This window comes from Rattus norvegicus, chromosome 6, assembly GCF_036323735.1.
Source record: "Rattus norvegicus strain BN/NHsdMcwi chromosome 6, GRCr8, whole genome shotgun sequence".
NCBI lineage: Eukaryota > Metazoa > Chordata > Mammalia > Rodentia > Muridae > Rattus > Rattus norvegicus.
Window position 1 is genome coordinate 50,701,729 of NC_086024.1, and position 288,358 is coordinate 50,990,086.

The following is a 288,358-nucleotide window of genomic DNA, read 5'->3' on the forward strand; positions in this document are numbered from 1 at the left end:
CATATACAAGAGACATGCATGGTGCAGTATCCACATTCCAGGGAGATGCCTGACAAATGGGAATTTTCCTTCTCAGTTCCAGTCTTGGAATGATAAAATTAGAGTCAAATTCATTCTTAAGCAGTTATACGTGCCACCAGAACACATTGGGAATATGGTTTTATTTGGGGGGTGGGGGAGGGTGTCTCAATTTATAGGAAAACCCTGCAGAACTGTATTCATGAGTTCAATGTTCTGGACCAGGCGGGATTGGCATCTACCCTCCTGTGACACTTTATTTCTGTTTCATGAAGAAAGTAATACTGAAACGGAATCTTCTTCTGAGAAATACAACTGGTGTCTGCTGTAAGAATGCAGCTTTTTAAATCTATTCCAACTGGCTACAAATGTGTTGTAAACCAATTCCTTCCCAAGTCCATCACACATAAACCAAGAATGAAGCCAAAGGCCCATTTATCCCTGTAGTTGAAAGAAGACAATAGAAGAAGTAGTGAGGGGTTGGGGATTTAGCTCAGTGGTAGAGCGCTTGCCTAGCAAGTGCAAGGCCCTGGGTTCGGTCCCCAGCTCCGGAAAAAAAAAAAGCAACTGAAAGTGAAGCATTAATAAAGTTATTTAAAAAAAAAGAAGTAGTGAGTTCCCAACCTGGCCTGGTGACGATGATATTGTTGTTGATGATGATGGTGGTGGTGGTGGTGGTGGTGGTGGTGCTGGTGGTGGTGCTGGTGGTGCTGGTGCTGGTGCTGGTGGTGGTGCTAGTGGTGCTGGTGCTGGTGGTGGTAGTGGTGGTAGTGGTGATGATAATGATATAACAATGATGGTGATATTGATGGTAAGAAGGAGGAGAATAGTGGTAATGGTGATTCTAACAGTGATGATGGTGGTGATGCTGATGATGACCAGGGAGGTGGTGGTGATGGTGGTGGCGGCAGTGGTGGTAGTGATAAAAAGATAAGCCTCTTTATTTTGTTCTTGCTTTTCTTGTTATTTTTGTCAAGGAAAACTATGCTTAATAATATATTTAAAGGAGCAAAGCTTTACATGAGGAAACAACGCATCTGGTGACTTGGTGACTTAAAGTGGTGCTGTCACTCTGTTGGTCTTGACCATCAGACACTTGACCTCAACATGTTATCTCATATGAGTTTTGTTCTGCTTATCCAATGGCCAAGCTTCTGTATTGATCACTGTTCCCCTAGAAATTATTAATCTATCCATCACACAAGATGGGCACAATGCAGAGATCAATGCAGGCTGCAGGTGTTAGCTATAACAGGTTATCAGTGCAAAATTCACCGGACTGAACAACTCTAGGAGCAGAAGTTTAGTTTTCCACAGGAGGTTGGAAGTGACCTTCACCCTGTGTGTGTGATGGGTGGTAAGCAATGTCTCTGGTCTCTTCTCTTCTGATATAAACCCATCTTGAAGGGTCTCCTCCTGACCTTATCTAACTGGGTCTCATCTCCAAGTTTCATTACTTTGGAAATCAGCTTTAGCATATGACTTCTGAGAGGACACTGGCCTTCCTCTCACAGTAGCAAGGTAAAGGTGAATTTGGGGACATAAGGTCATGGCTTATCCGTAAAATGCTGGCAATTCAATCGTGAGAACCAGAATTCAATTACCAGGACCTGTGTAAAAGGACAGGCATGCTATTGAATGCTTATAATATTGAATTTGTGGAGGCAGAAACAGGCAGATCCCTGGAGCTCCTTGGCCTGCAGTCTAAGCTTAATTGGATAGTCCCCAGCCACTGGGAGACCTTGTCTCGAAAACAAGGTACCTTGCTCCTGATAAATAACACCTGAAATTGTCTTCTGGACACCACATGCACACATGCACACATGCATGCCCCAATACACCCATGATAAAATTCAATCTTGACATCCATTTCACAAGTTTGTCTCTCAGAAATCTGAAAACATCTTAGTACTTGACTGTGCCTGCTAGACCAGTTTCTCCCACCCATTTTAGCCCGTGAGTTTCTCTTCTAAAGCAATTATGACAGCAATTTGAAGGAGATTGTTATTTCTATTTGTCTGGATTGATCGATTTTTTCTTTAAATTGCCTGTCATTCTTTCCAAACGCTGTAAGAAAAGCTCATAAAATGTGTCTATTGTGGGGGGAAAGGCATCAAGTTCAAAGCTAGAATCTCAAAAATCTAATTTGAACTTGCCCAAAGCACATGGCCTAGAGCAAGATTCTGACCCTCAGTATCAATAGGTGAAAGGAAATAATTCTCTCAAATTTTCAGTAAGATTATATGATAAAGGGTGGATTTAATTCTATGATAGTGTTTGGAAGGCACATAGATATTAAATAAATGTGTCTCTCATTTAATTCTCAATATAACTATCATTTGTCTCTAACAAAGAACATTTTCTTTAGATGCTGTAAATAATTTTCAGTGGAAATTGTAAGCAGATTTAATGACATCATCATTATGAGAAGTAACAGCTAATTGTTAGGTGGGAGCCACATACATGGTAAAAATCCTATACTAGGAAGAATGAATTGAACAAAACAAAGGTGCCCAGGGTCACAGGGATATATTAACCACTTGTGCATTGCTGTGATAAAGTGCTATGACCAAGGCAACTTATAAAAGACAGAGTTTATTTGAGCTTGAGATTCCAGAGGAGAGTCCATAATGGCAAGGGAGGCATGACAGCAGGAGGCCAGACTAAGAAGCTAAGGAGCTCACACCCTCAACATGAAGCAGAGAGACATGAAGCAGAGAGAGAAATGGGAAGAAGAACTGGAAGGTCACGCTATGAACTCTCAAAGCCTCCACTAGTGACATGCTTCCTCTAGTGTATCACCTTCCAAGCATTGTCATCAACTGGGGTCAAGTGTTCAAAGATCTGAACCTAAGATAGACATTTCTCATTCAAAATACCCCAGAAAGCATCTATGGAGAGAAGATCATTGTTGTGGTAAGAGGTGCCCAGAGTTTTCATAAGGTGCATGATAAAAAAAAGATACACTAATAGATTAATGGGAGACAGAATGAAAGACATGCAGATGCCTCCCAATTTAATTATGGGCTAGGATTAGCAAAGATTAAATTGCACTGAATTGTACGTTTAAAATGTCCCACTTAAGGGTTCTTGTTAATCATCCTTATCTTCAGGGCCTGTGTGTCTCTACTGGGTTTGTTGTTATCAACTCTATTTCTGTTGCAATCATGTATTTAGCCATCTCTCATCAATATGTAAAATATGAGTTTCTTTATACAGAAGGAGACTTGCCTCTGGGATGTCAAATGTTGTTGTTTAATAGAACCAGTATTAACAACTGCCTGGCAAGCAGCTAGACACAAGAGAAGTTCTGCAGGTGAAGGTCATGAAAAGAAAAACAAACCCAGCTCTAAACCTCAGAAAGAAATAGCCAGTAAGCCTAATTAAATGCAGCTAAAATTAGATGTGATTTTAAAGTCATACCTGCAATGAAAAGTTTGAAAAGTATTACAGCCAACTAAAGAAATCAGATAACTTTAAAATATAGAACTCAGTCTTCATAATTAACTTCAAAGCATAGAAGTGTATCTTTAATAAGTGGTATGACAAGTGAATTAATTTATTAGCATGTAGAAAGAAGCTGAGCCTCACAGACAGGGAGTGGCTAATTGCAGGAATGGCTTCCATTCCCTTGCAGATCCTGGCTTCACTGGTGATTGATTTCTTGTGCAGGTTCAAGGGTGAAACACGAGTGCTGATTTGAAGTCTTTGTATAAACTATCTTTCTAAAGTGCACAGTCCATTCCAAAACAAAACAAAACCCCACCACAGCACACGCACACACACACACACACCATTTACGTTAAGTTGGTTTGTAAACTTGATTGAGTCAAAAGGCTAGGAAGAAATAAATGGTAGGTTTTATGTATCTTCTTTGTTGTGGCACTTGGGATTAGGGGCATGGCTTCACACATGCTAGGGCAGTTCTCTGACACTGAGCTACATCCTCCACCTTGAATTGAGCTTAAACAGCATCTGTCCACCAGCTGGTAAAAGTTATATTCACCTTGTAGTCAGAAGTGAGAGAAAAAAGTACGAGGAAAAGGTGCACTTCCTGCAAATGTGCCTCACTGCCTCAGGTTAGAGCAGTGCACTTGGCAGCCTAAGACCCTTGCCTGCATGCACACCCCTCTCTGAACCAGGGAGTAAGCTCCTCCTTCCCCCAGCCCCTGCATCATATAGATTCTTTTCAATCTGTTCCACTTGTGTCTGGGTATGGAAGCAAGAATGGTGGTTTAGTCTGAGCTGATTTTGAATGTGGGGTCAATAAGGCAAAAATGTGACTCAGGTGAACTTTTAGAGGGGATCCCCTGTTTACCATCGTATTCCTATGCTTAATCAGGCATTCTTATGAGTAAAATCAGGTGTGTTATGGAAAGGGACATAAGCAGATGAATAATGAGTACATACCGTAATCTGTCAATCAAAATAGACACACACATTATGCCTCCTGCAAAGAAACTCTTCCTTTTCTTGATACCTATGAGAGGAAACCCCAAGCAACAATCAGAGCTGCTTAGGATGTTGACCTGGTTCACTGTCAACCTTGACAGTGTACTTCTTTCCGGCCTGTACTATCACTTTGAAGAAAGTTGCCTTGCTGCTTTGCAATCGGAGTGTACCTTTATCTCATTATTGAATAAGACGCTAGGAGTCTGCGAGCATGCCTCCCAGTTCATGACCACTGGTAACAAATTTATTGGGACAGGAACAATCATTATATTGTAAGAAGTAACACACACACACACACACACACACACACACACACACACGACCACCACCACCTCCACCACCACTACTACCACCATCATTACCACCACCACCACCACCATATTGCCACTGAATGCCCATGGTCAGCTGATGGATGGAACCCTCTATTCCCTCACATGCATATGCACATCCGGCATACCTGTGCACTCGGCAGATGCTCTTAATGGGGACCCCAATGCTGAGACTCTGGGGTACCTCTGCCTATTATACAGAAGCATGACTTATAAGTGAATGTCATTCACTTGCAACCACTAATAAAAACAATTTCTACAATAGATAGCTACATGACACTTGAAGAAAATTAAGCATTCCGAACATGAAACTATAGAATGTGGACATTTGATAAACAATCTGCCACAAAAACAGAAACCAAGGACAGATTTTATGTCCAGTTGATTGACTCAGATGATATTAGAGGGGATTTTCTGCAAGCTAGTCTCACCCTTCCCCTGCAGTATCTATAGCTATGAGAGAGAGCACTGTCCCATCTCAGACAAGATTTCCCCATCCCTCACTGTGCCTTCTGCATCCTGGGAGAGCACCGGAGTTTTTCTGAGCTCCTGTTTGTTCAAGCACATGATCACTATGGTTGTCGTGCAGGTTCCCTGAAGTCACTCTGTAAAGTGACAACTGCCTACAACACAGGAAGAATGTGGTAAATGGAAACCTTCCTCTCCAGGTGAGTTGACTACCAGTCTTAACCATCATACTTCAGCTACACATGTACATGAGACAGAGACAGAGAGATTGGCATCTAAGGCAAATCACATGAATAATTATCCATAAAAGGAAAAGTGGGGTACAGACAGGAGTGTGCCTGCATTAGGACACAAGGTGGGAAAACTGCTCTTTCCCACAGATACACCTCTAAAACTCACTTAGTCATCTGTATGGTATAGACCTGGTATAGTACTTTCATTACTGCTGTGACAAAATGCACAACTAAAGTGGTCTTTAGATTCTTTAGATATTAAGAAAGGATCTATTGGAGTGTATAGTTCAAGGAATGCAGCCATTCAGGTGGGGAAGTGTGGCACTGGGACAGTGAGACAGCGGGTCACAAAGCATACCATCGGGAAGCAGCAGGCAATAAGTGCTGGTACTCAACTCTCTTTTTCCTTTATCTGTGACCCGAGTCCACTAGATACAAACACCCACAGTTAGGGTGACACCTTTTCACCTTAGATAACTTATTCTAGACCCTACCTCACAGATATGCCCAGAGATTTATCTACTAGGTGAGTCTACATCTTGTTAAGTTGACTGTTCGTCTTAACCATTATTCCCTATCTACACACACACACACACACACACACACACACACACACACACACACACACACACACGACAGGGAGGGAGGGAAGGAGGGAAGGAGGGAGAGAGGGAGAGATAGATGATAGATAGATAGATAGATAGATAGATAGATAGATAGATAGATAGATAGATGATAGATAGATAGATAGATAGATAGATAGATAGATAGATAGATAGATATCTAAGTCAAATTACATGAAGAATTATCTATGAAAGGAAGAGTGAATACAGACAGGAATTATTCATAAAGGAAAAAGGGGGAGGGGCCGGGAAGTGTAGAGGAAGGAAAACTGTAGACTGCAGTTGGGATGTATTATATGAGAGAGGAATAAATTTAAAAAGAAGAGGAGAAGGAAGAAGAAGAGAAGGGGCAACTCTCATGTTTTTCCTACAAGCTTTACAGCCTGAGAGACAGTAAGGAAATAGCAGGGAATAAAGATCTCCAAAGCAGCTCTGAACTAAGGAGAGTGGAGTGCATCGATCAATACCCAAGCAAATGCACCTCAGTTCACTGGGTCTAAGGCAGCCTTAGGAATTCTTTCATAAGACACCAACAGTACTTCAGCCCTGCATTTCACAGCAGTAACCTATCAGTGATGTGTCTTTTGTTGACTTTCCTCCTAGAACCCTATCTCCCAACCCTCACAAAGCTGACCACAACCCCTTCCCAAATAAAATAACTGAGTACTGGGCCTTGGCTCAAGGTCTGCCATGAGTCAGGAAACCATGAAAGGGTGTGTGTGAGTAAGTCATCTGACAAGAGGTTTCCACTCAATTCATAAGCAACTCATAATCCATATCTGACCGTGAGAGTTCAAGACCTACATCCTGCTCTGAAAATCAAAGTCTCCTGGGCACCAATCACAGGAGCCCAGTTGGGAATAAGAGCATCAGATTTACTTCCCAAAGCACTATTGGTCAAAATAGAAAAAAAAACCTGAAAATGGACAAAATGCAGATAGATTCTGCTAAAGAGGAAGATGCAAAAGAAGTCTAGAGTCGTGTGCTAATGGGAAGCCATGGTATCAGACACTGGGGGTAGCTCGTCACATCCATCTGTAGTCGGGAGGCAGAGAGATGAATGCTGTGCTCAGCTCACATTCTCTGTTTTCTAGTGTAGGACTCCCCTGGTGCTCTCACAATCAAGGTGGGGCTTCTCATCTCAATTAACATTATCAGGATAATCTCTCACAGACATGCCCAGAGGCTGACATAATCTAAACAATACCTCACAGGCTTGCCTGAAGGATGTTCTTCTAGGTAATTCCAGATTCCATCACATTGAGAATCCAAAGGATATGCCCACTATTCCATTAGTGGCATGACATTTATGGAGGCAATCAACCACTTTCTGCTTCAATATGAGGCCTTTTCCACAGGAGAGATTTCATGTCCAGGGTTGTAAACCTGCTCAAAGCCCATGAGTGCAGAGAACATCAGTAGGGAAGACACACGATTGCTGTCATTCTAAATGGTTATTCTCTTAGACTGTCTTCTAAGGGTGTGTGTTTTTACCCATGGATCTGTATTGCTCTCAACTCTAATCAGGGAAGCTTCTTTGAGCAGTGGATAGTGGGTAATGCAGAAACTGATAATAGGTCAAAGTCCTGAGTGTTCTGCTCATATTTTCTACATCAATGTCCCCCCATCCAAGGCTCAAAGAAGGAGGGCAGTGGATAGTGGGTAACGCAGAAACTGATAATAGGTCAAAGTCCTGAGTGTTCTGCTCATATTTTCTACATCAATGTCCCCCCATTCAAGGCTCAAAGAAGGAGGGCAGGATGAATGCAGGGTAGAGAAGGACTGTGAAACACAGACTTTCTGGTATGCCATGGCCAGAACACATATCAACTCATACTAACTGTAGGTACCTACAGGAGACCAAGCTGTGCAAAATTCTAGCACAGATGAGGAAGGCCCCCTGAAGGTCCCACAATTAATCTATTAGCAGTTGATGACCTTGGTTCCCAGGCTCTAGGTCAGTGACACGCTTAAGACACTCACTTCCCTGCAAGGCTGAGGAATGATCTTTCTGGTGTGGATGGAAATCAGCTCAGCATCAGCAGCCTGCATGTCTCCAGCAACTGTCAGGGAGATGAGACAGATGAGGAAGGCCTCTCAGGAGAGAATTAATATCATGGCATGTCAGAAGCGGAAGGGGGTGGAGTATATGGACCTACGCAGAATAATGCCAAATCTGACAGCAGGTTTATATAAAATTATACAGTTTATTTAAATCAAGAGGTGTGTCTTTAAAAAAAACACACACATCACCCTCAACTTCTTCTCTCTTCAGAATGGCTATTAAAATGAGCTTTTCTTCCTCACAGGTTAGTAGATTAAGTGGTGAGGGTTTAACTTGCTAACAGGGCTGAGGGTCCTGGAAGCCACAGAATAAGGTAGGTGTGTTGCACTTAAGGGAAGAGAAATGAAATCAGAGACTCAGCCACTAACCTTCAAGGAAGAAAAAGCTGGGTCTGGTACTCTCAAAATTAGTGAGGCCAATATTTCAGCATGACGAGCATTAGTAATGAATAATTAAGTGTTTAATATACTGTTGCTTTGGTAGAAAATGATAATTTTATAATTGGTGGGCCTTAGACCTATTCTCTGTGGTTATATGGTTTTGGATGGGAGTGGGAGTGGAAGGGTGGGGACTGTCAGTGAAAGGAATTAGATTCTGATGGCTGAACTGGAGCACTTCTGATAGCCCCAGTCATTCCAGGAATCGACAGTGATTCCACTGGGAGAATTTCATGAAAATTTTAAGAGGGGAATTTTAACCTAGAATTTTAACACCATGTCTCACCAGCTCACTGAAGGTCCGGCTGTGTTTGGCTGTAATGCTCACTGAATGCCACAGCTGTTAATAAGTCAGCAGACCCTGCCCCCTCCATATCTGGAAGGGAAACTGTGGTCATTGAAAGTAATTGAACAAAAGCATCCGTGCATACCTTTCTGTAAGACCGTGTTCCCCATGAGTCTCATGTCCCCTTTGTAGTCAGCATAACCACAATGCTGAATGCCCCTGATGTCACTCAGAGGGACACAGACTGGAACACCTACTGGATATGCTATTCTGGTCAGCAACACTCTAGCCATGATTAGTCACCCCATCTGGACAGGAAAACTACATTTCAACCCTTATCTCCTCCCAGTGACTCTTCAAGTAAGGGGAAGAATGATTTGTTTAATATGTAGGAAGTGCCAATTAGAATCTTCATTTTTATTCATTCATTTTAATTTAGTTAGAAAGTATGGAAAGTTCCAGAGACAGGTTTAATCAGGGCAACTCTGAGGGGGAAACAAAGGCATGAAAGCTTGTCCACAGAGGTCGCCCCAGAGAGCCCCTTCTGCGGTGAGTAATACATTCTAATTCTTCTATGAACTTATTGATCCTCAGGCATGTGCTTGCTGTTACCTACACAATGGAGACCCTGGTTTGTCACATGACTTGTCACAAAAAGCAGCCCTACATGCAGGCCAAAGGCCTGAGTCCCAATAGTGGCATCTATCTGTGCTGAGAAAGTCAGGGAAAGAGGCTGAAGGAGACCTTAGCAGGAAGCTTGCTGTCATGGTTTCCCAGATCCCATGCCCACACCACAAGCCTCTTCTATGCTTCCTCTCCTGCCGCTATGCAGTCTAGTGTTAACTGATGTATACATTGTGATCCATCCACAGCATTTACTCCAGATAGATGCTCCCAGCCCACATAATCTTGGGTTAATACATACTTACTTCCTGAACCCTTAGTCCTGAAACGATAGCCACCATGTGTGTTCTTCCAGTTCTTAAAATGATGAGTTTCAAGTGAGCTTGTCTGTGGTGATAGTCTCTGAAAACTGTAAACCAGTATGCCCCACTCCAGCCCCAAAAAAGTGCTGAGTCAGGAGGATGACACTTTCGAGATAATGGATCGTATAGTATCCCTACATGACTCTCAAGGAGTAGCTACAGTAAAAGACAGAGGAAGAGAAGGTGAGACTGAGTAAACAGAACTCCCTTGGGGTAAGGATAACATTCTTCCTGCATTGCACACTGATGTAGATCCCTCCCTCCCAGAGTTTACTGGCATATTTTGCAGCCTTTTTACACAACCTGCTGCTGTCGGTGCCTAGAATTACCATCACCCCTTGCTCCTGCTGCACAGTTAAGTACGCTCATCTGCACATTTTATTGGCTTGCCCACAGTCCGAATTTCAAAGGAGCTCAGAGCTGCCCAGAAATGTCAGGGCAGATCTTTTTTTTTTTTTTAACTAAAATCAAATATAAAATATTTATTCCTAGGAAGGAGACTGTTGGAGCCATTGGAGAAAATCTGCTTTTAAAGCCTGGATAGCACTGGTCCCCTGGTTTCATAAAGGAGGTTTTATTTATTCTCAGGAATAAAAGCAAAGAATGGTTGCCTGCTTTTTGCCTGTCAGCCAGCAGTTCTCTGGGAGAGAGGCCACGCTGAAACATTACATTCTCTCCTGAGGCACAGGTAGTACTAGTAGTGCCCGTGACACCTCTTCCTGTGATGCACTACCTCTGTGGAATGGATATTGTCAACACCTCTCAATGAGTGCCATTGACACCTCAAAGGGGCAATTCCTTCAGATGTACAGTCCTCCATCGTTAGCCAGAACCACAGAGTAACAAACACAGTGTCTGATTCACTTTCAGTAGCGCATCTCCTCCTATGAACCATGGTCAAACATAAGCTAAGCTAGTGGAATGATTTGGGTTCCAAATCATAACAATTACTGACTTATGACATCAGAAAGACCTTTCAGTCTTGCAATCCTTGGTCCGCACATGCCTTCATCAATGTGGGCTGCATGACAGCAAGAAGCCACAGTGTAGGAGGGGGCACACAGAGAGGAGAGAAGGCAGGAGGAGGTCAGACAGTGCAGGAACACTGATGTCTTAGTCCTCTTGTAAGGCCACTAATTCTTTCTCAGGATCTTACCCTCATAAATTCTTCTCCAAATACCATCCTATTAGGGGGTCAAGATTCCAAGATATAAACAGGCAGAAGAGGGAGAACCCGTGACCGGTGCACAGCACAGCACCTATGAAGCAGCAACAGAACTTTCCTCCCCCTATGCTGTACAAGAACTCAGCTTAAAATGCCAGACAGACACAAGGTACCCCATGGAAAGCCGGGTGTGCAGGCTCTGTTAACAACATCTTCCCTTATAGCTGGAGCTGACCTTGCAGATGCACTTACATAATCACTCCCTATTGAAGAGCAGAGTCTTACTCTGTAGCCCACACTGACCTGTAACTTGCTAGATAGTGCAGGCTGGCTTTGAACTTGCATTACTCTTCCAGAGACCCCCCCTCTCAACTCCCAAGTGCGAGGATCATTGGTATGAGCTACCTTACTGAGAAAAGCCAAGACTTTTTTTTAAATACATACGTCTAAGACCATCAGTGTGCTGATGAACACGGGTTCATGTTCATTTACCTATATTCAGGATGTTAAGTATCTTATACAACAGAAACCTCAAAATAAACCTTCTCCAATTTCCAATAAAATAACATAAAGTGTGTTTTCTTCCACCTCCCTAAAACCCTCTTCTGAAAAAAAAAAAAAAAATCCTCATGGCGTCATCAACCCCACGTTCAGAAGCTACAGTCTATAGGGAGGGCCTGGACTTAGGAAACACCCAGTTAGCTGATGCATAGTTTGGCAGAGTCACAGAGTACATATTGGTCACAATTTTCCAGCATTCACCAAGGTCAGCTTCTCCTTAAGCTGCCCATTTCCTCTCTGACCCTGGCTTTCCGTAAAATGATTTGACCCTAATCCATCCCAGAAAGAGACCTCAACCTAAGTACCATCCAGCACCTGTGACTTTATAGCACCCAGACGCTCAGAGACCCTCTATTCACAAGATAACCCAGACACACCCTACTTAGTTCAAACAGCTGAAAATGACTTCTGCAAAAAGCATCACTTTGGGGGTACACATATGAGGAAGAGATGAGCATTTGCATGTCCCAAAATACATTCATTTGTCTGCAAATATGATAAATAGAAACTTAAAATCTTTTTCTGCTTGTCAGTAGGCCTACTGTAAGCTAGCGGCTTCATCCTCCAAGGGTGTTGTCATGGCTGCAGTTCAACCCTCCCGACCCTTGTGAATGTAATGATGGGCCTCTCACTAACTTGCCAGCATCTGAGACTTGAGATGGTACCCAGTCTGAGCCTGTATGTTGCATATTAAGAAGTTGCCCTGCTCTCTCAGCGGGCCAGCCCCTGGTGCCTGTCTGCATAATAGACTATTCCAACCTTTACCTAGACCCTTTCAAGCTTGGAGTCTCCCTGATGAATGATTCCCTGCTGTGTCACCATGACAACAGGGAGACCCTCAAACCCTCAGCACAAATCCCACTGATTCCTTTCTGTTCAGTTCAAGGTGGTGCAGTACGGACCTGCCAGACTATGTCTTTCTTTACAGCACAGCCTTCTTCCAAGCTGCCTCCCTTTTCACAGAGATATAATTACCTTACAGTCTCTGAGAAAAGTGCAAATCTCATAAATAGAATTCACTTCACTGGCTGCTCTGCCAGCTGCGCTAGCACATGGTAACAGTGGGGTTCTCTGCATGGGTGGCAAGCTGCCCTGTCCATTGACTGTCCTAGACCTGGCCTGTTGAGCTGTCTCTGTGCCCTGTGTGAGCATGAGAATCTCTGAGATCCTGTATGGCTCTCACGCTAGTGCCAAAACAAGCAAAGACTCACATACGATGGAGACTCTCAGGTTGAAGAACAGTCCTTCCTGCCTCTGTCATTTATACCATCAAGGCCCTCTTGATATTAAACCTCTGTCCCTCCTCCACTGTCTTGGAACTGGAAGAGGGAGATATAAGTAACCATGGTCAGTCTTGGTCTAGGCCTGGGCCTTCTTAACTGACCACGGGGGAAGAACAAAGCTGCCCTCCCCTCATCCAGGAAATGAATGACTCAGAGAACTGCCAGGATGGCATACCACTGTCCCTATATTGGTAAGGGCATTTTCATATTAGTTAGTATGTTGAGAGAAATTCAGGTCTACATGTCAGAAATCAGCAATGAAAGCATGTATATGACTTCACAGGCACACATCCTGAAATAGCCTAGATAGACCCATGTATGCACAGAACACATGGTAAACATATTTCACAAGCAACAAATGACTCCCTGAACAGGTAGTTTTGGTTGTAGAGTACGAGCTGATGGCTAAGAGTAGTTCAGGGCCCATTGTCCCCTGTGTGCTAAGTTATATTACATTGGATATAACTTCATTTATTTCAAGGGACAACTTGAGAAGTAGGGCTACTCACATTTTCTGATGAGGAAGTTGAAATTCAACAACTCTGAAAGAAAAGTCAAAAACCCTGGCTTTGACATGGGAGTCATATAAGCAAGAGTCAGAGACAACAGGGAAATCTTCCCTGTTAAAGAACAAGGAAGGAACAGGCAGAATGCCAAATAGTTTGAATCAGGCTGGTGTGGTTTTGGACACCATCCTAGAACTAACTGTGTAGGCTGAGACACAGCAACTGCTAAGTCTGGACTGACTTCTTCATCTGTAAAGTGGGTACAACCCCTCTGTCTTATTTAGGGTTTCCATGGCTGTGAAGAAACACCATGACCAAGGCAATTCTTATAAAGGATAACACTTAATTGGGGACTGGCTTACCATTTCAGGTGTTTAGTCCATGATCATCAGAGTGGGACACATGGCAGCATGCAGTAGACACAGTGCTAGAGGAAATGAAAGTTCTACATCTTGATCTGAGGGCAACCAGGAGGAGAAGGCTCTCTTCTTCACTAGGTGGACCTTGAGCATTGGAGTCTCAAAGCCCACACCCATAGTGACATAACCCCTCCAACCAGGCCACACCTATACAACAGGGCCACACTTCCTAGTAGTGCCATTTCCCATGAGCCAAACATATTCAAACCACCACACTCCTTGTCTCAGTTTGTGTCTTATTGCTATGGAGAGACACTATGACCACAGCAACTCTTATAAAGGTAAGCATTTAATTGGGGCTGGGTTACAGTTTCAAAGGTTTAGTCTATTATTGTCATGGCGGGAAAGATGGCAGCCTGAAGGCAGAGATGGTGCTGGATTGAGAGCTCTATACCTTGATCCACAGGCAGCAGAAGGAAACTGTGTGTCACATTGGAAATAACTTGAGCATTGGAAACCTCATAGCACCCCCCCCAACACAATGATACACTTCTTCCAACAAGGCCACAGATATTCCAACAAGACCACACTTTCTAATAGTGCTATGGGCCAAGCATTCATACATATGGGCCATTCCTATTCAAACCACCATACTCATACAATGAAGCTTAGCTGATGGGTCGGTGGTGGTGGTGGTAGTGTGTGTGTGTGTGTGTGTGTGTGTGTGTGTGTGTGTGTGTGTGTAATTTGGATGATTGTTTAAATAATCATTTTGATATTTAATATTGGTTTTTACCTTCACAGAAATAGAGCCACTAGGAGACAAACCTCTGACTGTAGCTAAGGGAGTCTCTAAATTAATTGAGGTGGGAAGACCCACCCTAAATATGGATGGCACCATGGTATGGAGTCCTCAGCTGAATAGAAAGGAGAAATCTAGCATTCATCTCTCTGCTTCCTAGCTGTGGATGCCAGGTAGCTATGATGGGCTGCACCTCAAATTGTAAGCCAGGAAAAAAGAAACAAACAAACAAACAAAAAATTCCCTTAAGTGACAGCTGTCACAGCAATGAGAATACAATCACATTCTAGTGTAAGGCCATTTCCTCTCCTACTTAAAGTTATATAATACAGATAACAATGTATTATCAACTTAATGAACACATATTACATTAATGGCAATTATCAGAAAACTATGTAGACATCCTTAGCCACTACCTTTAAACTGTTTATCTCAGGACTAGAAAATGCCTTACAGTCTACTGGGAACTCCTCTCATGTCATGTGTGTTTTCAAGTGCACTGAGTTACTTGTAGTGTTCTCTAGGGAAGAAAGCATTGGAATCTCCTTGGTACTGAAATCACTCCAGGCTACCAAATCTTAGAGTAGATTAGAGGTGAAAACTAAGTCAGCAGGATACTTCCAACAGTGGCCTTGACCTAGGGTCAGTTTTCTGTGTCCTCTCAGTTTTCTTATTGAACTCCAATCTCCAGTGTTACAATGTTGGGGTGAAGCATTATGGGTAGCTAGGTCATAAAGGCAAAGCCCTCTGAATGAAACTAGTGCCTTTATCAGGGGGACCCCAGAGCATTGCCTTTCCCTCTGTCACATGACAATGTGAGAAGTTGGGCACCCACACATGGAAGAGTGTCCTAGCCAGAGTCTGATATTGCCAGCTCCATGGTCCTAGACCCCCAACCTCCAGAATGAAAGGAAATGAATTTCACTTAATTATAAGCCACCTAGACTGTGGTACTTGAGTACAGCAGCCCAAACAGACTAAGACATGGAGCCTTAGACCCTCATTTTTCCACAGAGATACTCCTTACCCATATCCAAAGACTCCTGTGAAGGTTAAACAAAAATATGTGCTCTTGACCAAGGCATAGGTGTGATTATCTTCCAAGAAGTGTCATCACTGAAAATTGGCTTTAGATGCTTGTTCCCTCTGAAGCGGAAGGTAATTGCCCATCTTTCTGTGATGACGGGTACATCCTTGAGGATTTAGCAGAATGGTTAATGGGAATCCATAGCTACCCAGGGATATCTATGTGTTCCTCTGGCAAAGACTAAAACCAAAATCAGATTCTCAGTGGTTGGTTCTCACCCCCAGCTGCAGTGAATCACATTGCTTAAAACAGTGCTCTATGAGGAAATCCTGAGTTTGTGGGAAAAGAGAAATAAAGCACAATGACAGCAAAGCTCAGAGGGCACTACTGGGACACAGGGTACAGAAAGATAAAGGCAGTAGGATGGAGGAGGAGAGGGAAAGAAGATTTAAAAAAACAAGTTTTGAATATTCCATAACAAAGCCAATTACTTTGTATACAACTTTGGTTTTTTTCCCACCTAACTATTCCCTTCCAGCTCCCCACCCGGACATTCCCCTACACCTTGGCATAGAACCTTGACAGGACCAAGGGCCTCTCCCATTGATACCTGACAAGGCCATTCTCTGCTACATATGCGGATGGAGACATAGGTCCATCCCTGTGTTCTCTTGGAATGGTGGTTTCGTCCCTGGGAGCTCTGGTGAGTCTGGTTTGTTGATATTGTTGTTCTTCTTAAGGGGTTGTAAACCCCTTCAGCTCCTTCAGTCTTTTCTCTAACTCCTCCATTGGGGACCCCATTCTCAGTTCAATGGTTGGCTGCAAGCATCAACCTCTGTATTTGTAAGGCTCTAGCAGAGCCTCCCAAGAGACAGCTATATCAGGGTCCTGTCAGCATGCACTTCTTGGCATCCCCAATAGTGTCTGGGTTTGGTGTCTGTATAGGGGATGGATCCCCCAGGTGGGACAGTCTCTGGATAGCCTGTCCTTCAGTCTCTGCTTCACACATTGTCTCCATATTTCTTCCTGTGAGTATTTTGTTTCCCCTTCTAAGAAGGACTGAAGTATCCACACTTTGGTTTTCCTTCGTCTTGAGCTTCATGTGGTTTGTGAATTGTATCTTGGACATTCCGAGCTTTTGGGCTAATACCCACTTATCAGTGAGTGCATGCCATGTGTGTTCTTTTGTGATTGGGTTACCTCACTCAGGATGATATTTTCAAGTTCCATCCATTCGCCTAAGAATTTCATGAAGTCATTGTTTTTAATAGCTGAGTAATATTCCATTGTGTAGATGTACATTTTCTGTATCCATTCCTCTGTTGAAGGGCATCTGGGTTCTTTCCAGCTTCTGGTTATTATAAATAAGGCTGCTATGAACATAGTGGAGCATGTGTCCTTGTTATATTTTGGAGCATCTTTTGGGTATATGCCCAGGAGTGGTATAGCTGAGTCCTCAGATAAGTACTATGTCCAATTTTCTGAGGAACTGCCAGACTGATTTTCAGAGTGGTTGTACCAGCTTGCAATCTCACCAACAATGGAGGAGTGTCCCTCTTTCTCTACATCCTCACCAGCATCTGCTGCCACCTGAGTTTTTGATCTAAAAATATAGAGCGCTTCACAAATTTGCGTGCCATCCTTGTGCAGGATCCGTGCTGATCTTCTCTGAATCATTCTAATTGTAGTATATGTGCTGCCGAAGCGAGCACTACAAATTTGTTTAAGGTAAAAGAAAAATGTCTGGGGCAGGGGGGAAGGGGTGGAGGGAAGACTTACAACTTCTGCTCACACCAAATAGTCAGAATTAGATAAATATAATTTACCAAAATAAACTGTGTCTCTGATATCATACAGAGACATGGGGCAGGGTCTGGAGGGTTATCTTGTCTGTGACTCCTCCCCTTCCCCATGACCTCAGCAACAGTGTCAAATCTCAGACATTGAGCATGACAAATGAAGGCCAGTAGGAATCCTGGAGAGCCTGTCCCTGGATAGACAGCCCACTCTCTCAGCCTCCTTAGCAGACACAGCCAGGACCTTCCTACCCACAGACCCGTTGGATCTGCAGACAGGCTTTAATCGACACTATCATTTACTCTGTTTGCCCTAACAAGAAGAAAGCCCTGCTGCAAACAGAGAGCTTTTAAACCAGCGTGCCGAAACAACAAAGAAAACACACTTCACCCCGCTATCTGCTTCACTCACAGAAACGCATCCTTCCTTGTCAACAAAAATAGATCTTAAGACTCGAGAGCATGAATGTACAATGCAATGGGGTCCATTATTCCTGCAAAAGACTTCCATAAAAACTGGACCAGCGCTGGAAAGCATACGGAATAGGCTGGCAAAGGAGATGGACTGATACACACACCCCAACCCATAGCATCCTTCACCTTGATTGCCTGACTTCCACCTAGAGACATGAGGCCAGTGCTCACAGAAGGGTTAAGTGAGACAGAGGAGGAGATGGGGTGATGACGGAGAGCACTCGCACTGGCTGACAGCGTGTTGTGTGGACTGGGAGCCCTGTGCAAGATCTGGCGCGATGCTCACAGCCTCGGGGCAGCACTGCTAACATGGATTTTTATATGCTTTATGTCAGTGTGTCATAAATCACACAATGACAAGAGGAACTCGATGCTTATTAAACCCTCACCATGTGCAAGGGTGTATGCTATGGGCGTTCAAAGCATGGCAAAGCATTTTAAACTTCACGAGATCTCATGGATCTTTAAAACAGTTGTAGCTTTTGTGATGGTGAAAATCTCCCTTTTGTAGAAAAGTGAATGAAAGTATTTTGAGGCAATTTGCTCTCCATGGCAACAGCTCGTGATTGAGCTCCATTTTACTGCCGTGGTCTTCTGGGCCTGGGAGGGGGGAGTTTATTTTCACAGTAAACATTATTTGAAATGTGAATCCAAAATAGTAAGACTGGGTGCATCACAGACTTGAGCAAACTTATTGCCTTCCAGCAGCTTGACCTCAGCCAATCCCTTATCTGTGGAAATGTGATATGGACACTGTGGCAGGACATATACATTTGTGATAACCATACAATGTCACCACACCAATTGTCTCATTCATCTCTGTCACAGACTCATGATGGGACAGCAGAATCAGTAGATGTTCCCAAGTCAGTACTCCCTCTCTGTTCTGGTTCACAAGCAGATCAGGCCCCCATAGTTCCTGACAAGCTAGGGAGGTCACAACTCAGGACAACAGGAATGAAGACCCTGAGAAGTGGCCCTCCAGGACATGAAAAAGCCTGCATGCTTCCCCTTAGGAAGGGGGGTGATCCCATAACAATCAAGAGGCCGTCGCTGAGGACAGCAAAGCTTGCACCAGTATGGTGAACTTGGTGGCTTCTGGGGGTAATAAAGTTAGCAAGACGGATTTCTGGTAGGTTTGAGTCAGCACACTATGAAGTCTATTCTTAAGCCACCCAAACAGAGAAATGAAGGAAAAAGGCTCATTAAACTTGCCTACAGGCGTGCGGCTATAGCAGGGATCTGACCTTAGCCCAAACGGAATCATATTGATAAGATTTCTGACAAATGCACTGTGCTCGATATGTACTAGACATCATCACAGGCTGTTTCGTCGAGAAGCCCTAGCCAAGGTCGGAAAGGTGGAGACTGGGGTGGAAATGCACTGAAGGCTCAAAGGTCATTCCTTTCAGAAGGCAAAGTGCAGATCTCAGTCTTGTGACACTGAGCAGCAGAGTTTCTCTCAGATTCTCTCAGAGCTGAAAGGGTCAACAAAGGATGGATAGTCCAGTGCTGGAAAGAGTGCTGCTAGGGAGATGCTCTTGCTGAGGATCTACTCCAGGAGGAAGACTAGAGAAGATAACCATTCACGAGCTGCCCCTGGGGATGGCACTTACTACCTAGACATGCCCGCCATGAGAGACTCCACAACAGACTGTAAATTCACAAAGCAACACAGTCCCACAGCTCTCTGTAAGGGCAACTGCCCTGGGGCAGAACGTGTGCCTCCACTCCTTTCTACCTGCCAGAGTCCCTGATCTCTGCAGAGATCTCAGAGAGTAGGGCTGCTAGTATCTCTTATTGATATTATTTTATTTTGATATTACAAACTCAACGCATGTACATCTTTTAACTTTTTTTGGATTTCCTTCAAAGTAAGTCATAGTCAATATAAACAAAAAATTATTTATCCTAAACAAACACACACACACACACATACACACACACACATACACACACATACACACACACATACACACACACACATACACACACACATACACACACACATACACACACATACACACACACACATACACACACACATACACACACACATACACACACATACACACACACATACACACATAGACACATACACACACAGACACATACACACACACATACACACACGCACACGCACACACACACACACACTACTAAGCATTACATGAAAACAAAAACATGCTTTGTCAATAAGGATGTAGTCTACACAGGAATAGTTAACTTCCAAGTAGATAATTATATTTGGATTGCAAATCAATTGGGCATTTGTCTTCTGGGGAAAGGAAATCTTTTCTGGGAAATCTCGGCCAATTCTAAATTATACCTTGGTTCACAAAGTTTATAACTTACTGGATAATTACCAGAATGTAAAGCTGGCTCTCAAGCTTTCTTTGTGGGATACAGATGTCTCAAGCTTCTGAGCTTGAGATTTGGCTCAGGAACATTATTTTCCAATGTTTTTTCTAGGCGACAATATTTTTTCTCGCCGTGAGTTCAAGAAATTTTTTTAAAGGTCCATTAGTCTCAGCAAAAACTAGAGTGCCAGTCACACACGCTGACAAAATTCCTAGTGGCATTTTCTGATCCTAATATGGCATTTTCCACAACCTTTCCATCTCCAACACATTGCACACACATCAATAAATGGCTGTCACTGAGAGGAATTTAATATGCAGAATGCCCCCCTAAGTCCCTCTTGTCACCCAGGCATCTCAGTACTTACCAGGAGACCCTTTAAACTTTAGACCCCCAGGAAGCGATGGTGTACAAGGAGCTGTCTACCCTCCAATCACTTTGCAAAGGGTTCCAAGACATCTGAGCTCTCCTTCCCAAGTTCTCCAAAGCCATTGCCGCTTGAATGAATGAACTTTCTTCCATCTCAATTGAAGCAATAAATAAACCTAGTTCCTGGAAAGATTTAGAAGCTGAACAAATAACTTAGAGTTTGGAGGAGTGCTTATCAATAGGAAATTCCTTTGAAAACAAAGTGTTGGTAGATTTTCCTCCAACAAACCTGACTTCACTAGCACTGAGTCCAGTGCTATGCTTCCAGTACCGGGTATGGGCTCCCTCTTGTTGAGTGGGTCTTAAGTCTAATTAGAGAGTGGTTGGTTTCTGCCAAGGTGTACCACTACTGTATCTGTAGTTACTGTGCCCTGCTGATTTTTGATTGGGTCTGTAGATGTCAAAGATGGGTAGGACTGTTACTTGTCTCTCTCGTTTAAAAGCATGCATGTCACCTTTTGTTACAATGAAGTCTAGTCCTCAGGGAGGAGACTGGCCTGGTTCAGCCCATGTTTGGCAATCATGCTAGTGAAACTTTAGAGGTGTGGTTTGAAATGTTACTAGCAGACAGAAGAATATTACAGCAAAGTCCCTGGTTCTCTGGTTCTTACAACCTTTCTACCTGCTCATCCCCGATGTTCCCTGAGCCTTAAGTAGAGAAGCATTTTATAGATATATCCATTTGAACTGGGCTTCACAACTCTGCATACTGATTGGTTTGGGGGTTTTTGTGGCAGTCTCGGTTGTAAAGAGAAGTTTCCTTGATGAGGGGTGAAGGCTGCATGTAGCTATAAGGACAAATACTTATAGATTGCTCTTAGGGATTATGATGAATAAAGGAGGCCATGAATTTGAAAGAGAGTAGGAGGAATCCATAGAACAGTTTGGAGAAAGTAAAGGGAGAAAGATTATAATCAAAATACAACCTCAAAAATAAACAACAATAAAGTGTCTGGTCTGGTGTAGAATTAAAACTTGCCTTCCTAAATCCCCCACCTTCTTGCTTACCTTCAGCATTCATATGGGGTTCCTGACCACTTAGAATACTTAGAATGTAGGTTTTTGAGGCTTTGAGGGGCAAGCCTAAAGTCTGACATTTTTGGCCATTCCCCACATCTCCCAGACTAAAAGGAAAGGCTGACACTTTTGAGACTTAAAAGTTATGAATTACTAGGAGTTGGAAACCCGAGAACTAATTTTATGAAATATATCTAATACTATAGGAATAAGTCCATTGGGTGGACCCACCCAAATTTAGGTCCTCCTACTTAAACTAACTCACACTAGAAACATTTTCTTAGATGTCCTCTGAACCCTGTCTTTTAGGTGATTCTAGACCCTGTCAGACTGACAATCAGTTTTCACTGTCACAGTCTCATCTCCTAGTTCTCCAAAGAGTTAAATGGGACAGTTCAGAAGAGAATGACAAAGCAAGTCGTTGTTAGCACTGAATTAGAAAGCATGCATCTAATATAATTTGCAAACTGTAAAGCATTGTATAATATAACTTATGTATATAATGGTATGTCATCACTTGTGGAGTAGGTAAAGATCTGACCTTCTAAGGAGCGTGGAGCAGTGTCTTCTGTGTGTATATCTCTTCTGAAGACAACTCGTTTCCCAGTATTATAAAGAGAAAAGCTTTCCCTCCTATGGACTCTGCCTTATTTCTATCAATTGGTTCTGATTCTTACAGCCTGACTGACAGGAAGAGGAGAGCCATGAATCTGGGCATGCTCTTTAATGCTCCAAACCATCTGGACCATCTAGACTTAGCCACCTCACCTTTCAAATGAAGTCTGAGAATGGTGGACATCCTCTGTGAGAGAGACCTGCATGTCAGTTCTATCTAGAGACATGTGTCACTGTGTGGAGGGGACACTGAGGCATTTGCTCAAGCCGAATGGAGCAGTGATTAGAAAGAACTTTGCTGTAACTCCGATTCCCATGTATTCACAGCCTTGCTTGTGGCTGCTCTCCAGCCATTTAATCTGGCATTCAATCACAAATAATAGTTCTATTGAGTTGTGTAAAGTCAATACTTCTTACGCTCTTTTAATTCAGGCAAAGCTCCAGGACACAGCACTCTGTTTGTTTAATGCTTTCATGGGCTATTCAGGGAAATCAGATTTACAAGGTTCCGTTATTCCCAAGCCACTTCCCAGCACGCTCTTATCTCGTATTCTCCCTCCACTGAGGAAATATGCCTGTCAACCTAAGTAGCATTTTCTTAGAGGAATAAAAAATTAATTGGGTACAACGCTTGCGCTCTGGGACCTCCCAGGGCTATCACTAAACATCCACATCACTGGGCCACCCAGGAGTCGGGCCACAAGCTCCATATTCTAATTCTTTGCAGAATCGAGAAATATTAAGAAAACAGCATTTTAGGACACCTTCATCATAAAATCAGCAAATAGGATACAAACGTTGGTTGTCAAGTTATATGAAGGGGAACATCAATCTTTTTGTTCCTGGGCATTCAGACCTGGAGTGAGGGGAAATCTTATATTTATGACTCTTTTCACGTTATTAAAAACAAAGGCACATTCACATTGTAGAAAAGCATAAAGGTGAGCCAAAGCAAAATTAAATGTACACCATACGAGTGTGTGTCTTTCTGGATTCACACATAATATGTTCTTACCAAAGCGAGACTGTAAAGTAAATAGTAATTTATACCCCATTTTACCTTTGCTGAGCATGTGACTTTGTGAACAAACACATCAATAAATGTCCGTCCATAAATTTTTCAGTGGTTAATAGTGTTTCAGCACAGAGGTGGCCTACATTTATTTAATCAGTTCCATGTCACTAGATACTTCCCCAAACCCCAATTTCAAACATTGTATGCAAAATAAGATGGCGATTTCCCTTTGAGAGTCCCTTACTTCCCTGGGATAATACCACCTTAGTCATAACTTAGGCACATACCTCACTAACACTTCTGGTAAGCGTATTGTTCTCCAGCAGATCTCTACCAGCTCACGTGCCTGCCCAACAGAAAAGGGGTCCTGGCACTACACAGGAGATGATTCTGGCTGCAGTTACCAGTGTTGTAAGTGAGGAATGCCAACCCTACTGGCTTGATTTTCATTACTTTAATGAGTGGCCAGGTTCGACCTTCCTTCCGTTTTTATTAGCTAGTAGAATTTCATCAGAGCCCCACACAATATGCAAGTTCAGGCAGCATGAAGCCTGAAAGATATGTCCATGATCTTTGCTACATGTGAAGAGTCACTGAAAGAAAAGAGCAGAGTACTTGTAGGACAGGTCATAGGATCCATGGCTTCCTAAAACAATGAAGGAAGTTAAGTGTTTATCTAAACACTTGAGGACTGTTGGGTGAATAACAGTTCCTTAACAAGCTTTGTGGTCAGAAGCAGTAATGGAACTGCTATGGGTTGACTTGTACCCTTCCCCAAAACATACTGAGAAGGCCCCAAGCTCAGAGGCCAAGAGGACTTTTTAACCTGGACAAAAAGTGAAAGGTTTATTTTTTTTAACACAGACCTTAGCTGCTTTTGCTAACTTTCTACTCTTTGTTTCTCAGCTCTGTTACAATGCTCCTGTCAGCCTATAATGAGAAAGTGCACCCTGCCTCTCTAGATCTCCATGACAGGATCCTTGCCTGTCCTTGCAGTCGGCCTCTACTCAGGCTGGTTGCCACAGATGCAAAGATTAGCTTTTCTAGAGAGATAAAGAAAGCACGTGGATAGCAGGTATGTGAATAGTCACATGTGGGGCTTGACCTGAGGAAGCAAAACCATTCTTGCTGTCCAGGGGTGGGGAGTGAGGGGGAGCATGCATAAGTGTGTATGTGCATTTGGAGGTCAGAGGCCAACCTTGGGAGTCCTTCCTCAGAAACCATCCAACTTGGATTGTTAAGACAGCCTCTCTCACTGGCCTAACCCCTCCAAGTGAAAGGCCTGCGAACTGCTTGTCTCTGACTCTCTGGCGCTGCAATTGCAGATGTGATCCACAATGCCTGCCTTGTTTTTTATTTTGTTTTTTTAATGTGATGAATTTTAGAGGTCGAGCTAAGGTTCTTTTTGTTGATAGGACTAGCATTTTAACATCTGCACTACAATGTCAGTTTCAAAGAAGTCAAAATAATGTTTGTTATAGCTATGCACACTCTGACTCCCTATTAATTCTCTCTCATATACATGCATTCTCTCATACACACACAGACACACACAGACACACACACACACACACACACACACACCCCTCAATCCACTATCAGTGCATTGTAGAAAATGTAAATGCATATATAAAATATATTATTACTAAATATATTTTAAAATATATTTAAATACGTCACTATAGATGAGACACATTATCTTTATATTTTTAAGGTATCCCTCTGTAACCCAGGCTTGGCCTGGAATTCCCTATGTAGCCCAGGCTGGCCTCAAAATTTTAGAATTCTTCCTGCCTCAGCCTCCCAAGGGCTGAGATTACAGTTGTGAACCACTAAATCCAACTATATACTTACAGTTTTAAATATATATCTCATTCTATGCTTAATGTTCTTGAGTTTTCTGCTTCCCTGATTTTCTCTATATTAATTTTTTCTGGATAGCAAAACCAAGCTGGAATTATAAAAAAAAGGTTCATCTAAACTAAATATTTGGTTGGGTTGCATATTATTTTAGAATCAGACATCAAGTAGGCTTATTTCAGTTTCTTGTTCCTCCATCTGTCCCCCATATGTACCATGTGCATGCACGCACACACACGCACGTGCACACACACACACACACACAGATGTTGCTGCTCCCACACTGGCTCATGTCACCCAGGATCTCTCCTATGCTTCGAACTCTATCAGAACAGATGGTTTCCCTTTCCAAAATGGTCTCATTGTTCATGCTTTGAAGGTGAGTGTTTTGTCTAGTGGGAACCACTGCTTTCTTTCAAGGTAACCCCGAGCGCAATGCCGTTGTCTGCAGCTTTATTTATTTGCTTTGGTTTTCATTAGCTGCTGCTGTTTAAGATACTCTTGACATCTGATTTGTACTATTTCAGCAGATCTTAGCTAGCCAAAAGAAAAATAATTCATGTATAGACCAGTCCAAAGAAAATGTGCAGAGCTCCAGCTCTGGGCACTTGGACCAGGATAACAGGGGTAAGAGCTGTTTAGTCTGTGATGGGGTTTGGGGAGTGTGAGGAGGGCTAACAGGTACATAATGATGCTGAGAAGGGAGGCAGGCACTGGTGATAGGGAAGGGCTGGCAAGTGGGTGTTCAAAAGTAAACTATGTAGTTGCTTTTACACAAAGCAGGCAGGAAGCCAGCTAGTGCATATGGGACAGACCACCCAGGAAGAACAAGACAGTGGTTTGATGGTCATCCAAAGAGCCAGGCATTAGAAATGCCCACGCAGGGCTCTGCTGGTGCTCTAGGATGAGGCCCTCGCTTGCAGCTCCGCCTGTCTCCTCCATGCCTTGGTTCCTGAAGAACTTCTGTCTGAATGGAAGATTGCTAAACTATGTGCTTCAGACTCTTCCGTGGCAATTAGAAACTGCTCGGGGTCCCTGAGAAGGTGTGGAGAAGACAGGAAGTTCTAATGAACTTTCTAGTCAGGGCCCTGTTGGAGTTCACCCCCGACCACACTGCTATTCCTTCTCATTAATATTTACTCATCACTTTCTGTGTTATCTAAGATGACATTGATAGCATGTCAACATGTTACCTATACTGTTATACAGTAACATAGTGTAGGTACTACATAGTTCACGATTTTACATTATATCTTTCATATCAAGTATGAAAACACATGAGTGTGAATGGGTACTGTGTTCTATATGTGCAATATTATATATCTATTGATTTTTACATATTCATATATAAAAATTTATGCTGTGTGTCAATATATAATGCCATAGTCATATTGTGCTGGACATTGGGGGTTGCATGACTGTCTCCAGTGCACACTCGCCTCCAGTGCACACCTACTTCCAATATATACCTGCTTTCAGTGCACACCCAGTGCACACCTGCTTCTGTGCAATGCCATACACACTGTGCTAGACGGTTTTATGTCAGCTTGATACAAGCTGTGGTCATTAAAAGGAGGGAACCTCAATTACGAAAACGCCTTTGTAAGACTAAACTTGAGGCAAGCCTATAGAGCATTTTCTTATTTAGTGATCAATGAGGAAGGGCCAAGCCCATTATGGGTGGTGCCATCCTGAGCCAGTGGTCCTATAAGAAAGTGGTTCTATAAGAAAGCAGGATAAGCAAGGCATGGAAAGTCAGTAAGGAATACCTCTAAGTGGTTTCTGCCTCTGCTCCTGCCTCCAGGTTCACACCTTTTGAGTTTCCATCCCAACATCCTTTGATGATGAACAGTGATGTGGAAGTGTAAGCCAAATAAACCTTTCCTCCCCAAGTTGCTTTGGTCATAGATTTCATCACAGCAACAAAAAATCCTAAGACAAGTAGTATCATGACTAAGTATGAATTATTGCTCGTTGATAGTTATTATGGTTATTGATATTTTTGCAAATCATACTGTTCAGTTTTGTCCCAGTGTAAGGAAACCACATAGATGCTTATGAAAAAGGTCCAGTGTAAATATTTTTAACTTACTTAGGGCCCCCTTCCCCGCGCTGTCTCAAAGAGCAAGCACCCACTTCCCCTGCAGATTCATATTGCTCATGAAAATGGCCAGGGACACACAAAGAACAGTAAAATAAAGAATAAAATAAAGCAGTTACAGACCAGTCAGACAGTAAAAAACCATTCTTGAAATAAAAAAATCAATGTTAAAATTCAGTTTAACTCATGAGAGAGACTGACACACGTATCTATTGTGTCTGAAGCACACACACCTGAAGCAGCAGCTGGCCACTGGAGATGCAGATGGGCACAGGGTTTAACATGTAGGATAGAAAGTGTAACTCAGAATTTAACTGGAAAGAATTACAAGATTAGAAATGTGGTAGAGATGGTGCTTGTTACATATATATATTGCAAATGAGTGATTGCTTGAGCATTTACAGGCTGAAGGCCACTTCCTATAGACATGACTGAGGTAACAAGTGATATAGCCAGAGTAACAAAGGAAAGAAAATGGTCTCCGGACTCTTTCAACCTGAAGCCCAAAGGCAGATGGTTTGTAACTCTATTAAAGTTCGTACCTGCCTCCAGTGCACACTGCCTCCAGTACACACCCGCCTCCAGTGTACACTGCCTCCAAAACACACCCGCCTCCAGTGTACACTGCCTCCAGTACACACCTGCCTCCAGTGCACACCGCCTCCAGTACACACCCGCCTCCAGTGTACACTGCCTCCAATACACACCTGCCTCCAGTGCACACTGCCTCCAGTACACACCTGCCTCCAGTGCACACTGCCTCCAATACACACCCGCCTCCAGTGTACACCACCTCCAGTACACACCCGCCTCCAGTGCACACTGCCTCCAGTACACACCTGCCTCCAGTGCACACTGCCTCCAATACACACCTGCCTCCAGTGCACACCGCCTCCAGTACACACCCGCCTCCAGTGTACACTGCCTCCAGTACACACCCGCCTCCAGTGCACACTGCCTCCAGTACACACCTGCCTCCAGTGCACACCGCCTCCAATACACACCTGCCTCCAGTGCACACCACCTCCAGTACACACCCGCCTCCAGTGTACACTGCCTCCAATACACACCTGCCTCCAGTGCACACCACCTCCAGTACACACCCGCCTCCAGTGTACACTGCCTCCAATACACACCTGCCTCCAGTGCACACTGCCTCCAGTACACACCTGCCTTCAGTATACACCTGCCTCCAGTGCACGCCTGCTGCCAGTGCACACCTGCTGCCAGTGCACACTGCCTCCTGTAAGACACAAAAGTGTTCTGAGAGTGTTCAGAACAGTGAGGATGATTTTACATGATTTAGACATCATCAGAGTGACAAAGATCTGAGAGCAAGACTAGACTACCTTGTTGGCAGGTAGACATTCAGAGGGTGAGCTTGTCTTCACTAGCTCCTGACCTTCAACCCCTAGATTTGGGCCAGCTACTCCTCTTGTCCCCTTGGGAGTGTTACAGTCCATAGTCTGAGTATCAAATTCCTTCTTCACAGTTAGGTTTAAATTATTCTCATTTTAATAAAAACTATAATTCAACTTTATTTGTTAGGTTTTTACCCACAATTAATAGAATTGATCCCATGGGACCATTTCTTCTCTCTTGGTACCACTTATTAACAATGAAGTCACAAGCCCTAACTCTGAGCACCTCCTAAACCTTGTACTGTGAGTTGTGAAACGGATTTGTGTGTACATGTATATGTATATACATGTGTGCATTCATGAATGTGTACATGTATGTATATATGTATAGCAGAGGTCAATTTTAGATTTCTTCCTCAGGACACTGTCTAACTTTGGTATATTTTTTTTTCAGTTTTCTGTCTGAAACTCAATTATTTGACTAGAGCAGGTGTGGTGATTTGTATGTTTGGCCCAGTGAGTAGCACTATTTGGAGGTGTGGCCTTTTTGAAGTAGGGGTGGCCTTGTTGGAGGAAGTGTGTCACTGTGAGCATGGGCTTTAAGGCATTCATCCTAGCCGCCTGGAAGCCAGTCTTCTCCTGTTTGCCCTCGGAACAAGATGTTGAACGCTCAGATCTATCCATACCATGCCTACCTGGACACTGCTATGCCCCTGCCTTCATTATAATAGACTGAACTTCTGAACCTGTAACCCAGTACCAATTAAATGTTGCCCTTATAAGAGTTGCTTTGGTCGTGATATCTGTTCACAGCAGTAAAACCCTAATGAAGACAGAAGGCTTGCTAGCTGGTGAGTCTAAGGAATATACCTGCCTCCCCCTCCTCAGGGCTGCAGTTAGAAGTACGCCCCCTCCACACCCGCGGATCCCGGCCCGCAGCAGCTCTCTGCTCCCAGACCCGGTGAGAGAGAGACCCAACCGCCTGGTCAGGTGGGCACTCCTGAGGCTGCAGAGCGGAAGAGACCACCAACACTGCTCACCCCTGCCCACATCCCTGGCCCAAGAGGAAACTGTATAAGGCCTCTGGGCTCCCGTGGAGGAGGGCCCAGGAGCGGCAGGACTTCTGCGCCTGAGACACCGCCGGAACCTGAAAGAAACAGACCGGATAAACAGTTCTCTGCACCCAAATCCCGTGGGAGGGAGAGCTAAACCTTCAGAGAGGCAGACAAGCCTGGGAAACCAGAAGAGACTGCTCCCTGCACACACATCTCGGACGCCAGAGGAAAAAGCCAAAGACCATCTGGAACCCTGGTGCACTGAAGCTCCCGGAAGGGGCGGCACAGGTCTCCCTGGTTGCTGCCGCTGCAGAGAGCCCCTGGGCAGCACCCCACGAGCGAACCTGAGCCTCGGGACCACAGGTAAGACCAAATTTTCTGCTGCAAGAAAGCTGCCTGGTGAGCTTGGGACACGGAAGCAGAATTTCTCTAGGAGGCACGGTCTGTGTTTACCGGAAGTCCCACACCCGCGGATCCCGGCCCGCAGTAGCTCTCTGCTCCCAGACCCGGTGAGAGAGAGACCCAACCGCCTGGTCAGGTGGGCACTCCTGAGGCTGCAGAGCGGAAGAGACCACCAACACTGCTCACCCCTGCCCACATCCCTGGCCCAAGAGGAAACTGTATAAGGCCTCTGGGCTCCCGTGGGGGAGGGCCCAGGAGCGGCAGGACTTCTGCGCCTGAGACACCGCCGGAACCTGAAAGAAACAGACCGGATAAACAGTTCTCTGCACCCAAATCCCGTGGGAGGGAGAGCTAAACCTTCAGAGAGGCAGACAAGCCTGGGAAACCAGAAGAGACTGCTCCCTGCACACACATCTCGGACGCCAGAGGAAAAAGCCAAAGACCATCTGGAACCCTGGTGCACTGAAGCTCCCGGAAGGGGCGGCACAGGTCTCCCTGGTTGCTGCCGCTGCAGAGAGCCCCTGGGCAGCACCCCACGAGCGAACCTGAGCCTCGGGACCACAGGTAAGACCAAATTTTCTGCTGCAAGAAAGCTGCCTGGTGAGCTTGGGACACGGAAGCAGAATTTCTCTAGGAGGCACGGTCTGTGTTTACCGGAAGTCCCACACCCGCGGATCCCGGCCCGCAGCAGCTCTCTGCTCCCAGACCCGGTGAGAGAGAGACCCAACCGCCTGGTCAGGTGGGCACTCCTGAGGCTGCAGAGCGGAAGAGACCACCAACACTGCTCACCCCTGCCCACATCCCTGGCCCAAGAGGAAACTGTATAAGGCCTCTGGGCTCCCGTGGGGGAGGGCCCAGGAGCGGCAGGACTTCTGCGCCTGAGACACCGCCGGAACCTGAAAGAAACAGACCGGATAAACAGTTCTCTGCACCCAAATCCCGTGGGAGGGAGAGCTAAACCTTCAGAGAGGCAGACAAGCCTGGGAAACCAGAAGAGACTGCTCCCTGCACACACATCTCGGACGCCAGAGGAAAAAGCCAAAGACCATCTGGAACCCTGGTGCACTGAAGCTCCCGGAAGGGGCGGCACAGGTCTTCCTGGTTGCTGCCGCTGCAGAGAGCCCCTGGGCAGCACCCCACGAGCGAACCTGAGCTTCGGGACCACAGGTAAGACCAAATTTTCTGCTGCAAGAAAGCTGCCTGGTGAACTCAAGACACAGGCCCACAGGAACAGCTGAAGACCTGTAGAGAGGAAAAACTACACGCCGGAAAGCAGAACACACTGTCCCCATAACTGACTGAAAGAGAGGAAAACAGGTCTACAGCACTCCTGACACACAGGCTTATAGGTCAGTCTAGCCACTGTCAGAAATAGCAGAACAAAGTAACACTAGAGATAATCTGATGGCGAGAGGCAAGCGCAGGAACCCAAGCAACAGAAACCAAGACTGCATGCCATCATCGGAGCCCAATTCTCCCGCCAAAACAAACATGGAATATCCAAACACACCAGAAAAGCAAGATCTAGTTTCAAAATCATATTTGATCATGATGCTGGAGGACTTCAAGAAAGACATGAACACACTTAGGGAAACACAGGAAATCATTAATAAACAAGTAGAGGCCTACAGAGAGGAATGGCAAAAATCCCTGAAAGAATTCCAGGAAAACACAATCAAACAGATGAAGGAATTAAAAATGGAAATAGAAGCAATCAAGAAAGAACACATGGAAACAACCCTGGATATAGAAAACCAAAAGAAGAGACAAGGAGCTGTAGATACAAGCTTCACCAACAGAATACAAGAGATGGAAGAGAGAATCTCAGGAGCAGAAGATTCCATAGAAATCATTGACTCAACTGTCAAAGATAATGTAAAGCGGAAAAAGCTACTGGTCCAAAACATACAGGAAATCCAGGACTCAATGAGAAGATCAAACCTAAGGATAATAGGTATAGAAGAGAGTGAAGACTCCCAGCTCAAAGGACCAGTAAATATCTTCAACAAAATCATAGAAGAAAACTTCCCTAACCTAAAAAAAGAGATACCCATAGGCATACAAGAAGCCTACAGAACTCCAAATAGATTGGACCAGAAAAGAAACACCTCCCGTCACATAATTGTCAAAACACCAAACGCACAAAATAAAGAAAGAATATTAAAAGCAGTAAGGGAAAAAGGTCAAGTAACATATAAAGGGAGACCTATCAGAATCACACCAGACTTCTCGCCAGAAACTATGAAGGCCAGAAGATCCTGGACTGATGTCATACAGACCCTAAGAGAACACAAATGCCAGCCCAGGTTACTGTATCCAGCAAAACTCTCAATTAACATTGATGGAGAAACCAAGATATTCCATGACAAAACCAAATTTACACAATATCTTTCTACAAATCCAGCACTACAAAGGATAATAAATGGTAAAGCCCAACATAAGGAGGCAAGCTATACCCTAGAAGAAGCAAGAAACTAATCGTCTTGGCAACAAAACAAAGAGAATGAAAGCACACAAACATAACCTCACATCCAAATATGAATATAAAGGGAAACAATAATCACTATTCCTTAATATCTCTCAATATCAATGGCCTCAACTCCCCAATAAAAAGACATAGATTAACAAACTGGATACGCAACGAGGACCCTGCATTCTGCTGCCTACAGGAAACACACCTCAGAGACAAAGACAGACACTACCTCAGAGTGAAAGGCTGGAAAACAACTTTCCAAGCAAATGGTCAGAAGAAGCAAGCTGGAGTAGCCATTCTAATATCAAATAAAATCAATTTCCAACTAAAAGTCATCAAAAAAGATAAGGAAGGACACTTCATATTCATCAAAGGAAAAATCCACCAAGATGAACTCTCAATCCTAAATATCTATGCCCCAAATACAAGGGCACCTACATACGTAAAAGAAACCTTACTAAAGCTCAAAACACACATTGCACCTCACACAATAATCGTGGGAGATTTCAACACCCCACTCTCATCAATGGACAGATCATGGAAACAGAAATTAAACAGTGATGTCGACAGACTAAGAGAAGTCATGAGCCAAATGGACTTAACGGATATTTATAGAACATTCTATCCTAAAGCAAAAGGATATACCTTCTTCTCAGCTCCTCATGGTACTTTCTCCAAAATTGACCATATAATTGGTCAAAAAACGGGCCTCAACAGGTACAGAAAGATAGAAATAATCCCATGCGTGCTATCGGACCACCACGGCCTAAAACTGGTCTTCAATAACAATAAGGGAAGAATGCCCACATATACGTGGAAATTGAACAATGCTCTACTCAATGATAACCTGGTCAAGGAAGAAATAAAGAAAGAAATTAAAAACTTTTTAGAATTTAATGAAAATGAAGATACAACATACTCAAACTTATGGGACACAATGAAAGCTGTGCTAAGAGGAAAACTCATAGCGCTGAGTGCCTGCAGAAAGAAACAGGAAAGAGCATATGTCAGCAGCTTGACAGCACACCTAAAAGCTCTAGAACAAAAAGAAGCAAATACACCCAGGAGGAGTAGAAGGCAGGAAATAATCAAACTCAGAGCTGAAATCAACCAAGTAGAAACAAAAAGGACCATAGAAAGAATCAACAGGACCAAAAGTTGGTTCTTTGAGAAAATCAACAAGATAGATAAACCCTTAGCCAGACTAACGAGAGGACACAGAGAGTGCGTCCAAATTAACAAAATCAGAAATGAAAAGGGAGACATAACTACAGATTCAGAGGAAATTCAAAAAATCATCAGATCTTACTATAAAAACCTATATTCAACAAAATTTGAAAATCTTCAGGAAATGGACAATTTCCTAGACAGATACCAGGTATCAAAGTTAAATCAGGAACAGATAAACCAGTTAAACAACCCCATAACTCCTAAGGAAATAGAAGCAGTCATTAAAGGTCTCCCAACCAAAAAGAGCCCAGGTCCAGATGGGTTTAGTGCAGAATTCTATCAAACCTTCATAGAAGACCTCATACCAATATTATCCAAACTATTCCACAAAATTGAAACAGATGGAGCCCTACCGAATTCCTTCTACGAATCTACAATTACTCTTATACCTAAACCACACAAAGACACAACAAAGAAAGAGAACTTCAGACCAATTTCCCTTATGAATATCGACGCAAAAATACTCAATAAAATTCTGGCAAACCGAATTCAAGAGCACATCAAAACAATCATCCACCATGATCAAGTAGGCTTCATCCCAGGCATGCAGGGATGGTTTAATATACGGAAAACCATCAACGTGATCCATTATATAAACAAACTGAAAGAACAGAACCACATGATCATTTCATTAGATGCTGAGAAAGCATTTGACAAAATTCAACACCCCTTCATGATAAAAGTCCTGGAAAGAATAGGAATTCAAGGCCCATACCTAAACATAGTAAAAGCCATATACAGCAAACCAGTTGCTAACATTAAACTAAATGGAGAGAAACTTGAAGCAATCCCACTAAAATCAGGGACTAGACAAGGCTGCCCACTCTCTCCCTACTTATTCAATATAGTTCTTGAAGTTCTAGCCAGAGCAATCAGACAACAAAAGGAGATCAAAGGGATACAGATCGGAAAAGAAGAGGTCAAAATATCACTATTTGCAGATGATATGATAGTATATTTAAGTGATCCCAAAAGTTCCACCAGAGAACTACTAAAGCTGATAAACAACTTCAGCAAAGTGGCTGGGTATAAAATTAACTCAAATAAATCAGTTGCCTTCCTCTATACAAAAGAGAAACAAGCCGAGAAAGAAATTAGGGAAACGACACCCTTCATAATAGACCCAAATAATATAAAGTACCTCGGTGTGACTTTAACCAAGCAAGTAAAAGATCTGTACAATAAGAACTTCAAGACACTGAAGAAAGAAATTGAAGAAGACCTCAGAAGATGGAAAGATCTCCCATGCTCATGGATTGGCAGGATTAATATAGTAAAAATGGCCATTTTACCAAAAGCAATCTACAGATTCAATGCAATCCCCATCAAAATACCAATCCAATTCTTCAAAGAGTTAGACAGAACAATTTGCAAATTCATCTGGAATAACAAAAAACCCAGGATAGCTAAAGCTATCCTCAACAATAAAAGGACTTCAGGGGGAATCACTATCCCTGAACTCAAGCAGTATTACAGAGCAATAGTTATAAAAACTGCATGGTATTGGTACAGAGACAGACAGATAGACCAATGGAATAGAATTGAAGACCCAGAAATGAACCCACACACCTATGGTCACTTGATTTTTGACAAAGGAGCCAAAACCATCCAATGGAAAAAAGATAGCATTTTCAGCAAATGGTGCTGGTTCAACTGGAGGGCAACATGTAGAAGAATGCAGATCGATCCATGCTTATCACCCTGTACAAAGCTTAAGTCCAAGTGGATCAAGGACCTCCACATCAAACCAGACACACTCAAACTAATAGAAGAAAAACTAGGGAAGCATCTGGAACACATGGGCACTGGAGAAAATTTCCTGAACAAAACACCAATGGCTTATGCTCTAAGATCAAGAATTGACAAATGGGATCTCATAAAACTGCAAAGCTTCTGTAAGGCAAAGGACACTGTGGTTAGGACAAAACGGCAACCAACAGATTGGGAAAAGATCTTTACCAACCCTACAACAGATAGAGGCCTTATATCCAAAATATACAAAGAACTCAAGAAGTTAGACCGCAGGGAAACAAATAACCCTATTAAAAAATGGGGTTCAGAGCTAAACAAAGAATTCACAGCTGAGGAATGCCGAATGGCTGAGAAACACCTAAAGAAATGTTCAACATCTTTAGTCATAAGGGAAATGCAAATCAAAACAACCCTGAGATTTCACCTCACACCAGTGAGAATGGCTAAGATCAAAAACTCAGGTGACAGCAGATGCTGGCGAGGATGTGGAGAAAGAGGAACACTCCTCCATTGTTGGTGGGATTGCAGACTGGTAAAACCATTCTGGAAATCAGTCTGGAGGTTCCTCAGAAAATTGGACATTGAACTGCCTGAGGATCCAGCTATACCTCTCTTGGGCATATACCCAAAAGATGCCTCAACATATAAAAGAGACACGTGCTCCACTATGTTCATCGCAGCCTTATTTATAATAGCCAGAAAATGGAAAGAACCCAGATGCCCTTCAACAGAGGAATGGATACAGAAAATGTGGTACATCTACACAATGGAATACTACTCAGCTATCAAAAACAACGAGTTTATGAAATTCGTAGGCAAATGGTTGGAACTGGAAAATATCATCCTGAGTGAACTAACCCAATCACAGAAAGACATACATGGTATGCACTCATTGATAAGTGGCTATTAGCCCAAATGCTTGAATTACCCTAGATCCCTAGAACAAACGAAACTCAAGACGGATGATCAAAATGTGAATGCTTCACTCCTTCTTTAAATGAGGAAAAAGAATACCCTTGGCAGGGAAGGGAGAGGCAAAGATTAAAACAGAGACTGAAGGAACACCCATTCAGAGCCTGTCCCACATTTGGCCCATACATATACAGCCACCCAATTGGACTAGATGGATGAAGCAAAGAAGTGCAGACCGACAGGAGCCGGATGTAGATCGCTCCTGAGAGACACAGCCAGAATACAGCAAATACAGAGGCGAATGCCAGCAGCAAACCACTGAACTGAGAATAGGTCCCCTATTGAAGGAATCAGAGAAAGAACTGGAAGAGCTTGAAGGGGCTCGAGACCCCAAAAGTACAACAATGCCAAGCAACCAGAGCTTCCAGGGACTAAGCCACTACCTAAAGACTATACATGGACTGACCCTGGACTCTGACCCCATAGGTAGCAATGAATATCCTAGTAAGAGCACCAGTGGAAGGGGAAGCCCTGGGTCCTGCTAAGACTGAACCCCCAGTGAACTAGTCTATGGGGGGAGGGCGGCAATGGTGGGAGGGTTGGGAGGGGAACACCCATAAGGAAGGGGAGGGGGGAGGGGGATGTTTGCCTGGAAACCGGGAAAGGGAATAACACTCGAAATGTATATAAGAAATACTCAAGTTAATAAAAAAAAATAATAAAAAATAAAAAAAAAAATGAAAAAAAAAAAAAAAAAAAAAAAAAAAAGAAGTACGCCCCCTCCCAAAGGTTCAAGGATCAATCTCAAGTTGTTTGTGCTTGAGTGGCAAGCATTTTACCAATTGAGCCATTACCCAAGTTTCTGTATGAAGTAAACTATGACTCTCAGGTGGTGACATCAAGGAGGGGACAGATAAGTAAAGTGACAAGCATATAAAGTGAAGGCAGAGTAATATGCCAAATATGCCTGTGTCAATAACACTCATGAAATCAGAAAAGTGGGGTGGAGAGATGGCTCTCTGGTTAAGAGCCCTTGCTGCTCAATCACTCAATCATGAGGACTGGAGTTTGGTTTCCAGAACCCATATGGCAGCTCACAAATAGTGTAACTCCAGTTCTAGGAGACCCATTGACCTCTCCTGGCCTCCTCAAGCAACTGCATTCACATAGACCTACCCAGACACATACACAGGGACAAACACACATTGAAGAGGGGACAAAAATCAATCTAAAAACAAAACAAGACAAACCAGAGGGATGGCACAGATGGAGAGGACAGCCCATGCCCCTCAGGAGCAGCACAACATCCATCCATAATCAACTCATCACTGTATGCTACGAAAAAAATGCCATAGTTTTTTATCATTTCAGAAAATTTGCTGTTACCCATGGCTGGCTGACAAACTTTTATCACAGGGCCCAAACCTCTCGACTGCACTCTATTTTCTGCCATGGGGCAGCTATTTATCCCTGCACGTTGATCAGTTATATGAAGCTATGGAAGATCCTAAACTCTTTAAGCTGTATACACAATGAGTCATTTATCTCTTCCGACCTTGTGATAGGCCTGCCATAAATGACATCACTATGCAGAGGTGGAACCAGCCCACAGGGGGTGGTGAAGACAGCTCTGGAGAGGGAAGTTGAGGATGACCCCACATCTGGCCATCTGGCCTGTAGCAGGGGCTGAGGCAGGAAGAAGAGGCCAGAGCTATGGGGACAAAAGCAGGAAAGGTTTTCAAAGCCTAGAGTTTGGAGTCTGCTCAGAATTGACCAATTGGTCTAAAGTGTGTGGCAAACTAAGCATCGTGAAAGATGAGCTCAAGCCTGTGGTTTAAATGCTGTATTTCTTTGCTGACAGGGAATATGCATCCCAGCACATAGCTGTAATATTTGGAAATGTAGGGACTAATCTAGCTATGTGAGGTTTTTATTTGTAATTTCAATACTATAAAGTAATTTTTTTTAAAAGCCGAGATTTGGTGTGAGTAAAAATATACCATTTTTAAGTCAGGACACAGTATAACCAGCCACACTGTGTTTAGTGTCAGTGGCGAGGGCACTGTGGCACCTGGTAGAACAGAGGAGGAGTGGACACTGAAAGATACATGGACAGGTTACTCACAAGGGAATACCACTGAAGAAGACCAAAACCATCAGTGTCAACAGAAGTGACAAGTAGAGGGGGACTGGAAAGAAGTCAGGGTGGGCCTGCCTGGCTTGGATAGCCTAGGGCTTACTCACCCCTTCTGTGATGTCCATCTCCTTTCCCTTCCTCTGAAATCTACTGTAATCTTGAGTAGAACCTGCTGGCCAATTACCATGCTATCAAAACAGCTTCCGTGAGAGCAGAAGGCAAACAAATCAATAACTTCCGAACAAGTTTAATATGCAAATATTTGAAATGTGGTTATTAAAACTCGTAATTCAGTCTCTGGAATCTGCTGTGGCCTTTATTAAAGACGTTTCTCAAGGCCTTGGTGGTATATTGTGTGGAGTATGAAGCGATGATGTTCACAGCCCTCTCTGAGAGCATGCCTCTTCATGGAAGGACACTGAATATTTATATTTTAAAGAAATGAATGAGTTATGCAATATCACTTTTCAATAATTTTATATGAATCTAATAAACACATTATGAGTATCATAAATCTCAGTTTATTAAAATATGATATCTGTTGGGTAGAGCAACGGGTTATTCGATCAAAGAAGGAAAACACACCGTTTGATAAATCAATCCTTTTGACCTTGGGTTTCCATTTGTTTTGGCATCTGTGGCCTTTTCCCTAAAGAAGGAATATGATGACAAAAGAGTGTGATTCCAATCTAGGAATTACAAGACAGACAGCATAAGCCATCCCATTATCAGAAAAGGCATAAATGATTTTTAAAAAATCATTTAAAAGCATGTGGCTGGTACACACCCAACTGTGATGCTGTTCCGGAGTAGCTGTGGTAAGACAGATAAAACACGGAGATCAAGGGAAGCAAGATCCTGTCCTTACATGATAAATAGGCAGTCCTTCCTTACAGTTAGTGCTTTACGCAAGCAGAGACGGACAGACAGACAGACAGACAGACAGACAGACAGACAGGCAGACAGACAGGCAGACAGGCAGACAGACAGAATGAGTAGTTATTAAAGGTATGGATAGCATTTGCTCAATGTGCTCAGGTGACTTATGCCTGCTTAAGGGGTATATTATAGAGAAAAAGGTTAAGCCAGATACTTACAAGGATACAGAGATAAATGTATTAGACTCCTAGCCGATCAAAGCTGTCAGAGAATAAACTAATGTTAGAAGAAGGGAAAAAGAAGAGGAGAAGCATCATGTTCTGAGAGATCTCCATGAAATATCACTGGACCTTTATACTCTATGCTGTGAGTATTTTATTTTTAAAAAATCATCCAAGCAAGGGAGAAACACAGGGAAAGCAGACACTGCTGTGGAAGCAGCTTCCCGCCACTATGAGAGGCACAGGACATTGTGAATGTGCTCCAGAAAGCTTGGCTATGGCTCTCACCTTCAGAGGTTCTGGTCCCAGATAGGGTCAGGTTGGTGCTTTGGGCTATGGCTAGACATATGGCCCAGAAGGACAAACAGAGGACCAAGAGAGACTGCTCAAATTGTCCCCTTCCAGGCCATACCCTAGTAACAAAAGACTCCCCAAAGGTTCTACCTATTTCAAGGTGCCACCCTAGGGAGCAAGCCTTTAGCACATGAATCTTTCCAACCTACAGAACCCACACAAATGTGCATAGCTAGACTGCAGCAAATAATGTATACGTGTTCATTGGAAGGAAATCCCAATGGGAAACCATATTTTAGATACCAAGAGATTAGTGTGGAGTCTCCAAGGGAGCTAGATGCCCATCTGTTGTGTGGAGACCCCAGTGAGTTATGTTTACTCTTAAGCAGCAAATGCCTGTTCTGCCTGCCGCTCTCTGGTCTGTGGTTTTCCATCCATGCTTGTTCTAGTATGACCTCCTGACAGCCACGTTAACAGAGCTCTGCTATGTCTCAAACTCTTCTTTAAGTATCACTCCCTACTATTGGAGATTTTGGTTCAATCACTCCAAGCACTTTCCATCAAACTGTCTGCCTCCTAGGCCCTCCCTAGATGCAGAGTGTCAGCCTCTTGCTATGAAGCTGCAAACTGCACTGACACATTTTCCTTATCTTTGTCTTCTCATAAGGGTCAACATTGTCGCCGACATTAATAAATGTGTTTTTAAATATGTATCGTTCCAGGATTGGTACAGTTCAATAATCAGATGACGCTAGTACCCCGACCCAGAATTCCCAACTACAGCAGTGCTGTCTACACTTGTGGAAATCAAAATACGGTCCAGCCTTCTACTTCCAGTAAGTACTTCGTGCATCGCCAATCAGCATGTGACTGTGTGGTGTCCCCTCACAGGGAAAAGGCAGGCCCTGGATGGTCACAGAGCTCACCCAACCAGCAGTAGCAACAGCAAGTCTAGGACTCAGGTTCACGCTTTCAAAAGCCAGGCTCAAGGCAAGGTGCTGGCCCTCCTGCAGGGAGAGAGTGCAGCTCGATTTCCGATTTCCCCTCTGTTCTACTTAGGAAAATGAGAGGCTGAGATGCTGGTGAGGTATTCTGGAACACTAATGAGGAAAGATAAAACAGAGGGCCTTGGCTTTGCTCGTTTACTAGGCAGCAACTGCTGGCACAAGGTTACCGCTGCACCCCAAAGGGAAAGAAAAGGTGTACCCTGTCAGCCTGGAGACAGTGTCTGCCTTCCTGAAAGGGTGGAAATGGCCTCCCTAGGGAAATTAAACCAGCCAACTTCAGCAAATCTTCAACAGTACATGCAATTAAAATGCCATTTTTAAGAAATGGCATTTCTACCTCTCGGCTTTGCAGAGGTTTCTGGAATAGGCCCTCTAGGTAAATCTGCCCCCTTCTGCAGGCCTGAGCTTGCAGAGGAATCACAGCCCACTCCAGAGAGGGAATCAAAAGCTAGAGACTTTCTCTATGGTCGGAGCTTGGAACTCAGAAATAGAAAATGTCATCAAATCACCAATTAAAACAATGACTATTAACAAATTCATGTTTTCCCAAGATTGGAACTGGTTGAAGCCACAGAAAATGAACATTCCAACGTTTTGAGATGTTATGTAAAGACCTTCAGCCCTGAGGAAGTTCAAGAGAGTAGTAATTACAGTGAATCGCCCCATTCAGGGAGTTTGAAAGCTAGCAGTGACTTTGCCGAAGCCCAGAGACTCCAATGTGATACCATTTGATGTATGTCAGAGCAGAAGGGGAGAAAGAATAGGGACAAGACGGGGCTATGCCTGCTCTGCTCAGAGCTAGTTCACTCTTTAACCTGCTTCCCTCTCCTCTCTCTTGCCCTCTCTCATGCTTTTCCTTTAGTCAGATTTCAACAAAACGTTAAAAGAGTTTGACTCTCAGTATACAAAGGAAGTGGCTGATGCTTGTGTCAGTGAAAGTCTTCGAGATGGCGCATGAGGTTGAGTGCTGTCTTACAAAGTTTATCATTCTCATATCTGCCCTAGTTTCTTAATCCATTCATTTCGATTCAGATACTATGTATTTGCACAATTGCTATAATTAAGTCTAATTATATAATTAGCATAACATATGTGATCACGGAGTTAGAATGTGTAATTACATAATTACACTGTGTAATGGCATCGGGTGTAAATATCCTTCTGAAATGTCAAGAAGAAATATCCTCCATTTGCTCAAAAGGTAGATTTAAAGTTCAGTTTCACTTTTTTTGCCACAGTAGAAATTCAAATATTATTTCAATCAAGCACCTTAATTAGGCTTGAGAAAGATAAGTTGCATTTTTCTCTTCTTGTATCTTTTCTAACTGTGGTACAAAGAAAGGAACTTTGTAATGTGCCAAGGTCATTTATTTAACAAGTCAGGAAAAGAAAATATTAGAGATCCTGACCAAACTGGCCAAACATGGTAGCTCACATGTAATCCTAAGACTTGAAAGGCTGAGGCAGGAGAATTGATATATAAAAGCTAGTTCAGGCTACACAGGAAGAAACCATATTAAAACAAGACAAATGACGTGGGAAGGAGGGAGGCAGTATAAGGAAGGAAGGAAGGGAGGAGGGAAGAATAGACTCAGACCAAATGAGTATATCTATAATAGTAACAAGTGTACACCTAAACTGTCATATTCCCCATAATACACATGAGCATGGCTGCCTGATTCTTCACATATAATCCAAATCCACAAATACGCAAAATCAAGTACATTGAATTTTTGTTCAACCAAAGTTCTTCTTTTATTCATATTTCCTAACTCGGAGGGTCTTGGACTCCGGTATTAACCAAACCGTCCAGAAGAGGTGTGAGCACAGGACCTTTAGAATTTGTGCTGAGATCTCTGGGTAGGCAGACCTGGAATAAGTCACCATGCACCTGCAAGCATCTGCATGCATCTCCATTGCTGCTGTTCCAGACACAGGGATGAAAAGACACTGCTTCATGTACCCTGACTGTCTCAACCTAGACACCCAGTTCTACTATTGACTCCTCTGCTCCCCTCCTGGCACCTCATTTCAACATCACATCCTTGGAGTCTGCCACAGGAAACTTACCTCCCAAGTTAACACTCTTGTCCCCAGCACCTCCAGATTAATTCAGTTCTCATCTACCTATGCTCTGTACTCACCACTGAGCTCTGCAGCCCTTGCACAGGTTCAGAGTTCAAGACTGAGCTCCCCGAGGAATCAAGAGGCTTACAGATCAAGTCAGTCCATGGGTATAAGATATAGTTCACAATACAGAATACAAAGAGAGTCATAAGTATCAAGGTTCATAAGAATCAAAACTCAATTACTGGAATAGGGTCATCATTTGGCCACTGGCTGGGCCTGCAGCATGGAACCCCAGCTGCTGTAGCCCTGCTGCTTACCCCGCTGGGAGAAGAAGTGTTCAGGTAGCAACACTGCCTGCAAGCAATAGTCACAATGGTTTTTCATGGTGAGCTGAGGGGTGGGTAGCATGAAGGATGGGGAGGTGAGCAGTTACCTGGAGTTCTCATGGATACTGTCCCCAGATTCCCTGTCTAGCTGCATGATCACCCTGACTGTGGGAAACAGCAGGATATCTGAGACCACTCTAGGTGATCATCCAGTATTTACAGGGCTTCAGACACCAGAAATGTTGAACAAATGTCTCATTGCAATGGGTATTTGCATGTAAAGCTGCTTGGGCAAAAAGTAAACTGTGACACTGTTGGAAAACCCTGCTATGTCAAGTCGAAGGCTTCCATGTCCAGATAGCTCCCCTAAGCTCTTTGAGCTCTGCACAAAATGGAAGGTTCCCTTTCCCAGGAGGACTTCCTCTTCTATACCTTATCTGGGGCGTCCAAGCCCCACACTCTACCTGAAGAATGTCAGGTAAATCTTGTCAAAATCACAGGTTCAGCTTCCTGGAATGCCTCTCCAGGAAAATGAGGTATCCTCAGTACCTTAAACCTCAGCCAAAGAAACTTCACTCCCAGTAGAACCTCTTCCCACTTTCCAAGGTTTATATAGTCCTTGTTCATCCCCAATAAAGAACACAAGCTGTTTTGTTGACTATCGTCTAAGAGAGCAGTTTCCCAGAAGAGCTGTAACACTGAAATCTTCAGAGGAGGTCTCCCCTGTCTCCCCCCCCCCAGCCCCCGCTACCCCCCCAGTAGTATTCACTGCTGGACCAGGATCCTGCAAAGCCACCTCTTCCAGATTTTGCTTCATATTTTCCTGCCTGGTGTGCACTGGGTCCAGACACCCCAAGGGAAAATGCAGACCATGGACTTGGGCTCTGCTCCATTCTTCCCAGCTTGGTATGCAGCAGCACCCGGGCAGCATACGGAAAGAAGCAAAGTTGTGGAGTCAGCCACTTCAATGAAACATGTGATGGAAAGGTGGGAAAGATGGAGAAACAGGCAGGATGTGTGTGTAGAGAGTTGTCACTGAAGGCAGTGACAGGTGTGGGAGATTGGGGAGGCCATGTTGGCATCTGTGCCCTGGGCTGCCAATGGAAGTCATGTTGATGTCTATGATCCATGCTGCTGACAGGCCATGTTGGCATCTGTGATCTGTGCTGCCACCTGAGACCACGTTGATGTCTGTGGTCCAGGGGTCATGGTGATCTCTGAGGTCCACGCTACTAGTAGAGGCCATGTTGATGTCCATGGTCCCTGTTGCCATCTGAAATCATGCTGGTGTCTATGAACTGGGCTACCACCTGAGGCCATGTTAATGTCTGTGATCCATGCTGTCACCAAGACTATGTTGATATTTGTGGACTATGCTGAGGCTGAAAGGCCAGATGGACATCCATCGTCTGTCCATGAACTGGAGGTCATGGCTGGAGGCCATGTTGATGTTTGTGGTCTGTGCTGCCACCACAAGCCATATTAGTGTTCGTGGTCTTGCTGCGGCTGACGGCTGTGTTGATGCCCTTGGTGTGAACCATCACCAAGACTGTACTGAGGCCTGTGGTCTGTGCTGCTGCTGGAGGTCATATGGGTATCTGTGGTCCATCCTCTTACCAGAAACCTCAGTTCATGCTGCTGCTGACTGTAGAAGGCAAGGAAGTGTCTTTTACAGTGGTATCAATAACTGCAGATTCATGAGAATGAGAGACATAGAGAGAGAGCTTCCATGACAACCTCTCCCCCAGCTCCCAACCATACCCACACCCTCCCCCACAAAAAGAAATAAACATTCTAGACATGAAGCCATTGAAGAAAACCAGCTAAATCAGTTTTAATGTGGAAGATAGTTTCAAACAGACTGACATTAGGAGTAGCAACCTGCCTAGTTTACTAAAAGAATGACATTTTAACAAGGAGAAAAATAAACACCACAGGAAAAACATATGCAAAGTGTATGTCTGTAATACCTGCTGCGTTTGGAGGTTGAGACCGGAGTTTGAGGTAAGCCTGGCCTACAAAGACCCTGCCTCAACAACAAAACAAAACAAAGCAAAACAGCAAAAAGCCATAATGAGGCGTTCATCTGAACCCCATTCATTGGCAAGCAGGAGATGGTAGTATGCAACGCCAGCTGAACTACACAATGCCTTCAATTGTGAATCGGCACCTTACATAACTTATAACCTACATGGCTTAAAATTGAGATTTGTGTTTAAAAATATAACTTATAAATAATAATAGCCAGTGTAATGAGGGGGTGCACTTGATAAATAAATCTGGCTATGTTCTTTGATTAATTTAGAAAGACTATAAAAGCAATAAGAAAAACTTTAAAAATAGTTAATAAACTTAGATATTGTTAAATTATAAGCTAAACATAAAAGGCTAGAAATATATTTTGGAAAATAAAGTTGAACTATGAAAAGAATTTAAGACCTATAGCAAAAAAAATGCAAAGAAGTGAAAGGCTGCACTGTAGGGTGCATTTATGAAAAATAAAGCCTGAGGACTTAGTCTACTCGTGCCATTAACCACAACACAAATAGTGAGGTCTGTAGTTTTAAATTTTAAAAATAAATTTTATAATTCATTTCAACCTTCAATAAGTTTGCCCAAGATGGTGGTTATCCTGACAGACACTGCATCCTGAGACAGAGTTTATGATATTATGGCTTAAATTTGATTCATTTAAAGGGATGAATTTTAGGTATTTCTTAAATAATCCAAATAGTTACCTGAATGGCTCAATTTTGAATCAGTCATGACGTTTCCCACCAAATATCAACCCTAGTTCATTTTATCCTTACTTATCCCTGGATTTCACCTAAAGTATGAGAAATTTTTTTAAAAATTAGAAAAAATTAAAGAAAGATGAAATGGAAAATTCTAGAGTAACCGAAGTAGACTAGGAAAGTTCCAACACACAGTTCTCCCTGTTGGAGGTCATCTGGAGAGGCCAGCCCTCTGTGGTCTGACTCAGACTGGGCACTGCTCCAATTTGGTACCCTGTACACAACATCGAAACCCTGCAATGGTTACCTGGGAGTGATGGATGCCTTTAGGTATTTCACAACCTGGAGGAGGCTCCTCCCATAGCAAATACTCTACAGATGAAGCCCTTGAGAGTGGAGGAAGTCATATACAAGAACAAAGCTCTCTAGTCCTAGAGGTTATGGGGTCCAGATGTGCCCCATGGAAAAGAGTGAGGGGATAATTATTTGCATGTGTTAAATTGGATGCTGTGAGAGCAAACCCGGGGAGGCCCCTTTAGCCACAAAACTCTCAGCACTGGATCATTATCCAATTTCTGATCTTATCCCTTGGTTACTAAGTCATAGCAATGGGGAAGGAGTTGGAGGCCAGGTTCACAGTGGTGACAAACTATGAAGAACTACACAGCTGCATGCTCACACTGACTTGCACCCCCAACTCTGCAGAGAGGGGGTCATGCAAGATACTTAGGTTGTGAGGGAGGGCAGGCCACAGATGGTTGAGGGAGCTGAGGAATTGTCTCTGCAATAGTGCCAGGAAGGAAGGGGTTGTGAGACAAGGAGAGTCTGTGTTAGAGGGTCAGCAGGGTCCCAGCCACTGCCTACAGTCCTGACTTTGCTAAAAGGCCTGCATTGTACTTGTGCCTGACCCTGTCTTGGATGGTCAAGTAGCCATTAAGAAAATTAAAGGGATTTCTACCAGTTGGTCCCAACAGTTAAGAAGGAATAGATATAGAACATCCTGGGTGGCAGGCTGCACACCCACAATGGAGGCTACATGGGTCTCTGAGATGTCCTGCCACTCCCAGGCAAATAAGTCTTTTCCTCCATCCCACATTCCTCCTCTCTTCCCCACTCCATTTTTCTTTCTTGCAACCTCTTTCTTCCACCCTCTTTCCCCTCTTTGCTTCCCTTCTCCCTCCTGTGTCTTTCTTCTTTTACACTCTCCCTGTATTCCTCCCTCCCTCCAACTCCCCATATATCAGCATTGACTGTTCATCCTAAATTCCTCTAGGTCCTCAAAACTAAGGCACAGATCTGGAAAGCTGACATACAGGCAAGGAAAATTATTCAGTAATGGATGACTAAGAGAGTAAGTGGATGGATGGATGGATGGATGGATGGATGGATGGATGGATGGATGGATAAGAACTAAATAGCTGGTAGGATCTTGCAAAGTGTTTTTAGAGAAGATAAATGAGGCTCATGTAAGTAAGCAGAACGCCTATATGAGAATGACAAGAAAGAGTACGGATGGAAGTACTGTGAGGCAGAGAGAGAGGGAGAGGAGAGCCAAGGTGTCAAGCCTCCTTTCCTCTGCCACCACACAATTAGGTCTCCTACAGCAAAGAGGTTGTGCCCTCAAGTAATAGGATTTGTGCTGTGGGTGACAAATTGGAAAAGAGGGGACCTCATCCGCATCTCTGAGGAAGCATATGGCCAGCAGCATCCAAAAAACAGACAACGAGGCCCTGACTAATTTGTTTGTGGGAAGTGCTCTGAGAAGGCAGCAAAGACAATGTATTGTTTATTTCATCCATGTGACCAAGTAGCCTAGGGGAGAAAGCACTTATTTGAACTTGTGGTTTGAGGGGATTTGTTACATCGTGATGAGGAAACTGTGATATCAGAAACAGCTGTGTCCCTGTGGCAGGTACATGAGTCTGCTCACTCACACCTTGGTAGACTGAGAAGCAGAGAGAGCCCAAGCCTCTTCCCTCTGCTCCCAGTCCAGTATGAAATTTTATCCTTCTATCCCAGCATCTCAGCAAGTAAGCTGGAGCTGGTCAGCAAGGGAAACCCAGGACTGCTACAAGAGTTCTCAGTTCTCATTTACTTCAAGGGCAGAGAGTGACTGCCCCTACTCGACCAAGGAACTCCTGAGAGGATGGAAGAACAAATGCATGGTACTGAAAGAAAGAAACAAGAACACTACCTACAAATTATAGCACAGTCGAGACTTCGTACATATACTAAACCAGAAGAATTGGTGTAATGTCAGGTAGATAGCACTGTAAAAATTGGAAAATGGAGTCCTTCAGGACAAGGAGAGCTATGTGATGTTTAGGTGTGGACCAGCACAAAGAAGTGAACAGAACTGGACATTTTAACATCTTATAAGACAATATTGGATGAAATTTCCTTGGATTTTCCTTGGATTCTTCAAGTAACTATTGCTTGATAAATGCAAAAATAATGCCAATGTTCTGGGTAGTGTTTGTGTTACCTTACTCAGCGCTATGATAAAACACTCAGCAAAGTGTACACTCAGCTTCAGGGAGAAGCTAATTTTGGATCAGAGTTTGAAGGTGCATCTCTTCATGGGGGGAAATCAAGACATCATGAGATTGAAGCATCTTGTCCCACTGTGTCTACAGTTAGGAGACAAAAAGAGATGGGAAATCCTGTGGGGGAGAGAGTTGAACTCTCAGAAGTGTAGACAATCCTGAGAGCTCAGGGGAGACCTGAGACAATCCTTCTGCTCATATTACTGGCCTAAGAGAAACCTGCCTAAACCCCTCTGGACAGAGGAACATAGGAGCAGTCAGGGAAAGGACCATTCCAGTCTCTGCCTGAGCCTAGAGTTGAAAGGCAGTCACAAGGAGCGCTGACACACCTGAGAGTAGAGGTATGACCAACTCTTCTGCTCTGAGTGACCCGCCTGGAGCCCTAGGACACTCAAACCCAGGAGCAGTCTGGGACAGGACCCTTCTGGTTTCTGCCTGCACCCAAAGCTGACCAGGTCCCACAGCCCTCTGCACCCAGATCTTACTGGGAGAAAACAATCTGCAAGACTGTTGACACATACCCTTACAGAAGGGTCAAACCACTGTCAGAAACAGTGAGACCAGCTAACACCAGAGACAACCTGATGGCTAGGGGCAAGTGCAGGAACATAAGCAAACGAAACCAAGACTATTTGGCATCATCAGAGCCCAGTTCTCCCACCAAAGCAAATACTGGATATCCAAACACACCAGAAAATCAAGATTTGGATTTAAAATCACAACTCATGATAGAGGACTTTAAGAAGGACATAAGTGAGTTGGGGATTTAGCCCAGTGGTAGAGCACTTGCCTAGCGAGCGCAAGGCCCTGGGTTTGGTCCCCAGCTCCGAAAAAAAGAAAAGGAAAAAAAAAAAGAAGGACATAAGTAACTCCCTTAAAGAAATACAGGACAACACAGGTAAACAAGTAGAAGCCCTTAAAGAGGAAACACAAAAATCACTTAAAGAATTACAGGAAAACACAAACAAACAGGTGAAAGAATTTAACAAAACCATCCAGGATCTAAAAATTAAAATAGAAACAATAAAGAAATTACAAAGGAGATAGAAAACCTAGGAAAGAGATCAGGAGACATAGACGCAAGAATCACCAACAGAATACAAGAATACAGGGGCAGAAGATACCATAGAAAACATTGACACAACTGTAAAAGAAAATATAGCAAAAAGCTCCTAACCCAAACCATCTAGGAAATCCAGGATACAATGAAAAGATCAAACCTAAGGATAATAGGTGTAAGAGAGAGGGAAGATTCTCAACTTAAAGGGCCAGTAAATATCTTCAACAAAAGTATAGAGGGAAACTTCCCTAACTGAAAGAAAGACATGCCTATAAACATACAAGAAGCCTGTAGAACTCCAAATAGATTAGTCCAGAAAAGAAATTCTTCCTCCCACATAATACTCAAAACAACAAAGCAAAAGACAAAGAAAAAGAATATTAAAATCAGTAAGGGAAAAAGGTCAAGTAAGATATAAAGGCAGACCTATCAGAATTAAACTAGACTTCTCATCAGAGACTGTGAAAGCCAGAAGATCCTGGGAAGATTTCACACAGACCCTAAGAGAACACAAATGCCAGCCCAGGTTATTATATGCAGCAAAACTCTCAATTAACATAGATGGAGGAACCAAGATATTTCATAACAAAACCAAATTTACACAATATTTTTCCACAAATAGAGCTCTACAAAGGATAATAGATGGGAAACTCCAACACAAGGAAGGAAACTACACCCTAGAAAAGGCAAGAAAGTAATCTTCTTACAACAAACCAAAAAGAAAATAGCCACACAAACATAATTCCACCTCTAACAACAAAAATAACAGGAAATAACAATCACAAGTCCTTAATATCTCTTAATATCAATTGACACAATTCTCCAATAAAAAGACATAGACTAACAAACTGGATATGTAAAGAGGACCCAGAATTTTGCTGTACACAGGAAACATACCTCAGTGACAAAGACAGAGACTTCCTCAGAGTAAAGGGCTGGAAAACAATTTTCCAAGCAAATGGTCCCAAGAAACAAGCTGGAGTAGCCATTCTAACATAACATTGAATAAAGTCAACTTTCAACCAAAAGTTATTAAAAATATAAGGAAGAACATTTTATATTCAACAAAGAAAAAATCCACCAAGATGAACTCTCAATACTGAATATCTATGCTCCAAATGCAAGGGCACCTACATCCATAAAAGGAACCTTACTAAAGCATACATTGGATCTCACACTATAAAAGTGGGAGATTTCAACACACCACTCTCATCAATGAACAGATCATGGAAAAACAGAAACTAAACAGAGACATGGAGAAATTAACAGAAGTTATGAACCAAATGGATTTAACAGATATTTATAGAACATTTCATCCTAAAACAAAAGAATATACCTTCTTCTCATCACCTCATGGTACCTTCTCCAAAATTGACCATATAATCAGTCATAAAACAAGCCTCAACAAATACAAGAAGACTGAAATAATTCCATGCATCCTATTAGATCACCACAGAATAAGGCTGGTCTTCAATAACAACAAAAATGATAAAAAGCCCACATATACATGGAAGTTGAACAACACTCTACTCAATGATAACTTGGTCAAGGAAGAAATGAAGAAAGAAATTAAAGACTTTTTAGAATTTAATGAAAATGAAGACACAACATACTCAAACTTATGGGACACAATGAAAGTAGTGCTAAGAGAAATACTCATGCTCTAAGGGCCTCCAAAAAAGAAACAGGAGAAAGCATACACTAGCAGCTTGACAGCTAACCTAAAAGCTCTAGAAAAAAAAAGAAGCTAATATACCCAAGAGGAGTAGAAGGCAGGAAATAATCAAACCAAGGGCTCAAATCAACCAAGTAGAAACAAAAAGACTATACAAAGAATCAACAAAACCAGGAGCTGGTTCTTTGAGAAAATCAGCAAGATAGATAAACCCTTGGCCAAACTAACCAGATGGCACAGAGAGAATATCCAAATTAACAAATCAGAAATGAAAAGGGAGACATAACAACAGAATCTGAGGAAATTCAAAATATCATCAGATCCTACCACAAAAGCCTATATTCAACAAAACTTGAAAATCTTGAGGAAATGGACAATTTTCTAGACAGATACCAGGTACCAAAGTTAAATCACAAACAAATAAACCATCTAAACAGTTCCATAACTCTTAAAGAAATAGAAGCAGATATTAGAAGTATCCCAAACCAAAAAAAAAAAAAAAAGCCCAGGACCTGATAGGTTTAGTGAAGAATTCTATCTGACCTTCATAGAAGACCTAATACCAAATACTGTCCAAATTTTCCCACAAAATAAATCAGAAGGAACACTGCCCAATTCCTTCTATGAAGCCACAATTATGCTTATACCAAAACCACACAAAGACCCAACAAAGAAAGAGAACTTCAGACCAATTTCTCTTATGAGTATTGACACAAAAATACTCAATAAAATTCTCGCACACAGAATCAAAGAACACATCAAAGCAATCATGATCAAGTAGGCTTCTCCCAGAGATGTAGGAATGGTTCAATATATGGAAATCCATCAACATAAACCACTATGTAAACAAATTCAAAGAAAAAAAAAACACATGACCATCTCATTAGATGCTGAGAAAGCATTTGACAAAATTCAACATCCCTTCATGTTAAAAGTCTTAGAAAGATCAGGAATTCAAGGCCCATACCTAAGCATAGTAAAAGCAGTAGACAGCAAAACAGTAACCAACATCAAACTAAATCAGTAGCCTTCCTCTACTCAAAGGATAAACATGTTGAGAAAAAAATTAGGAAAATGACACCCTTCAGAATAGTCCCAAATAACATAAAATACCTCAGTGTAACTCTAACCAAGCAAGTGAAAGATCCGTATGAAAAGAACTTCAAGTCTCTGAAGAAAGAAATTAAAGAAGATCTCAGAAGAATGAAAGAACTCCCATGCTCATGGGTTGGCAGAATTAAGACAGTAAAAATGGCCATTTTGCCAAAAGCAATCTACAGATTCAATGCAATCCCCATCAAAATTCTAACTCAATTCTTCATAAAGTTGGAAAGAGTCATTTGCAAATTCATTTGGAATAACAAAAAACCCAGGATAGTGAAAACTATACTCAACAATAAAAGAACTGGGGAAATCACCATCCCTGACTTCAAGCTGTATTACAGAGCAATGGTGATAAAAACTGTGTAGTATTGGTACAGAGATGGGCAGGTAGATCAATGGAATAGAATTGAAGACCCAGAAATGAACCCATACACCTATAGTCACTTGATCTTTGACAAAGGAGCTAAAACCATCCAATGGAAAAAAGATAGCATTTTCAGCAAATGGTGCTGGTTCAACTGGAGGTCAGCATGTAGAAGAATGCAAATTGATCCATTCTTATAGCCCTGTACAAAGCTCAAGTCCAAGTGCCTCAAGGACCTCCACAACAAACCAGATACACTTAAACTAATAGAAGAAAAAGTGGGGAAGAACCTCGAACACATGGGTACTGGGGAAATTTTCCTGAACAGAACACCAATGGCTTATGCTCTAAGATCAAGAATCGATAAATGGACTTCATAAAATTGCAAAGCTTCTGTAAGGCAAAGGACACTGGCATTAGGACAAAAGAGTAACCAACAGATTGGGAAAAGATCTTTACTACTCCTAGATCTGATAAAGGGCTAATATCCAATATATACAAAGAATTCTAGGAGTTAGAATAATCCTATTAAAAATGGGGTACAGGGCTAAACAAAGAATTCTCAGCTGAGGAATATTGAATGGCTGAGAAGTACTTAAAGAAATGTTCAACATCCTTAGTTATCAGGGAAATGCAAATCAAAGCAACCATGAGATTCCACCTCACACCAGTCAGAATGGCTAAGATCCAAAACTCAGGTGACAGCAGATGCTGGCAAGGATGTGGAGAAAGAGGAACATTCCTCCATTGTTGGTGGGATTGCAACCACACTGGAAATCAGTCTGGTGGTTCCTCAGAAAATTAGACATTACACTACCTGAGGACCCAGATATACCACTCCTGGGCATATACCTAAAAGATGCTCCAACATATAACAAGGATATATGCTCCACTATGTCCATAACAGCCTTATTAATAATAGCCAGATGTGGGAAAGAACTCAGATACCCTTCAACAGAGGAATGGATACAGAAAACATGGTACATCTATACAATAGAGTACTACTCAGCTATAAAAAACAATTACTTCATGAAATTCATAAGCAAATGTATAAAACTAGAAAATATCATCCTCAGTGAGGTAACCCAATCACAAAAAACATACATGATATGCACTCACTGATAAGTGGATATTAGTCCAAAAGCTCAAATTACCCAAGATACAATCCACAGACCACATGAAGCTCAAGAAGGATGATCAAAGTGTAGATGCTTCAGTCCTTCTTAAAAGGGGGAACAAAAATATTCATAGGAGTGGATATGGATACAAAGTTTGGAGCAGAGACTGAAGGAATGGCCATTCAGAGCCTGCTCCACCTGGGGATCCAGCCCATATACATACATCCAATAAACCTAGACAATATTGCAGATGCCAAGAAGTTCATGCTGACAGGAGCCTGATATAGCTGTCTCCTAAGAGGCTCTGCCAGAGTATGACAAATACAGAGGGAACTTCTAACCACTGAACTGAGAATGGGGTCCCCATTGGAGGAATTAGAGAAAGGATTGAAGGAGTTGAAGAGGCTTGTGACCCCATAAGAACAACAATACCAACCAAACAGAGCTCCCAGGGACTAAACCACTACCCAAAGACTACACATGGACAGACCCATGGCTCCAGCTGCATATGTAGCAGAGAATAGCCTGGTTGAGCACCAATGGGAGGAGAAAGAAGCCTTTGGTCCAGCCAAGGCTTGACCCCCGAGTGTAGGGCAATGTCGGGGTGATAAGGTAGAAAGGGGTGGATGGGGAAGGGGAACACCCTCATAGTAGAAGGGGGAGGAGTGATGGGATAGGGGGGTTTATGGACAGGAAACCGGAAAAGGAAATAACATTTGAAATGTAAATAAAAATTTCAATAGAGGAAGAGGGAGAGAGAGAGAGAGAGAGAGAGAGAGAGAGAGAGAGAGAGAGAGAGAGATGCTCATACATGGCTACCTTCTTCCTTTTATACTGTCCAGAAGCCAACCTCTGGGAGTAGTACCACCCTTCTATATGGAAGGTTTTCCTTCTTTATTTAACCCTAATCAAGATAATCTCTCACAGACATGAATCTAAATAACTCCCATAGGTGTCTCTGAAATCTAGCGATTTCATGTCCTGCCAAGCTGATAATCAATATTAGCCATTACATGTAGCTTATAACATTTGAAGAAGAATAATGCCTGAAGTATATAGCAAAGGTCAGTGGAAAGATGGAAATACACCTTCAGAAAATTCTTATACTACCTATTGAAGTTAACTAATGTTGTTCAAAGCTTTACTCAGTTAAAAGTGTATAATATAAACTCAATTAACCACACAAACAAAAATTCACCAAGTTCTAAGTAATCAATAAACCAATAAAAGAGAACACGTAGTGTATCAAAAGAAATACTGAGCAGCTCTCTGCTCCCAAACCCCGTGGGAGAGAGACCCCACCGCCTGATCAGGTGGGCACTCCTGAGGCTGCAGAGCGGAGGAGACCACCAACACTGCCCACCCCTGCCCACATCCCTGGCCCAAGAGGAAACTGTATAAGGCCTCTGGGTTCCCGTAGGGGAGGGCCCGGGAGCGGCAGGACCCCTGCGCCTGAGACACTGCCGGAACCTGAAGGAAACAGACCGGATAAACAGTTCTCTGCACCCAAATCCCGTGGGAGGGAGAGCTGAACCTTCAGAGAGGCGGACACGCCTGGGAAACCAGAAGAGACTGCACTCTGTGCACATCCAGGCGCCAGAGGAAAACACCAAACGCCATCTGGAACCCTGGTGCACGGAGGCTCCCGGAAAGAGCGGCGCAGATCTTCCTGGTTGCTGCCACAGCGGAGAGGACTTAGGCAGTACCCCACGAGCAAACTTGAGCCTTGGAACTGCAGGTAGGACCAACTTTTCCCCTGCAAGAAACATGCCTGGTGAACTCAGGACACACAGAGGCAAAATTCCTCTAAGGCCGGGCACTTCCTGTGTTTACCGGAAGTCCCACACCGGCGGATCCCGGACCACAGCAGCTCTCTGCTCCCAAACCCCGTGGGAGAGAGACCCCACCGCCTGATCAGGTGGGCACTCCTGAGGCTGCAGAGCGGAGGAGACCACCAACACTGCCCACCCCTGCCCACATCCCTGGCCCAAGAGGCAACTGTATAAGGCCTCTGGGTTCCCGTAGGGGAGGGCCCGGGAGCGGCAGGACCCCTGCGCCTGAGACACTGCCAGAACCTGAAGGAAACAGACCGGATAAACAGTTCTCTGCACCCAAATCCCGTGGGAGGGAGAGCTGAACCTTCAGAGAGGCGGACACGCCTGGGAAACCAGAAGAGACTGCACTCTGTGCACATCCAGGCGCCAGAGGAAAACACCAAACGTCGTCTGAAACCCTGGTGCACGGAGGCTCCCGGAAGGAGCGGCACAGATTTTCCCGGTCGCTGCCACAGCGGAGAGGACTTAGGCAGTACCCCACGAGCAAACTTGAGCCTTGGAACCACAGGTAGGACCAATTTTTCCCCTGCAAGAGACCTGCCTGGTGAACTCAAGACACAGGCCCACAGGAACAGCTGAAGACCTGTAGAGAGGAAAAACTACACGCCCGAAAGCAGAACACTCTGTCCCCATAACTGGCTGAAAGAAAACAGGAAAACAGGTCTACAGCACTCCTGACACACAGGTTATAGAACAGTCTAGCCACTGTCAGAAATAGCAGAACAAAGTAACACTAGAGATAATCTGATGGCGAGAGGCAAGCACAGGAACCCAAGCAACAGAAACCAAGACTACATGGCATCATCGGAGCCCAATTCTCCCACCAAAGCAAACACGGAATATCCAAACACACCAGAAAAGCAAGACCTAGTTTCAAAATCATATTTGATCATGATGCTGGAGGACTTCAAGAAAGACATAAAGAACTCCCTTAGAGAACAGGTAGAAGCCTACAGAGAGGAATTGCAAAAATACCTGAAAGAATTCCAGGAAAACAGAATCAAACAGTTGAAGGAATTAAAAATGGAAATAGAAGCAATCAAGAAAGAACACATGGAAACAACCCTGGACATAGAAAATCAAAAGAAAAGACAAGGAGCTGTAGATACAAGCTTCACCAACAGAATTCAAGAGATGGAAGAGAGAATCTCGGGAGCAGAAGATTCCATAGAAATCATTGACTCAACTGTCAAAGATAATGTAAAGCTGAAAAAGCTACTGGTCCAAAACATACAGGAAATCCAGGACTCAATGAGAAGATCAAACCTAAGGATAATAGGTATAGAAGAGAGTGAAGACTCCCAGCTCAAAGGACCAGTAAATATCTTCAACAAAATCATAGAAGAAAACTTCCCTAACCTAAAAAAAGAGATACCCATAGGTATACAAGAAGCCTACAGAACTCCAAATAGATTGGACCAGAAAAGAAACACCTCCCGTCACATAATTGTCAAAACACCAAACGCACAAAATAAAGAAAGAATATTAAAAGCAGTAAGGGAAAAAGGTCAAGTAACATATAAAGGCAGACCTATCAGAATCACACCAGACTTTTCGCCAGAAACTATGAAGGCCAGAAGATCCTGGACAGATGTCATACAGACCCTAAGAGAACACAAATGCCAGCCCAGGTTACTGTATCCTGCAAAACTCTCAATTAACATAGATGGAGAAACCAAGATATTCCATGACAAAACCAAATTTACACAATATCTTTCTACAAGTCCAGCACTACAAAGGATAATAAAGGGTAAAGCCCAACATAAGGAGGCAAGCTATACCCTAGAAGCAAGAAACTAATCATCTTGGCAACAAAACAAAGAGAATGAAAGCACACAAACATAACCTCACTTCCAAATATGAATATAACGGGAAGCAATAATCACTATTCCTTAATATCTCTCAATATTAATGGCCTCAACTCCCCAATAAAAAGACATAGATTAACAAACTGGATACGCAACGAGGACCCTGCATTCTGCTGCCTACAGGAAACACACCTCAGAGACAAAGACAGACATTACCTCAGAGTGAAAGGCTGGAAAACAATTTTCCAAGCAAATGGTCATAAGAAGCAAGCTGGAGTAGCCATTCTAATATCAAATAAAATCAATTTTCAACTAAAAGTCATCAAAAAAGATAAGGAAGGACACTTCATATTCATCAAAGGAAAAATCCACCAAGATGAAGTCTCAATCCTAAATATCTATGCCCCAAATACAAGGGCACCTACATATGTAAAAGAAACCTTACTAAAGCTCAAAACACACATTGCACCTCACACAATAATAGTGGGAGATTTCAACACCCCACTCTCATCAATGGACAGATCATGGAAACAGAAATTAAACAGTGATGTCGACAGACTAAGAGAAGTCATGAGCCAAATGGACTTAACAGATATTTATAGAACATTCTATCCTAAAGAAAAAGGATATACCTTCTTCTCAGCTCCTCATGGTACTTTCTCCAAAATTGACCATATAATTGGTCAAAAAACGGGCCTCAACAGGTACAGAAAGATAGAAATAATCCCATGCGTGCTATCGGACCACCACGGCCTAAAACTGGTCTTCAATAACAATAAGGGAAGAATGCCCACATATACGTGGAAATTGAACAATGCTCTACTCAATGATAACCTGGTCAAGGAAGAAATAAAGAAAGAAATTAAAAACTTTTTAGAATTTAATGAAAATGAAGGTACAACATACCCAAACTTATGGGACACAATGAAAGCTGTGCTAAGAGGAAAACTCATAGCGCTGAGTGCCTGCAGAAAGAAACAGGAAAGAGCATATGTCAGCAGCTTGACAGCACACCTAAAAGCTCTAGAACAAAAAGAAGCAAATACACCCAGGAGGAGTAGAAGGCAGGAAATAATCAAACTCAGAGCCGAAATCAACCAAGTAGAAACAAAAAGGACCATAGAAAGAATCAACAGAACCAAAAGTTGGTTCTTTGAGAAAATCAACAAGATAGATAAACCCTTAGCCAGACTAACGAGAGGACACAGAGAGTGCGTCCAAATTAACAAAATCAGAAATGAAAAGGGAGACATAACTACAGATTCAGAGGAAATTCAAAAAATCATCAGATCTTACTATAAAAACCTATATTCAACAAAACTTGAAAATCTTCAGGAAATGGACAATTTCCTAGACAGATACCAGGTATCGAAGTTAAATCAGGAACAGATAAACCAGTTAAACAACCCCATAACTCCTAAGGAAATTGAAGCAGTCATTAAAGGTCTCCCAACCAAAAAGAGCCCAGGTCCAGACGGGTTTAATGCAGAATTCTATCAAACCTTCATAGAAGACCTTATACCAATATTATCCAAACTATTCCACAAAATTGAAACAGATGGAGCACTACCGAATTCCTTCTATGAAGCCACAATTACTCTTATACCTAAACCACACAAAGACCCAACAAAGAAAGAGAACTTCAGACCAATTTCCCTTATGAATATCGACGCAAAAATACTCAATAAATTTCTGGCAAACCGAATTCAAGAGCACATCAAAACAATCATCCACCATGATCAAGTAGGCTTCATCCCAGGCATGCAGGGATGGTTTAATATAAGGAAAACCATCAACGTGATCCATCATATAAACAAACTGAAAGAACAGAACCACATGATCATTTCATTAGATGCTGAGAAAGCATTTGACAAAATTCAACACCCCTTCATGATAAAAGTCCTGGAAAGAATAGGTATTCAAGGCCCATACCTAAACATAGTAAAAGCCATATACAGCAAACCAGTTGCTAACATTAAACTAAATGGAGAGAAACTTGAAGCAATCCCACTAAAATCAGGGACTAGACAAGGCTGCCCACTCTCTCCCTACTTATTCAATATAGTTCTTGAAGTTCTAGCCAGAGCAATCAGACAACAAAAGGAGATCAAGGGGATACAGATCGGAAAAGAAGAGGTCAAAATATCACTATTTGCAGACGACATGATAGTATATTTAAGTGATCCCAAAAGTTCCACCAGAGAACTACTAAAGCTGATAAACAACTTCAGCAAAGTGGCTGGGTATAAAATTAACTCAAATAAATCAGTTGCCTTCCTCTATACAAAAGAGAAACAAGCCGAGAAAGAAATTAGGGAAACGACACCCTTCATAATAGACCCAAATAATATAAAGTACCTCGGTGTGACTTTAACCAAGCAAGTAAAAGATCTGTACAATAAGAACTTCAAGACACTGAGGAAAGAAATTGAAGAAGACCTCAGAAGATGGAAAGATCTCCCATGCTCATGGATTGGCAGGATTAATATAGTAAAAATGGCCATTTTACCAAAAGCAATCTACAGATTCAATGCAATCCCCATCCAAATACCAATCCAATTCTTCAAAGAGTTAGACAGAACAATTTGCAAATTCATCTGGAATAACAAAAAACCCAGGATAGCTAAAGCTATCCTCAACAATAAGAGGACTTCAGGGGGAATCACTATCCCTGAACTCAAGCAGTATTACAGAGCAATAGTGATAAAAACTGCATGGTATTGGTACAGAGACAGACAGATAGACCAATGGAATAGAATTGAAGACCCAGAAATGAACCCACACACCTATGGTCACTTGATTTTTGACAAAGGAGCCAAAACCATCCAATGGAAAAAAGATAGCATTTTCAGCAAATGGTGCTGGTTCAACTGGAGGGCAACATGTAGAAGAATGCAGATCGATCCATGCTTATCACCCTGTACAAAGCTTAAGTCCAAGTGGATCAAGGACCTCCACATCAAACCAGACACACTCAAACTAATAGAAGAAAAACTAGGGAAGCATCTGGAACACATGGGCACTGGAAAAAATTTCATGAACAAAACACCAATGGCTTATGCTCTAAGATCAAGAATCGACAAATGGGATCTCATAAAACTGCAAAGCTTCTGTAAGGCAAAGGACACTGTGGTTAGGACAAAACGGCAACCAACAGATTGGGAAAAGATCTTTACCAATCCTATAACAGATAGAGGCCTTATATCCAAAATATACAAAGAACTCAAGTAGTTAGACCACAGGGAAACAAATAACCCTATTAAAAAATGGGGTTCAGAGCTAAACAAAGAATTCACAGCTGAGGAATGCCGAATGGCTGAGAAACACCTAAAGAAATGTTCAACATCTTTAGTCATAAGGGAAATGCAAATCAAAACAACCCTGAGATTTCACCTCACACCAGTGAGAATGGCTAAGATCAAAAACTCAGGTGACAGCAGATGCTGGCGAGGATGTGGAGAAAGAGGAACACTCCTCCATTGTTGGTGGGATTGCAGACTGGTAAAACCATTCTGGAAATCAGTCTGGAGGTTCCTCAGAAAATTGGACATTGAACTGCCTGAGGATCCAGCTATACCTCTCTTGGGCATATACCCAAAAGATGCCTCAACATATAAAAGAGACACGTGCTCCACTTTGTTCATCGCAGCCTTATTTATAATAGCCAGAAAATGGAAAGAACCCAGATGCCCTTCAACAGAGGAATGGATACAGAAAATGTGGTACATCTACACAATGGAATATTACTCAGCTATCAAAAACAACGAGTTTATGAAATTCGTAGGCAAATGGTTGGAACTGGAAAATATCATCCTGAGTGAGCTAACCCACTCACAGAAAGACATACATGGTATGCACTCATTGATAAGTGGCTATTAGCCCAAATGCTTGAATTACCCTAGATCCCTAGAACAAAGGAAACTCAAGACGGATGATCAAAATGTGAATGCTTCACTCCTTCTTTAAATGAGGAAAAAGAATACCCTTGGCAGGGAAGGGAGAGGCAAAGATTAAAACAGAGACTGAAGGAACACCCATTCAGAGCCTGCCCCACAGGTGGCCCATACATATACAGCCACCCAATTAGACAAGATGGATGAAGCAAAGAAGTGCAGACCGACAGGAGCCGGATGTAGATCGCTCCTGAGAGACACAGCCAGAATACAGCAAATACAGAGGCGAATGCCAGCAGCAAACCACTGAACTGAGAATAGGTCCCCCGTTGAAGGAATCAGAGAAAGAACTGGAAGAGCTTGAAGGTGCTCGAGACCCCAAAAGTACAACAATGTCAAGCAACCAGAGCTTCCAGGGACTAAGCCACTACCTAAAGACTATACATGGACTGACCCTGGACTCTGTCCCCATAGGTAGCAATGAATATCCTAGTAAGAGCACCAGTGGAAGGGGAAGACCTGGGTCCTGCTAAGACTGAACCCCCAGTGAACTAGACTATGCGGGGAGGGTGGCAATGGGGGGAGGTTTGGGAGGGGAACACCCATAAGGAAGGGGAGGGGGGAGGGTGATGTTTGTCTGGAAACCGGGAAAGGGAATAACACTTGAAATGTATATAAGAAATACTCAAGTTAATAAAAAAAATAATAATAATAATAATTTAAAAAAAAAAGGTCTCAGAAAAGAATGATATTTGCAATTGAGCTAGAGATCATTCTTGTGATATTTTGGCAAAGAATCTGTCTTCTACCCTTGTCCTAAGAACTTGCTCAGGCTAAATTTAAAAGGTCTGTGCTACCAGTGGAAGGGGAAGCCCTTGGTCCTGCCAAGACTGAACCCCCAGTGAACGTGATTGTTGGGGGGAGGGTTGTAATGGGGGGAGGATGGGGAGGGGAAGCCCATATAGAAAGGGAGGGGGAGGGGTTAGGGGAATGTTGGCCCGGAAACCTGGAAGGGGAATAACAATCGAAATGTAAATAAGAAATACTCAAGTTACCCCCAGTGAACTAGATTATTGGGGGAGGGTGGCAATGGGGGGAGGATGGGGAGGGGAACACCCATAAAGGAGGGGAGAGGGAGGGATTAGTGGGATGTTTGCCTGGAAACCGGGAAAAGGAATAACACTCGAAATGTAAATAAGAAATACTCAAGTTAATAAAAAAAAAAAGAAAAGAAAAGAAAAGAAAAGAAATACTCAAGTTAATAAAACGTATGTGCTAATTTCATAGGCAGAGGAAATTTCTAGGCATACTATTGAATCTGTTCTGTGACCACTATTAATAACTGTTATTTGGGTTTACAAAGGAAAGGATCAAGTAGAGAAGAAAGAAATACAAAATGAACAGCTTGAAGAAAAAGATCAGAGGAATTAATATGGCAACCGAAAGTTGTGCTGAAAGACAAGTTTAGTGCCTTTATAATGGCAGAGGCCTCTGACTCCACACTGAAACAAAGGGAAGGGTGTCCTCAAGGCAAGACTTCACACAGCTAAGCTTCCAACTCATGAAAGAACAAAAAGTAGTTTCTACTGTAGAAAACACCTGAAGAAAAGCAGCTGCAATGTGACTCAGGGAACCAGGGGCCAGCCCAAGTTGGTAGCCAAACTTGGCAGTGTCATCTCCATGGAACTGATTTTAGAGGCATGAAGGATTTGGTGGTGAGGGGATCGTGGGTTTTTCACTGTGATTTCAGATAACTGGTAAAGCCAGGCAACCTATAGCCAGGGAATCCTTGCAAGAAATCTCTGAGAAGGCAGAAGTTTCTGAGGGGCCACTGCTTGGAACTGTGAAAGAAGACTGGACTGCATTGGGTACCCCAAGAAGTTGGAAATACCAGAGCCATGAGATATTTGCAAAGGAGAGTTGAATTGGGAGTGGAACCAGCCCAAGAGAGATAAATGGTGCAAGCAGGAGAAGTAGAAGGGCCGAATCATTCAAGGCCTTTGACATCAGTCAGGAAGCTACAGGATTTGACGTTTGCTCTACTGGGTTTCAGTCTTGCTTTGATCCAGTATTTTCTCATTATGCTTCAATTCCTCCTTTTAGGAAGAGTAACATGTATTCTGTACCATCATCTGTTGTAGGTACATGATTTGTTTTTTATTTTACAAGGGATTAGAGTTTAAAGATTGCCTTGAGTCTCAGAAGACACTTGGGACTTTGAATTTGTAAGCTGTGGGGGTGGAGGTCTGTAAAAGACAATAGAGACTTCTGAGGTTGGACTAAGCACATTTTTCACATTTATGCTGAGGCTGTGAGCCTATGAAGGCCAGGGAGTGGAATGTGGTGATTTAAATGAGAATAGCTCCCATAGGCTCAGGTACTTGAAAACTCTGTCCAAAGTTAGCGGTGCTGTTTGAGGAAGTTTAGGGGACATGGCCTTGTTGAAGGAATGCATCACTGAGGATGAGCTTTGACAGTTTAAATCGTTGAGTCTCTTCCAGTTTGCTTTCTGTGTTTGGTGCTTGCAGTTAAAGATGTGACCTCTCAATTGCTGCTTCTGACACCACAACTTCTGTTTGATGCCATAATTCCCTACCATGAACTTCTAGAACCATAAGCCTGAATAACTCTTCCTTTTATAAGGTCTATAAGGTGTCTGTCACAGTGTTGATCTCAGCAACAGAAAAGTAAAGCTTCCCAGAGTTGTCATGTATTTTGCATGTGTGTGTGTGTGTGTGTGTGTGTGTTAAAGACTGTGTCTTTTAAATTTGTTTTTATTTAATATGTGTCAGTGTTTTGCCTACATGTGTATATATGTTCACCTCAAGTGTGTGCAATCCCAATGTAGATCAGAAGGGAGCATCAGATCCCCTAGATCTGAAGTTATAGACAGTTGTGAGCTACTGTGTAGATGCAGGGAACCAAACCTGGGTCCCCTGGAAGAGCAGACAGTGCTTTTAACAGCTGGGCAAACTCTCTAGTCCCTCTGTTAAAGACCCTTCCATATACCTTCTTATTAAAGCTTTACTACAGTCTCAAGAACTTATTTATCCTGAGATTCCAATCATTACCTGCTGCTCAGTATCTCCGAGTTCACTGTTTACTTTTTCTAGGCACAGAACCACTGTAGCGTTTCTGCTTCTGACAGATGAGCAGTTTTAGACACTACACATAAGATCATTCATTTCTGTCCTTTTGTCTAGCTGACTTCATGTCCATTGTCACCCAGGTTCACTGATATTGAAAAGGTGACAGGATCTCTCTCTCTTTCTTTTTTTACAAATATCAGAATACCCAGTTGTCTGTAAACACATTTTCTTTATCCTATCTTCCATTGATGAACATTTAGGTGTTTTTATATCTTGGATATTGTTGTTAATAGAATGGCCATAGGAATACAAATATGTCTATAAGACTCTGACTTCCTTCCTTGTGGATACAGAGAAGCAAGACTTCTAGATTGGATGGTCGTTCCTCTGTCATTCTTTGATTCTTTGTTTCTTTCTTCCTTCCCTCCTTCCTTTTTTCCTTCTTTCCTTCCTTTTCTTTCTTAGGAATTTCATTGTTTTCTACTATCACTGTTATCAGTTTATATTCCTAGGAGTGTATAGATTCCCTTTTCCTATACTCTTGGAGACACTGGTCATTCTAATCTCTTAGATGACAACCATCACGATAGTTCTGCAGTGGTATCTCATTTGATTCCAATATGCATTATCCTGATGGTTCTCTATTTCTCTATGTTATGCCTTCTGTGTTAATCCAGGGAAGCTAAATCCCATCCATTCCTCCTTTGTTTTAGGTCAATTTTAAATCCCCTTAGTAGGCTAAAACATCTCATTCTGCCTTGTTACTGAGTAGATCATTATATAGGTATAAAATTCTAAGTCATCATCTTCTCTTAGCATGTTGAAGACAATGTCCTGATCCTCCCTGCTTCTCTCTGACATTCTTCTGTGAATCTAATCGTACATGTTTTGACTATTCCAGAATTTCCTCTTTCTGCACTGACTCAAAAAATAATTTTAAAAAGTAAAATAAAATTAACTGTATTGCAAATAATGTGTGTGTATGTGTGTGTGTGCATGTGTATGTTATCTTTCTGATTCATTCTGTTTTCTATATTGCTTTGGGACTCCCTGAAATCATTGAATATGAGTCACGTTGGTCTCTGCATGTTGTATGCTCCATATTCTTTCTGTTCTCTTTGAATCTCATCAGAAATGTGCTGAATCTCCTCGCCCCTATCTATGCTGTGATACATTATTTGTCATTTGATTGGCTTTATTGTTCAGAGAACTGACCAATGTCCACATTAACAAACCTAACCTTAGTTTTTGTTTTACTGAGGTTACGCATTTCATGTGTAATCTTTTTCTTATCTTGGAGTTTTGTTTTGTTTCGTTTTTTACACAGGGCTGCTCACTGAGCCTGGAACTCATGGAAATTCTAGACTACCTAACCAGCAAGCCCTAGGGATCCTCCTGTCTCCTCCTCCCCAGTACTGGGACTATAGGCATGTACAGCATATACAGCTTTTTATGCACATTCTGGGGATTCAACTCAGGTTTTCATGGTCCCATATGACCAACTGAGCCATTCCCCCAGATCTCAATGTCCTCATCTTGAATTTTTGCCTGAGAACTGGGCTTTTGAATAGCTTTAATGGTCAATGATGGGAAGGGGGGCTGTTTGATCATACAATGTCTTCCCCTAACCTAGACCTTTCCTCTTTACCTCCTTCCCTTCATCGTTCCATCTCTGCCAAACTTTCAGCCCATCAGACTAGCTGTGGTAGAACTCATTCACACTCCCAGACGCTGGAGGGGAGGAAAGAGGATGAATAACCAAGGGGAAGAAAGTCTCATGTGGGTGAGTGAGGACAGCACCTGCTGACGCAACTCATTCATGCTCTTCCCACCAGCCTTCCAGAGCTGCACATGGGTGTGTGGGTGCAGCAGGCTGAGAACATAAATGGAACCAAGCACAGGCTGAAGGCAGTGTGATGACTCCAGCCTGCTGGCTGGCAAGTGTCTGACATGATGCTGTCAAAATGAGGGTGGTGTTGAGCATGCCACGGGCTAGAGAGACAAAGACTCTGGCTGGGACAGGAGAGCACACTTTTGCTCCTGAGCGCTTAGATTCTTCCAGAGTTTGGACAGCGTCCAGGATACATTCAAAATAATCACTTTCTAAAACAACTTATTCTTGTGGGTGATTATTTAATGGATTTGATATTATAACATGAAATGTGAGCTGTTTGTTCAACTCTTTGATACTTGGCACATCGAAATTAAGAATTTAAAGTGAGAAACTATGGTTTGTCAAACAGCCACTTTCCCAAGCTTTACCATGATGGAGACTCACAGGACCCACTCAGCACACTCACGGGTGGTGCTATCCAGGCTAATTCAGAAAGACACACAGAAGCTCACAGGGGCCAATAGGGTTTCACAAACAATGTGTTGGTAAATACCCTGTATGTATGGGAGTACAGACTTATGCAAGATGCAGACAAAATCTGCACTGAGCTGAGTCTATGCCTTCACCCATCCTTCCCCAACGGTGCTGCCCCTTGAGCTGAGACTCGAGCCTTGGGTCTGCTATTGTGCAATAAAGCAGTAAACTCTTTCAGAGCCTCAGTTTGCTCCTCTACAAAAGGAAGAAAATGAACCTTTGCCCTAGTCTACCCTTGGCTTCCCTCAACAAGCAAACAACATGGAAGTCTCAGAAATTCTGGACAGCACTTTCCTGGGGATTCTCTATCACATTTAAAGAACAAAGTAGCTGGTCAGAATAGCATGGTCCAGAGGAGGTAACAGGCCTGTCAGTGGACCCAGAAGAAGGGAATCACAACCTAAAGGTCCAGCAAGGCAGCAATTTCCACAATGTTGGATTTACAGATCATTAGGTATAAGAGCAAATATTAAGCAGGAGTGTCTTGCCCAGACTGAAAAATCAGGGGTGGATGGCAGCAGTGTAATGGGCTGAGTGCCCACTGTCTTTGGCATTGTGTGGGAAGCTGGTTGATATGTAATGGCTCCTGCTGAATACCCACCAGCCACAGGTACAGCTGCTTACTGCCTCAATGTGGAAACATGAGCACCTCTGGCAGTCAGAGCCAAAGAGAGGCCAATAAAAGCCCCCAAAGCCTAAAGAACACCAAATAGGATAAGAAAGGAAATTTGCTGCATCACATAATAGTCAAAATAGCAAATGTGAAGAAGAAAGAAAGAATATTGAAAACTGCAAGAGTGAAAAAACCAAGACACATACAAAGGCAGGCCCCTCAGAGTAACAGCTGATTTCCAATTGAGACCATGAAAACCAGAAGAGACTGGACTGATATTCATTTTGTATTAGCCATCCACTGCTAGAAATGGGGCCTACCCTTAAGAATGATTTATTTCCCCAGTGAGACTCCCTTGGAGAAAACTAATTTTTTTTCATTTACAAGTAGCTTTCAATTGAAGACAGCTTCTGGGATAGGATGGGTGCATGAATCCACTTGTCCTTTCAGCTTTGGGACCCCATCTGGTGCAGACTTATGCAAGCCCTGCTGAGGCACAAATGTTTTAACCCAACACAGCACATGGCCAGAAGGTTACTTTGTGGTGATTATTACATTCATATGAGGGAGACACTTACCAAAGTGGATGCTACCTGCTGGCCACCCATCAGGGTGTTTGATATTGTATACCAAATTCTGTGTTCACAATGCTGACAGATTCATCTACTTATCATATTCTATGTATCTGTCATCTGTCAACATGCGTACCCATCATCTCTTCTCTACTTTCCTATCATCCTCTACCCATCTAATATACCCTCCTGTGCATAGGATAGTGTTGTAGATAATATTGTATAACTAAAGTTCAAAGACGATATTTAGTCAACACCTCCCCCCTCTGGAATATGAACACATTGACACCAAAGCTACTCTATTCGTCATTCATCACAATACACAGTACCTACTTGCCCTAGAAGAAGATCTCAGTAGTTTCCTGATTAGAAAGTGCTGAATAGAGTGCAGTAGCTCATCAGACGAGCTGCATCTCTGTGCAATGAAACACGAGTCACTTGCCAGAGCATCATGACCTGTATCTTCCTTGGAACAAGTCATAAAACCACTAGAACTTGGCAGAACTGCAGGGGGTTCTGGCAGCTCCTGAGGATTATCCCTGGTATCAGCATTAGAAAATCGAATCAAAAACCCAGCAGACAGCGCATCCTTAATTACAATTATAATTACAAATGTCACACTTAGGAGGACATCTGACATTCTAAGGTTCTGTGTTGGGTGACCAAATGCTTCTACATAAGGCTACTTACTCCTCCTGTCTCTTTACACACACCAGAGAGCCTGAGTGGGGCTCTCACACAGCAACTTCTGCACAAAAGTCCCCCTGTATCCTCTCAGCTGTCTTCCCAGCTCCTATACAGGAGAGGAAATATCATAGAAGCACACAGTGTCTCTATTTAAACACCTGGGGAGCTATCTGAGGTCAAAATGAAAACTGAAGAAAGGCAGACTGTTCTATCACCCAGTGAACACATGCAGACAGTTCCACACGCAGAAGTTCCATCAAATGGTGGACACATGCAGAAAGTCTTGGAATGCACAGCCCACTCCAAGATCTGAATGTGCTGGAAATTCTTAAAGGGAACAAGGCAAGAGTCACTTCACACCTGACACTGTGCCTCTCTCTGCCTCACACCGTGTCCCAGCCCTAAGCTAAGAGATTCACAGCCAGACACCCTTTTTAATGATGGAAACACTTACACTGGGGAAAGGAGCTGATTGGCCAAGGTTGCCAAGGTAGCAGACTGTCAGCTGTAATTCTTACTCATATCTTCTGGCTATAAAGCCAGTTCTTTACTCTGCCCAACATCCATCACCCAAAGGCTCCCAAAGGACTGGTCAGCAAACACTCAAAGGACTTAAGAGAACATGATGCCGAGGATAAGGTGAGCTGCTGCTAAGAAATAACCTTCCAAGAAGGACCTCTAGGCACCTGGAGTATACAAGGTGACCGAACCAGAAGTACCCAGAGCAACGTGGGCCCAATTGGTCCTTCCATAGTATCCAGTATCCTGACCATAAGAAGCAATCCTGAAAACATTCTGTGAGGCCTCCAAAGGGATACTAAAGATTCTGTGTGAATCAAAGCTCAGTGTTAACCTTCCTGAGAATGAGCCTTGGCCTCAACATAAAGGTCAAGACACCATTTAGCCAAGGCTACTCAGAAAACACTCTGGTGGGGCAGTAGGCTTTTCCTACACTGACAAAGGTCATATAAGGGTCAGCAAACACTTAGCCAAGGCTACTCAGGGGAAGCCCTAATGGAACTTTAGGTCTTTCCCACACTAACGAAGGTAAACAAAAGGTCAGCTGCCACTTAGATAAGGCTTCTCATGGGAGGCCCATTGCTGGGCTCAAGCTAGATGCTTCCCACAATCCTCCATAACTAAGGAAGTTCAGGCACAGTACAGTCAGTACCTGGCTCAAAGTCACAGGCCAAGAAGGACAGTGTCTGAATGTCATCTGAGAAATTCATACAAACAATGGCCAGGCCATCTACCAAACTCAAGCTCAGGCCATAGATGCAGCCCAGAAAGCCAATACATTCCTAAGTGGTTTAGGCTAGCCCTGCAAGTCACACATGGTAGAAGTCAAACCATGGAAGGTAAGAAGCCATATAAGAAATTCAGGACACCCCCCCCCAGGACTTGAGTTGTGGCTCATAGCCACCTAGATCTTGCCCTTCTCTCCAACCAAAAACCCACTGACAAACAAATATTGAGGTATTCGGGACCACGTGATAACCATGTTCTAATAGCCATCCTGACTCCACCAGACTGACAGCCTCCTCAATGATGACCTAGAGCCTTTCTTACTCACTGTCTCTGAGTCTCTGGTAAGTACAGGTGGCAATAGCTAGGCCCTTGTTTCAGGTAACAGTGGCCAACCCATTGGCTTTAGCAACTCCACATACACAGCTTCTGTCCATCCCACCCTGGGGTCCTCATTTATTTCTACAAGTCTGAAACTGTCACTCAGGCTCCTGGTTACCCTGCAATCCAGCCCTTTCAAATGAAAGGTACACAACCCAGACCCCATTCACCTCACCAGGAGCACCCAGAAGACAGTCATCAGCCTCCTGCTGCCCAGTGCATATACAGCTCTAAAGCTGGATTTCTGTTTCATCTTTCCACCTAGTCACCCACACAGTTTAGACATCACACCTATGCAATACACCACTCACATACACACCACACACATGCACACCATACACATGTGCCTAAACATTCATTCATACTTCACATGCATGGTACTCTTGGGCAAACACACAAACCATAAACATTTACACACTATCCCACAACCCCTCCCACCAGAGCCATCTTGGAAATCACATATTTTGCCCACTCATCAACATGCTAACTTAAAGTATTCTCTGGAAAAAGTGGCTCCATGAGGAATCATGTAGCAAAAAAGGGGAAGGAAACTATAGCCACATAGTGAAACCTCTGACTGTTTTTCCCTTTTTAAATGTGTGTTTAAACTGCAGCACACAAGTATAAAGCCTCCTCTGTGCTTACCCAGTAGCTCTGTGCCTGCAGGCTGGCCCAACATTCATCCACAACACAGCAGTCAATGGAAGACCTTGTGCAGAATTAATTTCTCAAGAATGTTTCAGACAATATAGCAAATTAGCCCAGCTTGAAAATAAGATAGAAGATAGATAGGCAGGTGGATCTCTGAGTTTGAGGCCAGCTTGATCTACAGAGCAGAGTTCCAGGACAGCCAAGGTTACACAGAGAATCCCTGTCTATAAATAAATAAATAAATAAATAAATAAATAAATAAATAAATAAGAGAGAGAAAGAAAGAAAGAAAAAAAGAAAGAAAGGAAGGAAGGAAGGAAGGAAGAAAGGAAGAAAGAAGGAAAGAGAAAATAAGATCCATGTCCAAACCTGTTCTGCATGATATATAACATGACCTAGACCCCAGCAGACATGAAGAAGGACATCTTTCACTTTACATCTTTCGGGGAGATTTAAAAAAATCCTATTTGAAATGGATTTTCATTTTGTTTTATTTATTAACTTGGAACATTGAAAATGCCAGAGAGAGGCAAGATAAGAAATTTACCCACCCTCACCTACACATCAAGTATCAGATAACCCCATTGAATGGTATCCCTCAATCTGTACCATGTACTTTGTTGGTAGAAGATTCAAGCCCAAGTTCTTGAACTATGACCCTTCCTCACATTAGAGAGCCCAGGAAGACAAGCATCTGAATAGACAGATCAATACACATCAGAAAGACAGGGCCGATGTGATTATCTACATTAGTGGAAAAAACCACACAAATAAAGTCAGAACCACAAAATTCTCCAACACTGTTTTAAGGTTATGTGTCTCAACTTTCCTTCTATCAATGCTTTTCGGGAATTGCCTGAAGGGGGCAGGAGAAAATAGAAATACTGCCGTCCTTTATAAAGAGCTCAGATGCTCCTCTCAGCACAGCAGGACTGGGGTTTTCATTGACATTGTGGAAGCTTATGGATCTGATTCTAGTCCCAGATGAGCCACTGATCTAAAAAGCAAAGCCCTCAGATTCTTTTACTTCCTCCAAATAAGAGAATAATTACCCCACCTTCCAAGACACAGGGGAACTACATATCTTATGACAAACCTATGACCCTTATCCCATCCCACATGTGTGTGGGCAGTGGTGGCCAACTGAGACTTGATCTAGTCAGGCAGTATATAAACATCCTAGAGCCTGCATCCTCACTACAACCAAGCCCATCATGGGATACAAGTTGGTATTTTCCCTTTCCCTCTACAACAACCTCTGTTCTCTTGAGAATCTCTTGCATCCAGTTGTTCTTGTCTTGGTTGGACTGAGCTTGGATGCAGACAGAAAGGATTATTAGTTGTACCCTACTTGAGTTGGCTCATCATGGAAAGACTTCTTTGTAGATGATGATGATGGTGAAGGCACAGAGGGAAGACTCTTGGCCAGGTACCAGATGGCTCAGTTCCTGCTAAACCTCCCACCCCTGAAACCTCAGTTTCTCCTTCAGCCTGTGGGTATTGATAATTGCACAGTTAAAGGAATTTTAATCTATGTCATAGGCACTGAAGTCAGAACAACATTGCTCTGTATCTTTTATGTAAAAGTCTGAATCTCTTATCACATGTGCAAGCTTGGACAATATGTTCTACCTTCCTAATCCCTCAGTCTCCTGACTGGGGATACCCACTCCTGATATCATTGTTATAAACACCAACTAGTCTGATTGGGTGGTGATGAGGGCTCCTCAGATGCCAGTTATCATTTCTGCTGGCATCTTCCATCATCATGATGAGTAGATGAGTAAACTCCATCCATTGTGCTGACCTGGGACATCATGGAGTCCAAGCCCAGAGATTGAATGGGAATTCCAGATCAGCGTAACCGTCAACCCTCACCTGACCCTGGTAGTGCAGGTGTGGGAGACCTGGCAAGGCAGGCTGACCAACTTAGCTCCACTCAGGCCCAGATCCAGGGCTTTGAGTCGGCCCATCCCAACATCTAACCAATCTATGAGCTATTCACATGAAGGGACAGGTCCCGTAGATCCAAACAGCAGGGTCTCCATGACACAGAGCATCAACAGATTATCCAAGAGGAACTCCAGTGGGAATCCAGTATTGATAGAGTAGCAGAAGCCAGACCAATGACTCACTGCAATAATGAACATTTGCTAATAAAGAAGTCTGGACAAGAAGGTATTCTGTGTGACACACCCCAGAACCCCAGCTTCCACAATAAGGTGGAGTTTGGTTTGGTTTGGTTTGGTTTGGTTTGGTTTGGTTTGGTTTGGTTTGGTTTGGTTTGGTTTGGTTTGTGGGGAGAGGTTTCAAGGGCAGATATGACAGGGAGATGAATGGGAATGAGATGAATGATGTGAAATTCACAAAAATCAATTAAATGTTTTAGGAGAGAGAGAGAGAGAGAGAGAGAGAGAGAGAACAACATAAATTGTGTAGATAGGATAAAAGGACAGGAAAGGTATTAGGGAGAAAGATGAATATGATCAAAATATATTGTATGGAATTCTCGAAGAATTAATAAAAGTATTCTTCAAAAACCACCCTTAATTAAGACATATAAGACGAGAAGAAAGCACGCTGCCCCTGGATCCAGGGTGAGCAGACAGTCTACTAATGCTGGCTTTTGCTGTTGCAGGCATCAAAGTCTTGTTGTTACCTCTCATTGCTCCTGGCCAGAAGTAGCCACTGCCAAAATCCCTTCTCCATCCCAGCACTCTCCTTGCAGGGAAGCTGCAGCCATGCTGAGGAAGTTTGGGCCTCCTGGCTAGGCAGCCACAGATGGCAGGATAGCAGTCTGTAGGCTGCCTTCTTCTAACCAAAGAAACTCAGAATGAGAGAGTCACTGTGGTGCTGATAATCCCATCAGGTGTCCTCAAAACACTGCTGTAGTGAATGAGGCCTGGCTCAGCAGCTCTGTGTTTCTCTTATCCTTGTTCTCTTTGTGGTCTTGCCCCTTCTCCACATAACCCTCCGCCTCTCAGTGTCTTTCTCTGACTTTCACTGACTGGTGTTCTTCCATAGCTCCCTATCACCTACCGCCACAGAGCAGCAATACATTCTGGGACTTCACCTTCTCATCCTCTGTAGCTCTTCTCTACCTGGCATGGCACTGCCGGAAATTGGAGAGGTAGAATACTGGCTGTCAGAAAATGAACAACACAGCCAGAGGCTAAACCTGAGAAAAAAGGAGCTCTGTCCTCTGTCACTTGGCCAAGTCAGGATTCATGGCTACAGCAGCCACAGGAATCAATAGAAAAAGTGTAGTGCCTTGTGTGAACAAAACTCTTTTAAGTCTCCTAATCCAGGGGCTGCTTAGGGAGAGGAGGGCCCCTAGTAACCCATGGCTTTAAGAGGATAGAGACAAACACCTGGTCATTCCAGATTATCATGAGTAATAGCTCCTGCCAAGAAGTCTGGATATTTCTTTAGGGACAAGAGGAAAATAATGAGACTTCCCTAGTGGAAGGCCAAGGCATTGAAGTTCTAGACTCAGCCCCAAAAGCCACCTAATGAAGCACAGCTCAATCTCCTGAGCCTTCAGGGACTTACATTTTCACACTGAGAGAACTCTATTCAACTAGATAAGAATGTTTCTCAGTGAAGGAGGAAAGCCAATAATCAGTAGAGCCATTGAGTTTCAGTGAACACTAGCAGGTCCAGACGTCACCTATAACAGGTCAGACACTCTGGCCAATTAAATATCAGCAGAAGGGCTGAGGCAGTAGCTCAGTTTGTAAAGTGCTTGCTGAATAAGCCTGAGGACCTGAGTTCAAGATCCATAATCACATTTAAAAGCCAAGTGTGTGGCACAAGTTTGTAATCCCAATGCTGGGAATCAGGAATGGGTGGATACCCAGGGTTTTCACTAGCCAGTTAGCCTAGCCCAGTGTAGCAACTTCTATGCCAAACAGAAACCCTGTTTCCAAAAAATGAGTGGTGTTCCAAAGAATTATCCTCAAGGTTGGCCAGGCCTCCACATGCATGCTACTCATGTGTAGGTGACCATGCACCACACTGTACTACTATACAGCAGAGGACTGACCTACAGGATGGTAACTACATTACTTCCCCAGCCAGACTTGTTCACAGTGACACAAAGGTGAGGGCAAGAGGCCACTTTAGAGTTTGATTCCCACATGTGGATGCTCCTCATGGGTACCAGCTTGCTCCTTAGGACTGTCTTCTTAGATTTAGGGATACTTCATCTCTGCAATATGATTTAGCTCACGAAGCCTGCTGCTCTGAGTCTGGGCCAAGCCGTGGAATCATGATGTAAGTAACAACATCAGGGCTAACAGGGAAACCAGGCAGACCTCTATAACTGCCTCATTCCCTTAGAACACAAGGTCCCACCCAGACAGGTCAACACATGGCGTACATGCCTGTCAGCCTCCAGGCCTCCCCAGACTCCACTCACACACCAAATGCACAGCCCTTTAGAATTCGGCTTCTAATTACTGTACTATACAGACCCCAGAATGATGGCAAATTGATAAAACATGCAAATGAGGCCATCACAGAATGTATTAAATTTTCCATTTAAACTGTTAGTTAAGCTGCCCACATTTGTGAATGTAAACATTAGCCCTCTGGAAAAAATATTTTTTAAAACTACAATGTAATTGGAAAATCCACAACCATGTGCAACGGAAGAGGGATTGTCACACAGAAGGGTCTCCTCATCACCATGAGAAAGGAAAAAAACTGTAGCATAGGTGCTTCCTGTCAGCAACTCCAGGAAACCCCCTTTGGGTCTCTGGAAAATCACTTCCATCCTTCTGTCCTCCAAGAAAGGCAGCTGCACAGACATCATCCTCTCTGCTAGACATCCATGCCCTTAAGGACAATTGTCCTACTTCCCCCAGACTGCCCAGCACCTAGTCTTTCACCTCCGCCTGGGAGTAGCTTGCAGGGGTAGGTTAAATTGATACCCAATGACACACAACTGGACTGAAAAAAGTCACATCACGCAAAGTTGTTGCATGTGCTGCTGTGGAAGCTTCAGTCTTCATCCTTAGATTTGTCAACCCATCTTCAAATGAAGTCCTCCAGCCAGCACACATGAAGACCACAGTTAGTGCAGGATGACAGCCCTCAGACTACATGAGCGAGGGTGCTGGGGAGGAGATGTACTGACATGGACACCTTCTGCCCCTGAAGGGCAGACACACCTAAATTGTTCAGTCCAGCTCCTCTGTCTTCAGGAAAACCCACTAGGATGTTCTCTTCTGGGGATGTGAGAATGTTCTTAGAGCCACCCTTAGGTAAGAAAAAAAAAAATCAGTAACCTGTTTGATGTCCTTACCCAACTTTGCCTGGACTGCTAGAAGCTGACACTAAAGAGTACTGTTCTCGGGAATAACAGGAAGACCTTAGAGAGACAGTTTCTGGTTGTGTGTCAAGAGGCTATCTCAGCGAATATGCTTGCTCCCTCCTTACCCACAGTCCTTTTCCCTTTATTTCTCCTTCCTTCCTCCATTCTTGTTCCTTCTTCCCCTCCTCCTCCCCCTACTTTCTCCTTCTCTTCCTCCTCCTTCTCCTTTCCCTCTTCCTCCTTCTCCTCCTCCTCTTTACTCTCCTTCTTTTACTGCGTTTTTTTACAGGTGATCACCAGAAACAGCTTCTTATGGAAGTATGGAAGCCAGATAATCAAAATAGAGTATGTGGTCATAAAACCACAAAACAAGAAAGCTGTGCCACATATCTACATGCTGTATTAAATTCCATTATTCCTTTGCTGTTGTGGACACTAAACATATGCAAGGGGTTATAATAGGAAAATAAGATTATGATTTAAGATGAAGAAAGAGAAATGATTTGGGAAAGGGTATCAGTGATTTCTCCAAAGACATATCAATGGCCTCCAAATAGGGGATGCATCTCCATGCAGTACTGGGGACTCCCGTTTCCTCTTCAAGAGCCTGGACATTAGTAAGATCAGTAGGAAAGAAACTGCATCAGACTAATACACACTGTGCCCCAAAGGCTTAATGTTAAGCATCTCACAGACAGTGACCCAAGAACTGCTTGTAGAAGTGTGAACAAGACTACTTTTGTACTAGCACAAGAACAAGCAACCCAATACATCACAAAACTGTAGGGAGTCATAAGAAATCCACCTAGTGTTGTCATGAGCATCTTGCTCTGACAGGTTCTTGTGCCCATTAATAATTACATAATACTTTCAAATATTCATTATCAAATTTCACTCTTCCACTAATCATTATAAAGGGACCCTTTTTCCGCCAGGGCAGCCATCTTCCAGTAACTCACCAAAATGATGAACATAAAAGGAAAGAGGAGAGGTACTCAGTATATGTTCTCTAGACCTTTTAGGAAACATGGAGTCGTTCCTTTGGCCACATACATGCAAATCTACAAGAAGTGTAATGTTGTAGACATCAAGGGAATGGGCACTATTCAAAAAAGAATGTCCCATAAGTCTTACCACGGCAAAACCGGAAGAGTCTACAATGTCACCCAGATGCCGTGGGCATCATTGTAAACAAGCAAGTTAAAGGCAAGATTCTGGCTAAGAGGATCAATGTGTGGATTGAGCACATCAAGCACTTGAAGAGCAGAGACAGCTTCCTGAAGTGGGTGAAGGAGAATGATCAGAAGAAAAAGGAAGCCAAAGAGAAGGGCACCTGGGTTCAGCTGAAGCGCCAGCCTGCACCACCCAGAGAAGCCCACTTGTGAGGACTAACGGAAAGAAGCCTGAGCTGCTGGAGGCCAGTCCATACGAATTCATGGCCTAATGTATACAAAGGAAATGAAGGACCTGGACTGCAAAGTGTTAGAAAGGAAGGAAGGAAGGAAGGAAGGAAGGAAGGAAGGAAGGAAGGAAGGAAGGAAGGAAGAAACCCTTTTTGAAAGGGTTGAAATTGGGGCTATAAGGCCAATCACTTTCTTGGGTCATAATCAGGCTCTGGTGTGGTACAGCTGAACCATGATCAAGGCCCTCCACCATGCCACAGACTCAGCTTTCTGGCAGTGCACTGTATGGGAGAAGGTTTGTGCAACTGTTAGATCCCTGGCTGCCTGTCCTGTTACTGCAGTACAGTGGAAGGGGTGGAGGTCCATTCTATCCTGCTTCAAGCATCCCATGAAGGTCTGTGTACTTTTCTCCACTGTAGAACAGCCTAACATTTATGAAAGAGCGCTGCTAAGTCCTGAAGACAAATCCAGAAACATTCCCAGTACCACAAATGCAGTCCCACTGATCAAATGCTACGTGACGAATTTAGGATTCATACAATACCTTGCCTCTTGCCATCCATAAGATAGTGGCATCAAGAAAATACTAGCATTCACAGAAAGAAGTTGACTGGATATCATTCGGCCTTTATGAAGCAATTCAGGTCTGAACAGAGAGTTCAAGTCTACTGAACCAGTTCAAGCTTACTAATCCCCAAGTCCAGGAAAGCCTATGCTACCTCCACCCCCAACATGGACGACATATTTCCGATGCAGACAGTGATGAATATTCAGTCGGGTAAATGCCATTGGCGTTACCTCAATCGATATAAATGGAAACCCTCAGGCAATCGATATGCAGAGGGCAGACCTTCTGGGATACAGTTGGCTATAAATGGCAGCAACGCTCCTCTCAGCTTCTGACATAGCCAGGGATTCACAAGCTGGACAAATGCTACATCTACAAACCATGTGCGCAGGATGACTGCCCCTGCGTGTGTATTACAACACTCTGAAACCAGTGCACCTAGCTTTCTGCTCAACAGAGAGCTTGGTCTTCTGAATGGCCCAAGCTAGCAGATGTTTGTCTTTGGTGAATGGTAAGTTTAACTGACTAAGCAGTTCTGCTACCACTAATCTCTCCTCACAGGGATAAGAATATGAGGGATTATAGACTCCATGACCCAGGGTACTAAAGGAGTATTGGGGGAAGGTGAGAGCTCCTTCAGTAAGCTGCTGACTACACAGCCATTAAGACCTGCGATTGATCCCCAGTACCTGCATTAAAAAAAACCTGAGAATTTGTGGTTTTGGTTCTTCCCTTAGGGTGTCCAGGCACTGCTACATACCAGGCAGGGATGGATGGAGCAGGGCTAAGCCCCATGGTCTGCTTCTTCCCTTGGGATGTCTAAGGCCCCAAAGTACACCAGCCAGGAGAGGACGAAGGGAAGTCTGGAACATGTGGGGCAGCGGGTTCGAAGTCCAGCAGTGAATGCCAGTAGGGAGTTACAGCTCTTTTAGAAAACAGCTTTCTTAGGCAACAGTCAATGAAACAGCTTGTGCTCTTTATTCGGGGGTGAACAAAGACTATACAAACCTTGGAAAGTGGGAAGGAGTTCTTCGTAGTGTGAAGCTTCATTGGCTGCGGTTTAAGGTACTGGGGTGTCTCATTTGCAATGCACAGGCATTCCAGAAAGGTGAACCTGTGATTTCACCAAGGATTACATGACATGCCTCAGGTAGAATGTGGGAGCCAGGCTCCCCGGATAGGGTAGGGAAGAGAAAGCCTACTGAAAACGGGAGTCTTCCATTTGGCACAGAGCTCAGGGGAGCTATCCAGACATGGTCAACCATGACCGTCAAATAGCAGGATTTTCTGACAGGAATTGTGTGCACACTTGCTACCTCATAACTGAGGGATACAGAGACAGGCAGGGCCTTGAGGCTCACTGGCCATCCAGCTTAACCCAGTCAGCGAGCCCCAGATCCCAGGGGGAAAACCTGCCTGAAAGGACATGATGGATGGCTCCTGAGAACAACACCCAAGACTGATCTCTTTCCTCCACACAGATTGACACAAGAATATATACACATGTGTTGGGGGCGGACGCTCAAACACATAAATGCACGGAGGAACACGAACTGTACGGAGCTAACTCCTCAAGTTCTGCCGCTGGCATTTAGGTCTGATTCTGTGCAGCTCTGTACCAGTGCAAGGAGTGAGGTGTCGGGCTGGACCGAGGACCAACCCCACCATCCTAGTTAAACTATAACATTTAACCAACTAACTGGGTTGTAGACTCATTCAAGAGGCGAGGGAGTTGGGAAACTGCAGTTCAGATGGGTTTGAATGAGACCGAGTGGCTTGTGTGCACTATTTAACCTCGCCTTGCTCCCCACTTTTCTTATCTGTAAATCAGGGATAACTCAGGGTGTCTTACAGAGCAGAACTGAGGAGTAAATGAAGATAAAAGGCTTAGCCCAGGCCCTGTCCAGAGAGAGCATCCGGCTAGTGGTGGCTTTCATTATTCACTAGGTTGAAATGTGTTTGATTCCGAGCACTCAGCTGTGATCCTTCTCATCTCCATTAGAGGACGGGAGCTGTGCTGGGTAACCATATGTGGAGCAGGAGTGGAAAGGCGAGAGAGCAGCAAGCGATCTTCAAGCTGGACCCTAGTCACCAATAATAACACTCAGATCACAGAACTTACCCTGTAGGGAGACGTTAAGAAAACCCTCTAAGTGTGCCAGGCTTCCTGGCTCTCCTTGGGGATGCCAAAAGCATTTAAAAGCAAGATGGGCACAAGGTGCTTTGCAGGCTACTTGGGGAGAGAAGCCAACAACAGTCCTAACCAGCTGGGAACTCTGTGAGCTACTACAATGGCCAACCCCAGGAAGAAATGCCTATAAGTAAAATAGTGGTATGGATGTTGTGGGGGTAGCCAATGTCTTTCTAATCCTAATGGACTTAAGTCCTGATCCACAGGAGGAAACTGATGCTCCATGGTGTAACCCTGGCCAATAACCTGTGGTGAGGTAGACTTTGAGCCCTACGACTACTTATCTTGCTAAAGGGACATCACATCAAATAGTCTTTAAATACTTTTCCTTATTCACATAAGCCAGGGCAATCCTTCATTGCAGAAATGTCTTTATGCAGCCAATGACATTTAATACAGAGACTCGAAACTGGTCAAAGCGAGTGCAGAGTATGTGTGACTGCGGAGAACTCAGCCCTGAATGGAAAATTTATATCATACCTGCAACCCCGAGGCTGAGGGAACATCATGAAAAAGGAAATGGAAAGATTTTAAGAGCCAGAAATCAGGGAGGATTTTTGTAAAACTATGTCTCCTGGACGTAACAAGACCCCTCCACTCATGAACTCACAGCAATTATGGTTACCTGTGTAAGGCCTGCAGGAGAGCAAGTCAATCAACACTCCAACGTGGAGGGGGAGGGGCTTATGAGCTCCTAGTCCTGGTGGAGGAGTCAGAAGAAGTTGATAGCCACTGTGGGAGGGAGAGTCGGTTTTCTTCATCAGTGTGGCCATTGTAGGTTGTCCACTCTCCAGTGGAAGGTACCCCATACCCTTAAGCATGAAAGCAGTATGTGACATGTAACATGTCTTAAGCATGTGAGGGTAATTGTACTCAGTGGGTGAAGAAGAGAGGAGGAAGGAGGAAAAGGAGAAAGAGAGGAGGAGCGGGGAGGAGATGAAGTTTGTAGGGACATGTGGGAGATGAGATCTAGAACCACTGGAGAGGAGAATGGGGGCATACATGGTGCATAACATTGTTTGGTGTGTTAAATTGCCAAAGAATAAAGGTAAATTGTAAAAATAAAAGGACCTGGGGCCGGGAGATGGCTGAGTAGGCAGGAATGCTTGGTCTGCGAGCATGAAGACTTGAGTAGAAATCCCAACCCCCAAGAAAAAAAACAGGCTTTGCTCAATGTGCCTGTAAACCTAACATTGTAGGGCAAAACCCAAGGATCAAAATACAATAAAATAATATAAAAAATAAAAATAGCTGTGCAGTCAGCCTAACTGAGCTTGTGATTCAGTGGGAAAGGAAAAGGTGAGAGAGGAAGACACCCAAATGTTCTGGCGTCTGTATGTGCCTGTACACACATTCACGCATCCACATATATGCAGCACACACTCACACACACAAAGAACGGAGCTGAAGTGACTGAACTCTCAAGCTCCTTCCAGCCATCAGATTGTCCTTTCCTAGGTCCCAAGGCACGACATGAAAGCCACAAGGAACATGCACAAGCACAAGCGACCAGAGCAACGCTCGGCCCAACCCATCTTTAAGAGCCCTAAAGACACTTCAAGCTACCTTAAGGCACCCAAAGCACACAGAGGGAGGGTCTGAGGGGCCATTTCATCAACCCAGACTTCACGTGAAAGCTCTGAGGCATTAGGATTTCCATTGTGACTTAGAAGTCCCCAGCAACTCTAGGGGGATGATGGGAAGACTGTCTAGGTGTCCACATGTCATCTAGAGATCACAGAAGTAACAAGCAGCTCGGGCAGCATTTAGTATCGGGGTTTTCACTGCCGCTTCCAGGAGCCTCCCACAGCACCAACCACAAGTAGGGATCCTCCCCAGTGCCTACCGTCGCTTCATATTACAGAGGTGTCTGAAACCGCACAATCTCCTGTGGACCAGCGTCCAACAGAGTGTTCCGTTTCTAAGGCAAGGCGGAGTGAAAATAAATCTGTTGGTGTCAGTGAATGAAAACTTCTCTAGGCGAGATAAAAAGGAAATAATAAAAAGAAAGAAAACACAAAAGCTCTGCATATAGATTACAGAAAGGAGAAAATATTCGGAATTGTGGGACTTCTGGGTCTTCTCGCTCCCAGGAGGAAACGGGCTACTTAGGAGAAAGCTGCTCAGAACTGCAGCACCTGGACCACTTTCCAGCCGCTTTTGTCTTCACTAGGAAGGGGGCGGGGAGAAGACCCGTTTGTGAGGAAACATTGCCATCCAGTGGTCAACTTGTGCATTGCCCACTAAAAACAAAAAAAGCTTGGTGACATTTTGTCAGTCAACTGACAAACGCTGAGAATACATTTCAGATGTCAGGCCAGATCATTGAAACCACCCTTCAATTCCAATAGGAATTCACTCCAACACACACACGCATGCACGCACGCACGCACGCACGCACGCACATGTGGCACTCAAAAGGCTCCAAGGAGCCAACCAGCAGTGAGTATTAGTAGAACTCAGAGCTGCTCTAGGACCCACCTGCCTGGCCATGTCCCAGAGACAGCTGCTCCCAGTCACCCTGCAGGGTTGGTGCATGATGATTCAGATGAGGCGGCTGCAAAGAGCAGTTTCCACAGAACACAGAATGGGTTTTCCCGACTTCTGTTTTCAGATTTCGTGTTTTGTTTGCACCATGTAACCTCCCACCATCATGAAGAATAAATATTCTTCCATGGTTCCTTTATAGACAGACTTTGGGACAGAAGTCCAAATGGGATGGACAGACTTACTCTTCCTCTTGGATTCCTTGGATTCCTCTCTGACCTTGGGTCCTCAAGCAAGTTGATGACCTTACAGAGGACGGGAGACCTGTTCATCTTTTGTTCAAGCTTGGCACGAGGGCTGACTGAGACATTGACTATACTCTTTTTCACTTAGGGGTAACTGACCTCTCAGACCAGCCTCCAGGTTTGGACTTCTCAGCTCTCATAAGTGATGGGTTTTTGTCTCCCTCTCCCAGCCCACACTCTGCACTTAGGACTGTCTGGTCTCCCTTGATGACCTGGAAATAAATCCCTAGTCTACTCCTGCAAGACACCGTTTGACCAGAAGTCAATCTTTTAAATCATTTGTTCTTATGTAATTAGTCAACAGCTTAATTTACAGCTTCTAAAACTGTGGGACATGACCCCATGTGGGGTCCCCTGGGTGAATGTGATGGCCACCAAAATTCTGGTAAGAGGGGGTTTCTGAACATGCAATGCCTAAAATTTAATCCAAAACCATATTCAGAATCCAAGGTGTGGGTGGCAGGGCTGTACCAGACAGCATCAGAAGACTTCATTAGAACCTTGGTGCTAAATGCACTTTTCCCTGCATTCGGAGTCCCAGCAGACAATGTTCATGAATACTGCCCAAAACAGCTCTGTTCAGATTTAAGACTATTTGGTGAATGTAGACAGGGTCTCACTCTGTAACCCTGACTGATCCGGAAATGACTATGTAAACCAGGCTGTCCTGCCTCTGCCTCCCTAGGAGAGGGATGAAAGGCCATGACCCCCACACCTGGCTCGGATTCAGGTCTCTAATACAGATTAGAATTGAACTGCCATGTGTTTAGTGTACATACAAGGTTTCCTCTGCGTGTAGATACACAAGGCTTCCAATATGGAAAACAAAGACTTGCTACGTCCCCTGCTGTTTCTTCAGCAGGCATCAAATGACTCTGTCTTCGCATTGCATTACCTCAGAGAATTTTGCCTGAAAATTTGCTAATCTGGGTTGCTGACTGGAGCTGTGAGTTAGTTAAACCTCTTTGACTCCCGGCGGGTCATCGACATCCTGCCCCCAACCAAAAGCTCTCTGGATTCACCAATGAAACATACACACACACACACACACACGTATGCACGCACCCACCCACCCACCCACCTTGACTAGCTCAATGGTTGGGCACGTCTAAGTTTCTCTGCATGTAGCAAACACTCCCCTCCAGTATTCCTGGGTTAACATCTTTTAAAATCTACATGTATCTCTGTTACCCCAGACTCAGTGGGGAAAGCAGCCCCTGGGGCCACTCTCCCAGACCCTTACACACCTGAGGGCCTTTAAGTTTCATCTTTCTGCTTCCCAAATTGCCTCTCCTCTCTCCCAGACTTGCCCTCCCAATCTAAAAGGCCAGCCTTCATCTTTCTGCCCAGCCATTGGCCGTACAGCAATTCATTATTATCAGTCAAAGCCAGCTGGGGGCAAGGACCCTCAGGTCTGGAAGTGTGGCTTTTGGGAGCCGAAATAAGACAAAGTATTAAAACCAATCTGCAACAACTGACTTGAATTTACCTTTTTAAAATTATTCATTGAATCTGGGCTTGCTAATAGAACAAAACTTCCAACTATTTCCAAGAAGAGACTCAGACATTTCTGCTCCTTTGTACTTCATATTTAGGCAAATCTGTTTACCATCGATGATCACGAAACCAAAACATCCATCAACTCTGAAAAACATTGAAGATGCCCAATGTCCTGCAGCATCAAGTATTAAATTCTCTGTGTGAAAATAAATAAGCACTCCCACCTCTAATGTGCAAGTCTGCTTTTGTCATTAATAGATGTTAAAGTTACATGTATGCTAAACAACTGCATAAAAATAAACTTACTATAATAAATGTTTTATTTTTACCTACTTTATATGACTATATATCCAGCTTTGTGTAAAAACTTCTCAGGTAAAAAGGAGAAGTCTGAGAAACCATTAGGTACATCCTGGTTCTGGGAATGGCCCCCTGCCCTCCTGCAGCACGGCTGGTCATGCAGGAGGTCAGGCTGCCCTCTTTTCCCCATGGATGTGTCTTACTTATCAACTAGAGAAACAGAGAAGAGCATAAAAGATTGAAAGTGAATGATATTTATTTATAGTATGACCTCATTATTAACTAAATAAAAACATCTGTGAATTATTAAAATCGTCATCTTTGAAAATGTAGCAATACATTCCTAGAGGTCAGAGCCCACAGACCCTGGATTCCAACGCACGTCTACTTAAACCTATACTCTGTCAAGGCACACAGTTGCTATTTTCAACTATCTTACTTAACTAAAGTGAAAATATTAAAGACTCACGTTATATCTTATATTTACCAAGTAGGAAAATCAAGTATGGTTCCTTCAGGTTTGATGAAAAGTGTAAAGAAAGGAATTTCCTCTTCAGCCAATTACCCAAATCCATGATCAGGAATCCCACTGCTGTGGATGTTACCCAAGGGAATGAAATCAGTATGTACAGGCCATGCACTGCAGCTCTGTTGGCAATGACAAAGAAATGGGAATGACCCATCAGCTGGTGAAGGCGTGGAGAAACTGTGGTGTAGCTACAAAATAGAATAGTATTTAGCCACACCAAAATCTAAAACATAAAAAAAATAAATGAATAAAAAACAAAATCTTGCCATCTGTGACATCCTGAAAGGATCCAGAAGGTGAAATAAGCCAATCACAGTAAGGCAGCACAACATGACCTCACTCCTAAGCTAAAGCTCCAGGTTCCAGATGAGAAAACAGAGGCCCAGGCTCTGTGTGGAGATCTAGGCTCTGACCACACAGTCATCTCCCCTCATCTGCAGGGGTTTTCCCAAGATGCCCATTGATCCCTGAAACTGGTGACAGTTACCAAGCAGCCCCCACCCAAAGAGAGAGAAAGAGAGAGAGGGAAATAGGGTAAGAGGAAAGGAGGGGGAGAGGAGAGGGAGAGGAAGAGAGAGATTTAAAGAGACTCCAGGGTATAAAACCTGGTTCTGTAGGGTAGTGCCTCAGAACATATAAGAACAAATACCACACATGCACACATGCACACATGCACACATGCACACATGCACACATGCACACATGCACACATGCACACATACATCACACAAACACATTCACACATAAACATACACATACAAGCATACACATACACATAGACTTTGTATATTTACTTCTTTTTTTTTAATTAATTTCACCCAGTTGAAGATATTAAAGCAACATAAAGAAGGCACATTCTCGGAGCTTTCTTTACACCACCCTGTTCTATTCAGCCTCAACTCACTTCTCCATATTTAAACAAAATCACTGGGCTGCCTGCCTGGAGTGTTAGCTCCCAGCCCCAGCCCACAGCTGGTAACTTCAGTCCTGCAAAAACACTGGGTGGCCTGACCTCAGCCAATCAGACAGCGTAGAGCAATGCGTGACTGAATGTCCAGCAAATGCTGTGTGTCATTCATAGCTGAGCACAGCCCCATGATGGGTACTACTGTCATTATCTGTGATATATGAAAAGTGGGACCAGAAGCTCTTTCACCCTCTTCTCTGTTTTTAAATCTAATTGACAAAAAGCACACGAAAGTGCTGTAATATCTCCTTTCTAGTAAAAGGGTGGAAATGTATTTTTTTAATGTGAGAACCATCAGAAGGCTATACACAGAAATGAAGGGGAATGGACTGGCCTGACCTCAATTTAAGAAAATGGTGGCACTTTTTATTGAAAGGGAAAGAAGGAAGAGTGGCCGAGGTCTAGAGAGTAGAGGATGAGATCGTCCACACTAGACTCTAGGAATTGGAGTAAATCTGTGTTCTAATCATGAATGGGTGTTGTGATGTTTTGAATATACTTGTACCAGGGAGTGGCACTATTAGGAGGTGTGGTCTTATTGGAGCAGGTGTGTCACTGTGGGTGTGGGCTTTAAAACCCTCGTCCTAACTGCCTGGAAGTCAGTATTCTCCTAGCAGCCTTCAGATGAAGATGTAGAGCTCTCAGCTCTTCTCGCACCATGCCTGCCTAGATGCTGCCATGCTCCTGCCTTGATGATAATGCACTGAAGCTCTGAACCTGTAAGCCAGCCCCAACTAAATGTTGTTCTTATAAGAGTTGCCTTGGTCATGGTGTCTGTTCACAGCAGTAAAACCCTAACAAAGACAGGTGTGTTTATGGCTCTCAATTTACTGCTGATTTCTGAAAGGTATGTTTGAGTATGTCAGGGGTCGGTCAACTTGGTTTTTCAGTGTGTACTTCCTGTGTCCAATCTTGAAATGTCCCCATGTCCTTGAGTCAGACACAGGTCCTTAACTGCATGGTGAAAAGATGACCACACGGAATTTTGATGTATACCATTAATTATTAGGGAGAGTAAGAGTGCTCCTGTGTTCTTACAGTAAAGACAGGAGTCAGAGAGTACCCTTCTCTAGCTCTGGGAGATAGTCATAGGACGTTTAAGAGAGGCATTGGGTCACATGACATAACTCAGCTCTACTGTCTAACATTCCTGTGGACATTGTTACCATCTTCCTCAAATAGAAGCCTCTGTGGCAGTGGCATATGTGTGTAAATGGGAATACATGTCTCACGGGGTAGATCTTGTGACCCCTGGAACAGCCCACCCCAATACCCTACACGTAGACAAGAAGCTTCAGTGGTTCCAAATGGCAGTGAGTGCTTCCACACGGGAAGAAAGTTTTTCTTTCAAGTGCTTACTTGTAATAGAAGGATCTTTATGATCAACCAACACTTTGAAATACATATCTCATTTTAAAAAGCCAGTGCCAGCAGATAAATACGAAAATCAATCTGTCCTTTCAGTCCATGTAACACATTGGGAAGGAGCGCTACCTTCCAGAATCTCACTTGCATGTAGATGTGAATGAAGCAGGAATATACTCAAGAAGGAGAAAAAAGAAAGAAATGTTTGTGAGACTAAGGCTTCAGAGACAGGAAGGAGGTCTGGAGAGCCAGCTGGAGAAGCCATAGGTGTGTAGAAAATGATATCTCACTGCAGGCAAAAGCATCCAATGGCATATTTACACTACATTCCCAGAGGAATGACTACATAACAGATTACCTCACTACTAACTCTAGGTTCCCCAGTGCCATGGTCCTCCGGATGCCTAGTGCTACCCTTTTTCGGTCCATTCAGGGTATCCAGAATATTATTATGAGGGCCCATATGGTCTTCTTTTCCTCAATATTTTATATTTTTTCAAACTAAAAGAGCATTTTCTTCTTGGCCTATGGTAACGAGAAAATAAAGGTATCACTGGGCTCCTGCAGGGCCTAACTCAATGTTCAGAAAGCTTGGCTTTGAAACTGAAGAACTTCAGGGGATTCCTCAACATCTCTATTCCAGGCTCTATAAAATACGATGGAATGGTGGGCAATGCCCTTCAGATTCTTCTACAGAGAGTAAAATGAAGTCCCACCACTCTCTTCAGTGTTCCCACTGCTCACTACAATGCTCCCACTTCTCATGACAGTGCTCCCACCATCATTCTCACAGTGCTCTCTCTCTCTCTCTCTCTCTCTCTCTCTCTCTCTCTCTCTCTCACACACACACACACACACTCACACACACACACACACACACACACACACACACACAGAGCAGCAGCAGCAGCAGCTCATTATTATGCCACATTCCTCACACTAATATTTATCCCGAACCAGAGTCAAATGGCAACTTCTATTACAAAGTCTCTCTTCCATCTAGTTCCCAAGAAGGAGAAGGTCTCATTGTGGATTAAGCCCTGCAAGGGGTAGATTGTAGAACACCTACAGTATACCTAACTCCAGATCAGAAGAATCCAGCAGCAGCATCTTTCTCTGAGTGAAGCATTCTTGGGACAGTGAAAGTAGACAGCTCCTATAACAGCACAGCCATGGCTTGGAGTTAATGAGGTCAGGCCACACATCCAGGGAGGGGAAAAAACCTCCCCAGATACAGTGTCCAATTGCCTGGGAAGCTTCTGCACATTGTGGAGTAGAAGACAATGATAGGAAACCAGCATGCCACATGCTGACTAGAGAAGCCACGTGTACCATTAGGAGAAAGGAGATCCCTTGACCTCATGGCTCTGGACAGGATGAACAATCCATTCTATGTGAGGATTCTGCACTGCTGTTGGTTTAGAAAACAGCATTTTTCAGGGTGGGGGTAAGTTTTAAATGGCTTAGCCAAAGTGAGTAGACATAAGAAAGGAAGAACAGAGAGTGTTCCTGTCTCCAAGGACACAGCCTCTGCTGTTCAGACCCTAGGCCTGTTCACAGCTCTTTCCAAGAAACCTAGGAAATGCTGAGTGCCACTGGTGTACAGTATAATGGGTGAAAATGGATTATTCCACTCCAGAGGAACAAAAGAGTGAGTCTCAGGACACAGCCAACAGAGTCAGGACCTGTCCATTCCTGGGAGAGGAACTTCTATCCCAAAACTACATGCAGGGTTTATCCTCTTGTCAACCCCAGGGTCTGGCCACAGTGTGAGTCACCACTGTGCTGTTACTGAGTTGGATTAGTACTGTAAATCTCAATTTTTGGTTTGGAGGGTATTGTTATAATGTAATGCCTATGGCTGTCACCTATTGACAGCTAACCCATGCCAGGCCTTGTCTCCTTCAGGCACATACCACCACCTATATTTTACAGGTGATGTGGGAATGTGCTAATACCCACAAATACCTTCAAATTGTCAGGGCCCTATCTCTGTTCTGCATGCCACCACCAAGCCACTCACCTCAAGAGTGTGTGGTCCTTGAATGGGCACTGTATATCTTCCATTCAAACAAAATGATGCCTTTTTAAATTGATATGTGGGGCAGAATTGTGTTTCCATCACTGAGGAAAAACCCAACCAGATAAGCAAAGACTTATTAATTTTAATTTTCAAAGTGATGAGATTCAGAATAAGCTTACAGACAGGCCTCTAAGCATGCCTATTAGAGAGTAAGTTGATAAAGTTAATTGATATAAAAAGACCTGCCCACTTTGGGCAGTGCCATTCTCTAGGCTTATATCCTGGACTACATAACTAGACTTGATGAGACGACTTAGTAGGAAAAAGTACTTGTATAAAAGGCTGATAGCTCATCTGATCCTTGAATCTCACAAGTGTAAGAAGAAAAACAACTTCCAAGAGTTGTCCAGTATGACATCTGTGTGGCTCTGTAATAAATGCACGCATGCACTAACGCACTCACACGCACATACATACACACACACACCACCACCACCACCACCACCACCACCACCACCACCACGCCAAATAAATACTTCCCAGGCATTTCCATAACTCATCTGACAAGAACTCTGTACTGGTTGTTTTTATGTCAACTTGACACAAGCTAGAGTCATTGGAGAGGAGAGAGTCTCAACTGAGAAAATGTCTCCCTAAGATCAGGCTGTATGTAGGCCTGTAGAACATTCTCTTAATTAGCAATTGATATAAGAGGACCAAGCCCTCAGCCTAGGCTGGTGGTCCTGGGTTCTATAAGAAAGCAGGCTGAGGAACAAATCAGTAAGCAACACTCCTCTCCAGCCTTTGCATTAGCTCCTGCCTCCGTGTTCTTGCTCTGTTTGGGTTCCTGTCTCGATGTACTTTGATGGTAAACAATGATATAGAAGTATAAGCCAAATAAATCTTTTCCTCCATGAGTTTCTTTGGTCATGGTGTTTCATCCCAGCAATAGAAAACCAACTGGAACAAACTCCAAGATGAGAATTGCAGCTTCATCGCAGACTTGAGAAAGTAAGAAGCTAGATTGAGGAATGGTTAAAATCTCATGTTAGCCTCTATCTGGTGCATATTTTGTAACATCTGCTAAGAAAATTATAAGAACTTTTTCTCTTCTGCTCATACTATCCACAGTATTATCACAGAATTGCATAACTGAGAAGCAGCACCACTGCACCAGCCCTGTTTTTGAGCCTGTTTTTATTCTGTTTATACAAGGGGCTGCTGTCTTTAAAAATAAATTTTATCTCTTGACTCTGTCTGTTTAACAAAACTGAAGCAGCAAGTTAAGACCTTGAATGTGCTGCCTTCCTGATTGCTAATAGTCAGCGTGGGAGCTAGCAGGGATGTGGCCCATGTGGTCAGTGATTGTGTTCCCCCGGCATTTACAAATGCCAAACACCACCAGGCCTCCATCAAAAAGTGTCCTAAGGTTCTGAGTGTCTCTGGCCAGCACGTAATATAATGGTGCTGTGATTCTAACTCCAGAAACTCAGAATCACCTGAGGCATGGCAGCAGGAGAGTCACTGTGCACCAGTCAATGAGAGACGGTGGCTCACCCAAGAGCTATTCAAATCTATCTTTAACCTTCTATGACTTTAAAGCATTGACTGTTGATTAGTCAGCAACTCTGATTCAAAGAAGACTGGCTTCAAAGCACCTAGGATGACGATATTAAAATCCATGCCCATAGTGACACACCTACTCCAACAAGGCCACACCTCCTAAGAGAGCCACTCCCTGGGCCAAGCATATCCAAACTACCACATTCCACTCCCTGGCCCCCATAGGCTTGTTCAGACATTATGAGTCTATGGGGGTTATACACAAACATAGCATAATGCAAGATACATTTAGTCCAACTTCAAAAGTCCTTATAGTCTATAGCAGTCTCAACAATGTTAAAAGTCTAAAGTTCAAGGTCTCTTCTGAGATTCATCCAATCACTTCACTGTCATTCCCAACACAAGACAGGAAACCAGCTGGGCAAACTCCAAACTCTGCATCTCCATGTCTGATGTCACGCGGTCTTCAGCTCTCCAAATCCTTTTTCATCTTTGTTGACTGCAACAAACTTCTTTCTCCTGGGCTGGTTCCACTCCCTATTAGCAGCTTTCCTCAGCAGATCTCCCACAGCTATCTCGAACATAGTGGGATCTCCAAGGCAACATCAGTACTGCAGCTTCTTGTGCCAATGTCTGAGATTCACACATGATCCTCCAAAGGGCTTGGATCACGTCTCCAGCTCTGTCCTCTGTAGCATTCTAGGCTCCGGTTGACTCCACTGCAGGACTGCTGCTGTTCTGGGTGATCATCTCTAATACACTGTACTGGCATCTCTAATCCACTGGGGTCCTCAGCTACAACTAGGCTTCGCCAATAGCCTCTCATAGGCTCTGTTTATGGTGCTGAGCCTCAACTTCTTTGCATGACCCCTTCAGTCCTAGGCCGGCAACTTCAAATGAGGCTACACCATCACCAATGGCCTCTCACAGGGCCAAGCTTCAACTGCTCCTCAACACCCCTTCATGCCTTCAAAACCAGTACCAACTGGGTGATTCTTACACATTACTAAGTCCAGCTGTAGCACAAGGTATAACATTGACTATCTCTGGAACACTGCTTCTTTGTACTCTCAGAAAACACTGCCCAGATTTCACCTCAGTGATGCTGGTCTCTTCTTAATCACTGCTAATTTTTTTAGTTCCAGCTAAGCAGCATTAATTGTACCAATAGTCCCCTCTATTCTGGACTCTAAAGCCGGAGCCACATGGTTGAAGCTGCCATGTTCTGCTGTTTGCTGGGGCTGGAACATGACCCCTCTTATTCTATTACTAACTTTCTATTTTCCAACTCCCTTACTGCCTAAGCTTGGCTGTCCTAAAACTTGGTCCGTAGATTGACCTTGAATTCATAGATCTGCATGGCTCTGTCTCCTGAATGTTGGGATTAAAAGTATGTACCACCACACCTAGACTTAAATTTTTCTTTACCTAGAACCTGCTCTGTCCTAGGGTAGCCAAGAACTCAGAGATCTGCTTGCCTCTGTCTCCTGGGATTAAAGGTGGTACTACCATACCTGGATCAAATTTAGCTGAGTAGGATCTTACTCCAAGGTTACCACTCCTTAATTCAATTAAATCTCCTTGAACACAGGATTCAGCTCCATTTCACTCTCTGGTGCCCTTTAATACCATATATTTTGTATTTTTCCTTTCAAACTTTGCTATGCTGGTTCAAAATGCTCTCCATGAGACTTAACCAGAGAATAAAATCTTTGGTGGGTTTTTTTTTCTTTTTTTTCTTTTTTTTTAAATTTATTTAATACGTAATAATAATTCTTTGGTTTCCGGGCAAACATCCCCCACCCCCCTCCCCTTCCTTATGGGTGTTCCCCTCCCAACCATCCCCCCATTGCCGCCCTCCCCCTAACAGTCTAGTTCACTGGGGGTTCAGTCTTAGCAGGACCCAGGGCTTCCCCTTCCACTGGTGCTCTTACTAGGATATTCATTGCTACCTATGAGGTCAGAGTCCAGGGTCAATCCATGCATAGCCTTTAGGTAGTGGCTTAGTCCCTGGAAGCTCTGGTTGCTTGGCATTGTTGTACATATGGGGTCTCGAGCCCCTTCAAGCTCTTCCAGTTCTTTCTCTGATTCCTTCAACGGGGGTCCTATTCTCAGTTCAGTGGTTTGCTGCTGGCATTCGCCTCTGTATTTGCTGTATTCTGGCTGTGTCTCTCAGGAGAGATCTACATCCGGCTCCTGTCGGTCTGCACTTCTTTGCTTCATCAATCTTGTCTAATTGGGTGGCTGTATATGTATGGGCCACATGTGGGGCAGGCTCTGAATGGGAGTTCCTTCAGTCTCTGTTTTAATCTTTGCCTCTCTCTTCCCTGCCAAGGGTATTCTTGTTCCCCTTTTAAAGAAGGAGTGAAGCATTCACATTTTGATCATCTGTCTTGAGTTTCATTTGTTCTAGGCATCTAGGGTAATTCAAGCATTTGGGCTAATAGCCACTTATCAGTGAGTGCATACCATGTATGTCTTTCTGTGTTTGGGTTAGCTCACTCAGGATGATATTTTCCAGTTCCAACCATTTGCCTACGAATTTCATAAAGCCGTTGTTTTTGATAGCTGAGTAATATTCCATTGTGTAGATGTACCATATTTTCTGTATCCATTCCTCTGTTGAAGGGCATCTGGGTTCTTTCCAGCTTCTGGCTATTATAAATAAGGCTGCGATGAACATAGTGGAGCACGTGTCTTTTTTATATGTTGGGGCATCTTTTGGGTATATGCCCAAGAGAGGTATAGCTGGATCCTCAGGCAGTTCAATGTCCAATTTTCTGAGGAACCTCCAGACTGATTTCCAGAATGGTTGTACCAGTCTGCAATCCCACCAACAATGGAGGGGTGTTCCTCTTTCTCAACATCCTTGCCAGCATCTACTGTCGCCGGAGTTTTTGATTTTAGCCATTCTGACTGGTGGAATCTCAGGGTTGTTTTGATTTGCATTTCCCTTATGACTAAAGATGTTGAACATTTCTTTAGGTGCTTCTCAGTCATTCAGCATTCCTCAGCTGCGAATTCTTTGTTTAGCTCTGAACCCCATTTTTTAATAGGGTTATTTGTCTCCGTGCAGTCTAACTTCTTGAGTTCTTTGTATATTTTGGATATAAGGCCTCTATCTGTTGTAGGATTGGTAAAGATCTTTTCCCAATCTGTTGGTTGCTGTTTTGTCCTAACCACAGTGTCCTTTGCCTTACAGAAGCTTTGCAGTTTTATGAGATCCCATTTGTTGTTTCTTGATCTTAGAGCATAAGCCATTGGTGTTTTGTTCAGGAAATTTTTTCCAGTGCCCATGTGTTTGAGATGCTGCCTTTTTTCCATTTGATGGTTTTGGCTCCTTTGTCAAAAATCAAGTGCCCATAGGTGGTGGGTTCATTTCTGGATCTTCAATTCTGTTCCATTGGTCTATCTGTCTGTCTCTGTACCAATACCATGCAGTTTTATCACTATTGCTCTGTAATACTGCTTGAGTTCAGGGATAGTGATTCCCCCTGAAGTCCTTTTATTGTTGAGGATAGTTTTAGCTATCCTGGGTTTTTTGTTATTCCAGATGAATTTGCAAATTGTTCTGTCTAACTCTTTGAAGAGTTGGATTGGTATTTTGATGGGGATTGCATTGAATCTGTAGATCGCTTTTGGTAAAATGGCCATTTTTACTATATTAATCCTGCCAATCCATGAGCATGGGAGATCTTTCCATCTTCTGAGGTCTTCTTCAATTTCTTTCTTCAGAGGCCTGAAGTTCTTATTGTACAGATCTTTTACTTGCTTGGTTAAAGTCACACCGAGGTACTTTATATTATTTGGGTCTATTATGAAGGGTGTCGTTTCCCTAATTTCTTTCTCGGCTTGTTTCTCTTTTGTGTAGAGGAAGGCTACTGATTTATTTGAGTTAATTTTATACCCAGCCACTTTGCTGAAGTTGTTTATCAGCTTTAGTAGTTCTCTGGTGGAACTTTTGGGATCACTTAAATATACTATCATGTCATCTGCAAATAGTGATATTTTGACTTCTTCTTTTCCGATCTGTATCCCCTTGATCTCCTTTTGTTGTCTGATTGCTCTGGCTAGAACTTCAAGAACTATATTGAATAAGTAGGGAGAGAGTGGGCAGCCTTGTCTAGTCCCTGATTTTAGTGGGATTGCTTCAAGTTTCTCTCCATTTAGTTTAATGTTAGCAACTGGTTTGCTGTATATGGCTTTTACTATGTTTAGGTATGGGCCTTGAATTCCTATTCTTTCCAGGACTTTTATCATGAAGGATTGTTGAATTTTGTCAAATGCTTTCTCAGCATCTAATGAAATGATCATGTGGTTTTGTTCTTTCAGTTTGTTTATATAATGGATCACGTTGATGGTTTTCCATATATTAAACCATCCCTGCATGCCTGGGATGAAGCCTACTTGATCATGGTGGATGATTGTTTTGATGTGCTCTTGAATTCGGTTTGCCAGAATTTTATTGAGTATTTTTGCGTCGATATTCATAAGGGAAATTGGTCTGAAGTTCTCTTTCTTTGTTGTGTCTTTGTGTGGTTTAGGTATAAGAGTAATTGTGGCTTCATAGAAGGAATTTGGAAGTGATCCATCTGTTTCAATTTTGTGGAATAGTTTGGATAATATTGGTATGAGGTCTTCTATGAAGGTCTGATAGAATTCTGCACTAAACCCGTCTGGACCTGGGCTCTTTTTGGTTGGGAGACCTTTAATGACTGCTTCTATTTCCTTAGGAGTTATGGGGTTGTTTAACTGGTTTATCTGTTCCTGATTTAACTTCGATACCTGGTATCTGTCTAGGAAATTGTCCATTTCCTGAAGATTTTCAAATTTTGTTGAATATAGGTTTTTATAGTAAGATCTGATGATTTTTTTAATTTCCTCCGAATCTGTAGTTATGTCTCCCTTTTCATTTCTGATTTTGTTAATTTGGACACACTCTCTGTGTCCTCTCGTTAGTCTGGCTAAGGGTTTATCTATCTTGTTGATTTTCTCAAAGAACCAACTTTTGGTTCTGTTGATTCTTTCTATGGTCCTTTTTGTTTCTACTTGGTTGATTTCAGCTCTGAGTTTGATTATTTCCTGCCTTCTACTCCTCCTGGGTGTATTTGCTTCTTTTTGCTCTAGAGCTTTTAGGTGTGCTGTCAAGCTGCTAACATATGCTCTTTCCTGTTTCTTTCTGCAGGCACTCAACGCTATGAGTTTTCCTCTTAGCACAGCTTTCATTGTGTCCCATAAGTTTGGGTATGTTGTACCTTCATTTTCATTAAATTCTAAAAAGTTTTTAATTTCTTTATTTCTTCCTTGACTAGGTTATCATTGAGTAGAGCATTGTTCAATTTCCACGTATATGTGGGCATTCTTCCCTTATTGTTATTGAAGACCAGTTTTAGGCCGTGGTGGTCTGATAGCACGCATGGGATTATTTCTATCTTTCTGTACCTGTTGAGGCCCGTTTTTTGACCAACTATATGGTCAATTTTGGAGAAAGTACCATGAGGAACTGAGAAGAAGGTATATCCTTTTGCTTTAGGATAGAATGTTCTATAAATATCTGTTAAGTCCATTTGGCTCATGACTTCTCTTAGTCTGTCTACGTCTCTGTGTAATTTCTGTTTCCATGATCTGTCCATTGATGAGAGTGGGGTGTTGAACTCTCCCACTATTATTGTGTGAGGTGCAATGTGTGTTTTGAGCTTTAGTAAGGTTTCTTTTATGTATGTAGGTGCCCTTGTATTTGGGGCATAGATATTTAGGATTGAGAGTTCATCTTGGTGGATTTTTCCTTTGATGAATATGAAGTGTCCTTCCTTATCTTTTTTGATGAATTTTAATTGAAACTTGATTTTATTTGATATTAGAATGGCTACTCCAGCTTGCTTCTTCTGACCATTTGCTTCGAAAGTTGTTTTCCAGCCTTTCACCCTGAGGTAGTGTCTGTCTTTGTCTCTGAGGTGTGTTTCCTGTAGGCAGCAGAATGCAGGGTCCTCGTTGCGTATCCAGTTTGTTAATCTATGTCTTTTTATTGGGGAGTTGAGGCCATTGATGTTGAGAGATATTAAGGAATAGTGATTATTGCTTCCTGTTATATTCATATTTGGATGTGAGGTTATGTTTGTGTGCTTTTCTTCTCTTTGTTTTGTTGCCAAGACGATTAGTTTCTTGCTTCTTCTAGGGTATAGCTTGCCTCCTTATGTTGGGCTTTACCCTTTATTATCCTTTGTAGTGCTGGATTTGTAGAAAGATATTGTGTAAATTTGGTTTTGTCATGGAATATCTTGGTTTCTCCATCTATGTTAATTGAGAGTTTTGCAGGATACAGTAACCTGGGCTGGCACTTGTGTTCTCTTAGGGTCTGTATGACATCTGTCCAGGACCTTCTGGCCTTCATAGTTTCTGGCGAAAAGTCTGGTGTGATTCTGATAGGTCTGCCTTTATATGTTACTTGACCTTTTTCCCTTACTGCTTTTAACATTCATTCTTTATTTTGTGTGTTTGGTGTTTTGACTATTATATGACGGGAGGTGTTTCTTTTCTGGTCCAATCTATTTAGAGTTCTGTAGGCTTCTTGTATGCCTATGGGTATCTCTTTTTTTAGGTTAGGGAAGTTTTCTTCTATGATTTTGTTGAAGATATTTACTGGTCCTTTGAGCTGGGAGTCTTCACTCTCTTCTATACCTATTATCCTTAGGTTTGATCTTCTCATTGAGTCCTGGATTTCCTGTATGTTTTGGACCAGTAGCTTTTTCCGCTTTACATTATCTTTGACAGTTGAGTCAATGATTTCTATGGAATCTTCTGCTCCCGAGATTCTCTCTTCCATCTCTTGTATTCTGTTGGTGAGGCTTCTATCTACAGCTCCTTGTCTCTTCTTTTGATTTTCTATATCCAGGGTTGTTTCCATGTGTTCTTTCTTGATTGCTTCTATTTCCATTTTTAATTCCTTCAACTGTTTGATTGTGTTTTCCTGGAATTCTTTCAGGCATTTTTGCGATTCTTCTCTGTAGGCTTCTACTTGTTCTCTAAGGGAGTTCTTCACATCTTTCTTGAAGTCCTCCAGCATCATGATCAAATATGATTTTGAAACTAGATCTTGCTTTTCTGGTGTGTTTGGATATTCCATGTTTATTTTGGTGGGAGAATTGGGCTCCGATGATGCCATGTAGTCTTGGTTTCTGTTGCTTGGGTTCCTGCGCTTGCCTCCTGCCATCAGATTATCTCTAGTGTTACTTTGTTCTGCTATTTCTGACAGTAGCTAGACTGTCCTATAAGCCTGTGTGTCAGGAGTGCTGTAGACCTGTTTTCCTGTTTTCTTTCAGCCAGTTATGGGGACAGAGTGTTCTGCTTTCGGGCTTGTAGTTTTTCCTCTCTACAGGTCTTCAGCTGTTCCTGTGGGCCTGTGTCTTGAGTTCACCAGGCAGGTCACTTGCAGGGGAAAAGTTGGTCCTACCTGAGGTTCTGAGGATCAAGTGTGCTCGTGGGGTACTGCCTAAGTCCTCTCCGCGGCGGCAGCAACCGAGGAGATCTGCGCCGCTCTTTCCGGGAGCCTCCGTGCACCAGGGTTCCAGATGGCGTTTGGTGTTTTCCTCTGGCGTCTGGATGTGCGCAGAGTGCAGTCTCTTCTGGTTTCCCAGGCGTCTTTGCTGGGGTTTTTTAAGATTTCCTTTGTCAATGCAATTAGTATAAATCTCTTTCCCTTAGCTTCAGCTAGACGCTTTAGACAAGTGCAGAAAACAGCCACATTCTTCACTAAAATACCACAAAACAGTCTCTAAGCCACATATTGAAATTCTCCACTGAAACCTCATAGGCCAGGTCTGCACAATTCAAATCACTCTTAATAACAACGTCTTTCATATTCCTACTATGATAGCCCATTAAGCCCCACTTAAAGCATTCCATTGTTTTCCAAATCCAAAGTCCCAAAATCCACATTCTTCCAAACAAAAGCATAGTCAGGCTTATAACAGCAATACCCCAGTCCCTGGTACCAGGGTTTTACTGCTGTGAACAGACACCATGACCAAGGTAATCCTTAGAAGGACAACATTTAATTGGGGCTGGCTTACAGGTTCAAAGGTTCAGTCCATTATCATCAAGATGGGAGCATGGCAGCATTCAGGCAGGTATGATATAGGAGAAGCTGAGAGTTCTGCATCATATTCTGAAGGCAAACTGGAGAATACTGGCTTCCAGGCAGCTAGGAAAAGGGTATTAAAGCCCATTCCCACAATGACACACCTATCCAACAAGGCCACACCTACTCCAACAAGGCCATACCTCCTAATAGTGCCACTCCCTGGGCCAAACATATCCAAAACCACACTGCCCTCCTTGAGTTCCTGACTTGGCTCCCTTCATGATAGATTGTTATTGGGACTTCTAAGCCAAATAAACCCCTTTCCTCCCTGAGTTTCTTTTGGTCATGATCTTTATCACAATAGAAACCAATAGGACAGTCAGGCACATTATTAATCTTTTACCTGTCCAAGGATGTTTCTTTTTTTTTTTACTTTATTAAAATACTGAGTTTATTTCACATGTATATTTGTCTCCCTACCATTTCCACATCTGACCACCACTACTACTATGTCCTATCATAACATTCCATACATACTTAAAACCAAGTAAAGGGTGGAGTTCCATCCTTGAAAACTAAACAGGCATTTTAGACAACACATTCTTGGCAATTGAACCTGGACAACATTTATCAAACACAGTAGGGAAAGTTCTCACTTTGCATTATAAAAAGGACAGCCAGATAGTAACTATTACAGAAATGAAGTAAGACAGAATTATTTCAAACTGTTTAAACCATTTTCTTAAAGAGACTTCCTCCACTGCCAGAGATCTTGAATAGCCTCCTGGTCAGTCATCCGGAAACAATTCTTTACATAATTAATGAACTTGGCTTCCACTTTGGGAAGAGAACCACCTTTTTCTATACTTGCTTGCATTTTTGCCTTAATGTCTTCTACAGAGCTAGGTCCTTTGGATGTTTTGGGAGTTTTTTCCTGTTTTTTGAAGGACTCTTGACCCTTTGACCTTGGTGTTGATGGTTTTAAATCTTTCCCATTTTGGTTTGATTTTTGTGCATTTTTGGCTGGGGTATCTCGTACAGATTTCTTCACTGGAACCTTTTCTTCAGTTTCCTCTTCATCAAAATCATCATCATCATCTTCATCATCTTCATCATTCTCATCATCATCTTCATCAAGTTTTACTTTTTTCTGTGGGACTTTGTTACCACCTCCGGGAGCAGATCTCTTTCCAGACATGCTTAACAGTTTTACATCATCTTGACTCTGCATCTTCCTCTACAGTTACTAGGTGCTGTCCACTTATGTGCACAGGCCCAGAACCACACTTCAACCTCAAGACCACAGGTGGTGTAATTTCGAAGCCCCCAAGGGAAACTGTTGGTTGTACAGACATTTTCAAAGTTGCCAGTGTTACTTTAACTGGACTGCTTTCATAGTTCATTGCTTCTGCCTCTACGATGTGCAACTCATCTTTTGCCCCTGCTCTTAAACTGACCGTTCTTGATGATAACTGGTGCTCATTTTCATCATTATACACTTTAAAGTGATAGTCTTTGTCAGCCTTTAGTTCACAACCAAAAAGGTAGTTCTGAGGCCTAAGAGGGCTCATATCCATGTCCATCGAGTCTTCCATGAGGTGGAGGCCCGCACTTCAGTGTGAGAGAAGCCGGACAGAAAACAACTGCCTACTGTTCCACAGAACAGACATGCAGGACGGAATCACGCCAAGCCCAAGGATGTTTCTTAATGGATTCTTACTACCGGGAATCCCAAAGAAGTCTTGGAGACTATGCCCATACCGAGGGAAGAGGGCAGGATGTACCATCTACAGCCCAGTGAAGGTTGGATCACTAACTCTCTCCTCAGCTTGAGATAGGTCAGCTAGGGAAGAGCTCCTCCAGCACAGGGAGCTAATAATAAGCTTACAACACCATGTAAAGTCCAGCTTTGAAAAGCCTGTCCTGCCCCCGTTGAAGGAATCAGAGAAAGAACTGGAAGAGCTTGAAGGGGCTCGAGACCCCATATGTACAACAATGCCAAGCAACCAGAGCTTCCAGGGACTAAGCCACTACCTAAAGACTATACATGGACTGACCCTGGACTCTGACCTCATAGGTAGCAATGAATATCCTAGTAAGAGCACCAGTGGAAGGGGAAGCCCTGCGTCCTGCTAAGACTGAACCCCCAGTGAACTAGACTGTTGTGGGGAGGGCGGCAATGGGGGGAGGGTTGGGAGGGGAACACCCATAAGGAAGGGGAGGGGGGAGGGGGATGTTTGCCTGGAAACCGGGAAAGGAATAACACTCGAAATGTATATAAGAAATACTCGGGGGCGGCACAGGTCTTCCTGGTTGCTGCCGCTGCAGAGAGCCCCTGGGCAGCACCCCACGAGCGAACCTGAGCCTCGGGACCACAGGTAAGACCAAATTTTCTGCTGCAAGAAAGCTGCCTGGTGAGCTTGGGACACACGGAAGCAGAATTTCTCTACGACCGGGCACGTTCTGTGTTTACCGGAAGTCCCACACCCGCGGATCCCGGCCCGCAGCAGCTCTCTGCTCCCAGACCCGGTGAGAGAGAGACCCAACCGCCTGGTCAGGTGGGCACTCCTGAGGCTGCAGAGCGGAAGAGACCACCAACACTGCTCACCCCTGCCCACATCCCTGGCCCAAGAGGAAACTGTATAAGGCCTCTGGGCTCCCGTGGGGGAGCGGCAGGACCCCTGCCAGAGACACCGCCGGACCCTGAAGGAAACAGACCGGATAAACAGTTCTCTGCACCCAAATCCCGTGGGAGGGAGAGCTGAACCTTCAGAGAGGCAGACAGGCCTGGGAAACCAGAAGAGACTGCTCCCTGCACACACATCTCGGACGCCAGAGGAAAAAGCCAAGGACCATCTGGAACCCTGGTGCACTGAAGCTCCCGGAAGGGGCGGCACAGGTCTTCCTGGTTGCTGCCGCTGCAGAGAGCCCCTGGGCAGCACCCCACGAGCGAACCTGAGCCTCGGGACCACGGGTAGGACCAAATTTTCTGCTGCAAGAAAGCTGCCTGGTGAACTCAAGACACAGGCCCACAGGAACAGCTGAAGACCTGTAGAGAGGAAAAACTACACGCCCGAAAGCAGAACACTCTGTCCCCATAACTGACTGAAAGAGAGGAAAACAGGTCTACAGCACTCCTGACACACAGGCTTATAGGACAGTCTAGCCACTGTCAGAAATAGCAGAACAAAGTAACACTAGAGATAATCTGATGGCGAGAGGCAAGCGCAGGAACCCAAGCAACAGAAACCAAGACTACATGCCATCATCGGAGCCCAATTCTCCCACCAAAACAAACATGGAATATCCAAACACACCAGAAAAGCAAGATCTAGTTTCAAAATCATATTTGATCATGATGCTGGAGGACTTCAAGAAAGACATGAACACACTTAGGGAAGCACAAGAAAACATTAATAAACAAGTAAAAGCCTACAGAGAGGAATCGCAAAAAATCCCTGAAAGAATTCCAGGAAAACACAATCAAACAGTTGAAGGAATTAAAAATGGAAATAGAAGCAATCAAGAAAGAACACATGGAAACAACCCTGGATATAGAAAACCAAAAGATGAGACAAGGAGCTGTAGATACAAGCTTCACCAACAGAATACAAGAGATGGAAGAGAGAATCTCAGGAGCAGAAGATTCCATAGAAATCATTGACTCAACTGTCAAAGATAATGTAAAGCGGAAAAAGCTACTGGTCCAAAACATACAGGAAATCCAGGACTCAATGAGAAGATCAAACCTAAGGATAATAGGTATAGAAGAGAGTGAAGACTCCCAGCTCAAAGGACCAGCAAATATCTTCAACAAAATCATAGAAGAAAACTTCCCTAACCTAAAAAAAGAGATACCCATAGACATACAAGAAGCCTACAGAACTCCAAATAGATTGGACCAGAAAAGAAACACCTCCCGTCACATAATTGTCAAAACACCAAACGCACAAAATAAAGAAAGAATATTAAAAGCAGTAAGGGAAAAAGGTCAAGTAACATATAAAGGCAGACCTATCAGAATCACACCAGACTTCTCACCAGAAACTATGAAGGCCAGAAGATCCTGGACTGATGTCATACAGACCCTAAGAGAACACAAATGCCAGCCCAGGTTACTGTATCCAGCAAAACTCTCAATTAACATTGATGGAGAAACCAAGATATTCCATGACAAAACCAAATTTACACAATATCTTTCTACAAATCCAGCACTACATAGGATAATAAATGGTAAAGCCTAACATAAGGAGGCAAGCTATACCCTAGAAGAAGCAAGAAACTAATCGTCTTGGCAACAAAACAAAGAGAATGAAAGCACACAAACATAACCTCACATCCAAACATGAATATAACGGGAAGCAATAATCACTATTCCTTAATATCTCTCAATATCAATGGCCTCAACTCCCCAATAAAAAGACATAGATTAACAAACTGGATATGCAACGAGGACCCTGTATTCTGCTGCCTACAGGAAACACACCTCAGAGACAAAGACAGACACTACCTCAGAGTGAAAGGCTGGAAAACAACTTTCCAAGCAAATGGTCAGAAGAAGCAAGCTGGAGTAGCCATTCTAATATCAAATAAAATCAATTTCCAACTAAAAGTCATCAAAAAAGATAAGGAAGGACACTTCATATTCATCAAAGGAAAAATCCACCAAGATGAACTCTCAATCCTAAATATCTATGCCCCAAATACAAGGGCACCTACATACGTAAAAGAAACCTTACTAAAGCTCAAAACACACATTGCACCTCACACAATAATAGTGGGAGATTTCAACACCCCACTCTCATCAATGGACAGATCATGGAAACAGAAATTAAACAGTGATGTAGACAGACTAAGAGAAGTCATGAGCCAAATGGACTTAACGGATATTTATAGAACATTCTATCCTAAAGCAAAAGGATATACCTTCTTCTCAGCTCCTCATGGTACTTTCTCCAAAATTGACCATATAATTGGTCAAAAAACGGGCCTCAACAGGTACAGAAAGATAGAAATAATCCCATGCGTGCTATCGGACCACCACGGCCTAAAACTGGTCTTCAATAACAATAAGGGAAGAATGCCCACATATACGTGGAAATTGAACAATGCTCTACTCAATGATAACCTGGTCAAGGAAGAAATAAAGAAAGAAATTAAAAACTTTTTAGAATTTAATGAAAATGAAGATACAACATACTCAAACTTATGGGACACAATGAAAGCTGTGCTAAGAGGAAAACTCATAGCGCTGAGTGCCTGCAGAAAGAAACAGGAAAGAGCATATGTCAGCAGCTTGACAGCACACCTAAAAGCTCTAGAACAAAAAGAAGCAAATACACCCAGGAGGAGTAGAAGGCAGGAAATAATCAAACTCAGAGCTGAAATCAACCAAGTAGAAACAAAAAGGACCATAGAAATAATCAACAGAACCAAAAGTTGGTTCTTTGAGAAAATCAACAAGATAGATAAACCCTTAGCCAGACTAACGAGAGGACACAGAGAGTGTGTCCAAATTAACAAAATCAGAAATGAAAAGGGAGACATAACTACAGATTCGGAGGAAATTCAAAAAATCATCAGATCTTACTATAAAAACCTATATTCAACAAAATTTGAAAATCTTCAGGAAATGGACAATTTCCTAGACAGATACCAGGTATCGAAGTTAAATCAGGAACAGATAAACCAGTTAAACAACCCCATAACTCCTAAGGAAATAGAAGCAGTCATTAAAGGTCTCCCAACCAAAAAGAGCCCAGGTCCAGACAGGTTTAGTGCAGAATTCTATCAAACCTTCATAGAAGACCTCATACCAATATTATCCAAACTATTCCACAAAATTGAAACAGATGGAGCACTCCCAAATTCCTTCTACGAAGCCACAATTACTCTTATACCTAAACCACACAAAGACACAACAAAGAAAGAGAACTTCAGACCAATTTCCCTTATGAATATCGACGCAAAAATACTCAATAAAATTCTGGCAAACCGAATTCAAGAGCACATCAAAACAATCATCCACCATGATCAAGTAGGCTTCATCCCAGGCATGCAGGGATGGTTTAATATACGGAAAACCATCAACGTGATCCATTATATAAACAAACTGAAAGAACAGAACCACATGATCATTTCATTAGATGCTGAGAAAGCATTTGACAAAATTCAACACCCCTTCATGATAAAAGTCCTGGAAAGAATAGGAATTCAAGGCCCATACCTAAACATAGTAAAAGCCATATACAGCAAACCAGTTGCTAACATTAAACTAAATGGAGAGAAACTTGAAGCAATCCCACTAAAATCAGGGACTAGACAAGGCTGCCCACTCTCTCCCTACTTATTCAATATAGTTCTTGAAGTTCTAGCCAGAGCAATCAGACAACAAAAGGAGATCAAGGGGATACAGATCGGAAAAGAAGAAGTCAAAATATCACTATTTGCAGATGACATGATAGTATATTTAAGTGATCCCAAAAGTTCCACCAGAGAACTACTAAAGCTGATAAACAACTTCAGCAAAGTGGCTGGGTATAAAATTAACTCAAATAAATCAGTTGCCTTCCTCTATACAAAAGAGAAACAAGCCGAGAAAGAAATTAGGGAAACGACACCCTTCATAATAGACCCAAATAATATAAAGTACCTTGGTGTGACTTTAACCAAGCAAGTAAAAGATCTGTACAATAAGAACTTCAAGACACTGAGGAAGGAAATTGAAGAAGACCTCAGAAGATGGAAAGATCTCCCATGCTCATGGATTGGCAGGATTAATATAGTAAAAATGGCCATTTTACCAAAAGCAATCTACAGATTCAATGCAATCCCCATCCAAATACCAATCCAATTCTTCAAAGAGTTAGACAGAACAATTTGCAAATTCATCTGGAATAACAAAAAACCCAGGATAGCTAAAGCTATCCTCAACAATAAAAGGACTTCAGGGGGAATCACTATCCCTGAACTCAAGCAGTATTACAGAGCAATAGTGATAAAAACTGCATGGTATTGGTACAGAGACAGACAGATAGACCAATGGAATAGAATTGAAGACCCAGAAATGAACCCACACACCTATGGTCACTTGATTTTTGACAAAGGAGCCAAAACCATCCAATGGAAAAAAGATAGCATTTTCAGCAAATGGTGCTGGTTCAACTGGAGGGCAACATGTAGAAGAATGCAGATCGATCCATCCTTATCACCCTGTACAAAGCTTAAGTCCAAGTGGATCAAGGACCTCCACATCAAACCAGACACACTCAAACTAATAGAAGAAAAACTAGGGAAGCATCTGGAACACATGGGCACTGGAAAAAATTTCCTGAACAAAACACCAATGGCTTATGCTCTAAGATCAAGAATCGACAAATGGGATCTCATAAAACTGCAAAGCTTCTGTAAGGCAAAGGACACTGTGGTTAGGACAAAACAGCAACAAACAGATTGGGAAAAGATCTTTACCAATCCTACAACAGATAGAGGCCTTATATCCAAAATATACAAAGAACTCAAGAAGTTAGACCGCAGGGAAACAAATAACCCTATTAAAAAATGGGGTTCAGAGCTAAACAAAGAATTCACAGCTGAGGAATGCCGAATGGCTGAGAAACACCTAAAGAAATGTTCAACATCTTTAGTCATAAGGGAAATGCAAATCAAAACAACCCTGAGATTTCACCTCACACCAGTGCGAATGGCTAAGATCAAAAACTCAGGTGACAGCAGATGCTGGCGAGGATGTGGAGAAAGAGGAACACTCCTCCATTGTTGGTGGGATTGCAGACTGGTAAAACCATTCTGGAAATCAGTCTGGAGGTTCCTCAGAAAATTGGACATTGAACTGCCTGAGGATCCAGCTATACCTCTCTTGGGCATATACCCAAAAGATGCCTCAACATATAAAAGAGACACGTGCTCCACTATGTTCATCGCAGCCTTATTTATAATAGCCAGAAAATGGAAAGAACCCAGATGCCCTTCAACAGAGGAATGGATACAGAAAATGTGGTACATCTACACAATGGAATATTACTCAGCTATCAAAAACAACGAGTTTATGAAATTCGTAGGCAAATGGTTGGAACTGGAAAATATCATCCTGAGTGAGCTAACCCAATCACAGAAAGACATACATGGTATGCACTCATTGATAAGTGGCTATTAGCCCAAATGCTTGAATTACCCTAGATCCCTAGAACAAACGAAACTCAAGACGGATGATCAAAATGTGAATGCTTCACTCCTTCTTTAAATGAGGAAAAAGAATACCCTTGGCAGGGAAGGGAGAGGCAAAGATTAAAACAGAGACTGAAGGAACACCCATTCAGAGCCTGCCCCACATGTGGCCCATACATATACAGCCACCCAATTAGACAAGATGGATGAAGCAAAGAAGTGCAGACCGACAGGAGCCGGATGTAGATCGCTCCTGAGAGACACAGCCAGAATACAGCAAATATAGAGGCGAATGCCAGCAGCAAACCACTGAACTGAGAATAGGTCCCCTATTGAAGGAATCAGAGAAAGAACTGGAAGAGCTTGAAGGGGCTCGAGACCCCAAAAGTACAACAATGCCAAGCAACCAGAGCTTCCAGGGACTAAGCCACTACCTAAAGACTATACATGGACTGACCCTGGACTCTGACCCCATAGGTAGCAATGAATATCCTAGTAAGAGCACCAGTGGAAGGGGAAGCCCTGGGTCCTGCTAAGACTGAACCCCCAGTGAACTAGTCTATGGGGGGAGGGCGGCAATGGGGGGAGGGTTGGGAGGGGAACACCCATAAGGAAGGGGAGGGGGGAGGGGGATGTTTGCCCGGAAACCGGGAAAGGGAATAACACTCGAAATGTATATAAGAAATACTCAAGTTAATAAAAAAAAAAAAAAATCTTAAAAAAAAAAAAAACACTTCTAAAACTAAAAAAAAAAAAAAAGAAATACTCAAGTTAATAAAAAAAAAGAACTAAAAAAAAAAAAGAAAAAGAAAAAAGAAAAGCCTGTCCTGGGGGTACAGATGAAGCTTAGCATCAGACCACTTGCCCAGCATCCATAAGGCCCAGGTTTGAGCCCCAGAACCACAGAAAAGATAAAGAGAATAAGAAGACTGTGCTAAGCCTATCCTGGGGAAGACAAGAATGCCATCTTCTGAAGGGAAATGACCACTGATGCTTTGGAGCAAGGAGTATAGCTCTATAGAGAGCAGACTCTGTGGGGTATCACTGCCAAAACAGGAGCTGGGGATCCACAGAAAAGAGACTTCAGGAAATTAGGTAGAGCTCCTGGCATTGGCCTTGAGGGCAGTGTTCAGCAAGGAGCATTTTCTACCCACCCAAGGCCCCTCTGATGCTGGTAACAGAGCTAACAACATAGCATGTGTTTTAAGCAAAAGAGAAAAAAATGTTTCAAGGATAAAAATATGGCTGTTGCCACAGGACTGTGGTTTCATTGATGAACCACCACCAGACAATTTCATTTTCTTCCCTGCATCATCAAAACCCTTCCTTAGGTATTGGGAGCCCTCTTGGTGTGTTACTCCAGTGCATACCTTTCCATTTTGGACATTTTGATGTTGACAGTAATGGTGTTTGTGTTCATTACTTACAAAGGGATTTAACCATAGTGTGACAGAGGGATGGGGAGAGCTCTGTAGATAGGAGAATATTTGAAACAAGTGTGTTGCATACAGCAGTTACACATGCTGGGCTCTGACAAGGTGCTGGGCAGGCATTTTCTCCATGAAAGTAATCACAATTAGCCGCCGACTGGCTTCAGAAGGCTGAAATATAAACAACAAATTTATGTTGTGTGTTTAAGGTTTTTCATAACAGAAATTATCTACATGTCAGGTACCATCTAGCCTAACATTTACATTTAGAAACCTTTTTAAATGAACACTAGCATCCTGCTAAGACTACTTTCAAATGAATGGACTGTCTCATATGGCAGAAGCCCAGTGTCTGGGGGAAAAAAACAATGGGCCTCACCTGCCAGTGGCACAAAGCAGACTCTCTGAGATTCCCTGGTCTGTCCTGTTAGCCCCTATACATCAGTGTTTAGCCTCAGCCCCTTTATGAGGCATCATGACAATGGCACTGTGAAAATGGGATCCACTCTGTAACACAACTGTCAATCATCAGCAGGGGCCAAACACCACTTCTCTTCCTGTTGCAAAACCATGTAATGGGAGCCCAACTTGCCAATTATAGCTTCCTCTTCAGGAAGTCCCTGAGAAGGCATCTGACCTCCTCGGAAAGAAGATGCAGTTGCTCTTAATATTGCTCTGTTTGCTTGAAAAGCCAAGGGACTTGAGAAGACATGAAGAAACCTGTCAGAACAGAGAAGAAATCTCCCCTCATGAACCTCGTGTCTGAAGATCTCCTGCCTAGGGCTCCCCAGTATATTTGCACAAGTGAACACCAGAAGCACACTTTGGTTATCTTCGTTTATTCATTCATTTAGACTTTCATAGGCAATGATAAAGAACTCTTGTCAGGGGGCTAGAGTGATGACTCAGTGGCTACAAGCACATACTGCTCTTGCAGAGGACCTGAGTTCAGTTCCCAGCACGGGCATTATGTGGTTCACAACTGCCTGTGATTCAGATCTGGGGATCTGATGTCCTCTTCTGCCTCCTCCTCGAGCCATTAGTTTAACCTTTTTCATCGATTCAGAAAGCCTGGCTGCCATAGAGGTTGGTGTGATAGCAGGGATATTGATACTGAATTATTTTATGTAAAGGAGCATTTAGTAGCAATGTCTTAGATTCTGCCCTGGCGGCTATGACAGCTCCCAGGCAGTCAAGCTATAAATCTTGGCAGCTTCCCAGAGGAGAATGAAGAAGAGACAGGGAAAAGGTCATGCCACTAGAATTAAGTCACCATGAAGGTCAAGCAGAGTAGTGGATAAGAAGTTACAAGGTGGGGAGGGGACTTTAACGAACACTTGAAGAAACCCAAAATACTAGGGAAAGCATACTTAAAGTAGAGATAGAAATGAGAAAATGAAAAGTCATGTGTTTCCGAGTAATTCATAGAAATGCAGCAGCCTGTAAACTACCACAATGGGGGCAGAAATTCTGCAGAAAGAAGGGCTCTAATTCAGGTAAGTAAAAAGACAGCCGCAGACTTGAGAAAGGCCAGAGATCTCCTCCCCCAGCTCCCAGTGGCCATTATCTGGGAGGCAGCACACTCTGAAAGCACAGTCACAGATAGAAACAAAAAACCAACCGTAAGAACCTGAGGTACTGGGTGTGTCAGACTCCTGAACCTCACATGCCACCTACACATGTGCCAGTGTCTCCAGAGGATAGAGAGGGAAACAGTTGTGAGCCTTAGGAAGCTTCCAGAATCTCTCCTTGTCTACAGGCGCTCCTTGACTTGCACACAAGACAGCCTTACTAGTTTTACCTCAAAACCGTAAGAATGAAGACAAAAAACTTCTAGGCAATCTGTGCTAATAGCTCTTTGTGCTAACAGCTCTTTCTGCTACTAGCCCTTTATTAGCATTAGTGACATGAAGAGATTCACGTTCTGCCATGTGTGAAATAAACAGATGTCAGCAGCTGCCCAAGGGCCTAGGACCATGGGCACGATGGCAAGGGATCCTGTTTTCTTCTTCATTTGGCTACAGAAGTGAGAGAGACTGCTCAGAAATACATAAGTAGAGCTCTGTTATCCGTGACTACCCCGTAACTAATCACAGAACTCTGCAGAGGGATGTCCATTTTTATCATTTCCCATCTGTCTTGGTAACTGTGCTTAAGAGTCCATCAGATACCAATATGAACAAGATGGCAATCTTCAGAGAGACTAGAGGCAGTGAGAAGAGAGGACCGAATTTGTATTTTTGTGTTCCTCTATCTTCCACACTATTATAAATATAGGAGCTAAAGTCTTCGGCAAGTTTTTAAAAAATAAAGGGGAAAAAAACTCATAAATGATTGAAAACAGCAGCTCATTTGATCAGCATTTTTCCCCTTTGCAACAGCCAGAATGGTTAAACTATAAAATGACATCATCCATTAACCCTCGGCCCTCAACTTACCCAGCATGCTTCAGGGGAAGTCCTGCCCTCTGACCTCATAGTAAGACCTTGCTGATCTCAAAGAAGCTAAAATCATGGGCCCTGAAGAACCCTCACTGTGCTTTGATGGGAGCCAAGACCTAAACCACCAAACCCAAAAGCTGTGTGGGAGGTACTAGTTGGAGCCAGGCACTCCTGTGAGCTGCCCATCCATAGGAAGCAAAGGCTGCCTATGTCTACCTTTCAAGGCTGGCTTCTGAAGTCTCAGGTTATCTATTATTACATAACAAATAGATCCTCCTGGTTTTCTTTTATTGTGCCATGCATCAGGATTTGCAGAAGTGTCCAAGGTGCATCACAGGTGAACCATAAAAGTTTGGATACAGTGGAGGTCAGATCTCCATCTGTACACTTGGCCAGGCTTGGAAACACTTTGCAACAAGTGTAAAATTAAAACATCTCCCCTCTCACCAAAAGTCTGGAATTGACGATATAACATGCGTGGAGAAACCAGGCAAAGCACAGAATGGGGCACTCAGCTCTCACCTGCTGGAAACACCCCAGGCCCTACCATGGTCCCCAGTGCAACTGTCCAGAAGGTGGGCAAAAAAAATATCTGCTAGTGATTAGGTTTTCTTTCAGCCACAGTTCAGAAATGCTAATAGAACCATGAGCTACAGTGGCCATCCCGAGGCTTGGAATGACCCCTATGTCATGGAATTAAATCATGACCCAGAACACAGAGTTACTGTGTAATATGATGTATTCTCTATGAAGACCCCAAAGAAATAAATATCCCAAGCCTCCTGGCCCAGGCTAACCTATTGATCGAGGAGAAAAGGGCATTTTTAAAAATTAACGCTGCCCAGAGGCACCATAATGCTTTCAAAAAAAATTCGTCAGCAGATGGACCATCAATCTTGAGAGCTGGGTTGGGGGAAAACAGCTCATTATGGGGGGATGGGTATTTAGACATCTCATACCTTGCCATGCCAGGATTCTGCCTCACAGGAAAAGGAGGAAAAGAAGAAAAGAGAAGACTCAGGCTTCCTTCAGGGACTACAAAGGTCCTGGGACCCTATGGATCCTGAAGTCCCACTATGCTCTTAGTACTGGAAGAGATCAAAGCCAAAGCTCATCCATTATCTGGGAAGTCAACATCTCCAGGATCAGCCTCTACATGAATAACACAGGGGAGACTTGAGGAGTGCAAATGGTTCCATGTGCAGTTAGGGGAGAACAGGATACCTAGGGGGTGATCACAGCAGAGAGACTCATAGAAGAGCCAAAGGGGCATCCTCAGAAAGACAGACCTCTCAGGATGTAGGGTAGGCAGACCGTGAACCTCAGGAAGACAGGAAGAAAGAAAGGGGCAGACTTAAGGTTAGTTGGCTAGAGAGAAATGAGTTGGTGAATCTGGGCAGTTGGGAGTTGAATATGATCAGAATACATCGCATAAAATTCTCAAAGAATCAATAAAATATGTTATTTTTAACAGGAGAAAAAATACATGTAAGTTTAAAAGCATGAAGAGTCTCTGTCTTTTCTCTGTTATTGAATAGCAACACGACCTACCACTATTTCCTGTTTGTGAATTCATTCCTCCAAGGCTCTACCTCCAGGGAAGAGGGATCAAGTTGGGAAGGACATAAAAGTCCAGGTTAATATCACTATATCCACTCTGAGAGGATGAGGTCCTTGTAAGAGTCTCTGCCCCATGATGGCCCCTGGCACATATATATGTGACTGTATATCAAAGATGTTATGAGCTCTCTTAGTTCTGCAGGTGGGATCTGTCTTGGAGAAGGGCCCTGACCTCCACCAGGGGTCTTTGAGATACATGGCCTGTTTCCAACATCAAGCATCAACCTCCAGCACAGTGCTGCTTTGCAGTCACTCAGTTGGCTGCGTCCATTCAGGAGAGGAAGATCAAATGGAAGATGGAACTTGATGGCAGGAAAACTGCCTATCCCTCATGCCACAAACAGACACTGAGGGCACCACAGGCCTACTCTGAGACACAGAGTACTGAGATAATTTGACGTTCAACCTTATGTTGATTCTCAAGAATGCGGACATGAAACTTAGGATTCCTCCAGGTTTCTGGTCCAGCCTCTCAAGCAGGACTCCTTATCCTGTGGTTTCAGAACTTTCTGAACACCCTTGCCTCAGCATGTACACAGGAATAGCTCATAGAACATTCTAGACCATACCCACCTTCCTGATCTTTCTCTCCCACCTTGAACATTACCTAACAGGGAACTGTACTGTGTAGTTAGTACTTAGTGACCGAGTGAGTCCATGATAAATTCTGCTTAGAGGTTAATGCAAAGGAGCCACTTCTGGAGAATGCTCAGGTATACTGACTTCAAGATAAAAGGGGAGCGAGGCAAGTCAAGGAGAGGACTGCAACACTGGGCCCAATCTAGTCCTCCAAGTCAGTCTTTCTTCCCCAACCCCATCTCCATCCCCCACCCCCAGCCCTCTCCCCTCTGTCTTCCTTCTCTCTCATAATTTGCAAAGTACAGGGCAATGTTAAACCCAAGCTCAGCTCAGATGGGCTACCTCCCATGCTGCAATTCTCCATGGTTGCAAATGGATGACAGAGCTGAGGACAAACATCCAAGATGGGTCACAGAAGAGGAGGATACAGGAGCAAAGGAAGGAAGGAGAAAGCAAAGGAGAGAGTCTTGTCTCACAGAGGGCTGTGGCTGCAACCTCTAAGTTAGAGGAAGCTATAAAAATGCTCTAAATTATTACTAACTAATCAAAATACAATATAAACCACATGACAGAACTTTTTAATTATCTAATAGTTACATTTACAAAGCAAAAAATGTGAAATTAACTGTATTAATGCATTATATTTAGTACTAGATTCTACTTGAATGTGTCATCAATATAAAACATTAACAAGGCATTTTAAACCTCTTCCCTTGGACTTAGGATAATCCAGATAAAATCAGAGCAACATCTAAATCTTTTCCTTGTGCCTCTTGACTCTACAATCTTTGCTCAGTTCTGACTGGATCATAGATTGTATTAGACTGGAGAGGCCATGGTTTTCTCCTTAATTGCATTAGTCACTCACTTCCACTGCATTGATGGAGGTGTGACTCTCAGTACAAAGTGCCCCAACTAGAGAGACCTCTGCACACAGCTCACACCTGGGACCTTATTGTCCCCAAGCTCTGGGACTACAGCAAAGAAGTATGAATAGGACGGTGAGTGTTCTCCTGCCTCCCTCCTCCTGTTTCTCAAATCTCTGAGCAATTTGGGACGGGTGTGCCTCTTTCCCAATTCACAAGCTCAGTTTCAGTTATTCCTGCCTCCCCGTGTGCTCACAAGACAGCAGTGGTGAGCGCCATACCACCCAGTCTCTCAATCTGCCTCTGAGGCACTAGGGGCCTCTGGCCTTTCAGAATTTCATCTCTTCCTTCAAAGAGTGAATTCTGCACCACATCCGCCTCTGCCTCATACAAGCCACTCGAAGCTGTTGAACTGAAAACCCTCTGTGAGGATTATCATCTACATTCCAACAGTGACCAAAGCATTTCCAGTTCCATCAGATGCACATCTGCCATGCTGTGTCACAGAGCTCTGTGAGGGCCACAGGAGAACAGGCTCGCAAGAGCAGAGGGCACTCTGAGGAGAAGCCCACCCCTGGCATCCACAGAAGCTTAAGAAGCAAAGAGAAACAACAGCACTGCTCTGAGTTATCCCTCTGATAACTTACTGTGATGGTCACCCATAGCTTATCTCACTTCTGCGACCTTAACTCATGCAAGAAACTTGGTGTTCACTAATTAAGTGACTCTAATTGAACAGAGCACAGCAGAACCTTCATTCCATTCCTCAGCTCTGCAGATACTGTCAAAGTCAATGCCATTGTTTGGAACTGCCTCTAAGGACTACCTTGTACATAAGCTATATAACATCAAGAAGAATCCAAACAAGTTTTGGTATCTTAGGTCTTCCATGTCTTGAGCTATGGTTTAAGTTTTCTTTTCTAATAGGTCAAATGTAAGGTCATGTCTTTTACATGAACAGACAGACAGAGGTGGGGGACACAAATGCTGTCTTAACCAATTAACCATGGTAGCATCTTTCGGCAGGTTAATTGGCCTTAAGAAGCCAGAAATCAAAGTTCATAAGGTCACAAAACACCCCATGAGCTGTATGCATTGTTTATGGAGAGATAGCCAGTTTTACTTACATTCTGCTTCTTCAGCAGTGGTTGTATAACCAGTATGGTTTATGTAGCAGGGCTTTAGATGTACTTCTGAACATCCCCAGGAAAATCAGATCTGTAGTTTAGAGATGCTTGGTTGCTTTTCATAGACTACTCACCCAACCTCATGAGTGAGTATTCAAGCCATTGAACTTCATGTCCAAGGTGTCAATACACCATCCATAACCACTCTCCACATGTCTAGTACCAGATAACATTACTGAGATGCTAACCCAGGTGTCTGAATAGGTGATCATGATCCCCCTTGATCATGATCATGTGAATTCACAGATTCCCAGAATGCATTGCAATATGACCAGACTATTTTTTTTAATGTAGCTTTTCAGAAAACTACACGACAAGGCAGTTCCTAAAGGACATGTAACATGTGATAAGAACTATTTGCAGCACAGGCTTCAACTCAGAGCCTCAGTATTATCCACCCACTCACCCTCCTGGGGTGGTGCTCCTTGCCCAGTGGCTCACTTGGAGTTAATCAATCTCTGCCTCTCTTGCAAAGGGACTACTGGAATTCAACAATGGCACCAAGATGCCCACCCTGGACATGGGCACCTGGAAATCTCCTCCTATCCAGGTGACTGAGGCTGTGAAGGTTGCTATTGACATGGGGTACTGCCCCATTGACTGTGCCCAAGTGTACCAGAATGAGAAGGAGGTGGGGGTGGCCCTCTAGGAGAAGCTTAAGGAGCAGATGGTGAAGCACCAGGATCTCTTCATCGCCAACAAGCTGTGGTACACGTTCCACAACAAGAGCAAGGTAAAAGAAACCTGCCAGAAGACACTGAGCAACCTGCTGCTGGACTACCTGGACCTCTACCTTATTCACTGGCCAACAGGCTTCAAGCCTGGTCCTGACTATTTCCAACTGGATGCATCAGGAAGCATGATTCCTAGTGACACAGATTTTGTGGACACTGGGACAGTTATAGAACAACTAGTAGATGGAGGTTTGGTAAAAGCAATTGGTGTCTCCAACTTCAACCTTCTTCAGATGGAGAGGATCTTGAACAAACCTGGCTTAAAATATAAGCCTGCCATTAACCAGACCGAGTGCCACCCATACCTAACTCAGGAGAAGCTGATTGAGTACTACCATTACAAAGGCATCATGGTGACAGCATACAGTCCTCTTGGTTCTCCTGACAGGCCCTGGGCCAAGCCTGAAGACCCTTCTCTCCTGGAGGATCCCAGGATCAAGGCAGCTGCAGTCGAGTACAATAAAACCACAGCCCAGGTGCTGATCCGGTTCCCTATTCAAAGGAACTTGGTAGTGATCCCCAAGTCTGTGACATCAGCATGCATTGCTGAGAACTTCAAGGTCTTTGAAGTTGAGCAGCAAGTGAGGACATGACCAGAACTGGAGGGTGTGTGCCTTGATGAGCTGTGCCAAACACAAGGATTACCCCTTCCACGCAGAAGTCTGAAGCTGTGCTGTGGTAGACAGATACCTGCTCCTCCTCAAGTGACTTAACACATGTTCTTTCTGCCTCATCTGCCCTTGCAAGTGTCCTGTGGCCCGTGTTCCTCAGCACTGGGTGGCACCTTGTAGACTAAACAATGAGAGTTTGTTAGTTTGACATAGAATCTGGAGGGCTGTACTGGTAGCTGAGGTGTTTCTTCAGCCTTCCCTGTGTAGGTTGATGTCATTATGCAGATGAAGGCAGACAAGATAAAATGGGGCATGTCATTGGACGAGAAGGAAGGGAGGCAGGAACAGAGGTTTCAGAAGGGAGGGAGAGGCAGACAGAAGAGGATCGAGGGGAAGAAGCTGAGAGAACATGGTGGCAGATGTTAAGATTCTTCTCTGCCATTCTAGTTACAGGTTGTTATGACTATTTTTATGGGATGGGTGTGTATAAGATTTTGTGTTGTCTAGATAGAGAAATTATATCTTATCAAATGAATCAGAGGATATTGTGTGATGTGTTTTTTCATGTGGTGACTTAATTGAATTCAAAAGAATATATGGTGGTGGGATGTACTAGGTCAGCCACAGAATTGGGATGGGTATGCAAATGGTAACAATCCGCCAAGGGAGCTGTGAGTGAGGGCAGCTCAACTAAAGGTGCCTCACTGGAACGGCTCATGGACCGCTCAGGTCAGAGGGAGCGCAGGAGAGAAAGTGTGGAAGGGTATGCATGAGAACTGGATGTGCCTTTTTTTGTTTTTTTACTGCAACATCCTTGGTCTTTCTTCTTCCCACCTGGAGTTCCCACTTTAACACGAGTACCCTTTCCAACCAAAGAGAAGCAAGATTTATAGCCCAAGTCGTGCCACTAACACTTAAACTTGAGTGCTTAGAACTGCAATCCTACAGGGTCAGGCTTCTCCTTGCCTCAAATAAAAACTACTTTTGTGAAAAATAAAATCTCTGGGCACTAGGAAACTATTACCAGGTATGTCCAGCCTTTTGACATGTACTATCACATAATCTACAAAGTTCACAGTTGAGGATCAGGGTTTTTTTTTAATAATTTTTAATTCTTTTTTAATTTTTAAATACTTTTTAATTAATTTTTTAATTTTTAAATACAATCTCACGATGTTTTAAGTAAGCATAAAATTTTGTGTTGGGTCACATGCATAGCTATTCTCAGCTGCATGTGTCCCATGATCTGCAGGTTAAACATGCCTAAACGTGGTCATCCTCATTTTTCCAAATACAATCAATACTTGTGGTCTATTTTTAAAGCTTCTGAAGAAACTTCCAGTGCACTACAGTGTGCTGCACAGCTTAGGAGGTTTGAACACAAAAGGAAAGTGAAGGGCTTCACAGTTAAGAGCCTGTACTGCTCTTAGGACTTGAGTTGTTTCAAATCACTAGCTCATAGCCACTCAAACTACAGCTCTAGGGGAGTCTGATGGTTTCCACCCCGAACACAGACTAAACACAATTAAAAATAACAAAAATTAATATTCTTAAAGATAAAGTCCGATATGCTTTATTTATATCAATCCGACCTTGCTGTTTGCATACCTTGTTCTCTTTCATTTTTCTTTTCATGCATTAAACAGAATGACCTAGTGCCTCTTTTGAGGAAGCTGACCCTCCCTCCATGTGGTCTGCATTCATTCAGTAGTATTTCATAAGAAAGAGGTCTTTTCTTCCCAGATACTGTAATTGGGTCAAAAGAATTAACACTAAACATGCTTCAAAAATAACAAGACACTGGGCAAAGCTCTGCTGTGAGATATATGGCTTCGCCCTTTGCTGAAGCCAGCAGGAATGGCGTCAGGTGTGCAAGCAACAATCTCAGCCAGTGGGCCTCACCCCCGTGGTCTGCACAGTGTCCTGGGGGTTGCATTAATCCAATGGCAGCAATTTCTGTCAGACTCCAAAGGAGAAGTTTCCCCACATTTCCCACTATTCCTTTACCTAATATACAATCATCCCTCATGTAGTCTAGAAATAAGTGACACTGGGGCATGGACTCTGTCATTGATCTTCTGCCGACAGCTTTCTGGGTGCATGGAAGGAATCTTCTACCAATCTGCTGACAGGGTTCTGGGTACACGGAAAGACCCTCCTGCTTAATCACTTTTCCAGAACATGTGAATGTTGAAAGAAAGAACACATCAACACGTTCATCCTGTGCAGCTAGCCCTGACCAGATCACACAGGGAAGACGTGGGGACACACAGAGGACTGGTAGCCTCTCTGCAGCTGTGTTTCTGTCCCTAATGAGGACGATAGAAAGGAAACCTCATCGACAGTTAGCGTGACTGACAGCGTAGCTCAGTTGGCAGAGTATTTGTCTAAAACACACAAAGCCCTGGGACTAATTCCTAGAGTTTCAAGAGTGGAGCACAGTGATACTTGTCTACAACCCTAGCACATGGGAGGGAGAAACAAAAGGATCAGGAATTCAGGAGTAGCCTGATCTACCTAGCAAGTTAGCAGCAAGACTGTCTCAAGATAAAGAGAGAGAGAGAGAGAGAGAAGGGAATCTATCTAGTATTTGTCAGAAAGACAAATAGTACATGTTTTCTTTCCTGTGGGTACTAGATTTCATGTATATACATGTATACATATATACATACACACCCTACAACTTGAAAACAGATTTGTGGGGAGGGGGTTAGCAGTGAGGGGCAGAGAGAGTTCATGGGCTGGATGTGGCCATGACATCCTTGAATGATATCTGTGTGAGGCTCATCACTACGTATGATGACTAAACACTAACAAGAAGTTTTAAATGTTACATAGATGAAAAGTATCTAAAATGTGGAGGAAAGAGAAGACAAAATAAATCAGATCTGCCTCGCTAACTGCTTATGATTTAAGGGAGCTGGGGGCAGACTAAAGCTTCCTGGTGAGCAGGCTGGGTACACAGCCTGAGAAACAACACTATAAAACAGCATAGACCAAGAGGTGAGGTATCAGCCAAGCCTTGGGGGCTGGGAGGCTTTTCATCAGCTAAAGGAAGCATCAAGGACCTTTCTGGAGGCAGTAACCTAGCAAGGTAACACATTCCAGGAAAAAGGAGTCAGGCATACACCCTCAGTCACTCAAGAAGTGAGCTCTGTTCTCTCTGAAGGGAGCCCTGGCTGTTCTCCTCGAACCAATGGCAGAGGCTTCCTTGCCCCCATCTCATCAGGAGAAATCATTAAACAGCCCCGCTCCAGCTGGCAAGGCTCTCCTCTCCCCTGAGCTGCTCACCATCACCTTCAATATCATTAGCCGGCAGTGTGTCTCAGCCTCTGGGCTAATTTATCACTCATTTCTACCCATTCGCCCTAAAGATAACAAGAAGACTCCCCGCTGTGGCTGTGCGTGTGTAGGCAGGAGAAGCAGTGTGATTCTGCACTGACCACAGCTGCCATGGCCCCATCAAACCCAGGATTTGTCATCCTCCATGAATGTCTATGAGGAAAAAAAGAAAAGCCACATCAAATGTGGAAATCGGTATTTGCAAGTTAAAGTCAAGCAATAGGAACATGGAAGGAGAGCCAATTCCTTGCATCTCTTGGAACCCATTGTATACATTTAACTCTGAAGGGTCAGGATGGTGCGAATACTTTCACACCTCTTACAAGGAGGCCTAATGCTGAAAATCATTAGCTTAAGATCAGAGGAGGTAAGACTGGAATCTGAAGATCTTAAGCCACTCGTGTGAATAATCCCCACATCATTTGTGGGTGGGTTGCGTGTATTCATACACGTAATTTCTTCGGAAGCAATAATCGTTGACAATAAAATGCCAAGCAGGACTTAGGAAGCATGAGATAACACGCCTACACAGAAATTTCTCAACATATGGACTAGCAAAACAGCAGCTGTGGACGGGCTTTTAATAGACCTAAAATCCTGCAGGAAGTCCCTAATGCAAACAGCCTTGCATTTAACCACCCTTCCCTAAAGAATCACACAAACCTCCATATCCTGTGGAAAGGATGGGTAAAAGTAAAGTTGTAAACACCCATTAGAATTTTCATTTCGAAATAATTCATGAAGAAGAGTAACCATGGGGCTGGAGGAAAAGCTCGCCAGATAAAAGCACTTCCTGATCTTGTAGAAACCAAATTCAGTTCCGGGCCCCTATATCCAATGGCTCACGACCACCTGTAACTCCAGCCATCTTCTGGCCTCAGATTGTATCTGCACACACATGGTGGACATACCCACACAGAGACACATAAAAGAAAATGTTAGATAAATAAAAATAGAAAACAGTAGCCCTTTGACTAAAGATAGATCAGAGTGGCAAAGCCTTCCTCTCTCTGCTTGGAGCCCTGTGTTCAATTCCTACACCAGAAGTCTAATCACACAAAGGACCAAAGATGTGACAGATGCCATGACAGTTAGGAATGAAGATGATTCCTGGGCATCTTCTAAAATCCCAGACCCATCCTGTGGGTAGATTTCCTTATTTGATCCTAATGAAGGCCCGAGACCTGAACACTATAATTGCCTCAGCTTTCAGATAATTATATTTGTGGTCTGGAAAATCACCTCCTGTCTTTAACCGACCCCAGCATCCTCTTCGTGCCATGGAAGATGAGTACTCTCTACCAGATCCAGATGAGATTTACTGTCACTCCTACATTCTTGGTAATCTGAGGTTTTCACATTCTCACAGGGAGGATAAAATGGGAGGACAGAAGACAAGTGGCCGCTGCACTGATAACCACAACACAGGTGGGCAGAAGAATTGAGATACGCCAGACTACCCATCAGCTCTCTTGGCCAGGATGGTCCTCTGAGGCAGAACTTTCTCTTCTTTTGCATAGTTTCTTTATTTACATTTCAAATGTTATCCCCTTCCTGGTTTCCCCTCCAGAAACCTCCTATCCCATCCCTCCTCCCCCTGCTTCTAGGAGGGTGCTCCCCCACCTACGCATCCACTCCCGCCTCCCTCCCTGCCCTGACATCCCCTACACTGGGGCATCCAGCCTTCACAGGACCAAGGGCCTCTCCTCACATTGATGACCAACCAAGCCATCCTCTGTTAACATATGCAGCTGGAGTTATGGGTCTGTCCATGTGTACTCTTTGGTTGGTGGTTTAGTCCCTGGGAGCTTTGGGGGATCTGGTTGGTTGATATTGTTGTTCTTCCTATGGGGTTGCAAACCCCTTCAGCTCCTTCAGTCCTTTCTCTAACTCCTCCATTGGGGACCCTGTGCTCAGTCCAATGGTTGGTTGCAAGCATTCGAGGCAGAACTTTCTCACCTAATTCCTCCCCAAAGCCAAAGGCTGGCACAGCTAGACTCAAAGCTAAGAATCCTGGTCCAGATCTCCTCTCTCCACCCCTGGACCATGTAGCCAATTCCATCAGAGTCTCAGGATAATCAGAGTCCCTCCATTCAAAAAAGTAGAACTGTTTCTGTCCTTTCCCATCAGGGCATGTTCTCTTTTAGACCTTGTCTCAGTCAGGGTTTCTATTGCTATGATGAAACACCATGACCAAAAGGAGAGTTGGGGAGGAAAGGATTTATTTAGCTTACACTTCCACTTTGTAGTCTATAATTAAAGGAAGCCAGGACAGGAAGTCAAACAGGAGAGGAACCTGGAGACAGGAGCTGATGCAAAGGCCACAGATGGGTACTGCTTATTGACTTGTTCATCATGGCTTGCTCACCATGGCTTTCTCAGCCTGTTTTCTTATAGAACCCAGGACAACCAGCCCAGAAATGGTACTGCCCACAATGGGCTAGGCCCTCCCCATCAATCACTAATTGAGAAAATGTGCTACATGCCTATAACTTAATCTTATGGGGGTGTTTTCTTTCCATTGAGGTTCCGTCTTGTCAGGTGACTTTAGCTTATGTCAAGTTGACATAAAACTATCAGTACAGTTCTGAAATACCCCTCCACCCAGTAACTCCATGGAGCATCCCACTGCCAGACACAGAGTAAGCCTTCTCTTCAGCAAGTTTTCTCTTTAGATTATCTTTACAAACAGGTCCTGCAGTCAGATCTGAGTCTCCGCCTCCTAGAATGAATTACATCATGCCTATCATCCCTAGGAGACCAGGCCCGAGGGATTGTTTCAAATATTATACTTCTACAAACCATTGGCACAATGAGCATGCCCCTTTTAAAAATGTTTTGATTTCAGAGAAAAAGAAGATTCCAGTATTTGAAAAGAATATCCTCTCTGTTGCCTTCATTTCCTTCTCTGGGTTCACTAACTCAGCTGTGTTGGATTTGTAAGGTCTTCAAAACCTTTTATACTTGAATGACCTTCAATGAAACCTAAATGCAAAAGACTTTTGGTGGGGTTTCCATGGATACAGAACAAAGCTTCCCTCCATTCACAGGGAGAGAGGCAGAGCTGTGGGTTGCTCCTGCACTGAAAATGAAGAGATGTGGATCAGATCCAGCTTCTGAGAAGGCAGAGTATCTCCACCCTCTGCTGTACGGCAAACTCTGGCCATGGGTGGCTAGGAAATTTCAGTGTTTCCATCTTTTCTCAATTACTACACTGAGAGAAGAGGAGAAAATGGGGGAAGGAGGGATGGAGGAAGAGGAAGGAGTAGCTTACCCAGTCCAGACTCAGGCAGAGACTGGGCCAGAAGGAGGAGGGAGCTGAGTAGTGTGTGAGAAGCAGCTCACAGCCAGGGAGCTAAACCTGCCTATGACCTGAACTGGTCACCCTCCACTGGAAAGCCAGGGTGTATCAATTCTCAAATGCTATGGAGCTAAGCAAACTACATTAACCTTACTGATGTTGAGAGCAGGCTACACCTACTCCCCCACAATGTGAGAAACCTGTGGTTTTCCAGGCTGTGCCTTGCTCTGAGAGACTCCACTTTACAAGCAGGTTTTTGTCCTCCAGTGCATAGGAGAGGAATGACTGCAGACTTGGTAGAAAGAATCACAGATGCCACCTCCTGTCCAGGACAGGCCACATGGAGCAAAATGATGGCCCGTTCTTGGGAGTAGGAAAGCTGCTGGCCTATAAATGGTTCTGGAGAATTGAGACTGTGGGAGCACATGGGCTATTAAAATTACATCAAGGGCTGAGCCAACGCTGTAATTCCAGTGCTTGGGAGGCAGAGGCAGGTGGATATCTGTGAGTTTCAGGTCAGCCTGGTCTACAAAGAGAGTTCCAGGAGAGGCAGGGATGTTACACAGAGAAACCCTGTCTGGAAAAAAGCAAAAACAAAGACAAAAGCAAAAGTCGAGGAAACTAGGCTCAATTACTTATCTATCACTTTGATAAAGGAATCATTCCCTTGTCTAGATCCCTTACAGTGATAGATACATAGCGTTGTGACAACAATGGCCCCACACAGAACTATCACCTGATACTTGGTGATGTGTCAAGAGTTGACAAACAGAAGACACCTGTCTGTCATTGGACCTGCAGCTTGACTTGGTCCCTGAATGTTGACACAGCTTACTTCTGAATGCCCACCTGCTTGCCCATCTGGACCTACACTTACTGTTCTTTGATCTGTACTGGGTTTGATTCCTTTGTCTCTGCAGCCGCCTCTGAAAATGAGGCTTATCGATACAGACTCTGTGAACATTTCTAACAGCCCACTTCTGAAACCTTGTAAACTCTCAGGCTAGACCTATTTAACTTGTATTTACGGAAACCATACATATGCAGATATCTAAGTAGATTTACTGTGTGCTGTGTGATATCAGAATTAATATTTGAGATTTATATTTGAATAAAAAGCTAGAGTTGGTGGTGTATGTCTTTAGTCCAAGTACTTGGGAAGCAGAGTCATGCAGATTTCTGCGAGTTTGAGACTAGCCTTGTCTACATAGTTCTTGGAATGGAAAGGCTACATCATGAGGCCATTCTTTAAAAATAAAAATCAAATGAGAATGAAATAAAGGAAGCTCCATTTGCCTCAGCCAGATTACAAAGGTATGAGGAATTACCTGGCAAACTGCAGCCATTTAAAGCATTGAAACTTGAGAATTTTTGTTCAATAAATTCTGGCATTATGGAAAGACATGTATCTGTTTATCTATGTTTGTTGGCATAGCATGGTCATAGGAGCTTATTTTCACTCTTAAGCCTCCTGGTCCCAAAGCATATCTGCCCTTGAATGTATTTGATCCTACAAATAAGCCTTCTATACAGACCAGGGTTTCTGAATCCCCAATCCCAGTCCAATACCAAGCAAGCATTTAATGGGGGCAATACTGCCAATAAACCACATGAAGAAACATGCACTTGATATAGATGAAAAACTAATGGTTTAAAAAAATGAGCAAACTATGTGTTAGATCATTTTAATCAAACTCAAGGGTGGTACTCCCTGGCTAGAGCGCCCACTTTCCTAAGCAATACTCTGAGGGCTCAGGGAAATCAAATATCAACTGTGTTTGAGCCTCTGTGAAATCAGAAAAGTCAGTGGAGGAAATTAGAGAACCCTGATGGGAACAACCCATCAATGAAATAAGGAATGTTTTCTCTGCTGAACGCCGGGTTAGAACTGACAGAAATGCAGCTCATCGTGTTGAAGCAACTGAGAAAAACACATCGAAGAGAAAGAAAACAACATCAAACATAGCTGGGACTTGGGGAAGAGAAGCAGCTTATTTTCCCCTCGCACCATATTGGATAGCAGAGGAGAGTGGAGTCATTATTTTATTATTTATAACTGCTGGGACTTAGCCATATGAGACTTGGCGGAGGTAATCCGGATGGCGGGCCACTTGTTTTATGCTTTTATCATTAGTCACTTCTGCAGCCAAACGCCAAAGCTATGAAAAGGCAGAATCCAAGCTCACTGTCGCTGTGAGTTTGGAAAACTTGCTGCTAGACTGAACATCTCATGTGCACCACAGGGCCAATGGTGATATAAACACCCCTGTCATGGTGTCAAAATGGGCAAGGGCACCGGAGGTCATCCGGTTCTACCCGCCATGTTCCAGGTGATATGTGGCCATGAATGAGCCTCTGTCCAGGCCTCATCACCTCCTTGGTACAAGATTTCAGAGGAGTAATCCAGATGTTTCTAATGGGTTTCCTCATTTGAAAACCTCTGTCCTCACCCTTTCTCTGATCTTCACCCTCACCAACACAAACCGCACCTGTGATGAATAATCTGGTTTTCCATTTGATTGAATCTGGGACCAACTAAGAACATACCCATGCAGATCTATGGGGATATTTCTTGGAAGAATTAACTGAAGGGGAAAGACCCTCCACTAGAATGGTTGGCACCTTCTGTCTGGAGTATTACATATAAAGAGGTCTGAGGGACTGAAATACTGCTTTTGCCTGCCAGCCTTTTCTCCCTCCTTGTTAGTGAATCTACTCTGTTGCCGCTGCTGCTAGAGATGGTGATGGTAATGGTGATGGTGATGGTGGTGGTGGTGGTGGTGGTGGTGGTGGTGGTGGTGGTGGTGGTGGTGGTGGTGATGGTGATGGTGATACTGCCATCCATCCTTTGCTGACATCAGAACCACCCACTTCAGCCTTCCACTGTGGTCTGGACACCTGCAGCTCTCCAGGCTCCCTCTAATTCTTCAACACCAAATTGGAACTGCTGAGACATCCAACTATATGGACTGAGCAACTACTGAGGTTCCAGCCTCTCTCCCAAATAGATAACCATTGTTGAACTACCCAGCACAAAGTGTGTACCCCAATCTAATCAATCCGCTCTGTTGTCTATATTTATTCTGTAAGTTCTGCTATCCTGGAGAATCTTGACTAATAACAGAGACTCCTTCAAGAGGTGCATGGTGAGACAGAGACACAGTGTCACATGCTTTGCAACCCATACATCCTCATGAAGGCAGGCTCAGCCGTTCAGCTCCACCTCATTTGGAATCTGCAGCAGATGCCCAAACATGGCGCAACCCAAGATCATAGAGGGCTGATTTAACAAAGTGTAGCCTATCACGTAGCCACTGACCACATGGCTCCAAAATTAAAGTGAGTTGTGCTGTCAATGTAAAACCCACTCCATATTTGAAGGCCTAGTACAGAGGAGATCAGAGGAGATAACTCATATGTTTATTCTGCATGCACATCCAAATAATATTTGGGCGTGTGGAGTTTAAGAAAATGTTATTAAACTAATTTGCCTGTTCCATTCTGGGTTTGTTTTTTTTTTTTAACATGATTGTTGAATATGTGAATGTAACTATTGCCTACCCATATTCTCTTCCTTTTGGACACTGTGATTTGTTAATGTCCCCTACCTTAAAGGCTTGGTCATCATCTTATGGTAGGTGGTGGAGTATTTAGGAGGTATGACCTAATGGGAGAAAGTGAGGGCACTGCAGTGTGTCCTTGAAGATGTATTGTAACCCCTGTCCCTTCCTTCCTGTTTCATGAGGTGAGCAGCCACTTTTTGATGTATTCTCCCCAATGCATCCTTAATTCTCTGAAACCATGAGCCAAAATAACCTTTCCTCCATCCAGTGGTTTCGCTCGGGTGTCTTTTTGAAGCAGCGGCAGGTGACCAGAATGCGTATACTCCACTTCTCAGCCCTGCTCCATCTCCTTTCATAGTGCCGTATGACAAGGGAAAGTCAAGAAAAATGCCTGGCTGTAAACAGTAGAAGCTGCACCAGATGCATTGTGGGTGAAGAAGACCACTGCTCTGTAACATAAGACCCTCTGTGAATCTTAGGAAGGTGAGGGCAGTAAGGAAAGAGAGGAGGGTGGAACACGGAGTGCTAATGTAATGAGCAGACTTATCTGACTGGCAGCCTGTCAGAGGATGTGAACTGCCTAAACCTGTCTCTAGGAGAATGCCATGGTGGATTCAGAGCTGCTCAGACTTGGTTTGGTCTTCTCTTTGTCATTCTCATGTGATATTTCTAAACATCAAAACGGTGGAAAGGAGGAATCTGTGTGTGTGTGTGTGTGTGTGTGTGATGTGTGAGTATGTATCTGTGCATGTGTGTCATGTATGTGTCCATGTGTGTCTGTCTGTGTCTGTTGTATGTGTCTGTATGTGTATATATGTGTGCCTGTTGTATGTGTATGCCTATGTGTCTATATGTGTGTGTATCTCTGTGTGTGTCTGTCTGTGTATCTGTGTGTGGTGTATGTATGTGTTGGTATGGTGTGTGTATGTGGTGTGTTTGTATGTGATATGGTGTGTGTGTGTGTGTGTGTAGTGTCTGTATGGTGTGGTATGTATTTGTGTGTGTGTGATGTTTTAGAATATGAGCAACAACTGAACCTCTCGTGCATCACTGGACAGATACTGCCTTAGTTTCGCCTGTAGCCATGTCATCTTAAATGGCACATGTCTGAGCAACTCCACATCAAAATTATCAAATATTTTAATCAGCCAAAGGCCATCATACTTCCAAATTCTACCTAGGAGCTCACTGGAAGTTGTTCTCCAGAGTTATCTTTCCTAAGGTGTTACCATGTCTCTCCAGCACCATGAAGACAGCACTGCCAAGAGGGTTCAGCCAAACTCTGGAGTTGAGCTTTGTCCTTCCCATACTGCATGTTTCATCTTTCTATCCCATCTGAAACTGACATGGCAATCGTGTCCACTCCCAGCAAGGAAGCAAGGCAGAGCCAAGGACTCACAACCTCAGGTGACAATGACAGAGCAGAGGACAGGAGCCATGCAGAAATGCACCGAGAATCTGAATCCAGCTGCTCTGAAACTCCCCCAAGTCTCAGCTCTTTCTTACTCTTCTCCCCTCCTGGCCCCTGTTCTGGGTTTTAAATATGCTAAGACACTGTGGTCTCCTTCAACTTGTACATTTTGTTCATTTACAAAAGAGTAACCCTGTTGAACTTCCCCTCTGGCCCCTCCCCCACACCCAGACCTCTCTAGAACTGAGCCCCAACAGGATACAGTAATTCTTAATTTTTTTAATTTAAATATCCACTAAATTAAAATTATTGCATTTCACCTGAGTAGGTGCTTTACTTTATTAGATTTATTCAAAAGGCTTGGCATTAGTGCAAACCTGAGATAAAAGCTTGAAGAAAAGCAAGATGTCAACTTGTGACCCATGAGACTTCACACAAGCCCCATCTCCAATCCGTGACCCTAAGGTACAATGACAACTGTGAACTACGTAGCATTTTGAGGGAAGGAAATGGCTCTGGTCCATGAGGTCAACTATGGTGGGGGCACATGCACTTCCAGTCACTTCCCTAATGCACTTCCTTATTCAGGCTCACGCTAGTGTCCATCACAGGACAACTCTAGAGACTGGGCACTGACAAGGGCAGTCCTGAAATGGGGCCTGGCTCAGATAAAACAGCTCTATACCAGAAACTTAATTGCTAACCAAAGCCAGACAGCCATAGGATGAAGACAGTTTCCATTTGGTTACTAATTTCTCCCTGAAGGGGAGATGCTATGCACCAGGACACTGAATACACAGAAGCAATAACTTACCCTATAGCTAATACAAATGAAGGACTGACTGACTATTTGTAAGCAAGCTTTCAATCCTACAAGCTGGGTTTCAGGGCCAACAGGGTGGTTCAGTGAGTAAAAAGGTTCACCACCAAGGCCAATGACCTTGGTGTCTCCATATTCATTCTACAGTAAATTAAAAAAAAAACTTACTTCACCAGAAAAGCCAAATGTAGTAACTACCTTAACATCTAGACAAAATCATCTGTTAGTTTTCTCTAGTGAACTAACCAAAAAAGACAACTACATGTTTGGTGTCTTCCATGAAGAATGCAGTATCAGTTCTAGAGAGGTCTGAGTGTGGGGGAGGGGCCAGAGGGGAAGTTCAACAGGGTTACTCTTTTGTAAATGAACAAAATGTACAAGTTGAAGGAGACCACAGTGTCTTAGCATATTTAAAACCCAGAACGAAGTATTTTCTGATAAGTCATTTTTCCAACAACCTACAAGTCAGGTAAATCATTAGCCTCTGTTTGGGATGAAGTGAGGTACCAGCTAGTTCAAACACACAAGTGCAGAAGCCAAACCAGAACAATCTGACTTGAGAGTCCATTTTAAGCACCACATTCAACTGTCTACTCCTGACATGTACAGGACATATGTGTATATGTAATACATTTGTATTTTTATATATGAATATATGTGTATACATACTGGAATATGTTTTAAATAGGGAGAATTAACTATGGGTAGCTGTGTATTATGTTATCAATCTAGTGAATATAACTGAGATGTGAGGTGTGGGCTGATGTTGCTAAAAGGGAAAGTCTGCTCCAAGCAGCCAGATATACCAAGGTGAGACACATGCAGTCCCCTCCCACCTTTCTAATAATGAAACAGAGAAAGGGATTCCAGATGAATTTAATCTCACTCATCTTTTAAACTTTAAGTCCGGCCATCAAAATATGAGGTTGACAATTGTTATACCCTATTGGCATACCTCAGCAAAATATGAAAATAAATTGTCTAATTTTATTTTCATTAGCCTATGGTCCTGTCCAGGTTCTGACTGTTGCCCTTCATAACATGGCTGATATTTTGCTATCACAGTATTTGTTTCGTGTGCTGTCCCAGAGCCATCTGTTTCTGAGATTGTTATCTCAAGGATGACAGTCATTGGGATCTCACTGCTTGGGTGGATATTCTTGGAAAGGTGGTCCCAAAGATGACTATTTAGGATATTCTCATTGCTCAGGTGGTTGTTCTAAAAATAGTCCCAAGGATAACTCCTTAGAGGACTCTTGTTCAAATTGTTGTACTGGAGATAGTGGTCCAAAAGATGAGTATGCAGGTATCTCTTGCTGTTCAAATTGATGCTCTGGGGGTTTGGGGGATGATGGTCCCAAGAATAACTGTCCAGGAGACCCTTGTTCAAGTTGTTGCTCTGTAGATGGTGGTCCCAAGAATGACTGTACAGGTATCTCTGGTTGTTCAAGTTGCTGCTCTGGGGATGGTGGTCCCAAGGATAACTGTACAGGTATCTCCTGTTGTTCAAGTTGCTGCTCTGGGGATGGTGGTCCAAAGGAGGACTGTTCAGGTATCTCTTGCTGTTCAAGTTGATGCTCTGGAGGTGTTGGTCCCAAGAATAATTGCCTAGGGGATTCCTTCATCTCAGGTCTTTGTTCTGGAGGTGGTGCTCCCAAAGATGACTTTATAAAGGATTCTTGTTGCTCATGTCTTTGGTCTTGTGTTAATGATGATTTTTCTAGTGATTCCTGTCTCACTGATGGATCTGTTTGAACTTCTACTTTCTCTTGGGTTTCTGGGAGTGCAAGGGTGTGTTTTTCTTCTAGAATGTCATGTCGTATTTTTTCTTTTTTTCCAGTAAACAAAATAAGACAAAATCACCAATAAACAGAGTAGCCATCTAATCACAGACAAACAAATGTTGCTATCATAATATTAAGGATTTAGTAATGACAGTGACAATTATTGCATGGAGTATTAAACTTAAAATGCTCTTTTGATTGTATCATCATGTTTACTCTTGTGTATAGACACAATCTCAAGCAAGTGTTAAAAGAATAGAAGAGATGCCTGAGAAAAAGGATGAAGGGAGTGTCACTAGATAGTAACTACACACATATAATTTGTTTTCATTGAAAATGAATATTTAAGCTTCCCTACTTTTTCTACAAGTTGCTAAGACAGAGAAAGCAACTTTATTAAATGAAAAGGAAAGAAATGAAAACAGAGGAGAATCTGGAGCCTGTGCTCAGCACAAACAAGACAGCGTGTAAAGTACATAAAAGAAATCTATATACACCAGCTCTTTCTGGAAAATCATATATACCAGGGATAAATTAATCACAATTGAGCTGAGGAAATCAAGACCGTCATTCTCTGAAAATAACACTCTCCCTAGAGGAGCCTCACAGAACCTGGGGGGATACCAGGTAGTCCATGTGACTATGTGCATAAAATGCACTATGTTGACCTCTGACCTTCTCATCAAGGTCTATTCTCCCTCTCATCTTCAGACGAAACAGCCAAATGCTATAACAAAAACCTCAACTCTCCCTTCATCCTAACCCCTAATTTCCATTGTGCCAAGTCTAGACCATTTGGTCTATTTCCAGATACCTGCTGGCCCCTGTGTGCCCCCACTGTCTCGGCCCAGGTCGTCTCATCTGATAGAATACTAGAGTTACACCCTAATTCTCTCTTGCCTTCCTGTCTTCCTTTTGCTATTGGATAATACATAAATCTGGTCAAATATCTCCCTTGTTTAGCATTATCTTCAAGACAAAAGATGTTATAGCAAGAAAGGGCCTGGTGCCCATGATCAGCTGCCTACCAGATCTGCATCCCCAGCCATCTACATCTTAGTGGACCAAATGAGTAGTTTCAACCAAGGAATGTGAGCCACATCTCGTCCCTTCTGGACTGAGTGTCCTGTCTCTGACTTCCTCTTTGGCATCAAATTCAGAAGCCAAGGACTAATGAGCAACGTCATAGCACCAAGGAGACCTGGGTCATGAAGGGAAGAGAGAAGCTCAGTAGAGATTCTACACCACAGTGGGATTTCTGTGGTCATTAAAGAAAGCTCTGCCATGAAGAATCAGTGAGTTTAGGAGTTGGTATTACTTACTGTAATTCAGCCTTCCTCCATCATTAATACAAAGGACAAAAAGAGCCAAGTCCTGCTTTACCAAATTATGCTCCTTTCCTTCCTCACACATCAGCCTTTGACTCCATGCACACCCAATAATCCTCTCAAAATTCAACTGTCGCTTTGCTATGAACCTTAATACTCAAATCCCTCTGCCCACAGTTCCTTCTCTATAGTGTCTGACAGGCAAATTTGTGCTGGCCATTAACAATGTATCTTAGCATCCTTCTTCCCAGTCTCTTGCAGTTCATCATTCTAACTATGGTCTGTCTCCAGGTATCCACTGAATTTCTCCACCTTCCCACTTGACATAGGCAACCTTCTACACCCAAGTTGCACCATGACACATAGGAGCTTACTCAGAAGAGTAGGATTATGTTGTGCTCACACACATTCCCTCCTCAGTCAGCACTAACCCAATCCACAATGAGCTGCTGTACTGGGCTTTGTGTTAAAGAGCAATAATGTCATTAGCGTCCTGCATCCAACATAGCCTTGGAAAATCCCCACTTCCTTCCTTCCCTCGGTTTCAGTGAATTCTCTCTTGGAATATAGAAAAATACATGTCTACAGGAACTGTAGAAATATCGTGATAAGTAAGTGAAAGCTTGCTGTGAGAATTAAAAAAAATGCTTATATCATGCAATCTCCATTGTTATAAAAGCTTAAATAGTGAAATGCTTACATGATATAGTACCCATTGCTATAAAAGCTCAATAGTGAAAATACATACATACATACATACATACATACATACATACATACATACATACATACATAGTTATAAAAGCTTAAATAGTGAAAATAAATGTACGAACCAGAGATTTGGAAAGAAACATAAAGACTGTCATGTGCCATGCATAAACCAAGTAGAAGTCAGACCCCCTAGGGTAGTTGTTCCTGGCCCCTGGCTCCTCTCTGCCCCCTAGTGAATGCAGTTAGGACTCCACATAAAGGTTGTGGCAGACCCCAGGCATGAGCAACTGAGGCAGGAGGTGCATATCCTACTCAGCATTTTTCTCAAGCACTCAAGTAACATATGGCAGAAACTCAGCATATTCGATAATTATAACATAAAGGAATAAAAATCATGATTGAACCCGGAAATTTCCTCATCCCATCCACATAGAACCTTTCTGAAGACACTTGACACTAGAATGAGCAAAACTCAAAATACAATAAAGGTATAAAAATGTCTATATGGATAAAATACGAATGTAATATAACAAAAGGAAGATACAAAATAGCAGTTTGGCAACAAAAAAAAATTCCTTCTGCGTGAAGATATATTAGAACACATTTTCAAAGTCCTGGCATCACCTTGTCTTTCAAACTCAGCCATGAGCGAGATCAACGAGCTGTTCTTGGCACTGCCTGTGGTCTGTACAGCTTCCCTTCATAATTCGTCCTGTCATTTAATCGCTGCTCACTGTACTTAAGGCTATCGCCGGCAGTACACCAGGGGCATGCGCTTATCTGTAGTGTCCTGCATATTACCAGTCTTGAAAGGTTTTCTCTAATCTTTTCTATAATATAGTGTCAGGGCAAATGCGGTGAACTTTGAAAATAAATGCATAAAGCAGTAACAAATCCACCTAAACTGAACTGACTGGCATAGAGTGCTAACCTATGCTAAGTCTAAATATTCACCTGTCAAATGACCTGGTAATCACCATTCAGAGGACAGCTTGGCAAACTGCACGCATAGCTAGGGGAACCCAGCGCATCCAAAGATGAACTATCCCAGGAGGCAGAAAAAAACAAATATGGCCAGCAATAAAGTGACCTTACTATACTCACTCCCATGGACAGAGTAACCCCAAATGCTCCTCTGCCCATACCTTATGTCACGTGTAAAATCCTGCAAATGATCAATCACGCATAGTGCATTGTCTTACCAGGCGTTGGAACCACCTCTTTATTCTTGAAGAGGCTCTTGAAAGATGCTGAAAGGAAAAGGAACATAGACATTAGTGGGCTGAGCAGAGGATTCACCATGAGCTGTCACTGGTGGCTCTATGGCCTATGGATAAGAGCACCAGTGGAATGCAACCTTCTGGATAGCTTGGAGAGAATTTCGGACCAATAAAGAAAAATGACCCAACTGAAAATATAACAAGCATGCTTCTGTTATATAGAAACAGATGCTGACATTATCATTCCTAGGGTAATGATTGGATGTTGATCTGCCCACTTTCTTTATCAAAGAGAAAAGCATATTTTGCTTGAGTTTACTGGCTTTTTTTGCTTCCTCCTCCAGCTTCATGGTGCTCCCAATAGCTGGTGGCAGTGATTCCTGTGTTGTATTTTGCAACACAGGTAACAGACCCTCTCCATCAGGACTTTGACCAGAACACATAAAGTTCCTCAATGGCTAATCTGGGAATCCAGGATCACAGATAACAATAAAAGAATATCTACTCTAATATGAAGAACACTGAAACGAGCCCTACGCAACTAACACCAGCTCACCCAGGGAAACACACGCACCCACACAGGTATGGCGTGAACCCAATACCACTTCTCTGAAGACCTGCCACAGGTAAACATTACAACCAACCAGCCTGCTTTGATTTCAAGTATACTCTTGCCCCACTTCCCGGCTAAAAAATTTGCTCTATTCAAGTGTCCCCGTGTTTCCACACCAGCGTCAGCACAACTAACATGGAAACATTTTTGTTAATAAGCACTTCAGTTCTGATAAAGTAAGAATTAGACCCAGGCTGTTTTAAAGACCTGAAAGTCATGGTCCTGTCCAGCTTCAGAGCTTATTGTCACTGAAGGCAGGAACTGTAAGAGCCCATGAAGGGGTTGGCTGCTCAAATTGTACGGCCAAGAGAAGCAGCTGGGGGATCTGAAAATGGGAGCAGAGATGCGAAATCAAGAACTCTGAGTCTGAAGAGAAGGCTAGTGTTCATGAGAGCCATGAGGCTTCAAAGGCTACCATGAATCCACTGGCAGGAGGCCAGCATAGCCTTCAGCCACAGAGAAGTCCAGTTGCTGTACTCCTAGCTGTATGCTCTGTGGGGCTGAGGAGAGGTTCAGTCTGTAGAGTGCTTCCTCGGCATACACAAAGGACTAGGTTCCGTCTCAAGCTTCACCATAACTAGGCGTGATGGTGCATGTCTGTAATCCCAGCACTGGAGAGATGGAGGCTGGAAGAGCAGAGTTCAAAGGCATTCTCAGCTGCATGTCAAGTTCGAGGCCAGCCTAGGACACATGAGACCCTGTCTCAGAAATAGCAAAACTTGTTCCTGCGTGCATTTAGCTTTGTGACGCTAAAACATCAAAGGTTCAGCAGCTTATGACTCGAGATGTTAGCCTGTGATTTGTGAAAATAAATCCACTCTTTGATTTAATATATGACTGGTGTATGAAAACATAGAAGCCCAAAGTTAGAAAGCATTTAATTTTGGGCTGCAGGAGCTGTTACCTAGGTAATTGATTCTCTGTAGCTAGACTGGCCCTTAAATATTTCAGCAAAGGCATCTTTCAAGTCCTTTAGGAATCACAGTTAAATCAGAAAGTATTTTGAACTCAGTAAATCTCGGTCAGTGTCAAGAAAGTGTTCCCAATCAGTAGTAGCTAGCTCTGTAGTGACAAGCTCATCTTGCGGCTCTCTGGCACCCCTGAATATCTAGATAAAAAATCCATTTATTGAAGGTCATCTTACGTGAGTATGATGCATGGGAGTCTTGACTATCAGTGTGAGAGGTCAGACACGGCCCTCAGCAAGGTTCCAAAACCTTTCAGAAGCACTTTGGATTTTGGAATTTGGGATAAGGAATGCTCAGCCTGTGTTTAGAAATTATCAACCTTACAGAGAAGTGAGAAGCAGAGAAAGTCGGGACTGGAGGGCAGAAGGCACAAGGTCCCTCCTGACACTTGTGTGCGGCTTCGTGCTCTATGTTTATTCTTACTCTAAAGGTGTCCCATTGTCTTTCATCTCTCTGTTTATTGTCAGCTACCTTACTCCTCTGTCAACCAAACAACAGCCCTTGAATTATGAGAGAGAGAGAGAGAGAGAGAGAGCGCCCCATGGTGCAGGATCTGGTTGTCCTGCTGGGAAATGTTCAGCAAAAGCAAAGTCAAATTCTGCACTTCTCAGGACAGTGAATGCTTCCAAGAGATACCACAGACCTAGAGTGACTAGCCTCCACAGTATTCTAACAGCACATAGAGAAGTATTTCCTCTGCCTTGGGGGAGAAACATGTGTGGACTCATGGAAAGAAAGCATGCCTATGGTTCATGTAGTTTTGGGAAAGTCATCCATCTGAGTTAATGCAAACCCAGACTTAAAAAAACAATAACTACCAGGACAGGGGATGGAGAGATGGCTCGGCGGTTAAGAGCGCTGACTGCTCTTCCAGAGGTCCTGAGTTCAATTCCCAACAACCACATGGTGGCTCACAACCATCTGTAATGGGATCTGGTGCCCTCTTCTGGTGTGTCTGAAGACAGCTACAGTGTACTCACATACATTAAATAAATAACATTTTTAAAAAGTAACCACCAGGATAGCTGTTGCTCTCAGAGTGTGACTATCACTCTTGACAGTGTACCACCCACCAGTAGCAGCCAGCTCCACCCCCTCCCAGCCCCTTCCTCACTGGGATCCTTTCCTGTTGTACATGTTGTGGTCCTCCACTCTGCCCACATTACTTACCACTTTAGGTGTCTCCAACACCCTCTTTCACTTCCAACTACGCACTCATGTAATAGATTCAATGTATAACCGAGTCTTGAACCTTAAAGATTTGGCATTAATTTCTCAATTTGATGGGGATGGAGGAGGGGGACACAGGGAGCTACGAGTTATGGCAGTGTCAGTGTCCCATACTTAGTACAAGAAGTTTGAGCAAGCGACGTTCTGGCAGATGTCCATATTTCAGCCACAGAGCCTGACCAGCAGACCTCAGTGCTGGGCATGGCGAAAGATGGCTGTAGTAAGTGCTCTGTCCACATTTGCCAGAAAGGGGAATTTTAAAGAAGTTGATTACCAAGTGGAAGGTGGCAGTCTAGAAAGGCTACGTACTTCAGGATTCCAGCCACATGGGAGCCTCACAAGCATACGTGCCTGAGTTCAGATCCTCAGCACCAACGTAAGCCAGCAGTGGTAGCATGAGAAGTCAGAGGCAGGAGGATGCCTAGAACTCTGACCAGTCAGTCCAGCAAAATCAGTGAACTCCAGATTCAGGGGAAAAAGAGGTCTGGAAAATGGCTTGACAGATTAAAGTACTCACCACCAAATTTGATGAGCTGAGTTTAATCCACAGGATCTACTTGGTGGAAAGAAAGAACTGACTCCCGCAAGCTCCCAACTTCTACACACCCTGTGACACAGATGTGCCCACATACACACAACAGTCACACATGATAGATAAATAACTTAGATGGAGAATGACTTATGAGGACACCTGACAGTGGCCTGTGTTCTCCACACACTGGAGCACCCATATACACATGTGCACATTCACAAGAACTCTACTTAGCTCACACAGGATGTGGTGGGACTGGAACTGAGAATCATGGTACCTGAAAGCTATCCACATCCTAGCCCCAGAACCCATGGGTAATGTTAGCTTGTGTGGTAAAGGCACGTTAGGACTGCAGAGGGGATTGAAGCACAAATAGACAGGGAGTGTTCCCCCAGAATATCCAGGTGGGCTCACCACAATCCCAAGGTCCCTGGAGATGGAAGAGAAGAAGCAGAGGGAACGTGAACACTAAGGAAGAACTAGAGAAAGGCACCTGGCTTTAAGGAAGGATCTAAGAACCAGAAATATAGGTGCCCCCTGGGAAGTGGAAAAGGCATGAAATCAGATTTTCCTGTGACAGAAATACAGGTTGTTAGCCCAATGAGACTGTGTCAAACTTTTGACCTACAGAACTATAAGATGGGTATTACCCTTGTTCTCACTTGTTACAAAAACCATATAAACTAATTAAACACTCCAGCTATCTTTTCCCTCCCCTAAGAAGCTCAGCATATGGCTGTCCATACTGCTCACCAAGGGAGAAGAGCTGCCCAAGCTCCTCCATCCTGACTCTGCAGACAGATGCAGAGTCATGGAACCAACAGCATATGGATGATGCAAACACCAGGGTTGCAAACAAATCTGAGAATGGTGACTAAAATCCATGCATGCAGTACATGTGAACTGAATACAAATAAAGGGTTTGAAATGTGAAGTTCTAAGCAGAAATTAGCCTCACTGTGTGCTGCTGGGGAGGGGCTTTAGTTTGATACCAAAAAGCCTCAGTGTGCAAAGCCAGTAGAGATGCTGTCTCAGGGACAGCTTAAGGAAGTGCTTCCCATTAGGAAAAAAATTGCAAAAGAGCTAGGAGGCCTGGCTCTGGGATCTTGATGTTCTTAATCTGAACCCCAGTCCTGCCATAGGGTCCTTCCTCCTAGTGACAAAAACATGGCAGAGCCCTCACAGAAACACATGACAATTTATTGTGCTATAAGTGTTGTTTCTATGAAATTTACTGCTAGTAAATTCAAGCCAAGAATACAAGTCGGGGGATAAGAGTGTACTCTAGCATCATTCAGTGTTTGACTGGCACACAGTAACCATCAAATGTCCAAGAGGACCAGCCAAAATCAGATACACAGAGTCAGCTGAAAATGAATGAGAAGCTGGATAAAGGTCACCCCAGTACAAAAGAACCTCACCCAAGCCAACACAAACACATGCTCGGGTCCAAAAGGACAAAGAAAAGAATGGAGAAAGACCACCCTCCACCCTGAATCTGAATGTCTTTAGGTAGGTGCCAGAGAGGTAAAACTTGCTTGGTTTTGGTGCACCATGCCAAAGGAAGGAAGCTGCTACGTGAAAGAACTGTTCACTGAGATTCCCACTGCACACAGCTCATTTAAACTAGTTAAGGACATTTAGGGTCTCAGTGCTTAGATTAACTTTCCACTTTCCTCTCTCAACTCCCAAGCATTTTTTAATTTAATTACTTATATGCATACAAGTGGTTTTTGCCTGCAGGTATGTCTGTGCACCACCTGTGTTCCAGAGCCCAAAAGGCCAGACAGGCCCTGAAATGGGAGTCGCATGTGATTGTAAGCCACCATATAAGTACTGGGGATAGAATCCTGATCCTCCTGAAAAATAGCCAGTGCTCTTATCTGCTAAGCCATCTCTCCAGTCCTCAATTCATAAGCATTTAAGATTGTTTGTTGAATATTAACTTCCTCTTAGAGAATTTTAGCATATTCATTAACAACCTCTCTGGGTCCATTTGAAGGACACTGTCTATAAATCAGAGGAAGCCTATACTCCACTCTCCAGGGTAACAAGGGAGTCCCTCCATCAGCCATACTGTGAAACAATTTAGAAAACACATACATATTCAAGATTACTCCTGGCACAGGCTGCCTCAATATCAAATACCATACAGGAAATGAATTGGTCTGCTACCAAAAAGATAATCAGGAGTCAAGAAAGAAAGAAAGAAAGAGAGAGAGAGAGAGAGGGAGGGAGGGAGGGAGGAAGGAAGGAAGGAAGGAAGGAAGGAAGGAAGGAAGGAAGGAAGGGAGAGAAAAAGAGAGAGAAGAAAAGAAAGGAGAGAGGGAGGGAGGGAAGGAGGGAGGGAGGGAGGAAGGGAGGGGGGAGGGAGGGGAGGGAGGGGGGAGGGACGGAGGAAACCCTCAATGGAAAAAAAAATCTAAAAAGAAGGTAAAAAAAAATAACACTTTTGTCTAAAATAATTTCTCTCCTGTTCTTTCCATAGGTAGTCTCTAGCCACAAAGATCAACCCTTCAGTGGTTCAAAGTTGGTCCCACATCACAGCCCAGAACCTAATCTGAGTCCTTGGCCAGACTGAGGACCACAGCATGGCTCTATCCAGCCCCACTTTATTGACAGCAGTGCCAAGGCTGAGCAAAGAGATTCCTTTGGTTTATGTGTCTCTAAGAAAGAAACCTATCCCTGCAGCTCCCCCTAAACTCAAACTTACAGCACAATTCCTGCCAACACCAATATAACACGGCCAAAAATTACTTCTGTAGCCAGGGAGCTACGGAAAACTTATTACTGTCCTGAATTGGTCTTCTTGGATTGGAAATGGCCTCATTCTCCTGGGACAAAAAGGAACCTGCAGATCTCAACAACAGGGAGCGTCTAATTCCTCAGCCTCATCTTACCAATGAAGATTTGGGGCCCCTGCAACTGGGCTGTGTTGGCATAGGCCCTCGACAGCAGGTCCAGGGCTACTATCAGTTCTCTGGGTTGCAGGCTCAGGACTCGCTCCCCTTTGGACCATGTGGCAGTCCTGATCATCGTTTTAGACCTAAGTAAGAGACCATAGAACATCGCTGAAGGGATTTGCTAAAAATATGAACCCCTCCACTAAAAGTGCTTAGAATTTACAGAGTCAAAATAAAGACCAACTGGATAAATGTCTGCCTGCCATTTGGGTACATCAGCCAGGGCCCAAGTTCCCTGAAAATGGAATAAATGCTTGTTTCCATTTCTAGTGTCCTTGGCTATTAGGGGGTATGTTTTCAGGGAAGTCCCTTCTATGTGTTTAGCTCCATTTCATTGAACCAATATTGCCTCACTAGCCTGGATGGTACTGGAATTGGATAGCCTAACAATACTGGGTAGAACAGGCACTGGGTGACCTCAGTAGCTTGGGTGGAACTGGAACTGGGTGACCTCCCTAGCACAGGTGATAATGGCACTAGGAGTGTCACTGGCGTAGGTGGTGTTGGTGCTGGGTGGTACCTGCATTGCAGCCTCCACCTCCAGTTGCTCTCACGGGCAGCTTCTCTTCAAAAATTGCAGCCTATGCCCTGTAACTGCAGCTAAAGTGCAAAGCTACAAAGCTTCAGAGGAAGGCGAGATGTGGCCTTATTTCTACACTAGTATGTAAATACTCATCAGAAGCTCCTAAAAGTAGCAATTTTACCTATTAGGAGAGAAAATGATTCAGAGAGATTCTCCTGTAGAAGATTAGGGGCTGGGGGGCTTTGAAACTCAGAAATTCAACTATCACCTTAGGGTCACTCTAATAATAAATAAAAACACAAGGGAAGAGAGTGAACACCTGGCTGAGAGAGGTGTCTATGCGGTTTTATCCCAAGACAAGAAGAGAAACTGGAAGGTCATTATGATTTATTCTGCTTGGAACAAGCTGTCACTATAAGCCAAAGGAGACTATTGAGTTAGACACCTCAGCGAAAGTGCCACAAGGCCAGCTGAACTGATGCCGCTGGGCAGAGAGGGAAGGTGGTCCTGACACATGCCCTGCCCTGCTTCACAAGGCCACGTGGGCTCCTGGACCCCAACCATAGCCAACACTTGTAGTTCTTTTTGAGGACAAAGCATAACAAATCATCAAAAAGCAAAGCTAATCCATGATCATTAAAAACTCATTTCTTTACCATTTCTTCATTGCCAGACTGACTTAATCACAGCCACTCTTAATGAGGTATCTAATGAAGAAGTGGCCCGAAGAGGTTCTGCCTAGGGATCCTGAATTTTCAGTTTACAAAGGGACCAGGTGAGAAAATGTGTTTGCATCTATGTGGCAAAGGAAAAGATGTGTCCAGCCTGCATCATACTGTGCCCTGTTCTGGTCCCTAGACCCAAGTGCTTTTTGAAGAAATACCAAGCCAATTCAAGATTTCAATGGGGAAAAAATGACCTTTTCTTTTTCTCATTTACTTCTGGCTTTCTGTCTGTCAGTCTACTTCCTAATTCCCCCAAAGAAAATAATTACAATAAAACACAGCCACAAATTATTCCCAGTGAGCTAAGGTAAACGTATCACTGCCTTGGAAAAACAGAACTCTCAGATCTCACAAAATATCAGAAGGTACTTTGTAAGCAACTTAGAAGAGGGAGAAACACACCCTCCCCAGGACCATGAAGCCCCCTCCTACAGGATCTAAGAGGACGGATAGGCACTGACAGCTGCAGCCTTCCTGAGCAAGGAGACATTTTTTAGGTCAAGTGTGAAAGGGTTGATTCCCTAGCCCCAAATAAATCTTAGTTCTGGGCCCCCATGTAGTTGATGGCCTTCAGCAGCCCTGCTTAATGTGCCTGGGTGAAAAACCACTCCGGAGCTTAGAGACTGTAATTGAACTTCAGAGATATTTGTGGTGCTGTTGGGGCAGCTGGGCACTTGGAAATAAGCATGAGAACTCAGAGGACCTGGCCAACAGCTGCTTTGGCAGACAGTACCCATGAAAGCTTGCATTCAAAGAGGCAGCCCCAATGAACACAGGCCCACCAGCAAGTTAACACACGGAGACACACTGACTATGGAGTCTGAAAGGGACAAACTCTTTTCTCCTCAGCAAAATGAGAACAGTCCTCAACACAGTTTCCACTAAATCACCTTAGATTCTGCACCAATTTTCAGATTATTACAGCAATTTGATGCATGGTTTACAAACCTAAGTCTCAATAAAAGTGTATGGAACGTCATGGTTGCTACAATAGCTGGCGAAGGGCAGTAAGGTGTGGAGGGGAGGCTACAGGAAGATGTTGCTCAACCATCTTTAATTCTGATTCAGAGGCACCTGGAAGCATTTCTCGATTAAAACTCGAATAACGGAAAAGAACAAGAAGGCAGGTCAGACTTCAGTTCTAAGCTGAATGGATGCCATCAAGGACTTACTTGAAATGACAAGTGGGCTCATTTCTGGAGACCAGGTGGTGGCACTTCTCTTCCAACTGGGTACAAATACCACCTTCGTGTCTCAATATCTGAGGGGTCCACTTTGTAAACCTCATTTCTTAAAAACAGAAAAATGGTCTCTGATAATCTCATCTGCATTTGTCTCTGACATTAGCAAGCAGAGTAGAAAACCAAAGAAGACCCAAGATTCAGTGCAAATTCTACTCATGATCAATGGAATGTCAATGATTATAGTGAGATGTTAACATTAAAAGCCAAAATAGTACACCTATCACTTTAGAGTGTCTTTCTCTCTCCTTCTCTCTCTCCCTCTCTCTCGCTCCCTCTCCCTCTCTTTGTTCCTCTTCCTCTCTCTATCTCCCTCTCTCTCCCTCCCCCCTCTCTCCTCTCCTCCACCTCTCCCTCCTTCCCTCCCTCCCTCCCTCCCTTCCCCTTCCCTCTCTTCTTTCTCTCACTCTCCTGGCCCAGATGCTGCCCTGCTACCTCTTCAATACCCACAAGGTCCGATGGCTCGCACCTCACAGATGATCTTGTTGCTGCTCTTTAACACCTCTTTCCTTTCAAGGTTCTCCTCTGTGCTTATTCTGTTTAACTCTGACCACACCAATGTTAAGGGAGCTCAGGCTACACCATACACCAGGCGGCTATCCACATGCCTAAGAGTAAAGCTCACCCACTCCTGCACTCAGCAGAGTCTACACCTCCCTCACTCAGTGACAGTCCTACTATGTCTTTCCTCCCACCAGGGAGATGATGCCCCATGGTGTCTCAGAAGCTCTGCTAGATGATCTCACAGAATGCTGCTGCCTCCTGGCAGTTCATTGCTCTGCCCTTTATTTTTAAAAAGAGTGGCTGTAGGTGCTCGATTCGTGGAAACTACTTGAACCCAGAAAGCACAGATGCTGTGGATGCTGTACTTGGCACCACGCTCAACCCTGGGCTGCTGAGATTCTCATGCCTAGCCACAGCAGGAATCTTGACATCTCGGATGATTCTGTGCATGAGCTCTGGCTAACTTCCAGTTCAGTGATACAGGAAATAGCCTTGGGCTGAGTATTTACCCTCTCTGCCTCAGTTTCCCCATCTGTAAATTATCAAATGCCTCCAAAGGGTTTTTACTACCCTCCTAAACACGACCCTGAGCACAATGTCATTTAAAACTATCATATATCGTTTTCCTACTCTTAGTATAAGTCTGGTGTTACACCAAGAAAATCAGACGGTGGACCTTTCTAGGAAACTGGTTTTCAACATCAATGTGAACTCAGCATGGTGGTGCAGGCCTGTGATCCCAGAACTTAGAAAGTGAAAGCAATGGGATTAGGAGTCCAAGGCCAGCTAAGGTTACATAGACCCTATCTTAAAACACTAACAAACAGGTAAAGAATAGGTAAAGAATAGGATTGTGAAAAATTAGGAAAGGTATATATAATTTAGTGTCATATTGCGATGGTTTTATGGTAGAGAGAGAAAAGGTTAGATGGGAAGTTAGATCTTTTTCTTACGATGCGTTCTCTGCATATTCTAATTATTTTTCAAGAGACAGGCTTAGCCTGCTGTACCCTAGCTGTTCACAGTAGGATCTTAGGTATATTCTCATGTAGCAGCTGAGTTTTTACAGAGCGTACACATTTCTATATCTACATCACATACCTTTTCTCTTTCTGCGGTGTCTTAAGGGAAACCTTTTCTTAAAAGACATTCGTGAATGGTCTCCCTGAAATAGAAACCAGTTGTGTTAGCAACTGATACTTCCTCCTCTGCTCATAAGCAAGAAGTCCTCAGAACTGGGTTATTCAGCTATGGCAGAAAGCTGCTTCACCAAGTTCAGTTCACAGAAGACATCCAAGATGACCTACCAAGACTCAGGGGCCAGCACTAGGAGTTCATCAACTCTCCTAGCCAGCCAATGTCAGCATGATTCTGCACAAGCCTAGACTTCCAGACTGGGGCATAAGAAGCCTGTGAGACCACTACCATCTATATGAGCTCTAGGATCCTGACTACTAGACTCTTAGAAGGACTCAGCCACCTTAACAGGGGCCGGCATGGAAGCATTCAACCCATACCTAGAACAAATTGGTCTCGCCAGCCTTTCTACCATCAATATATCCTCCAGACATGTTCTACATCAAAATTCACCCAGCTTTGGCTCAGAAGCTACAAAACTGAAGAGTCCCTCCTTACCCCAAGCAACCATATAAATTCATGAATTTTAACTTAAACCCATCAGAGAATGGATACTAAGTAAAGAAGGATTCAGCCCTGAAGATACATGACTAGAACCTGGTTTCCCAGAGACCAACCAGCCCAGGAGGATGGCAAGAGTATACAACAGGGTCATCAGATTCTTCCTGCCAGGAGTGTCCATGAACTACAGACAAGCACAAGGTGGGTTAACAGAATCTGGGAAAGCAAAGAGAGAACATGCCTTGTCCTGGGCAATCACCCATATGCCTTACTTGGGCTCTCCCCTACTGGGCACTCCCAGATGATAGAAAAGGCCATGCAATGGAAAAGCAGGGTAGGCCCTGCTGCCAGAACCCTCCACACTAAGAACAGGACAACAAATCCTGGCACCCGAGGGTCACTGCCAAAGGTTCACTAGGGTTGGAGAAAGAACTAGAACAAAACTCACCTCTGGGACATTAAGTTTTATGCCCAGACTATGATATATCCCAAACCACTAGGATAGGCAGGACAACTGGGAAATCCTACCTCTAGATTTCCAGATTTTCCTACCAGAGACCAACCCATATGGACAAGAATCTGAAGTGAAAAGAACCCACCACCTACCTATAAACAGCAGGCCACTAACCATCAGTGACAGCTAACAGGATTCTACAGCAGTGGTGGGGCTAAGGCCAGAACACTAGAGCTGAAGATGGGCCAAGAAAATTGATAATTTACCTCCCTAAAAACCAGGCATGCACTCAGCACAAGGTAATAGCTCGGTAACCATAGCAACAACAGCACTGCTCTAACCTCCTGTCTGGGTTGATTCAAGGCCCTTCTAGGGGCCTAATGGAAGAGGAGGTGGCTGCCATGGCAGGTTATCAGCCTCAGTCTGTATAGCCTGTGTGTGTCAAGTCCACCACTATGTCTGCCTTTGCACATAAAGATTTCTTAGGATGCAAGCAGGCAGCATTCAAGCTTGTGTATCATCTACAGCTGTATCTGCCATGCTTAGAACATCTGAAATATTTCTTTTCAGGCATTCACCAAAAAAAAAAGTTCACTAAGATGTACTCATGCAAGTTTAATATTTTAATCAAAATTTCACAAACACATTCAAACAGAAGAAAAAAACTACTCAGCATAAAGTCATAAAGCCATCCATGGACACTGATATGTCCCAGATCCTGAAACCATCCAAAGAGAGGATCTAGACAGTACTCCAGTATTAGCTACCAATGCAAGAACAAGCAGAAAGAGGCCTGAGGCCAGACTAGCCTGCTGCCTACATGTTCTACCAGGATATGCCACACCCTCTCTTCCACTACCCATGAACACTTGCCCCTAACAGCAGAAATGAAGAGGTAAAAAAGTAAATGCCATACATTAATGAACGGGAGAGGGAATGAGCTATTAGTAAATATGCAATGGAAGGAGTGGAGCTCACCTGAATGGTAATGGATAATAGGTTCAATTATAAAGTCAAGTCACTAAAAGATCAGATACCCAAAGACAAGTCAACGCTAGACAGACAATGCTAGAAAAGAAAACAGGGACAGAGCATCCGAGGGCAGTGGATTGATACTTTACATGGTAAACGTGTGTGGAGTTGAAATTCCAGGTAGCAAATGCATGCATAAGAATCTGAATCTCTGATGAGACTATAGCTGAGCTATTTTTTTTTAATCTTGAAATATATCAATCCATGGAGAGAAGGTGTTCTAAGGACAACAGGACAAAGAGAAACATGGAGGAAGGAAGAAGGGGAGGGAAGTCCAAATGCTGAGGTAAGTCATATTTTGAACAGTTGAAAACTGAATAGAAAACTGTAAAGCCAGCCAGATGGTCCAGAAACAGAATCCAGAAAGGGAACAGGGCAGGATCTGTTCTAGCCTGAAACCATGGACATCCAGAGTTGGTGGAATGGTTGGTGATTTCCATTAGAAATCAGAAAGGTGTTATCAGCAAGAGTTTCCTATCAGGTGAAAATGGCCTTCAGAAATGAATGTATTTAGCAGCAGCAGCCCGAGCCTATGAAATGACTGATAACTCACCAATGATAACTGGAACGTTCAATATCCCACTTTCAGGTGTTATAACATCTGGGCATCCCAACAAGGAAAACAGGAGATGCGTGTGATGTGTGTGGTATGAAGACCCCAGGAGAGCACACATCCCAGCAAGCAACTGTGCACGTGCTCTGGTGCACAAAAAGAAAAAGAAAAGAAAAGAAAAAACCTCTGTTCAGCAGAGACCAACTGTTAGGCCACAAAAAAAAGTCTCTGTAAATGTGGGAAGATCAGAGCAATGTGACATGTTTGCTTAAAACACTAGGATAAGATTAGACTCTCCAGCAGAAGGAAACCTGGAAAACAGGAACATTTTTCAATCAAACTACTAATTTCTTAAAGTAGGTCAGAGAAGAAACCACAGGGAAACAAATACGCTGAAATGAATGAAAAACTGAAATATAGCACAGTGTATGTGACACGATGACAAAAGTGCTCGGAGAAAATCCATGGCTTCATATCCCTAAGAAGGAAGGATGGACTCTAGTGAGTAACTGGAATGTCTGCGTTACAAAACTCTTACAAAACTACAAGAGCAAGAATGAGACAGACGGAGAGTGGGGGGGGGGAGGGAGGGAGGGAGGGAAGGAAGACTAAGTCCAGAGCATTCATAAGGTTAGAGTGGGACAAGTCGGGAAAGCAGAAAACCCAGGGAAAGAAATCAGTGAAGCCTAAAGTCAGTTCTTTGAAAGGTCAGAAAAAAACAACAGACCCTGAGTTATACTGACCAAGCCCCCCCAAAAAAAGACCCCACAGTTTAATAAAATTGGAGACATATTTAGAATACCACTATGGAACATTCAAAATTAAAGTGGATTCTGAGATAGTACAGTAAATAACTTTTGCTAGCAAATTAAATGTGCTATATGAAATGAGTAAATTCTAATAAAGACGTTATTGAAACTGACCCAAGAAATAGAAAATATCAAACTAGAACAAGAGACTAGCTTAGTAACAGCTCTCCCCCCCCCAAAAAAAAACTAATTCCAAGTGTCTTTGCTAATAAATTCTACCAAACACAAAAGACAAGCTGACACACAATGGAATAAATATACAAACCTATAATGAAATAATTCCTGATGCAAGCTAAAAAGTGGGCAAGCCTTGGAAGCCCAGCAAAAATCGTGGAAATCTCAATGTTTGAGCATTCAGATCAATAGACAAAGATCTATTGTTTCTACACACTAGCAATAAACAATTAGACACCAACATTTTAGATGCTGTGTTCAATAGCTGTGCATATGTATGCTATACAGCACAATCATTTCTTTGAAAGTTCACATGTAGCAAGGTGGTAGTGCACACCTTTAACCCCAGCACTCAGGAGACAGAAGCAGCCAGACCCCTGTAGTCCGAGGTCAGCCTGATCTACAGAGCAAGTTCCAGAACAGCCAACGTTACCCAGAGATACCCTATCTCCAAAAAACAATTTTAAAAGTTCACAGATCTAAATGGTGGAAAGACAGTCGACATTTGTTGCCCATCCTATCCAACATTATTAATACCTAAAATCTCCCAAGAAATCATCTATAGATCTTTGTTCCCCAGGCCAGGATTCCTACAGAAGTCAACAAGCCAAGTCTAATATAAATCTGGAAAGGCAAATTATTTTGAATGGTAAAAATAACAGCTTACAATAAGAATAAAATCAGTGATCTCCCCTCACTATCGATAGCAGGTGGGAGAGCTGGCCCTGGGGTCTTGAGAGTGGGAGAATTGGCCCTGTCCCTCACAGTCTGAGGCACCTGAGAGAGTGGGTCCTGCACCTTGCCTAAGCAGCAGGGCAGAGCTGGCCTTGACTGCAGGTGTTGCTGGTGAGCTGGCCCCAAGGGTATGCGATCAATAAAGCAGGCAGGCTGAGCAGGCTCAGATACCTCTCAGGCCCCAATCCAGGGCTTTGAATTGGCCCACCCCAATGTCTATCCCATCAATGAACTATTGCTGGAGTGCATGAAGAGGCCTGTCCTACAGATACAAAACTTCAGGATCTCCATGACACAGGACAACAACAGGATATCTGAGAGGAGTCCCGGAGAGGTTCCAATATTGGAACCTCAGATATAGTAGCAGAAGGCAGAGGCCTCATACCAGACCAACCAGTCATTGCAATGAACATTTGCAATCAAAGAAGTATGGACAAAGGGGTATACTGTGGGACACACTGTGACACACTACAATTTCCACAATGAGATTAATTTTCTCTGTTGAGGGGAGTTGTGAGGGTGGAGAGCAGGTACAAGGAGAGAGGGAGATGAATGGGATTGGGGTGCATGATATGAAATTCACAAAGAACCAATAAAAAGGTTTTTTTAACAGAAAAGAAAAGAAATATAAAAAGAAAAATCAAGTGTCTCACATAATCCAATTTTAAAACCTCGGGATTCAAAATATCTTCTTAAATGAGGTAACCCAATCACAAATATATATTTTAAAAAAACAGTGTACACTCACTGATAAATGAATATTAGCCCAAAAGCTCAGACTACCCAAGATACAATCCACAGATGAAGCTCAAGAAGGATGAAGCTCTTAGAAGGGGGAACAAAAATATTCATAGAAGAAAATACGGAGACAAAGTTTGGGGCAGAGACTGAAGGAAAGGCCATCCAGAGACTGCCCCCACTTGAGGATCCAGTCCATACACATACAGCCACCAAACCCAGACAATATTGCTGATGCCAAGAAGTGCATGCTGACAGGAACCTGATATAGCTGTCTCCTGAGAGGCTCTGCCAGAGCATGACAAATACAGAGGCAGATGCTCACAGTCAACCATTGAACTGAGAATGGAGTACCCGTTGGAGGAGTTAGAGAAAGGATTGAAGGAGCTGAAGGGGTTTGCAACCCCATAAGAACAACAATATCAACCAACCAGAGCTCCCAGGGACTAAACCACCATCCAAAGACTACACATGGACAGACTCATGGCTCCAGCTGCTGGACAGACCCATGGCTCCAGCTGCATATGTAGCAGAGGATGGCCTTGTTGGGCACCAATGGATAGAGACGTCCTTGGTCCTGCCAAGGCTGGATCCCCCAGTGTTGGGGAATGTCAGGATGGGGAGGCAGGAAAGGGTGGGTGGATGGGTGGGGGAACACCCTCGTGGAAGAAGGGAGAAGGGAGATGGGATGGGAGTTTATGAACAGAAAACTGGGGAGAGGGATAACATTTGAAATGTAAATGAAAAATCCAATAAAAAAAAGTAAAATAAAGATCTTCTTATTGGTGAGAGACATAACAAGATAGTGATTCCCCCAGGGGGCCCTGAGAAAACAAGGACCCTATGAGTTGCCTGTACCTTGACTATGCTGCCAATTATGTGGTCATGTATTCCCCTAAATTCCTAAAACTGGATACTAAATCAGACAAGCTTTATTGTCTACAAGTGATAGGTTAATCCTTAAATTTTCACTATTATCATGTGGGGTGCTTTATACAGCTATGCACTTATGATCGGAAGATGTGTATTCACATGTGGAAATTAGAGAACAATTTTAGGTGTCTTCTTCTATTGCTCTCCATCTTATTCTTTGAGACAGGTTCTCTTACCAAACCTTCTTAGCTACACTGACTGACTAGCAAAACTGCAGGGTCTGCCTTTCTCCGCCTCCCCCAGGACTGGGGTTCTAGGCACATATCACCCTGCCCAGCTTTACCATGGGTACTGGGGGGCCTGAACTTGGAGCTTTCTTTTCTCTTTAGATTGATTTATTTTTATTTTTTATGTGCCTTTATGCCCATACTCCATATGTGTGACTGGTACCTGCAGAGTCCAGAAGTGGGCATTATATCCCATAAAGCTAGAGCTGAATTGCTAGACACCATGTGAGTGCTGAGAATCAAATCCAAGACCTCTGGAAGAACAATTGCTCTTTACTGCTGCGCCATCCCTCCACCCCCTGAACCTAGGCCTTTCTGCTTTTGCAATGAGCATTTGCCCACTAAGCCATTTTCTCAGCCCCTAACAGTTTGGTTTTTAAAGAGACAAGGGCTGAAGGAGAAAAGTATGGCCCCATATAATCAATGTGGGGGTGGTTCTTCCTAAAGATGGAAATTATAAAACTAAATAATCTAAATTATTCAAAGCAACTGTGTGGCCCTTGGCAACACCCAAAGTTGGGAGGTACCACAAGAGTTTGACCCATTGGGCACAGGCAGAAGGTGGCCACCACCCCGCAGCTCTAGGTGAGCGTGCTATCACAGGCTAGCTGCTCATGGTGGCAGGAGACCACTAAGAGCCATTGAGTCCCTATGGAAAGAGACAATCTGGATATGAGAAAGCTGCCCAGGGACTGACATCCAAAATCTAAAATTGGAAATCAAAATTAAAATTGGAGCATGACCAGCCTTTCCCAGAGCACACATGTACTTATGCCAAACTCTTCAAGTCCCAGTGAAGGCAGAGAGACACCAGCTCTGCCTCAAGAATGAGGAATGGGAGAGGGGAGAAAGGGGATAACATCTGAAATGTAAATACATAAAATATCCAATATTAATTAATTAACAAAAGAATGCACAATGATTCTTTTCTGGAGAAAAGAATCCCTAAGATATGGTACTCTGGGGCTGGACTTCAGTCTGTCTCTGGCTTAGCAGGTTGAATGTGCACAAGGCTGTTCCGCCACAGCCATAGTTAGGAAACCAGAAAGCTGCAATGTTCAGTGAACTCCCCGGTGCTCTTATTCCCCTAGAACAATAGCACCTAAACTATTTACAGAGAACGTAAGTGAAAAGCAGGGAAGGAGTAGAAAACAAGTCATAAGCCCGCTCACACAATCTCTGTTTACCCAGGCCTGGTGTGGTCCAACCTGAGTCCCTTGCCTGCTTCAGATCGAGCAGTATGTGGGAAGGCGCGAAGGTGAATTCTGGAAGCACACCTATAGCAACAGGGAGGACCTGGAATGACAGAGAGAAGCCAAAGCGTGCTCCAGTAGGGAGGAGAGTGAAGCTATACTTCAGGCTGGGGGGCCACCTCAGGCCGAGACAAAGCCTACACTGCTCATCCTCTAAAACACCCCAGCAACACAGGCCTGGCAGACATGAATGGTGTCAAGGAAGCTAGCTCACCAAGAAACAGTCTCTGAAGAAAGAGAGAAACTGTGCTAAGCCCCCCAGAGGCACAAGACAACTAGAATATTCATTTTTACAAAACTCCAGCACACCAAGACATCCATTATTTGTACTCCATTGGCCTATTCCCACTAATGATTCTCTGCTTGGCATGGGGCACCACAGACCATATCCTCTAAGTAACCAGGACGTCTCTCTCCCCTACCTCCAAACTTAAACACCAAAAGTTTGTTTGTAATACACCTAGTCACTTCCCTTAAAATGTCATAAAATGTGTTTGGGAAGGTGCCACGGTAGCACTGGGCTAGGAATGCAGGCACGAGATGGCACTTTGATCTGGCAATATTGCCATCTAAAATTTCAATTTTATTGACACTAAAATTGAACTAATGCTCTGATCTGGCCAAATCAGACCTGGGAAGGAAACGTTGCTCACAGTTTAGCAGCAGGTGCCTTTCACTCAATCTGTATTGGTTGTTTGAGAGGCCAGAGTGGAGAGACGAGACAGTGGCCATAAAACTCTACCGGGCGGACTTTGGATCCAAGAACAGCCCGTGAAGATGGACTAGAGAGAGTTAATGTTCCATGACTCTTATGCATCTATTTCAGCAATGTGTCAGGCCTGCTTATCGCCTCCACAACAAGAGAGCACCGTCTCCTTTCCCATACAGAGTGAAAGGAAAGGAGCCTTTAAAATCAAAGTCCTTACCTTTGCTGTCAACATTCATACTGGGGAAAACAATCTTCCACTCAACACTAGTGATAATCTGGTAACTGTGGCCTATCGAGTTCAGTATAGATGTGATGGCACAAATGTAAAAACTAGGCCTACTCCTACTACAGAGCCTTTCCTTGGTCCTTGAAGTGAAGCTTTAAGACTCTGAAGCCACCCTTGTCTGGACTCAGTGGGAGAGGAAGCACCTAGCCCCACAGAGACTTGAAGTACCAGGGTTGGGGGATATCCAGGGAGGCTCAGAGGAAAAGGGGAGAGTGAAGGCTTAGGGGAGGGAGAGACCAGGAGGGTGGCAATGAGTGAGGTATAAAGTGAATAAGTAAAATAATAAAGTAAAATTTAAAAACAAAAACAAAAAAGTGAAAAGAAAAGCAATCCAAAGGGAGGAGAGGCAAACAAAAACAGTCTACGAAGCTGAAGCAGTTCATCAGGAGACTCGTCACAAAGGAGGACGGCAACACAGCAGCTAAAGATGTAAACAAATCTGCAAATGCCACAATGAACCAACCACTAGTTGTCTCTGAGAACCAATCATCTGCCCAAGATCTGCCATGTCCTGGTTGGCCAAGGAAATGTCAGCTGTGGCCACTGTCCTCCGAGAGTTCAAAGCCACATGGAGGGACTAATTTTAATGTGTCCTGCTTGGTAGGACTTCAGAAACTGCAGGCATTCGAAAGTCAGGCATGTCACTGTGCCAAGAAGTGGCCTTGGTCGGGACAGTGAAGCACGTGTCAGAGTGGAACTACATGAGAAGCAATGGGAGAGGACACAAGGAGTGACTGTGGGCAGACAGAACTGAGATGCAGTGAGAGAAAGAGATATGACCTCTCTGGTGCGACTGACAGGAGTCAGGGGAGCCGCTGAGAGAGGAACATAGGTGCAGAGGTGTTTAGGATGCTTTAATAGTATCTCAGGAGGAGGGGAAGGGGGGGCAGGATCAGATGTGGGAGGAGAAGGGGGAATACAGAGAGTCAGGAAATTGAATGAAGGTGGGTAGCAGTGGGGAATGGGGAACAGGGGTAGCCCTATAAAGTTCCAGATGCCAGGAAAGCAAGAGGATCCCAGGACCCAACAGAGATGACATTCGCTAAAATACCCAACAAAGGGGAGCAAGAACCTTAGAGACCATATCCAGAGGTTAGGCATGCTCCCCAGATGAGGGGTGGGGCCACCCACCATCTACAAAATATTAACCCAGAACGTTCCTATCTAGAAGAAACACAGGGACAAAGAGTAGAGCAGGGACTGAAGGAAAGGCCATTCAGAAACTGCCCCACCTAGGAATTCATATCATCTGCAGACACCAAACACAGACATTATTGCTGATGCCAAGAAGTGCATGCTGACAGGAGAGGCTCTAAGAGGCTCTGCCAGAGCTGACCAATACAGATGTAAATGCTTACAGCCAACCAATAGAGGGGTTAGGGGAATGACAGAAGACGGAAGGAGCTGAAGGGGTTTGCAACCCATAGGAAGAACAACAATATCAATCAACCAGACCCCCCAGAACTCCCAGGGACTAAACCACCAACCAAAGAGTACACATGGAGGGACCCATGGCTCCAGCAGAGGATTTCATTATCTGACATCAATGGGAGGGGAGGCCCTATGTCCCAGTAGATGGCCCAAAGTAAATAAAAATTCCATTCACCAACTTAAAATCAACTCTCCATAGCAGAAAGCTCTGGTGATGAGAAAATGCAAAGGCAGTTGATGAGAAGGTGCCTACCTGGGCACTGGGCTCAGTCTTATCTCCTTTACTTTTTCAATGCCATCAAACACAGGGCGATTATATCTAAGAGCCAGAAGGAGCCAGGAACAGCCTGTCCTACAAGCATTGTCTCCACCAGCCCTCAGCCAAGAGGTAATGGCTCTGAGAGGAAGATGGTTCTAAGAATAGTGGAGAGGGAGTCCTGGGCCAGGGCTGGGATGGAGCCACTGTTGTAGGCATGGAATGTAAATATCTACGGGATGGAAGATACGTTAACATCCTCAGACCCCACTGGTATTGGGAGGGGCATCCAGTTCCACTGAGGATTGGAAGTCAGGATGAAAAGCTAAGTCCCTGCTAGAAACCAGGCATAAAACACAGAGATTCCAGGTGACAACTGAGATGCTGAGTCTTGAGGTACAGCCAGGGGCCTTCCACCAGCTATTTCTCTGCCCCAGACCAGACACACTATATCAATCTCCTCCTGTAGCACCCTTACTTACTGTGATTTCTAACATTTCCATAGACACACAACTGTCTCCATATGGCTCACCATGGGACAAGACAGACTATTCTAAGACATCAACCTCATCCCTTGGCTTTGTTGCCCAACACCAGCCATGTCATAACACATGACCAAGGTAGGGGAGGTAAAGCATTCTCTTCAGAGGAAAGCGAAAATACAAGTGGATCGTCTCAGTACAGAGAAATCTACATTTCATTTTTCTAGACGTGTGTTTCTCTAAAAGTTTCATCACTTAATATTTAATTCATCATCACCCCACTTAGCATTATTGATGAGTTACACTTAGCTTCCCAGACCCCGTTATCAATCAATATTGACCCTGTCTCTTAGAGGAGCAATAAAATAGCTAGCTGTGTCGACAGAGTAGCATCAAGATAATGAAGAGGGGAAAGCAGAAAGGACGGTGGGTAGGTAATGAATTTTAAAAAATCAATCAACGCATCAATGTGATGCTCATTTTATCACAAAAACCCTGAGTCAGAAACAATGGCGGATCAGAAAAGGACACTGGTCTTATTGGCATTGTTGTCAGTGTCAATTAAATGAAGAGTCCTCTACTGACTGACTAAGTGTACAGGAGTAGATTACTGTTAGGGATTTGTACACGCGTTTTATTTACTCCAGTAAGATGACTAACTGATTATTTGCAACAGTAGCTGCAGGGGAAGGAACTTGTCAAATGTCCTTTATTAAATCATTTAAATATCATTCATGTTGATGGATATAAACCATGAATGCTGCAGCCAAGTCATCCAACATATCTAATTGAGTATGTGTGTGCACGCACATGTGTGTGTGCACACATGCATGTGTGTAGAGTATAGTGTGTGTGTTTTATGTGCAGTGTGTGTGCAGTATCTTTGTAGTGTGTGTGTGATGTGTATGCGTGGTATGTGTGTGTGTGGTGTTTGCAGGGGGGGAGATTAAGACACCTGAAAGAAGCAAGAAGAGGGAGTCAGATCCCCTGGCACTGGAGTCACAGGCTGTTGTGAGCATATAACACAGATGCTATAAACTTGAACTCAGGCCTCTGAAAGAGCAGCAAGCCCTCAATCGCTGAGCCATCCCCTCCAGCCCCATCACCACAGCTTCTAAATTTTTAATTTTCTTCTCATTGCACAGAGTCAAATTGTGGCTTTGACGACTCCTAGGTGCCAACATCATGAAATAGATGAGAAGGGAGGAAAGAGCGAAGCCCTCTGACCCTGACTCCTAAATCTTAGAAAGCGCCCCCCCATTTCATCATTAAGAAGGGGGTTTTTTAAATTGTTTTAGAAAATTGCTATTGGCAAGGAAAGAGATGAATCTGAGCAAACAACTGTCCTGGGACAAAGCTAGACAAGAGGAACTGTCCAACAAAGCTGAGCCTGATACTGCCGAGTTTAAAACCATGGGCATCAAGGTTCAGCGTGTTGAGACCACACATTTCCTCAGGCGGTGCTTGAAACAAATATGTAAGATGGGGGGAAATGCTTAAAGATCAGTCTAGAGAAACAAACAAGTCAGGTGAACAAGAGATTTGGCAGCGTGTGATAAGGTGTTTCCTCAAGAGAACTGTGGGAGCCAACGTTCCCTTCATAGAAATAGGGAAATCCAGATGTATAAGGACAGGTGGCACTCTGTGAGAAATCACACACAGCTGCACAGCAGGGCCAGCCGTCCCCCAGTGATACATGGGTCCCACTGCTCACCTGACAATATTTCTCTACATCAATAGCCCAGCAGAACATTCTTGGACTGGAGTATTAACTGACGAACTTACCAACACACTTAACTGCTCACTGCAGAGAAGGTACAACCCTGCCTCTGAGGAACGCTTTCCTCAGATCCTGATAACTAACCGGACACTCAACACACCACTGCCAGGTCAGACCAGGGAAGATTCTAGAGTTATATTACGTTCTAAATATTTCAATTTTGACATCAAGATTTCAAACAGCTGCATGCACATGTTTTAGGTTTACAAGTATACCAAAGGGCATATTTGATGCCAGTCATGTGCCCACATTGTTATTTGGTGATTTTCCACATTTGTTTATGGATACACCAAAATACAGATGCCTAAAGGGAGGGGAAAAAACCTACTACTTTTCCAGAAAACTGAAAACACTCTGCCTATGATGTTCAACCAGCTTTGGCATTAGCCTAAGCATGTGCATTTGAAGAGGCTTAGCCTTGTCATCAAACTTATATAAAAGGGAGTTAAAGTGATAATCTCATGCTAGGTACTCGTTTTCAGCTAGCAAAACTTATTTCAAGCATAATAATTTATAATTGATTTTGAAGCCTCTTGAAAACATGCACAATTAATCTTTCCATCTCTGTTCTTTGCACCTGAACTTGTCACTATAGCAAGCATGGTTGCTCAGACATCAGAAAGGGTCCGGGAGTCATATTGTATGATAGAAACAGAAACCTTTATGCCCAGGGCCCGCATTTGATGGTATGATCTAGAAAGTTCTTAAGACAAATACAGGACAGGCTAGCAGTAGAGAAATCTCACACCTAGACTGGTAATATAAAACGTCATCTCCTGTTTTCAGTCTGTTTCCTTTTTTCCTTTACAGGTTTCTTTCTTGATTTTAATTGTAACTACAAAAATATAGCAGGTAAGATATCAACTGAGTGCTTGTTCAGTACAAAAACTGAAACTGCCCCTTTTAATCTTTATCTAAAAATGTCAAAGCAGATGACACCACAGAACAACACTTGTAAGGGTCCCTGAGGGAGCTCGGAGGTGCAAGGTCTACTCTGAGTCTGTCACTGATGCTAGTGTTTCTGACATGAACTGAGCGTCACCCATCTCAAACCAGTAAGAGCATTCCAATGAAGATCAGGAATGAAATTTTAAACACTGAAAATGACCTCAATATTAGTTCACAGAATTAACATTAGAAGTTACGTCATATTTGTATTAGTATTAGTTACATAATTAGGGAATGATGTCTTCTTTAGTTTCTCAGATTGTGTGTGTGTGTGTGTGTGTGTGTGTGTTGGGGGGGGTTGTTTTGTTTGGTTGGTTGGTCCGGGTTTTTTGTTGTTGTTCCTGTTGAAGAATCTTCACGACGCAGCCCATTCTGCCATGGAAGTAGAAATCCCCCTGCCTCAGCCTTCCAAGTGATAGGGTTAAAGGCATGTACTTCCAAGTCCAGCACACATTTGTCAAAATAGTTCTGGAGGATCTTTTTTAAAACATGAGAGAGAGAGAAAGAAAGAAAGGAAGAAAGAGAGAGAGAGAGAGAGAGAGAAAGAAAGAAAGAAGGAAGGAAGGAAGGAAGGAAGGAAGGAAGGAAAGAAAGAAAGAAAGAAAGAAAGAAAGAAAGAAAGAAAGAAAGAAAGAAAGAGAGAAAGAGAGAAAGAGAGAAAGAGAGAAAGAGGGAGGGAAAGACAAACAATGGAAACCAATCTTGAAGCACATTTCGAAGCATAAACTGCTTCTAGTGGAGGAAAACAGGTTATGGGCGGAAGAAACAGGTGCTGCACACTTGACCCCTCACACTGTTTTCCTCCCGGCAGTCCCATGGCATGCCACGATTACTCACAACTCGCCCCTGTTGGGAAATGTGGACTGGCTTCATCATTTGGGAGTTACCTCTGTTTACTTTCATAAACACAGGAACTAAAAACTCAAAATGACACAACTACCCAGTACTCACACTCTACGTACGCTGCTCCGAATCTGAAATCATCTGTTGTTTTGTTTTTGATTCAGGGTCTCACCAAATACCTTTGATTGCCCTGGAACTCACCATGTAGATCAACCTGTCCTTGAACTCTCACCTGCCTCTGCCTCCTGACTGCTTCATCTTTTCATTACATAATTTCTGGCAGTTTTTTTTTTCTGAATAAAAGAGCAAATAACATCTGGGCAGTGGTGGTGCACACCTTTAATCCCAGCACTCAGGAGGCAGAGGCAGGCAGATCTCTGTGAGCTCAAGGTCTACAGGGTGGGTTCCAGATAGGCAGGACCACACAGAGAAGCTCTGCCTTGGCCTGGGGAGCAAATAACACATATGCCAGACAAGCGATGGCTTTTCCAAAGGCTTGCTTGACACTTAATCCATTTACGCAGATGAGGAATCACTATGTACACCATTGTCTCTCCAGCCCTGTTGGAAAGACTGAGCACTGTTCCCCAGACAGGATGACCAATAGCAGAGCTGATGCCCTGCTTTTTAACTCAGGGTTTAATGACCACCAGCCTGATTTCGAGCAGAGGTACACAAACAGTCATTGTGTGGCTTAACAGTATCTAAGTACAGTCACATCATCACTGTCTTACACAGAGAGGTCACATTTTATAGGTCTGGGTCTCACTGACCCTGGAGCCTACAAACATGGAAAACAGTGGTTAAAGTACAAGGTGTACAGAGGTCAAGTCACTTCACAGCGACCCCTAGAGAAGAGCTGACACAGCACACCAGTGTCTCCTAGCATGGTTGTCCACACATTATAGTCTAAGGAGCCTGGAGCTCACTTAGTCGCCCACCACCAGTTAATACAAAGGTAACAGAAATCAGTTAATACAAAGAAAGCAACAGCCCTGAGCAGGTTTTATGAACACTCTGGAGTTAGATTTTGTTACGATTATGTAATGAAACTTTAACAGAGGAAGAAGTAGAACCTGAGGTTTTAAGGTGAGTTCCAATAGCCACCATCCTGGTAACTGTGGACCCAACATAAGGCTCTAGGCTGAGCCACCCATGGTAGCTTTGATTATATAACTGACCTTACATTTGCATACATGTTCCATGTTCTCGATGAAACAATAAACTGCCCAAATGAACCGAAGGGTCAGTGGAATAAATTAGACACACTCAATCAAAAGCCATTATCAACATTTACATAGCAACCATGCTAATTGAATCCTACTTAACACAGAGCTGCTGCAGAACTGAAGGTGAGGGGACACTATCTGGGACTTACACACACACCTAGGGGAGATAACATGCCCCTCATAGCACACGCTGCAAGGAAAACATGAAATTGTTACCCCTGCCTAGGAAATTGAAGTGTGCCTCCTCAGGGAAAACTCTTTGGAAGTGCAGCCTAAGGCTGTCTTCCCCGTAGAGCATCTTCCTGTCTGGAAGGCTATGAGGGTGTTTCTTTACCTCTGACTTTGTTTTCTAACCTCAAGAACTGGGCCAGAATTTATGACAGGTAAGGAATTTGCATTCCTAGGAAGCACCTGATAGGTTTGAGGATCCAGGGAGTACCCTGTCTTCCTCATGAAAAACACAAAGCTACAGTTTGTTGATACAAACCTTTCTGTCAATATCTTCATAAAGCCTTTCCATTTCCTTTTCCTATTATTAAAAAGAAATATATGGTCAACAAGTATCTGAAGAAAGGTACCATAAATAAATTTTTAGCCTCCCCTGGCTTTTCTCCCGTTCTCAGCTCAAATTCTTCCTCATCAAAAATACAAGTTTTCATGCTAAGTCCTGCTCCAGGCTGCTATCTGCTTGCCCTGTTCTTCCTAATTCCTCCTCCCTTTTCCCTCAGCATATGCTTTTCCCTTTCTAAACACTTTTTTATGTTTGGCTTGTTAAATGTTTTGTGGGGTTTGAGTGTGTCCACAGGCTCATGTTTTGAAGATGTGCTCCCCAGTTGCTGTGGCTGCCTAGAGAGGCCATGGCAGCTTTAGCAGATTAGATGTAGAGGAACTGGGCCACGTGAGAAGGTTACACACTGCCTTGGTTCCAGTTTTATATCCTCTTCCTGACATGCGATGTGCTCCCACCACTGTGAACTGTGCTCTGCCTTCAAGGCCATAATGGGCGGAGAGTCTCCGAAAGCAGGATTCACCAACGTCTTCCTTCCATGTGTTTTTCTACCAGCACATGGTCACAGCCCCAAGAAGGTAACAGCCTTCTATTCTGTTGCACTTTGGTTTGGTTTTGCTTAATTAACCTCTGAGAAGTTCCACCCTCCCATACGTCCAGATCAACTGACAGTTTTCACTGTCAACTGCTCTTCTGTTCCTTCTATGGCAGAGTCACAAATTACATGAGTGAATGTCACATTTGTCTCTACCACTTGTTATCAACTACTATACTTGTGGGCAATTCCTAGTAATCATTTTGGTAGCTTGGAAAGACTGTGTGGATTTAATTCTAATAAAAAGCAAAATTCCACTTCTGAAAGGCTTCACCAACGGGCTGGAGAGATGTCTCTGGGTTTAAGAGTGCTTGCTGCTCTTGTAAAGGACCAGAATTTGGTTCCCAACACCCATGTTGGGATACTCACAACTGTGTGTAACTCCTGCTCCAGAGGATCTGGTGCCCTCTTCTGCTCTTCATGAGCACCATACACATGTGTACAAACCCATATGCAAATATGCACATATACATAATTTAACCTTTATAATATAATCTTTAAAAGTCTGCACCAATTCACAAGCCAACCTAAAAAGTACTACAGCTTTTCTGTCTCTATATTTACACAAATATTGTCAGCTCTCTGCAAGGACACTCTATAAGAAATTATTATTAAGCACTGGGCATTATCGACCTGGGTCAAGTAGCAAACACCACATTGCCTACTCACTCTTCCTTAAATAGGACTGGGACATGGAGATTAGAACTTGAGCTGTCATTTCAGCGAGCTTCCTACTTTTCTCATCTGCCTTCTATTATTGGGCTGGGACTGTATTCATGACATTAGGAGCTTTTCCAAATTAAGAAACATTGATTCACATCACAAGTACTTTCTTATTTGCTTTGGTTGAGTTTTAACTTCATTAATTTTTTTGCAAAGACAAAAGACTGGTTTTCCATTTAGAAAACCATTATGTCTTTGGGGATGATCATTCCTTACACGTGATAGAGAATTTTGAGACCAACACCTGATTGTAGTGCACTCTGCCTTTAACTGGCCCCACGCCGCTTTCCTGGCTGCTCAAAGTTTACTTGGTGTCTGCCAAGTTCTCCATCAGATTCAAGATCAGTTAGTTCTGCATGCCTGGGAATGGGAGGAGTGCTGAAGATGACAAGGACATGACTAGAGCCCAGCTCAGGTATATAGATAACTCTAGTAAGGGCTAGACTGACCGGATGGCATGAGAAGAGTAAATAGCTGGAGAGCCATGGAGACACACACAGGGAATCCAGAGAGCCGAGAAAAGAAGGCAGACTCTGCAGGGAGCAATGATGGGTGTGAAGGCTGGACTAGCAGAGAGCAACCTTCATGGGGGAACCTGGAGAACATAGGAAGATGGCAGACACCTATGGAGGGTGTCAAAACTGGACTGACAGAGGACAGGACAGACAGCTTGTACAGTACAACATGAGCAAGAAGTTACAAAGTCTGTGTTTGGGGAGAGAGAATCTCATCATCTAAAATTTAAAGTCAGTTCTTCCTATGCTCCCTCTCAGAGGGGAGTGTGTGTGTGTGTGTGTGTGTGTGTGTGTGTGTGTGTGTGTTTTAATGTATGCATGTTTGTGTGGGTATGTGCAGGTATACATACATGTTTACTCATGCATATAAATATCAGAGATCAATAGGTCAATGTAAGGTATCTTCCTAGATTTCTCTCAACCTTATTTTCTAAGACAGGATCTTCCCAAACCTGGGGCTCATCTATTTTACTAGGATGATTTACCAGGAAGCGTCGAGACTCTGCCTGGCTCCACACCGCACCCCACACGCTCACTACATTCACCGAGGACAAGTGTGCACACCATCATTCTCTGTGTCTATGTAGGTGCTGGGGATCTAAACTCAAGTCCTTGTGCTTTCAGAGCAGACATTTTAAGTTATTCCTCCAGCCCCTGAAATTTTCATATAGGATCTCCAAGGTAGGTAAAACTTAAAAAAAAAAATTAAAGATTGGCAACTCAATGTCAGGAAACGTTTGGAGTCCCATAAAATTTAGCATTTCCAAGTGGAAGGCTTTCTCTGTGGCACCCTACAGAGCTGGCCTGCAGACCCCACTGGAGAGGGGTGGGGAATGCAGGCTTTCTCCACAGAGTCCTAATCATGTTGTCTGGGCATATACTGCCAATCAGACTTTTCTTCTCTATTTCAAAAGGAAATTCATGTTTCCAAAATCTTTACATCTGGTTTTACAGAATGATCAGGTAGTACAGACTTGTAAAGCATTGCTTCTGTACAAGTTATTAACAGTGGTGCTGCACAGATCAGGACACTGCGAGCTGGAGAGCAGGGCTAGTGAGATGGTGCAACTGCTCAAGGTGCTCCCCACCAACCTGATGGTCTGACCTCTATTTCCAGGGTGTACAGACTGGGCGGAGAGAACTGACTCATGCAAGCTGTCACACAACCTCCACATGTGCACCACAGTACTTCCTCACGTAACAAGTAAGTAAACAAAAGCACGAATAAATGTGATTTGTAAAGCTGGGGAGTATTCCAGTCCACCTGAGCGCAATAGTACTCACCCAGTGTAATTAAAGTCACCTTCAATGAAGACAAGTTGGAGCATGTGAAAGGACAAAGTACCCATTTCATTTTTACTTCACAGAAGGGCTTTTCCCATCCGTGAATGTTAGTAACTTTCCGCTTTGATGATGGGGACAGTACTGAGCACAGTTGTCAGGGCGGTGGGTGACTGCACACTACACCTATTCCAGGGTCCTCAGGAGGAAGAACTCTCACACGGACACATGGCTCTATAGGTTTTTTTTTTATTTTTATTTTACACATATAACAAAATGAACACACTTGTCCACAACTCCTGGGCCTAAGGAGGGTCTCAATCCTAACAAATTCATCTGAAAAGCTCCTTCAGGCTGAGGCTGTCAAAGGCTTAGCGCTGATCCTCGAAACTGGAGGAGTCAGAGGAGAGGGAGTCTGCTTCCAGGACGGACTGTGTGGTGGCTGAAACTGTCTTTGGAATAGATTGTGTGTAGAGCATGAGTGTAAGCAATGCCGCTGGGTCCGGTACTTAAAAACTATCGATACCATCAAAAAAAATAGAAAAATCTGCCATCGAATATCAGAAATATATTTTAAGATATTGTTCATACTAACAGTGTCTCTTACAGCTTCACGGGGTGACTAGCGTTTTATTTTTGGATTGTATGTTTTAATTTGAATGACTCTGTCACAAGTAGTTCAAAGTTTTTAGACAAGTCTGGAAGACATGTGAAATGATGAAACCACTTCAGCTGCCAAGGGACATCATCATCCATCTTAACACCGGCCAGCCAGCACTACCGTGTCTAAGAAACTTAATCCAGTCAGGCTCAAATGTCCTACAAATAGACTCACCAATGAACGACTCATTAAGAATGGGCCTATAGCACAATGGCCTGCTGGCCAGGAAAACCAGTGGAGAGTGGCTTCTTGGAGCCAATGCTCACTATGATAATACACACAAACGCTTGATCACTCAGAACCTTCCAAGACATGGCTTGGAAGATCTTAGGGTCGAACAATTTCAAATTTGTGGGGTGTTTCACACCAATAAAAAGAGAAAGAGCACAGCAGAGACACTCGTGCAGAGCATGCCGGGAAGCAAGGAGAGGGCACAGACTTGGAAAAACCAAACACACCCAGCAGAACATCAGGCAGTTGGTTCTCCCCTGTCTGTGAGAAATGGACCGGGAAAACCGACAGCAGAGATCTATTAAGAAGAAAAACCAGTTACCGGTGGGGTTCACTGCAGGGACTACTCAGACTTTGGTGTGGTTCAAATCTGGGTTGAAATCCATTGATTTCATACTGAGATGTTAACAAGCTGTTTTCTGTTGTTTTCCCTCTTTTTCTTCTGTTTTTGATGTCTACTTTAAAGAGCTGGGCCAGCACTAGTGTATGCCCATAGAGCACTTGGAAGTACTCAGGGTGTCCCAGCATGTCCCCCCTGCCCTGCCCTGACCTGACCTGACCTGCCCTGCCCATATAACCTTCCTAGTGCTTGTCAGCAGAAGGAAGAGTGCCTACTCTCTGCCACCTTCCACCCCAAAGCTTAGGCCTTGGCCCCTTCTCTAGAGATGGGATACTTATATATGCAGCTACTCCTGCAACAGTGTTCTTGTTAAGGGAGATATTTTGAATCTTTCTATAAAATTAAATCTATCATAGGCTAGTACTAGGTTACCAATGCATGAAACCCCTCCTAGGGGCCTGTCCAGATTTCCCCTCGTGAATCAGGGTGACAGGGTGGACATGGTGCAAATGCCCTGTAAGGAGAGCTTTGAGATGTATGTGCATCCCTGCCATAAACCCAAGAGCATCATCTCTTTTTTTATGATCCCTGTGGGAACAAGTCGTCCCTTTCACCCTTAACCTTTGATTCTCTGGGGCAACCTCCTTTCTTATTACGCCTGTTCCCAGAATAGCCTCACTCCACAACACCCGAGAAATTAAAATTAACCCTTGTTCTTCATTCAAAAGTACCCCCAATTCCACCAGTTACACCCAGTAACCCCCTCACTAAAAACCACCCCCAAACCCAAGCCCTTTAGGGACATTTACAGAAGAAGGGTATACTCTATGAGGATGCCATTTTTTCTGACTCCTTAAGATTTCCCAAGCTCCTCGAGTGTGTCTAATAAAACCTAACAAACGTCCTGTGGCTCCTTCAACTTCCTTCAAAGGCCACTTGCCAAACTCGGGGGGGAAAACACAGGAACTCTAGGGCATCTCTGGCGCCCTTCCATCATCCTTGAAGCCCATGTTTGTTTGCAGCTGAGGAAGACGCCATGTCAAGCCTGGCCAAATGTCTGAAACATAAACTACTTTGAAAAACACCTAGAGATAGAACATTGAAAGCAAACCACGGCGTTCACTCCTTAGCAACATAATCATGACTGCATAGGTAAAGTATATTTTGTTTTCCCAGTGTGTACATATCATGTAGACTCGTCACCACCTGGACTCAAGAGACCCCGGAACACCTGCCTCCCCAGACGATGTTTCCAATACACCTGGACAGGAAGAACAGGCAGAAATCTGTGTCCTGCACAAACCTGAACCGCCATCTGCTGGTAACCACACGGTCTGACCTCCCAGACAAGGGCTGTGGACATAGGACCTGCTGGTAAGTGTGGATGGCTGTCTCATTGCAGGAAGCTACCCTCCCAGAAGCCGCTGTACTCCACCACCCCCACCTGCCTATAGCCTAAAACCTGTTGGAGGAAAGCTTACGCCATGTTGATGGGAAGTGCAGTGAAAGGATATTTAAGACAGGCACAGAGGAGATTAGACTTACCCCTGTGCCATCCTGAAATACACAGTGCTTCCACCCTGTTGTGCGTTTGTGATCTGGGACCAGCCTGTGTTCCCAGATCCTTGACCATCAACCAGGAGCTCTGCCCAGCCTATCACAAGAAGGTGGTTTGGAATGCTGTTGTCAAAAGTAAAAGGAAATTCACTCACCATGCCGCTTTCAAGGCCAGGGCTGCCACTGCCTATCTCATCGATTTCTTTAACAATTTCAGCCGGTGCCTGGGGAGAAAGGACATGGTCAAGCTGAGCCCATGCTCAGTGCCAAACTCCTTTGCAAAGCAGAGAGCATGGGAACCCATTGTGCCTGTGCAGGCCAGTTCCGTGCGGACAGAACTGGAAGTGGGAAGTGCAGGCTTTCCGAATACAGGATTGCTTGTTCCATGTTTCCAAGTAGTTCCACCAAGGAAACGGAGAAATCTTTAGAGAGAAAACAGGAAGGCCAGGAGACAGGCGTGTAACCCCAATACCTGTAATCCCAGACCTTAAGAGAACGAGGCAGGAATACCATGCATTTGAGGATAGTCAGGGCTCTAGGGAAAGCTCAAGGCCAGCCTGGACTACATAGCATATCCCTGAACCTGAAACAAACAAACAGATAAATAAGGATCCAGGGAGATGGCTCAGTGGGTAAATCAACACTTGCTGCGTAAGTCTGAAGACCTGAGTCCAAATCCCCATAACCCATATAAAAACTGGACACCGATGTGCATATCTGTACTCCAAATGCTCCTGTTGTGAGACAGGAAACAGAGGTAGGAGACTTCCCCATCAGTTCCTGAATCAACTGGCCTAGGGTTCAGAAATGATGCTCTATAAACAATGTGAAAGATGACAATTGACACCCAAAGTTGTCCGGACCTCTGCACTCATGCAGTGGCAAGCACACACCCTCATGCATGAATACAAACATATCAACAAATATTTGTAATTGATTGATTCATTAATTTAAAATGCTGTGGCCATGCCAGGTGCCTCTGGTTAGCAAACAGTAGCTCCTTCTTAATTCTTGGTGAACCTACAGGACGACAGCCAAAGGGCTGTTCCCGTTCTGTAGGTACCCTCTGCAGCCTGGTTGTTCTCAGCGTCTCAGAGCAACGTGCCCTCCCTCAGCTTCTGCGGGATGTGTGAGAAAGAGGCAGGGGGGCAACTATCAGTGTTCAGCACCCTCTTCCTCTCCCCACTCTCATTTGAGCAGTTCTGTCAGTGGGCCACTTGCATTTCAGTGTCACATCTGCTGAGACAGGCTGACTTGACAGCAGCAAGCCACGTGTGTGTACCACATGCCCTCAGGAGGCTAGGCAGAACCCTGTCCCTTCATCACATCACCCAGGACACCCAATGAGGAACGATTCTCTCTACTGTCCTAATTGCAAAGGACAGAGTCAAGGCAAGAGTCTGGAACCGTCCCCACTGGCAGGGGAAGGCAGGACACACAGTACACCTGAGCTAAAACAGTAAAGAACTGAAAACAGTCCAAGAGCTACCCTGAGTAAAAAGCCCTGAGGACCCTGCTGCCAACTGTCCTAAGCTATGTTAGAGTCAAGGGGCATGGCTGCCCCAATCTCATTAGCTCACCATTAGTTAGACCAGGGTGGCATGGATGTTACATTCCTACAGTCTCACAAACAAGTAACCCTAATCCTATGTGCAAGGACTGTGCAAACTACCTAAAAACAGATTTTTCAAAACTCTTCAAAGGGTATCTGATGTGACAACCAATGCTATGTCACTCATTCATCCAATAAACAGAAAAGGGACACCCACTGCTTTTGAATCCCACTCTGTTAGAGATGCCAGAGATCTTGAGTGCAAACTAACACATCCTCAAGAAGCTCAAGTCATCTGGAGAAATGAACACTCACTAAGCCATCAGTACTTGAATACAGAGCTGGAACTGTCAAGAGTGTGATGGAGACACATAGGGCCAGGGGGGAGCAAAACAGTGTTTAACATAGAGGCCAGTGAAAGCCTGCCTCTGATGACTTAAAATGTGAAGGATGTAGGACGCTAATTAGCAAAAAAGGAACTGGAAGTGCATGCCCACAGCCTGGCCGGCACTGCAAAACTTACCCCAGGTGAGGCACAATGCTCTGGGACTGCAGGATGGTCAGAGCAGGGAACAGGAAGAATGCAAAGCTCGGGCCATGAGATGCTGCCAAATGAGTGATGGGCTCAGGGAAAGGGTGGGTAAGCTCCAAAAGCACTATGTGGATATGGAAGAGTTAGAAGATGAGTCTTAGGAGCCTACAAGGTGGGAAAAGAAGCCCCAATGCAGACCCTTCACCAAACTCTAGAAAGATGTGACCAGAGGCAGAAGGAAAGTCGGGTGCTGGCTCAGCAAGGTACTTGCTGGAAGAGGAGAGTGTTCTGAGGGAAAAGAGTGGCTGGAGGTACCAGTGGGAGGGAAAGTCACCATGTAGAGCTACTGAGCATACTGAGTGTGGAAGTAGGCTCAGGAATAGCACCAGCAGATGACATGATGGGAAAGGGGGAGGAAGATAGGAGAAGCCACTCCTTGGAAAAGCCAGTTCTGCACCTGCTGGATAGGTGATTGTTGCCCCTGGCAAGAGGCCAAAGCAGGGTCCATGTTCGCCTGCAACAAGAGGGCTTTGACATTCTAGATAGGAGAGATCCCAAAAGCAGGAGAAGTTGGATATGGGGGATGGGGGACAAGATACCTTATTAAAGCTCAAAGCTTCTGAGTGGTTCTTAGGGGTCAGTGCCCCTGTTTAAAGCCTAGGGAAGCTGCAGAAGGACAGACATCTTTCCCCGGTGCTGAGAAAAGAGCATGAGTTCTGATAAACGCTAACCACCTGACGTGACACTGCCAATCGCAGAGCCAGCCTTTACCTTGTTCTTTGTTTAAAAACTAAGCTGCAACTATTTTTCAAGTTTATCAGTCATAAACTTCAGGGGAGTCAGACCGCAGAAGTGAACCTGCCTGACCATCAGGGCACAAATGCCTCTGCCTGGCCATTAGGAGGACTAGATTCAGACTAGAATGGTCTAGATACAGACTAGAATGTGTCTCTACTGAAATGAGGCAGCCTCTGACCTCCTCAACAGCAGTCTTGCCTCATACATGACACAGAGCTGAGGCAGCCCCCTGAGCTAGCAAGCCTGAGACCAAAGTCGTCAGTGTGTAGAGGAAGCCAGGAGGGGTGATGGGAGAACGGAAATACTCATCACACCAGAGGAGCTGAACCTGCTACCTCTAGAACCTTCCATCTTGCCGAGGCCTCTGCATGTATCTCGGGTGCTCTGTGACAGTTACATGCTCCACACTTAGTCTGCTCTGTGAGCGCTCCATCCTTTGCAGATGGTGTGCCTGAATGCAGAAGCTAATTGTGTTTTTAATCAATTCACTAAAGCAAATACCCACAGGAGCTCCCTTGGCTTCCTCTGATCCACTCTCCATACCTAGAGGCCCCAAAGCTCTAAGGTTTCATTACTCCACACAAGTCTTCTAATTAGGCAATCCTCAGAGAACAGGAACCTGTGCTGACCTTCTCCTGATGAGACCATCATCTCAACTTAGCCAGCGACTTGTTCTTGACTCTGTGGAGGGAAACTTGATAAGCCCAGGAGGTGCAGTCAGAATGTGCTGTGTTGGTGTCAAAGCAAAGACTCGACTTCCACTGTGACTCTTTGAACTCCAACGGCCATCAGCACCATGGCTTGAGTCTTTGTCCCTCCCCACCATCCTGATGAACAATCACCCTCATTAACAGTAGTGGGTGTGAGTGTCCCAGCACAATGATGTTGTGCGAAAGCAGTTTCCCCATCTCACTATCTTACCCTCACCTTCCGTCATGTGATGACATAGCAGGAAGTCACTCACTAATACCTGAACACTGGACTTCCCATCCTCCAGAACGAGGAGCTTAACAAGCTTCTGCTCATTACCATTGGCCTAGGCTCAGCTACACAGACCAGATATCAGGCTCAGTCCCTCATGTTTCTGTCAATCTACCTTCCCCAAGTCTCACCTGGAGGACTTATCGCCTAGGAATAGCACAAATCCCTGTCTTTTGAAATAGAACTATGTGCAGATTGAATTTAAAACCATATCTGCACAGAGGGAGTCTGCAACTGTAGAAATCGGTCTATCCTTAAACACATTTAAAAAACTGCAATCGTATCCATGAAAGATGTCATTACTCATCACTTGAGAGCTGTGCTGACTAATTTTATATCTACCTGACACACACTAGAACTATCTGAAAGGAACCTCAGTTGAGAAAAAATGCCTCCATAATATCCAGATGTAGGGCATTTTCTTAATTAGTGATTGATGGGAGAGGGCCCAGCCCATGGTGGGTGGTGCCACCCCTGGGCTGGTGGTTCTGGGTTCTATATTAAAGCAGACTGAGCAACATAAGAAGCAATCCGGTAAGCAGCAACCCTCCATCGTCTTTACCTCAGCTCTTGTCAGGTTCCAGCCTTATTTGAGCTCCTGTCCTGACTTCCTTCAGTGATGGACTACAATACGGAAGTGTCAAAAGCCAAATAAATCCTTTCCTCCCCAAGTTGCTTTGGCCATAATGTTTCATCACAGCAATAGAAAATCTCATTAAGACGACATCATTAAATGAAGCATCATTTCAACGTTGGTGATTACATATGAATGCCAAAGCACTCGTCTCCTGGGTGCAGATAAAACGTGACCAACTCATCATGATTCACTATTACTTCCCAACCAAGATTGTTTGATTAAGTTGGTTCTTGTGCCTCTCACTACCTCACAGCATTGAGAAAAGTAACAAATGCAGACAACTGGACCAAGGAGCCAGATTATTGCTGTGGTAAACCTGACCATGTGGGTCATAGTTTTCTGCAACTGATTTGTGGGGGAATAAGGAAGAACTGAAGAAGCTACAGGATAAAGAAACCATAGAATGCTGTAACCAGAGCTTAGTGGAACATTCTGGTAGGAGTTTGGAAAAGCAGAACTCCAAGAGAACTCAGACAATGAAAACTTTGCTAATAAGGTTTCAAAGTGGAACAAAGACCCTACAGGCAAGAGGACTTCAGGTCATTCATGTTGCTTCCTGCTACATAATCTGGCTAGTTCGACTATGTGTTAAAAATCTTTTGAATGTGAGCTGGATGGTGGCAGTGCGTGCCTTTAATGCCAGTACTAGTGAGGCAGAAGCAAGTGAATCTCTGAGTTCAAGGCCAGCCTGGTCCAGGACAACCAAGGCTGCACACACACACACACACACACACACACACACACACACACACACACACGTGTACAATCCTGTCTTGAAAAACAAATTGAGTGGCTGAATTCAAAGGTAATAAACTAAGTTTTTTGGTGGTTTTGAACAAGGAGAACATTCAGACTATAGCCCGGTTATGGCTCACTGCTCTAAACACTAAAAGAGCAGGAAGATATGAAGATATGCATAAGTTGGAAGGGGGAGGGGAGAAAAGAAGAGTAGAGAGAGGAAAAGACAGCAGGAATCAAAAGGACTGGTGCCATCATGAGCCCCAGATGATAGGGCTATACTATTCTTGCAGAGGACCCAAGCTGGATCCCAGTGCCCTAGTTAGGTGGCTCACAAGTGCCTGTAACTGCAGCTTCATGGAGTTCCAACCTCTTTGGCCACTATGAGCACATACACCTAAAATTAGAACAAATAAAACTTAAAAATGAACTTCTGAGTTGAAAGTTAGGATATAATGTAAACTCTTTAAAGTATGCTTGTAAACTAGGCTCTTCAGAAGTCAACTGTAAATATGTCTGTTGGTAGAAGCCAAGTGATAGAAGTTGGAGGACAAAAGAAGAGGCCTGCATGATCAAAAACATGTGGACGTAGTCATAAATTTCTATCAATATATGAGGACACAACTTAAAAAGGAATTTTTTAAAGGCAAAAGATAGGAACATTGTAGAAATCTGAGTCAAAATACACAGTGAAAAGCCAGTGAGATGCTGGTTCAGTGGGTGAAGGTGCTTGCAACCAAGCATGATGACCTAAGTTCGATCCCCGGGACCCACATAGAAAATGAGTAGATTCCTACAGGTTGTCCTCTGACTTATACACACACTGTGGCACATAGACTCCCATATACATACACAAAATAAATAAAGTAAAAATTGGAAGGGTCCAGGTTTTGTCACATATGCCTGCAGAGGCACGTGGACCTCTGTGAGTAGCAGGCCAGCCAGGACTATATAGTGAGACTTCATCTAAAAAAAGTTTTAAATGCACAATGAACTTGGACACAGAAGACTGACAATCAGCCTCTAAAGTCATGTTTCCTATCCTGCAAGCAATCATCTGCAATCCCTTCTTTGGCCTCTGTGCAGATTTAAATGTCTCCAAAGAATGACAGAAAGGTACTGGGTTCTGTGGGAAGTTTCTAGACTCTGGACAAAGAAAAGGCAATGATTCAGTGGCCCTGGAGGCCAAGGTATTTTCATTATCAAAATAAAAAAGAAGTTGAGGTGTATACTGCTTCCAGAGAAACCCATGCCCTTTAGACATCCAAATCTCAAGTCTTTCCAAAGATCAGAAGAACCCAGGGTGGAGGAAGGAGTCTGTCTATGTGGCCTAAGTGTCCCTCTGCCTGACTGCACTTTGTGTCTACTGACCGTATCACACAAAGTTTCTTGTGCCCATTTCTGCTGCATTTCATAAACACTGGAGGAATGAGATCATGGTGCTGGTGGTGTTAGTGGTGTACACTGAGTGAAGTAACTTAACCAGTGTGCTCTGCAGGAAACAAGCCTCCCACACCCACTTTCTCCAACACCACCAGACAACAAGGCCTGATCACCAACCTCTTCCTTCAATTTCCCAGGTCACTCAGGTAAACACAGATGAAGGTCAGCTGATCAGCTCACCCTTAGGAGGTCTCCATGCCACACCCCCTTGCTTCTGCAAAGCCAGCACTCACATTGTCACCTGACCATTAGAACAGAACGTCTGGTTTCACTGCAGCACCCCCATCCCTTCCCAGGGGAGAGAAAAATCAGTAGATAATCCTGTTTCCAAGCATCTCTCACTATGGACTGATGGTGTACAGGGAGAGTACAGGGAGAGACCACCTCCCTCAACTGCCTAACTCTTCTTCCTCCAAAGTAGCTCATTCCAGAGGAAACCCTGAGTTATTGCCTGGCCCTTTCCTTCCTCTCAGACCATACTATACTACCGTGAGAAAAACCACACCACAGTGTCAAACACGATGGGTGTCAAATGCATTTGTAACTGAAGTGCACAGATCCACTGTACACTGTATCCTCAATTACAGTGGGGTTGGCCAGGCATGATAGTAGACACTTTAATCCCAGCTCTTGGGAGGCAGAAGCAGAGGGATCTCTGTGATCTACATAACTAATTCCAGGGTGGTCAGGGCTATGCAGTGAAACCCTGCATTTAAAAAGAAATAAAAAGGACATAAATAGTAAAATTCATGCTGGAGATGTTGATTTATAACACAGAACATATAAAATAATGCATCAATAACAAGGACCAACATCACATAAAAGTGATTGTAGAGAGAGCAACAATTTTCTCATTACAATGAGATTCTAAAAGGCACAAAAATATTTAAATGGTTAGAGTTTTAAAGAAAAATGGCATCCCACATACTGTTACCAAACCCAGTCACTATTGCAGATGCCAAGTGCATACTGACAGGAACCTGATATAGCTGTCTCCTGAGAGGCTCTGCCAGAGCATGACAAATAGAGAGGCAGATACCCTCAGCCAACCAATGGACTGAGCACGGGGTCCCCAATGGAGGAGTTAGAGGAAGGACTGAAGGAGCTGAAGGGGTTTGCAACCCCATAGGAAGAACAACAATATCAACCAACCAGATCCCCCAAAGCTCCCAGGGACTAAACCACCAACCAAAGAGGACACATGGAGGGAGCCATGGCTCTAGCCCTATATGTAGCAGAGGATGGCCTTGTCAGGCAGGCATCAATGCAAGGAGAGGCCCTTGGTCCTATAAAAGCTTGTAGGGGAATGCCAGAGTCAAGAGGTGGGAGGGAGTAGATGCTTCCTCACAGAAGCAGGAGAACGGGGGATGGGTTAGGGGGTTTCCAGAGAGAAAACTAGGAAACAGAATAACATTTGAAATGTAAATAAAGAAAATATCCAATAAAAAAAGAAAAAGAAAAGAAAAATGGCTTTTTGTCCAACATCCTAGTGAAATTGCAGTGGCTGTCACTGCTCTCTGAGTTTGAGTCTGATACTCAGGGATGACAAAAAGACAGACAATGGCCCAATAAATCAGTCTAGGAGCAAGGCCAAAAGAAGTCCAAAGGTAAATCTGAGGACAAGCTCACTTCAACCTGTGTGCAAGTCCCCAGTCTGATCTTACCGCCCAGCGGCAGTCTCTGAGAGACTAAGGATTTGGGGTTCCCTGGCTTTGGGGTTCCCTGCAGGAGCTGCCTAGAAAATCACTTATAAAGCTGGTTTCAAAGCACAGAGCCCAAGCAATTTACACAGGAACACAAGGGAGAGAAGCCCCCACCTGCTGGTGAAGATGCGTAAATAGTTCAAGTGACTGTACATTCGTAAATAAGTTAAAAATAACGAATAAAGCTTTGTTGAATTAAAAAAAAAAAAGGAGGAGGGACCAAATCTGCTCATTTTTGTCATGTCAAAGGGAGAGTAAATAACAACACTGTAACTTGAAAACTGAAGCCAGACACACACTGGGAAAGGACCCATGCCCAAGAAGTGGGAAGCCAGCAAATGGCTGAAATATGCTAAAACCATGCTATAGGAGGGGCATGACAGAGCCAGAAGCCAAGTTCAAGTGCTGGGTTACCCAAGAAGTGGGAGGACCCAGTGCTTCCCCGGGTGGTGCCCTTGATTCCAAGAGCAGCTATGCCTATCTGGCTCAGAGGCGTGTAAGTGGGGCCCACATGCTAATACCCACCTTTCCCAGATTATACATTTTTACCCCCAAGGCTAACAACAGGAGGTGGTGTTTACCACCTTGTGGTGGACAGTTAGGATGAAGTTGTACGATTTTGGGTTACCTAGAACAATCCTTCACAGAATGAGGGAAGCCCAGGTGCAGGCTATTGAAATGAATCAGAAACTCTTATGGAGCAGGTGAGGCCAGAGTTTGCTAGCACCACAGCCTTTCATTCCCATTCCTCCCTGCACCTGCCAGCTCCCTGAGGTCCACACCTGCAGCCCTCTCTTGGCTCCCTTTTCACACTGGTTTTCCCTCTATCTAGTCATCAGCTTAGAAGCCCCAAAGTCACCATCCCTTCCCTTCTCCATGCTTCTTACTTCTCCCTCCTTTTCCTTGAGACTATCTTGAGACTCTCTATTCATCACTCTTCCTGCAGAGGAGACCAGACCTAGGGCACTATACCAGGTACCCAGTGTGGAGCCCTTCCTTGGCCATCCTCATGAGTCACCTCCATCTATGGGTAAGTGTATGGAGAACACTGTTTTTATTTCTCATTCCATTCTCCCATGGATGAAGCTGAAGGGCTGTGTGCATGGCAGGAGCCTTAATAGTCACTGAGGTGTCAATCTTGAGCAAAACAAACTGCTACCCCTCTTCTGTGGCATTCACAACTTAGACAAGGGCAGAAACAGTAACAGGTGACAGTTGTCCATGGTTCTTTCATCAGAAGTGCTTGAGAAGGGAAGAACAGACCAAAAAAAAAAATGTCTGACATGGGAACTCTAAGGATGGGTAAGTAGCTAACTGGTCATACACAGAACCTTCTAGAGGCCAGGGAGAACTTAGGGGCGAGGCTGAAGTAGGAATAGGAGAAGTCGGGGCTGACACAACTGAGTCAAAACAGTACCAGCCCTTGTTACCCACCTGATCAACTGGCAACTCCACCTTCATATCTGGGTCTTCCTTGACTTCCAGTGCTTCTTGGGCCTCCTTGGCAGGAGTCTGTGCTTTATATACATCACCTTCTGAGGGAAACAAACAGACAATCCTTTCAAACCAGTAGAGAAACTGACCCCCAATTTTCTGATCCAAATCAAAGTATCAAAGTTTCAATTCAGCAGCTCCTGCGCTCTTTTACCATAAGACAGAAGCCCAAATGGGGTAAGTCCCCAACTCCAAATGCCCCGTCACGTGCATGTGCTCTCTCTCCTCTCTCTGTCCCTCTCTGTCTTTGCTTCTGTAGAGGCCTCAGTTCAGCAGGCCACAATTTTTGCAGTGCCTGTCTAATCTCTACTTCCACCAAGGTCCTAGACCTTGAAACTTGAGCATCTCTATGTCCAGAGATGTCCCAAATTGCCCAATCTCTCACCTGCTTCCTGTCTATAGAGCGATGTGGGAGGGACATCTGCCACCTGTTTTCTGTCTGTAGTGCAGCTGGGGGGGGGATCTTCTCCCACCTGCTTTTGTTGGTAGAGCTGTGTAGGAGGGACATCTCCCACATGTCTCATATGCTTCCTGTCCATGTTCATAACCAGACAGTAAGATGCCCTCCCCCGCATCTGTCTGACTGCAAATGAAGACATAACTCAAGAAAGGGCCTCATTAGACTTCAGCACCCAAAAGGGTGCAGCAGAGAGGACAGTACAGCAATAAGAATGAGGGTAGGCATGGCGAGAACTATAATTATTTCATTTTACAGTGAGGTCTGGATCTCTCTTCTAAAGGTACAGAGGAACAAGCTAAATGGCTTCTATGTTCAAGGTTCCCTAAAAGATGGGCTCAGTTGACACAGCAAGAGTATCTGTGGTCCTCGTGAGGATGTAAATGTGGAATTCATTTTATAAATGGCATTTTCAAGGCTTCCTACTTAAACCCCCACTGCCCTCAGCTTTGGAATGTTACTGATCTTATCAGCAGCCTACTGCTTCTCAGGCTAAGATTATCAAGCTTGATAATCAAGTAGTTCTAAGAAAAGTGGTTACATAATAAGCTTTACATGAAGTGCATACCAATACACTCTATGCATACACTATATCACACACACCATACATATGTACACTACAATACACATTTATATCCCATACATATACACACTACATACACACATAGACCACACACATCAAAAATACACACATACATACACCATGCATACCATACATATACAAACAATACACTCATGTATACTACACACATCATACATATTTATACAATACACAAACATACACCACATGCACCTTACATATACATACTATACATACACCATACATATACACATACATACATCTTATATGGCAAACATATACATATATATACCACCTATTCCATACACATACATACACTACACACAACAAACATATATATACACACAACACTATGCACACTATACACACACATATATAACACATCTGAAACATACACACACAATACACATACGTACACTATACACAACATGTAAACCACATATGCACTCATAAAGAGAAAGCACTTTTTTTAGCCTGCAGGAGATGAAACACCCCCATTACCTGCACCACTTTCAATTAAAGGTTCTGTATCCATCTGCTTTTTCTCTTTGGCATAATAAACAGAATCCTGAATTTTAGGTGGTACACTGTCACTTTGAAGAGGTTCTTTTCCTTTGTACTCCACCTAATATGCAGATTAAGAACAAAAGGTGTCAGGGGTAGAGGCCACATTGAATCCTTGGTCCTTGGGGTGGACAAGGACAAGAAACCCAGGAACCCAAGAAGCTTCTCTGGGTCTCACCACTCTCTTTCATTCTCCTTCTGAAGGATGAAAATGAATAGCCCAGCCTCCTTCCCAGACTCGCTGCTGGACGTCACTTGGCTACCAAGCCTAGGAAGGACTTGGGTACTGCACCAGAGGTGACACAAAAAGGACTCTTCCAGCCTTTTGAGGACTTACTTTGAAGCCTACCAAAAGCCACTGCTCACGAGCACTCCAAATCTACCCCAGTAGACATTGTATACACAAAGCCAGGCTCAAAAAACAGGGCATGAAGATCCAAGAGGGCCTGGTTCAGGTTCTTCTCCAGGGCCAAGGCACCTTCCATGGCCTCCAGGGTTTTACCCCATTCATCTTGAGATGGCTTCTGCACATCCTGGAAGAGTGCACAGCCCCTACGATCATTCTGAAATTTGAGGAGACCCTGGGCGCCCTCGAGCTTCTCAGCCAATTAGCAGAAGTGGCCTACACCCTCCAAAGCCACATCATCCCAATCAAAAAAGAAGCCCAGAGAGAGGTCGGTGTAGGAGGCCTGCAGGTGCAAGTTGACTAGGCGGTTCACAGCAGCTTCCACTTTGGTGGAATAATTCTGAAGAATCTGAGAAGTCATGGCTGATCTGGAGTATACGGCTAACAGCAATGACAGTGCTGGCTGGTCCTAGGAGCCAAAGGCGGCAAGGAGATGGTCCCAGAGGTGTGACTGGAGAGACATGTAAGGTGGCAGGAAGATAATAAAGTGGGAATCCCCACGTCTGTTCCATCCAAACACTGTTGAAACAAGACACAGGTCCATGGGATCTCCAAAACGCTGCTCCCTCCTTTGTTTTTTTTTTTTTCTTTTCTTCCCTTAATTCAAGTATTTGGAAGCAAATTCAGTCAAATATATAAATGTTCACCTCACACAAGAGACCAAGTTAAATGCCCTTGGTGGTTTTTTAAAGGGTGTTGCAGTAAGCCAGAGTTGTGTTGTAAGTACAAAAAGCAGGATCTCAGCAGATCTAATTTTCATAGCAGCATTTCCACACATTGCAATGTACCCCACTTAACACTGACGGTATGTGTGTCCAAAGTTCTATATTGTTCTTGTGAAATGCCCACTGAGTGCCCAATAGCCTCTGCTTTATAGTATAAATACATTTTAAAAGACAAATTTCAAATTTAAAAGATAATCTATGCTCAATCCCCAGTGTGCTGGTCTGAGTGCCTGAGCTCTCAGAGCAGATTGCAGTGCCATCTCTGTATGCCTCCCTACTATCCAGAAGTGGAAATATCTGTTTTCTTTGGCGATTCAGTTGTGTCATGGGTTCTTTTTCTGGAAAATGTCTTATGAGAGGATGTTTTTGCTGAAGCAGACACATGGGAGGATGCTTTGGCTGAGAACAGATGCTTGGTGTTTTTCTGGGAGCTACCTAGAAAAAAGGGCATGCGATGTTTGCTAGAGCAGACACTTGAGAGAACATGTGATATTTAGAAAGTGTATAAATGATGCTATGTGGCATTGGTTCGCCTTGCCACACTTTGCTGGTCTTCCTTGGTCTTCGCTGATGCTGGTCTTCGCTGATGCTATGGCATTGGTTCACCTTGCCTTCTTTGCTGATCACCATGTGTCATGGCTTCATAGAGAGAAAAGCACCAAAGGAACTTTTGGTGGTGTTCTAGAAGCTTCTTGCTGCTTCTGCAAATCTGGGCCAATTAGCAAAGTCTCGTGATTTCTTCTGGATAGAACCGCTGTTGCTGATTCCTGAATGGTGTTTGCCAGTGGATCGAGCCACTGCTGCTATCCTGACAATGAAGATTGGAATCGGCCCAAAGAACTGTTTCTAAACCGGTCTGCATCCTCCTTTGCCTTATTAACCTTTCTTTTCTACCACCTCTGGATACCTCTAAGGCTAAAATGTTTATAAATCCTTGTTACACTATATTTTGAAAAATCTAAGCCATCACTCCATCCTCCTCCTCCCTCTAATGTGGGTAGGTCTAGCTCTTCCCTGTTCCCTTAAAGTTATTTGCCACCAAAGGTTCTCAGAAGACCAGGAAACAACAGAATCAATAACAGATCAATAATCATTCTCCTTTCAGAACTTACTCTTTTCTTGGTTTGTGTGTATTTATCATTCCTTCCAAACCTCCTGAAAGGTAAAAGACAGACAGTTAATACATTCTAGCTCAGCTCAGATGTCCCTTCTCTTTATAAACTACAGGAGCATCCTTGACTGAGAAAGGAGACCTACTCTCTAACAAAGACCTAGCCAATGACAGGAGCCATCTCCTGGCTTGGGAGAAAAAGCCAGATCATCTTTGAAAATCAGATGGCCACAGGTTTACTAGAATAGGGTGGTGCCTGGTCTGCAATGGCATGATAAGAGGTTCTGTCTAATGCTAGAGGAAGCCTGACATTTTAAAGGTTCGGATGCTTTCCAAAGCATGGATTATGCACTTGGCTATCACTTGTTTGTGCAGCTCTCACCATTACCCAATGAAGCAAGAACTGGCTGGCTGCTCTGCAAGGAACCAAGACCTAAGAGATGCAAATTCACCCCACACCTCAGAGCTGATTGGTGGCAGAACTGAGATTCAAACCTGCCTGTCCCCTAAACACCACCAGACATAAAACCCTGGTCTGTGTGATCATTTTGCATGCTTCTATACTCCTTCCCTATCTCGTGGGCATTGGAGGCTTTCATCACACACACACACACACACACACACACACACACACACACACACACCAGTGGGTCATGCCTCTCCAACACCTTTCTCAGAGAACCACTGTCCTGGCCTATCTGTGTCCACAATGTAGACTGGGCTCTCAGAGATTGTGCAGCTCATCACTCTATGACTAAATTTGGAAATGCAAGGTTCAAAATGTGTATCTATATACATGCATATTTACATATGCACGTATAGAAAGAGAATGTGTAAGTATAAATAGGTAGATAGAAGATAGGGGTTGGGGATTTGGCTCAGTGGTAGAGCGCTTGCCTAGGAAGCGCAAGGTCCTGGGTTCGGTCCCCAACCCCGAAAAAAAAGAAAAAAAAAGATAAATAAATGATTGATAGATGATAGATAGATAGATAGATAGATAGATAGATAGATATCACATCAAGTTTCACTACTCGAAAGTAACCAGAACTGAACTCAACATATTTTGGAAAGGATATAGAAAAAAAGGTAAACGTCAACAACACTCAAAATGAAAAGGCACAGAGGCCAGGAAGATGGCTCAGTGGGTAAAGGCATTTGATACTGAGTCTGACAACTTGAGTTAGATCCCTAGGACCCACAATAAAGAAGGAGAGAACCAACTCCCACAGGTGATTCTCTGATCTCCCCATAGATAACATGGCATTCACCCCCTAGGTAGATAAATAATTGAACAGGGAGGGAGGGAGGGAGGGAGGGAGGGAGAGAGAGAGAGAGAGAGAGAGAGAGAGAGAGAGAGAGAGAGAGAGAGAAAGGGGGTGGATGGATGGGCAGATGGGCAGACAGACAGGCAGACAGACAGATTTTTTAAATTTAAAAGAAAGGTACAAGTTATACTCACTGCTGGACCTCACTGGGGACCCATGAGGACTTCCAGTAAGGAATGGATTTGAAAGACTCCAGTCCTGCAGCAACATAAAAATAATTGTCTTGCAAATTCTTTGAGTCATCCAAAAGATGTCCGTCCATTGTAAACAATCTGTGAACACGGAGAGAGAACGGTGTGGGGTTTTGGATATGGGAGTATAGGATGTAGGGCACTGCCTCACCTGTAACAACAACCAGCATGGCAAATACCTGAGAAACTACACTCCCCAGCAAGCATACAAAACAAGGCAGGAAATATTTGGACGCTATTCTTCCCGGACTGCACACTTTCTGCTTAGAGCTTTTTAATTAAAGTGTATTTTTCATTATGCACAAGTCCTCAGAGGATTTCAAGAACATGATCAGCTCTTAGTTGGTATTCAATTAATTTTAACTACTAGCAGCTAAAATTAATACAAATTGGCTTACATTGTTGTAACAATACTTTGGAAAGAAATCAGCATTTGTTAGCAAATAATAGGCCTTTTTATCATGACCAAATGGCTGCACTCAGTACTCTTTGGCAATTCATCAACTGTCTGGTTAATTTAAGAAAAGGCTCAATTCTTTCAATTGTCAGTCTATTACACATAAGAGAATAAGGAGGTACAACATGAATGGAGACGAATGCTCCTCAAAGTCAAGGGTCAGAGCAACCTATGGAGATGAATACGAGGTGCTCAGTCTGCTGTCTCCTGAAAGCCTGAGTACAGATGACAGGGTCCCCAGCCCATTGTGCTACTGGGAGATGGTGGGACCTTTAGGAGGTAGAGCTGGTGTAAAGAAGCTGGACTAATGGAGTCAGGCCCTTAACGGTGTTCAGACCCCAGCCCCTTTTCTGCTGCTTCATGAGGCTAACAGCTTCCTCAGCTGTGTACTTCGATCATGATGTGGTATCTCACCACAGAGCAAAAGCAGTGGGGCAGGACAACTGTACAGGGTAATCAAAGAACTGCAGCAAACCCTCTCATATCAAGGTGATTATCTCAGGTGTTTTGTCATAGCAACTGAGAGCTGACATGCCTCAGCTCTCTAATTCAAGAGGAGGAAGATATAATTCAACCACCGGTTTCACAAAGCAAAAGAATCGGTTTGTCTCGAAGAGTGATAATAGGCTACCCATCATGTAGGAATGAGTGAAGCACTCTGAAGTAGCCAGAGAGACCTATACAAAACCCCAGAACATAGGCGTCTACCTATCACTAAGGGCAAAATGCCAACAAGACTCACAAACATCTACCTGATGTTCACCTAAAGAGCTTGCATTCCAGGAGGGGATTCCATCATTAACTATACAAATGACTTTCAAGGAGTAGAGAATAGGCTGGCTATTGTAGGCAAGCTATGACAGAAATAAATGGCCTGCTCCATCTGCACAAGTCCAGAAGAGTGAAAGGCAGGTGGCTATGGGACCCAAGGAGCAGATAGAACCCACAGAACTAGCCATCTCCCCGGGGTGACTCATAAATATGATTCAAGGCCTGGGAATTTCATACTGGGCATTTCATTCCTATCAAATGCAAGATGCTGATGGTGCTGTCCCTGGGGCCTGGTCACTTGTCTTGGCTCAACTCTAGCAGGAAAACATGGTGGAGGAGGACACAGCAGAGAGTCACAGGGACAAAACAGGTTCTGTGACACAGCAGAGGCTTTGGTGGGAAACTTAAGCCTAGAAGTCGGTTCTCATCCTGCCATGGCCTTGCGACAATAGGAGTACATCCAAACCTTGCTGGAACAAGTATATGGGGGGGTTAGACAGAAAAGAGCGAGGCCTCTTCAGTGAGGTCAGAGGGACCACTTCTCCAAGTATTTAGGTAAGAGAACATAATGAAACATCTTTGACCTAACAAGGCCCAGAAGAGGCAGTACACCCTGATACTGCAGCAAGGAAAAGGCTTGGTTAAGAAGTGGCAAGCCCAGGAAACCCTAGCAAACTTGGAAGGAAGGCCATGGGCCCCTGGCAGAGGTAGTATTGCAAAGGCTAAGACCAGAGAAACATAGCTTTGTGATAGTGATGTTCACTGCTGAGACCTGAAGAGAAGGCTCGCCCAAAGCCATCTTCAGTCTTGTGGGGCAGACAGCAGAGTGCCAAAGAGGATGTCCCGCCTGAACCAGAAGTGTGGAGTGAGCAGGCAATGTGATGGGGAAGAGTGCCAAGGGTAAATAAATGAGGGGGGGGGGGAATCAAACAGGAGAAATGCAGATTTGAAATAGAGTAATGAGAACAGAATCGTGAGGTGGGTGGCAGAATGAATATGGGGACAAACCTCTGTGTGCAAGACTCAGGAACTCTCTTCAAGGAAAATATAGGAATAAATATGATGTATAGGAAAAGCTAAGAAATCCTGCCTGGAGAGAGCTGCTCTCCCAGGAGTGCTGTACTCCTAAGTTCACAGGTGACACGAGCATTTTTTGCTCCAATAACTGGCCAACAAGGGACCTGCCAGGAGATCACATGGCTCAGGAACCATAAAGCAACTTGGGACAGGATCCTTCCGGTCTCCATCTGTGCCCCAGAATTAACCTTTTGGCACAGCTCTCTAAACCCAAATCCTGCCCAGAGAGAGCTGCTCTCCCAGGAGTGCTATACTCTTAAGTTCACGGGCGACACCAGCATTTTTGCTCCAATAACTGGTCAATAAGGAACCTGTCAGGAGACCACAGGGCTTGGGAAGCATGGAGCAACTGGGGACAGGATCCTCTTAGTCTCTATCTGTGCCGCAGAGTTAACCCTTTGGCACAGCTCTCTGAACATAAATCTGGCCCGGAGAGAGCTGGTCTCCCAGGAGTGCTGACACACCTGAGATCATAGGCTCACAGACCCACAGGAGGGACAGGCTCTAGTCAGAGACAGCAAGACCAATTAACACCAGAGATAACCAGATGGCGAGAGGCAAGCACAAGAACATAAGCAACAGAAACCAAGGCTACCTGGCATCATCAGAATCCAGTTCTCCCATTACAGCAAGTCCTGGGTACCCCAACACACTGGAAAAACAAGATTTGGATTTAAAATCACATCCCATGATGATTATGATAGAGGACTTTAAGAAGGACATAAATAACTCCCTTAAAGAGATACAGGGCAATACAGGTAAACAGGAAGAAGCCATTAAAGAGGAAACACAAAAAAAAAAAATCCCTTAAAGAATTACAGGAAAACACAACCAAACAGGTGAAGGAATTGAACAAGCCCACTCAAGATATAAAAATGGAAATAGAAACAATAAAGAAATCACAAAGGGAGACAACCCTGGAGATAGAAAACCTAGGAAAGGGTTCAGGAGTCATAGATGCAAGCATTGCCAACAGAATACAAGAGATGGAAGAGAGAATCTCAGGAGCAGAAGATACCACGGAAAACATTGACACAACAGTTAGAGAAAATGAGAAATGCAAAAGTTCCTAACCTAAAACATCCAGGAAACCCAGGACACGGTGAGAAGATCAAACCTAAGGATAATAGGTATAGAAGAGAGAGAAGATTCCCAACTTAAAGGGCCAGTAAATATTTTCAACAAAATTATAGATGAAAACTTCCCTAACCTAAAGAATGAGATGCCCACAAGCATACAAGAAGCCTACAGAACTCCAAATAGATTGGACCAGGAAAGAAATTCTTCCTGTCACATAATTATCAGAATACTAAATGCATAAAACAAAAAAAGAATAAAAGCAGTAAGGGGAAAATGTCAAGGAACATATAAAGGCAGACCTATCAGAATTAAACCAGACTTCTCACCAGAGACTCTAAAAGCCAGAAGATCCTGGTCAGATGTCATACAGACCCTAAGAGAACACAAATGCCAGCCCAGGCTTCCATACCAAGCAAAACTCTCAATTAACATAGACGGAGAAACCAAGATATTCCATGACAAAACCAAATTTACACAATGTCTTTCCACAAATCTTGCCCTAGAAAGGATAATAGATGGAAAACTCCAACACAAGGAAGGAAACTACACCTTAGAAAAAACAAGAAAGTAATCTTGCAACAAACCCAAAAGAAGATACAAACATAATTCCACCTCTATCAATGAAAGTAACAGGAAGCAACAGTCACTTTTTCTTAATATCTCTTAACATCAATGGACTCAATTCCCCAATAAAAAGACATAGACTAACAGACTGGACACATAAACAGGACCCAGCATTTTGCTGCATACAGAAAACGTGCCTCAGTGACAAAGACAGACACTACCTCAGAGTAAAAGGCTGGGAAGATTTTTTTTTCCAAGCAAATGGTCCCAAGAAACAAGCTGGAGTAGCCATTCTAATATCGAATAAAATTGACTTTGAACCAAAAGTTATCAAAAAAAAAAGATAAGGAAGGACACTTCATACTCATCAAAGGAAAAATCTACCAAGATGAACTCTCAATTCTGAACATCTATGCTCCAAATGCAAGGGCACCCACATTCATAAAAGAAACTTTACGAAAGCTCACAAGGGCTCCAGGGATCAGACTCAGATCATCCAGCACACACGGTGAGCACTTTGCCGTCTGAGGCCCTTCCTTCTAATGCTGTGCCTTCTGCACAGCTCAATGTTTGTTGAATAGATTGATTAATAAAACCAGCTTAAAATAAAGGTAGGACACGCAGTTCTCCCCAGTCCCGACTCCTAACCCCCACATGAGAGCAACTTACTTTCGAACTCCTCCTAGAGGGAAGACTTTTTCTCCAATCATGGCCAGCACACTATTCCAATCCGACAGGCTGAATTTGGGTATAATAATTTTTATAGGAGGGATAAATAATCTTCCATTTGTGAACACACTGTTAAGGATAAGAAGAAAAATGCATTATTACTGCCTTAAAATTGAGGGGGTACACTGCACTCAAAATAAAAGTTGTACTTGCAAAAACATTCTGATATACTGATTAACCCTTAACAATACACAGAGTCCTACAGAACAGTCTTCTAATCCACTGACACAATGGTTTTAGGAGAGCATTGTTTTGGTTTGCACTGCAGTGCATTGAGACACATAGCCCAGACTGCTCTCAAGTTCACTGTACAGCTGAGAATGACCTTGCACTTCCAATGCTCCTGTCTATCAGTGCTCTAAGCACTGATATTACAGGCATATACCACCGCTTCTGGCTTATGAATTGCTAGGGCTTCATGCATGTGAGGCCACATTGGTTAACAACCGAGCTCTGTGCACAGCTTGGAAAGCATCTTTTTATATAGCTAAAGGTGCCAGAATGAATGTGACATAATTATACTTCCCAAAAATACGTCTCCTATGGTGGGTAAATTAGAAAAAAAAATCATTTCCAGATAGAAAATGAAAACAGAGATTATATGTGAGAGATGCAGTCATGTCCCTTGTTATAGAGCCTAGACAGACACTCAGTAGAAATGCTGTACGATCCTCTGAACAGTCGGCAAAATGCCTGGCCTCACTCTCAGGTTTCAGGCATCAATAAGACCCCAACGAGCTTAGCTTATTATTGCTGTGTGGGGAAAGGGGCACTGAGAAGCTCTTCCAAGTTCAACCAAAGCTATTTCATTTGCTTTACCCAGCAATCACCACTCCTTAGAAATAGTTTCAAAGTGTCATAATTTGCCTTAAAATAAGGTAACACAGGCCATGTGTGGAGGTACACACTTGTAATCCTAGCACATGGAAAGCTGGGGCAGGAAGATCCTAAGTTCTAGGCCAACCTGGACCACATAGAACCGGTTGGGGTTTTTTTTAAATGTATAACATAAAAGGTTTGTTTCTTTTAGGATCTTCTTCAACAGTGTACGAGCTCAACTTTACAACTCAGACTTAGAAACTTCTGTAAGTTTCTCATTTGCTTGTTTGGGGGAGGCTTTTTTTTTAAATATGAATAACTTAGACTGTGCTAAAGCAACCCAAACACTTGTACTCAAGAACCAATTCAAGTTGCAAGCTGAGTTGAATGTAAAGTCCTCAATACTAAAGTCACAGCCAATGTTCTCTAGAGCTGACTCAAGAACAATATGACTCCGTCTCTCACCACCCACCCCTGCTGGACAGTGAGTTCTTTAGAACAAGTCTCCATTGGTCTCTTGGTCTTCTCTGACCTGGAAGATATAGCAAATACACCAGCAGAGTAGAGGAGTCAGATGAAGCACAGGGGGACAGATGAACTTCCTGCTCTCTTTGGGTCTCAGATGCCCACTTCCAAAACTGGAAAACTAGTACATCCTGAAGAATTCACAATAGCGGCTGATAAGCCAGCCACAAATGAACCTCAGTTTGTGGAAGCTCTGTTGTTGTCTCAGAAAACTGGAGTCATTAAAAGGGGAGAGAGGGCCTCAGTGAACAAAGCACGGGTTGAGCAAGTGTGAGTGCCAAGTTTGAGTCCCTAGTGTCTGCATGAAAGCTGAGAAGGTATAGCAATGCCCATAACCCCAAAACTTGGGAAATGGAGATGGGGCCAAGAATCAACATGCTCAAAGCTCAGTGAGTGACCCTGCTTCCATGTAATTGAGGAAGATACCCAGTGCCAATCTCAATATGTGTGAACATGTATGAACATGCATGCATACATGCACAAATACCAAACATACCAAAAAATAACAGGAAGGGCTAGGAAGATCATTCCATCACCAAATACTTGCCTTGCAAGCATGAGAACCCCAGTTTTAACCTCAGACTCTGTGTGTGTGTGTATGTGGGTGTGTGTGTTTGTGTTTGTGGGGGGGGGAGGGTGAAAGGGATGAGCTAGACATGATGGCTAGCACCAGGGGGAAGGAGAGAAGCAGATCCCTAGGGCTTGCTCTCCAGGAACAGCCTACTTGGCAAGTTCTATGCCAGTGAAGGACTAGCTCAAAAACAATGGAGGATGGCATCTGGATGACATCTGGATGACAGCAGAAGCTGTCCTTTGTCCTCCACATGTAGGTGCACACATGTGCACAGTAGGATGTAGAAAGAATTCAAGACACATTCATAAGTGAACTGACCGATCAGTGCATCAAATCCAGCACCATCTTCCCCAACTCATGAGAACTCCAAGTGGCTTCCAAATACAGGACCAACCACGGGCCCCACTTCAAGCCCCACATATGATGAGACTCCTCTTCTCCCTTGGGAGACACCCCTTTGTTATGCTTCCCAGGGAGGCACAAAGAGGCTCAGCAGCCCAAGTAACAACCTCACACTTGAGAGGAATCGGACAAGGAAATACCAGAGGTTTAGTCTGTTCAGATGACCACTGGGTGGCCTCCAAGCCTATCATAAGAGTCATTTACACATCTCATTTACACAATATGAGTCCTTGCTGCAGAAAGGACAAATGACAGATACTGTAGACTAGCGGTGGTTTGGAACTCCTGAACTTTTATCTTGACCAGCAGTTATCCTCAATTCTTCTACCACAAATACAGCCTCAGAAACCCTGTGATGTGGTGCAGGCAAAGGGGAGCTGTTCTCTGGCCTTCTCCACAGAAACAGACAGATTTTATTCTAGGACTAACAGCAAAGATCACTTTGTCCTCACTCAGACACATGTAACTTATGTTTCCCAAACACTTCTGCCAAAATCCCTCCAAAACCAAGTCACCAAAGTTGCCCACTTGTGTAAACCACCACCACCACTCCTAGAGGGGACACCAACCTCATTGGCCAAACAACTAAACTCACATGGGATTCTTATTCTTCCACTCTGTCTTAGGGTTTTACTGCAGTGAACAGACACTGTGACCAAGGCAACTCTTATAAGGACATTTAATTGAAGCTGGCTTATGGATTCAGAGGTTGAGTCCACTATCATCAAGGCTGGAGCATGACAGCACCCAGGCGTTCAAGGCATAGGAGGAGCTGAGAGTTCCTCCTTTTCTTCTGAAGGCAAACAGGAGCAGGCTGACTTCCAGGGAGCTAGGATAAGGGTCTTAAAGCCCACACCCACAATGACACACTCCCTCCAACAAGGCCACACCTCCTGATAGTGCCACTCCCTGGTCCAAGCATATTCAAACCATCACAAACTCATTGCAAACACTGATGTTAAACTTCTGGTCCAGGCCTCATAACTAAAAATTGAAGAACTGCTGAGATGGGCAGAGCCTCCAAATGGATCTTTCAGCCTGAAACACTACCAAAAGCCTTGGGCAACTGGCAATGGACCAGGCAGACAGCTGTCCTGAGAGCAGACATGATGCTGACACAGTCAACTTCTATCCACAATCTTAACTGTCACCTTTTGCCCCTGCCTTCTGCTCACCAACAGACTAAGCATCTGCCTACTATCCCCCAGTTCAAACAACTTCACCTTCTCCACATAAAGTGAACTGAGAGAGCCCACCATAGAGCAGCAGAGATAGGAGATAACTTTATAGAGTGGAGACCTCAGAGGACAGAACCAGGTCCCCCAACTTTGAGCCTCAACCTCCAACTCCAACAAAAAAGACTTTACACTTCTATGTTGTCACAACTATCTATGTGGTGCCCCTGTGTCCCACCAAGGAGCTCCAGGCTTTCTCTCCACAAAAGTCACACTTCACAAGCCATGCCAGCCTTGTTCATTCCATTGCAAGGAAAGGTCAGAGCCCTTCCTATCCTGAATGCCTGACACAGAATCCCTAACTTCCACATGCTTTCAGTTTCAAGTTCTCCAGGCCAATGTGATCAGCTTTCTGTGTGGTGGAAGGATGCTGCATTAAGTGGTTATTTGGGTCCATCTAGTGGAACTTCCCAGCACTCCAATCAGGAGATGAAATACATCTTCTGCAAGAGTCACTAATATACTGGGCTTGACCCCAGCTGTGGCTATGGAAACGTGTATCTTCATCAACCAGGTCTCACAAGCAAGTTACATCTCCTAAAGGTGAGACGTGACCTACAGAGAAGGATGGTGTCTGCAAAATTTAGAAACACCTGGACTTCTATTATTCTAGAGAAGCCCAGGTACTTTTTCAGCATTTTTAAATTGCATTTAGTGTATATGCATGTGTGTGTGCATGCACGTATGTGTGCCCATGTACCTGTGTGTACATGTGTACACTTGCCCATGCCACAGAATTTGTATGTAGATCAGAAAGCACCATGCAGGAGTCTGTTCTCTGCTTCTGCCATGTAAGTCTAAGGACTGAGGTTATCAGGTTCAGCAGCAAGTACCTTCACTCACTGAAGCAATGCCCCAAAACCTTTTTTTTAATTTATTTTGCATCTGTACATGTGTGTATAAATATGTGAGTACAGAACCAATGTGGAGATCACAGAAGTTGATTCTTTCCTGGCACATTTTAGTACTCAGGAGTTGAACTCAGGTTGTCAGACCTGTGGCCAAGTGTCTCTATCCACTGAACCATCTTGCCAGGCTCCTGGCGTTTATGTTTTAAACAAACTGTGTACTTAACTTTTCTCTGCCCATTACTTCAGAGCCAGAAAGGCTCCCAGTGCTGAGATCCTCATTCTCTGGGGGGCTTGTGCCTTTCAGAGGTACTATGGGAACCCCAGCCTATGTTTCTAAATGATCCCTTCTAGAAACTGAAGGTGAGGGACTTCCAAGACACAGTCCTTGAGACTTTGAAGAAAGGGGGAGAAGCAAAGCTTGTCTAACTGTCTGTTTTTTCACCTTGGGGAAGCTGCCATGGATGGTAGCACCCTGATTGGACAGCATCCTCAGAGAAGGATACTTGAGGGCTGACCACAGAGAAGGTGCTATGTGGTCAGAGAGACGGAGAAGGAGAGGAAGCAGAAGAGGATATGAGGAAGGGGCTGAGAACAGGTAGCCCAGCTGGAGAGCACTGCCTCTAAGGAGCGAAGACTGGAGTTTTGTAGTCATGACACTGAACTCACTTTATGTATCGGGATGTCCTGCTCTGTGTTTGCCACCTGGAAGGCACGTTGATATCACAATGTACCACCGGCTTGATCTGCAAAACAAACCGCAGGGCTCAGACTTCAGTTCAGATGAGCAAACACTAGACAATACCAACAATAAGGACAACACACCCCCAAAACCACCAAGGTTATAGACCAAGGATGGGTCCCCAGGAGGTGGGTGTGTGCCAGGGGTCTAACATCATTCCATTAGGTGCCAGTAGGAGCCACATCAGGGTGATGTAGGCTGACGTTCATATACTCCAAGTGCTGGGGGGACTGGAGAGAGACACACAGAGTGTCAGGGGAAAGGGTTACAAAGGGAGGAGAGTATGTGGCTCATACTAAGGACAAACCCAGTGACGCACCCAATAAATGCATACTGGTAGCCAAAGCGTCCCCATGGTCTGCTGGACAATTACAGGCTAAGAAGTGGCGAAGGTGGCTTTCATTTTCATACCACAGAGTGGAATATAGTAGCCAGATGGGACATTCCCCAAGCCTAGAGGGCTCTTTGATAAGAATGAATATGCGGAGGCAAGTAGAGGACGTTGTCAAGACTTCACCTCAGGATGTTCAAATAGGAAGCAATTGTGGGGGCCCTGGCACGGGAGAACAAAAGCTCTCTTCTTCCAACCCGCTGGCCAGGAGTGCAGAGAGAAGCAAAAGGAGAAGAAAAAGCAAGGCTACCCCTATGCTGGACAGCAGACTGGCCCAGCACCCTAGGCCAGAGACTCTGTGGGCCACTCCATGCTATCATGAGTTGCCAATCCCACTGGTCTCTTCTTCAATCCACCAGCAAGGGGACTCGTTGACCTTGCCCATCCTCATATCTCTCCCTCCCAAACTGTCCCCACCTCAGCACTAGACAGCACATAGTCTGCTCAATTGGGGAGCTTGTCTGAACATCTCAAGAGGAATAAAAAGTCACCAATAAGTTTACTTCAAAGACAGTGACAGACAGACTGGGAGGGAAGGGGCAGCCCATCACACAACAATGCAGAGGCTGACCCTGAACACTGCGAGCCACATTTAGCAGGAGGGAGGGAGAATGGTATGCCAGGCCTGAAGAGGGACACAGGCCTTGACATCTACTCTACTCATTGGCTACCAATGACCAGAACACAGACATGACAGGGGTCGGGGGGTGGGGGGAGACAAATCTCAGACTCACAGGTAGGAAGTCACAGGCTGAGAGTTGGATGACCCAGGTCAGAACCCAGCTCTAGCAGGCAGAGCTGAGGAACCTCTCCGAATAGCAGTTGACTAATTCTTACAGTGGAGATGACAGACCTTACAGAATTCTTACAATTAAATGAGTGTTTTATAAAAAGGCACTATGTAGGACCTATCATAGTGTAATAAGTACTTCAGGTTAATATGAGAGACCCGACATACACAGGGGAGGAGATTTGAGTCCACTAGACATCTCAGTCTTATTCTGGCCCTAGGGGAACTACTGACCACCCACACACATGTCCAATCTAGACCTCATCACAGAAGATGAAAACAGCAAGATCCATTTGTGCAACATTAAAGGTAGGGGCCCTTGACCTCTTCCCATGCCTGAGTCCTCTCATCTAAACCACCAGCACCTCTGTCAGCTCTCAGAGTTTTATCTGGGGCCCTGGTCCCTTGTCCCTCAACCATTCTTAGACACTCTGTCCACATCTAGCTCTTCCTAACTCATTTCTTGCTGCCCCAACCGAGTGTGTGCATGTATGTGTGTGTGTGTGTGTATGTGTGTGTGTATGTGTGTGTGCATGTGTATGTGTGTGTGCGTGTGTATGTGTGTGTGTATGTGTGCATGTGTATGTGTGTATGTGTGTATGTGTGTACATGTGTGTGCATGTGTATGTGTGTATGTGTGTGTGCATGTGTATGTGTGTATGTGTGTGTTCTGCTCAAGTATGCAGGTGTATATGTGCATATCTGTGGAAGCAGGTGGTCAATCAACCTCAGGGGTCATTCCCCAGGACCACCTCCTACGGTTGGATTTTTAAAGTAGGGTCTCTTGCTGGGACCTGGAGTCATCAACTAATGGGTCACAGACGGCCACACTCAGAGATCCTGCTGTCTCTGTAAAGTGGGTGTAAAGAGTATAAAAGTCAAAGGTCAAAGAACATTGCTGCAAAATAACATCTTCCAGGCAAAGACATTCCATTTATAAATCACAGTGGCTGTGGTTGCCAGCATATCCTGCACAAGACCAGGCCAGCATAGAGAAGGGAGGGACTTAAGAGGCCCCACACCAAGCTGGGGAGCTATTGGCAGTTTCCGACTGCTAGGAGAGGAAGTGTGGCACATAGCCGGTTGCCCGGGCTCCAACAGGAAGTGCTCTATGTCCATGTGGGCAGCACTAATTAGTTCACAACTGTGAACCACCAAGACCCAGTTTTTGTTGTTTTGTTGTTTTTAAACTTTGTATTAATTCTTTGTGAGTTTCACATCATGCATCCTAGTCCTGCTCTTCTCCCCATCCCCTCATATATGCCCTCCAACCTTGTAGGCCCCCTCCTCAGAAAAAAATAAAAACACACAGAGAATAGAAGACATCCCGTTGTGGAAGCTGGAGCATGTCACAGAGTTTCCCTCAGTCCACACATCTGCACTTCAAATGTTCATCACAATGAGTCATTGGCCTGGTTCAAGGTCTCTGGCTTTTATGACATCATCAATACTGGATCCTCATCTAGACTCCTCCCAGTCATCCTGTGGTTGCTCTCACCCTGCACCTTTGGATCAGCAGGAGTGACCCTTTCACATATCCCAACTGTTTATAGATGATATAGGTTTTGAGGTGGGCCATCTCAGCCTGGGTAGTGGTTGAGCTACTATCAGTCCACTGCCTCTCCATTTTTGGGTACCACCAGGTTGAGCTCTCCAGCATGACTCTTACTAGGCCACCAATGCCACCATCAGTAGAGGCAAGGTGAGTTAGCTCTCCTGCTCTCATACCGTCAGGCCAGCTCACTCATATCCATGCCTCCCGAGTCAGCTGCACTATGCTACCCAGTCAAGGTATGGGCCCCACTCTCCCAAGTGCTTCAGCACTCTAAGGCCAGGGCCAGCTCACTGCTCTCATGACCCCAGGACCAGCTCTCCCAACTGCCTCAGGTGGTGAAGGGCAAGTGGGAGAGGCATCACCCCTGCACCCACACCACCGCAACAGCAGCTGCATGGCAAGGCCAGCTCTCCAGCACTCCTCAGGGCTGTTCAGACAAGGTGTAGGGTTTGTTCTCTCAAATGCTGTAGCTGGCAGAAGGTAGGGCTAATTCTCCTGAGCTCACAACCTTGTGAGAAGCTTTCCCAATTTTCAGGGGTAATAGGGGGTGGGGGGCATCATCTCTGTACCCATGCCATCCTATGGCAGACAAGTGACTTGCCCACACCCCTACCATCAAGGCCAGCTCTACTGTGCTCCCTGGGCGAGGTAGAGGGCACATTCTTTTGAGTGCTGCCAGGAATAAGAAATGGGGCCAGAGCTCTGCATCCAGTGAGAGGCGGGACCAGTTATGCACAGCCCCTGGCATCCAGGCGGTCCCCAGAGGCTGCCCATACCAGGGACATCCCCATATTGTCTAGTGGTAATATGAGCCACAGACCGATACCAACTCTTGCCACTGTGTAGCCACAAACCCAGACAAGGCCCTCAGTGGCAGCTCTGGCTGTGACCTCACCGTGCCCCCAGGTCTGGCTACTCACAACAGGCTGCTCCTCTCTACCCTGGAGTCTCCAGTTCCATCTCTTTTCATAACGCTCAAGCTGCTCCACTTCTCTCCCATCTGTCTTCTACAAACTCACACACTGTAGTGGCTCCTGCTATAGGCTGGCCACATAGCTGGCAGGCTCCTGGGTGACATCCTCCATCTATCCTGCAGAATGTGTCAGCAAGCAGGTGTCTATGGCCCGCCTGTGCCATGCACTGGAGGGCAGGTTTATGGGTTGCATGGTCTCTGTCTTCCTCTTCCTGTGCTCTGCTGCCTGGATTTGATATGATTTCATTTGATTTGATTTGTTTTTTACGAGTCCTAGGCCTAAAACACCATTGGCCGCCAAGCCAGTCATCAAGCCCAACAAAGGACCATCATCTGCTCTGCCTCTGACTGATAGAAGAACATCTCTTTGCCCATTGCCAGGGGCATGCTCTTTGTTTCTTGAGACAGGATCTCACTCTGTAGCCCTAGCAGACTTGGAACTCTCGGATATCTACCTGCCTCTGTCTCCAGGGGCACGGATCTGATGCATGTGCCATCAGACCCATGAGCCCCACTTTGTTTGTTTATTTGTTCATTTGTTTGTTTGACATAGGTGCTAGGGATGGCCTAAGTGTAGAAGCATTTTACTGATCCAGATCCAACCCCTTCTTCACAGCATGCAGAGACAGGGACTCTGTCACTACCCACCCCGTTCTCTGCACCCCAGATGGCTTTGGGGATTCTGCCCTGTCTTTCTCCTCCATTGTTTGGTTTGGGGTCTGGTTTTTTAGAATTTTTTATTATAATTGGGTTATTTCATAAGTGTGTGTATGTGTGATATATTTTGTTATTTACTTAATATATTTAAATCATAGCTACCTCCTGTCCTCTCCTACCAACTTCTCCCAGCACCCCAACACTCCTTTCCTAACCTTCATACCTTTACATAATCTACTGAGTTCAATTAGTACTGGGCAACAATAGTCAATAAATCCTTAGCTAGGGGAGAAGCCCCTCCCTTCTCTATATTGAGGTGCTGACTGACTTGATCTTGTGCGAGTCTTGTGCTTCCGACCACAGATGCTGAGAGCTCATGAGTGTACTGGTCTTATTATGTCCAGAAGACACTGCTTTGTGGCAGGGTTCTCTGGTCTCTTAGCTCTTACAACTCTTAGGAGCTGTGAGTGTGATAAGTGATTCCCGTTAAGGGCTCTGAGCTCTCCACACTTATTGTCTGTGCTTTGACCAGTCGTGAGTCTCTATATTAGCAGCCATTGAGTGCATTAAGAGGCTTTTGTGGTAAGGTATGAGAGCTGGACTGGCCTCTGTGCATAAAGCTAAGTATTTAGAAGACAGCTTGCAATGGCTTGGGCTTCATATCACTTGTGCTTTTCTTGTTTCATGGCTTACACCATCCTTTCAAGTATGATCCTTCTTCGGGTAGAAAGGCCTTCAGCAAAATGACCCTAGTGCTGACCAGTGAGCAGCCTCTGAGGGACTATGGTAACTCCTCATCAAGTATGGACAGTGGATGAGGGAAAGAGACCAGGACAAGTGGACAGCTCTACTATTGGGGAACTGATCCAGAGTAAGGGGAGGCCAGTGAAGTCTGCAGAAAGCTTGCATGCATCCACCGTTGCTTTGTTATGTGTTGCATATAAAATGCTGCATACCTTCAAGCTAGCATCCACCTTTGCTCTGTTGTGTGTTGCATACAAAATGCTGCACATCTACATGCTACACTGGGAAAAGTCAATACCATGAATATCGACAATGGGCATGAATTTCAGACCTGGTCTGAAAAATAAAACAACAAAACCTATGCTCTGAGAAATTCTACTGGGTGTAAACACCCTAGTAATGGCTTTCTGCTGGATTGCATACAACAATGGAAATAATGGGCTAATTGCTTCCTGATGTGTTGATGACTCATTAGCCCTGATAGTGCCTGCCTAATTAAATAACTGCAGGTATGAAGAACACATTCTGGATTCTTGCTTCCAGTACTCCATGCCATCGCATCCTAGGAGGAGCAAAACAGATGTGGCCACTGTCTGAAAGAGATTGCAGTCTCACTCACACTTGCCAGATCCCATAAATCCCCCACATCACTCGCCTTGCCTGAGGCTGGCCTACCCAATGGGCTATAGACCTACCTACTGCCCAAGGTGGGAAAACTGAGCCTATCCGGAGATGGAGACCTCAGGGTGGCCACAGACTATTTCTCCCATGTGGAAATTGCAGCCTTATCAAATAGTTCTACAAAACAGCATAGCTAATTTCTAAAAGAACCCCACAAAATAGCCAGGTGACAACCAGATTATGAAATCTTCCCAAAAACACACAGCATCGAGGATTCTAGCCACCAAAAGCCATCCTAAGGCATGCCCTCACAGTTCATAGCCATGTGGCACCAGGCTCAAAACAGCAGAATGCTAGGGGACGCCCAGAGTAGCTCTGTCTCTCACCAGTGTAACATGGGGCTCAGCTGCTAAACATTCCTTTGTCTTGTCTTCGTATGATGCAGTCACAGCAAAAAAGAAAAATCCCCTCATAAGGCCATGGCCTTCACAGTGAATAATACAAGGGAAAACAAACCCTGGCTCACCTGACAGCTGCTTGCTGTCGCTGTGCTACAAGCTCTCTTCTCTATACCTGTTCCCACAATCTGACTACCCACATTGAAACCTCTCTTACCATGCAAAGCCTAAACTGGAAAGATTTTAGCACCAAGGAAAGACATCCTCAAATAGTCACACCCAGAAAGAAACCTGATAATGAGAAATAAACTCTTCTATGCCCCAGTATGCATGTGAAGAGGGTGTGGGATGCCCATGAAGAAAACTCTGTCATTAAACATCACATGTTAAGCTACTGTCTGAGCAATTAATGTCAAACACACATGGGTGCCAGAAACCATGAGGCCTCATGGAGCATGCCATGGTCTACACGGGTTTTTGTTTTTATTTGTAAAAATGTTTTCTTTTTTAGGCAGGGTTTCATTTAGCCCAGGCTGGACTCAAACATACTTGGTAGCTCTAATTCCAGGTTTGCGTCATTCTAAGCACATTTTCTACCAACTGAGCTATATCATTTGGTCCTCTTGTTTCATTTGTAAAGAAGGAAGGTCATCTACAGGCACCAGGCACACTATGGTGCACACACATACATGCAACCAAAGCATTCACATACATAAGATAAACAAACAAATCTTAAAGCATACTGGTCAACCTGGGTCACTCCAAGATCACTTGGTATATTAAATCTGCAATTCTGTGCAATCAAACTGCTTCTTTCTTTCCCAGAAGACTCTATAGTCTTACAAGGTCAGTCACCGTGAAGCAGTGAGGTCTACAAACTGAGACAGGTCAAACCTCATATGTAGCATGCCATCTCCTGGGGGAAAAGGCAGCTCTTGGAAGTCAATGGTTTTTGCAGTCCTGTCCCTGACTTTGCATGGCACTGTGGGCTCCTGGAGTACATACAGGCAACTGTGGCTGAAGTTCGTGTGGGGTCAGCCTCCGTGAACTTTAGTGTTCGTCTTTTAGGACATGTTGCAATTCTTTTACATTAAAAATGACAAGGCATGGGACTGGGGAGATGAATCAGTCAGTAAAGTGCTTATCAGGCAACTGTGAGGATCTGAGTTCAAACCCCTGGTACCCACAGAAAATCTGGATGCAGTGGCATGCACATCTGTAACCCCAAAACCCCTGCAGGTGTATGGGAAGCAGAGGTGAGACAATCCCTAGAATCCCTAAAGCCAGCCAGCCAGGCTCACACAGAGGCTAAGAGACCTTACCTCAAACAGGGTAGAAGGTGAGAACACTGGAGGTTGTCAGATAACCTTTACACATGCTGAGGGACGGACACACACACACACACACACACACACACACACACACACACACCACATCGCCAACAGTGTTCTTGGTAGGAGTTCACCCTTCTGAACCTCTTCAATTATGCCCTTTAAATGGAGTGGAAGGGGTAGCAAATGAGACCCAGCCATTCCTGGGTTGGTGATAATCCCCTCCTTGCCAGGCTCTAAGGAAGACCATTGTGAAAAGGACAAGTGGGAGTGGGAAAAGGAAGAAACTGATAGCCTCCAGGGGAACAGCAAGGCTAGAGAGGAGTTAGAGGGATTCAACCTAGGTTCAAGCAGAGGGGTATTCACTATGGTTACCCAGCCCTTTCCCTTTGTAGTCCAAGCAAAGGTTAGCAACAGCGCAGATCATAGAAGCCTCTGCGCTAGCCTGAGGGAAGGGAGTCAGGTCTTCAGACAGAAGTAGAGAGAGTTTAGAAAGGAAGCAAGCAAGCTGCCACACCAGAGGAAGTGGCGATGTGCCCAGCAATGGTCTACAGCACCTTCCACATCAGCCTGACCCCAAACCTGGAAACTCCCACTGGTCAATCTTTAAATTAGACCTCTGTCACTATCTCAGAGAAGCCATTGACAGTCACCAAGCCAGCACAGAGGTAGATCCCTGGGTAAAGGAGTGTATATTCTGCAGGGAAAGAGAAGGGATATAAAAGAGGTTCCCTCAAAGAGACGCCTCCTTATACAACAGGGGGGGGACACAAATTAGAACAGACATAACAAAAGAGGAAACAAGAAGTGGGAAACCCAGTAAAGCCAGATGGCAGTTCAGGAAAAGCTTAAAGAGTTGACAAGAACCTGTTCCAAAGGTGGCCTAATTCAGCTCGTCTTATTAGTTAGTCCCAAACACTTACTTCCTTCAACTTTCTCATCTTTGTAGGTTTTCTGGGAACTATATGAATATAGCTGCAAGAAAAAAATAGATCATAGTTAGAAAGACAATGTTCATGCTGAACCATGTGCCCTCCACCCAGCAGAGCCAATGTCAGCAATGAAGCAGCAACCCCACAAGTCAGAAATGAATCCACATCAACCTGTGATGGCAATGGGATGGGAGACACCCCCAGCTGCCCCAGCTGCGTTAACTGGCCTCGCCCTGTGGAACTCTCTCCAGTGCTATGACTCTTCCCTCATATGAATGTATTCATTAAAGGAACTTGGAAATCATAATCTAAGGGGGAGAGATGGCTTGGTGGTTAAGAACACTGACTGTCCTTCCAAAGGAGCCAGGTTCAGTTCTAAGCACCTACATGGTGGCTCACAACCATCTGTAAAACTCCAGTTCCATGGGGTCCAAGAGCACTATTCTGGTCTTTGCAGGCACTTGGCACACACATGGTATGCAGATAAAAATGCAGGCAAAACATGCATATACGTTTTTTTAGAGTAAATAAATCTCTTTAATATTTTAAGGAAAAGCAATTACCTGATTCATCAGCCTTCTGATTTTCTGTTGAGGGGAGGAATGTTTAGTCGGGTCGGGTGGGCGGTTAGCTGGTTGGTGGGTTTGGTTTTAGGTTTTCTGAGATAGTTTGACTCTGAAGTTCAGGCTGTGCTAGATCTTGTCACATTGATGCCACTGGCTCCTAAGGACTGGGACTGCCAGCACACGAGCACATTAGTCATCTCTACTCATCAAGGAGCAAACTCAGAGCAGGTGACAAAACTGTGCTGCAGAGTGGACGTCTTCCCATACCACCCTCCCTTGAGTGCAGCCCTGAAGCTGGAAACCTAAGAAGTGACTGTTTAAGGTAACCACTTCAAACAGATCAGTAAAGGAACAGGATCCTGGCTCATTGGTGCCTACCTGTCTTAGTTAGGGTTACCTTTGCTGTGATGAAACGCCATGACAAAAAATTAAATTGAGGAAGAAATGGCTTCTTTCAGAGTTCCATATAACAACAGTTCATCATCCAAAGCAGTGAGGGCAGGAACTTAAGCAGGACAGGGACCTGGAGGCAGGTGCTGGTGCAGAGGCCACAGAGGGGTGATGCTTACTGGCTTGCTCAGCCTGCTTTCTTATAGAAACCAGGGCCAACGGTCCAGAAATGACATCACCCACAATAGACTGACCCCACTGCCCTCAGACACTCTGAAAATGCCCTACAGGTTTGCCTGCAGCCTGATTTTACAAAGAAGGCATTTCCTCAGTTGAGGATCCCTCCTCTCTGATGACTCTAGTTTGTGTCAAGTTGACATAAAACTGACCAGCACAATAGAACCTTTGTCAACTTGACACAAAAACACATCACTTTTTTTTTTCTTTTCTTTTTTTTCGGAGCTGGGGACCGAACTCAGGGCCTTGCGCTTGCTAGGCAAGCGCTCTACCACTGAGCTAAATCCCCAACCCTAACACATCATTTTTAACTAAAACTTCTTTCTCATTTATCCCTAAGTTAATATTAATATCGCAATATAAAACATAATGAACTTCATAAGTCCCACAATCTTTACTTCACATTAAAAGTTCTGTGTACTTAAAATATTCAATATCTTTTTAAAAAATATGTTTTAAAAATTCAAAGTCTCTCAAACTAGGCTCCTATAAAAATCAAAATTAAGTTCAGTACTTTCTTACTTCAAGAGGGAAGAACCAGGGCATGGTCACAATCACATCAAAGCAAAACCAAGCTTCAACCATGTAACTCACCAATGTCTGGGATTCACTCAGCCCTCACACACCTCAAGCCCTGTCTTCTATAGCACCCACAGCCCGTCTCTTAGGCTCAGGCAGGCTCCAGTCCACCACAGTTGCTGCTGTCCTTGGCAATCACTTGATGATTGTAGCATTTCCAAACCTGCTGAGGTCTGAGCAGCATCAACCATCCCAAAAAAGCAAAGATTTTACTTCAGTGCTTCTGATCTATCCAAAACCACCGATTCTCAATTCAAAACAGCAAGCGGCCCTGATAGAGTCTTTAAGTGACTCTCAAACTGCCCTCTGGAACTTCACAGGGCAGGCCTCTGTCATCTGCACTGCTCTCCACATCCTCTTCCAGGCTCCCACAGAAGACTTCATCAAGTTTTGTGCACGCAATGCCTTTTCCTGCCCCGTTCCAAAATCCTCCCACAGTCCTTCCAAAAACGCATGGTGTGTCTGTCACAGCAGTACCCCATGATCCTGTTACCAATCTATCTTAGTTAGGGTTACTGTGATGAAACCCCACTTCAGGCCAGCATGGAGCAGAAGCCAGACTCTGAAATGAGAACCCTACACACATTCACAGGGTTTCAGAGATGTTCCTCATTTTCCCAGAACTTTTGACCCTTGGGACTTTCAAAGTGGCTTCTATGTTCCCACAGAATAAAACATTTTTAAATGGTAATACAAAGTAGCCTGCCTGGTCACTGCCATGCTTCCTGCCATGATAATGGACTGAACCTCTTAACCTGTAATCCAGCCCCAATTAACTGTTGTCCTTTATAGGAGTTGCTTTGGTCATGGTGTCTGTTCACAGCAATGGAAACCCTAAGACAATCCTGGTTTTCATACTTTCTCATAAACAGTAACCCCCCCCCACCAAAAGGAGAACCAATTACCATTATATTTTCCAGTGATGCAAAAATTCAGAAAATTAAGGCACCAAAACATAAAGTGCTATGTATTCATCAGTGTTACACTCCCAAGAACACAGAAACAGACCAGAGAGAGCATAGTCCCTCAAGATCCAGCAAGCCAGTGATTCATGAAGCCTGCTGGGGCTGGGTGGTCACTGAGTAACTTCCTTGGGGTTTCCAGAGGGAGAGGAAGGTGTAGAGTTCCTGGGTGCAGGCACTTTGAAGGAGGACATTTACTTTGCCGCTCTGTGGTGCTGTGCGGTAGACTTCCTCCAGCCTTCTTTACTTACGAGAACGTGAACTCTGAGCACGGAACCCAAAGTTCCTCAGGAGGGAATATCTGGATTCAGTCCCGCTCAGAGGAGGTCTTTGCTCTCTCACCCAACCTAGTTAACTGCATCCCTCCCATCCATCTCTTGCCTTGGCCTGTCGCACCCTCTCCCAACCCCCCGGGCCTTGACATAAATGACAAGACTGGAGGGAAGAACGTTGTGAAAACCCCAGAAGATTTGACTTAAACAGCAAAATCATAACTGAATCTCTTAGCAAGCTGCTCTGTGAAGGCCTTTCATCCATGGGGGTGGGAGGAACCCCAGGACTGCTAGCGTCACTTACATCTGTGTGCCAGTGACACAATTAGAATCTTATTATCTGTGAATATTAATTTTAACTGCTCAGTGGCTCAGCAGTTACAGAACCTAAGGCACCTTACCTGTGCCAGTGGAGAAGTGCTTCCTAGTTTTATTCAGCAGACAGGAGCCCAATTTCACATACCATTAACTTAGAGGTGAAGAAAATGAAGCCTAAATGCTTCTCTGTGTTGGACTCACCCGCAAATACCATGCATCTATTTCGTAGCAGTAAAAGTGCCTGGATAATGCAATAATCTGTACCCCCTTGCTGCCCTCTTGGATTCTCTGAACCCCACGTTCTGTGTGTGGCTTAGAGACAGTGGCTCCTGCTGCCAGATGCCCTGGATGAGGCCCCAAGTCGGGTGTGCTGCTCCTGAGAGCAGGGTAAGGCCCTGGGTGAGGTGTGCTGTGTGCAGAGGGCTAGGTAGGGGACTCAATTGCATTGACCTGGGTAAGAAGAGATCTCAGAGGCTGCACTTACTCCAGCTTCTTGAAGCGCTCCCGGCCGGCAGCCACGTACTTGCCACCGGTCTGCAGCGACTCCAGTTCGAGCACCCGGTGGCCATAAGTGGGCGTGTAGAGTCGCCGCACACCAAAGGGCACCTCCACCTGCTCGGTCAGCTGCTCCAGCAGAGCCTCGAAGTTAGCTACGCGGCGCCGGGAGAACACGAACTTACGCCCCACATAGAACTGGTCCCCGTTGCGGTACACCAAGATGGTCTTGGCCGGCGTGGTGTCCACCAGCGCATAGGGTCCGCGTGTGCCCATGGCCACTGCTCGCTAGCCTCGGGACATGCAGAACTGTGCAAGAAGGCGCCCAGCACACCCACCGGCTCCCTCGGGCTGCGGGCCACAGGCGGGACTGGGCTGCCTGCCTAATGGGTCCTGAGCCTGAAGCAGCACACGCTGACCTGACGTCCGGGGGCGATTGTGACTGGGCAGGCAGGAAAGGAGCAACAGAGAGCAAGGGAGGACAGGGGTGACTGACCAAGGGAATGAAGGATGCAGAGGGGTTCAGAATGCAGACAGGTGAAAACAGAAAAACAGGTTGGGAGCAGATAGGTGAGTGGCCTGAACCGGAGAACCCCCGCAAGTGAGGACATAGATCTGGGAGGGCTGGGAGGATGCAGGAAGAGCTCAGACAGGTGAGGGGTCAGAAAGAGAAAAGGGAAAGCCCTGTGCGGTGGCGCTTGCCATTAATTCTAGTATTTGGGAGGCAGAGGCAGGAAGATCTCTGAGAGTTCACGGCCAGAATGGTCTATAGAGAGTTCCAGGTCAGCCAGGAGTACATATTAAGATGCTGGAGGGAGTGGGAGAAAGGAGAGGGGGAGAGAGGGGGAGAGAGAGACAGAGACAGGGAGAGACAGACAGAGACAGACAAATCATCAAGCATCAAAGGGGAGAAGTGATAGAGCTCACTGAAGAGGAGAAAGGGATAAGAAGGTACTGGGCCAAGCGTACCCATCCTGACCTCCCAGCAAGCTGCTACTGCCTTCCACTATAGAGAAAAGGATCAGAGCCATCTGACAACTAACACTGGGGGTTGCTGGAAGTATATCACCTTATGAACCTCTATTTCTTACCTTCACCCCACATGGAGATAAAACTCCAGGCTCAGTACCACATAGAGTATGTAAGGGACTGTCTGCTATGGCCACTAGTACCCAGCTCTCCAAACGTGACATTTGGGGGAGGAGACCTTTGGTAATCATCCCTATTCAGGATAAAGACAAGCCAAATGTGTCCTGAATTGATAATTTCAGAAATACTATCCCAAAAGGTTTAATGGGCCTAAACAAGATCTCAGATCTGTAAGTTACGTATTTATTATCTGTTGAATCTACAGACAAATGGTGCAGGAAACTGATCCTATCAACATTTTGTAGTGTTTTCCCAAGAAATGCTTCTTTGGGAGGCTAACCCACCATTCATAGCTATGGCCAATTTTTAAGACACCAACTAGGTGGCAACAGGAGACAAGACCAGTTTGTGGGGTGATCATTTTATTGGAACCACCAGGTGTTCGGAATACTAAAGGCAGTGGGTGTGTACTACAATGGATGAGCTCTTTAGAGATTCGCCCTGAAGCCCGCTTTAAGAGAGAATCTCAGCATGGGTTTCTCCCTCAGGGGCCGCAGCAAACATATGGAACTGGGGAAGCCCTTGAGCCGAAGGCGGCTCACACCGCCATCAGGGGCAATGGTAATCCTGGCATGAGTGATGACATCCTGAAGCTCCAGGGTCAGGCTGTCCAACAAGTGATTTTGGTTAGGAGTTAGCTGGGGGGAAAAAAGGCAGATGGAAGGTCCTTGTAGAAGGGTCTCGTAGGACTCCTCAAGTGCAGTCACTCAGGCTTGGTCTTAGGGGGCTTTAAGAAATGCTTCTCAGTAATAATCTGACCTAATAGAAATCAGCTGCTGGGAAGGGCATCTATGTGATGATGGCATGCATGTTCAAGTGTATTTCTTGGCAAGCAGATGAGTTAATCAAGTGGAAGAGGAGGTAAACTGCTATCTTCATGGTTACATGGAAACTCACCCCACCACCATGACCACTTTGCTGGTCCAAGACACTCTAACACATATGAGGGTATCCATCCTATATCCATGAGCCCAGCATGATATCTGTAAGTGTTCCAGGCACCCTTCTAATAAGTTAAATAAAATATACTATAAAAACCTGTGTCTGTGTGTGTATTCTTAGCAGTCTTAGCATGATGGGTTTTTGTTTTGTTTCAGCAAAACTTGATTGTAGGGCATGCAAAAGTCACAGAGTCCACCTTCTTCTGTGGAAAACAGAGCTGTGGCTTTTTACAGTATATTAATTTTACTGTTAAACTGAACAAAGGTTCATGGAAAAGTGACTCTGAGGAGTTATAATCCCAGCTTCTTGAGAGGCAGAAGCAGGAGGATTACAAATTCAAGGCCGGCCTGTGAAACTCATCAAGACCCTGTCCCTAAAAGTGAAAAAAGAGGACTAGGAGAGCAGCTGATAAGGAGATGGAATGCAAGGGTGGAGCTCTCTGTGGTAGGGAGATGTGTAGGGGTGGAGTTCAGTGGCAGGGAGATGATGTGTAGGGAGGGAGGTGTGTAGGAGTGGAGCTCAGTGGCAGGGAGATGATGTGTAGGGAGGGAGGTGTGTAGGGGTGGAGCTCAGTGGCAGGGAGATGCATAGCATATGCAAGCTCCTAGGTTCCTCCGTAGACTGAGGGTCAATCGTCAAACTGCACCCTACGAACCTTGGTGACTGGAAGCAATGGCTTCCACTTATGGGCGGGAAGACTCCACTTCTGCCGGATCATGTCTTCCTCTTCCAGGGTGGTCAGGATGCACCCATCCACTTTGCAGCTGTCAGGAGAATTACCTGTCGGAGGAAATAGAAACGTGGACACTGTTTTCTTCAGCATACCTCAGCTTCTAGGATACAAGTAACTCAATCAGATCAACCCCCAGAAATGGGCTGGGAAGATAGCTCAGTGGTAGAACACTTGCCCGGCATGTATGAGGCCCTAGGTTCAAGTCCCAGAACCTCAAGACAGAACAACAAGTAAAATCAAAAACAAGCCAGAATTCTTTCTAAAGAAAAGAGTGTAATGAAGGAGAAAGGAAAGAATGGGGTTGAACTGCCTGGTGGGGTACAGGAATGTGTTCAGTTCACATGAATGAGAAGTGGCCAACCATGTATCGGTTGGATGCATTCATACTTCAAAAGTTGGGTGTACTTGATAAGCATCATAACTGCGAACTAAATCTCTTTCTTACTGCTACATAGCATCTGAAGTCATGATGGACCTGGACACAATATCATTTTGTAATGTGACAAAAAAAAAAAAAAAGAAGTCCTGGAGCTGGAGAGGTGTCCCGGCAGTTAAAAGTGCTTCATATTTTCCCAGATCACCTGAGTTTGGCTTCCAGAACATACGTTAGATGGCTCACAACTGCCTTTAACTCCAGTTCCAGGGGATCTGACCCTCATCTAGTCAGCATGGTTATGTACACAGTCATACCTCCTATATGCAAAAATAAATAAATTTTAAGATATATAAGATATATAAAGATGGGAGTAGAATGTTGCTATCTTCAGACACATCAGAAGAGGGCATTGGATCCCATTACAGATGCTTGTGAGCCACCATGTGGTTGCTGGGAATTGAACTCAGGACCTCTGGAAGAGCAGTCAGTGCCCTTAATGGGTGAGCCATCTCTCCAGCCCAAAAAATAAATTTTTAACATGAGGAAAAAGACAAAGAAAAAGAGGGGTGGTTTTAATTGCAAGCAACTGAGCCCAAATCAAACATTCTGTGGCCCAGTATTCCTAAGGTGTCTCTCGATGAAGAGAATACAGCTCTGAGTCTGTCTTTGGAACTTCATTCAGTCATGTGCAAGGGAGAAGGGTCACATGATCCTATGAGGAGTGCTCTAAGATGAAAGTTCTGAATCCTGGTGGAAGACACTCACCATCTGCATGCACTGCCTGAGGTGCGTCTCTTGGGAGAGCAGCCTAGCATATGGGTCAGTTGTGATCTCAGAATGCAGAGTGAACATTAAAGCTGCCCTGTCTCTGACATGTGCATATGTGTGTTCACTAAGCTATGTATCTTAGATCCAACTGAACATAACTTATTGTATTGTTGATACCAAGGATACTGTCGTGCTCCCTCCTTCCTGAGTCCTATGAGAGATCCCAAGGGTCTGGCAGCTTATATTCATGACCTATTTGGCGCACAAGTTACCAGGATTTACTGCTATTGCCTTTGACTAAACTCCCTCAAGGGAAAACAAAACAAAACAGGCTACCCCTATACTAGTCATGAAGAGAACTGTGGACTAAAGATGCTATTAAAATTCAAGCATGCACAAATGAGCTGACATGTCACCTGCCTCTCAAGATAGGCTTGTCAGCCTCGGTGACCAATGAGATGATCAGTATGATCTCACATGAGGTCTTTCTAAATGGTGCCAACCTCTGGCCCCCATGCAACTACATACACACACACACACACACACACACACACACATACACATACACACACACACACACACACACACACACACATATGCATGCACGCACGCACGCACAGACACCTCACAGGCTAAACAAACTACAATCTGCCAAAGGAGAGCCAAAAACATAAAAGGTTTTGGAAATACTTTATACCCACTAATAAACCTGATCTTCACTGTATTGTTGAGCCTTCATATAATCAATATTAGAATTATGATTTGGGGAGGACAATCCTGAGACTTCAGGACAGACTGTCACTTCTGCCCACCTTTGCCCACATCCCTGGCCCAAGAGGAAACTGCATAGTGCCTCTGGACACAGGAATATAGGAACAGTCAGCTGCAGGAGCCCACAGTCCAGATCTGTGCCCACAACTGAACTGAACTGGTCAAACTCCCTACACCCAAATCCCATGTCGGGGAGAGCTGGACCCTCAGAAGTGCAGACACTCCTGAGAAACCAAAGGAGACTACTCTCTGCCCATATTCCTGACCCAAGAGGAAAACCCCTAATGCCGTCTGTGCCCCCTGTGCAGAGGGACCTAGGAAAAGTTAGGGGCAGGACCCTTCTGGTTGCTGCCTTCACTGAGAGCTGAAAACCAGCCACCAGGAGCAACTATACGCCTGAGAGCAGAACACTGTGTTACCAGAACCAGCTGAAAGAAAACAGGAAACCAGGTCTACAGGAGTGCTGACAGACAGGCCTACAGGAGGGTCAAGTCACCTACAAAAACAGCAAGACAAGCTAATACCAGAGACAACCTGATGGCGAGAGGCAAGCACAGGAACCCAAGCAACAGAAACCAAGAGTACTTGGCATCATCAGAGCCCAGTTCTCCCACCAAAGCAAACACTGGATATCCAAACACACTGGGAAAGCAAGATTTAGATTTAAAATCACATTTTATCATGATGACTTTAAGAAGGTCATAAATAACTCCCTTAGGGAAATACAGGACAGCACAAGTAAACAAGTAGAAGACCTTAAAGAGGAAACACAAAAAATCCCTTAAAGAATTAGAGGAAAACACAACCAAACAGGAGAAGGAATTAAACAAAACCATCCAGGAGTTAAAAATGGAAATAGAAACAATGAAGAAAGCACAAAGGGAGACAATCCTGGACACAGGAAACCTAGGGAAGCGATCAGGATTCATAGATGTGAGAATCACCAATAGAATACAAGAGATGGAAGAGAGAATCTCAGGGGCAGAAGATACCAAAGAGAACATTGACACAACCAACAAAGATAATGTAAAACGGAAAAGGCTCCTAGCCCAAAACATCCAGGAAATCCAGGACACAATGAGAACATCAAACCTAAGGATAATAGGTATAGAAGAGAGTGAAGACTCCCAACTTAAAGGGTCAATAAATAACTTCAACAAAATTATAGAAGAAAACTTCCCTAACCTAAAGAAAGAGATGCCCATAAACATACAAGAAGCCTACAGAACTCCAAATATATTGAACCAGAAAAGAAATTCCTCCCGTCACATAATAGTCAAAACACCAAATGCACAAAATAAAGAAAGAATATTAAAAGTAAGGGGAAAAGGTCAAGGAACATATAAAAGCAGACCTATCAGAATTAACCAGACATCTCACCTGACACTATGAAAGCCAGAAGATTCTTGGCAGATGTTATACAGACCCTAAGAGAACGCAAAGGCCAGCACAAGCTACTATATCTAGCAAAACTCTCAATTAACATAGAGGGAGAAACAAGATATTCCATGACGAAACCAAATTTACACAATATTGTTCTACAGATCCAGCCCCACAAAGGATAATAGATGGAAAAGTCCAACAAAAAGAGGGAAACTACATCTTAGAAAAATCAAGAAAGTATTCTCCTAAGCATTTAACAAAATTCAACACCCCTTCATGATAAAAGTCCTGGAAAGAATAGGAATTCAAGGCCCATACCTAAACATAGTAAAAACCGTATACAGCAAACCAGTTGCTAACATTAAACTAAATGGAGAGAAACTTGAAGCAATCCTACTAAAATCAGGGACTAGACAAGGCTGCCCACTCTCTCCCTACTTATTCAATATAGTTCTTGAAGTTCTAACCAGAGCAATCAGACAACAAAAGGAGGTCAAGGGGATACAAATTGGAAAAGAAGAAGTCAAAATATCACTATTTGCAGACGATATGATAGTATATTTAAGTGATCCCAAAAGTTCCACCAGAGAACTACTAAAGCTGATAAACGACTTCAGCAAAGTGGCTGGGTATAAAATTAACTCAAATAAATCAGTAGCCTTCCTCTACACAAAAGAGAAACAAGCCGAGAAAGAAATTAGGGAAACGACACCCTTCATAATAGACCCAAATAATATAAAGTACCTCGGTGTGACTTTAACCAAGCAAGTAAAAGATCTGTACAATAAGAACTTCAAGACTCTGAAGAAAGAAATTGAAGAAGACCTCAGAAGATGGAAAGATCTCCCATGCTCATGGATTGGCAGGATTAATATAGTAAAAATGGCCATTTTACCAAAAGCAATCTACAGATTCAATGCAATCCCCATCAAAATACCAATCCATTTCTTCAGAGTTAGACAGAACAATTTGAAAATTCATCTGGAATAACAAAAAACCCAGGATAGCTAAAACTATCCTCAACAATAAAAGGACTTCAGGGGGAATCACTATCCCTGAACTCAAGCAGTATTACAGAGCAATAGTGATAAAAACTGCATGGTATTGGTACAGAGACAGACAGATAAACCAATGGAACAGAACTGAAGACCCAGAAATGAACCCACACACCTATGGGCACTTGATTTTTGACAAAGGAGCCAAAACCATCCAATGGAAAAAAGATAGCATTTTCAGCAAATCGTGCTGGTTCAACTGGAGGTCAACATGCCGAAGAATGCAGATCGATCCATCCTTATCACCCTGTACAAAGCTTAAGTCCAAGTGGATCAAGGACTTCCACATCAAACCAGACACACTCAAACTAATAGAAGAAAAACTAAGGAAGCATCTGGAACACATGGGCACTGGAAAAAATTTCCTGAACAAAACACCAATGGCTTATGCTCTAAGATCAAGAATCGACAAATGGGATCTCATAAAACTGCAAAGCTCTGTAACGCAAAGGACACTGTGGTTAGGACAAAACGGCAACCAACAGATTGGGAAAAGATCTTTACCAATCCTACAACAGATAGAGGCCTTATATCCAAAATATACAAAGAACTCAAGAAGTTAGACCGCAGGGAGACAAATAATCCTATTAAAAAAGGGGTTAATAGCTAAACAAAGAATTCACAGCTGAGGAATGCCGAATGGCTGAGAAACACCTAAAGAAATGTTCAACATCTTTAGTCATAAGGGAAATGCAAATCAAAACAACCCTGAGATTTCACCTCACACCAGTGAGAATGGCTAAGATCAAAAACTCAGGTGACAGCAAATGCTGGCGTGGATGCGGAGAAAGAGGAACACTCCTCCATTGTTGGTGGGGTTGCAGACTGGTACAACCATTCTGGAAATCAGTCTGGAGGTTCCTCAGAAAATTGGACATTGAACTGCCTGAGGATCTAGCTATACCTCTCTTGGGCATATACCCAAAAGATGCCCCAACATATAAAAAAGACACGTGCTCCACTATGTTCATCGCAGCCTTATTTATAATAGCCAGAAGCTGGAAAGAACCCAGATGCCCTTCAACAGAGGAATGGATACAGAAAGTGTGGTACATCTACACAATGGAATATTACTCAGCTATCAAAAACAATGACTTTATGAAATTCATAGGCAAATGGTTGGAACTGGAAAATATCATCCTGAGTGAGGTAACCCAATCACAGAAAAACACACATGGTATGCACTCATTGATAAGTGGCTATTAGCCCAAATGCTTGAATTACCCTAGATGCCTAGAACAAATGAAACTCAAGACAGATGATCAAAATGTGAATGCTTCACTCCTTCTTTAAAAGGGGAACAAGAATACCCTTGGCAGGGAATAGAGAGGCAAAGATTAAAACAGAGACAGAAGGAACACCCCTTCAGAGCCTGCCCCACATGCGGCCCATACATATACAGCCATCCAATTAGACAAGATGGATGAAGCAAAGAAGTGCAGGCCGACAGGAGCCGGATGTAGATCGCTCCTGAGAGACACAGCCAGAATACAGCAAATACAGAGGCGAATGCCAGCAGCAAACCGCTGAATTGAGAATAGGACCCCCGTTGAAGGAATCAGAGAAAGAACTAGAAGAGCTTGAAGGGGCTCGAGACCCCATATGTACAACAATGTCAACCAACCAGAGCTTCCAGGGACTAAGCCACTACCTAAAGACTATACATGGACTGACCCTGGACTCTGACCTCATAGGTAGCAATGAATATCCTAGTAAGAGCACCAGTGGAAGGGGAAGCCCTGGGTCCTGCTAAGACTGAACCCCCAGTGAACTAGACTGTTGGGGGGATGGCGGCAATGGGGGGAGGATGGAGAGGGGAACACCCATAAGGAAGGGGAGGGGGAAGGGGAATGTTTGCCCGGAAACCAGGAAAGGGAATAACACTCGAAATGTATATAAGAAATACTCAAGTTAATAAAAAAAAAAAAGAAAGAAAGAAAGAAAAAGAAAAAAGACAGAGAACTCAAAAAAACTATGATTGGAAATCAATTAAAAACTAATCATTCAAAATATGAATGTAAACTACCACCGCCTGCTATGGAGACAGCTAAACAATCATGAGATGCCCAATCCAATACTTTCATCTCCTAACAAGTACTTCACAGCCTCTTTGACTTTTTTAATATAATAGGCAACATCTATATTTCATTAAAAAGCAAGTACAGACTAACCAGGCAAATGCCCAAATTCTTTTGACTACTGGACCAACCTCTCTGCTTTTTTCACCAGGTCTTTGTACCTTCCAAGGGGAACCTGCCTCACATCAACCTGGAATCCCCTGTGAGTCCTAATCTGTCTCTGTAAGTCTCTAGCTCACAGTCTGAAAAGTCAGGACAAGCTCTGCCCTAGAGCTGCAGCCTTCTTCCTTTCAGAACTTTCTAACAAGATGACCCTCAGAGCCATGCAGCCAACGAGGGCCTCTCAAGAGACACCAGATGACAGATGAGAGGGACCCTCCTCAAAGTTGCACAGCTGAACAGGAAGAGTGACACCACTCCAGCCGGACTCCCACGGCACCTGCTGTCTGCACAGCGAGCCTGCCAGCTGTACAGTGCTGCCGGCCTTGCCAGAAACTTACCTTTAAAGTACTTTGTATCAATTTCAATTTGAGTGATGACTCCAGGATGTGCCAATCGGAACACTGCCCACTCACAACCTGGGACCTGGAGAAAGCCATTCTCGTTACCCTGGAATTTAAAACAAACAATAAATCAAAAGCCAACTTGGATTTGAGAAAGTCAACCTAAGCACTGGCAGGAGAAGCTCACATATCATATTGTGTTTATTATAAACAAGCCAAGTGTGGTGGCATGGTGCACATCTGTAACCTCAGCACTTGAGAAAAAGAAACAAGAGGGTTAAGAAGTTCAAGGCTAGCTTGTCTAACTGACACTCAGTCCACACACATATACACACACACACACACACACACACACACACACACACATACACACACACACACACACACAGTATGACCAATGTTTAGGCACTTCCTGTGTGAATTGCCCCCTTGCCCCTTTGGTGGTCGCATTGCCTTCTGAGTTCATTGTATTCAGCAAATTTGTATAAGTTTCTGATACAGTGTCTTTATCAATGTCAAGTTTCAACAAGCATAGAGATGCTGATCTACTTCAGCCTGTGGGTTCTCTAAATTCTTTGACCATCCAAAGCAAGTATGTTCCTAGTGAGCATCTATCATCACAGCCACTGGCCTCCAAACCTTGCTTCTCCAGAAGGGGTCTATTTGTATCTGGAAGGACTAGGAGACAGACCCCAGAGAGGGGAGCAGCTATAAGTTTTTAATGGGATTTGCAAACCGAATGGGGTTTGGGTTTGGTTTGGTCAAGGTTTCACTAAACTGTTGTTGGCTTTAACACCCTCTATGGAGTCACACTCATCAAAACCATCTCACTCTAGGGAACATGGACCTTAAAAGGGCATCTAATCCAGTCCTTCCAACAAAATTTACTCATCTCTTTTTGCTTCATTAACCTTAGATTCTGAGGGGCCAACAAAATGGCTCATCAGACAGAGGCACTTGCTACCAGGACTGAATTCAATACCTGAGATCCACATAATGGAGGGAGGAACCCAAGGCTGACAATTAATTAATTACCTAATTAATTAACTAAAGATAATTTAGATTATTTTCTTCCTTTAGTAAAGAGAATATTTAAAATTTTTGATTAGAGCCTACTCAACAAGGCAGGTTTAATCTTCTGATAAAATTTAGTGTAATACTGTACCAGATAGTGGAAACGGTAGGAAATTTGAAAAATTGCAGAGAATAATAACAAAATCTTAGACCATGAATTATACAGGTTCGTGAGTCTTTGGTTTGGTTTGGTTTCAGGGATTCTATCAGCTTGTGTTTTGAGAAATGGCCTCATGTAGCACAGGCTAGCCTAGAGCTCCTTATGCCTTCCCTGGTTTCATTCCTGTTGCTAGAACGTTCTAACAACGTTAGAACAACCCAAGAAAGACAGGGTTTATCAGCTGACCATTCCCTGAGCATCATCATCTCAGGAAGTCAAAGCAGGGAAGACAAGCGGCTGGCTACATCGTGTTCACTTGATGCTGTTAGTTTGATTAGTATTCAGAGAGCCTTCTCTCCTCTAATTCAGTCCAGGGACCCAAACCAAGAAATGGTGCTATGCACATGGTCTGGGTCCTACATCATTTAATAGTCAAAGCAACCTCTTCCACAGACATGCTCATAGGTGAGTCACCTCTAGAGAAAAGATTCCCTTCTCAAGTAATTCTAGGTTGGATCAAATTAACAGTTAAAACTAATGTACAAAATAACCGAGGATGGCTTTTAACTCCTGATCCTCCTGCCTCTGTCTCCCCAGAGAGTAAAGATGCCCAGCTCAAACTGATCCCTCATGAAGTGCACTTCTCCATGATGTAAAGAGAAAGAAGTATCTTTTAAACATTTTCTATAAACACTCGAAACCACCATTGTTGCTGGTCTTACTTCTAACACTGGGGGTCGGTCCAGTCTTCTCGCTGTTTCCCAACCATCTGCTATGGACTTAGGATCGCCAACACCTACAGGAAATAGCTGGGGTTAATGGACTGACCTTTGATTTAATTTGAATGTGAGAATGGGCTCGCTGTTATTAAATTTCACATCCCAGAATCCCAAGTATCTCTACATAAATTAATTTTAGTAGAGGTGGTATTTCTATGAATTCACAGTCACAAAACTGACTGATTTAATTAGTTTTTCCCTTAGAGCAGCCTCTTCGGCTGAAATTAAGAAGGACTGTGACTTTTTTTTCAAGACAGGGTTTTTCTGTGTAACCAGCCTGGCTGCTCTGGATCTTGCTTTGCAGACTTGCTCTGCACCACTGAAGCCCAACAGGACTCTTGCTTGCTGACCGACTCCATATCACAAAGGCGTTGAGGTAGCCTCATTTTTCTAAAGAGCCTCCCACCCCACCTGGGGTATCATTCTGCCCATTCTCAGCTTGCAATGCTGAAGCCTACCTTTCAACACAGAGTCTGGCTCGTGGGGTTCCCTCTCACCTATCATATTATTTGGATGTCCAAAGTGTGCATTACTAAATCCTACACAGACACCCCCGAAAGCAATGGCCACCAGGTCTACAGGTTCCGTGGAATCCAGTGCAGCCCAGTCTCTCTGTCCAGTACCGTATACTCGAAGGCGTGCAACGCCACCATCTGAGAAGGAAAAGGGACTGTGTTACTATTGGTAGAGCTAGCTGTTGGTGTGTCTCGGAGCCTAGGGGCATGTCAGCTTTCTCCCATCTCCTGTCCCTCTTGGCTTACAACACAGCAAGCCCTCTGCCTGGGCCCCTACCATGGTCTCTGTCCCAGGATCCTGCAGCAGACATTGCCCAGGCCCGTGCAGTAGACACTGCCTCAGGCTCCTGCAGCAGACACTGCCTTGTACCTGAGCAAATTCCTCAGGTCTCCCACACTACTTGTCATTCTTGGCCCTCAAAATGTCATGGCTCCAAAAACACCTTGGTTTGCCTTCAGCACCCCATTTCCTGCCCATTCCCTAGTCCCCTGTCTAACTCACCACACAACCCTTATGACCTCTCCCCTGTTCCTTCACTCCATGGCTCTAATGTAGCCTGAAGTTACTTTTTCACTTTGGTTTTATCTCTGCTAATACTGGTGTCACAGACACAGAGTATAAAATCCCTGGAGGATAAACCAGTTACAGAGTGTCACATCTGTGAAGTTCCCAGCACACGACAGAGCACCAGATTCCTTGTGAAACTGCTCCAGTAAAGTCAAAATTCAACTGAAAGTTGTCCATAATGTGTCTGGGAGCAGGAGCGGTGGTTCAGCACTTAAGAGCATTCAGTGTTATAGCCTGGCAACCAAGCACCTGAACTGTGTGGCTCACACCCACCTGTAACTCCAGCTCCAGAGGATCCAACACCCTCTTCTGGCCCTCTTGTACACTTGTATACACGTGTGCATACACATGGGGGCGGGGGGACAGGAGGACTATTTAAAACACATTTAGTGTCAGGAGCAAACACTGGTGACCCTAAGACTCCTGTGGTGCTGTTCTGCAGTGACACAAAAGATGGTCCTCAGAAAAGCTACTCACTTCTGAGCAGCTCAGCCTGACACAAGGCAAGAATAGAAGCAAACAGCTGCCCAGATCTACTCACAACCCCTGATCCTCACAGACAAGCCTCCTCCTTTGTCTGGATGTGGCTTTCTAGGAAGCAGAAGCCAAGAAGTTTTTGAAAAGACATATCATTTAACTAAATGCTGAACCTGAGCCCCATGTATTTAAACATGGAAAAAGAATTGGTACCTAGCATAGTAGCACACACCTTTAACCCACACTCTGGAGGCAGAGCAGGCAGATCTCTGAGTTTGAAGCCAGCCTGATCTAAAGAGTAAGTTCCAAGACAGCCAGGACTATACAGAGAAATCCTGTCTTGACAACACCACACACACACACACACACACACACACACACACAGAGAGAGAGAGAGAGAGAGAGAGAGAGAGAGAGAATGTAAAGTTGAGTGTTCTGAAAATACTCTGATAATGAGTAGATACCTATGTTTTCAATCTATAAAACCAGACTTCACTGGCATGAAATCTTAGAAAGACCAGGGACTATCCATCAAGAGGGCGACTGCTGCTATGGGACCCAGACATAGTGCCTCATTTCAGCACTAAGATATTTATCTCTCAGGTATAAAGCCAATTGTATCCCTTAACGGTAAGATTTTTCTTTCTGGAATTAATATCCAGCCACACCTTCAAAATGATGAATGCCTCTCCGTCCTCCACAGCTCAGTGATGGGATCCTAGGAGATTGCAGTACCTGCCCCTTCTAAAACCCTATCCCAGGGAGAGTCATCACAGATCAACAAGGAACCAGTAAAGGGACAGGAGAAATCTGGAAGAAGGTGTCCACCCCTCACTTTCAACTGGGACAGTAGGCAATGGCCAACTGAGAAAGTACCAGCCAAGCAAGTGTGGGGCTCGCCCTAGGAAATGCCTGAGACTTTCTTTCAGCTCTTAAACTTCAAGCAACTTGGGTTGAACACATGAAGTTGCATTTGCCATAACCAAAAACAGAAATGTCCTGGGGGCCGGTAAAATAGCTCAGCAGGTAAAGTTGCCTGCTGTCAAGGAAAAGGGAGGTTCTACATTCAACCCCTAAAAACCCCATGATGGAGAAAAGTGATACAAGTTGTCTTCTGGCCACCACACTCATGCCAGATACAAGTTTGTGCGCACGCACACACATAACACACATACAACACAGCTAATGTAACGCTATTTTTTTTAAAGATTTATTCATTTATTTTATGCATGACTACACTGTAGCTGTCTTCAGACACACCAGGAGAGGGCATCAGATCCCTTTACAGATGGTTGTGAGCCACCATGTGGTTGCTGAGAATTGAACTCAGGACCTCCGGAAGAGCAGCCAGTGCTCTTACTCTCTGAGCCATCTCTCCAGCCCTGTAAAGCTATATTTTTTAATGGGGATTTCTTATGGCTTTACCTAAATACCTCAGCTCTGTTGTTCCTGTTTTCTTCATTGCTTCATACAAAGACCATGTCTGCTGACTGACAGTACACACTTCCTGAACCGCCACCCTCAGCCTGTGTGGGGTGGTGGTAAGCTGACCACTCACAGTCAGCAGCCCTGTCTTCATGACAGCTACTGTCCCCCACATGACTTCTGGACACACTCAGTCCCTTTATCAAAGTGGGTGCACCCAGAGTTTGCTGAACTACCAAGTAAGGAAAGGTCTCCCTCTCCTGTCTCTGCCCACACACTCCTTCCACTGTTTGCAGAATGAGTGGTATTTGCAAGCTGATACTGAAAACACCTGTTCAGATGTTTACCATGAGGATGTCTTCCTCCACACCATGACCTGAAAGTAAATTTAGTTATAACCACTTGATTTTTTACCTAAAACAAAAAATTCAAAAACAGACAACATAAAAAGAGGCATATATCCTCTTCCATAAATGGACCTGGAAACATTCGATATCCATGTGTAGAAAAATGAGTGCAAGGGTGACCCAAACCTTTGATCCCAACACTTGGGAGACAGGAGGGAGGTGGATCTCTGTGAGTTCAAGGCCAGCCTGGTCCACAAAACAAATCCAGGACAGCCAGAACTCGTATACAGAGAGATCCTACCTTACCAAAAGAAAAAAGAAAAAGAGAAGAAAAATAAAATTATCTCCATATCTCTCACCCTGAACAAAAATCAAATCCAAATGGATCAAAGACATCAATACAAGACCTAACACTGTTAGGGGAAAATATTTCACAACATGGAGATAAGGATAAATTTCTGAAAAGATCTCTATTAGTACAAAAAATAACCCTAGAATCACATGAAATTAAAAAGCTGCTGCTCAACAAAGGAAACAATCACCAGAATGAAGACAGACTTGGGGAAGGGAAAACGTTAACTATACATCAGATAAGAGATCAATGTCTAGAATATACAAAGAAAAAATGAACAAATAAAACCAAACCATCTAATCAGTGAATGGGCTGAACTGAATAGACAGATCCTGAAGAAGAAACACAGAGGGCCAATATCTGAAGTGATCTTCATCCTCAGCTCTCAGAGGAACGCAAATTAAGACTGCTTTGAGATCCCATCTTACCTGTTAGATTGTCTACGATCAAGAAAACAAGAGGTTGCAAACACAGTTTTTCAAAGAAAATATACCAATGACCAGTAAACACACAAGTTACCATTGTTAGTCACCAAGGGAATGCAAATCGAAAGGACAGTAAGACATCATTTTACACCCACCAGATGACAAGACACCAGGAGGGAACTGAAGGGGGCAAACACCTTATACATGGCTGCCATTTTGGAAATTTCTCAAATCCTCAAACACAGAGTTAGTATATGATCCAGAAATGTCAATTTTAGGTATAAGCTAAAGATAGAAATATCCACAGAGAAAGAGAGAGAGAGAGAGAGAGAGAGAGAGAGAGAGAGAGAGAGAGAGAGAAATATGTATAAGTTGGAGTTGGAGAGATAACTCAGTGGTTATGAGCACTGGTTACTCTTCCAGAGGACCTGAATTTTATTCTCAGCACCACAGAGTGGCTCACAACTCTATAACTCCAATTCCAGAGGATCTGATGCCTTTGTCTGGCCTCCATAGGCAAACAAGACATACAAGTAAATTCTTATAAGTCAGCACTAATAGCATACATAGTTCATCGTATCCAGCAGGTAGGAACAAATGTCTACCGATGAATGAACACATACAGAAATGGTTCTAACCATAAAATAGAATGTCATTTGGCAAAAAGAAATGAAGTGCCCATACATGACACAATCAAGATGATTCTTGAAAGCATCAATGCTAAGTAAAGGAAACCAGAGACAAAAGACCAATAAAACATGACTCTGCTTCTTTGGTGTGTAAAGGAGTCAAATCTCTGAGCACGATGCATATATTGATGCCTAGGTCTAGGGAAGGTGAAAGTCAATCTCTAGAGAAACAGAGCCCGGAGCCTTGTATGTACCAACCCAGTGCTCTGCCACTGCACTTCTTTCACAGTTAATAAAATGCCCTAACATTAACTGTGTTTCATTTATTTATTGCCTAGGCTTTAATTGTACACATCAAATGGGAGAGTCCTATGTTGTTATGACATATTGCACTAAAGCTCCCATGTAAGAAAAAATAAAATGGAGACTGGAGAGATGGGCTAGTGGTTTACAGCACTCGCTGCTCTGCGAGAGGACCAGAGTTCAGTTTGCAGCAGTCATGTGGAAGTTCGCAACTTCCTGTAACTCCAGCTCCAAGAGATCTGACCCCTTCTCCTGAACCCTGCGGGCACCTGTGCTCACACATGCACATACATACTCAGAGATACACACGCACAGGAAAAATTAAAGTAGACTCATACTTATGCTACAGCTGTTAGCATACTTTTGAAATAAAAGTCAGTAGGAACCTGCAGTGGAGAGAGCTGGTCCTGAGGACGTGAGAGTAGATCTATTCGTGCCCCATCACTGGCTGTAGATTTCAGGGGAGAGGATCCTGTGCCTTGCTCTAGCAGCACAGTGGAGTTGACCCTGGGGGCAGGGGCGTGGGTCAGCCAGCACTGAAGGCATGAGAGCAGAGCAGGACAGCTGGTCCTGCCTCCTACCAATGGTGGCATTGGGTGGCCTAGCTAGAGCAGTGCTGGAGAGATTGTCCTGGTTTTCCAGATAAGGGAGAGCTGGCAGCCTGAACCACTCAGCTAGCACCTAGGCCCAGACAAAGGCTCTGAGTTGGCCCAACCCCAAATCTATATCATCTACAAAGAGTTGAGACACGTGGAAGGCCAGTCCTGCTGATCCAAAGCAGCAAGACCTCCATGATACAGGGCAACACCAAGATGAAAAGGAGGAGGCCCAGGGAAGATCCAATATTGATAGTGTCGCAGAAGCCAGAGATCTCAAACCAGAGATGACTCACTGTAATGAACACTTGGAAGTGAAGATGTGTGGAAAGAGGGACACGCTGTGGGACACACTGTGACACACTACAGTTTCCATAATGAGGTGTTTTCTATGCTTTGTTTTTTGGTGCGTGCATGCGTGTGTGTGTGTGTGTGTGTGTGTGTGTGTGTGTGTGTGTGTGTGTGTGTGTGTGTGTTTTGGGGGTTTTGCAAGGCTGAAGGGCATATATGAGGGGATGGGAAGATGAGTGGGACTGGGGTGCGTGGTGTGAAACTCACAAAGAATTGATTAAAAGGTTTTTGTCTTATCCACAAAAAAAATGGGGGGTAATCAGTAGGAGACATGGAATTCTAGCACAGCTCAGTTCCAACCCGTCTTAAGTTGATACATTTTTGCTTCTGGTTTTCCAGACAGGGTGTCTCTGTAACTCTGGCTCAGAGAACTCACTCTACAGACCAGTCTGGCCTCAGACTCAGAAATCCTCCTGTCTCTACCTCCCAAACAGTGGGGTTAAAGGTACCAGTCACCACCACCTAGCTAAACTGATACATTTCCATTAGCTACCCATTGGTGAGCAGAGTATCTTTTTCTTAAAGCACAAGAGAAATCACAATCCTAAAATACACCAAACTCAAACTGCCAGGAAAGGTGGCTTATTTTGTACTTCATGTAAGCATGACAATGTAAGAAAAGTCCCGCATGCCTGTCGAAGGTCCCGGTCACACATACCTGGGAATATGTTGAGTCTTATATGAGTCCATCTCTGCTGGGAATTAACAAAAAAATAGTTGTGGCTGGAGTCAGGGTCCCCTGGCTTAAGCTCCGACATGGGAACCAGGTAATCCCAGGAGTGTGATTTCAGCTAGTAATAAAATACAGAAATGTCAGCATTGGTTCTTGAGAACAGCAACCTCTTATCCTGTGCAAGCATTAAGGAAGGAGACTGTGGTCATTTTCGAATGACACAATGACACAATTTTAAAAAAAAAAAAGTAAACTTCCTCTTGGGGATTTTTTCCCCCTATACTGATAGCATAGGTTATGATGATGCTTGTAAACTGACCAGCTTTCCAATGCTGCTTTCTTGATTCTTAAAAGAACCAGAGCGGCAATGTGGGCATTCAGCTAAAAGCCCAGGCTTTAAGTCTGAGGAGACAATTGGCTGAAAGCTAGCTTCTCAAAAGGCTGGCTCAGTCACTGTTCCCAGGCAGCTGTAGATCAACACATCTGTAACAGCACAAATTAATTACCAGACAAACTTAACACAAGAAGAAGGTGCCAAGCTCAAGCCCCATTGTTTATCTTAAGTTCATCAGACACAAAGTTACTTCATCGAGTCACTGTGGGGGGTAAATGTGAAGGGTTTCCTAGTAGGGTCAGCAGCAGTGTGCAGCCACAGGCAGTGCCCAGTGACCCTTCAAGACTGTGGACAGCCAGGCCATTCACACAGAGGGAGATGAACCACTGAGCAAACCTCTGTACTGTCACACGGTATGGCTACAAGAGATACAGCATGCCAGGTGGTGCATCCCAGGCAACTGCCTCACATACCCAGGCCTGAAACAGTCTCTTTACAGTTCTGGCACAGAGAACCAGCCTCTTACCTCAGTAATGGCTACAAATTCCTCAGACGTCGCTGCAGCCCCCATCTTAACTCCTCTTGGTGGAATGTTTGTCACTGTATCTGAAGGCAAAACAACCACGCAGGATCAGGGTTGAGAAGCAAAGAGAACAAACACACACTCTCTCTCTCTCTCTCTCTCTCTCTCTCTCTCTCTCTCTCTCTCTCTCTCTCTCTCTCTCTCGGTGTGAGGCAACTGTCATCGATGTGACAGCCCCAACGACATCCTTGCTTTAGGCTCAGAATTACTGATTAGACTTTAGCATGCCACCTGGGGTCCCTCGCTGTGTAATTTACTAACTTACTTCAGAGTGCAGTGGAACACATTGCTACCACGTTTGCTCATCATTTCAGGTTAAGCCAAATCCCACAGATGGGTCACTTTTTTAGTTCAAAACATTGCAATGCTAGTTCCACAAGCTCTGCCACCACCCAAGTATCTGTCTCAGGCTCAGAATTTACCAGCTCAGAAGCAGGAGCACCCACTAACAGTCAGAGCAGTTCTGACTTGTCTCTTAGGTGTCACTGGCCATGTCTTGCTTGTGCAGTCCCATCTCTCAGATTGTCATTAACGTCCCCAGGAGCCTAGCCATCTGAGGAGAATAGGGCCAGCTCATCTATGTAATTTACAGGACAGCAGAACCTGTCGTGCCACTTTGTCAGCATCAATGTGTCCAGAGACACGAATTTATACTCACTAAAAATGTGTGCACACCCATATGACCATGAATTAACTAATTCAAATGTCTACAACAGATGACACAAATAAATTATGAAACCTGAATAATTTACAATATCCAGTTTTCCCAGGGGTAGAAAGAGGTCTTGCCTAAGAACCCCAGAGCTGCTGCACAATGGTGACCCCTAGATAGCTGGAAGTGGGCTGAAGCTTCTAGCCTATTCTAACCTTAGCTCTGGTTCCTCTGAGGTACAGCCCTAGAACCACCTTCCCCAGCAACAAGCTCAGCAAATGCCCACACACACAGAGGAAGCACAAGGAGGCTCGTCTGCAGACCCAAGCACTGTGGGGATGACGGCCGCTATCTTGGGCCAGCAAACATTGTTAAACTGAACATTACCTCAGGACAGCCCATCGGGACCCTAGTTCTAAGACATCATTGCAGCCCAGCAACCTCAGAGCAGTGGCACATTTGCTTTTTACAGAAAGATGAGCATCAGGCTGAGTTACAGGAGCCTCCCATCCCATAGTCCTCTCTGAGGTCAGTGGCTCCCACATACCTTCACTCAAGTTTGCTGCTTGAATTGACATTCGAGGAGCATAGTTCCCTGAGAAGTAAGAAATATCCACATCGATACCACGGATAATGCCCTGTATTCCCAGTTGGATCACACACCAGTCGTGACCTGTACAGAGGGACCACAGAAACACCTATAATGTTCAGTAGAAGACAAGAGCACCTGTGAGGTCCCATGGGGGATAGGGTGAGCACCAGAAGCTTCCACAGAGAGAACACCTGTGAAGTCCCATGGGAGATGACCAGAACACCTATGGGGCCCATAGGGGATAAGGAGAGCATCCTTGAAATCCCACTGGGAAATGATAGCAGCTATGAGGCCCCATCTTCCACCACAAAAGCACATGTTCAGGGTAATTCTCAAATGTGACCACCAAGGATCACCATGACCCACAGGGTCCCCAATTCTAATTTTTTTAAAATAGGATTCAGAGAGACCAACTCAATTCCCAAGCCTTTCCTTTCCCACTATTGTTCTAGGCAAATTATAGATCTCTCTAACACTCCTTTTTCCAATCCTAAACCAGGGAAAACATTCCCTTCGGAAAGCTTCAGTGCGGCCACCATACTATAGAATTCTTCCAGCCTGGATCTTCTGTAAGCCTACCCTCAACTATCTAGGGTTCCCTACAGCTTCTATTCCACCCAGGCCCCAGTATGCCACATACCTACTAAGCCTTCAAGACACTGGCTTCACAGAAGAGTCCACCACACCCACTCCAGAGCTTCACATAGTGCAGGCTCAAACTAGCAAGTTTTACCTCTGTTGAGGTAATTCAAGGATTACCTTAAGTTTCTGATCTTCCTGCCTCCTCCTCCCAGACTGGGATTATAGCTGTGCCCCACCACACATGGCTTATATGGTGCTAAGGGTCAACCCCAAGGCTTCCAGAAGGCTAGGCATGGTGGTTTGAGTGGAAAGTTTCTCCTATAGGCTCACGTATTTGAACATTTGGTTCCCAATTAGCAGTGATGTTTGGAGAGACATAGGAGGTGGGACCTTGCTAGGGGACTATGTCCCTGGAGACAGGCTTTGAGGGTTTGAAGCTACTTCTAGTTTCACTCTCTGTTTTGTGCATGCTGTTACAGATGCAACCTTTCAGCCTTCTCTTCCTCCATCCTGCTGCCCCTTGCTGCCATGCCTTCCCACCATGACAGACTCTAGCCCCCAGCGACTAAGCTCAAAACTAACTCTTTTCTATGAGTTTCCCTGGTCATATTATTTTATGGCAGCCATTGAAAAATTACTAATACACTAGGCAAGCTCTCTACCAGCTCAGCCTCATCCTCAGCCCAAGCAGTCATCAAGCACAGTGTGGGACAAACCCACTCCTTACCTGGAATTCTTTTGCGCCTGGTCTCCCATCCGTCCACCCATTTCCCAAACTCAGTGTATTCATTTTCCTTAAAACTCGGATTGTTGCTCTAAGAAGATGGACAAGGGATGTTAGCATTCATGAAGAGCTTGGATTACCAGCCTGCCAGGTTATGTCCCAAAGAGATAGAGAGAGACCAAACAAGGACTCACTAGAAATGTCTGCCCACCTTCATGCTCAGCTCTACCACCAAGCCAGTGGGTATCTCCATAGTTTGTATCGTCTGCAAACAGAACTCTTGTCTATGAACCCCAGTCCACAGAATGAGCCACTACCAGCAACAAAGGAGACCACACGCCGGTCCCGTGAATGCTGCCTGTCTGCTGTGCGTATGTGGGCACTGAGCAAATGGAATACTCCGAAGGCTATGAAAGATCATGAAAGGGGTCACCAGGCTGGGTCATGGGAGAGGCCGCTGGAAGCTTGGGGTCCGGATAGACCTGGAGACCTTGAGTTGTAGGCACTGTGCCACCATGATGGGACTCCTGGTGGCGACGATGCCACCTCAGACTCTTACAATGAACCACTGAGCAATAGGCTTCGTCCTTGAGAACCAGGATGACTACGCAGATTCAGTGCATTATGGCGACATCGAAATGACAAACGGACAACCTCTCACAGAGCGTTCCATGAGCTCCCAGCCAAGGGCCCGTGGGCCAGGCTCGCCCCTTGTACACCTGAGTTTCCTTCGTCGGTCAAAGGCAGATGATTTTAGTGCTGTCTCCCAATGAAGGCTACCACTGAAACTTATGCCAGGCTGCATAAGAAGTCCCCGTGCTTACTTAAGAGTTGGAAGCTGGCAATGTTTGCCTTTATTACGGATCATCCTTGATCTAATCATCTACAACATTCCAAAGTCCTCACACTCCAGGTTGGGATTGAGCAGGAAAAAGAAGCCTGTGGAAAGGGTGGTGGTTGCAAATTTGAATAAAGAACCTAAGCTGGTCCTGGGGCTCCCTCACAGCCCAGTGCCTGCTCTACAGTGAAGGGCACATAGTCAAATGTGATCCACTCAAACGTGCATGGACAGAGAGAGGGGACAGTGACAGCCACTCAGCAGTGAAGAGGGCAGCAGCCTGGGTCTGCAAGGACCATGGCGGATGCTCAGTCAGTGAAGAGAGCATAGTTCCAGAATGCCAGGTACTTAAGACATGAGAACATTAGAAACTACAAAAGCTTATTATACTTCTAGACACAATCGCTTTAAAGTATAAGATACATCAGACCTTTCTGCTATGGACTGAATGTTTACGCCCCAGATTCCCATCCCTGTGTCAAGGCCCCCACCCATGAACTGGGGTGACTAAGTGGGGACTTAGGAGTGAATTGGTCACAAAGGCAGAACATGTTATAGTTCGGGTATTAAATACTCCCAAAGGCTCAGGTATTAAACAAAGGCTTAACCCTCAGCTTTGCACATTATGAGGTGGTGCCTACAGAGAGGCCTTCTGGAGGTGTTTGTTGGAGGAGGTGCTGAAGCCCAGGCCCTTTCTCTTTTGTCCCTTGGCTGCCTTCAGGTGAGCAGGCCTCTACCTCACACTCACATCATGGTGCTCTGTGCTGCCACAGGCACAAAGCAACAGACCAAGAAGCCATGGGTGAACACTCTGAAGCCATGAGGCAGATAGAACCTTTCCTCTTTAAAAGCTGACTCCTCTCTCATACTCTGCCTACTCTCAGGGTAGGAAGCTGACTGGCCGAATTCTTCACAATTGGGCTGGGTCTCATAAGAAGAATTGAGCATTCTCTCTCTGTCCTGAACCTATAAGGACACAGTGATGTGACTCTGCCAGCCTCGATCCTAGATGTCCAGACTCCAAGCTGTAGGAACGTGCGTTGGCTGTGTACGTCTCTTGTGTGTGGTGCTCTGACAGCAAACACTGACAGAAACTACTGCTGGGTAGTGTCCATTCTGCCAAGGGGAGGGTGAGGAGTGGGCGAGGACCAATGAGAGAAAAGACCTTAACTTAATCACTTGCCTCCCTCTCTCCCCCTCCTCATTGCCCTCCCTCCCTCAAAAGGAGAAAAAAAATCACCAAGCATGATGGGGCACACCAATAATCCCGGCACATATGAGGCTGAGGCAGATGGACTGCCATAAGCTTGAATCCAACCTGGGCTACATAAAATCAATTCCAAGCCTGGGCTACAAGGGAGAGTTTCTGATTTAAAATAAATGAGTAGTAGTAGTAGTAGTAGTAGTAGTAGTAGTAGTAGTAGTAGTAGTAGTAGTAATTAATAATGGGGAAATGTAAAACCCATGCCTAATGTTTTAAATGTGACTATATATGCTCATGTGTGTTCATATGAGGGTATTATATGCATGTTCATGGGTGCACCAGAATGTAAAATAGAAGTAAGGGCCTGTCCTCACACTCCTACCCAAATCCACTGCTTGGGCTTCTCGGTGTGGCATGTAGCCTTCAGGCCTTGTGAGCTCCTAACACCGGCATGACCTCTGCATGAAGTCCCACTCATTCTCAAGGATGCTCCTGGAGTATGTATCTAGGAGAGCCACACGCTCTTATCCTGATGCCTTCATTCTATTCTCATTTTATTTCATTTTCTCCTGAGTAAAAAGTAAGTTGATATATGGACAGTGCCTTCAGAGTTAGGTGAGTCAACTTGCTCTGAGCTCAGCCAGGTCCTTCTCTGACACAGCAGCAGTCTCTAGGGACCTCTAACCAAGGCTGATGGCAATGCAGTCACACTTGCTGACATACTCCTAGGTTTCCAGAGTCAGACATCCATGTCTTCTTTAACCACCACACCTCCCCACACACCCATTTTTTTTTTAAACACAGATCTCTCACGAAACCTGGAGCTCACCAATTAAACTACAATGGCTGGCCAACAAGCCACAAAGACCCTACCTTCCCAGAGCCTGGATTATAGGTACACGCACCGCTGTGACTGATTTCTTTGCACACTCTGGGTATCCAAACTTGGCAAGTACCCTATCCACTGAGCCATCTCCCCAACTCTATCTGTCCACAGTTTAATTTTTATTTTTATTACTAATGGCGTGGTGTGTGTGTGTGTGTGTGTGTGTGTGTGTGTGTGTGTGTGTGTGTGTGAATGTAGTAGGGGTGTGCCGTGGCTTATGTGTAGAGTCAGAAAATAGCTTTCAGGAGTCAGTTCTCTGGTTCTATTGTGGGTTACGGGTATTGGACTCAGGTCCTCAGGCCTGTGAAGCAAGTCAACCCACTGGGCTACTCTTTAACCAAGAATGCCCTGCCCTTTGGAATCAGGCAGATGTTCCCAAATCTCAAGATGTTTTCTTCCAGCCCAGGGTATGGAATCCTCATGAATCAAAGGACATACTCAATGAGCTTTTCTCCTTTGTCAGCCTGGCCCCTCCCCTCCTCTCCAGGCTCCACCTGTCCCTGAGTGTCCCCTGGAGCTGGTGCTGATTTGGGTGTGTTTCCTGTAGCCTGATCCTTCCTGCCCAGTACACAACACAAGCTGCTGTCCCAGACAGGCCAGTGGGTTTCAGTGAAGTGCAGAGCTTCAGCTAGGGCCAATCACTGTCCACACAGGATGCCGGTAGCCATACCTTTATGAGATTTTCTGCAGGACCAAAAAAGTCATCTGTTGCAAACAAAACCTGAACAAAGAGAAGAAAATGGAGTCAAGATGAAATTACCATAAATTAAAACACACTTTATTCCACCCTCTAGCGAAACATTGGGAGATGCAGTAAAAAAGAGTGTGTGGAATGGCCTAAGGGAAGAGACAGTGGAGTTTCCCTTGCAATGCTTTATAAGCTTCTGGGTCTCAAGCCTGCCGCCTCCTGAGTCATTTCTTCCCATTCTTTCCTTCTGAATCCCTTCTACAGTCTGGATGGAAATGCTAATGTCTCACACTTGGAATGTAAATAAACCAGCGTCTTTCTGTCAGGCTCTTGGCTCTTATAAAGTTCTTAGAGAATTTCGTACAAGCATGTTCTGATCATATTCTCCCTCCCTCCCTCCCTCCCCCCTCCCTCCCTCCTTCTCTCTCTCCCTTCCTCCCCCTCCTTCCTTCTACTCTTCCCAGATCCACCCCTCCTTCCCTACCCACCAAGCTTGTGTGTCCTTTTTTAGCCTTGGGGTTCTTTTATAAAGAGCTCAGTGGGTGGAGCAGGGGGTGGGGTGGCTCAATGGTTAAGAGCACAGGAGAGCAAGCATGAGGAACTGAGCAAGAAAAGCCAGGCCTGGCCACACACATACACCTGTCGCCCCAGCACTGTAAGCAGGTGGGGACAGGAGGATCACTGGTATCCCTGGCCATCAGCCTAGCAAAAGAAAAAACAGCTCCAGGTTCAGTAAGAGATCTGTCTCAAGGCAAATGAGGTAGAGAAGGATAGAGGAAGAAATCCGATTTCCTCCTCTGGACTCTGGGCACACCTGTGGGCACACACTTTTGCACACAGACGCATGTCCACACATACATACAACACACACGAAACATAGACACATGTCCATATATACACACAACACACATGAAACACAGACACATGTCCGTCCATACAACACGTATTCGTGTGTGTGTGTGTGTGTGTGTGTGTGTGTGTGTGTGTGTGTGTGTGTGTGAGAGAGAGAGAGAGAGAGAGAGAGAGAGAGAGAGAGAGAGAGAGAGAGGTGGGGGAGGAAGGGAAGAAAAGAAAACAACGCTCACTGGGTCACACCTCAGCTTTGGAGGCCACCATTCTCCCTACAAATGGCTCCAGGAAGATGGTGCTGTAGCACGCTGTCCTGGTGATGTCCCCACTAAAGCAGCACACTTCTGAGTGAGACCAAGGACTGCCGCATTGCACACCAGTGAAGCACTTCCTCCCTGAGTAAAGCATACTGTGGACCGCTGGGTGAGAATGAACTAGCTAGCCGGGCACCTGCATTCCTCTAGCTCTGCTCCTTCACTGTTAGAGCAATGGGACCAGCTTCCTCCCACTCCTGCTGCCCTCCATACCCTGCTGTAATGGACTACATCCCCTGAAGTCCTCCCTGACATCATGGACAAACCAACCCCTCCTTCATTGCTTCTCGTCGGGTATTTTATCATAGCAATCAGAAAAGTAATGAATCAAAAAAATCAATACATAGAAGTAACACTGTTGCTATGACAACCATGACCATGTGGTTCATAGGCCTTTAGAACCTGTTTGAAGTAGGAATGTGGAAACTTTGGAAACTCTGTTCCATTCTAAAAATAAGAACACCACAGAGGGATAGTGAACTTTGCACAAGTGCAAAGCAAACATCACATAAAAAATAAAAGTAGGGGATGGGGAAAATGTCTCAGTGGGTGAGAGGCCTCACAATGGAAGCATAAAGGCTTAGCCCAAATCCTCAGCAAAAGCCAGGCATGGCCCATGGAGGCCTGCAACCCAGTGCAGGGGGTGGCTGCCAGAATATCTGGAAAGTGACGACCTCTAGGTTCAGTGAGAGAGCCTATCTCAAAGGACTAAGGTGAAAAGTGACAGGACACCTGGCATCATCCTCTGGCCTCAGTATATATACATTAACATACATGCAGTATAATATACACATACAAATGCACACATGCATGCATACACACATGCAATCACATAGGTTGTATACACACAACACATACATTATGTACATGTATGCACACACATGCACATACATGTACACGCATGCATGCATGTACATTTGCACACACATACACATGTACACTCACACACATACATTGTGTACATATGCACAAACATGTACATACACACATGTTCACATGCACACATATATCCACATCATATATATATATATATATATATATATATATATATATATATATATATATATTTCTGCCCTAGTCCAGATTTGCCCTGGATTCAGTTCATCTCTTCAGAACCTTGCCAGTGCTGGGCCTGACTATAATTCACTTTGGGTCAAAGTAGCCTGAGTGGGCCCCTCAGTGTTTGAACCTAACACGGACTTCCTGCCCTTGAGAGCCCGCTTACCTTTCCTCCCACGCACTCAGAGGCCAAATCAATCAGCTGGGTAAAGTCCAGAAATCTGGTCAGCTTTCCCTCCTTTGGAGTATCAGCCATGCTTCCTAGAGTTGAGAAGGGCAGGCCCAGCCAGAAAGCTTCAGAAGTGAGGAGGTCTCAAAAACCATGCCTGGAAGCCTTTGGAGGTGAGGCAACCAAGGGCTGGACTGTTCTTCACCTTGGTGAGAGTTAAGCAACCAAAACAGACAGGAAGTTAGAGACAGGTAAGAAGAAACACCACTTAACGTACAGATCCCAACTAGGTCTACACTAGGCCATGCTGTGTCTTGATTTCTGTCGTGGTCACCTTTCTATTACTGTGAAGAGACATTATGACCAAAGTGACTCCTGTAAAATAAAACACTTGATTAGGGCTTCCTGACAGTTTCAGAGGTTTGGTCCATTATCATCGTGACAGTGTGCAGGCAGACATGGTACTAGAGAAACCGATGAGAGCTCTACATCCAGATTCACAGGCAGCAGAGCGGAGGAAGCACATAATGGGTCAGGCTTAGGCTTTTGAAACTTCAAAGCCTACCCACAGTGACACATTTCCTTCAACAAAGCCACACCTACCCCAAAAAAGCCACGCCTCCTAATCCTTTTCAAGCAGTGCCACTCCCTGATGAGTCAGTGGTCAGGGGTGGGGTGTAGGGGAAGGGGATATTCTTCCTGTCATAACTTTGTGCATCTTGAGACATCATGACATAAACTTCTGTCACATGCTCCTGTGCCTTGGTCTGAGTGAGATCTGGAGGCAAACCAAATCTTAAACTGTTTCTGTCAGGTGTTACATTGTTGCCACAGTGGTACAAAGTCACTAATATGTTAATTTTATATGGTTTTCTCTGTTCTTACCAGGAGCAGAAAAGTGGGATCACAAGGATCACCCAATAGTTTAGGGTTAGAGAGATCCTTGGGCCCCTCCTCTTTGGACCCTCTCTCCATTTTACCATGTCTTCAAAATAAGGTACGAGTTAGGCTCCTTGTTTTCCTGGTGACATGAGTCCTCCAGGCCTATGGCCTGGTCTCTGGCCAAGGCAGCATCTGTCCAGCTGTGCATGGCTCGCACAGCAGGCACACCTCATTTGCACCTGCTGCCTGGTTGCTCTAGGGTATTATTAGAATGTTCTCAAAGACAATTAAAAGCAAGTTATTCTTTTTAAAAATTAATGCTTTCCTTTTAGGCAACTGTAGTAGCTTGAAGGAGAATGTACACACACACACACACACACACACACACACACACACACACACACACACACACACAGTGTCCCTGCAGAGTCACCAGCCGAAAGACACTCACTGCCTGCTCTTCAGTGTTCGCTCTCCACTCAGTCTCTAAATCCTGTGAACAGGGTACTCTTTGCCAAAACTCCCCCCTCCCGCTTCCTCTATCCCTCTCTTTCCAGGATCAGATGTAGCCCAGGCTGGCCTTATACTTACTATGTAGCCAAGGATAACCATGAACGTTTTATGCCAAGTGCTAGGATTGCAGTCTTGAACCACCATTCCTGTTTTGAGGTGCTGGGCACCAAACCCAGGGCTTCACGCACACATTGCCAAGTCCTCTATCAACTTAGCCATGTCGCCAGCCCTAAGCATTTCTTGCCTGAATTCCTATAATATTCGATAACTTCTGATTCCATCTAGTCCAGCTTCCCCTCACTGGCCAATGACCAGTCTATAGTGCTCGTCTCACTGGTTTTCCAGCTAAAAAGCATCTAATGAAACAGTCTTGGCTTGGAAACGTATACAGGTCCCCAGCATTCATCTCTCCTACTTCAGACTCAAGTTCACTTTTTGCTCATGCCTGGAACGTGCCTCGCCCTCCTTGGCATGGTCAAGGGTGTCTGGTGTTGGAAAGGTTTTTAAAGGCTTTGAGTGCTCGCGTCGGCAGCACGTATACTAAAATCGGAACAATACAGAGATTAGCATGGCCCCTGCGCAAGGATCACACGCTAATTCGTGAAGCGTTCCATATTAAAAAAAAAAAAAAAGGCTTTGAAAATCCATTAGTAAAGTCTGATGCTTGCTGAGGTCCTTAATAACAGGGAACTAGGATAATGGATGCTCTCCTGTAACACACGTGGAAATGATAGGCAGACGTATACCTCTGCAGTGTGCAGACTTACCTTGACACCCAGAACAGCAGTTACTTACCAGATGCCTGTGTGTTCTAGACATGTGACATGTTATAAATACAGTGAAGAAGCTGAATTTTAAATGATGCCGGATCGAATTTCAACGCTACATGAGTCATCTGGTTCCCACTGTGACATGTGACATCATGCTGGGTCCCTAGTCCCAGAAGCCCCCGCTGTTTAATGAGTATCTTGGCTTAAAGGCAGAGCAGAGAAGACAGTGGGAGTGGCCACAGAGGAAAGCGAAAGCTCGGCCTTTCTTACCACTTGTCCCCACAGTTGGGACTAGCAAGTTGCTTCTGGAGTTGAACATTCTTTTGAAACTTACCCCCACAGGGGGACACTGGTGAATTTTACAAGGGTCTGTTAGTTTTTCCTCTTTTCCTTTTTTTGGGCATTGGATTCCACGTAGCCCAGCCTGGCCTTAAAGGTACTATGTTGTAGAGGATAGTCCTAACTACTGGTCCTCCTGCCTCTCCTAGGATAGCAGGTGTCTGCTTGGTTATGTGGTGCTGGGATCGAACCCAGGGCTTTGTGAGCACCAGGTGAGCATTTTGCTAACAGAGCCATTCCAGCTCCCCCTTTGCTTTGCTTTTTCTCCATGAGACACATTACAAATATGCATGAGTAGCGGGACTCCCACTGCAAATGGAGCTTTGCCAGGGGATTGATGGAGACCTGAGTATTTCCCAGAAGTGACCATAAGGGTCTCTTAATGGCTTCTCCTCTCTAGGGAAGCTTGTAGGAGGGAGTAAGTGAGCAGATGACAAATCTCGGAGACGTGAGGGAGAGGAGAAATTCCTCCCTCTGTTTAATTTATTTCTGCCCATTTAAAACACATTTTAACAATAGCTTGGAGAATTTCTGCAGTGGCTTTTAGGGTGCTTTTTTTTCTGTATGCACACAATCACATACACTTGCACATGCATGCACATGCATACACATAATTACAAACGCACACACACGTGCACACACATGCATGTGCACACAGGGCAGTGAAGGGTGTGTCTGCAGAGGGTACTGTCTGCAGAGTGCAAGGCAGTGCTTTGCTCAGTACTACTTGCTGGATGGTTTCTCTATTCTGGTGGTGGATGTTTGTCTTTAGGAAGCCATGTTGTAGCCTAGGTGACAAGCATTAACTTATCAGAAAGGAAGTGTCCTACACTGAGAGGAGTGGGCAAGCACATCCAGAGAGATGGTTACAAACATAAGACCAGACCCAAGATCTGCCAGCCCTGGACTATTCACAGGGGAGAGGAGGGTTCCCGGGAAACACAACCTGATCCTTGAGCCCAAACTAAAGGCAGTTCACAAGGAATGTCCATGGGGGAGATTTCCATAAAAAAGAGGCAGATGCCCCAGGCCTTTTATCCAACCGCACTATGAGAGCATTTATACAACTTCTAGTATAAGTTTGAAACAGGTTAAGAAATGACACTCACACCAGAGCCCATGCAAGAAGCTGGAGACTTGCACTGTGGCAATTTTCCCAGATAACACAAGCAACAAGCCAACATGCCTGCCACACTTTGGTGTCAGGGTGATCCCTCTTTACAGTCCCACATGTGGGGGTTCCATCTGGTATGACTGATAAGCTCATGTGTCTGTGTTTATGATATGATTTGAGTATTTTCAGGTTATTTATTGGCACAAACGAATCATTTATCAGTTTGTGCATCCTGGCGCTCTGGCAGATGGTAGCCGTTAACTTAGGAAAGGTGTACAGTCCCTCTTTGTTGGCACTTACATTCAAAATGGAGTAACCCAGGCCAAGGTTATTGCTTGTTAAATGGAGCCTTTCTAGGCAAGGCTCAACCTCATATCCCATACAGTACAGAGTAAGCCAGAGCAGTCCCTGCCTGTCCTCAGCATCCCATGCTGGCACCAGGGTGGAGTGAACTCTGGTCAGGGCTAAGTGCTAAGCAGCGTGAGTGTTGCCGCTGCTGGATTCCCCACTTGGTGTGTCTCTTCGGATCACCTCTGAGCTTTTAAAGCCTCAGATCCCAAGCCCCACCCCACACACATACTCAGAATCCATAGGATGGCCCACTCAAGGCAATCCTGGCATGAATGTTGCAGGGACATCATCTGCTTTTCTACTGTGTGTTGGAGGCTCACAGAACAGAACTGGTGTCTGATATTATAAACCTGTCAAAATCCCAAGGCTGGGGAGACCCCAGGCCCTCCAAGGCTGGGGAGACCCCAGGCCCTCCAAGGCTGGGGAGACCCCAGGCCCTCCAAGGCTGGGGAGACCCCAGGCCCTCCAAGGCTGGGGAGACCCCAGGCCCTCCAAGGCTGGGGAGACCCCAGGCCCTGGAGGAAAACTATTTTGTTGTTTTGCCAATGAATAAGATGTGTCCATCAAATTGCCTTCTAGATCCTTTTGTCCACAGATTAACACTTTAGCCAAAAAGCTTCTTTTGCAGTGAGTGATGGGTTACTGAAGGTCCTAACTGGTCTGAGACAAGTGTCTACTGAGTGCACAGCCATGTCACCACCTCCAAGGCTCATGAAAGGGAGGGAAGAATTTAAGAGCAGAGAAAGGAGGGACGTAGGGCTGCTTCTGGCATAGCCCTTGCACTTATGAACTCACAGTAGCTGCACAGGAATGGACCCATCAACGTCCTGCCATAGAATGGGGATGGATTGTGAGTCCCCACCCTTCTCTGGGATTCTGTTAGATAGTCCATCGTTTCTGGGGTGGTGAGAGACATTTTCTTCAATTGTATGTATAGTCACTGGTATGGTGTCCATACACTTGTAAATAATTAACAAAATTCCCTGGAAAAAACAGAGAGAGAGAGACAGAGAGACAGACAGAGAAAGAGAGACAGAGAGACAGACAGAGAAAGAGACAGAGAGACAGACAGACAGACAGAGAAAGAGACAGAGAGAAAGACAAAGACACAGAGAGACAGAGAGACAGACAGACAGACAGACAGACAGAGACACAGAGACAGAGAGAGAGAGACAGAGAGAGACAGAGAAAGAGACAGAGAAAGAGACAGAGAGAGGAGAGAGGAGAAAGGAAGGCTGGTTGGTGAACATTGGAATTGGTGGGCTGAGAATCAATATCCCTCCCCAACTCTGTCACTGTACAGATGGGAAAACTGAAGCCCAAAATGGTGAGATGCTTTCTCAGGAGGCAGAGCCTTACCACCAAAGAACAATGGGAGCTGCTGAGGTTCTGGTATTAGATGACAAGGAATGCCCCTGGCCTGAGGGAACCCAAAGCATACATAGTCTGAAGAGCATTTGCCAGGAGTCCTCTCCCAGCCAGGCCACCAGGTGGCGCTGCTCACCACAGCATTCTTGGACCCTCCAGGGACCCTAAGCTCAAGATGAGCCCAGTCACCTGAGCCCCAGGGATTCATCAGGCTCTTGAACAAAGAATGCTGTCTACTTTGAATCTTTCATGTGCCCATTCACTTTTTTTTTTCTTTCAAAGAGTAACACGTTACCCAAAACTAGAGAAGAAAATGCAACATAGAGTCCTGAGCTTCCCTCACCCCAAGCCACAGCCACAGATGGCATGATGTTATTGCCACCAGAAAAATGTAGCACACGCCTTTAATCCCAGCACTCAAGAGGCAGAGGCAGGCGGATCTCTGATCTCAAAGTCAGCCTGGTCTACAAAGAGAGTTCTAGGACAGTCAGGGCTACACAGAGAAACCCTGTCTCAGAGTTGGTGTGGGTGTTATTACATTACAGATGGGATCTTTAAGATTTTTTACATTTATGTTTCATTTTCTTTTACCTCTGTCTATATAGAATGCCAAAAGGAAAAATAAACAAAAAAACTTTAAAAGACACTGGAATTTCTAAAAAAAAAATAAAAATAGGGCTGGAGAGATGGCTCAGAGGTTAAGAGCATTGACTGCTCTTTCAGAGGTCCTGAGTTCAAATCCCAGCAACCACATGGTGGCTCACAACCATCTGTAATGAGACCCGATGCCCTTTTCTGGTGTGTCTGAAGACAGCTACAGTGTGCTTAATAAATAAATAAATAAATCTTTAAAAAAAATAAATAAAAAAAATAAAAATAAACCTCAAAATTAACATTCACTCAGACTTCCCAACCAAGAAAAGTTGTTCCCAATCAAAATAAAAATCTTCAAACATGCAGAACTTCAGGATGCAGGTAGAGTTTCCAAACCTTGTCAGCTCCCTTAGCCAAAAAGCCCTCTTGCATGTTTGTCTAGGAGCACTGAAGCACTTCTGGACCTGGACCCCACTTGTTGAGGGCTGGCCTGTCCAAGGCTGGCCCTGAGGCTCTGATGTATAGAGAAGAAACACAGCCAATAGTAGCCTGGGGCAGGGCCTTGTGGAAGCTGTGGCTTTAGACCCTAAGAACCCAACTCTTCTCATTGTACCAGGCTATGAGATCAGTGCCCAGGCTGCTGTAGTCTCTCTCTGTAGTGTTCTAGAGATAAACCATGTTTCTCTTGTGCAATGTTGTTTGATTATCTTCCTGCTGACTTGGCCCCACTGTATGATAGTTTCTGCTGACTGTCCTATTTCTCCCCTGGAAAGGCCTCGTGATCCCGAAGTTATCTGTCTCCTTATCATCTGGTTCTCCCTCTGTGTCCCTCTCTGTCTCTCTCTGTCTCTCTCTCTCTCTCTCTCTCTCTCTCTCTCTCTCTCTCTCTCTCTCTCCCTCTACCTGTCACTAAAGACTGGCCCAGGTCACCCACTCATGCCCCAAGGAGTTAGTCATGTTATAATGGTTGGCAGAGGAGAAGGAGTCATATTCTTCAGTGTAACCACTGATGTTTCCCTTGCTCAAGAAAATAATACACACATTTCACAGGCACTCACACACACATAAACACACTTACACAGAGATACACATGCACCCTCATGTACTTGCACACATACATGCACACACACACATTCTCACACATACACTCACACACACATACGCATGCTCACTCAAATATACACACATACACATGCTTACTTACATGTGCACACACATGTACACATTCACACACATACTTGCATTCACAAAAACACACATATATACACATGTGCACACAAGTGTTCATGCCAACAATCTTAATTAAATGCATCAGCCATTTTTAAAGACATAAAAATAAGAGGGAGACTTATGGAGAAGTCGTTCAGTGGGAAGGAGGAGATGAAAGGATTCTGAGGTGAGGAATATGACCAATGAATGAATAAAAGAATCAGCTAAGGTCCGAGAGGAAGACATGAATAGTTCCTATAGCCCTTCCAAATTCTCACCCTTCTCCCTTCCCCGTCTCTTAGGAAAGCCCAAATATCAGACTACAGTGACCCTCCTTGACATCTGTTTAAATACCCTCCTTGACATCTGTTTAAATACCATGCTGCTGCTGAGGCCAGGAACCAGCTATCCCTAAGCCCAGCAGCATGCTGAAGTTGGTCCTGGTTGCTGCCCACGTACACTCCCAGCCATCAAAAGTAAGACACAGGCCAGTAACTAAGGCAATCACTGCTGAGGGGAGTGTTAGGCAGAGCATGATACATAGCAGTCTGGGAAGCTGGGGAGGGACTGCCCCCCTACATGTAGAGGAAGCTATCCTGGCCTGGAATCATCCCACATTAAAAAAGACATCTGGGGTGGGGGAAGGGGGGTTACTGTTAGGTTCTAGAGAAGCTTTGCCAGAAGAATGAACCTCAAGGTGAACTGAAGGACATTGTTCACTTGAGACAAAGCTTGAGAGAGCTGAGGCAGAGCCCAGGGAGTCACAGGCAACAGAGGAGAGTCCTGGCCATAGACCAGCAGGGCTGCATAGGTGTGGTAGTGTGTACCTGTGACCCCAACACTCAGCAAGCTGAGTTCAAGGCCAGCCTGCACTACGTAGTGAGTGATTGCCTCTGCTCTTACCTGTGCCTCTTTGAATCCATTAGAGCCCAAGGTTATATAACCTCCTAAACAAGGATGCAGATTGAGGACTGCATAGGGGTGGGGGTGGGGTATTTCTGCTCAAACAGTAGCATTGGGCTTGCTTCACTTTGTGCCCAGTGATGTTGCTGCTGCTGCTGCTACTGCTGTTGTTGCTGTTGTTGTTTGAGGCAGAGTCCCTTTGTCTCTGTTCCCAGCCTCAACTGGCCTGGAACTTATTTTGGAGACAGGCTGGCCATGAACTCACAGAGCTCTGCCTGCCTCAGCCTCCTGAGTGCTGGGATTAAAGGTGTGCACCACCAGGCCTGGCCCATGTTTAGATGTTTTTAAAGACAAAAGTCATATGACTTAAACTCCGGTAGGACAAAGACCAGAGCCAGAAGATGAAGTCTCCCTCAGTCCTTCTCAGCTGGGCCCTAGAACTCCATACTGATCATAGAGCCTCAGGTCACCTCCCTATTTTCCCCCAACCAAGGGTCTGGTGTTCTTGGAGACTGGACTTCATCCTCCCTTCTCCCACCTCATTCCCTTGGCAACATCAACATTAGGCATAACGAATTACTTGATGTGATAAACAGATCTCCAATCTCACCCGAGTCCAGATCCCAGTGTTTAGGATTGAATTTCTCACTCCCCACAGTCCAGGGCTTTGAACTGTGAACACCAGCAACAATAGAATTTATAGAGGACAGAGAGAACCATCCTCTGTGATGTCACAAGGGCTATAGGATATAGAGCTGAGGGAACAGCTTGTCCCTGGAGAGACCAAGGGATGATGGCTGGAGCAGGCCTGTTCCCTTCTGCATATGTAATCCTACCGATTACATATGGGGCCTTAAGCCAATCCTACCCTGCTCCCTGGCAATGGCTGAAACCCTCATGGTCCCACCCAGCTATGGCCTTGAATTCACATTGTATCTCTTCAAGGCATCTGTTTATGTGCCCAGCAAATACAAATACATTCTGCAATGGCCTCTGACAGCCTAGAAAACACAAGGTCTGTTGAGGGAATTTGTTATAAACCAAGGACACAACGCTCAAGGAAATGCATACGTACACAAAAATTTACTGCCATAAAAGAATGCTCAGTGCTAGACAAGGCCACCAGGGCTCCCTAGTGCACACCAGAGCTGAGCCTACAATCAAATGTGCATTCAGTGACGGGTTCCTACACAGTAAGTTCCAAGGCACTGCAGCAGTTGCTAGCTGGAGACCACATTTTGGAACAGGTTCTGGAAGCCACTCAGTGAGGCAGCCATGGCATTTAAAATTGAATAACTATCTAAAATTAAATATAGTTCAATTAACATTAAAGGGAATTAATCAAAGTCCCAAGCTGAGTCTCAAGTTAGTGGCCGCATGTAGCCAGTGATCACATGCTCAACCACAGTTTCTATTCTCCTCCATTTGTAGCAGGGAAAGGATAAAAAAGGAGATGAAGTGACAATCCCAGAGGAGTGGCCCCAGGTTGACAGGCTACTCCTGGAGCCCAATAACATACCCACAATCTCAGTTCTATCCTATCAAGACACAAGGATTTCTGGAGCCAGACTACAGCAGTGGAGAAATAGTCACAGTGTCCCTCTATGGTACTTCCCAGAAGGCAACACTTCAGCTGCCTGCATAGGAAGAACAGGGATCCTTGGGTAGGCTCCTCCAAATAGCTTTACAGCCCTGTCTAGAGGATGTGACCCCCTCACTGGTGGGTCCAATGTGGGCAAAGGTCTACTTTTCAAATTAACAAGCTGTCACCTGCCCCCCCCCCCCACTGTGGCAGTACCAGCTGACAATTCTCTTCTAGCAGGCTGCAGACTTCACTGCCCCTAGAGAGAGCATGGACTCAGTGCTTAGGCAATATCCACCACCATCCTTCTGGGGCCCATGTAAGAGGCTACAGACACAGAAGTTTATGAGCCACCATGTGTCCTAGGTCCTTGTGATGGTTTGTATAAGCTCTTCCCAGGGAGTGGCACTGTTGAAAGATATGGCCCTGTTGGAGTAGGTGTGTCACTGTGGGTGTGGGCTATAAGACCTTCATCCTAGCTGCCTGGAAGTCAGTATTCTGCTAGCAGCCTTCAGATGAAGATGTAGAACTCTCAGTTTCTCCTGCAGCATGCCTGCCTGGACACTGTCATGTTCCTGCCTTGATGATAATGGACTGAATCTCTGAACCTGTAAGCCAGCCCCAACTAAATGTTGTTTTTATAAGAGTTTCCTTGGTTTGGTGTCTATTCACAGCAGTAAAATCATAACTAAGACAGTCATCTACAAGGGCAAGAAGTACTCTTAACTAATGAGCCCTCTCTCTCCAGCCCCAATTTGTGAGTTTTACTTAAGTCCTGAGTCCTGTGATTTTCCTTCACTTCCTTAGTTTTGAGGATCCTCCTTCTAGGTAGGAATGTTACAATTTACAGGAAATATCTATACAATTACCAATGCCCCCCCAACCCTGCCCAACTCCACTTTCTAAATTTTTGTACCATCCTGAGTATGGGCTAAATCTACAAAGGCATGACTTCTAGAGAGGAGGATGTGTCTGGAGTAACAACAGTGTAAAATCCCAGGCTAGGCTGTAAAAGTCGAAGGCTTTCAAGACAGAGATCCACCCCCCTCCCCACTTTCCCTTTCCTTCTTCCCCTTCCCCTTCTCTTTCCCCCTCCCCTTCCCCCTGATGGTAACCCGAACATATGAGTGTCTAAGAAATGAACCTTCACGTATACAAATCCCAGCCCCCATAGACTAGACTAGGCAGGGCAGCTAGGAATCCAGCCTTCACCAGTGAACAAAGACCCTCCACAGGGCAAGCCAGGGCAGCCACCATAGCTGACAGTGTGCAGTGTCTGGAGCTGGTCATAAAGTTGCTACTGCCCCACTTTCCATGTGTCGAGGGTCGCAAAGATGACCACACAGCTCTCCCCTCCCCTCACCAATGTCTCTTTGAATAGTATATTATTCAAAAGCCCTATAGAGAGATCCACGTGGCAAGGCTCAGAGGCCACCTCCAGACAGCAGCAGCAGCATCTGTAGGTCTTGGGGGCTGACTGCTTGTGGCCAAGACTTCAGATCAGCATGCAGCCCTGGCAGAGGTCATGGCTAATCTCAGGTGTGCCCCTGAACCAGAACCACCCAGCTAGGCTACTCCCAAATTCTCAATCCAGAGAAACTGTTTATGGTAATAGATAATGACCGTGATCTCGTGGCTCACTGGTGCAAAACTATTGCACACAGAGAAACCTGGTTGGGCACAAGGGTGGAACATCTAAGGACTGGACGGATAACTGCAGCCAGAAGTATCAAAATGGAAGAGTTTCCTAGACGCTTTAAAAGCAACTCAGCACCATCACTGCTGACGTGGTGTGTTCTCAAGGTGCCCCGAGCCAAGGAGAGCATCTCCAGTGTGGTTGACAGCAGAGGACATGGGGGTGTCCACATTTCTTGAGCACAAGGACAATTTGGGAAACAAATTGCCCCCCCCGGTGTGTGCTTCATGCCTTGATCTCCCACCACCACCCCAGTGTGAATGCAGAGCAAGGGAACCAGAGCACAAGCACTGGATGCGCTCAGAGACAAGGCAGGAAGTCGCCACAGCCCTGGGTTTCTGGGCCACTGCGCCCTCTCTTCGTTCTGTTTCATACATGGCAGGTCTATTTCCAAGTATCTGCATTGCCTCCCCCTAACCCCTGCCCGAACCTGTCATGGTGAACATGATTCATCTTGGCCATACCTGACTTTGCTTCCATATTAGACAGAGTGTAAACATGGCAGCAAGCTTTCCCATCCTCCACTCTTCCAGGTTCCAAAGGAGGAGAAAGGTAGCAAGCAAGCTTTCCCTGAGTCCACCTAAGCCAGGCCAACCCTTCCAGCACCTGATGGACATACACGAGCAGAGAAGGCAGAACCATAAGCTGTCCTTCATCCCAACACCTAGCCCACAGAACCACAGTAGATTACTGTGATGGTTTGAATACTTGGCCCAGGGAGCGGCACTATTAAGAGGTGTGGCCTTGTTGGAGGAAGTGTGTCACTGTGGGCGTGTGCAAGGACATCCTCCTATTAACCACATGGGAGTCAGTCTTCTCCTAGCGACCGTCAGATGAGGATATAGAACTCTCAGCTCCTCCTGTACTATGCCTGCCTGGATGCTGCCATGTTCCCGCCTTGATGATAATAGACTGAACCTCTGAGCCTGTAAGCCAGCCCCAATTAAATACTGTCCTTATGAGAGTTGCCTTGGTCATGGTGTCTGTTCACAGCAGTCAACCCTAAGACAATCACCTACTGTCCTCCATCTCAACCCCTGGCCCACAAAAAAATCACAATTTAGAGCTAAAGTAAATGGTTCTTGTTTAAAGTCATTACAGGGGCCCAAGCAATGACTCTTTTTCAGTAAAACCCTTGCTTTGCAAGCATGAGAACATGGGTTCAAGCCCCAGAACCTCCCCTCTGTTTAATCCAATAACTAGAGAGCTACCTCATTGCCTAAGAGTGCTTGCTACTCTCGCAGAGGACCCGGGTTGGTTTCTAGAATCCATATCAAGCAGCTCACGACCACCTATGATCCCAGTGCTAGAGGATCTGACATGCTCTTCTGGTTTCCATAGATACGTGCACACATGTGGTGCTCATACGCACACTCAGGCATACATCCATATTCAAAATGGCTCCTTGTAATCAGCCTAGCCTAATCCAGCCAAATGAGAGTCTGCCTCAAAAAGCAAGGTAGACACAACCTAAGGAATAACACCCAAGGTTACTTCACACACACACACATATACACATAAAAAATAAAGGAAGGAAGGAAGGAAGGAAGGAAGGAAGGAAGGAAGGAAGGAAGGAAGGATTGATTCAGGAGTGATGTTACACAGTAAAGGCTCATCCATACATAACTATTGGGTGATAGATGCTACCATCCCCCCAAGGGACTTTCCTTCCAAAGCAGAAACTGGATAATGCATGCTTCCCAGGACCCCTTGTCTCCAAAGCACAGATGCACACAGACTGACAGGGTTGGGGGGTGGGGGGGACTTGTGCAGTGCACAACCTGTGTATCAAATGTGGCCCTGACCCCAGGTACCCAGGCACGCAGATTTGCCTGCAGGCTCTGTGTGGGAAGGCAGTGATGTACAGACACATCAGTAAGCCAGCTTCCATGGCAACAGCCTCAGCAGCCTGGCAACAGCATCCACAGCCACAGTAGCCGAGGGACCCACACAGATCCATATGCAATGTGATTCACGGGATTTGTTCCTTCCACAACTGGTGCTTCTGGGCTGTTCCCGTGACTTCCCAACAGTTTATTTCTGTGTAAATTTACCAAACTGATCTTTCTACTTACAGCTTACGCAGCACCTGCTTTTGATGAGGTCGAAGTGAGTCGGGTTGAACCTGTTGACTGGGTCAGCCGCTGGTTGTCTGTCCGTGTTTTTAACTTGACCCCAGCTAGAATTATCTGAGATCTCAATTGAGGAAGTGCCTCTACCACGTTAGCACCGAGGCAAATCTGTAGGGCATCCTCTTGATGTGTGACTGATGTGACGGGATCATCACACTGTGGGTGGTGCCACCCCCGAACAGGTGGTCTCGTATTACATAAGGAAGCAGGCTGAGCAAGCCACAGGAGCAGTCACTGTGTAACATGTAGGCAGAAGAGGGGAAAGTGACTTCCAAGCCTGGAGAGACTAGAATGGCCAGGTGAATGGCTGCCTATGAGTAGAACGGATGGAGCTGAGTCTGACAGAGCAGAAATACCCTACATCCATCTCTCCCAGGATTTCAGTCTGGGTGGAAGTTTGCCCTGGGACTTTAAGGTGCTGGCCATGGAATCTAGGCATGCCACATCCTACAGCCAATCAGTCATGACCAGTGCTTTCCTAACTAGTTTTACACTTGGCCTAACTAAAGGGCCACTAGGCTTGTGCAAGCACACTTGAATGGTCCCCTGAGGGTGGAAAACCACAGACCGTATGGATGGACCCGTTTTCTGAAGAAGGGCACTATGGCCTTGGCCTCCCCTCCTAAGCTAGAGTTCTTCTTCCCCACTGCCCTACCACTCTTTGTTCTTCCTCTCTTTCTCCCTCTCTTACTGACTCTCCCTCTCTCTCTCTCCTCTCCGCCCTGTCGTTCTCCCTCTCTCTTGCACAACGCACAACAGAGAGAGAGAGAGAGAGAGAGAGAGAGAGAGAGAGAGAGAGAGAGAGAGAGAGAGAGAGAGAGAGAGAGAGAATGTTAGTGCCCCAGCACTCCTCCAGCTCTGCAAACCTCTCTGACTTTCGCCATCTTTCCCACTAGGTGGCACTGTGGCACCGTGGATTGACACCCCTGACCCACGGCCCGAGGCTCTCTTTGCTCGTCTATCTCAGCCTGTGCTCCTCAGAGGATTCTAAAGAGGACACCCACGCCAGCTTTCCGGTCACGCCTCACTGCGGCACCTAATGAATCTCAGCTCTCGCCTGAGCCGCCACAGCCCCGCTGCGCAGACAGCCCCGCCCCCACCCTCCCGGGTCTGAACCGAGGTTTCCTCCTGAACCTCGCTCGAGAAGGGAATTCAGGACAGAGGTCTGGCTCCGCGCCCAGGTGTTTGTACCCAACCTGATCTGCTTCAAAACCATCGTCACCGCAATGTAAATGTCCGTTGCCAGGTACAAATAATGGCTAGATCGCTGTTGCTATCTTTTATATTAGCACAAATTTGCCTAAATGGAGCTTAACAGAGGAAACTACAAGGCACCTGGTACTTCTAATCTCCCGTAAGGTAGGAGGCAGTGCGCAGAGCTCTGGCCCACCTTCTGTTCCAGTTAGGTAAAGCTGCAGCTGCAAGCCCAGGGATGTAAGAGCAAGTTTCTAAGACATCCTAGACCCGTGGTTCTCAACTTCCCTACTGCTGTAACCGTTTAATGCAGTTCCTCGTGTTGTGATGACTTCCAATCATAAAATTATTTTATTGTTACTTCATAGCTGCCGTTTCGCTACTGTTATGAATTGTAATGCAAAATATGATATTCGACCCCAAGGGGTCACGACCCACGGGTTGAGAACCACTGTCCTAGATGCTGTTGCGTACCCGTAGTAGGACAAGACTGTACAAAGTTATCATCACCGCTGCCTCTCAACGCATGCTCCATTCGCCCATGGAGTTAAGTACTCAGTACTCAGCCATCTGGTTCGTCTCTCAACAGTCAGTGGTCTCCCTGTTCTGATTTCTCTGAGGGTTGACCTCCTAGACTGGCTTTGGTGAGCCCCTGGGCTTCTCCCAGTGACAGAACTTACACACTATTTCCACAGATTCATGCCCCAGATGATGCTGCACCTGCCTACCAGGCTCCTCATCGTGTGAACATGTTGGACATTATCTGAAGGAAAAACCAACCAGGAAGTTCAACTGCACAGCTCTGATTTTGAGTCCAGAGGGGGTTTCCATTCTTCCTACCAATACATAATCAGACTGTGCACATGCGTACTTGGAGGTGCTCACGCAAGCTGCACACCCCAGCCTGTCTTTGTCTTTTCTGAAGGGCACTCCAGTGAACAGAACATGGGGGTGTGGGGAGCTCTACTTCCTTTGGGAGAACAGACACAGGCTTGGCTACGCCAGATCAAGACTGAAATCTCTGAGGACTTGCCTACAGCATTGTCCCCCAGGTATGCCATCATCCCCCGGCTCAAGGCTTGCTCTGAAAGGACGGAACTGTGACGCCTAACAGCCAGGTCTACCAGACCCAGAATATGCCCTGAAGAAACGCCAAGTGACAAACTACAGATCGGCAGACCTGGTGTGGGTGGCGCCAAAGGGAAGAACCAGCAGGGAGAAAGGCAGGCCTCTCCAGGTCAAAAGCCAGGCAGACGCAGCAGCAGACTGGTGACTTCTGACCTCCTATCACAGGAGGCAGGGGCTCAGATAAGCATCTCTGTGCACCTTTTGCTTTAGTCTGCTTTCCGACTTACAAAGACAGGAACCTCCTCTCCCAAACAAACCACGAACCTCTCGGCTCATACAAGAATGTTCTCCCTGTTGTGAAGGGGAAGCTAGGGAATGTCTAACCCCACCCCAACCCCCAGCCCCTATCTAAGGTCCCAATGGCAAAGTCCAACTCCACCCCAGTTCATGCTGGAGAACTAACGGATTTAATGGGTGAGGGGTTATGTGCACGAGTATAGATGACCCTAAAACAGCCCAACTGGACAGTGTGTACCCAGCATAGATGATGGAGCTCCCTTTTCCTAGTCCTTTCTCAAACCACACAGTCCAGCTCTTCCCAGAGACCCTAAGATACTTACAGTCAGAATGGAATTGCATATAAATGACCAGACAGGAGTAGCTGGATACTCTCGGGCCAGTGACCCTCTGCTGTAAAGTAATATCAACAGCCAAACAGGCAAACTGTGACGTGCTTTTGCAATCAGACACCAGATTTATGAAGATGTAGTTTGTTCCGCTTAGAAGACAACGCTACATGACATCATGGTGCCTGAGGAAGCTTCCAAAGAAATTTCAAAAAAAATGTATACCAAGAAGTGTGAAACAGAATCAACTAACCTGGGCTCATAGTGGCTCACAGAATCTGAGCCACCAACCAGGGAGCATGCGTGAGTCTGAGCTAGGCCTTTCGCACCTATGTGACAGTCGCGTAGCTCGGTCTTCTTGTGAGATAACTCTAACGCTTTTGCCTGCTTCTGGGACGCTCTTCTCCTGCTGGTTGCCTTGTCCAGTCTTAATAGGAAAGAAGGCGCCTAGACTTGCTGCCACTTGAGGTGTCATGGATGGTGTTTAATATCCTTGGGATGCCTGCCCTTTTCTAAAGAGAAAGGAGGAGTGGATGGGGTGGGAAGAGGAGGGGAAGATGACAGGGAGGGCCTGGGAGGAGATAGGGAGTGGAAAGTGAAGTGGGGGTGTAATAGATGAGAGAGAGAGAGAGAGAGAGAGAGAGAGAGAGAGAGAGAGAGAGAATAAAAACTATGAAAGTCTGAGGCGCCCCCTTCCCAGCCACCATGTCAGCCTTCTCAGCATCATGGATGCTGACAGGAGGCGCAAGACTCCTGGAGACGAAGGACTTCATTGTCCACAGTCACGCTCCGTCTCTATGGGACTCAAGCATGTGGAACTAGCACTCAGCTAACATACAGGACAGTTGACTCTAGGGACCTGGATCCATTGTAACGAGTAACAACACGCCTACCCTTTGCCCTCGAGGCAGATGCCTCCTTTAGGACACTACAGTGGGAACAGGTTCACCGACTCCCAGCATCACACACTCTTTCTTCTGCAGCTGATACAAGACAAGATACAAGGGAGACACCAAGTTCATCTTCCAAGTTAGCTCACTGTGAAACACCCTTCCTGGAGTGGACTAAGCCTGCAAGGAGCAGGAAAAGCCTGTGTAAGGCCCTGGGCTCCATATCCAGGAAGCCCCCCCACACCTGCCCACACATCAGTAGAAGAAAATTATCCATCGTGGCTGTGATGGCAAAGGCTTTACATCCCAGCAGTTGAGAGACAGAGGCAGGGGGATCTCTGTGAGTTTGAGGGCAGCCTGGTCTGCAGAGCAAGTTCCAGGACAGCCAGGGCTACACCAAGAAATACTGTTTTGAGAAATCCTTTCTTGAAACACACACACACACACACACACACACACACACACACACACACACACACACACACACACACACGAGAGAGAGAGAGAGAGAGAGAGAGAGAGAGAGAGAGAGAGAGAGAGAGAGAAATTATCCAGAGCCTAGGGCAGCAAGGACCTTCCTAGAAGACACACAGAAAGACTCGCTGCCCCAAGAGGTTGTCACCATAATTCACTCTCTTCCCCATCCCAAGTTGGTTTGGTTGCATGTGATGATATATTTTCTCTGGGAAGAGAGGGGTTATTTTTTAAACTAAAGATTCTGACATATAAAAGGGGGAAAGTGAAGGTTATTACTCAAGCTCCCCAGAGCTCTAGTCCCTACAGTTCCCATAGGTGGACTGGAGCTTATTATAAGCAGAACACTGCAAAGACTGAAGGTTGTGGCCCAAGGCCAGGTCAAGATGAGTGTGGCTTTGGTCTCCAGGGCTCCCTCCTGCCCTGTTGAGCTATGCCTTAGAGGAACCTGCACCTAGCAAAGGCTGTGGTGGCCTCTGCTCTCCATCAGCCAGTGAGAAACCAAGGTTCTCCATTCTATAGCCTCAGAGGCGTGGAACCCTACCAAACCAATGGCGTGAGCTGGCTCTCGCTGTGACAGGCCGGCTAAGCCTTGTGTGAATCCCTGGCCTACAGACGCCTGTGGTAGTAAGTATTCTAAGTCACTGTATTTCAGGGTGATTTGCTTTATCCACATTCATGGATAACACAGCTAATGAAGAAGATAGGACAAAAATCACCACACATTCCGTAGCAGAAGTCAGAGGATTTATTTGTTTTCCTGAAATACGGGATTTGAAGCAGAGCCACAGTCATCTTACCTACATAACATACAGTGAAAGGAATCTATGTGGTAGAGTAACCTATAGAAACATTGGTCGCCACCACCTGGGTGCTTTCTGTGTAGTTTATAGGGTGGGCGGCAACTCTGCCCCTATAGCCACTGTTTGCTAGCTGCTGCGACATTTACCATGTTTTGTGACTGGACCAAGGCAAGAGCTTCACAGCATCCTTCTGAGTGGTTAGCCATAATAAACGTCTCACAAGGGGGATAAAATGGCACCTATTCACAACAGCACTAGGAAACAAGATTTCTCCCCTCCTGTGGTCCAAACAACCCTCCCAGCTGCCAACGAGGCTCCGCACTACCGAGTGGAAAGGAACCCACAGACATGGCTAGTGGTGTTTAGGGGTAGCTTGTGGATGCTGGTGGCTACAAAAGGTAGGGTTCAGATGGCCGTCTCCCCTGTCGGCCCTCACAAGTTCTCTTTGTCAAACTCACACATGAAGTACATGGTAATGTGGCAGGCCACATCGTTCCAGCCACCTGAGGCCACCATCTCCACACAGTCCTCCTCATCATAAGCGTTGTTGGGCTCTCCGCTGCGCCATTTGTTGAAGGTCTGCATAGGGGAGCGGTCCGAGTACACGAAAGCACCTTCTCTCTCCAGGTCATTGATGCCAATGAAGACCCGAGCCAGGCCAGCCTGTGCCAGGTATGAAGCCATCAGGCCATTGGCTGCCTCGTCTTTGGGCATGCTCAGTGTGCCTCCTCGGCCTTGGCAGGACAGCTGGGCATCTGCATACCGCTTCTCCTCCTTCACCAGCAGGTAGATCTTGCTCTCGGTCTCGCGCACACCAGCAACAGCTGCAGGGGAGGGCAGTGCTGAAAGGGCCAGCACTTGCATTTCTATAAACAAACTCAACACACTCCACCACACCACAGCCACAGGCACGGCCGCGGTGGGCGCTGAACAGCACATGGAAGCCACTGCTGTCCAGCTTCCGGGGAGAAGGGGGGAGGGGCGGAGTAGGGACGGGGAAGGCCTCAATCTAACGTACCATTTTTTATGAATTTTATCTCAGTTGTCAGTTGAGTGACCTGGTTATCCATCTCCCCAATAGCCTTCCTCAGCTGGCTGCACTCACATGGAATACCTGTGTGAAGCAGCCTGTTAGGCATGGGACTGGCTTTGGAAAAGAAGGGTACACACAAGTACACTAACATGCACACACACACACACACACACACACACACACACACACACATACCACATCAGATGCATATACTCCTGAGAGAAGGATCAGGAGACAAGTGTCCCAACCTTTAGAGCAGGTTTACCTGATGTCTTACAGATGAACTCCAACCCTGAGAAAGTGTTTGTGTTTTGCCGGCATTATGTCCGTGCACCATGTGTGTCTACAGTGACCCAGACACCAAAAGTGGGCATCTGATCCCCTGGAACTGGAGTTACAAATTGTTGCGGTTGCTAGAAATTGGAGCCAGGTACTCTGGAAAAGCAGCTAGTGGTCTTAATCTCTGGACCATCACTCCAGCCCCAGAGTTTATGTTTTTAAAGTATAAAGTTAAATGATTTTATTAAAGGTCCTTTATGCCCTACCAGGTTCTCCACTGGGACCAGGGGGTCCGATGTCACCAGAATCTCCTTTTTCACCTAGAGGCAAAAAGAAAAATTAAAGTTAGCATTTGGAAGGGGGGAATATCCCTTGAATTAGAATGTGTCGAGTTAAAACTCTTGTTTACTGAGGCCGAGGATGTAGCTCAGTGTATATTTACACAGCGTGTCTGAGGCGCGGGGTTCAATTCCCATCACCCCCCATCACCATGCTCTGTAGATGGCTCTTCAGGTTGTTTATAAGTATGGACATTTTCACTTTGTGGGATCTGGGGGAGCAACCAGTAACATACTGGAAGAGAGTCAGCTCCAACTCCTCCCCTCAGGGAGTGTTTTACAGGCAACGCCGTGTGAAGAATTAATGCCCGGAGCAGATGGATGAGGGTAGGCCAGTTTTACGTCTCTCAGTACAACAGGAAAGTCTAGGTGACCATAAAATGGGAGTTGGGGTGAGCTTGCAGATAGCCAGAACCAGGAAGTTCCCTTTGTCAGACTCACACCAATAACCCCAAGCTGTAACTCAAGTTCCTCTGGATCCACTCCAGATAGTGTAGCGTCACAGAAGGACCTAACGCCAGGACTCCTGCCTAACCTCCTGGTAGGTGGGTCAAGCCTCCTAACCCTTGCCTCAGCACACACACACACACACACACACAGAGAGAGAGAGGGGGGGGGAGAGGAGAAAGAGAGAGAGAGAGAGAGAGAGAGAGAGAGAGAGAGAGAGAGAGAGAGAGAGACAAATAGTATAGAACACAGTGGGACCAATAAGGCTATCCAGCTACTGTGAGATCAAGCCATGTGTGTGTGTGTGTGTGTGTGTGTGTGTGTGTGTGTGTGCGTGTGTGTGTGTGCGCGCGCGCGCGCGCACACATGCCTATATCAGTCATTTTAGAATCCCTAGTGTGTAGAACTGTCTCCATGAAGGACTCCACATCTGCTGATTCACAGTCCATTCACATAAGGAAGGAAGCATCCAGGCAGCCTCTGCTCAACTCACTCCTCTGTGTTCTGTCAGGGGCCTGAAGACCATCAGAACCTCAGCCTGACCAGGACCCAAGAGGACAGCCCCACTCAAAGGCAAAGCCAATCAAATAATCAAAACCAAGTAAGGGTGATCCTGGTCTCCATATGAGACTTGGAGATGTGCCCAGCACACATGCTGCGTGGAAAAGAATATGTGTTCCTTCTGTCTTCCCCTTGCTCATTATAGCATTGTCCATAGCGGCCAATGGGGACAGATGGCTGAGTATCAACAGCCTGGGAGACTGTAGCACACAGCACGGTCTTCTAAGCAATTCGCCCACCCTGCCAGCCATTTACATGTAGTTCTTCCCTGACTTCGTGGGGTCTCAGGAGTGCCAGAGAATGTAGGCTAAGAAAGGTTAACTTTCCACACAGTTGGGGCGGGGGACTCCATCACTGTGACTTTCCTGTCGCTACTTTGGGGTTCCCCACAGCCCTGCAAGTAGCTCCTCTCACATAAGCCCAATAAATCCATTTGTCCTCTAGATTGAATTTTGGTGGGGGAGTACTTTGGCTTGTTGTTGTGACCTTAGGAGGAAGGGACAGACATCATCTATGTCTCCCCAGGGAAGGAGTTCTCAGAATGCTTAGAAAAACAAAATCATGGTTTATCTATGAAGTAGGTGTTATTCAGTGTTAAAATAGGGGGGATATTGACAAGTGCTACAGGATGGATTCGAAGAGCACTGTACTAAGAGAAACAAGATGGCCGCAGAGGGCAAATCCCGTTGTATAATACGTAGGATGGGCAAATTCACAGAGACAAAAAGCAGACTCTAGGTTGTCAGAGCTGGAGAGGAGGGAGGGAGGGAGTTACTGCTTAATGGTGCAGCGTCCCCGTGGGGCGATAAAAACCTTTTGGAAGCAATAGGCACGGTTGCATCACATTGCAAATGTGGTGGTGCCATCGAACTGTGCAGCTGGAACAGTGGAAATGGCAGTTTTTATGAGATTGATACTTTATCTTGATTCTGCAAAGGTTCTGTAGCCTGCAAGTCCCTCAATACTCCATGCTCATCAGGAAGACGGCCCTCAGCACTCCGGGTCCAGCATCCAGGATATTACCCAGATGATATCTGATAGCAGGTCCGTCCCAGAGGAGGGACAGCTGAGTGCCCACCTCCCAACACTCCTGGTCATCTCTTCCTGAAAGGACGGCACAGGGCTGCAGCAGGTCCACGATGCGGATCAGAACAAATCGCCCAAGCCAACTCAGCTCAGACTTCAAACAAGGACTTCCTAGGGCCAGGAGTCAACCTACTCCAGTACAAGAACCCAGGAGACGGAGCTGGGAGGACCACAGCCAAATTCCTTTATTATCTGTGATTGCCAGCACAGCCATTGGCTACCAAAGTTGGCTGTCCCCATGGCCAACCCACAACAGGACCCCAGGCCGACCTCAATGAGATCACACAGAAAGCTATGTGACCATTTTGTCCCCTAGGTCCAAGTGCTCAGAACATGTCTGCTGACTGAATGCAGACCAGAGGACACAAAACAGAACAGTGCCGCATTCAGCTATCCATTAACTCTCTCGTACCTGAGGTCCTGGCCACAGGGAGGGAGTCCTGACCTGCCAAAGTTACGTGAGTCATGTGCAGCATCAGGTGCTGCCTGACACTGGAGTTCCCAATCTCAGACGTGCTGGTGCCACCCTACGCCCTGTTCAGGCTGAGTCTCAGAAGACTGGGAAACTGAACCTGGGGGTGGGGTAAGTTCATGAAACATCACATCCTGACCATGTGAGTCTCTCATCATTTCATCATGCTTGTTAGGGAAGGTGTAGCTGAAGATTTGGAATCTGGGTCCAGCATCCAGGAGGTGAAATGCTCCGCTCTGAAAATGCTGCAGGCTGGTATGACTCCACCCACCCTGATGCTCACAAAGCCAGCAATCCCTTTGGTTTCCCTAGAGTGAGAATGCTGCGACAGAGTTTATCAGAGTGACACATGAAAATAAGAGCTCCAGGCAACGTGGCACAGTCAGTGGCTGTTCCCAGACACCCTGAGCCTAGAGGGGAACATAGGGAGAGACATGTGTCACAAATACCTTTTGCGCCAATGGGACCAATTTTTCCATGGCGGCCCACAGTGCCTTTCTGTCCCTTGTCCCCCATGTCTCCTGTAGAAAAAAAATAAGGTCAAAGTTGATTGATGCATGATTGATCTGACATGCCTCTCTCTCTCTCTCTCTCTCTCTCTCTCTCTTTCTCTCTCTCTCTCTCACACACACACACACACACACACACACCTCCCTTTCACCATCACAAATACACAGGCAATCTGGCACACCTCCTCTTCTCTATCATGTATGCACAGGTGCTCTTATGTGTCCCCTCCTCACCATCTCACATGTGCACACAGGCACACATGCACACAAGAAGAGACTTCACAAAGCACAGGCTCTTCAAGGGCGCATGACTGTCACAGGATGACTCCTCACAGAGAGCCCACTGGTTTTGCTTCCAAAAGAGGAGATAAGTCACTCAGATGGCAGAAGGGAAGTGGACAGACCAGCACTCCTGAGTCACTCAGTCAAGGTCAGCTTTCCTCTGAGTCTGGATCAGGAAGGGCAGGTCCCTGTCCTGTATCCTAGCTCAGTGGTGTCTCCCAAGCGGGTTCTCACACCCAAACCAAAAAGCATCCCTCTGGAATATAGACACAGCTTGTTACTCTTGGGAACAACAAAGCCCTGGGTACCTCTGGCTGCATTTGAAGGTGACTCTGCAGGAGACACATGGCATGGGGAGATACAACCAGAATGCTCTCTGTGTACCTGAAGACCGCTTCCTGTCACAAGGCCTCTAGCCCTTCTGCTATCTCTCATCCACTGCAAGATGAGGCAGTGGCTGACCTTACCTGACCCCAAAGAACACTAATCACTGGAATAAAGCTAAGGCGGCTAGGACCAGCTATTCTCTCCGAAATCCACAACAAATCAAGACAGAAGACATTCCTCAAGGCTACATCCTTCCCTGAGTATCCTTGCTCCCTCGATGATAAGCTTTTGGGACTCTCACTGGTGAGACGCCAAAGCGCAAGTAGAAAGAAGCATACAGCGAAGCCCTGAGGAAGAGACAGGCACCAACTTCCCCGCGGACAGGTTCATGGGTGGTCAAGATGTCATGATCTTCTGATCATCCCAGAGACAAATGGAGGCTCTCGAGACAGACAGGAGGAAGGGCTGCCCTGTGTGCTGATGAAGCATCTGATAGCACAGCACTTCCCAAAAGGCCTCCCCGTACTGGAGTGGGTAGAATGTTCCCTCAGTGTAGAGCAGATGGAGTCCAAAGGACAGAGCACTGGCTCCAGTGAGCCACAGCTGACCAGAAAGCACACTATCCATGGGAAGAGCATGAGAACAAAGTCCTTGCTTGCAAAGCACATCCGTGTTCTCCTGGACTGCTTCTAAAATTGTTCTAAGATTAAGTGATTTGACCAGGTTAAGTCCAGCAGAACCAGATCAAGAGCCATGATCTGATGATTTGAAAACCATTCTACCCTCCTGGTGCCAGGAGATAAAGACTGATGACGTCTCTGTGGGTGGAAGAGCAGAACAAGTCACTGGTCCAGCAGGGTGCAGAGTATGAGCCAAGGGCACAGGGACAATCCAGCAATTGCAACCTAGGGAAAAGGTAAACTGTTGGAGAGGAAAGAGGCACTGAGGTGGCCCAGGGCAAGGGCCCTGCCCTATCTGGAGACTGAGGGAGGGCATCTGAGAGGCTATAATGCATCCATGGAGCAATGGGGGCCACGAGAGAGTCAGTGAGAGGAGAGGGAGAGAGATGCTTGCTTGGAAAATGCTTGAAAAATGGACAAGGCAAGCATAGAGGCCAGCTGGTGGCTAGCCAGACAGCATCTAGGAACTTAAAAGAAGCTCCTTAGTTGGCAAGTGTCTGTAAGTTGACAGCACCTCAATGTTGGGATATGAGGTGAGGCCAACCAAGGCTTCCAGCCTGGGTACCCAGGTGCAGAGTGGATCATCCTAAAACCAGGTAAGGCACTGGGTTCTCAGATCCTAGAAACAAGAGGAAGAAAGGCAGTGGGTTTAACTTGGGGGCAGAATAGGGCTTGACACCAGTAAAAAGGGAATCTAGAGGAACTGAAGGGAAGCAGAAAAGAGGGGAAGCAGGCTCAGAAGCAACTCCATGAAGCCTTACAGGGGATGGAGGAGGACATTCAGGAAGGAGAAAGGCTGAGACCAGGGCAGGCAGCAGACCTGTCAGGACATCCATCCATTGGTGTCTTGATCAATGAGTTAAAGAATAAGAAAAGAAGGGGAGACTTTAGCAATTGTACCCAATTGTTTGAAATCCTAAGACTCCCCTGACATCAGCAGAGTTCATGCTAGACCATGCAACTGAGTTTTTAAGGAAATCACAAAAATAGCTGATGTTTTGATGAAGCTGTCTTTGGCTGCATGAAGTGTGGATGCCACAGATTGGACATGTCAAAACGACCCCTGAAGCCCCACAGTGGAGGTGGGAGCCCAGCAGCTCCCACATGAAGGCGTCCAGTGCCACCGTTCCTGAAAGCCAGCCAGTGAGCTGACCTGATCAGCCCAAGTTCACATAGTGTATAAGGTTCAACTTGCCCATCTGCCATCTGGGAACTCTATACCCCACCACACTGCTCTTGTGTATAAGGGACAGACAGATTTGTCATTCCAATACCCAGGTTTGCCACATTCCCAGACAGACGGGAGCTGGGTAGATGGGTCCTAGAAAATAAATACCAAAAATTTTACCCTGAAAAGACCAGATCCCACTAAATGCCCAAAACCTTGGGCAATCTGTTGCCTGCTACTACAAGGCTGGCAGGATTGAGGCTCCTGAGCGTGCATGTAGAATCTGTTGTGTGCTGTGTAGGGGAAGATGGCAAGGGATTCAGAGGTCTCTGATCCTCCGTGGGGCTGCTTCCCTTTGAGAACCATCTAACTGGTTCAAGACTGTAATGAAGAGAAAGTCACACCACAGCTCTGCCTTCTCAGCCTTCCAGTCACATCAGGTAGAAGAAGGTTGGTCCCTGAGGTGACAGGCAGATAGGATAAAGAGGCTCAAAGATCCCTGGAAGAAAAACACTGGCATCACAAATGCCCCAGGGTGGTTTTTTTTCCTGCAAAACTCCCACCTTAACATAACAGTCGATTAGCACTCTATTGTCTGACTCAGTCCGCTGGCTGAGCGCGATGAAAGTCCAGCATAAGTCTGGCTGTCATAAATCAGTCACAACCTGAGGATGATTTGAGAACACTTGGCTTCAGCCCATCCATAACCCTCAAAGCCCAACAGGAGCAGGGATTCAAAGCTGTTGTTGACACTTGGCTCCTAGTACCAGCTGGCACCACACTCAGCTCCTGTCCTTGGAGTAGTGTAGGTGCCAAGCCCTACCATCAGGGAACGCAGGAACTAAGTGCGAGTGTGGGAAACGGGGCACAGTGGAGACAGCAGCAACTCGGCACAGAGGACATGAAGGACACAGGGAGGCAGAGTCTGGAGCCCTAGAAAGCCAATGCCGCCAGCTGGCCTGGGTAGGCAGCAGCTTGCAGCCTTCAGGGGGCCTCTTGGGCCCCTGAGTACTGCTGGACAATGCACATAACATTGATGCCATTGGTTTAAGATGTGCAGAGGTCTGGGGAGACAAGGAGTGAGACAGCCCTAAGTCTGCACATCCTCTCTGAACTTACGGAGTTAGGTAACCCTGAAGACGTACTTTAGCCTCTTCGAGCCTTTGTTTTCACCTCTGTAAACCTGGAATCTGGTGCTGGGGTATGACTTAGTTGAGAGAGGGCTGGCTAACATGCACAACACTCCAAATTCAATCCCCAGCATGGTGTAAACTAGCATAGCAGCACATGCTTGTAACTCCTAGTATTTGGGAGATACATGTAAAAAGACCGGAAGTCCAAGGTCATCCTAGACTATATAATTTCAGGACCAGCCTGGACTACATGAAACCTGGCCTCAGAAAAAGTAAAAAATGTAAGCTGGATATGGTGGCACACTTCTTTAACCCCAGCACTTGGGAAGCCGAGGCAGGTAAAACCCTGTGGGTTCAAGGCCAGCCTGATCTACATAGTTAAGTTTCAAGGCAGACAGATAGAATGAGATAAATGAGACCCTGTCCCAAAGCATATATAACAAGGGATGGGACAGATGACTCAGTGGTTAAAGAGCACTGGTTGCTATTTCAGAGGAACTGGGTTCAGTTCTCAGAATCCACCTGGCAGCTCGCAGCCATCTATAATTCCAGTTCCAAGGAATGTGATGTTTTCTTTTGGAAAGAGGCACACATATAGAAAGTAGGGAGAAAGATCCCTAGAACAAACGAAACTCAAGACGGATGATCAAAATGTGAATGCTTCACTCCTTCTTTAAATGAGGAAAAAGAATACCCTTGGCAGGGAAGGGAGAGGCAAAGATTAAAACAGACACAGAAGGAACACCCATTCAGAGCCTGCCCCACATGTGGCCCATACATATACAGCCACCCAATTAGACAAGATGGATGAAGCAAAGAAGTGCAGACCGACAGGAGCCGGATGTAGATCGCTCCTGAGAGACACAGCCAGAATACAGCAAATACAGAGGCGAATGCCAGCAGCAAACCACTGAACTGAGAATAGGTCCCCCGTTGAAGGAATCAGAGAAAGAACTGGAAGAGCTTGAAGGGGCTCGAGACCCCAAAAGTACAACAATGTCAAGCAACCAGAGCTTCCAGGGACTAAGCCACTACCTAAATACTATACATGGACTGACCCTGGACTCTGACCCCATAGGTAGCAATGAATATCCTAGTAAGAGCACCAGTGGAAGGGGAAGCCCTGGGTCCTGCTAAGACTGAACCCCCAGTGAACTAGACTATGGGGGGAGGGCGGCAATGGGGGGAGGGTTGGGAGGGGAACACCCATAAGGAAGGGGAGGGGGGAGGGGGATGTTTGCCCGGAAACCGGGAAAGGGAATAACACTTGAAATGTATATAAGAAATACTCAAGTTAATAAAAAAAAAAAAAAGAAAGTAGGGAGAAAATATATATATGTATGTATGATGTATGTATGTATGTATATACACATGCATACATATATATTCAAGAAAAATACTTATATACAGAAATTAGCACTTTTTAAAAATAAGAATCTAAAATCCTATAGTAAAGGATTTTGAAGAAAACACCCACAACCAAGCCATTTGTCTTCTCCCCAACCACCACCCCAATGCCTCACGGCCTTGCTCAGTGGCTCTGTGCCACCACAGAGCTTGGCTCAGTGGCCCCTGTGCACCTATGAAACGGGGTTGGCAGCATGCCCCTAGTTGGATGCTGGAGAAACAGGCACACCACCCAGAACTGCACCTGGCACATAGCAGGTGGGACACACATGTCCCCAGCAACAATCATTCATCATCACATGCAGAGTCACTCAAGTGTCTAGAAGTGTGGCAACTCACACTGACAGCCCCAAGGGCCGGGTGCATGAACACCTGCACTTGAACACAGTCCCAAATGAATGATGGGCACCAAAGTCAGCTAGGACTGGCTTACACATTGTTTCTATCAGTTTGTCTGAGATTCCACCCTCCACCCAATCCTTGAAGGCAGAAGGAGCAAGTGAGGGGCTACAGTGAGGTGTATGGCACCCTAGGGTAGGTCTGTTCCCTTCCCTATCGTTTTAATTTTATTTATATGAGTACACGGTAGCTGTCTTCAGACACACCAGAAGAGGGTATCGGATTCCATTATAGATGGCTGTGAGCCACCATGTAGTTGATAGGAATTGAACTCAAGACCTCTGGAAGAGCAATCAGTGCTCTTAACCGCTGAGCCAGCTCTCCAGCCCCCTTCTCCATCCTTAAGGAACAAATGCAGACGCTTCTCATATGCTGTTCCAGGACAGTACGTTCACGTGAGTTTACTAAGCCCAATGCCACATCATCATGGTGTGTCTCTGTGTGTGTATATATATGTATTTGTATGTACTTCACTGACTGAGCCATATCCCAGCCTATCATGTCCATCTTTTGATGAGCTCAGCAGTCCATCCAAAAAGTCTGTGCTGAAGTCTGTCCTGCTCTGCAGAACCTGAGAATAGAATCTTGAAAGAGGCCATGGGTATTCACTGAGGTCATAGGTCAAACCCTGATCCAACAGCACTGGCAGCATTAATAAGAGGAAACACCCGATATGCACAGAAGACAGGCTGCATGGGGATGCGGGGGAAAGAAAGAGTAGCTGTCTGCAAGCCATGGAAAAAAGCAGCCCTACCCCACCTAGATCTTGGGTTTTCAGACTCCAACACTCAATGAACCAAATCTCCATAGTCCAAGTCTGTGGCTCTCCACAGCAGTACAAGTGTAGAGAGGATATCTTGTATCTGTATGGATGTGGCACCTGTCAATTGTAAATCTTTTGCCTATCAGATGTAGGATTGGTAAAGATCTTTTCCCAATCTGTGGATTGCTATTTGGTCCTATTGATGGTGTCCTTTCCCTTACAGAAGCTTTGCAATTTTATGAGGTCCCATTTGTCAATTCTTGATCTTAAAAGCATAAGACATTGGTGTTCTATTCAGGAAAATGCCCCCTGTGCCAATGTATATGAGGTTCTTCCTCACTTTCTCTTCTGTTAGATTTGCCATATCTGGTTTTATGCGGAGGTCCTTGATCCACCTGGACTTGAGCTTTGTACAAGGAGATGAGAATGGGTCAATTTGCATTATTCTACACGCTGACTGCCAGTTGATCCAGCACCATGCTGTCTTTTCTTTACTGGAATGGTTTTGCCTCCTTTGTCAAAGATCAAGTGACCATAGGTGTGTGGGTTCATCTCTGGGTCTTCAATTCTATTCCATTGATCTCTCTGTACCAATATCATGTGGGTTTCTTTTTTTTATCACTACTGCTCTGTAGTATAGCTTGAGCTCAGAGATGGTGATTCCCCCAGAAGTTCTTTTATTGTTAAGAATGCTTTTGGGTATCCTGGATTTTTGTTATTCCAAATAAATTTGAGAATTGCTCTTTCTATCTCTGTGAAGAATTGAGTTGGAATTTTGATGGGGATTGCATTGAATCTGTAGATTGCTTTAGGTAAGATGGCCATTTTTACTATGTTAATCCTGCCAATCTTTCCATATTCTGTGATCTTCTTCAATTTCTTTCTTCAGAGACTTGAAGTTCTTGTCACACCGATCTTTCATTTGCTTGCTTAGATTTACACCAATCCAATAGAGGGCTAATATCCAAAATATACAAAAAACTCAAGAAGTTAGACTCCAGAGAACCAAATAACCCTGTTAAAATTGGGGACAGAGCTAAACAGAGAATTCTTAACTGAGGAATTTCAAACGGCTGAGAAGTACTTAAAGAAATGTTCAACATCCTTAGTCATAAAGGAAATGCAAATCAAAACAAGCCTGAGATTTCACCTCACACCAGTGAGAATGGCTAAGATCAAAAACTCAGGTGACAGCAGATGCTAGCAAGGATGTGGAGAAAGAGGAACACTCCTCCATTGTTGGTGAGATTGCAAGCTGGTACAACCACTCTAGAAATCAGTCTGGCGGTTCCTCAGAAAATTGGAATAGTTCTACCTGAGGTCCCAGCTAAACCACTCCTGGGCATATACCCAAAAGATGTTCCAACATATAATAAGGATACATGTCCCACTATGTTCATAACAGCCTTACCTATAATAGCCTGAAGCTGGAAACAACCCATATGTCCCTCAACAGAGGAATGGATACAGAAAATATGGTACATTTGCACAATGGAGTATTACTCAGCTATTAAAAACAATAATTTCATGAAATTCACAGGTAAATGGATAGCATTTGAAAATATCCTGAGTGAGATAACCCAGTCACAAAAGAAGACAAATGGCATGTGATCACTGGTAAGTGGATATTAGCCAAAAGGAAGCTCAGAATACCCATGATACAACTCACAGACCATATTAAACCCAAGAAGAAAGATCACACCTAAGTGTGGGTGCTACAGTACTACTCAGTAGGGGGAAGAGAATAATCTCTGGGTAGTAGAGGGAGAGAGGGATCTGGGAGGGAGAGAGGAGGGGGAGAGAAAAGGGGACCAGTTCAGATATGGGAGGAGATGGGGGAGAAAAACAGAGGGTCAGAAATTTGAAAGTAGGTGTGTAGCAGTAGGGGAAGAAGCAGCCACTAGAAAGTCCCAGATGCCAGAGACCCAAGAGGTTCCCAGGCCCCAACAAGGATGACTTTAGCCAAATTACCCAACAAAGGGGAGAGAGAACCTATAGAGACCATACCCAGTGGATAGGTACAGCCCTCAATTGAGGGATGGGGTCACCCACCAACCTCAAAAATACTAACCAGAATTCCTCCCGTCAAAAGAAATGCAGGGACAAAGAGTGCAGCAGAGACTGAAGGAAAGGCAAACCAGAGACCGCCCCACATGGGGATTCATTCCATCTGCTGACACCAGACCCAGACACTATTGCTGATGCCAAGAAGTGCTTACTGACAGGAGCCCTGTATAGCTGTCCCTTGAGAGGCTCTGGCAGAGCTGGACCAATACAGATGTGGATGTACCCAACCAAACATTGGACTAAGCATTGGGACCCCAATGGAGGAGTTAGGGCAAGGACTGTAGGAGCTGAAGGGGTTTGCAACCTCATAGGAAGAACAATATCAACCAACCAGCTCCCCCAGAGCTCCCAGGGACTAAACCACCAACCAGAGAGTACACAGGAGGTACCCATGACTCCAGCTCATTATGTAGCAGAGGATGCCTCTGGCATCACTGAGAGGGGAGCCCCTTGGTCCTGTGGAGGCTTCATGACCCAGGATAGGGGAACGTTAGGCCACTGAGGCAGGAGTGGGTGGGCAGGTGGGGGAGCGCCCTCATAGAGGCAGGGGGAGGGAAGAAGAGATGGAGGGTTGTGAAATGGAAACTGGAAAGAGGGATAACATTTGAAATGTAAATAAATAAAATAACCGATAAAAATAAATAAATAAATCTTTAGCCTATAGGCAGGAAATAGAAGGTAGAAGGCCGGAGGGATCTGGGATCGTGCCGGGCAGGAGATTTGCATGGAAGATGTGATGAGACAGACACATGGTACCTAAGCACACGTAACAAAGCATGAGACAGCACGTAGCTTAGAATAAATTGGTTATGTTAAGTTACGGTCTACGCAGAGAAGAGCCTAGGTATATGGCCAAGGTAGTTGTAAATATATTTTGAGTCCGAGTCTTATTTCTGGGAGCATGGGGATGGGAGGAAGAACAACCTAACTTCTACAACAAGCTGACTGACCCTGTTGTCCTCTGCTCCAGCACAGAAGCAAGTCCCAAAAGGGAGGTGAGTTCCACAGGTCACCCAGTGAACCAGTGAATATCACTGTCGAGTGATGCATGAACTGTCCAGTGATGCATACACTACATGAGGACAGACACAAGTCCCAGGTATTTATTCACAAGAGTTCTGGCTGGCTTGGAACTCACTGTGTAGGCCAGGCTGGCCTTGAACCCTCAGAGGTTTACTTTGCCTCTGCCTCCTAAGTGCTGGGATTAAGGATGTGAGTACTACATCCAGCTTCACATTCGTACTCCCTTAGATATGTTGTAATCATCTTTAAACCCTCTTCCTCACCTGCAAATGATGTCCTAAATGTCCCCAGAACCCCAGGTCACTGTATCGGGAAGCCAGAGTGGCATGCATAGGTCATAGGCAGGAATCCAATGATTAGATTATACTAAGACCAATGTCACATGACTCTTCATCAGGGCTCCAAATGTGCCTCAGCTCTTGGACAGGGGACTTTACCTCTATGGCGTACCCCAAGCCTACTCCTCACTGGCTCAGGAAGTAGTGAAGGGTGCACTTCTAAGAACCAGAGCTGAAGATCTCGTGCAGGCTCATGGTCTTTCCGGACCATAGGAAAGCAAACAGTGGCCTCTTGGGCCATTGGCCAGTGGCAGTCAGACAACTCTACCTTTCCTGTCTAGCACTTCATTCTCTTCTGTCCCAAACTTTCAGCTGAACTACTAGGCCCCAATCCATGGCACCTCAATCCTGAGAAGACTGGGTACACTCAGAAGAAGGCCTTTGTGAGACAGTCTGGGCAAGGTAGACAGAGCCGTTGCCTCTCCATAAACATCTCTGGGTCGACCCCAGTCTCTGATCCACCAGAATGAGAGCAGCTGCTGGGAGCAGAATGTCTGCTGGGTCAGGTTTGGAGCTGAGCAACACACACATACACACAGCACACACATGCATGCATATTAGACACAGGTACACACACATGTGAACATGCATACTATAGTCATGTCAACACAAACACACTGTCCTACTTTACTTTGTCAGTTTGACACAACCTAGAGTCCTATGAGAGGAAAGCTTCAATTATGAAATTGCCTAGATCAGATGGGCCTATGGACTTGTCTGTGAGGCATTGCCTTGATTTATCATTGATACATGAGAGCCCGACCCACTGTGGGCAGAACTATCCCTAGGCAAGTGGTCCTGGGCTACATAAGAAACCAGCTAAGCACGAGCCTGTGAGTAAATGGGAGAACAAGCCAAAATACAGATTTTCTCCAATATCCCTGCCTCCAGGTTCCTGCTTTGAGTTCCTGCCCTGACTTCCTCAAGTCAGGTTACAGATGGACTATAACCTGTATGCTGAAATATACTCTTTCTCCTCTAAGCTACTGTTGGTCAAAATGTTTTATCACAGTAAGAGAAGCCAAACTAACTAAAACACACATACGCAAATATGCATACATAGAGTACACATATGTATCACATGTAAGCATGACTATACAAGTACAACTAGATGCTTCATAATCATACATACATTTAATTATGCATATGTAGAAATACCTCAAACTTATATTCACATATGTATATGCAAATATGTGTGTACACACATATATATATACTTACAATTAAATTCATTCACATACGTGTATGTTCATACAAGGATACAGTGTGCTATCTATACATACACACAAATATACATGTAAATACAAGCATATATATGTAGAATATTTGTACACATGTATACATATATATGGACATGCAAACACATGGTACTTTATATACGTATACTTATATACAGGTATACAAACATACAAACAGTAATGTACACCTATGATTTTGTGTGTGCATGCATGTCCACATATAAAACATATTATATACATGTATGTGAATATACATGCTATACATGTGTGCAAGCACATGTGTATAAGCACACAGTTGATCCTCACACAACCCAGGATGATAAAGTTATTTAGCACAGAGTTAGTTAACCCAAAGCAGCAGAGGGGACCTTTTGCTACCTGACCCTCTAGCATCATAGCTTCACACGGGATCAGCAGCTACGACTGCTGCTGCTGCTGAGACTATACTATCATTTGGATGTGTTGAAGAAGAAGTAATGAAAGGCTCTGACACATCTAGAATATCTGCTCCTCCTCCGTGTTTGGTCACAGACTGGTTTTAGCTCCATGGGCAGCGTGGTGTCCTGGTTACAAGGCTAAAACCCCTGCAGAAGGAGATTTTTTTTTCAAAAGCTTGCACTTCCTTCCTGCTCCCAGGAAGTTCTCCTGGCTGCTCCACAGAACAGAAAGCTTTATGCAATATGCACACTAGGTCAGCTGCACCGAGACACATTTAGAGCCTGTGCCTTTAAGCAGAGAAGCTTACTGAGGCACTCAGAATGCTGGGAGCCGTGGTGACCTCCATCCTTACAGCCCATTACTCTAACGAGAAGTGGGGAGGCTCCCATTTGTTCTCCAGACACGCAGGAAGATGGGAGCGGGTGGGCAGCTCACAGCAGGTGCGTGATTCTTATTAATTTTAATGAAGATATCAGCGCCCTTTGAAGTGGAGATGGGGCAAAGGGGGCACTTGCAATTCAGCCTCCTCAGCGATTTTTATGAAGGATGGTGTGTGGGCTGCAGCTCATGACAGCCCAGTGCTGGCACAGCTACCCTCCACTGTCTGTGCCAGGAGGGGCCCCAGCCTCTGTGGCAGGGGAACGGGGCAGCCACCCGCTCTTGTCACAGCGTAAGTCTGGGAACCAGACAGAAAAATCTGGGACAACACACACATATCAAGTCACATCAGCAGAGCCACTCTGTGCCTGCCACACAGCACGCCACCCAAAAATGCAGACACTGTTCTTGTCTCAATAAAGGGCAGATGACGGCAGGCAATTCTGCTGGCTCCACTCGGCCTGGCTTTGTTTCAGTAAACTCGATTCACCAGCAGGTTTCCTCTTAGCAGGGGGCTGCCCACTCTGCAAGTCAGCCACTTACTCCAGACCAGTCCCCGGGTGGGCACAAGTTACATCTGGTGGAAGCTGAGCTGTCCAGACCCAGACTGGGGAGCCCGGTACCCTAGGGAGTGCTGTCTGCAGCAGCAGCACCTAGGCCTGTTAGTACAAGCCAACATCGGTGCCTTTCAGAGGCTGTGGGGAGGTGCAGGGGGTACACAGACAGGGCCCTCAGCCAGAGCTGAGATCACCCAGGGACTTCAAAGATACTTAAAGATATTAAATCTCAAGATATATTTCAAACTAACTGAAAAAGGCTTTCAGGGTACCAGCGTTAGGCTGAGCCCCAGGGACATAAAATTTAGGATGATGTAGATCTGTCCTCATTGCCCACATGCTTCGGGAGTGTCAAGAATAAAAAAGAAATGGTGACATGCTGCTCAACTGTGGCACTCACTGAGCACCCGTCACAGCGTCCTTTGAAGGTGCCGGTCACTAGCAGGTCCACCTCCTGGGGTCTCCAGTGGATCTCATTTCTATAAGATCAGGTTATTTAAGTAGTGGCAGGTGACCTAAAAGACAGCTTCGAACTCTGCCAATGTGAGCAATGACAGGCTTTAACCTCAAAGTGTGTGAGTCCAAATAAATCCTTCTTAGAGTCGCTTTGGTCAGAGCATCCTGTCATGACAAGAGATAAGGCAGTCAGGACACCAGGTGGGATGCTGCATGCCCTTAACTCTAGTACTCAGGAGGCTGAAGCAGGAGGATGATTTCACAGGAAGTTCGAGGCCAGTCTGTGATACGTGAGAGCTTGTCTCAAAGAAGAGTCAGAAAATTCCACATTAACACTCAGACCCCAGCAGCCTGTGATATCCTACACACACCTAGAGCCTGCTCATCTCATTCCGCATGGCCCAAATCAAGAACAATGGCTCCTGCTGTAACATTTACTGCTTAACAAGGTATCAAGGTGCACGCTTGTCTATCCAAATATGAACCCACTCCTGGGCACAAAGTCAAACCAGGCAGCTTCCTTAACCCTTATAAAGAATTCGTTCTCAGGCTCTCATCCCTTCCCATCCCCTCCACTCGTCTCCCTCTCCTTCTCCTTTCCTCCCCTCCTCCCTCCCCCTTCCACTCTCCCCCCTCCCTCCACCTTTCCACTCTCCCCCTCCCCTCCCCTCCCCTCTCTCTTCCTCTCTCTCTCTTTCTCTCTTTCTGAATTCAGCTCCTGCATCTGTCTCCTGCAGTGCATTTCTTCATTAAACCTTCTTGCATCTGTTCCAACCTGATCAATGCTTTCACCCCCATGCCTTCGGCTGCCCTCCATTTCTGGCACAATAATACAGTTACCACCATCTAGAATGCTGCTTTGGTTGAAGTGTCATGCATTATATTTTGTTTTGGTTTTATTTTCAAGGGGTTTTTTTTGTTGCGGTTTGTTTTAGAGATAGTATCTCACTATGTAGCCCAGGCTGGCCTCAAACTCACCACCCTTCTGCCTTAGTCTCCTGAGTGCTGGGTGGTAGGCATGCATTGCATTTGGGACACAGCAAGAAAATAGTACTGTAAATGGGGAAGGAGAGAGAGAGGGAGCAAAATTCCTTAGGGAGAGTGCACAGCCATAAAATGGGAGCAGCAAGCAGGGAGCTCACATTTGGGTTTGCGGTGGTATGTAGGCCTCCTCAGGGGCACTCATGCATGGGCCCTACCTGCAGGTACTAGGGAACAAACTGCCAAGAATCTTAATCTCTGCGAGTCCTCAAATCAATAGGAAAGGAAGGGTATCAAACCCACACTCTAGAAAGATTGTTCACACCTCCAGGAGGTAATGGAGCGAGCAGGAGCACCCCCAAAATTCCACGTTAACACTCAGACCCAGAGATGGGAGCAGAGGCCCCAGCAGGGCCCACCCACAGCACACACCATGACTAGATATCCACAAACCATGCAACCTGTGGGGAGGGCAGCTCGCGCCTCACGGTGAGCCTGGAAGCTAGCCAGATTGAAGGTGGGGAGCATCAGGGCCTGGTACTCAGTCCCTGCTGCCTCCTTTCCAGCTTGGCAATGGATCTGTTTGAGATGTGAAGAGAGGAGAGGCGCTGGGATGACACAGCTCCCAGACTTCCTGAACAGCGCCTGATGTGGCCATAGTAAGAATTGGTTTCAAATTAGCTGAGGAAAGCGTCTACACTTCAACTGGTGGGAAGAGAGAAAGCAGTCATAAGAGAATGTTCTAGAACAGAAGGTCCTGATGAGGCTACCAGAACACTCAGAAGCCAGTGCCACGCTTAATATAAAAGGATGTTGGCACAAGTTGACGGCCAAACCCAACTACAGATATGGGTCACGTTTGCAGTTGTAAGACGTGTAAAGCCAGAGGCTGGAAAGGTCATGATGTGTAAAGGTCAGAGGCTGGGCATCCTCATGACTGCTTTAAGGAGCAGAATGGTTGGTGCTGTATCTACACAGGACAGGGAAAACCCACCACCTTGTGGACCTGGATTTCACATCCATAACCCAACAATAGTTAGAACTGAAGCGTAACTGAACAGAGCTTTCTAGAAGGAATACAGCTGTACCTCCCAGCACTGTGACATTGCCTGGTCTTCCAGAGATATGAGGATACAGCCTACAAGGCCTGGAGTTAGGTTCTCCAAGAGGACGAACAGCTGCAGCTTGTGGCATCTCTACTGTGCTCTGGATAGCTCAGCAGGCGTCCCGCCCATCCAGCTGCAGTGCTAGCCTGTGACCAGGATTCACAGAGCTTGTGGCTGTGAATCACTCGCACTCCATCCCACTCTTGGGCTTAGACAAGATTCCTGGGAAGCCTACATCATTTTTAAGTCAGTTTTTGTGTAGTCCTGGCTGGCCCGGAACTCACTCTGTAGACCAGTCCATTGTCAAGCTCATAGATATCTGCCTGACTCTGTCTCCTGAGTGCTGACATTAAGGTGTGGGCCTCCATGCCTGGCCTCCCCAACTCCTAAGGCAAATGTAGCTCACAGGGCTTGCAGCAGGCAATGGAGGGCAGTTTGGGGAACAAGCTTGAAAACATCTTAAGGCCATCTTCACATATTTGACATTAACTAACAAGAGTAAGTCTGAGATGGGCATGGTTTTGGAAAGAGAATCTTGCTGTGTAGCTCAGGCCAACCTCAAACTCATGATCCTCCTGCCTCTGCTTTTAGTGTTACTAGAATTGAAGGTGTGAACTATCACATCCACCCAAACTTGCAAATGCACACTCAGTCTAATAAGCAATCCCAAGATCAGAGTACATCTTGAAGCTACGCATGCACACACACAAATACACACAAACACACACACATACCAACACACATAAACACACACACCTACACACAAACACATGCAAACAACATGCACATATACATACATACATACATACATGCATACACACACACAAATAACACATATACATACACACACATACACACACAAACAACACATATACATACACACACACCTACACAAAAACACACGCAAACAACATGTACATATACATACATGCATGCATACATACACACACAAACACACACAAACACCACATACATATACATACATACACACACACGCACACGCGCACACACACACACACACACACACACACACACACACACACACTCATGGCAGCAAAAATCCGAGAAAATGTGAACCTTAGGTAAATCAGAATAAACGCACACCTGAGTACACCAATTGCTGAATAAAAAATATGAGGAGACCTTTGCATCCTCTCCTGGAGTGGCCTCCAAGATTCTCTATTACGTAGAAGGAGCAAAGTGCAGAAGAAAATCTTGTTTGCACAAAAGAAATGAGACACATAAATGTGTTTGCCAATTCATAAGATCTCTCTGCAAAAATGAGTAAAAAGGGGCTGGAGAGATGGCTCAGTGGTTAAGAGTATTGACTGCTCTTCCAGAGGTCCTGAGTTCAATTCCCAGCAACCACATAGTGGTTCACAACCATCTGTAATGGGATCTGATGCCCTCTTCTGGTGTGTCTGAGACAGTGACAGTGTCTCAACAACAAATAACTCTTTTTAAAAAAGGAGTAAAAAGTTATCAAGGGCCACAGAGATGGTCTTTTCTCAGCAAATATCTTGGTACATTTTGATCTTTGAACTGTGATAATATCCCATTCATCATTTGTGATTCATTTCTATGAGTAACAGGAAAAAATAAGAAGTAAAAAATTAGTGTCTGTCTGGGGTTAGTGGAGGGATATGATGGTCACATCGCACCAGACAAGGGCCTCACAGTATGTGAGCTCAAAACGACGTAGCCTGTGCACTTGATCAGGAAGAGTCCATAAATCATTCTTAAAAATTTCAAATATGTTATTCTAGTAGTTTTTTAAACAGAAAGAGGCTTTCCAATGTCCCAAGGTCAGCTGTGGTGATCCATGTTCTCATGATGGATGGGCACAGGGTGCTGAGAGCACTCCTCTTTCTCTTCTTTGTTCATTCACTTGTTTTGTTTCCAAAGGCAGGGTCTCCTGCTGTGTAGACCAGGAGCAGGAATGCACACAGATCCATCTGCCTCTGCATCCGGAGTGCTGGGATTAACGGCCTGCACCACCATCCCTGGCTTCAGGATGCTTTTCTTTACAGCCTTTTCTTTTCTTTCTTCTTTTTCATTTTTTCCTGAGATAGAATTTCTCTATACAGCCTGTCCTGGAATTTAATGCGCCTGCTGGGGTCAAACTCAGAGATCTGACTGTGTCTGCTTCCCGAGTGCTGGGATTAAAAGCGTGTGCCACCACTGCCTGGATATACAGCTTTTAATAATGATTTTAAAAATATAAACTAGAAAGAGGCAGACAGAACTGCGTGAGTTCGCAACCAAGCAAGTTCTAGGCCAGCCAGGGCTACATAGTGAGACCCTGTATCAAAAAAAAAAAAAAAGAAAAGAAAAGAAAAGAAAACCTTGGGACTGAAGAGATGGCTTGGTGGTTAAGAGCACATACTGTTCTTCCTGAGGACCCAGACCCATATCAGGTAGCATACAACTGCCTGTAACCACATCTCCAAGAGAATCTGACATGTCTTACCTTTATGGACACTTGCATTCATGTGTATACACACACACACACACACACACACACACACACACACACACACACTTAAAATAAGGAAAATAAATCTTTTAAAAAACTGGCGATTGCTGCTTTTCAAGAGGGCCCAGTAGACTGCAGGTAACTCCAGCTCCAGGGGTTCCAACACCCCCTTCTGATCTCCACAGACACTGCACTCACATGCACAAACCCATACACAGACACATACATATACACATAATTCATTACAAATAGTAAAACATTTTAAAATATAATATAATATAAAATAGTAAAGATGGTGGCACCCTATAGATGGCAGCCATGCTCACTGATCACCTGCTGTTATGGTAGGCTCCTTTCATGTGTAATTACATATGTTCAAATTCCGTTCCATGTATATAAACTGGAGCACTTCTGCCCTTGAGCGCCTCCCCTTGGGCATCTAGCTCCTGAACATTCTGATTATTTCGGTGCATGTCCTGACTCCCTTTTGTGCGTGGTGTGACTACCCAACATCCACAGCCTGGGTCTCTACATGGGAACCCTCATTCCTATACATGCATGTTCTCATTCCTGTGCATTTGTGTTCTGGTTACTTCACACACAGGCTTTAACTCCTTTAAATACACAGTTGAGTCTCACCAGCCTCCCAGAGGCAGAATCAGATTGTTTTATTAAAGTGGAAACCACTCCCACTCAACACTTCTGCTTGGTAGGTGGGTCAGCTACTATTGCAACGTCCCAGCTTGTGCCCTGCCTCCTCCCACCCTTCCTTCATGGCTGTGCTCTCATTTAATACATAGCCGTGATCCTGAACCTTGGCATTCAGGGAGTCACCACTATGTTTCCAGAATACAGTACTTTCCTCAGGCTCTGCAGGCCAGCACTGTGCCTTCCCTCCATAACCTCTGTCTAAGTTGATCTCTGTCTCCTCCATATTCCAGCCACCTCCTCCCCATGGAGGCTGGAGCTGTGAATACCTTTTTCTCCTGTGGGGCCGACTCTTCCTGGCCGTCCTGGGGCTCCTTTGTTTCCCTTTTCTCCTGAATCCCCTGTGGAAGAAATCATATCTGTTTAGGCACAGTTTGGCTAGGACAGGGCATCCATACAGAACTAAAAAAGCTCTCACTCATGGTGCAGCCAGTCTGGTCCTACTCCCTGCTCACCCTACTGCAAACTGCAACCAGCATCACTAGGGTGAGCTCTGGGTACCCAGGTTTAAGCTTAGGATGTGCTTTCCATACACTGCTTTATTTTTGGGGGAATAGATTTTTCCTTCTGGGCTGGTTTCCAATCTCCTTCCCACCATATAGGACTCTCCACGGTACTCTAAACAGAAGGATACGTGACAAGGAGAGTATGGGGTGGCCCCCAGGGAAACATCATGTAGGCTGGTGGCATGCTGGGAGAACAGACCAGAGTGTCCACTGGTCCTCTCAGCATGATGCATGGAACATTCATGGTGGCTTCCCACGTGGGCTGCCTCAGAGCAATAGAGTATGCCTTCCATGTTTGGGGTCCAGTGGTCAGGTACAAAAGACAGAGGTGTAAATAAGCTGTCAGGATATCTGACAAGATGAGTCCATGGGGACTAGGGGGTCGCAGGGAACCAGAAGGCCACACCTATTCTCTAACCTCAACCCCAATCTAACCCTGATCAAATGACCTCCCGACAACACAAATTTGATTCTTCTTTTCCCTTCCTAAAAGACAGAAAGTCACTGAAGGCTACACTGAGTTATAGACCAATCTGGCCTCAAACTCCTGGACATCTACTTGTCTCTGCTTCTTGGTCTACACATCCTTGTCTATATAGTGAGTTCCAGGCTAGCCAAAGCTACTGAGGGAAACCCTGTCACAAAGGGAAGAAAAAGGAGAAAAAGGAGGAGGGGAAGGGAGAGGGGAAGGGGGAAGAGGGAGAGAGAGAAGAGGAGGAAGAGGGAGAGAAGAAAAAGAAAGAGACAGAGAGACAGGAGACATGGCCATGTATTGCAATGAGCATGACAGCAAACCCACTGGGGATGCTCTGATTGAAATTCACTCTCACAGCTAGAAAGCAGTGGCCAGAAGAAGGAGCTCACTCACTTCCCATGAGACAAAACATTAGGATGAGGAGTTCTCCTTGCTAAGAGACAGTCATCTGTGAAGCCTTGATGGTTTTGTTTTGAAGTTATCAAATTGAAGTCGAAGAAAAGAAAGAAAAAAAAAAGCTCATAAATGCCCAAACCTATCTCACAGGGATTCTAGGGAGCAGAGAGAAAGAGAATGCCTAAGAGTCTGTGAAGAGCTGCCAGATGCACTTTCCAGTACTGAGGTGGGGGTGGGGCGTGAAAGCAAGAACATAATAATCTCTGCACACTAAAAGCCGAGAACCACTCGGGGGAAATCAGGGCCAAATAGCAAAGACGTGTCAGCGACACTGCCGAAGGGATGTCACCAACAAAGAGAACATTCTGTGAGCTACCCAAGAGGAAAAATATTTTAAGTCAAATTGACATGAGAAGTCTCATTAGCCACATAGCGTATACGACGGAATGAGGCACAAACTTCAGCAGAAGTGACATAGGATGATTCAGATGGGAAGCCTCCCTGGTGAAGTGGCCTTTAAACTGAAGCTGTGCAGTGAGCAGGAAGCAGCCAGCCAGAGCAAAGGAAAGAGACATGGATGGGCACACAGGCTAAAGGGATGCAAAGGCTGTCCAGAGGGATAGACGGAGGGACAGGGCCAAAGGGGACGTGATCACCCACGGAAGAGCAACAGCAAAGCCCACCACTTCAGAGACCCACCAAAGATGGGTAAGGGTGGCAACATGTTTTCTTTCCTAGTACATGCGTCATGGTGTGTGTCATAGTAAGTATCTACTGTGGCCCTCCTTTCCATGGGGCTGAAATCTCTTCAGAGCAGCTGAAGGAAGGCCCCAACCACTGAGAGGCAACCCTAAGCACACCTTCCAGCTTTTCTAGAAGTTTCTAGAAAGCTTCTCAAGTTTGCACATGGCTCTCACTCATTTGAGGCAGACAAGTGGGTGTGCATGAATGAAAGGATGGGCTATGAGAGCTGAGTGACAGACCAAGGTCAGGCTCTGGGCCTGACCACAGCCTCTTTGATCCCTAATCCCTACCTGGATTAGGGTAAGGCTGAATGAACTAGACAATCATCCACTACATTGTCACTTACCTGAAGGCTTCACCTCTTAAAAAAAGAAGGCAAGAAGGTCACCACACCCACCACGAAACTTCCCCGCAACCTCCCCTTTCATCCTGGGTCTGTCTCTAATTTTATTGAAAACTGCTCATCCTGATTCCGAACTCACCAAAAGACGGTGGCACAGCACTTAACACTAGAACAGGAAGTGTCGCACCAGTGAAGACATTTTAAAATATGATTCGTGGGGTTGGGGTGATGTCTGTCAGTAAATGCTTGCCCCAGCAAGCGTAGGACTGGACTTGATCTCCAAACTCCATGTAAAAGGCCAAGCATAGCAGTATACACCTGCAATTCCAGTACTAGGGAGGTAGAATCAGGAGGACCCTGGGGCTCCTGGCTAGCCAGACTAGACTAAATCAGGAAGCAGCAAGTCATTGAGAGACCCTATCTCACAGAGCAAAGCTGATGATGTACCAGGAACAATACCAGAGGCTGACCTCTGGCCTCCACAGAAGCACACACACGTGTGTACACACAAAGGGGGATGGGGAGATCTGTAAATAATTTTTATATCTTTCAAAAAAACTTCTTCACTTAAATGTTATTCTCCAGGAAAATCTTCCCATGCCACCCACAGTGGGTAGAGGAGGACAAGACCTCTGACGCCCCCAAACAAACACCTTGATGTCCAGGCTCTGAAGCTCCCCCTAATGCAGTTCCCCAAATCTATCCATGATTACTTTATGTCCTGAAACTACTTGATCATAAAACGTTGTTTTTGCTAGCTATGATGGTGCAGGCCTTTGATCCCTGCACTCCAGAAGCAGAGGCAGGCAGAGTTCTTCAATCCAGGCTAGGCTACACAGCGAGTTCCCATCTGGCCAGGGCTTCAAAGTGAGATCCTTTGTCTCACAAAGAAATCTGACCTCTGCCCAAGATGGTGGAAACCTTCCCAGGATGCTTAACTCTAAATCCAGCTGGTCCTGGAGGCCTTAGAAAAAACCCTGAAGGGTCATCAAGATCTAAGATGTTTCCAACACTGCTCAAAGCTCAGGGGAGTGGGAGGGGCTCCTTACCCGTGCTGATAAGCAAACCCTGGAGAATGTCATGTCCCTGGCATAGGGTTGCTGTGGACTTCTCCACTCACACAGAGAGCCCAGCTGCACAGACCTGCCCCAGCACCCCCAGCCATCTTTCTATCAGAACAGATTGTCATTCCATCTGCCGTCTTTCCCACTGTCACTAGTACTGCTTTGTCTTTGCTCATGGAAACAATTTACCACTTGAGTCTTCTCGAATCAGATCTAGATCTGTGAACACAAAGCCTTCAGCCAGGTCACGCTTGCTTTGGTATTATCTGACCTGACAATGAAGGGGTGTGTCCATTATTTTCACGAAAAGCACATATGCTCATTGTCAGTGGAAGAAGTGCCACAGGCATCCCTGGACTGCTGTACTCTCTGCAAATGTTTCTGCAAGCAGACTTCATCCCTACAGGCCATGGGATGTAAACACTGTGACATCAGAGAGCAGGGAGGAGGCTGGCTGACCTCAGCAGTCCAGCTCATTCAGGAGAGGATCACATGAGAAGGCCTTTATACAAGACTCCTGAGGCTGTGTTGCATATGCATCACTAGCCAGAAATCCACAATGTCTTGACTAGAGTTTAAATGTCGGGGAACCTTGGTCTTCTAGTCAGGGAATCCCAGGCCCAACAGATGGGCAGATTTCCCAGGAGTACCTGGTCCAGAGCCAGTCTTTGTGAGTGTGTGCTGAAGTGCCAGGCCATGTAGGAGACTGAGACACCCAGAGGCATGAGCAAGGCCACACCAGAGCAGCAGACTAGCCATTACCTTTGAGGCCGGGGACAAGAATCTGCACGGAGCAGGCGTCCTCTGTGGTCTGCTGGGGACATCCAGATGGCAGTAGGGACAGGAAAGCCAGGCTGATCAGCATGCCTGCAAGAGCCAGGTCCCTCATCATCACGAGTGCAGGCAGGACGCTGACTCCTGGAAGAAGGAAGCCATAAACAGTGACAGGCTCTGACCAGTCAGTGCATTGCAAACAGCAGGCCACAGTCACGCGATTTTTCTCTGGGTTGGTCACATACCAATTACCAATTTCCACCGAGACTCTGAAGCTCCCAGGCAACTAGAGCACCATGTGTGCCCAGACCTCTCTCTTTAAGCCTTTGCTGAAGGTCACTTGTAGGGACCAGCTTCCCTCAGAACAAGTCACTAAACACAAGGCCTGCCCAAGAGTTCCAACTTATCCTAATCGCAAAGACTCAGACTCGAAGAAGACAATGACCCCTATGCAAGACATGAGCCTCCTGCAGGGCTTGGAGCATGACTCGGGGGAAGCGGGGAGACATCCAAATACAAACAGAGATTCACACTAGATGGTTTGAAAGCAGAAAAAGAAGAGAGGGAATGAGAAAGGCCAACCGTAGTGACAAGAGAAAAAGAAAGAAGGATTTATTAAAAACTGGGTCTGGAAACTGGGGGAGGGGGTTCCCCTTTGTGTATCAGAGCCTCACAATGGTTTCAGCATTATCTATCCCAGAAGATCTCTGATGCTTCCCTGCACCTACCCCGCTGGGTCAGTCAATTGCTTAGCAATATTTCCAAGGGCCGACCTTCTGCCAGGCACAGTTCCGGGTGCTGGGGTAGAGAAAGGGGGACAGACGGGCTGGAAAGGTGATTCGGTGGTTAGGGGTGTCTCTGCACTCGCAGAGGACCCAGGTTCAGTTTTCGGGGCCCTCATGCGGGTGCACAACCACCTGTAATCTCCCACTCCTGTAGGACCCAACGCCCTCTTCTGGCTTCTGTGGGCACTGGGCATGCATACATGGAAGTATACACATACATAAAAATAAATACATCCCTTTTAAAAAGAGGCAAAAGGATAGACGGATAAACCAGGGCAGCAGAGAAGAGCCAGCCATCTTCCCCTGAGGAAAGAGGCAGGGCAAGATGGCCTGGACATGCATGTGCTGTGCTGCTATCTAGAGATGGGGAGGGGTGGGAAAGGGGGAGGTTAGGAGGGGGTGGGGAGGTGAGGGTTTGGGGAATGGAGTAAATGATTGGAGCTTGGGAAGAAGTTGCCTGGCCTTGTGAGCACAAAGGAGAAAAAGCCCCCTGTGGAACAGAGTGAAAACTCAGAGCTGGTGTTACTGTGAAACCTTTGGGGGTGCGGGGAGTCCAAGGCTACAACATAGAAGCATTTGATCAGGGTCTAGCTTTATAAGAGGGCCACTAGGTGACTCTTTGGAGACTGTATTTATTGGAATAAGTGGGAGCGAGGAGGCCAGACAAAGGAGACCACAGTATGCAAGGGGTCATGGGGACACCATGGCAGAGGCAGAGAAGAAAGGCATGGTTGGGATGTGTTGTGGAGGCAAAGCTGATTGGTTTTCACTGGATGCTGTGGGAAATGTGAGGGGATGGCCAACTACAGCTCTGGAGAACAGGGCCGGGGCTACTGAGAAGAGAAAACCTGGGGAAGGGAGGGGGTCAGGGCTAGATTTGTTTTTCCAGTCAAAGAAGCCTATAGCTCTCCCATGGCTAACAAGCAACAGAACTTGGGTGGACAGAGCAATGGTTTAGCTTGTCCAAAAGATCAAGATGTTCTGCATCCCTCCCTGACTCCAGCCATCAGAGGCGAGGGACGAACATACACAGTCAGTGAGATCATCCTGTCCGCCTATCCACAGAGAACAAATCAAGGCAGTGAGGACACAGACCAAGTCCCAGGAGCCTTCGTAATCTTTGGAGTCCCCTATCTGGCTGTGCTGACGCCCACTTGGGTAACACCAAAGCCCTGCCACATCTGCTCCCAAGGATGGGTTCTCCCCAAAACCTGTAGAGTCAAGATGTCCAGACGTACTACCACTATTGTGTCAGACAAGGAAAGCTGCATCTGGTGATGAATCATCTGTCCCTGCAGCATGAAGGGACACCATCTGAAACTCCTCTTTTGGCCCTGAAAAGAGTCCCCACAAGAGGCAAGAAAACAAAAAGGTTCAGTGACGGTAGATGAAGACTGCCCACCTAAGCAGAGGCAGGGCTTAAGAATGGGTGGAGGGGGGACAGAGCTTTGAAATAGCATAAGCAGAGGTGAGGCTTAAGAATGGGGCTGCATGATTGAAGTGTATAGTATTTAGGTTATAAGTCAAAAGGACTCACCGACCTTGATACCTTGGGATCTTACTCAAAGTCCAGAGGTATATAATGGAAAGCCACCTCCAGCCTTCAAGGACTCAGGGGAGGAAGACCTTGTATAGTTCAAACCACAAAGACAACATCCTGAATCTGCAGGGCATGGGCTCTGCTGATCTCAACACTGCTCTGACCTTAGGAGGCTGAGGTTTGAGGCCTGGCTCCCACTCTCCAACCTACGTTGCTCTGATCCTGAGCTTGTAGGGTGGTAGGCAAGAAGGGAAGCTCTGGCAGCCAGAGGTTAATTAATGAGATGCCTACTCCTATAATAGTCGAATCCTCAAAAGCCGTGAGGAGCCAACAGGCAGAAAACTCCACTGCATGCAGAAGGGCTTAAGTGGAAATGGTAGCCTGAGAAAACACTGTGTGCCTGCTGAGTTTCTGCTTTTATTAAGAAGAAAAACAAATCAAGGCAGACTACAAAATCAGGTTTGGGAGCAGAAAACGGCACACATGGATAGGTTTGTGGAGTGGGTGGAAATACACACACACACGCACACACACACGCACACACACACACGAGAGAGAGAGAGAGAGAGAGAGAGAGAGAGAGAGAGAGAGAGAGGAGGAGGAGAGGGAGAGGGAGAGGGGGGAGGGAAGGAGGGAGGGAGGGAGGGAGGGAGAGGGGCGTGGGGAGGGAGGAAAACCACCATGGACGATGGGAACCTCTCTAGAGAGGCCTGGGTACTCACTGCTCAGCTCTAGCAGGAATGAGCACTGCTTAGAGTCTCTTCTAGCTTCTCATTTTCCAGAGTTATCTACACACGGCTACATGCATAAATGCATGAGAAACATAATGCTGAGCTTACATGGGACTCTGCAGACCCAGGGGTTGTCACACATGGATTATTGCTCTGCTGTCATTTGTCCTGAAATTTCCAGCAATTCAAGAAACAAGGGGGTGCAAAGCCTGTGGGTAAGCACACCTCCCCACCGTGCTATTAGCAGCACTCAGCTGTTCCCTAAGCGGCTTCCTTTTCTGTAGAGCCACAAAGGTAATAATAAGCCACGTATGATGGTACATGGCTATCAGCCCAGCACTTGGGAAGCAGAATATGGAGTCATGAGTTCAAGGCCAGCCTGGGCTCCAATAGTGAGATCCAGGACCAGCATCTGGCCAGGGATACATAATAAGATCCAATATCATCAATTAAAAAGGAGGGGCTGGGGGTGCTAAAGAGATGGCTCAGTGGTTAAGAACATGCACTGCTCCTGCAGGGCACCCGAGTTTGTTTCCCAGTGCTTGCAACCCCAGCTGTAGGAGAGCCGATGCCTCTGACCTCTACTGGCACCGGCGCACACATGCACATATGCGCAGACACATTACGTATGCATGATTTTTAAATGATTCAAACAGCTGGGCATGGTGGCCCCTACCAAACACATGAGAGGCAGAGGGGATTCCTCTGAGTTTGGAGCCAACCAAGGCTAGAAAACGAGACCCCATGAAAACAAACAAACAAAGCAACGCTGACCCTTGCTGCGCCCTCCGCTTGTTAGATTAAAAACTGTTCAGATGTTTGTCTTTCTCAGTGCTCCCAGAATGGCACAGGAACGTATTCCACAGAAACAAATGCTCCTCCGGAGACAGCAGGCATCCAGCAAGACATGGACTTTCCCTCCATGAAAGTCCTAAGTGTGGCTTTACGAAAGATCAGGCCACAGCAGACAGGGAGAGCAGAGATACAGAAGCCCTCCAAGCTGGCTTGTCCTCTACCACCTCCTCTCTCACCGACTCTCCTGCCTGTGTGCCCTTTCCATCAGCTCTCATCTAAGCTAGCGGATGCCATGGGGCCCTGTCCTCCAACTCTCTCAGATTCTTCCCCAGACCTGCTCCAGAACAGGACAGGTGGGCACACGGGGCGGCACCCTGTCCACCAGGAAGCTCTGGCTCATGTGCTGTTCAGTTGCCTCTCAGGAAAGGAATTTGGTTTTATAAACGGAGACTATGCAGCAAGCCCAAAACCTTTTTAAAAACAACATCCTTATCTCTTTAGCCAGGGCCCCAAAGACTGGGGGCCCACTTCTATCAAAGAGACAGCTTTCTCGGGGAGAGATTAAATGTGGAATTCACAAAAGAAACATAAGAATGAACTGGCAGTAGGCCAGGGGGAAACACAGTAACCAAACACAAACACATATCTTGACATGTCCACTCAACACCTACCGTGAAGCCCTGGGTCTCACAGACCCTGAAGTATCTTCTGTGAACAGCACTGTCATTTGGAAGCCTCCTCTGTCCTAAAGTGACACTCCCACCCCTGCCACGAGGCTACAGGGAAGATCTGACCAACGCCATGGTAAAGAGAGGTCTGCCTGGTCTCCTTCATCTCTGGCACAGATGTCTCAAGATTAGAGAGAAAACCAAGTGTGAAGGCTTAGAGCTCTGCTCTCCCAGGCAAGATCTCAACAAATCAAGTACCATTGTGCCATGCAATGGCCCACAAATTTGACCATTTTAATACAGAGCTGCTAGCTGGGGGCATTCGAACACAGCGGCCAGTCCCGAAAGCTGGTGTCAGGGCACAACAAGCAGCTGCCCTTTGGAGTTACTCCCCTTCCAAGTGGCAATATCCACTGTTAGGTGGCTCCCCTGAGGGAAATGTCCCTCCCTCCTGGTCACTCCCCACCCCACCTAAAACCCACAGTTGAGTATGCCTTGGAGCTGTAGGTCCCTGAACAGGACTGAGCTGTCAACCCATAAATGCTGCTCGATGGCAGCCTGAGGTATGGCGCTCCCCCAGGTTGGAGTTAGAAATGATCTATTCAAACTCCACCTCTTAAGAAACCTAAGTGGCTTGTAATTCCATCTGTAATAGCAACTGATCGACCAGAATCTGCCTGGAAGATTCCACCATTACCTACTGAGCTAAACGAACTCTGGAAACCTGGTGTCTGACTTACTGGTCAACTCCAGGATGTTTATATCTGAGACTGAGTCCCACCTGGTCAATTCCACCCTCCAGCCCTGCTTGGAAATTTGCCCTCCTGCCTGTGTTCAACAACTGCCCACCCCTGGCCTAGTGTCCTGGGGCAGCACCTCTTACCTGGATACCCACTAAGCGAAGGAGCTGTCCTGACAGTCACCGGCTGGCAGAGACACTGCTCCAAGGAACCTCATGGCTGTTATTTACAGAGACCAGCTGCAGTCCAACTCAGAGAGAAACCCTGCCTGGGATGTCAGACAGCCCAGCGAATCTGTTGGAGCGGCAGCCTTATCTGCAAGAGCTTCCTGCCTGAAACCATCAGCTGTCCTGCAGGGGCCTGTGGAGTGTGGGAACTCAGCCCCTGCTGCCAGGCTGGGGTGCCTGGAAAGCCCAGCCAACCCCACCCCAAACATTCTCTCTCAATTTTGGTTTTCTTCCTGTTTTCCCTTCTCTTCTTTTTCTTCCAATAAGTGACTATGCCAAACATGGTGGTGCACACCAGTAATCCCTGCGCTCTGAAGACTAAAGCAGGAGAATTGCTGTGAGTTAAAGGCCAGCCTGCACTATGTGGCAAGTTCAAGGCCAGCCAGGAGTACATAGTGAGACTGTGACTTAAACAAACAAACAAAAACAAAAGGTAGAGAGTAGTAGAGGGAGATAGAACACAGTTCACATGAATCTTTACACACACACATGCACCTGATTGCACACACATACACACTACATACATGCATACACACACATACACAATACATACACATATATACATACACATGCATATATACACACACACACACACAAACACACACACACACACACACACACACACTACACCACGACCACCTGGAGAGATCAACGAGAGTTCTGTGCTCTACCAAAACAGACTCCAAAAGTTACCCATGGTGCAGTTCCATCTATAAAATCCTCTGGCGAGCCTGTTTGGAGGCTGATCAGGGAAGCACAGCCACTCTATTACCCTCAAAGGAACAGCAGGACTCCATCAGGGAAGGTCTACTGCTGGCCTGTGGCTTCTAGACAAATTTGTGGATCCATGAGGGAGGAAGCCAGATCAGCCAAACCAACTTCACGATCAATGGAGTGTATGATGTTACAGCCAAATTGCCCTTACATCCTATCCATATAACACAAAGTGATAAAACTATAAAAATCAAGGACAGATCAGTGGTTGGCTAAGACACTACTGTGTGTCTCAAGAGTGACATGGCCTGACCTTCTGGGCTGTGGTACTGTTCAGACTTTCCACTGGGAAGACGACTCAAGGGAACTCTCTGAATTGTTTTCTACAACTGCACGTGAATCCATAATCTCCAAACAAAGCTTGACTTTTATTACGTTTCGTTTCTCAAACAGACTCTCATGCAGCTGTCCTCGAACTCAATAGAAATGTCTCTGTTCACAATTCCAGAGTTCACAGAGGGGCACAGAGCTAGCCGAGAGTTCCGAGAATCCTTCCTAAACCTACCAAGCATTGGGCGATGGTAGCACATGCCTTTTTTTTTTTTTAAGATTTATTGATTTATATATAAGTACACTGTAGCTGTCTTCAGACACACCAGAAGAGGGCATCGGATCTCTTTACAGATGGTTGTGAGCCACCATGTGGTTGCTGGGAATTGAACTCAGGACCTCTGGAAGAGTAGTCGGGTGCTCTTAACCGCTGAGCCATCTCTCCAGCCCAGCACATGCCTTTAATCCCAGCACTCAGGAGGCAGTGGCAGGTGGTCCTCAAATTCAAGGCCACCCTGGTCCACAGAGTAAGTTCCAGGACAGCCAAGCCAAGGCTACACAGAGACACCCTGTTCTCAAAAACCAAAACCAAAATTCAAACACAAAACCTGCCCAAGCAAACTATCAGACATCCCTACTGTCTCAAGGTGGTAGAGGGCCCAGAAAGCCTAAGACATTTTTTCCCTCCAACACATATTTTCTTGTTTGTTTGTTTGCTTGTTTTTCATGATAGAGTTTCTCTTGTATGACCATGACTGTCCTAAAACTTGCTTTGTAGACCAAGTGGTCTTCCAACTCAGAGATCCGCTTGCCTCTGCCCTCTGCCTCTGCCTCCCAAGCAGGGATTAAAGTCACGCACCACCATACCCTGCTTTCCCCTACCCCCTTTTTAAAGCAATCTATTCCATAACTCAGGCTGGCCTCAAATTAGAGGCCATCCTCTTGTTACAACTGCTTAGCATTGGGATGGCATGAGCCACCATTTCTGAATCTTCAGTCCCACCCTGGTATTAAACTCAGGGCTTTGTGAATACCAGGCGACTGACCTATGTCTCCAGTCCACCCTGAGGGTTTTTTTAAACAGTTCCAACAGTTTCAAAAATACTCCCAATTGCAAAAATAGTGCAATTTAGCTTGCCTGTGTTGAGTAGATTGTAAGTTAGGACTCTTGTATTATTAAGCGTACTCTGGTGTCACCAGGAATCCTCCACTGGAAGCAGACCACTGTTTTCCTCTGCCCTGACCCCATAGACCATCCCATTCCCAGCCAGAACAAGACTGGCCCAAATCCAGTGACTGTTTACATCTCTCTGAGATAACCATGGAGTTTGGATAGAGGAGTCACATGAAACCCACTCTGCTCTGGATGGGAAACTTACTGGGGTCACATCGGACGTGCTGCTGTATCTGTGGGACACTGTCCATGAGGACATTAACCACGGCCACCTCCCCAAAGGCCCTCATCACTGAGGGTGTCTGAGTTCCCGGAGAGTGCACAACACTTCCATCCCTTGTCCTATGCCTAGTCACTGGGGGATACAGAGGAGCAGAAAGACCAGGGTGTGGGCATTGAAAATCTCTCTTCTTGCCAACTAGTTAAAAGGTCTTAACCATTTAAGATATCTGCCCAATGTTAAGATTCTGTATTACAATATTTGTATGACAGTGGCACGGGAAAGTGGACATCATCGGATGTCCAGAAGGCCTGCCCAGATGTTCTCGAAAGTGGCCTGCACTAGTGGTATCTACAGAAGCCAGAAAACAGTGTCAGATCCCCTGGAACTGGAGACGCATCCCGGTGTGAACTGCCATGTGGGTGCTGAAATCCAGCTCAAACCTCTGCAAGAGCATCAACTGCTCTTAACCACTGAACCATCTCTCCAGCTCCAGGACCTAGCTTTTCTGAACTGATGATTGGGCAAAGGGATCTTGCTCCTTTGTATTAAATTCTCAAGGTTGAGTCAACTGGTCTAGAGACACTTTGAGAACCACTGCCAGCCTCACAGTAGATGTCAGGACATCACTGAAAGTCTCCTGCAGTATCTCAGCATCCCCATACGGGCTGTGACTGGCCTTACTCCTCAGCCTTCAAGAGCCCTCCACACTAGCCTATGCTCCAAGCTGCTTTACAGCCCTGGACCAGAATCACCAGACTGATTGGACAGAAGAGAGGACTCCTTGCTGGGTATAATGACTGTCCTAGCAGAACCATCACCCAGTCAGTGACCACTAGGAATAAAGAACAAACATATAGGGCTGGAGAGATGGCTCAGTGGTTAAGAGCACTGACTGCTCTTCCACAGATCCTGAGTTCAATTCCCAGCAACCACATGGTGGCTCACAACCATCTGTAATGGGATGCCCTCTTCTGGTGTGTCTGAAGACAGCTACAATGTACTCAGATACATGAAATAAATTAATAAAATTTTTTTAAAAAGAACAATCATATAAACATGATAGCATGTAAGAAGTGTGACATATGGGGTTGGGGATTTAGCTCAGTGGTAGAGCGCTTGCCTAGCAAACGCAAGGCCCTGGGTTCGGTCCCCAGCTCCGAAAAAAAAGAAAAAGAAAAAAAAAAAAGAAGTGTGACATATCACAGGATGGCTTCCTCATATATTCAGAAAGTCAGACTAAAAGGAGTACTGAGAGCAACCGTAAAGTGGACACTGTCATTGTTTTTAATAGCTGAGTAGTACTCCACTGTGGAAATGAACCATATTTTCTGTATCCATTCCTTTGAGGATCTGGGTTCTTTCCAGCTTCTGGCTATTATAAATAAGGCTGCAATGAACATAGTGGACCATGTGTTCTTGTTGTATTTTGTATGTTGGAGCATCATTTGGGTGTATGCCCAGGAGAGGTATAGCTGGGTCCTTGGGGAGTACTATGTCCAATTTTCTGAGGAACCTCCAGACTGATTTCCAGAGTGATTGTACCAGCTTGCAATCCCACCAGCAATGGAGGAGTGTTCCTCTTTCTCCACATCCTCGCCAGCATCTGTTATCACGTGAGTTTTTGATCTTAGCCAATCGCACTGGTATGAGATGGAATCTCAGGGTTGTTTTGATTTGCATTTCCTGGTGACTAAGGATGTTGAACATTTCTTTAAGTGTTTCTCGGCTATTCAATATTTCTCAGTTGAGAATTATTTGTTTAGCTCTGTACTCCATTTTTTAATAAGGTTATTTGATTCTCTGGAGTCTAACTTATTGAGTTCTTTGTGTATATTGGACATTAATTCTCTATCATATGGAGAATTGGTAAAGATCTTTTCCCAATCTGTTGGTTCCTATTTTGCCAAAATGACAGCATCCTTTGCCTTACAGAAGCTTTGCAATTTTATGAAGTCCCATTTGTTCATTCTTGATCTTAGAGCATAAGCCATTGGTGTTCAGTTCAGAAGTTGTTCCCAGTAACCATGTGTTCAAAGCTCTTCCCCACTTTTTCTTCTATTAGTTTGAGTGTATCTGGTTTTATGTGTAGGTCCTTGATCCACTGAACTTGAGCTTTGTACAGGGTGATAAAAATGGGTCGATTTGCATTTTTTTACATGCTGAGCGCCAGTTGAACCAGCACCATTTGTTGAAAATGCTATCTTTCTTCCATTGTATGGTTTTAGCTCCTTTGTCAAAGATTAAGTTACCATGGGTATATGGGTTCATTTCTGGGTCTTCAATTCTATTCCATTGATCTACCTGCCTGTCTCTGTACCAATACCATACAGTTTTTATCACTATTGCTCTGTAATACAGCTTGAGATCAGGGATGGTGATTCCCCTAGAAGTTCTTTTATTGTTGAGTATAGTTTTCGCTATCCTGGATTTTTTGTTATTCCAAATGAATTTGAAAATTGCTCTAACTCTATGAAGAATTGAGTTGGAATTTTCATGAGGATTGCATTGAATCTGTGGATCGCTTTTGGCAAAATGGCCATTTTTACAATATTAATTCTGCCAGTCCATGAGCATGGGAGATCTGAGATCTTCCGAGATCTTCTTCAATTTCTTTCTTTAGAGACTTGAAATTGGCTCTTCCAGAGCATAACAAATACAGAGGTGGATGCTCACAGCCAACCATTGAACTGAGAATGGGATCCTCAGTGGAGGAGTTAAAGAGAGGATTGAAGGAGCTGAAGGGATTTGTAATCCCATAAGAACAACAATACCA

The 288,358-nt window shown here is 44.8% G+C and overlaps 3 protein-coding genes, 2 non-coding genes and 2 pseudogenes across 25 annotated transcripts; 2 read left to right on the top strand and 5 right to left on the bottom strand.

Moving 5' to 3' along the window:
• Window positions 1–17,205: 17,205 nt before the first annotated feature.
• LOC120093290 (U6 spliceosomal RNA) lies at window positions 17,206–17,312 on the bottom strand. Its single transcript, XR_005486398.1, has one exon. It is a non-coding gene; the product is annotated as a U6 spliceosomal RNA (small nuclear RNA).
• An 82,833-nt stretch (window positions 17,313–100,145) lies between these two features.
• Window positions 100,146–101,339, bottom strand: Npm1-ps19 (nucleophosmin 1, pseudogene 19; annotated as a pseudogene).
• Window positions 101,340–114,972: 13,633 nt separating this feature from the next.
• Akr1b1-ps1 (aldo-keto reductase family 1, member B1 (aldose reductase), pseudogene 1) lies at window positions 114,973–117,436 on the top strand (annotated as a pseudogene).
• A 13,242-nt stretch (window positions 117,437–130,678) lies between these two features.
• On the bottom strand, window positions 130,679–205,709 carry Dcdc2c (doublecortin domain containing 2C). 18 transcript variants are annotated; one of them, XM_039112713.2, is made up of 15 exons: window positions 204,342–205,709; window positions 200,525–200,576; window positions 192,069–192,145; window positions 186,937–187,065; window positions 182,262–182,399; window positions 180,804–180,846; window positions 178,498–178,621; window positions 176,900–176,997; window positions 167,237–167,305; window positions 161,158–161,199; window positions 145,262–145,325; window positions 143,588–143,705; window positions 141,105–141,250; window positions 134,844–134,891; window positions 130,679–131,646 (listed from the first exon to the last, which is right to left on the bottom strand). In XM_039112713.2, exons 1-15 carry the CDS (start codon window positions 204,626–204,628, stop codon window positions 131,018–131,020), a joined length of 2,064 nt encoding a protein of 687 aa, XP_038968641.1. In that variant the 5' UTR covers window positions 204,629–205,709; the 3' UTR covers window positions 130,679–131,017. The 18 variants fall into 18 exon arrangements, with proteins under 18 accessions (XP_038968641.1, XP_038968640.1, XP_038968643.1 ...); XM_039112712.2 differs by having other exon boundaries at window positions 176,900–177,000; XM_039112715.2 differs by having other exon boundaries at window positions 176,900–177,000; window positions 204,538–204,687.
• Window positions 205,710–205,846: 137 nt separating this feature from the next.
• Allc (allantoicase) lies at window positions 205,847–240,937 on the bottom strand. Of its 3 annotated transcripts, none has more exons than XM_006239944.5 (12): window positions 240,822–240,937; window positions 232,196–232,403; window positions 229,790–229,840; window positions 226,195–226,282; window positions 224,841–224,966; window positions 223,585–223,664; window positions 222,710–222,842; window positions 216,561–216,716; window positions 216,007–216,080; window positions 214,108–214,216; window positions 207,099–207,223; window positions 205,847–206,139 (listed from the first exon to the last, which is right to left on the bottom strand). In XM_006239944.5, the coding sequence occupies exons 2-12, from the start codon at window positions 232,283–232,285 to the stop codon at window positions 205,930–205,932; spliced, it is 1,242 nt and encodes a 413-aa protein (XP_006240006.1). In that variant the 5' UTR covers window positions 232,286–232,403; window positions 240,822–240,937; the 3' UTR covers window positions 205,847–205,929. The 3 variants fall into 3 exon arrangements, with proteins under 3 accessions (XP_006240006.1, XP_038967716.1, NP_001013055.1); NM_001013037.1 differs by having other exon boundaries at window positions 205,851–206,139; window positions 240,852–240,886; XM_039111788.2 differs by lacking the exons at window positions 226,195–226,282; window positions 240,822–240,937 and having other exon boundaries at window positions 232,196–232,262.
• On the top strand, window positions 234,110–234,213 carry LOC120093293 (U6 spliceosomal RNA). Its single transcript, XR_005486401.1, has one exon. It is a non-coding gene; the product is annotated as a U6 spliceosomal RNA (small nuclear RNA).
• Window positions 240,938–250,628: 9,691 nt separating the features above from the next.
• Window positions 250,629–283,117, bottom strand: Colec11 (collectin sub-family member 11). 2 transcript variants are annotated; one of them, NM_001427173.1, is made up of 7 exons: window positions 283,061–283,117; window positions 277,647–277,802; window positions 273,626–273,697; window positions 255,372–255,443; window positions 252,285–252,338; window positions 251,725–251,820; window positions 250,629–251,530 (listed from the first exon to the last, which is right to left on the bottom strand). In NM_001427173.1, the coding sequence occupies exons 2-7, from the start codon at window positions 277,774–277,776 to the stop codon at window positions 251,139–251,141; spliced, it is 816 nt and encodes a 271-aa protein (NP_001414102.1). In that variant the 5' UTR covers window positions 277,777–277,802; window positions 283,061–283,117; the 3' UTR covers window positions 250,629–251,138. The 2 variants fall into 2 exon arrangements, with proteins under 2 accessions (NP_001414102.1, NP_001414101.1); NM_001427172.1 differs by having other exon boundaries at window positions 250,629–251,548.
• Window positions 283,118–288,358: the final 5,241 nt, after the last annotated feature.

Excerpts from the sequence above, each read along its gene's own strand:
- Colec11 (NM_001427172.1), bottom strand. The coding sequence starts at position 277,776 with ATGATGAGGGACCTGGCTCTTGCAGGCATGCTGATCAGCCTGGCTTTC. Across the intron at positions 255,444-273,625 it reads CGGCCCCACAGGAGAAAAAG|GAGACATGGGGGACAAGGGA; the intron begins GTATTCACAGCT and ends TTTTTTCTACAG. Across the intron at positions 251,821-252,284 it reads TGGTCCCAGTGGAGAACCTG|GTATTCCATGTGAGTGCAGC; the intron begins GTAGGGCATAAA and ends TGCTTCACACAG.
- Allc (XM_006239944.5), bottom strand. The coding sequence starts at position 232,285 with ATGGCTGATACTCCAAAGGAGGGAAAGCTGACCAGATTTCTGGACTTT. Across the intron at positions 223,665-224,840 it reads AGCAGCAAACTTGAGTGAAG|ATACAGTGACAAACATTCCA; the intron begins GTATGTGGGAGC and ends TTTTGCCTTCAG. Across the intron at positions 216,717-222,709 it reads AAGACTCAACATATTCCCAG|ATGGTGGCGTTGCACGCCTT; the intron begins GTATGTGTGACC and ends TTTCCTTCTCAG.
- Dcdc2c (XM_039112712.2), bottom strand. The coding sequence starts at position 204,628 with ATGGGCACACGCGGACCCTATGCGCTGGTGGACACCACGCCGGCCAAG. Across the intron at positions 145,326-161,157 it reads ATGAAGATATTGACAGAAAG|GGAGACCATTCACGAATGTC; the intron begins GTTTGTATCAAC and ends TTTCTATTTCAG. Across the intron at positions 131,647-134,843 it reads AGAGGTGGTTCCAACGCCTG|AAAAAATACGACATGACATT; the intron begins GTAAGACAATGC and ends CTGGAAAAAAAG.